Genomic DNA, 243793 nt, shown 5'->3' on the forward strand with positions numbered 1-243793 from the left:
CTCTAAACATTTCCTTTATTTGTTCTGTCTGGCAAGCCTCTTTATCATCTCTCTTGTTGCTTCCAATTCTTCCCATCCAATGGAACCCACTGGTCCTGGGCCAGGATTAATTTCCACCCCTCCTATTATCAATAACACCATCACCACCGCCGCCACCAGTAGAGTAGCCACCACCCTTCTATTTTCACCTTTTCGCTCCATTCTAGTCTCCATTTTGCTTCCCTTTATGGCGTTCCATCTCCCAATCGCTATCCTGTATTGAGTCAATGTGATACCCATTGTTCCGCTGCTCCGCGCACTACTCAGCACATCCGCACTCTTTACTGTCTGCAAGACGACCAGTTGTGCCTCACAAGAAAATTCCTTTCTAAATCCATATTGGCTTCTCATGAACCAATTTTTATCATCACATATCCGTCTGATGTACTTTGATATTAAACTCTCCAGTATTTTAGAAACTATACTGGTCAGGCTGATTGGTCTGAAGTTCTCTGGTTTCCTTTTAATCACCCTTTCCTTTATAAATTGGTATTATTATAGATTTATTCCATTCCTTTGGTATTACACTATTATTTATGACATAGTCAAAGAGAAATTTTAAATAGGGCACTATGTACCACCCCATTGTCTTTATCACCTCTCCAGTAATTTGATCACTTCCTGCTGCTTTTCCTTGCTGAAAATATCTTCATTTGTGAATGAGAAGCTTCTTGTTTACCTCTGTGTCTCTCCCTCTGTATCTTCTGTTTCGGTTTCCAACTCCTGACAATCATCTACTGAATCTCTGAATACCCTACTAAAGAGGTTTGCTTTCTCAGTATCTGTTAAATAGTGTTCACCCCCTTCTCCCACCATTGTAGGAATTTGGATTCCTTTTCCTTTTTGATTCCTGATATATGAATACAGCTTTTTCCATTTCCCTTTGCGGTCATTACGCTCTTGAAGAATGCCATTCATATAATTCTCTTTTGCTTCCTTTTTCACTCTATTCAGTTCCCTCATTAGCTGTTTTCTACTTTATCTACTCTCCCTACCTTCTTTAATTTTCCTGTTTACTATTATACATTTTCTTTTTAATTTTCTTATTTCCCTTGTATAATAAACAGGGTCTGAGGTCATTTTACCCTTCTTAACAGGTACAAATCTCTTCTCTCCTTTCCAAACGTTTCCTTTGAATTTAGCCCAAAGTGTATCCACATTACTCCCTTCACTTATCCAACAACTGAATTGTGATTTAAGGTAAGTCCCAAATTCATCAACTTTAGTTTTTCTGTACAATTTCTTGTCTTGTGTGACCCTCTTATTAAGCCTTTTTGGTACCAGTCCTACAACCATTATTACAGCCTTATGGTCACATATTCCTTCAATTACCACAGTTTTATCAACAATTTCCCATGGTTTAACCAAGAATACATCTAGTAAGTTATTGAGACGAGTCGGTTCTTGTACTACTTGTGTAAATCCTCCCTCCCAAATTAACTTATTTGCCAGTTTCTGTTCATGGGCTTCACTTGCAGCTCCGTTCCATTCAACCTCAGGGAAGTTTAGATCTCCCCCAATTATTACCACATCATTATTATTGTTTTTATGAGTATAATCTATTATTTTCTCAAATATTTCCATGTCTCTTTCCTCCCTTCCAGGCCTGTATGTTCCTATAATTCCCACCTCCTTCATATTATCACAAATTAATTTTATCCCTAATATTTCATCCCTTTCATCGGTAAACCATTCATATGAACAACAAGTTTCCTTCACCAGAATAAACCCCCCCTCCCTTTATAACTCCTCGGTCTCTACGATAGACTGTGTACCCTTCTGGAAATACTTCTCTATTACCCACCCCTTCTCTCAACTACGATTCCACTCCTATCACCACATCAGTCTCATAAGATTCCATCAATGTACCGAATTTTAATTGTTTATTTACTACACTCTGACGGTTTACCAAGAGCATTCTCAGACCCCCTTCCTCCCTAAAACTTGACAGTTGCAATTGGGTAACTTGAAATTCCTTACTTTCCTGAGTTTCATTTTCTAGTTGGCTGAGCCAGCTTGAAATACAGCTGGCTCTTTCTACTAGTTTTCCTGGTCAGTATTATAACTCAAGGGAGTTGCCTTTTTTTACAGTACATATCTTATGAATAATAAAATCTAGAACAATATTTGCTATCTTTCGTTTACCTGAATTGTTTAGATGAAGGCCATGCTTTGTGTAACAGTGTCTCTCGAAACTGCTGCTATCAATTACCTGTGTATTACGAAAATGTTTGCAAATTTTAAGCATATCTGTATAAATTTTGTGCACTTCAATGTTCACACACGAGTCTCTAATCCCACACACGAGTCTCTAATCTCATACACGAGTCTCTAATGTTTCATATATGGCGTGTTTGATAACCATACATAAACATTATCGTACTACATATTTCTTACAACTATTCTTAGGTTATTCGTCGCCACGTGAGCTTTGGCCCGGTACGGCAGCCATGTTGTTTCTGTATTGTGGTCTGAGTAATGAAGTTGGTCTTGTTACAGTGGTTCTATAGTGACGTGAGATGGTGTCGGCCTCAAGTTTCTGGCTTCACTAGCACCAATGCTACGAGATGAACTGGACGTAGGTTGTGTTCACCGACATATAGTAAATAGCCTGACAGCGCTGTATCTCGTAGCAATGTTACGAGATAGACTGGACGTAGGTTGTGTTCACCGACATACAGTAAATAGCCTGACAGCGCTGTATCTCGTAGCATTGGTGCTAGTGAAGCCGGGAACTTGCAGCCGTCGCCACCTTACGTCACTACAGATCCACTGTAAACATACACGTTACTGTGCTTCGTGCATTTTTGTTTTATGTTGTTTTTATGTACCGAAACCCAAACTCCATGGCACTACAGCCCTTGAAGGGCCTTGGCCTACCAAGCGACCGTTGCTCAGGCCGAAGGCCTGCAGATTACGATGTGTCGTGTGGTCAGTACGCCGAACCCTCTCGGTCGTTATTCTTGGCTTTCGAGACCGGGGCCGCTATCTCACCGTCAGATAGCTCCTCAATTCTTGTCACGTAGGCTGAGTGGACCTCGAACCAGCCCTCAGGTCCAGGTAAAAATCCCTGACCTGGCCGGGAATCGAATCCGGGTAAGAGGCAGGCACGTTACCCCTACACCACGGGGCCGGCGTTTTTATGTAGATTTCACATTAATTTTTCGTCAAATTACTGTGTGGAAGAATGGTGAATACCTGCGTAGTGTTTGGGTGTACTTTTTCCTATTCACGGCGAAAGAAGAAGGAAGGAATAGGAGTTTCAATACTTTGGTAAGTGGCATACAAGTGCTCATGTACACTTCTTGTCTACTTATTAATGCAATTAAATTCACTATTAAAGATGCCGAATTATGTGGAGACAGAGATCACTTCCGTTTGATATATATTTGTTGACGTTATCCCCCGTGTGATGGAGTGTGGCATAGGGAATAATAATAATAATAATAATAATAATAATAATAATAATAATAATAATAATAATAATGTCCGTCTCCGTGGTGTAGTGGTTATTGTGATTAGATGCCACCCCCGGAGGCTCGAGTTTGATTCACGGCTCTGCAACGATATTTGAAAATTGGTACGAGGGTTAGAATGGGGTCCATTCAGCCTCGGGCGGCCAATTGAGTAGAGGGAGTTTCGATTCCCACCTCAGCCATTCTCGAAGTGGTTTTCCGTGGTTTCGCACTTATCCTCCAGGCAACTGCCGAGATGGTACCTAACTTAAGGCCACGGCCGCTTCCTTGTCTATCCCTTCCAATCTTCCCATCCCCAACACGGGCCCCTGTTTAGCATAGTGGGTGACGCCGCCTCGGCGAGGTACTGGTCCTCCTTCCCAATTATACCCCGATGCAAAGTCTCACGCTCCAGGACAATGCCCTTGAGGCGGTAGAGGTGGTATACCTCGCTGAGTCCGAGGGAAAAGCGAACCGTGGAAAGTAAAGATGGCGGAACGCTGTTAGTGCTGTGTGTGTGTGCTCCCAGTTTTCGATCATTAGCAGGTGTAGTAAAGGCGTAATTCGTTACGAAAATAGTGAATTTCAACTTTAAAAAGTGTGTGTTGCTCACTTCACATCATCACTCTGTGCTGTACAGTTGATTTTTGCAAATATAAACAAAATTTAAGTATGGGAAGAGACAAGAGGAATGCGGCCAGCCGGGGAACCAGGACCGAGACGGGACCTGTAGCCGGCAGCGGAAGTGAGGCGACCCTAGCGGACAGCATTGTTCAGCAGGTAAGAGAAGCCCTACAGTCGAAAGACATTCTCTCGGCTATCGTTGAGGCAATAACTGAAAGTGTCACAAAGGCCGTGGCTGAACAACTTAAGGCCACCCTGGACTTCAACACTGAGATTATCAATGAACTTAAAATTGATATTAAAAATAGGGAAATTGAACTGAAAGCAGTGCAGGATGAACTCAAAAGGAGTACTGATGCTTTGGAGCAATACCAACGTAGAGGAAGTGTGCGTGTGTTCGGAATTCCCGAATCACCTAATGAGAATACGGACGAACTTTCAGTCAGGTTGTTTAAAGATAAACTTGGCCTTGACATTGCCGTGCAGGATATTGATAGGTCTCACCGAGTTGGCAGGCCGGGGCTTGGAGTGAAACGCCCTATAATAGTGAAATTCGTAAGCTATAGGAAAAGGGAGGAAGTCTTCCGTAACAAGCGCAGGTTAGCAGGCACTGGAATCACTATCAGGGAGGACCTGACTGCGGTTCGCACTCTCATATTAAAGGCGGCTGTAGATAAATTTGGAGTGAGAAATGTCTGGACCATACAGGGACGCATTGTTGTAAAAAGAGGGGAAACCAGACACAACATAACAACAATGGATGAACTGAACGCTCTCAAATAAATGAGCAATACCATAGTGTAGTATCTCATCATGTGTATGTAGATTCTACTGTGAAATAGCTTTCTAGTTCCTCAACTACTTCTTCATTTGTAACAAATTCGTAAAATAGTCGTATAGCATTCACCAGTTCTACCCACACGTACACTCTTTCTCTTCTACTTATTTCTGAAATTCTCGCCGGCAGGTGCACTTAAAGCCTGGAGCACAGCACCTTAGCTAAATGCTACTCTAGACTAACTCTTCAACTGTACATTAGTGTAATTTTATTAGTATCCTTATTTAATTATTATTATTACTTATTTTTCTATTGAAATGTTCAAACATATGCTATGTGAATTTAATTATCTGCGTGTGTCTGTCAGTGTGTGTGTGCTATCAGTGTTTGTTCCAGGAATGAGTAACCTACTCTTTAAACATGTCAGCAGCTGGTGTACTTAAAACTACTGTTACGGTAGATGAGGCATTCCTGAGTGTCATTGATCCGAGTGTATTCCAAGACGAAAATAACCCTCGTGTACCTTCACCAACTGTCCCCAACCCTCAGCCTACTGAACTGTTATTGAAACAATCTCTGTCTCAGTTCTCGCGAAGTCTACAATGTTGCCATATCAATTCTCTCTCACTCCTCAGTCACATAGATGAAGTTCGTTCGATAATATCAACCTGTAACATGCATATTATGTGTATTACTGAAACCTGGTTATCCGATAAAATTAGCTCTAACCTTGTAAATCTAGAAGGATATACTCTCTATCGGCATGATCGCACTGCCAGACGTGGTGGAGGTGTAGCAGTTTATTGTAGAGATGATATTAAATGTAGAATAATTATCAGATCATCATCTGGCATCACTCCACATACAGAATATATGTTTGCTGAGACCATAATTAACTGTCAAAAAGTATTGGTAGGAGTTGTCTATAAACCACCGAATGTTACTAATATCTCTGACCTTGAATCTGACCTTCTCAAACTAGTACCAACCTACGAGCATATACTACTTCTTGGTGACTTTAACTCAAATATCTTAGCCCCGACTGGCAAATCAGAACGAATCAGCAACCTACTTACCTCCGTCGACATGACGATCTTACCGCTTGATGCAACGAATCATGTTCATACACTTAAATACACAAGCCATACTGGAATTGACCTCCTAGTTACAAATAACCCGCATAAAGTTCTGAAGTACGGTCAATTTCCTGTACCTGGCATATCAACTCATGACTTAATTTACCTGTGCTACTCTCTACGTGTACCAAAATACAGAGCTAAATACATTAGTTATAGGGATCTGAAAAATATCGATCTTCAACAACTCCAAAATGATGCGTACAGTTTACCTTGGGAAGATATAAAGCAGGTGCAGGACACAGACATGAAAGTGAGAAGATTTAACTCTCTACTCATAGGACTATATGGCAAACATGCTCCAGTTAGGCAAGCTAGAGTCACTCGCTCGCCTGCACCTTGGTTAACAAACGATATAAAAGCAACAATGGCTCGCCGTGACGCAATGTTCCGCCGATACAAGGAAACAAATAATGAATTAGATTTCGAACAATATCGTCTTTTACGTAACAGAACAAAGCAATTAATTCGCAATAGCAAATTTAATCACATTAAAAATGTAACACGGAATTTAAATGCACGTGAAACCTGGAATGAACTTCGAGCTATGGGTGTTGGAAAATGCAAAGAGCCACATATACCAACTATATCTCTCGATACACTTAACTCTCACTTCGTAACTAACCCAATAAAGGAATCTCAACCTCAAAATCATATCTATCTAAATAAAATAATCAGTGACCTTACAGAAAACGAAAATAATTTCTCTTTTCACTCTGTCAGTGTAAATGATGTAAAGCGTATTTTAAATTCAGTTAAGTCACAAGCTAAAGGAGCAGATAACATCCCAATAGGCTTTATAAAAAACATTATTGGCGCGGTCCTACCAATTATTACCCACATTGTAAACCATTGTCTCACCACCGGGACGTTTCCAACTGCATGGAAGGATGCTCTAGTAACCCCAATATTAAAGCATACCGGTACCACAGCAAATGCGCCATCTGATTACCGGCCTATTTCGATTCTTCCCCCTCTCTCGAAAGTTCTTGAACGAGTTGTACACGAGCAGCTAGTAGAATTCTTAACCAGGCATTCTCTTTTTGACCCATTGCAATCTGGCTTCAGAAAGGGACACAGTACTACGACTGCACTTCTTCGGGTAACAGATGACATAAGACTAGCAATGGACAAACGGCAGGTGACGATACTGACACTCCTTGACTTTAGTAGTGCGTTCGACACGGTAAATATAGACATACTATTATCCAAGCTACGCTCTCTGCATATCGGCCCGATAGCCCTTAATTTTTTTAAGTCGTACCTTACAAATCGTCGCCAGTGCGTAGTGGTAAACAATCAAAGATTCCAATGGGCTGTAAAATCATCTGGTGTCCCTCAAGGGTCTGTTCTAGGGCCATTACTGTTCGTCTTGCATATTAATGACATATCTTCCACACTTCAGTATTGCAACTACCACTTATATGCTGATGATATGCAGATATACAAACACACCACTACAAACAATTTACATGAAACAGTTCAGCACATTAATTCGGATATTGAAAGGCTTACCGCCTATGCTAAAAACAACCACTTACTCCTAAATCCTCGTAAAACACAAAGTATTATCATAGGAAACTCTAAATTATTACATGTAATAAGCAATATCAATCCTCCTCCAATCATAATCAATGACATTGCTGTACCGTACCTTAAAAATGTAACTAATCTTGGAATCTCCATCAATGAGAATCTGACCTGGAATGAACACGTAACAAATGTATGTAGAAAGGTTCATGCAGCTCTATATCCCCTGAAACGTCACAAGAATTCTTTTCCTCAAAAACTTAAATTAAAATTAATCCAAGCACTACTATTCCCAATTTTAGACTACTGTGATACAGTACTAGTCAATCTAAATGCTGAACAAGCTTTGAGACTTCAGCGAGCACAAAACTCATGCATACGATATGCCTTCCAACTGCGACATGACACTCATGTTACACCATATTTCAAAACATTGGAATGGCTACGCATAAATGAACGAAGGAATTATCACCTAATGACACTTGTTTACCAAGTGCTCTCGACGAACACTCCTACTTACCTCTCTTCTAATTTTCGTTTCCTTTCCTCATTCCATGAAATTAGTACCCGTTCTGGTTCCTTACTTGAAATTCCACTAAGTCGAACCAATTCCTACAATCAATCCTTTTTAGTTACCGCATCGAGACTCTGGAATACACTCCCAATGGACATTCGGCACCTTACTTCCTCTCATAAATTCAAATCTGCCTGCAGAAAGTTTTTCCTGGTAACATAAAACTGAGTTGTGTGAGTCATTGTGTGTATGTTGTGTGAATGGGTTTTCTTCATTTACTATTATTATTATTATTAATATTAATATTGTTATTATTATTAATATTGTTATGATTATTATTATTAGTAATTATCACACTAATTGCTGTACTGATATGTAGGCCTAACTTACCGGTAGTCTTAGAATTATCCGTGTGTAGTATTATTTCTTTTTAGAATTTCTATGTCTTACTTTTATGTTTACATTTTTAAATTCTATTTATAGTGGTTAAGTGTAAGAGAGGGCCGTGAGCCCTAACTTCGCCACAAATGTAAGTCAGGAATAAATAAATAAATAAATAAATAAACGGATTAAAAAGCAGACTGTGAATGAATACCAGAACAGGATAAATAAGATTCAAAGTCACAGTTGGACTGAGATGGCAACATCAATACAACAAGCAGCGGAACAAACAATCCTACGAAGTAAAAAGAAGAAACATCCGTGGTGGAATGAAGTTTGCGAAGAAGCACTACAAAGAAGGGCTCAGACATGGAAGAAATGGAACTCAACTAAGAAACCAGAAGACTGGGAGTCATTCAAAGCACAAAGGAAAACAACAGCTAAAACCATAAGAGGTGAACGAAAACATTATGACACACAGCAACTAAAGAAACTAGAAGAAGATTTCGTGAAAAACAATACACGTAATTTCTACCAGACATTCAGGAGGAACTTAACAAGATACAAACCGCCAACCCTATGCTTCAAAGATGACGAAGGAAATCTAATCACTGGAAATGAACAGAATTGCCAACACCTTGCAAATTATTTCCAGAAACTACTGAACTGTAAAAAACCTGAGGAAACTCTAATGTTTGAGAAACCCAAGAACCAGACACCGGACTCAGAACCACCTAATAAAGAAGAAATCAGGGGAATAATAACAGGACTGAAGAACAATAAGACGTCAGGTGAAGATTCAATAGTTGCAGAGTTATTGAAATATGCTGGAGAACACTTAGTGACTCAGCTAGAAGCACTGTTTGAGGAGATTTGGCAAACGGAGAGCATCCCAAAGGAATGGAAGACATCATTAATACACCCGCTGCACAAAAAAGGAGACAGAACAAACGTTAACAATTACAGAGGAATATCATTGCCACCAGTTGCCTCTAAAATTCTATCCAAGGCACTACAAAACAGGACTGAAGGGATAATAGAAAAAGAACTTGGTGAATACCAGGCAGGATTCCGGAAAGGGAGATCATGCAGCGAGCAAATTTTCAACCTAATCTCCATAATACAACTACGTGCACTCACAGCCAAAAATCTAGTGATTATATTTGTGGATTTTAAGAAAGCTTATGATTCAGTCGACAGAGCAACCTTGATAAGCACGTTAGAAGAGTTTGGGATAGATAAAAAAACTAGAAATTTAATCAAAGAAACCATCACTGACACTACATCACAGGTTAAGTTTATGGGTATGTTGTCAAAACCATTCAAGATCGAAACAGGTGTCCGACAAGGGGACGGGATGTCACCACTTCTGTTTAATGTTATACTTGAAAAAGTGGTCAGAGAGTGGAGGAAGAGACTGATGGAATTAGGGGTGAAAAATGGAATATCACTGGGAAGATCTGGAGTCAAAATTGACTGTCTAGCATTCGCAGATGATATGGCAATACTGGCAGAAGACACTGAAACAGCCAAGGTACAAATTGAAACACTTCAAGAGACTGCTGTAAAGACGGGACTTCAGATATCCTTCGAAAAGACGGAACTAATGATTCAGGACAAAAAGGATCCGACACAAAATATTGTCACCAAATATGGAACAATTAAAAGAGTACAGAAGTTTAAATATCTAGGGGAATGGATAACCCCAACAGGACTACCAGGAATAGCATTACAGGAAAGGGCAAGAAAGATGGAAGCAGCATACCAGTTATGTCGAAATGTCTACAATAAAAAATCAGTTTCATTCACTGCAAAAATCAGACATTACAACACTGTCATCAAACCAGAGAGTCTATATGCGATCGAATGTATTCCACTGAACAGGAAGGGCTTACTAGAAAACATTGAAAAGACAGAAAGGAAGATCTTGAGGAAGATACTAGGGCCCAGGAAAGTGGGTCAAGAATTTAGACTGCGACCAAATGAGGAACTATACAAAAGGACCGAAAAAATCACAACATCCTTCAAGAAGAGAAGTCTCTGCTTCTACGGACACATTAAAAGAATGCCACCAGAGAGAACAGCCAAGCGAATTCTGGAATACATGGAGAACAGGAAGACACAAACTAGCTGGCTTAAAGGGGTCAAGGAGGATATGGAGGAAAATAATATATCACAGCAGGCAGTGTACAACAGACAGGAATACAGAAAAATCATCAACAAAATTAAGGGATTCAAAGATCAAAGTAGAAAAAAACGGACCGGCAACAACTGGTCACGAGAACGTAAAGAAGCCCACTCCGGAAGGATGAAGAAGTACTGGGCCGATCGAAAGAGGAAGAACCGTAAATGAATGATACTTAACGTGGTCCATAGTAGACCTATTCGAAAACAAGAATAATAATAATAATAATAATAATAATAATAATAATAATAATAATAATAATAATAATAATAATAATAATAATAATAATATTGGTGTCCGTCTCTTTTTTTAAGATATATTGTAAGGATGTCAGTGAGCCTCTGTGGCTTAGGTGGAAGCGCACCGGCCTCTCACCACTGGGTTCTGTGGTTCATATTCCGTTCACTCCATGTGAGATTTGTGGTGGACAAAGCGGAGGCGGTACAGTTTTTTCTCCGGGTACTCTGGTTTTTCCTGTCATCTTATATTCCAGCAATACTCTCCAATATCGTTTCATTTCATCTGTCAATCATTAATCATTGCCCCAGAAGAGTGCGACAGGTTTCGGCAGACGGCACAGTGCTTATCCTCGTCGCTATATGGGGCTTCATTCATTCCCTTCCTGGCCCGGTCGGATTACTGGACACAGGCTGTGGATTTTCATTTTCATTGTAAGGATGTCAAACTTTATGTTAAAATTAGAGTTGAAGGATTAACACAGAATATTTTGTAATTATATCTCAGGATTTGTGGTATAATAATTTCGTGTGGCTATTTCTAGCCGGGTGCTGTCCTTGTAAGGCAGACCCTCCAATGAGGGTGGGTGGCATCTGCCATGTGTAGGTAACTGCGTGTTATTGTGGTGGAGGGTATCGTGTTATTGTGGTGGACGATAGCGTGTTATTGTGGTGGAGGATAGTGTTATGTGCGTTTCAGGGATGTCGGGAACTGCACAAATACACAGCCCCTGAGCCATTGGACCTAACCAATGAAGATTAGAATCCCCAACCAAGCCGGTAATCGAACCCGGGACCCTCTGAACCGAAGGCCAGTACGCTGACCATTAAGCCAACGAGTCGTACAGGATTTGTGGTGAAGATGTTAGTCAATTCTCTACAATGTTGCACTTGTATAAAAGTTGTTGTAAATAAAAGAATAGCGGTAATCTATACAGTATGTTCCCACGAAAGATTTTGTTCGTGTGTGCAAACTTACTGAGATGTTTTTTATAGGGAATAAATGTAATGGTTTAAGCTGTGTCGTGAAAGGGAACATACCTAATGAAGTCAAAGCTCAGTTGTACGAAACCTTTTAAAGTCTCATTACTTAGATCTAAACCCAAAGGATATGCACGTTTATCGCCTTATTAGTGTAATTTTATCACTGTGCTTCTAAATACATGTGAATCATGCTATAAGGGACTTGAATGGAAACAGATTTGACCATAGATTGGTCTAAAAGTAGTGGCTATTTTTATGCATTTATACCAGAGTTTCTTTTTCTTAACAGTAAAATATAGAACCTAATAGGTCTTATTAATCTGAATTATTGCTATTATTTCTAAGTGCTTTTAATTATTTGAATTATCTCCTTCGAGTATTACACGCGAACTTTGTCTTGAGCCCGATTTTTACGGGGTGTGGAGTAAGGAGAGAGCGCTGCCGGTTCCGGTTATACTGCCAACTGAATGGAAATTAAATCTGAATTGAATCGATAATATGATGGATCGATTTGAATTTTCTAAACATTTAATATCTTACGCCAACAACTGTGTCACACATACATTATTTAACATTGTATAATATTTCTCGATGCGAATCATGTTAATAGCAAGAATCATATACTTTGGTTTTGCTGTGTAAACAACAACAGTACTAGTTCGAAAAGTGTACGCCAGATGTTGCACTGCGATGCATAAGCGATTCATAGTTTGGGTTTCAAAGGTTGCCAATATGGATGTCGAAGATAACCGAGGTCTACTGATTCAGCACTAGGGAACTCAGGGCTCAAGAAAAGGTTCGCGTATAGTACTCGTGTTTCTGCGACTATTTTCATTAATGCTTCAGGGTTGTGTGGTGACGTAAGATGGCGGCGTCCGTACGCTTCCGGCTTCAGAATTCTGAGCCTCAGTCTAAATTTATATGTCTGGGGTTGTGTTACACAAAATATGTAAGTTAGCGATTCGAAGTTTCCCTACTCCGGAGAAAATGTCTTAGTTTGTATATATCCACAACGTAAGAACTGCCATGTTTTGGTAGCTATGGGGGGGGGGCGTGACCGTTGGCTTCAAGCACTGCCTGCTCGATCTGCATCCGATGGCTGCTTAAACTGCCTGCTCATTCCATACTCAAACGTGTAACACGGCTTACAAACAATCTGCCGCTAGATGGCAGCACCAAACGTACCCATTTACCGCGTGAATACAACTAGATAAGCATACCAGCAAAATTTAAAATCTGAAAGTACGAGAAATATTACAGAATTTTACGTATAAAGTGGTGCTCTAGAGAGTTATAGCTTCAGCACTTTTCGAGAAAGAGGTTTTGACGAACAAGAAAACCTGGAAACTTTGTCTGTATGGTACTTCTCTACATTACTAAGTAGAGGTTTCACGACTTTGGCCACCACAGTTTCTGACACAAGTTCCTGGTGCTTATTGTTACTAAAACACTTTAAAAACTTACATTGGCACAAAGAAGGTAGAACATAGTTTTTTATAGTCTGGAGCAGACTTGCAGATTTCTTGCAGTACGGTAGAGCCGCCTCAACAAATTTCTGAAGCCTCATAATTAGGCCAATAAATCGTTGCTAGGGCTAACGCAGCTATCAATGGGGATGAATTAAATGAGGTAGAAACGTTATTCAAGCACGTGCTGCATTCTGTTTTTTCTTCGATTACACGCACTAAATACCCACACACTAATCCCTGGTAAGCAGTTTCCGAAGTGACACACGCTGACTCAGGGGGCTCACGAAAATCTTCCAGTAAATCAAGTACATACTCAGGGAATAATAATAATAGACGGCCTATTAGGCGACTTGCATATCTGTGAAGATGAAAGCCCTACCTAGGATGATTTCTAATGCTGAAGATGCCACACACACCCCAGCCCCCGAGCCACTGGAATTAACCAATTAACTAAATAGGCCCTACTTGCGTAAATAATAATAGTAATAAAAAGAGCAGTATATTGACACGATTTTATACTGCTAGCAAAAGACTCGTAATGCAATCTTAATCTGCTTACCCTCCAGGGTTGGCTTTTCCCTCGGACTCAGCGAAGGATCACACCTCTACCGCCTCAATGGCAGTGTCCTGGAGCTTCAGACTCTGGGTCGGGGGGATGAAACTGGGGAGGATGACCAGTACCTCGCCCAGGCGGCCTCACCTGCTATGCTGAACAGGGGCCTTGGAAGGGATAGACAAGGAAGGGTGAAGGAAGCTCCCGGCATTTGCCTGGAGGAGAAGTGGGAAACCACGGAAAACCACTTCCAGGATGGCTGAGGTGGGAATCCTTCTCTACTCAGTTGACCTCCCGAGGCTGAGTGGACCCCGTTCCAGCCCTCGTACCGCTTTTCAAATTTCGTAGCAGAGTCGGGAATCGAACCCGGGCCTCCGGCGTTAGCAGCTAATCACACTAACCACTACACCACAAAGGCGGACAATGGAATCTATGACAGCATATTATTCTGTTTTGTACCTTCACATTAACAGTACAGTGTCCCCAGATATTATATTACTTAGTATGTAATACTTCAAACCTTACGCTTACCATTTTCTGCAATGGTGTTTGAAGAGCTCTTGTTAGACGTCTCTGTGCTTGAATCCCTTCTCTTAATCATCGCTGAAATTAGCGGTTGTTTATAAGCTGGATAATCAGGGAAAGGGCTGGGTACAGATCCTGTTTTTAATTTTCGCGTTTTGCTGGTCACTTTGAAATCGTCATTTACGAAATGTAGACTGGAAACCACGGAATAATCAGAAGGAATCCATTTACTTCCCTTGCTGTTTCCTTCCCTGGATATAATACTTAACCACTTTCGACGCAATTGTGTACCGTACTTGAAGGTATATCATGGAATGAAATATCACGGCATTCTGGTTTCCCTTTTGATTTGCAGAAAGGCACGCAGCAGTACACCATTTTCACTGAAAACAAGTACAGTCTATCCTATTTCCCGCTATTTCATTCCGACAGGTCTGGAGCCGGTTGGTGCTGCCACCTGCTGTGGGTATTTGTAAACGGAGTGTTTCATTTAGTGCCATGTTAAAATGTTGTAATGAGCAGGCAGTATAAGCAGCCATCGGATGCAGATCGAGCAGGCAGTGCTTCAAGCGATAGTCACACGGAGTAGTGTAGCGGGCTGCTTCCTGTATTCTCTACTCCCTGTACGTAAGGTAGAAAAAAATTCCCCCGAAAATCTGACCGTATCAACTATGTAGTTTGGCAACACTTCTGTGATGTAATCCCTGGCAAGTGTCAGATCATGTGTGCTGGGCTGTCAAATTCTCTTTAGTTTGAAAAAAAAATGAGGTTATGAATGTTTTGGGTTGGAATTTTTGTATGATTAGTCCATGGTGATCTGAGGTTTACTGTCCTGCTGAGCCTAGCTGATTATGGTAGATAATTTTGGCATTTCTTAATTTCAGAGTAAGTGTTGTCAAGCCTAAGTTTCATGTTTTAGGTTAAGTTGACTTCGGTGCGTAACACTCAAATATCAAAACACTATTCAACGTTAACAGTGATGTGCCATACCACTTTCTACGTTTGAGAATTTTACTGTTTCAGATTGTGATTATTTTGAGTGACATAAAGGTTTAATTGAATTAATGTGTCTGTGCTCATGCCTAGTATAATGTTGCTATATCAACTCTAATGTTGATTACTATTCTGAATAAGGAATTATGTTTTAAAATATTTCACTTTGCATCATCAACGTTGGTCACTTCAACAGTAAACTAAAATTGTCCTCTGATGGACAGGGTTATGAAATCTGGGACAGTTTGATTTTCTTTAATGTTTCTGCTCCAATAGATCAAGTATTTTAAACAAAAGTGTAACAGTGTCACGCCTTCACTCGTTTGTTAATAAATGCATTTAAATATCTGCAATTAAAAGCACAATAACTGGATAATGAAATGAAACCAAACAGAAGGTAAGGTGATATATATTGACTCTTCCTATTACATTTTATTCAAAGAATGTTAGAGAGTGAGGCATTGAAAAGAACCTGTTGGGATGTGATAATTGAGAGCTAGTTCTCAGTAATTTTCTACAAGAAGATAGCTTATAAGAACAATTTCTTCTGGATTATTATTATTATTATTATTATTATTATTATTATTATTATTATTATTATTATTATTATTATTATGAAATATACAGAACCATATCCAACCTCCTTTTGAAACATTTTCTTTTCTTCAGGAGTTGTCACAAGAATTATAAGAAAGAGCATTTCTGTAAACCTATTCCAAACTTGTTTATTTTGAGAACAGAACAGGCCTACTGTAGTTTCTGTGACTGCAGAGAAAGAAACATGACAAAAGTATATGGTGTATGTAGAATGGTTGTGTGGGGGGGAGCTTTAAAAAAAATCTAGGCCATTGCTTAACAAACTGGTATTTTAGTAACTTATATTTTATTATTCATTTTTGTATAAATCTTAGAACATTTCTGCATTGTGAAGGACCTTGTGGAAAGGAGAACAATTTTGCAAGGAAATGAGAGTTTTTCTGATCAGCATGTTGGTGATAATTGTTTTAAGGGGCAAAACACTATGATTATTCGTACAGGGTCAACAGCAAAGATGTTATAATACCAATATAAATGGTGCATTATTGGACATTATAAATTTTCCAGCTAACTCATTCCTGGTTGCCAGCGTTTTGTCCCCGTGTGCTAAGTTGGGCTCATCAGTTGGTATTTAGCACACCCACCAAGACGCATGGCTAGTGCATACCATGGAGGCCACTGCATAGGCTACTTGGAGCCACCGGCAGTGCCAATGCACTATGAGAGACTTCATCTCATTACCAAAAATGGATGCTTGACCATCAGATGATGTAGATGTTGATTCACATAGGGAACCTGAAATATTTGTCCCGAATGAGTACATTTATAATACCAATATAAATGGTCCATTATTGGACATTATAAATTTTCCAGTTAACTCATTCCTGGTTGCCAGCGTTGTTGGGCTCATCAGTTGGTACTTAGCACACCCACCAAGATGCATGGCTAGTGCATACTGTGGAGGCCACTGCGTAGGCTACTTGGAGCCACCGGCAGTGCCAATGCTCTATGAGAGACTTTCTCTCATTACAAAAAATTGATGCTTGCTTGGCCATCAGATGATATAGATGTTGATTCCCATAGGGAACCTGAAATATATTAAAATTCAAATGCCAGAAATCCTATACCTTTAGACTGGCATTTGTTTTAAAATGTGTTGGGGGAATGCGGGGTCCTTAACAAAGTTCCTTGCATAAGGATCCAGGTTAATCAATGCATTGTCATTTCAAATAAAATAAAGGGTGATAATTTAGAACTATACTGTAAATGCAAGTGGAATCATACCAGTAGAAAATCAAAGTACTAGGGACCTTCGAGTACATTCTGATGAAAAATCAGTGATTTTCTTTTTTTCATACCAGTTTTGTGTCAAAGAGGAAAACCCACTTTAAACTAAAAAATAATGTGTAGTCCTTTTATGTGTGCTTAGTGGATACATCACAGCACAACAGAAGTTTGTGCATCATGGACAGCATCTGAATGGTAAAGGGAGTTCTTGCTGCTGATTTAATAAAACTAATTGAACAAAAACATGAATAAGAAATTCCTATATCCATCAGTGAGATGAATTGTGATTTAAAAAAAAAAAAAAAAAAAAAAAAAAACTCAGGTAAGTGGTTGTGATGGGGACTTATCCAACCAGGAAAACTTGTAAAGGACACAGTCAGTCAACGGACTGAACGTTGTGATTTTAATCAAAATATTAAGGTACAACTACTTACTAGGCATTTAGGTCATAGTGTTGATGAGCAACTTGATATTAAGGTGTGGAATTGCCAGTTTCTTAAAAATAAATATAACCCACTGGATATATTGTCCCTGTATTCTGTAAACATATTCTGTTTGTAAACATTGGCTTCATGAAGATAAACATGAATTTATCCGACTGAAAGGTTATATATTGCAATCAATATATTGTAGGAAAAATAAGAAAAATGGTGGTATAGCCATTTTAACTATAAATGATTTTGAATGTAGGCCTAAGGTAATTGGTGTTTTAGAATTATGTGAGGAAACTAATTTTGAATTTTTTGCAGTGTACGGTATGTTAACAATTTGGATTTGATTGTAATCTCATTTTATCTTTCACGTAGAGAAGATTTTGACATTTTTCTAGAGAAAATGGACTTTTTAATGACAGAATAAATAAAGATTCTGGTATGTAAAAAGAAGACAAACATTTGCATCTGTGGTGACATTAATCTGGACATTGCACATGACAAAAAGAATGTGAATAGTTTTTTAAACTTAATGTGTTCTTCTGATTTCTGCTGTACAAATGAGCTTTTGATAATATAATAAGTAATGTTAATTAAAAATGATTATGATATTGATACACTAGATATGTCATTACATGGTCTTGGTTCAGACCACTTAGCCTTATGGTTGAAATTTAATTATGTGTTGACTAGTAGGTCTGATTCTATATTGGTAGGCGTATGCAACAGATACATCTCCGATGAAAAAATAACAGCATTTGAGTTGAGGTTGAAGGCCATTGAATTGGGATGTTCTATTGGATCACACCCTAATTCAGATTGGAAAAAAATAATTTTTTTTCAACACCTTCATATTACTTTTAAAATGAATTCTTTCCTGTTACTGAGAAAACTTACAGTTGAACATCAAAATAGAATCAAACTCACCTTGAATGGTTTACTCAGGAATTGAAGGATATTAGGAGCCAAGTTATGCTCACTTATAAAAACATTAGGAAATATTATAGACGAATGATTAAAGAGGCAAAAATGAAGGCTAATGAACAGTTTATAGAAACTGCAAAGTATAAAAGCTGTGCAGACTGGAGATTAATCAGTTTTGCAACCAAGAGTGACTACAAAGCCAAAAACAGAAATCTCACCAGATGAATTCAACCAATATTTTGTTCAATCAGTAGATGAGATACATAAAAATATACCATTTATAAATGCAAAGGAATTACTAGATTGTAGTAAAAAAAATGCTCAAAATCAATGCTATAAATGGAATGCAGTATCAGACAAGGAAGTATGGGAAAAAGACAACAATCTAAAAAACTCAGAATTTCAGGATATTTATGGATTATCTAAACATTTTTTCAAAAGAATAATATAATTTATATTGAACCCCCTAATTATATGTATAAATACTGCTGGGCTGAGTGGCTCAGATGGTTGAGGTGCTGGCCTCAACGCCATTATTAATCTAATAACAAGATACTTCTAAATGGGAATTAAACCCAGTCACTGGCTTTGTTTGAATAACAATATTTATATAGAAAATAATGAACCAGTTAAGCCATTAGAAATATATATAGATGCAAAACTTAACATGGGAACCACATATCACTTTTATTTTAAATAGACTGTCCAAAATATTATATCTGCTTAGAGCAGTTCATGATCAAGTAGGCCTACTTAGCAATTATATCTTGTGCATTTATTATGTATTTTTCCTCGGTATTTTCCAGCATGGCATTCTGCTTTTGGGCAACAGTAACAGAATAGAGGAATTACTAGTTCTGCAGAAAAATGCACTGCATTTGAAAACTAGAGGATCTGGGACTGGCCACTGTAAGCCTCTGTTTAATAAGACATCAGTATTGAGTTATTAATTTATACATATATAACACACTACTAAATGTAAGATATAACCATAGAGCAATAACAGAAGAAAAATTCACATCTTCTTTTCTTCATGGGGCCTCTAAATATTAGTTCCTAATTAGCATCGACCTCTATGATCTTTTGCTACCATGTTTTTCCTTCATTCCCACTTAATACCTGCTCCCTTCACGAAGCTGCAGGTTGTTCTTATTGGGTCTTCTTGGATTTTTTTCTCTCTTCACCTGGTAGTCCTAGAGTGGAGAGTCTGATTCTACCCAGTGCCTCACATTTGAAAAGTATATGTTCACCTGATTCTTCTGCTTCAGTGCATTTCCTACATACATTGTCTCCTATTACTCCAATTCTGTGTAGGTGTTTTTTCAGATTGCAGTGTCCTGTCAACAGTCCTACTACCCATCTTATTTTCTCTGCTGAGTTTCAACAGTTCTTTAGTATGCTTCTTGTTTGGTCCTTTCATCAGTTCCTTTGCAAGCCTGCATCCTGGAGTATTTTTTCCAGTTCTCCATTTGTTTCTTTTGTACCCATTTTCCTATGTAGCATCAGGCTTGTCCATAGGAAATCCCGCATACATGTTCTGGGCCTACAAAATGTGTTTCTGCCTTTCCTGGCCAGTTTATCTGCCTTTTCTTTTCCTTTTATACCTGCATGCCCTGGTACCCATATTATTTTAACAGTGTTGTACTTTGAGAGCTTCAGGAGAAGTGAATGGCAATACCAGGCAATTCTGGGTATGCTTCTAGTGCCTTAATGGCTGCTTGGCTGTCTGTAAAAATGAAAACATTCTTATTCCTATAGTTCATTTTCAGATTTTCTTCAAGACATGTTGTGATAGCTATTACTTCTGCTTTAAAGACTGTAGTGTGTCTGCCCAGGCTCATCTGGATTGATCTCTCAGGTCTTCCCCCTTTGATCCTCCCTCCTGTGCCATCCCTAGTCTTTGAGCCATCAGTCCACCACACTATATCTTCTTTTTCAGTATTCCATTTGTTGATATCCCAGTCTTCTTTTTTTATTATCTGGATCTCAAAGGATTTTTCAAAGTTGTACTTTGGTATCATATGATCAGAAGGCATGTGTAGAACTTCCTCTGTTATTACTCTGTTAATTTTACAGTGTCCTAGATTGGGTCTTTGTGCATTCCAGCAGTCTGATTGTGCCAATCTATATGAACTCATTCTAGCCTGTCGTTTTATGAAATTGCAGTGTGATAGGAGGTCTAGTAGAGTATTCAAGGCTTCTGTCGGCATAGTTCTCATAGCCCCAGTTATGCATGCCATTCTCTGTAGGCTATCCGATCTACTATGACTTTTCCTTGGCTGACTTTCTAGGTGCGGTGCCTGTTCTTCCATATATATATATATCTTGCCCCAAAGAGCTTCAGTGATCTCTTTCCCTCTAATTTTCTCCTTCTTGTAAAAGGGGCCAGAGTTATCTTGTTCGGGTTTACTGATAGTTGTTCTTCCCGACACTAGTTCTCCACAAGGTTAAGTGACCTTTGCATGAGGTCCTGGATAACACTCGTCACCTTACCTCGTACCACAATCACTAGGTCATCTGCGTATCCTTGTGTATAAAAGCCTTGTTTGTTGAGCATAGCTATGATTTTTTTCACCACGAGGTTCCACAGCAGAGGAGAAAGAACTCTTCCCTGAGCACAGCCTCTGGTGACCCTAACCATCAGCGTTTCTTCAAACAGGGTTGCTTTGATCTTCCTTCCATGGATTTAATCCATTTGACGACGGTTTTACTCACCTTGCTCTTTTCCAATGCTTCGATCATAGTCATAGGTTGTATTGCTGAAGGCTCCTTCTATATCTAGAAATGTCGCCAGTGCAACTTCTTTATATTCTAGGCTTTCCTCTAGTTTACAAACCAACTGGTGGAGCGCTGCTTCAGTGGATCTGCCAGGTCTATATGCAAACTGATTTTCATATAGCGTTGTGTTCAGTTGCACCGTTCTTCTGATATATTTATACAGAATTTTCTCCATTGCTTTCAGCATGAAGGACGTTAAACATAATGGTCTGTATGCTTTGGCTTGGGCATAGTTTGCCCTTCCAGGCTTAGGTATGAATACTGCTTTAGCTTCAGACCATGATTTCGGCATGTACCGTAAAGCTGGGCTAGCTCTAAAAAGGTCCGTACCGAGCTCGATAGCTGCAGTCGCTTAAGTGTGGCCAGTATCCAGTATTCGGGAGATAGTAGGTTCGAATCCCACTGTCGGCAGCCCTGAAAATGGTTTTCCGTGGTTTCCCATTTTCACACCAGGCAAATGCTGGGGCTGTACCTTAATTAAGGCCACGGCCGCTTCCTTCCCACTCCTAGCCCTTCCCTGTCCCATCGTCGCCATAAGACCTATCTGTGTCGGTGCGACGTAAAGCAACTAGCGGAAAAAAAAAAAAAAAAAAGGTCCGTCAGGGCATTGACGAGTATCTCCCGTCCTTCCTTTAGGAGTATTGGAAGTATCTCATCTGGCCCCGGTGCCTTTATAGGATGAAACGTGTTGATTGCCCATTTTACATGGTTAATTTTTATTATTCTGTTGGCACAGTTCCAGTCTAATCTTCAAGCTCTGGTCTCTGTTCCTACTGTTTCCTCTTCTGTCATCTCCTCAGCCTCAGGAAACACACCAGTAGTATCTCCAGCCTGTCCCTCCCCGCCTGAGTAAATGACCCATGTGGTTTCTCCAGTGTCCCCACTTGATTTATATGGGTTGCTTTCAGAACCTTCTGGAGCCTTGCTGTTTCAGTGTGTGATTCCACTTTCTCACAGAACAGTCTCCAAGATTTTCTTTTTGCTTTCCATATCTCTAGGTTATACTCATTGAGTTTCCTACGATATACGTCCCACATTCCATTTTTAGATCATATTCTATACAACATCTTAACTTTTTTTTTTTTTTTCATTTTGGCTAGTTTGTTGTTCCACCACCTTACTCTTTTGGTGTTTTTCTTTTCTTTGAGAGGTCAGTTTTCATGGAATGAGTCTACAATGGCCTCTTCTAATAGTTCCACTGGCTCATCCAAATCTTTCTATCCTCTCACGTTAGCTGGAATTTTTTGTACAGCCTTCCCTAGAACTTCTGTATCTGTCCCAGTTAGTTCTTTTTGGGTCTCTGTACATCTGGTAGTCCACCAATGATGGTTCCTCCAGCACCTTCCAGTCTTTAATAAAGTTTGCAATATGTCTAGTGCAATATCCATTACCTCCCTACGATTTTTATTTAGAAATGTAGGCTTGTTTCCTAGGTTTAGTATCGTCAACTCAGTTCCAATAATAAACTCTAGTAAAGACTCACCTCTTGCATTGCAGTTCGTGCTGCCCCATGCCGTATGATGTGAATTTGCATCTGCTCCAAGGACTAGGTGTTCGCCTTTCTTCTTTGCGTTGCAAATAAGGTTCTCAACTTCTTCTGATGAGGGCAGGTTAGTTGAGTCATATGGAGGTATGCAGAGCTTATGGTTATTTCCCTGGGTCCCTCACAATATTCAAGTTTAATCTTTGCCACTGTTAAGTCCCATGAACAGTGTTCCTGCAACATAAGACATTTTAACTTCCCGTTCACAAGAAGACATGTTCTGGGTATTTCCGATGTATCGTTCATCAGCTTCCCTCCAGATTCCATCTGTCCTGCTACTCTGCCTTTGACTACCCATGGCTCTTGAATAAGGGCCACGTAAATAGCCTAGGACTTGAACTTCCTGGCAAAATTGGCCACAGCTGCTTTTTTATGCTGAAGATTGGCCTGAAGGACCTTGAGCCCCATCTTTATCAACATTGGGTTTCATTTTTCTCCTGATGACTTGAAACTTGATCTGCCCAAGTCTGAGCTTAGCCTTAAGGTTTCTCTTCTTTTGCTCTTCAAAGTCTCTTTCACCAAGGGCTAAAACGACTGTCCTTCCTGTCTTGTCGATTGAAGTGGCATTCAGCACTCTCCACTCATGTGTTAGAAGTTTGGTATCATGGTGATTGATTCTGACACCAGTCTGCTCTTCTGGAGCTTCTGTTGCCATTTCTTGTTTTGAGTCAGTGACAGCTTGTCCAATTGGGACTTGTGTCTTCATTTTTCCATCTTGGGCTTGCTGCCGGATCTGCTCTACTGGAGCTTCCTTGGCTTCCCTTGATGTTGAAGTTCTTGAAATTGTTTCTTTATAAGCATCCATATTTCAATCAGTCATAGGATTTTTGCCCCTTCTAGGGTCCTGAGCGTCGTTCTCACCATCCGTGGTGAGGCATACAGCCAGACATTGTCCTCCTGCAACTCAGGCTCTCCGTAGCAGAGACCATGCCCTTCAGTCGTTCATCCAGCAGTCCGCCCCTGACCCGAACCTAGCCAGGTTTGTTCCCCGTTCAGTAGGCCTACTCACGTGGTCTCCACTTGGCATTATCATGACTGAGTTTACAGCCATGACTTCCCCCCTAGGTTGGGATCGCCCCTTTCCCAACCTGCGACATGTTCAGGCTACGTAGAGCAAAGTGATGTGTTGGTTCCAGCACCCTGCAGTGAGCCTTCACCTCAATCACCAGCCCCACTTCACCTGAACCACCGTATCACCCATGTGGAGGAACCATGGATGCCTCTCTAGCATGTGTGGGCGAGGCCTCCACTTCCAGGCCTTGACTTGGGCTGGTAACAATCACAATGCCTGAAGACGTTTTCTGGCAATACCTGTTTTTGGTCCGCAAAAGGGTATTTTATTTCCCTCAGACCTTCCAGACAAGTCTGGAGGGCCCCCCTATCTGCCACCTGGGACGCGCCTGATAGGGGAACAGGTAAGAAAACCCCCACGGGAACATACACATTCATAATATTTGAACACTGAATCAATTGGAGATACAATGCTGTAGATTAGAAAAGACAAAGTCTAATTTCTTAATATGTGCATTGAAACTGTTCAACAAATTACTGTTAGACTGGCGGACAATTCCATACTCAGTTTTCAAAACAAAACTAAAGAAATTACTTATTAAGCATCCTTTGTATTCTGTAAGAGTTTCTGGCTCTTGAAGATACAGTATTTCTGGAAGGTCTACAAAAATGTAACAACTTTTATCCTGCATGTACAGTTTTATTGAAACTGATATTTATTTTTATGCTTATAATTTGTTTCATGTATATATGTAACTAATTGTAATTTGTTGGAATTTCTCTTGTATTCAGCTTAAAATACCACATGTGTGTCTGTCTTATTCTAAATAAATACTATCTATAAGTGTGAACTAAAAATTTATTTATATTCATTTATTGTGAATCCTCCATGGCTCATGCGGCTGCGCACCGGCCTCTCACCACTGGATACCATGGTTCAAATCCTGGTTACTCCATGTGAGATTTGTGTTGGACAATGTGGAGGCAGGACAGGTTTTTTTTTTTTTTTTGCGGGTACTCCAGTTTTTCCTGTCATTTTTCATTCCAGCAACACTCTCCATTAACATTTCATTTCATCTTGTCAGTCATTTATCATTGCCCCAGAGGAGTGCGACAGGCTTCGGCAGCCAGCACGTTTCTTATCCTCGCCGCTAGATGGGTGCTTCATTCATTCCATTTCTGACCAAGTCGAATGACTGGAAACAGGCTGTGGATTTTCATTTCATTTATTTGTCAGTAACCTATGCCCTAATGAATGTTGGATTGTGAAAGGAGAGTTTGGCCTTCATATTCCATCAAGTTATAACCTAAAACAATCTCAAGCTCTTATAGAAACATATTGCTAATGGACATGATCTAACTTTCAAGAATTCCATTGTCTGTACATCTGTTACATTTGGGTAGTTTCTGCCTGATACTGTTATTGAGGTGGATGAATGCTAATACATTTTTCAGAAAAGTAAAGCTAGGGACAGTTGTAATATTTCTCATCTTGTAGCAGTTAGGTATTTAATATAGATTTGTAACATTAAAAACCAAGAATGGTGCTACAAAAGATATAGTTATTTTACATTAAAAGATTTTAGCTTACTGGGAAGAAATTAAACTACCTAAAATGAAGGTAAATGAATTAGTGTGAAGATGCTGGAGTGTTAATGATGAACTTTGCCAAAATGGAATAGACGTGTTTGTGCCAATGGCACCAAATATGTTGAATGAATAATTTGTAAGTCTTTTCAAAAATATGGTCAACAATGCTGACAGAGGAAACAATCAAACTTATATCAAAGATTATGGAATAAATTAAGGGTAACTTAATATACGTTACTTTAAAAATTAGCTGGTAAAAGCTGAAGAAATATACATTTTCCCAGAGTATTTCAAACAGTGAAGACTGTGGTTCAACAAATTTAAATTTTAAATGCATTGTTGATATGTGATATATTGATATAACTTGCTTCAACTGGATACATTCAGTAAACACCTTTTTTGGACTGAAAATTACTGTGACCCATTTCATTGGTACCCAAAGGATCATATATATCATCAGTTTCCCTCTGTCAGCTCCCACTGGTTTGGGAAGTTATGGCAGGATGCAGAAGAAAGTGTGCCAACTATAAGGGTATCACACTTCTCTCCCATGATCTCAAAATAATGGAAAAGGTTATTGAAACCAGACTGCGAGCTGTGATAGAACCTGTCCTGGAAGAAGAACAGCATGGATTTAGAACAAATAGAAGAACAACAGACCTGATCTTCACCCTAGGGATATTAATGAAACAGCACTGGGAGGGAGGGAAAGACCTAATTGTAGTATTCTTAGACTTAGAAAATGCATATGATAGGGTGCCTAGACCAGTCTTATGGAAGTGCCTCAGAGAACTGGGAGTGCCTGAATATCTCATAGGCAAGGTCCAGATGCTGTACTGCAACTGTAGCAGCTGTTAGCGTGTTGGGGATGGCCATTCAGAATGGTTTAATACCACAAAGGGTATTCAACAAAGGACTGCACTCTCACCATTGCTATTCATTACTGCCATGGACAGTATTTTAAAATATTAAAAAGAGAACAAGATGAAGAACTACACACATTAATTTTTGCTGACAATGTACCCATCTGGGGAGAAACAGAGGTAGAGGTACAAACTAGGCTAGATGAATGGGTAGAAAAGTTCAAACAGTATCAGATGAAAGCAAAACAAAAACTGTTTCACTTAAAATGAAAGATACTGGCTGCCACATAAAGCTTGAAGGTGAGAACATTCAATGTGTACAGTTATTCAAATACCTCAGGAGTATGGTTTCAAGCAGAGGTACTGCAGATAAAGAAATGGTAAACAGAGTATCTAGCAGTTACCTCATAAGATGTCTGCTTTGGGATAAGAAAGTGCCCGTGAGAACAAACATGACTCTGTGTAAGTCATACTTTGTGCCGATTCTCACATAGTCCAGAAAAATATACCCTGTAAGAGACAGAAGTTAGTAAATTGCAAGCACATGAAATGAAGTTCCTATGAACTACCCTCCAAAAAACACGTAAGGGCTATATAAGGAATGATGATATGAGAATGGAACTATAATTGGACTCTATAGAAGAGAAGTTAACAACTTTCAGACTAACATGGTATGGACATGTAAAGTGAATGCCTGGCACAAGAACACCACATGCATGCCTAGAAAGAATGTTTAAAGGAAAAAGGTCAGTGGGAAGACCTAGGAAGAGATGGCCTCACAAACTGAAACGATGTAGAGAGAAGAGGAGGGAACTATGAGTCAGTTGTGAGAGAGAAGGCATTTCTGGACAGATAACGTTGGCAAGGGCTCGTTCAACACCATCCTACCCGGCACACTGTAGGGGTTCTATGATGATGATGAAGGCATCTTTCAATCTTCGTCTATCCAGCCACCTTGTTCCTCCTTAACTGTGTTGCAAACTAGGTTTCTTGTAATTATACACTGATCCTTTTCATCCACCTTAGTCTGGGTCTCTCTCTTGCTCTTGTTCTCTCTGTCTGGATCTCCATCTTCTGCTTCGATATCCTTCCTTCTTCTATTCTCTCAACTTGTTCAAACCATCTAAGTTTATTTTTCTCCATTCTGTCATAGAGATTTTCCACTCTGATTTCCTTCCTGACATCCTCGTTTCTTACCCTGTCTTTTCTGTTCTTTCCAACCATAGGCTCTACTTCTTAAAAATTTCATTTTTCTGGCCTGGATCTTATTCTCCTGTCTTTTTGTCAGTGTCCAGGTCTCTGCTGCCTGTCTGTATTGGGATTCGAATCCACCATCTTCTGAATGCAAGATCACAACTACACAACCCTAAACACATGGCCAAATCACTCAGTATGAGGTGTGAAAAGGTGATGTACATCTGTTCACTCCCAACACGGCAGTATCATCTGCATATTACTTCCTTCAGCTCCCTGTCCCCATATTTTTCCTTTGTCTCCTTCACAATTTCGTCCATGACCATTATGAATAACAAAAGTGACAGCATACTTCCTTGTAGCCCAGTTGCATTCCAAAACCATTCTGTCCTTCCTTTTGCCTTACTTTCCATACCTTTGCTCTTAGGTACACTATTGTAAGCCTTTTTCAAATCAAGGAATGTCATCACCATATCTGTTCCATATTCCTGCGTTTTTTCATGAACTGCTTCATACTGAATGTGGGGTCTAGTGTCGATCTTCCATTTTGAAAGCCATATTGCTCTTCCTATTGTCCTGCCACCTTTCTTATAATTTTCTTTTCTAGTACCCATTCAAATATTCTTGCTGAGATAAAAGTATGATACCGGGCAAGTTGGCCATGCGGTTAGGGGCGCGCGGCTGTGAGCTTGCATCCGGGAGATAGTGGGTTTGAATCCCACTGTCGGCAGTGCTGAAGATGGTTTTCCATTTTCACACCAGCCAAATGCTGGGGCTGTACCTTCATTAAGGCCACGGCCGCTTCCTTCCAACTCCTAGGTCTTTCCTATCCCATCGTCGCCATAAGACCTATCTGTGTCGGTGTGACGTAAAGCCACTAGCAAAAAAAAATTAAAAGTATGATTACTCGATAATTGTTTTTAAATATAGATATTACTCTTTTTCTCCATTCATTTGGTACTGATTTTTCTTTCCAAATACATTATTATTAGCTTATGGTTCAGTACACAAAACATGCATAAACAGTAAGCACTAATATATATATATAAGAACACAATATACACATTATAACAGCTGAAACAATCATGCAGGCAAAAGGGTGTTCAAGGATTTAGATCAAGTATTTCAGATTCTAGTATTTCAGGGATTTACATCTAAATTTTCTAGCCATCATATGGCCTCAGTAGAAGCAATCACGAAGTTCTGTGTTGATCCGATGAATAATGCCCTGCCAACACATTCGGTGAAAATATGGTTGATAGTCTGTCCAAATACATCTAAATAGCCTAAACAGCCATTGTAGACCAGTGGGTCCTGCTGCTTTTATCATATCCTTACCAACTTAATAATGTTGTTGTTTTTACGTCCCACTAACTACTTTTATTATTTACGGAGATGCTGAGCTGGAATTAAGTTCTGCAGGAGTTCTTTTATGTGCCAGCAAATCTACTGATACGAGGCTGATGTATTTAAGCACCTTCACATACCACCGGACTGAGCCAGGATTGAACCTGCCAAGCTGGGGTCAAGCCAGCAGCGCCTTAACCGTCTGGGCCACTCAGCCCAGCAATATGTTATGTTTATGCAGGTGCATAATTATATGGTTTGGCATAACAGCAGGCTTTATAGACTGACCTTGCAATGTGTAGAAAAGCATGGTCTTCAGGTTCACTCAACCTACACCAAAAATTAGTACCAGGTTAATTCCTGGGGCCAAAGGCGGCCGGGCGTAGAGCTGACCACTTTACCCCACCCAGTGCCGAGGGGCGTTCATGGCCTGTACGGAGATGACTTTTGACATGTTTCTTTTTCATTTTAATGTCCAGTTTTTTCAACCACTGTTCCATTAGAAGCATTGTTATCCAAGAATTTCTGTTGGATTCATATTCCATAGGTTTTGTTTTTCACACCCTTAAAACACCTTGGATTCTTTGATCACAAGTGGAGGACGTTTGTCAGATCCATCTGCATTGGTGGCAAGAAGTACTGTTAAACGAATTTTACTCTTCTTCCCTCCATGGCATGAGTCACCTTTTTCAGGTAATGTTTTATTAGGAAGGAGATTGTAGAATAGGCCAGTCTCATCACAGTCGTAGATGTTTGGAGGCTGATATTCGCTTATGATACCCGGTAGAGCCTCTTCTTTCCAGTGTTGCACCGTGACGTCATCCGCAACTTTTGAGTTACCGCAAATTGTTTTCCCTGTGATTCCATGATGATCTTTAAATCAGTCAAAGATCAATCAATACTGATCTGCATTTAGGGCAGTCACCCAGGTGGCAGATTCCTTATCTGTTGTTTTCCTACCCCAGTTCAGTTTAAGCCACGGGCGAGTGCGGACGTATTGAGTGGAGGGTCCCGGGAGTGGGAGTAGGGAGTGGAAGTGCTGAGTGCTGGAAGGTAGCGAGGAGCTTACAGGCCATGATTGGTGTAGAGCAGTACAGAGCGACCATAGGAAGATGGCAGGGAAGAAAGAAGAAAGATGAAGTGAAGCTAGGAGGGCGCATAATAGAAATAGAAAAGAAAGGTGAATTAATTCTATCAGCGGCGGTGATTATAATATTATTATGGATTGCGGGGGTCGAACTGAACCCGGGTCCAACCCACAGTGGAAATGAGAGCAGGGAAGACTTCGAAGAATTCAGAAGAGTGGTAAAAGAGGTGATTGTAGAAGTCTGCCCCTTTGAGCAAATCAAAAATATGATACAAGAGCAAACAAGGGAGTTTGAGAAAATGAAGATATTGTTCCGAGAAAGGGCAGAGGATACAACATCGCAAGTGAGGAAAAATGCCATGATATACCCTATCAAATGCCTTAGATACGTCAATCGCAATACAGTCCATTTGACTGGAATCCAAGATTTCTGCTATATCTTGCTGGAATCCTACAAGTTGAGCTTCAGTGGAATTACCTTTCCTAAAACCGAACTGCCTTCTGTTGAACCAGTTATTAATTTCACAAACATGTCTAATATTGTCAGAAAGAATGCCTTCCCAAAGCTTGCATGCAACGCTTTTCAAACTTACTGGCCTGTAATTTTCAGCTTGATATCTATCGCCCTTGTCTTTATACACAGGGGCTACTATAGCAACTCGCCATTCCTTTGGTATAGCTCCTTCAAGCAAACAATAACCAAATAAGTACTTAAGATATGATACTACTGTATATCTCAACCCATTGTCTGTAGTATATCCCCAGAAATCTTATCAATTCCAGCTGCTTTTCTAGTTTTCAACTTTTGTATCTTATTGTAAATGGCATTGTTATCATATGTAAATTTTAATACTTCTTTAGCATTAGTCTCCTCCTCTATCTGGACATTATCCTTGTAACCAACAATCTTTACATACTGCTGACTGAATACTTCTGCCTTTTGAAGATCCTCACATACACACTCCCCTTGTTCATTAATTATTCCTGGAATGTCCTTCTTGGAACCTGTTTCTGCCTTAAAATACCTATACATACCCTTCCATTTATCACTAAAATTTGTTCGACTGCCAATTATGCTTGCCATCATGTTATCCTTAGCTGCCTTCTTTGCTAGATTCAATTTTCTAGTAAATTCCTTCAATTTCTCCTTACTTCCACAGCCATTTCTAACTCTATTTCTTTCCAATCTGCACCTCCTTCTTAGTCTCTTTATTTCTCTATTATTATAAGGTGGGTCTTTACCATTTCTTACCACCTTTAATGGTACAAACCTGTTTTCACATTCCTCAACAATTGCTTTAAACCCGTCCCAGAGTCAGTTTACATTTTTATTTACCGTTTTCCACTGATCATAATTACTTTTTAAAAAGTACCTCGTGCCTGCTTTATCAGCCACATGGTTCTGCCTAATAGTCCTACTATTAAGACCTTCCTTTCTAACACATTTATTTTTAACTATGACAAAAACAGCTTCATGATCACTGATGCCATATATTACTTTGGTTTCTCTGTAGAGCTCATCTGGTTTTACCAGCATCACATCCAGGATATTTTTCCCTCTAGTTTGTTCCATCACTTTCTGAATCAGCTATCCTTCCCATATTAGCTTATTTGCCATTTGTTGGTCATGCTTCCTGTCGTTCGCATTTCCTTCCCAATTGACATTTGACATCCAATTGACATCCGTGCAACCATCCTGATGAAGTCTTGAAATCAGCAGTGATGTTAATCATTTTAGATAAATCTATCGCCTTTGCCTTCAGCATATCGCCACTAATTGGTAGAGCTGCAGCCCGCTTTTGCTGGAACCATGTGATAAGTGCTTTCTCCAAATCTACGTAGGCCTACCTTCCTTCTTGCTGATGGCTGCAGTTTGCTGATTTCGAGCCCAGTTTAAGAAATCATCCAAAATAGCATTTCTTTTACTGATGACTGTACATAGCATGCTATAAGCAATCCCTAAGTCTGAAGAAATTTCAGTTTTTATTTTGTGTGGATTAGCGTCCACTTCTCATATAGATTTTACTTTTCCTTTTTCTGTTCTCCATGGCTAATCAAAAGCAACTGAATGACAGAACTACTGTTCAATAGTAAACACCAGATACCGGCACCGTGGACATTCTACTTCTGTTGTTCCTACGAAAGAAATTCTCATATTAAAAAAAATGTACTGTATTTTCTGGACCAAGTTCAAAACCGCCCACTTTGCTTGTAATGTATCTTAATCTTTGGTGGCATTCTGAAGGAAAAAAAACTACTAAGGTAGAGGAGGAGCGAGATACAGCGCAACGGTGACTTGCTCAGTTGGCCTTTGTTAAGCTGCCAGTAAGTAAGGGTCAACAATGTCACTCGGTGAAACTCTTTGTGTTCTGTTCCAGCACTGAAACCTGACCGCTCTACTTCAGCCTATGCCGACAAAGAGGAAATTTTGTAAATACAGTAGTTTCTTCTAAGAAAGCACGTGCTCATTACAATTACGCAAAACTCTGTTATATTTCACTGACACTTTATACGTATAACAGCGAATTACTATAAACGGATTACGTATAAATAGGGTTTAATTAACACGCTTTTAAATTATATTTGCCGGGACCTAAAGGAAATTATGTACAAATACAAATTACGCAGAACAGAGTTACGTATAAAGCAGGTTCAACTGTATCTCTCGAGTCGTATGTTAGATGCAGCTGGGTTAGAATTTCTTCTTTGGTAAAGAAGGATTGCACAAGGATTCGGAAGGATTGCACTGAGGTCTCTACAAATGACATACATACATACATTTTCATTATAGACTGTTATGCCTTTCAGCGTTCAGTGTGCAAGCCTCTGTGAATTTACTAAACGTTGCCACAATCCTTGATTTGCAACTAGTGTTGTGGCCTCATTTAGTTCTATACCTCTTATCTTTAAATAGTTATAAACCGAGTCTAACCATCGTCGTGTTGGTCTACCTCTACTTCTCTTACCCTCCATAACAGAGTCCATTATTCTCCTAGGTAACCTATCCTCCTCCATTCGCCTCACATGACCCCACTAGCGAAGCTGGTTTATGCATACAGCTTCATCCATAGAGTTCATTCCTAAATTAGCCTTTATCTCATCATTCCGAGTACCCTCCTGCCATTGTTCCCACCTGTTTGTACCAGCATTCATTCTTGCTACTTTCATGTCTGTTACTTCTAACTTATGAATAAGATATCCTGAGTCCACCCAGCTTTCGCTTCCATAAAGCAAAGTTGGTCTGAAAACAGACCGATGTAAAGATAGTTTCGTCTGGGAGCTGACTTCCTTCTTACAGAATACTGTTGATCGCAACTGCGAGTTCACTGCATTAGCTTTACGACATATTAATTCAATCTCACTTACTATATTACCATCCTGGGAGAACACACAATCTAAATACTTGAAATTATCGATCTGTTCTAGCTTTGTACCACCAATCTGACATTCAATTCTGTTGAATTTCTTACCTACTGACATCAGTTTAGTCTTTGAGAGGCTAATTTTCATACCATACTCATTGCATCTATTTTCAAGTTCCATGATATTAGACTGCAGGCTTTTGGCACAATCTGCCATTAAGACCAAGTCGTCAGCATAGGCCAGACCGTTTATTACATTTCCACCTAACTGAATCCCTCCCTGCCATTTTATACCTTTCAGCAGATGATCCATGTAAACTACGAACAGCAAAGGTGAAAGATTACAGCCTTGTCTAACCCCTGTAAGTACCCTGAACCAAGAACTCATTCTACCATCAATTCTCACTGAAGCCCAATTGTCAACACAAATACCTTTGATTGATTTTAATAATCCGTACCTTTGATTCCATAGTCCTCCAGTATGGCGAACATCTTTTCCCTCGGTACCCTGTCATGTTTTCTCTTTATCTACGAAACATAAACACAACTGCCTATTCCTCTCGTAGCATTTTTCAATTACCTGGCGCATACTGAAAATCTGATCCTGACAGCCTTTCTGTGGTCTGAAACCACACTGGGTTTCATCCAACTTCCTCTCAACGACTGATGGCACCCTCCTTTCCAAGATGCCAGTGAATACTTTGCCTGGTATAGTAATCAATGAGATACCTCGATAGTTGTTGCAATCCTTCCTGTTCCCTTGCTTATAGATAGGTGCAATTACTGCTTTTGTCCAATCTGAAGGTACCTTACCAACACTCCATGCTAATTTTACTACTCTTTGAAGCCATTTCATCCCTGCCTTCCCACTATACTTCACCATTTCAGGTCTAATTTCATCTATTCCTGCTGCTTTATGACAACGGAGTTTATTTACCATCCTTTCCACTTCCTCAAGCATAATTTCACCAACATCATTTTCCTCCTCCCCATGAGCTTGGCTGTTTGCAACACCACCAGGATGATTTCCTTTTACATTGAGAAGATGTTCAAAATATTCCCTCCACCTCTCCAGTGATTCCCTGGGATCTATTATGAGTTCACCTGAATTACTGAAAACACTGTTCATTTCCCTTTTCCCTCCCTTCTTAAGATTCTTTATTACTTTAGAAACATATTTTTGTGTTTTTTGAAAATCCACTTAATGGACTGGGGGGGAGTGAAGAGGAGTAACAAAGGGGGGTGAATTTTTAAAATGAGTACATCTACAGTACTGTATATCTCAAGAACGTAACATGTTACAGATGTGAAAATTGGTATTTGGAATCTCCTTTAAAAATAATCCTGTGATTTTTTGTTTTGTTTTCGGAAAATCCACGTAAGGGGGTTGTAAAAAGGACTGAGGAAGGGTTGAATTCTCTGTATAAGGATACATAAATCTAGAGCTGTCGAGCAATTAAAAATTTTGATCGGTTAACCGAATAACTTCAATTGATTAATCAGCTGATTAATCTCATTTTAATCGGTTTCACGCACTATAATTTTGAGAAAAAACATCTGGCAATAAACATTTTCATAATTTGATATGCTATAAAGAAGACATTTAAAAAAATTTTAAATGTTAATTTTATTGGTTTCATGCAAGTAATAAAAAGATTAAATAGTTGAGTTAATATTTTAAACTTATTTCAATATTGGTAATTTAATTGTACAAATTTTGAAATTGTGAAGTTGACAATTACTTAGTCACACCTCTCTGCTCCAGGACTTCGGACATGTCAGTACGTTGGCATGTTCAGAACTAAGAGCCACCCTTCTCTTAGTAACAATATTTCCAGAATCACTGAAAACTCCCTCACAAGGATATGAAGTAGCTGGAATGCAAAGCAATTTTTTCTCTATGGATTTGAGATGTGGAAATTAGACTGAATTTATTTTCCACCGTTGCAGAGGGTCTGTGAAGTCATCTTCCAGTTCCACCAATGACTTGTAGACTGCAGTCTCCATCTCAAGTGGCGTCAAACTCGAAACCAACATGGCATGACTGGAATGCTGCTCCTCTTCGTCGGTTTCAAAATTCAGTTTCCTCTTCTTGCTGTATGGTTTTACTGGAACTTGTACTCCATCCACGTTCCTCTCTTAAATTCCTTTCCACATGGATTCCCGTTCATTTTTTCAATACATCTAAGGTATTTAAATTTGCGATCAAGAGCAGTAACTTACTGGTATGTCTTCAAATGACACCAACCATTTATGGTAGCCATTAAATCTTCTACAAGAGTCCTTTCAAATCTAGCTCTGTAGCCAGGATCGACATCGGAGCAACTTAAAGATAATTTCCAGTGTGTTACCGCAGGCAGTACAACACTACCTGTCACATACTTGCTACCAGGAAGGAGGTCTGGTATTTCTAAGCATGGCCTAAGACACACAAACTTTTTTTCTGTCATTTCCCATTCAATTGCTGTAAGAGGTTTGATATTAGAAGAGTGGGTCAATAGGGCATTTATAATACCCCTTTTAGCTTTCATAAGGCTCTTGAACATGAAATATGTGCTATTCCATCAAGTAACTATGTCCTGTTTTACATTACAAGCATCAAGGCCTTGTTCTTTAAGTTTTTTATCAAGCTGATTTTCTAGATAAGGGCTGTGTTTAAAATGTCCCACTATTTTCTTGCACTTTGAAAGTAATGTTCCGATAGCAGCATCGTTGATAGCTATATTTAAACCTAATTGTATTGTGTGGGCTGCGCACTAAAAATTGTCGAATTTTGCTCTTTCTACTCCTAGAACCATATTTCTTGCATTGTCAGTGCAGATGATGACTACTTTATCTTCCAAACTCCATTCATGAACTAAAACTTCAAACTCTTCATTGCAATTAGTGGCATTTTGGTTTTTTGTAACATGTTTAACTTGTAATGTTGAATTACGATATTCACCCCCAATTTGAATCTACCCAGTGAGCTGTAACCCCCAAGTAGCTACATTAGGTATGGAAGACCAAAAATCCCCCGTGAGACTAGCAATTCTGCACGTTTCAGTTCATGTAATAATTTTGACCTTTCTACGTCATACAACTTGTCAATGTTTTTTTGTTACATGTCTCTAGAGGGAAGCTGATAAGTGTGAGAATTGAGAGCTTCCTGTAAAACCTCTTCTACACCATGATCAGAGACAGTGTTGACAGGCTTACTGTCCTGCACAATTCACTTCACTAGTTTATTCGTAATTTCATTTTCCTTATTCGAGGACACAGGCTTTACTATAAGATGCTCCAACGTTGACTGAGAAGATGAACTAGTAGTGACACTGATAGATGCAGGTACACTTCGGAAAGAATGAATATGTTTGAGATGATATTGAAGACTACTTGTACTTCGATTCTAACTGACCAATTTTCCACATTTCTTACAAAACACTGTCTTTCTGTCTGTCACCTTACCACAATCGTTTAGTTTAAATCTGAAACTTTCACCAAGTTTTCCTCAACGGTTCATAAGCCATATTTGAACTGCCTTCTGAATATCAACCACACACGAACTGAGCTTTAAGTTGTCACTTTTTCAACTGTTTCTTTCTGGCAATTGGTATCTGTCCATTTGCACAATTCCTGGAAATTCCTTTATGACTGTCCCTTCAAGTATCCCGTTCCCGTACACATTATGCTGCCTGACTGTGTTTTGTAAAGGTCTACAAATATACTATACTAGCATGTCCAGTATTTCTTTTCCAATTGTTTGTAAAAGCAATGATCATAATCCTCATTTTAGAAGAAAGCAATTACAGTAATGAAGTATTATTGCTTTTACCTATCTGAAAGAAAGACATGAGCATCAGCTTAATTTAATGACTTGTCAATCCTTTAATAGCTGAGGCATGCGCACCAAATGACAGTAATACTCTACATTGGTTTTGTTAAACACAAAACTGTTATTTTTCCTGCACCACACTGTAATTTTAATTGGTTTGATTAACGGGTAAAGCACATTGATCAGTTAATCAGATTTTTAGGTTAATCAGTTACTCGGTTTGATTAATCAATTAAATCAACAGCTTTACTTATATTTCAAAAACTGAATGTTAGACATGCAAATTTGTATGTTGAATCTTTTTTAAGGGGAAGCAAATATATATATATATATATATATGAAATTATGTTAGGGAAATCCACTTAAGGGGTGGGGGTGAAGTGAAGTGAAAAAGAGTTGAATTATTTTAATGAGGATCTGAAAAAAAATTGTTTTCGGAGAATCCACTTCAAGGCAGGGGGTGGGGGGTGGGTAGGGGCTGAAAAAGGGGTTGAATTATTTTTATGAGGATACTTCTATCTTTCAAAAACTGCAGATATTACAGACTTGGAAATTGGTATTTGGAATCTCTTTTAAAAAAGAAACATATTTCTTTTGTTTTAGCCTTGAGAGAGGGCTCTTTCTCAAATTGACTGTTCTATGTGTCATGATCCAGAGTTAGCTCTGTCTGTAGCCTGGTCATCTTAGCCCCAAAAGGCAATACCACAAAGGTGCTTTGCAAAGAGGTGCTGGGTAAATGAAACTAAATTTTTCAGTGAGCTTTATACCTTAGGAATTTTCAGAATATATCTTAATGCAGTAGTGAGGAAAGATTACTTTTGTTAAATTACAAAATCTACATGAGCAAAGCCATGGGTAACTGCTATTGTGTATAATTTTTCCCCTTTATATAACAAATCTCATGCAGACAGATTTGGGAATGTGGGTTCATTAATCCTGTTCTAGTGATCCTATAATCAAAAACCACCCTCATTGATTCTAAAGAATTCTGAGCTGTGTGTGCCTCTTGAAAATATGCACAATGTTCTTCATTATTAGGATAACTGCTCAAAAGGCTGTGTGAGTATTTCTGTACAGTACCTCTCTAAATTCACGGTATAATCAAGAAATATAAGCTCTTATTATTCTTCCTACAGTTAGGGCCAGTTTTTACTATCATGCAATGCAACTTTGCAGGGATTTTTTGTGCTCCATCCACGAACCTACTACGCTGGCATAGCAGGAGGAGAGGTGATACTCCCACGTGGTGCGTCGCAGGTGGCGGATAGGGGGGTCCTAACCAGCTTGCCGGCGGACTTGAGGGAAATAAAATACCTCTCGCGGACCAAACACACTGCCCTCTGCGGGTGTGGGACGCACATGTAGAATACACCCGTGGTATCCCCCGCCTGTCGTAAGAGGCGACTAAAAGGGGCCCAAGGGGCTCTCAACTTGGGAGTGTAGATTGGCGACCACGAGGCCCTTAGCTGAGCCTTGGCATTGCTTCCACTTACTTGTGCCAGGCTCCTCACTTTCGTCTATCCTCTCCGACCTCCCTTGGTCAAGTCTTGTTCTTTTCTGACCCTGACGGTATTAGAGCATTCGAGGCCTATAGAGTCTTTCATTTTCATGCCCTTCGTGGCCCTTGACTTTCTTCGTCCGTTACTTCATTTTTCGAAGTGACGGATCCCTTCTTTCTTCCTTTTTCTCTCTCTTTACCCCCTTTGGGTGGGGGATGCAGATGAATAATACACCCACGGTATCCCCTGCCTGTCGTGAGAGGCGACTAAAAGGGGCGACCAAGGGATGATTGAATTAGAACCATGAAACTACTTTTGATTCGTACCATCACGCGGGGAAAACCATGGGTTGCGTCTACTTGCGAGTAGTACCACTATATTAGGTACGAAATAGGATTGTGATTAGTAGCAGCAAAGAGTGGATTCTCCTGTGGGTTTCCAGTACGCAGTAAATTTAAGACACCCCTTGCAAAAAAAAAAAAAAATACAAATTTCTGGGAAGAACATTCTGATATTTCTCCATTTTGACATATCTTTCGTCTGTTAAAACATTGCTTTCACTTCATTGTTTCGATTTCTATTTTTTTGTGAATCTAAGAACAAGTCTTCATACTATATCCCTATGTGGATGCCACAAGCCAGGGAATTCCTCTACACATGGCATTGTATGAACATGTGGAGATTGTCCTTGTACTTTTGTGTTTTCAGGTTTGTCCGTGTCTCCTTTTTCTGTTGATAGACTATATAAGAACAAAGGTACTAGAATGTGTACTTTTCAAATCTCTCCAAAAATTTGATTGGAAATCTTCCCATGCACTTATTTTTGGGTATGTGGCATCACATCACTGACACATAATTGCTCAAATTAGAAAAAAATCAAGACAAGGTAAACCATTGCTCCATTTCAGTTATATAATCATTGCCTTGTAAATCAATGTAATAATAATTTATTTAGCATAACGTGTGTGTTGTCATTCTCCTACATTCTGTGAACAAATTGGTAACAATAACAGGGTACCTGTTTTCTGGAAAAAACAGGGAAAACACAGGGACATAAAAACAAAGAAAATATACAGGGGTAAACACAGGGATATGACCTGTCATGCCAAAATTAATTTTTGATCTAAGACTGGCCTCAAACGGAGGGCGATAGAGACCGATAGACTGAGTGCACGCGGTACTGAAGGAGAGTGAACGGAAGAGATAGACATACTTAAGCTGACTGGTCAAAGATAACAGTGCTGTTGGGAGACCATAAGAATGCATATATGCCCAGTGAGGCATGGGGAGGGAGGGGTTTTTGCCATCCAAGTCTGTGACAATCACATAATCCTTATAGACATGATACTGTATAGGCTTTTGGGTTTATGCCGTGTGAAGAAAATAAGGTGAAATTTCTTTACGTTTCGCAGAGAACTGTACTCTGTATCATCAGAAGAAAAGCTCGACTGTCCACGAGAAAGGCTTCTTAAACAATGACTTTTTTGAAATTTAGAACGTTTTAATAGAAGTAGAAATGGTACGTTCATTCGTTACCAGATGGCCCTGGACGTGGCACAGCACTGGCGTTCGAAGCGGAAGCTGACGGAACCATCAGAATCAGTCTAAGAAGGTCACATAACATTTGTACGTAACGTACATACATACATAACGTGTGTTACGTACACTAGTGGTGTGCCACGTCCAGGGAGCCATTTGGTGATGAATGAACATACCATTTCCACTTCTATTATAACGTTCTAAATTTCAAAAAAGTCATTGTTTAAGAAGCCTTTCTCGTGGACGGTCAAGATTTTCTTCTGATGACGCAGAGCACAGTTCTCTGTGAAACGTAAAGAAATTTCACTTTATTTTCTTGACATGGCATAAGCCCAAAAGCCTATACAGTATCATGTCTATAAGTATGGGCCGTGAAAGCATCAGTAGCAGCACATAATCCTTGCCATAGCAATCCTGTCACTACTCAGGCGACTTATTTTTATCCTCAAGTAGCAGCCTATGGCACTATCGCTTGCAATCCACCTGTCTTTGCATTCATTGCCATTGCATTATTCTCCATTCGTTCATATATCTTTCTCAGTTCTTCGCCATGTATCCATTGTTACAGCTGTTTTGTTTCTGAGTGAGTTATTGTTTTGTAAAGAATCTATAATGCCTGTCGTTAGCAAGAAGGGAAAAGCAACTGATAGTGAAGCTAGAGAAGTGGTAAGGAATATTATAAACCAGTGAGATGAGGGAGTTGAGTGGGAGAAATTCATGTACATGGTAAAAGAGAGTAACTTGTGGGCTGCGAATTACAGCAATGTTATCAGTTCGAACGATCTCAACCATTACATGTTATAAACCTCATTTTAGGTCCGTATTGAAAATTTAACAGTTCAACAATGATAAAGGTGTTTTAATTTATTCCACCTATTCAATACTTATATTATCACGTATAGTTGTTACTAAGAATTTAATTATGTAACAACTATACGTGATAATATAAGTATTGAATAGGTGGAATAAATTAAAACACCTTTATCATTGTTGAACGATCTCAACCAACCATAAGGAAGGACTTCCTGCTGGTGAGTCTCCACTGAGTAGCCTACTCCAGGTAGAAAGAGTCCTAGATCTGAGAAATAAAAGTTTCATTGTGATGGCTTTGATAGAAGAATCATATGGGATGTCGTAAACAACCCCTATCTAATGCAGAAAATTCTTCCTACAGCAACTAAGCTACTGGCAGCAGTTAAAGAGTAAGTAAACCTTCCATGGAAGGTGCACACTTTCAGAAATTTGTTACATAATACAAAGTTCAAGTTGAAGAGATTTGCCAGTAACAGGAACATACCGATTGCCACCAAATATTGTTTATTGGTGAGGTAACTGTTTAAGAGGCATGAAAATATGCTGTGGTCAGAACAGGAACATTTATATTGATGAATCTCTGGTAGAAAATAAATTTTATATTTTAATAAATGTTGGACCGAGCGAGTTGACTACACAATTTGGGTCACGTACTGTTCACTTGCATTCAGGGAATAGTAGGATTGAATCCCACTGTCTGCAGACCTGAAGACTGTTTTCTATGGCTTCCCATTTTCACACCAGGCAAATGCTGAGGCTGTACCTTAATGAAGGCCACAGTCAGTTCCTTCTCACTCCTAGCCCTAAGACCTATCTGTATTGGTGCAATGTAAAGCAAATTGTAAAATGATATGCCAGTAAGGAACAGAAGAAACTTTCAATTACATCATCGTCATTTATTACGTAGAACTGTTCAATATCAGACTCATTCTGACTTCATCACACTGCATCAAGTGACTGTTTCATCTGATGATGTTCCAACATGCACTTGTTTTAATTTACAAGTATATCATATGAATGTAAATTTTATTCATGTTTTATAACTTTTAATATATTCATTTTAAGTTGTTTTTAGACAGATGAAGATGGCTTAATGTGACTGAAACATGTCCTGTTGTTCTAGTATGATGTTTTTACAACTTTGAATTGTAGATAAACTTATAGGTATTGACTAGGTGGAACCAGTATACTAGCTTTTCAACTTATATAACATAATTGTCAATACGGATCCAAAATGAAATTTATTTCAAGTGTGAGGTACATACTGATTGCTACCAAATATTGTTTATTGATGAGTTTCCTCCGAGAGAGATCCCTTCCTAATCTCCCCTCTAAAAGTGTTACAATAATTGACAATGTGCCTTTCCACAGTACTGAAGAAAAAGGAGTACCTCCTCTCAGTATGCCATGAAAGATGTGGTGAAATGGCTAAAAGAAAACAGTATTTTATTAAGGAATAAAGAAACTTCAGCTTTTTAAATTGATCAAGGATTTCGAAGATCCGGAATAGAATACCGGTTAGATGAATTGCTAAGATTACATGGATATGCGGTTGTACGCTTGCCGACTTACACATATGGACTCAGGATCATCGAGCTGCCGTGGGCCGGAATTGAAAGAATTTTACGAGAGCGAACTATTATGGATAACATCTCACTAATGAAGCATTAGGAAGTGATGGCGAATGCTATTGCATCTGTGACACTCGTACACTGGGAAGAAGTACAATTTACGAACTTCATCGTATAGATCCATATTGATACAGTTGAAACAATGTTAGGTTTTGGTCCACAAATTTAACCAGTCAGGGTCATCTAGGGAAGTTAGAGATTGAACAATTCATGAAAATTCTAGAGTTCGTCACAAAAAACAACTATTTTACGTTCAACAACACCATTTATAATCAAGAGGGATTACCAATGAGAGCTCCCTCCTCGGGTATATTAGCCTTTATTTAGACTATCTAGAACACCGCAAAATAAAAGGACATATCCCAGGTTTGGTTTTTGAACACAATTCATGGATGATACCTTTGTAATAATAGATAAGCATTGTAACAATAGTAACAATATCTTACAGTTTTTAAATTCATTAGATGAAAGAATAAAATTCACACTTGTAAATGAGGGCAATGCTTTAAATTTCTTGGATGTAACCGTTAAGAGGGAACCACTAGGCAAGTTCTCGTATAAAGTATACAGAAAGGATACATTTACTCCAGTGACCATTAAAAATGATTCTTTACATCCTGGGAGTCATAAGAGGGTTGCATATTTCAGTATGGTTTATCGAGCCTTCAATTTACCTTTATCTCCTACAGAAATACTTACAGAAGACTGCCATTATGAATGGGTTGAGTGTTAATACCATCAATAAAATTATAAGTAAAAAGAAAGAACAAGATAAGATTAACACCAGAGAATCCCACAAGTTCAAAATACACAAATTTTACGTTTACAAACCCAGGGATTTTTCAAATCACAAAATTATTTAAGAAACATGACTGTCAAGTCTCATTTTCAACTAAGAACAATAATGGTCATATATTTTATAACCATAATAGTGTAAATTACAATAAAGAGGATTTCTTAGATTCAGGAATCTATAAACTTTAGTGCGATCAATGCTTTGTCACGTACGTGGTGCAAATAGGAAGGAGTTTTCAAACTAGATATCTTGATCACGTCAGTGCCAACAGGCACAAGAAGTATTCTGCAGTGAGTGTCCATATGGGAGATACTGATCACCAATATAGTGACATAAATAAAGACTTGACCATTTTAAAAAATTGAGCAAAGGAAACCTGATGAGCAATTGCAAAAATATTTATGTAGGTTTGGACCACAGTATTAATGCAAACAAAAATTTAAATGATGTACAAGAGAACAACACTCCTTTATATGAACAGATACCATTGCTTCTATCATCACGAAAAATTAATTTGAAGTCACCTCCTCTAATTCAAACTTCCCGCTCTCCCACTCCCACTATAGGCTGAGCTATTTCCCTTTCCCTCACTAATAGCACTGTTCACCCCCTACCGCCACTAGCCAAGTTCTGGTTTTTCTTGCCAGTCGGGCAAAGGGAGAGTATGAGAAGGCAAGGGTGCCAATTGATTTGTTTAAAACATGTTGCTTCTTTCTCACCTCATTGGCTACATTTACGGTATCAGTGGTTAATTTTGACTCGTTTCCGAAAGCTAGCAGAGAAAACCGATCATGTGTGACGTCATGAAAAAAGTCTGTCAATGCTCCAGGGTGTGTTCCAATGTTTACAACATAAAATGCACGGCGCCAGCTGTGTGTAAGGGTAATTAAGCATTCTCTCTCACTCTAACACACATCGCATCACTAACATGTGCACATGTCAGTGGCTGCATGTCTAACTGGACTGACAAATGTGTGAGGACTGGCCAAAATATTGAATGACGAACTTAATTTGAACATAAATACGAAAATGTACTAAAGCAATATTTTACACAAAATTTATTGCTTTAAGATTGGGACTTTTATAATTCGACGCGATTAATGGGAAAACGTGTTGCTGAGAAATGTACTAAGGGGATTCCATTGTATTCAAAATTTCAACAATACTGTTGAAATTATATGTGTATTGCCTCATGACAAACTTTACAATTGTTCTTGACTACATTATTACAAGACCGTTTACATTTATCCACCTACAAACTGGAAGCCTTGAAAGAAGGAAAATGTACCCTTTGAGCTGCTTGATCTTTTCAAATCACGATCATGGACAATTGTACATGCGGTCTTTGGATCCTTAAACTCTTGCAACGTTTCTCGGAGGACATACTGTCCATTCTTCTAGGACCTGTTTTTCTCACCTATGAATATCGGATGGATGTTTTAGCCGTCATGCATAACAGATTTCTCTGTCTACGACGATCATTTCACCAGTAATTGATGCATTTTTTTTGGTAGGAAATGTTGATAAAATTCAATTTCTTTTCCGGCATGCTGTCTTTAACGTCTTCACTGTCACTTCCCTTAGCGTTAAGGAAATCCCTTTCATATTCAATGGTGTTATCATCAATAGTTTGAGATCAAGAAATTGTAGTGAATCTTCTGTTATTACGTCAACGGACACGTATAAGTCCTGAGAAATACCCAGTAAATAAATGAATGAATTAACTAACATGTGGTATTTCCCTGTGTTTTTTGTTAAATGAATATGTGCAGAAAATTCACTGTATATCTCAAAAGCCAGATAAGCCTCTGCTTTGTTTATTGCAGTTTCCTGCCTGTCTTCTTCAGCAAATAATGCCATTAGACTTTGAACAACGTTCCAACTATTAAGACAGCAGAATGCGATCATTCGTTGTTATCTGTTCGTAGTTAAAAACAGCCATAAGTACTCATGAGTAGACAGTAACGGCATGTAATAGCTCACACATACATCGTATATTACAACATTTATATAACAACCTACCACTCATTGCAGTTACACATCCAGTTCCACATGGTCATAAAGATGGGGTATTTCCATGAATACAGTTAAATATGGTATTGAGGGCCGCATGGTCCCATTCACCTCGTTTAGTGGCAGCGATTGCCAAGGGTAGGGAAGTAATATGTGTGCGAGAGAGAGAGAGAGAGAGAGCGTGTCAGATGAACTGGCCGACCGCTCTGCCTCTGCCTGCTTCCTGCTACTCACTCCTGTCTATGTGGTGCACAAATGAGAAAAATTTGATACCCCAAAACAGGTGCTTAATATACGACTGGGCATCTAATTTTGATATGGCTGAATAGCACAAATCATAATTTAGTCCGTGCTAATGCATGGTTTATTAGCTGGGCTGAGTAGCTCAGACAGTTGAGGCACTGGCCTTCTGGCCCCAACTTGGCAGGTTCGATCCTGGCTCAGTCCGATGGTATTTGAAGGTGCTCAAATACACCAGCCTCGTGTTGATAGATTTACTGGCACGTAAAAGAACTCCTGCAGGACTAAATTCTGGCAGCTCTGAGTCTCCAAACACCATTAAAGTAGGTAGTGGGACATTAAGCCAATATTATTATTATTATTATTATTATTATTATTATTATTATTATTAATACTTCGTTCAAACACCACAAACGATGGCTGTATACGTGGACGAGACCTGGAGACACTGGAAGGTATCAAATAGACTCCATTATGATCAGGCAAAGATTCAGAAACCAGGTGTTGAATTGCAAAACTTTCCCAGGACCAGATGTGGACTCTGATCACAACTTGTTGATCATGAAGTGCCGCCTGAAGTTGAAGAAATTGAAGAAACAAAGGAATGCAAGGAGATGGGATCTAGACATGTTGAAAGAAAAGAGTGTGAGGGATTGTTTCAAGGAACATGCTGCTCAAGGACTAAATGAAAAGGTTGAAGGAAACACAATAGAGGAGGAATGGACAGTCATGAAGAATGAGGTCTCTAGGGCTGCTGAAGAAATCTTAGGAAGAAGGGAAATATCAACTAAGAATCAGTGGTTAACTCAGGAGATACTAGATCTGATTAATGAAGGACGAAAATACAAGAATGAAAAAAATAAATAAATAGAAGGGCAGAAAAGAATACAGGCGATAAAAGGATGAAGTGGATAGAAAGTGCAGGACGTCTAAGGAAGTATGGCTGAAGGAGAAGTGCAAGGATGTTGAAGGTTGTAGATGCTGTGTACAGGAAAATCGAGGAAACCTCTGGAGAAAGGAAAACTGGGCATATGAATATTAAGTCAGATGGAAAAGCACTTCTAGGGAAAGAAGACGAGGTAGACATGGAAGAAACATGTCCAACAGCTGTATCAAAGGAAAGAAGAGGGTGTTGATGCCGATGAAATGGGAGACCCAATTTTGAAGTTAGAGTTTGACCGAGCTGTGAGAGACCTGAATAGGAACAAGGCACCTGGAATTGATGACATTCCCTCTGAATTACTGTCTTAGGAGAAACCAGCATGGGGAGGTTATTCCATTTAGTGTGCAAGGTGAATTAAATAGGAGAAGTGCCATCTGATTTTCGGCAGAATGTTGTTATGCCTATTCCTAAGAAAGCCGGTGCTGACAAGTGTGGAAACTATTGCACAATTAGTTTAGTATCTCATGCCTGCAAAATTTAATCATGTATTTGTACAGAAGAATGGAAAGACAAGTTGAAACTGGGAGATCAGTTTGGCTTCAGAAGAAATGTAGGAACACATTAAGCAATCCTGACTTTGTCTGATCTTAGAGAATCGAATTAAGGACAAATCCATGTATATGGCGTTAGTAGATCTAGAAAAGGCATTCGATAATGTTGATTGGACCAAACTATTTGAAATTCTGAAGGTGATTGAGATCAGATACCGAGAACTAACAATTATCTACAATCTTGTTTTAAAGTCAGTCTGTAGTGATAAGGATTGAAGGCTTTGAAAAAGATGCAGCAATCCAGAAAGGAGTGAGGCAGGGCTGCAGTTTGTCCCCTTTCCTCTTTAGTGCTTATATAGAACAAGCAGTAAAAGAAATCAAAGAGGGAAAGGGAATCACAATCCAAGCAGAGGAAATTGAAACCCTTAGGTTTGCTGGTGATATTGTTATTCTATCTGAGACTGCAGAAGATCTGGAGAAATTGCTGACTGATATGGACGGAGTCTTGGTTAAGGAGTGCAAGATGAAAATAAACAAGTCCAAAACAAAAGTAATGGAGTGCAGTAGAATGAAATCAGCTGATGCAGGTAGTATTAGATTAAGAAATGAAGTCTTAAAGGAAGTAGATGAATGTTATTTAGGTAGTAAAATAACTAACAGTGGCAGAAACAAGGACATAAAATGCAGACTAGCACAGACTAGAAATTAATGTTTTTGAAGACTGGAGCATGGCATTGTATGGTAGTGAAACATGGACAATAACCACTTCAAAGAAAAAAAAAGATTGGAAGCTTTTGAAGTGTTTTGTAACAGAAAAATGCTCTAATTGAGATGGATAGATCGAAACGCGAATGAAGAGATACTGAATCGAATTGGTGAGAGGAGATCGATTTGGCTAAATTTGATGAGGAGAAGAGATAGAATGATAGTATACATCTTAAGACACCCAGGACTTGTAACCAGAACCTAATCGGTTGTTAACAGTAACCATTGGGGGTCATTAGGATGGTTGCCTAGTTGTACTTCCTCTTAAAACAATAATCACCACCACCACCACTCATTAGTGGGAAATATACCCCTCTTGGAGGTTTTATGAATAACAGCAATTTTTTTTCTACACCACGATTAGTGCACAGTGCATTCATTAGATTGGAAGCCATGTAAAGGCGGCAGCCATCAGTGCGCCAAGTGGAGAAGAGCAGAGTGAGAGGATAGTATGTCAGTGTACAGAACTACCAAAAATTCATAGTAATAATAATAATGCTACTTGCTTAACGTACCACTAACTACTTTTGCGGTTTTCGGAGACTCCGAGGTGCCGGAATTTTGTCCCGCAGGAGTTCTTTTACGTGCCAGTAAATCTACCGACACGAGGCTGACTTGTTTGAGCACCTTCAAATATCACCGGACTGAGCCAGGATCGAACCTGCCAAGTTGGGATCAGAAGGCCAGCGCCTCAACCGTCTGAGCCACTCAGCCTGGCACCAAAAATTCAAATGCATGATTATCCTGTATTTGAACCTCTACCATCTGGGGAGGAAAGCCAGCAGCTAAATCACTGTGCTAATCATGTTACCTTTTAAAGCAAAATACATACTGTGCATATCATAGGAAGGCTTACAGTTGTATTTTTATGTACTTAAATATCAAAATACAGGTACAAATATGTAACATCATATAGAAATTCATGTCCTAATAATAATTTTTAAAAATATTGACATTGTCATGCCTAATACTATCTCAAGGGCGACAGTCCTTAACCTCACAGAAGGCAGTTTTTCCATATACTAAGTGTTTTAATGACATGATTGGGATTACTTCTGTTACTACTGTTAGTTCAATTCACCTTACCATACATCTTCTATGTCTAATATAAATTTCCCATAAAGGAACTTTTATTTTTTTCAGGGAAATGATTCATTATGGCATCCGTGTATGCTGTTCCAATAATACAGCAAGACTTAAGACAGGAAGAAACAATACTTCAAATTGCAGATGCTTTAGACTATCTCAGTTGTGCTGTGAATGATATTTTCTCTCGTATAGAAAATAGAATTTTTGAAAATAGAAAAAAGTTGGAGAAGCTTAATCAGAGGGCTGCTGTAGCAAAGGCTAAAGTTAACAAACTCACTGGCAGCAATAAAGCAACAAAGGTAAGATAAATTACACTAAACCGTTTCTGTTGTACATTCTTCTTGTTCATTTGTAATTTACAGCCACTTTCTTGTAGGTATTCTCCAGTGCTAAGTATCCAGTCGGAGGAAAACATGAGAATTATAAAAGTCTGTTTGATCAAAGTCAACCAGTGCCAATGACTCGTAATTTATCAAGAGTAATGAGTAAACATCAACCCCTGGAGAGTAAAGTATTACAGGTAATATTTTATTGTAGTTCATTCCTATCCTCTTCTCTCTTACCTTGCCCCAGGGACATTTTGGTGAGCATGAACATAACCATTCCCCCTTCTTCTTTAAAGATAATAGATTGTAGAAGTCTAGTTGAGTGTTTTAGAGGAGTTTAGAAATATGTTGCTTACAACTAACTGACTTGAAACTATATACTGGTTGATTGTCTCCACTGTACTATGTGTAGTTTTAAAGCTCAAGTTGGTCCGTTATGTCCTAGTTACCAGAATTATTTCTTAAGATTGAATTCATGATAACTAGAAAACAGCCTTTATTGTAGGCTACAATTTCAGAAATCCCTTATGTTGGAGGGTTACCATATTTTGTTTTCTACTAACTGGAACACTTTGAATTCTCAAACGTAAAGAAAAATTTTATTGATCACCATCATTACATTGTGGCAAAAGCTGATTTTTCAACCCCATTAATGATCACTTCACTGTCTTAACCTCGTACGATAGTTTCTATGATTACCATCAGTATCAAGTTTTTAACTAGTAGGGTTAGCCTCACTCTTCTTCCAGGACCAAGTAGGTATAATTTTTCACTGGAATGAACCTTCCTAAGCACACTTGTGGTTGTTTTAATTTTCTTGTAAATATTTTCGTATAAATTTTGTATATTCGTATAAAATTCCCTGCAGGTCAAATTGAAGTTTAATTTACAGTAGAGCAAGACTCGAACTGTGTTTTCATCCAGTCTACTTCTGTCAGGTGACCACATGTTTTCCAATGTGGAGAACACATGTTCCTACAATGGAGCTGATGTCCCCTGTAGAGAGAAACAAACTCGGCTACTATGTGAAAATTATGAATCGGAATATTCTGTTCATCGAAGTGTTTGAATATTTTGACCCATTTTGTCTTCAAGTAGCCCAAAACTTGGCTTTGCGTTAACATTTTTCTGTTTATTAAATCTCTTATTCCAAAATACCTCATCAAACAAACCGTCAATGGTTATTCTACACTCTGACTGTCCCACTTTAGTGTTAATTAGTTCTACTGTTTTCTCAACTTCAGACCTTTTTATTTTCTGTTTGGTTTATCCAGCTGAAGGATTCCACTTCATGAAAGTTTCCTTTCCAAAATTCAATATACTCAATGAATCTTGAATTAAATGCAACCATTTCTTTCTTGAAGGCAACAGCATTTATACTTCCATTTCTTTCACGTTCTCTAAAAAAGAGCTTTAGCTCCTTCTGGTATGTAGTAGTTCTCTCTTCCATCTGCTAGGCTTTGCTTCAGGTGTTTGAGTTTGCAAGCCACTTCTGTTGCAGTGATGTTAGTCTTCTCCATTCTGAGAATTGCCTGATTGAATAAACACAGCTGTCCACAAACAAACTGCAAGTACACTTCTGCACATTCTTTCTCAAAGAACTTAATTACTGTTGGGCATTGTTCTTGTGAGCAGAAGTAGGATTGAAGTCCTTGGAACATCTGGATGATACTTTCTAAGGTAGGAAGAACAGAAAGAAACCTGTGTTCCCATGTTGCGAGAGCTTCTTGTATTCTACATGCATAAAATCATAAAAAGATTTCAACTCTGTGACATGCACTATGTATATGTGAAAGTACTTGAATATTATCACCGCAATAACTTCAACATCTATAGGAAGAATATCTACTGCTGTTTGAAGAAAATTATGCACTGCATGGGCAGCAAAGTGTGATAGTACATATATCACCCTCACACTGTATTCAGAAGTGAGAGATATTATTGCCATTATTATTATTATTATTATTATTATTATTATTATTATTATTATTTCAGTTGTATATTGTGTTATTAATATTTTAGACTGGAAGGTCTCCATGTGTGATATGAGTAATTTGTTTTATACAAACGGATGGGAAAACGGTGTTATTTTCAATTTGGAAAGTTTGTACGAGTCATGTGGAACACCCCATAGTCCGTTGATGTTATTGTCGTGTGGGCATCCCAGAGTCCAATGAGGTGGTCTGGTCATTGTCTTGTGACACATAAGACGTTCAGGACGCGGTCTTGACAAGAGGATCAACTAATGATTGGATGGCTAGGATCAGTCTCGACGTATCATGTGAGAGAAAGGGGAAGCTGAGGTCTATATTGGCATGTGATCAAACGGCAAGAAGAGATACTGGACTTGACTTCAAACAGCAGAGGAGAGGAGATGTAACTTTCATGGAATGTGGTCTTATTATGTTTGTGAAGTGTGGTAATAACCTACAACTGTGGAGTGTTTAAGGCACTTGGTATTGTATCGCTTGTGGCAGCTTGGTATTATATGTTGGTGAGAGCTATGGAGAGCTGTATTTCAGACTTTCCGTAGTTTATGTTCTGGAACAGCGAGCATGTGTTGCTCAAGTGAATTTATCTTTAAACCAAGTGTTAGTCTGTGAACACAGTATTATAAGGGTGCAGTATCTGTGTGATATAAGTGCCAATTATGAGAATATGCAAGTTGTATTGATACACAGGGACAATGAAGGATATTCATCCACATATATGTATGCTTTGTAATGAACTTTCAAAGGACGAACTACAAATGGTAGCTTGGTCCTCGCTTTTGGTTTCCCACTATTTATTAATTTACTCGAGTCAGAAGCATACAGTAAAACTTTTTTGTCTTGGTTTTTTAGAAAGGAGCCTCCACGAAGACTGCTATTATACAATTACAATACGATGAGTAGCAATCGGGCATACCCTGGGCAATGTCAGACTAGATTACAAAATGTGTTGACGGCAGATCCTTTCAAATCCAGAAGCAATTGTAGGTTTCCATCTGTTTTGTTGTTGTTGATGTTGTTGTTGTTGTAAATATGGAGTCTTCCAGCAGTATTTTGTGAATGTATTTTATGTATATTTTGGTGTGTTGATGAGGTGCTCGTGCACAGATATTGCTCAGAATATAGTTAATTATTTTAGAAACAGTGGAGTTATTGATGAACCTAGGTGCAGTTCCTACCTATCCAGTCGTTTTCAAAAGGTTAAGTAAGGTCTAAAGCAGATGTACAAGTACGCAGTTATATGTATAGCGTATAGCGCAAAATCCATTACGAGAAGCGGCAAAGTTAGGCCTAAAATCCCACACGGTGCACCGGCGAATGTGTCGAACATTCTTATATTTGGTGATAGCCAGGCGAGGCGAATTGTGGAGAAAATGAACAATGAAGATATTGCAGCATCGGCCGTCATCTATCCTGGGGCCCCAATCAAGAAGGTATTGGAAAACACTGAACAGGCAGCAAGAAATCTCGGAAGTCGTGATGCAGTAGTGATCATCGGCGGGATGAACGACGTAGCTCACAATGACGCTAAGAATGTCATTTCTCAACGTAATTGTACACTAGGTAAGCTGACTCACACTAACATCTTTGTAGTGAACGTGCCCCACAGGCATGATTTGATTAGAGACTCGTGTGTGAACATTGAAGTGGACAAAGTTAATACAGATATGGTTAAAATTTGTAAACATTTTCGTAATACACGGTAATTAATAGCAGCAGTTTCAAGAGACACTATTACACAAAGCATGGCCTTCATCTAAACAATTCAAGTAAACGAAAGCAAATATTGTTCTAGATTTTATTAATCTTAAGATATGTACCAGTACTGTAAAAAAGGCAACTCCCTTGAGTTATAATACTGACCAGGAAAACTAGTAGAAAACTGTACTTCAAGCTGGTTCATCCAACTAGAAAATGAAACTCAGGTAAGAAAGGAATTTCAAGTTACCCAATTGCAACAGTCAAGTTTTAGGGAGGAAGGGGGTCTGAGATTGCTCTTGGCAAACTGTCAAGAGTGTAGTAAATAAACAATTAAAATTCGGTACATTGATGGAATCATATGAGACTGATGTGGTGATAGGAGTGGAATCATGGTTGAGAGAAGGGGTGGGTAATAGATAAGTATTTCCAGAAGGGTACACAGTCTATCGTAGAGACCGAGGAGATAAAAAGGGAGGGGGGTGTGTTTATTCTAGTGAAAGAAACTTATTGTTCGCATGAATGGTTTACCGATGAAAGGGATGAAATATTAGGAATAAAATTAGTTTGTGATAATATGAAGGAGGTGGGAATTATAGGAACATACAGGCCTGGAAGAGAGGAAAGAGACATGGAAATATTTGAGAAAATAATAGATTATACTCATAAAAACAATAATAATGATATGGTAATAATTGGGAGAGATCTAAACTTGCTTGAAGTTGAATGGAATGGAGCTGCAAGTGAAGCCCATGAACAGAAACTGGCAAATAAGTTAATTTGGGAGGGAGGATTTACACAAATAGTACAAGAACTGACTCGTCTCAATAACTTACTAGATGTATTCATGGTTAAAACATGGGAAATTGTTGATAAAACTGTGGTAATTGAAGAAATAGGTGACCATAAGGTTGTAATAATGGATGTAAGACTGGTACCAAAAAGGCTTAATAAGAGGGTCACACAAGACAAGAAGTTGTACAGAAAAACTAAAGTTGATGAATTTGGGACTTACCTTAAATCACAATTCAGTTGTTGGATAAGTGGAGGGAGTATTGTGGATACACTTTGGGCTTAATTTAAAGGAATCATTTGGGAAGGAGAGAAGAGATTTGTACCTGTTAAGAAGGGTAAAATGACCTCAGACCCTGTTTATTATACAAGGAAAATAAGAAAATTAAAAAGAAAATGTAGAATAGTAAACAGGAAAATCAAAGAGGGTAAGGTGAGTAGAGAAACTAGAAAACAGCTGATGAGGGAACTGAATAGAGTGAAAAAGGAAGCAAAAGAGAATTATATGAATGGCATACTTCAAGAGGGTAATGACCACAAAGGGAAATGGAAAAAGCTGTATTCATATATCAGGAATCAAAAAGGAAAAGGAATCCAAATTCCTACAATGGTGGGAGAAGGGGGTGAACACTATTTAACAGATACTCAGAAAGAAAACCTCTTTAGTAGGGAATTCAGAGATTCAGTAGGTGATTGTCAGGAGTTGGAAACCGAAACAGAAGATAGAGAGGGAGAGACACAGAGGGAAACAAGAAGCTTCTCATTCGCAAATGAAGATATTTTCAGAGAAATCCAACTGCTTCAGCAAGGAAAAGCAGCAGGAAGTGATCAAATTACTGGGGAGGTATTAAAGACAATGGAGTGGTACATAGTGCCTTATTTAAAATTTCTCTTTGACTATGTCATAAATAATAGTGTAATACCAAAGGAATGGAAGGAATCTATAATAATACCAATTTATAAAAGAAAGGCTGATAAATGGAAACCAGAGAACTACAGACCATTCAGCCTGACCAGTATAGTTTGTGGAATACTGGAGAGTTTAATATCAAAGTACATCAGAGGGATATGTGATGATAAAAATTGGTTCATGGGGAGCCAGTATTGATTTAGAAAGAAATTTTCTTGTAAGGCACAACTGGTGGGATTTCAGCAGGACATATCAGATCAGTTGGATTCAGGAGGCCAGTTAGATTGCATAGCCGTAGATCTTTCCAAAGCCTTTGATAGAGTGGAACATGGAACATTATTAAAAAAATTGGAGGGAATAGGATTGGACTTAAGGGTTACACGTTGGATAAAAACATTTCTAAATTCAAGGGTTCAGAAAGTCAAAGTAGGAAATAATGTATCGCAGGAAGAGAATGTTTGGAAGGGAATTGCACAAGGTAATATAATCGGTCCTTTACTTTTTTTAATATACGTAAATGATTTGGGGAATAATATAACATCAAAAATAAGATTGTATGCAGATGACATAATTGTTTATAGGGAAATATATATCATTGAGGATTGTTCAGAATTACAAAGGGTCCTTGAGAGTATCCAACAATGGGTTGAAGAGAATAATATGAAGGTTAATGGAGGCAAATCAACTGTTACAACATTTACAAACAGGAGTTTTAAAACTGAATTTGAATATACTTTGGATGAGGTAGTTATCCCAAAAGATGACAAGTGCAAATACAGTACTTAGTTGTGAGATTTGAAAGTAATTTGCACTGGAAGGGTCATGTGGATGACATTGTTGGGAAAGCATACAGATCGTTACATGTCATAATGAGGCTACTTAAAGGACGCAACAAATAATTAAAAGAGAAAAGTTACTTAAGTATGGTTCGTCCATTATTGGAATATGCAAACAGTGTTTGGGATCCTCACCAAGAATACCTAATAAAAGAAATAGTGTGCAGAGGAAAGCAGCAGGATTTGAAACAGGGGATTTCAGGAGAAAGTGTAGTGTATCAGAAATGTTAAAGGAACTTGGGTGGGAAACTTTAAGTAAGGGAAGGGAGAAAACTAGACTTGCAGGATTATATAGAGCCTATACAGGAGAAGCAGCATGGGGAGATACCTGTGAGAGGCTTCAGTTGGAAAATAATTATGTCAGCAGGACTGACCACAAATATAAAATTAGAAGGAATTTTAGCAGAAGCAATTGGGGTAAATTTCCATTCATTGGGAAGGGTGTGAAGGAGTGGAACAGTTTACCAGGGGTAGTATTGGATCCTTTTCCAAAATCTGTACAGATATTCAAGAAGAGAATAAACAGCAATAGAGAAAATAAATGAAGTCTTAGAGGGCATTCGACCAGTGCAAGTTATTGTAAATAAAAAATGTGTGTGAATAAATTAATTCCATCCCCTGGTCTAAGGAGTTTGGACAGCCAAAGTAGGGGACTGCCTGTAGGGGTGAAGTACAGTGAGGACTTCGAGGGCCCTGGGACCGCTACGGTAGCTGTGAAGGTCCTTCAGGACCTCTGAAAAGTGGTGGCAAAAGGGGCTCTGGTTAAGACGCAGCAGGTAGTTATGCTACTTAGGTTCCAGAATGGGTAAAAAAAATTAAATAAATGCAATGTAAATTTTAATCTTACACCAGTTGTATAGTGTCATTTGAAGTAATTCCACATACTGTATATCAGTTGACTATATTTGTAAGTACTACAGGAGATATTATAAGTAGAATTTTGTAAACAATATAAATTTATTAAGGATGAACTGTGTGTTTAATAGAAAATATTGTAAGCGTAAATTGTATAATATTGTATTATAGGGAGATTTTCTTCTCTTGTTAATTCAATATTTAGTGCTTGACAATAATGTATTTTTTAGTGTACCATTTGCCACCGAGGTAGACACCTCATTTGCAAGTAAAGAGATTTCATTTGATTTTTGATTTAATGTATACGCCCTGGGAGAGAGAGAGAGAATTATCATGTTCTATCAAAATTCGAAGGATCCATTCTGGTGAACTCTGGCGCTCATATACTATGGACATTTCGATTAATTATTTTAATTATTTTATTTTAATTATGTTAGTAATTTATTCAGTTTTTTATTCATATATTTTGAATTTGATTACAATTTACGCCCAAGCTGAGGCAATTATTTTTATTTTATTCATGTTTGATTATTTTAATTATATTGCAATGATTGTGAATCATTATTATTGATTGTTAATTATATTACAACAGCGAAAACCTAAAAGTTCTATGTCAAATCAATTGTTCAGTTGACAGTACACATTTCTCACCTCTACCTTTCACTCCCCCAAAGTTTGGGTTCCAGTTATCTGCACAGAAACCTGTAAATACCTGGTAAAGTTCATACTTCTCGATGACAGATACTAAAAATTTGCTTAATTTGTCTGACGTTTCCCTTGGAATTGACAAAATGTCTAAAGGTTCTTCTTTCACTCCCTCTGAAGGTAAGAAATACCTCACTAACACTTGTAACGTTTTTATCTCCCGCATATTAGAGGTATCAATGGACACGGTTACAAAAGAGGCTTCTTTTAAATCTTCCTTCACTTTGTCATCTGATGCAGCTAAACTGCGCATATCACTGATTCACATTTTAAATGTGCAAGACTAAATTTCGCGTCAAACAAATGCAAAATTAGTTTCGAACTACAGTTGGCTGATTTGAAGCTGAAATCATGAGAGGTTGTGTGGTAAGCAAAAGTTGCTTCTTTAGCAGCCATTGCAAGTTTCTTTTTCTGAGGATCCGTGCTTTTGAAATAAGAGGTTCTATTCTAATTAGATGCTTCTGATACAGCGTGCTTCACACTCCGCACATGGTCTACAATATCAGATCGACTTCCATGTGCCACAGGAAAATACACTGCCACAATGTGAACACACAATTCTGCTTTCTTGATTACACAGGGTTTTCAAAAACTGATATGCTTTCCGAAGCTTATCCATGAATGTACAACTCCGTTTCAGCATTTTGGAAAAAAAAGTAGAAACACTAGCACAAGAGAAAGACACCATTCACCAAAAACAGAGAAAACAGTAACCACGTGGCGGGTTATGTCATTACATTTTTTGTTTTCCCGTAGCTAAACAATGTAAATTGCATAAGGAATCACTGCCATGTTGATTAATAGTAGTGCACATGAAACAACACATAATCATACAGATTTTAGCTAGTCAGTGTTAACGGTGAATGTGTTATGAAAATACGTCAACACCACAGGATCACTTACAAAGCAGGAAACGGTGTGAATTATTTTTGAGCAGCGGTTTCCATAAAAATTGGGAAAAAAACTATGAACTGGGTGGGACACTGGGACAGAGCTTCCAATCCGGTACAGTCCTGGCTAAACCGGGATGTATGTTAACTCTACTTATGTGCAACATGTCAGAACCTAAGTAAAATGCCTGTGTGTTGTGAAGGTTTCACATGAGTGAGATGATTACTGTGTTCTTAGTTGGTACCCTCCTTAGAAGGATTATAATATGAAGGTGCCTTCCAAAGGAGTTTAGTTACCAAGGAAGCTAACCATCAGTGTGTTCTGGTTAAATGAAGTGGATTGTTTAACCACATTGTGAACCTTAACTTTGACACCTAATGGTTGCTGTAATACCCAGGATTAATATGCAATAATGATATATTGCAACCAGAGGCCATTATTAATGGTACAGTGATATAGTGGTATAGTATGCAGTTATTCCTCTATACACAATGCAATACCTCTGAAAAATCCTACATCGGGCAAACCGGAAGAAACTTCAACATAAGATACCACGAGCACACTAACGCAATAAAATACAATAAGTTTTCAGCTAGCGGCCAACATATGCAAGATTATAACCATAATTTTACCCATATCGAACAGGACATGGACATCCTTGAATTAGCAAATAAGGGTCCTTTACTCAACATAATGGAAAATTACTACATACACCTAGTTCAACAATAATAAAGGTTTTTTAATTTGTTCCACCTATTCAATACGTATATTTTCACTTATAGTGGTTACATAAATAGTTTCTTAGTTACATGGGACATGTTTCGCCCTCAATTAAGGGCATCTTCAGCTTAAACACAATCATCAACAATAAAACTAAATTAAAAGTAGAAGTTAAAAGTTTAGTCAGTTATTAAAATTCAGAACATAAAAATGTGAAAAGTGATACAATATATAAAGATGCTAATGGAAAACTGTCTTATGATTAAACTGTAATCTTGTCGGAGACTAAAACTTCTTCTATTAAAATTCTAATTAAAAACAGTTCATATAAAATATTAGTGGAAAAACCAAAGTGGTAATAATATAAAGCCAACGACATGAGGGCGTGAACACAAGCATAAACTTGATTGTCATGAATACAATCTTTCCAAGGCCGCTGATGAAATTCGTCAGCAAGTGAGACAGAAGCATCTGTTGAAAAATTGTAAGTGGCCCTTAGCACCGGTAGGTAATAAAAATGGCTGAAACCTTGCCAGAAAAGTCAGTAGATGCAGAAATAATGTTTTCTGTAAGAGAAGGAAAAGAAGAAATAAGAAATTGAACGTAAGGAGAGAATTAGGTTTACATAAAATTGAAACAGATGAGGACTTGCATGTAAGTGGAAGTTATTTGTTATCTACTGTTGTGTTGATTGCTGCCCGTCTGTTGGCTCTGAGTCTGGTGTTGTAAGTGTGCTGCAGAGGCAGCAGTGAACTCGGAGGGGAAGGAATAGGGGAGCGCGGATGGGTGGAGTCAATTGTGACGAGGCTGACAAAGGGGCGGAGTCAACCGTATTGCTGGAAGTAGGCCTAATATCTGTGGGTATGGGAGGAGTATTAGAGTTTAAAGAATTAAATATATTAGGTATCCTAAATTTATTCGAACTAACTGACTTTAATAATTTCGGCATTAATTCATGTAACATACTTTTATTGTCCGTGGTTTCATTAAGATTCTGTTGCTTATTGTATGTCTGATCTAAATAGATGTATACACTTTCTAATTCGTTCAGCATTCTCCCTTTTTGTATGTTTCTAATTATCGCTAAGTCTTTCTCTATGGATTCAAATCTGTGACCAGTCTCCCTCATATGCAAACTCATCGCTGAGTATTTCCTATGTTTTTCCGCGTTAACATGTTCCATATATCTTGTCATAAAACTTCTCCCAGTCTGTCCAACATATGAAAAATTACACTGAGTGCATTTGAGTCTGTATACTCCCGATCCCAAATAATGATTTTTATCATTAACTTTTTTATGATTAAAGAATATGGACTGGTTAGTATTAGTAGTTCTAAAAGCTATATTAAAATTATGTTTCTTGAATACGTTAGTAATCTGGTGTATAGCTGGATTATTAAAAGTGAATGTAGCATACTCAGTTTTTTTGGTATTTTCTGGTATCAGATTCGTAGATAACTTGTTCTTAATTTTATTGATTAACTAGCTGATGTACCCGTGCTTTGCTACGGGATTCTCAGAAAGACTGACTTCGTGGTTTTTCTAACTGAATTCAACATAGGTCATTACAAAAACGTCAGTAGGAATGTAGCGATTGAAAGCAATGTTATCATATAAAATACTCGATCAAATGAAAAAAAATCCGCACACTTTCTCACTTTCAACGAACAGTACTACGGTGCCGATCTAAGAGTCCAAAGTTCCAGAGCTGGAATAACCAGGTCGCAGACTGCCGTGAACCCTTCTTTGTCATTAATCCGTTAAATATGCACACTACTCATTCCAATCAGTGGCTCAGAGTAGGGATTGTATAGCTCAAATATTTTGATGAACCAGTGTGTTACGTACCAGATATATCAGAAAATGTATGAACCAGAGGAATGACATGCTAAAGAAGAAAGTTATCTTACACCCCAGCTACTTCCCACCAATATTCAGGCAGGCTGTTACAGTCAGTACGGCCAGGCGAGTTGGCCGTGTGGTTAGGGGCGTGCAGCTGTGAGCTTGCATCCGGGAGATATTGGATTCGAACCCCACTGCCGGCAACCCTGAAGACGGTATTCGGGAGATAGTGGGTTCGAGCCACACTGTCGGCAGCCCTGACGATGGTTTTCCGTGGTTTCCCATATTCACACCAGGCAAATGCCGGGACTGTACCTTAATTAAAGCCACGGCCACTTCCTTCCACTTCCTAGACCTTTCCTATCCCATCGTCGCCATAAGACATATCTGTGTCGGTGCGCGTTAAGAAAAAAAAAGAGATGGTATTCCGTGGTTTCCTATTTTCACACCAGTCACACCAGGCTGTACCTTAAAGCCAAGGCCGCTTCCTTCACACCACTATTCATTTCCTATCCCATTGTCGCCATAAGACCTACCTGTGTCGGTGCGACGTCAAGCAAATTTTAAAAAAACCTCGGTACATTGGAGTAATCCTATCTATCGGGGATGAGAGGAAACAGAAGACAAAAAGCACATCACAACAAACAATGGTCAATGTAATGTTATTGCTGATAAAGTTTATGAGCTTTCTATATTGCAGGCCTTCACATTAGTTTTCTTTCGACTCTGTGATATTAGGGTGTCTTACAAAATTATTTATATCGTAGACTGTAGTTCCTTATTCTCAGACTTTACATACCGATTTTCACTAAATTCTGTTTACCCATTTTCTCGTGACTCTGCGCTGATTTGGACTTAGTAACAAAAAACCAAATTCATGAATATCTCCGATTATATGCGGTACGGTAACAATGTATAAGACATAAGTGATCGGAAATTTAATAACTTCTTACATAACTACTACTAACTTACGACATAACTAAAGTTATGTTAGTTATGTAGTATCGATAGGGCCACTAATAACATAAATAACTTATTTGAGAATTCCATTTCAGACCTTCCCCTAAACTACCATTTCACTCAGCGTGAATAAAATAATTTCTAACCTAGATTGCAGTGGTTCATCACCCGACATTACATACCGATTTTCATTAAATTCTCTTCAGCCGTTTTATCGTGATGCGTGTACATACATACATACATACATACAGACAGACAGAAATTAATAGAAAAATGAAAAATGCATTTCGTTGTTACTGTGGACATGACGGATACAGAAATACCATTCTTTTCCAATTCTGAGTAATGTACAGAAAACTCTTATTTTATGTATATAGATTTATCGATACGACCACTAATAACATAAGTAACTTATTTGCTAATTACATTTCAGGCCTTCCCCTAAACTACCATTTCACTCACCGTGAATAAAATAATTTATAGCCGAGCTTGTAGTGGTTCATCACCCGACATTACATACCGATTTTCATTAAATTTTCTTCAGCCGTTTTCTCTTCATGCGTGTACAATCGTACATACATACATACATACATACATACATACATACATACAGACAGAAATTACGGAAAAGTAAAAAATGCATTTCATTGTTACTGTGGACATGACCGATACAGAAATACCATTCATTTCAAATTCTGGGCAATGTACAGGCAAAACACTTATTTTATATATAGATTACATTTCAGGCCTTCCCCTAAACTACCATTTCATTCAGTGTGAATAACATTATTGATAGCCTAGATTATAGCGACCTATTCTCCGACTTTGCATACCAATTTTTGTGAAGATACGACCACTAATAAAATAAATATTTGACAATTAAATTTTAGGCCTTCCCCTAAACTACCATTTTTCTCAGCGTGTATAGCCTATATTGTAGCGACTTATTTCCCATCTTTGTCTAGCGATTTTCATTAAGACACGACCACTAATAACATAAATATTTGAGAATTAAATTTCAGGCCTTCCCCTAAACTAAAATTTTACTCAGCGTGATTAAAATAATTTATAGCCTAGATTGTAGCGGTTCATCACCCGACTTTACATTCCGATTTTCATAAAATTATTTTCAGCCGTTTTCTCGTGATGCGTGTACAGACAGACACAGATAGACACACAGACAGACAGACAGACAGACAGACAGACAGACAGACAGACAGACAGAAATTACAGAAAAGTAAAAAATGCATTTTCTTGTTACTGTGGACATGACCGATAAAGAAATACCATTCTTTTCAAATGCTGAGCAATGTACAGACAAAACTCTTATTTTATATATATAGATTTGTTAATCATTTCTACTTTGAAACCATTTTGTTTAGCGAGATATCTAATATAATTTAATTCTTTCTTCAAATTCTCGGGAGATAGAGGGATTCTAAGTGCTCTATAAATCAGATCGTGAAAAGATGCTTGTTTATGTGAACTCGGGTGTAAAGAAGAATTGTTTATAGTTGTAGATGATTGTATCGGTTTTCTAAATATTTGGAAATCAAAAGTGTTAAACTTACGCGTAACTGTTATATCTAGAAAATTCAATGAGTTATCGACTTCGTCCTCTTTCGTGAATTTCAAATTAGGTTCGATTTCATTTAATTTATTTAAGATTTCTTGACTATTAGTGACATCTTTGTTTATGATCACAAATGTATCATCTACATATCTCAACCATAAATCAATTCCCTCCTAAAATCCCCTCCAACCCCCTCCCCTCCCAAGCCACCTCCACTCTACCCAACCCGCATGCGCCTGCCCTCCTCCCCGCCCACATTTCCCCTTCCACCATCAGTTGCACACTATCAGCTAAACTACACACACCACAGCGCGAGGTAACCAGTATTCAGGAGATAGTAGGTTCGAACCCCACTGTCGGCAGCCCTGAAGATGGTTTTCCGTGGTTTCCCATTTTCACACCAGGCAAATGCTGGGGCTGTACCTTAATTAAGACCACGGCCACTTCCTTCCCAGTCCTAGCCCTTTCCTGTCCCATTGTCGCCATAAGACATATCTGTGTCGGTGCGACATAAAGCCAATAGCAAAAAAAAAAAAAGTGTCCATTCACTTTGTGTTAACCTTTTCCGCGCACTTTGCTTTTTACTGGCTTTTCTCAATTTTTATAGGTCCAATTTGTTTTCCGCTATGAACTGAGAATTCCACCAATTAATATCACCACGCGCAGTGTCTACTTTCTTCTCAACAATAATTCAAAAACTTCACATTCTGTACAACAATAAACCATGCAGCCCTCAACACGGCTTGGTTACTCAATACACCAACTGGCAAATTATCCGCTTAAGCTGATAGTGTTTAGTCGACTCTTCTTCCAGATTGTATCAACTACACATTTTGTTTCTCAGACATTGTGCATAGCTGTATATTTTTATGTGTGTCAGTTTACTTTGTGTTCATTCTTATTGCCATAGCACTTGGTCCTCAACTGTTATGTATCACCAGGAATAAATTTTAACAACACAGAGCACCTTATTTGTACTTTTGTTCCCAAATTTTTAGCATGTATAATGTACTTGTATTAATTATTACTTACCTTCTTCGCACGTAATATTTCATTTTCATTTGCAACATTTCAACCACACTTCATATTGTAAAATTATATCTTCATAAGACTCTCACTGCTAGAAAACATGTTTTAGGATTTTGCCATATATTTTGTGTTTGTTTTAATATGGCTGATGATGACCCCGAGTAGGGTTGAAACTATTCCCATGTAATGTAAATACTATAAATACAACTTAGAATTGAATAAGTGGAAAACTCTACTGTGCATTATTTATACATGCTTTTTTACCGAAAATATGGTTACAAATGTATCTTTATTTTTTCTGTTTTACAAAACTGTTTGGTCATTATTCATCCTAGTCATCACCTAACACATTATGTTCGGTAACTGGCCAATTAACAATCTCATTGTAGAAATCAATAATGCTCTTCTGGAATATACTGCATTGTTTTTCTTATATCCTGTATTTTCTTCTCGTTAATAGGCAGTCTCTCCTGGATATTGTAACAGGATCCTCCTAATCTACAAGTATCTACAATTTTGTTTTCTACCTGTTCATCTGCTCCACTGCCATCGTCTCCGGTTTCTGCTACTACGTATATTTACTACATACCCTGTGCTATCTTCTGGCCTGCCTGTCCCGTGGTCCGCCTCCAGCTTGGTCCCACTGCATACTGTGCACACTCTCTGTCCAGCTGTTTCTACGTTACGTCATCTGCCACGTCATCAAACTCTCTCGATGTTTCCTTCTAGTGCATCGATTGACCTTGTGCCCGTCTATAAATGGGCCAACGATTGCCCAGTGAAATTAGTCTGGTATCGACTGTGATTTGGAGTGGAGGGAGCCCCAACAAAGTGTGTGTTATTCGCACGGACTTTATTACATTTCCGCCTATCAGGAAATATCTATCACCATGAGGACTGGGTGAGCAAAAAGAACTTACATTCATGCAGGATTGTTATCACTCCTGTTTGCCCTTCAGGCACTGTTGACACTTATATTTTCACTACCTTTTGGTGCTTAGTGATTCATCCTTTGTATTACGAGGAATTAAACTCTCGTTCTCTTCAAAATTAACTTGGACTTGTCCCTCAGAACATCAAGATGTGGATAAGAACTTTAATACTACTCAAATTCTTCTAAGCAAACTTAGTGCACCGTGTTTGAGTGCATTCTTTATATTTCATGGCTATAATTTTATTCAAGCAGCATTCGTTTGCCTTACTCCCCCCCCCCCTCCTCCTTTCCCCACGTAATTCTTACTGATCATCCTCTCTTTTTAATATTCTTGTTCAATGTTCGTAAAGTACCTTTTGAAAACACCCTGGAGGTGTAGTTTTATTGTGGCCTTTGGATGATTAATGTTTAATTCCTTTAATGTTTGGTATATCTATTAAACTATAATACGTGTGTTTCTTGATGGTAAATTTCTTAGAATCTGATTCTTTACAAATCTAGTCATTGTGTTTTGAAAGCCTCTTTGAGATGTGTTTTCCTTTGCGTATCTAATTGGCACACTTCATGCCTTGCAAACTATTTGTCAGGTTTCATGAAAACCGATTGTATAAATTGTTCCATCTAGTTCTCATCCATAATGGAAACAAAATACATTTGTTAGAAATTTGGTTGTTGAAAAATAGCCTGCTTTTTTACTAGATTTTGGTCTTCCCCCTTTTGTTTCTCCCTTTTGTACCTACCACGGATCCCTCTACTTTTCCAGCACTGGTTCCCTTGCTCTGCTCTTATTATAAAAATTTGTCGTTTGATTCCTAATAACGAGTTTTCTGACTTCATTGATATTAAGCCTGGGCCCTGAATGTTTACGTCAGAACAACTTGATAGCCATTTATACTTAAATCTTGGACATTAGCCATCTGTAATTTGTTTCACGGCACCTTCCTTATCATGCCTGTGCCATTCAGCGTATATGCCGCTGCTATCCCATAGCATTTATATATTCATTGTTTTCAAGTTCTCTACCAATAATTTAGAAACTTCAGCTATAACTTACGCTACAATATGCTAACGTTATTGGGAACGTTATGAGGTTATGACATTTATTGAATTCTTGATACCTAGATTAAATGTACATACCAACAGACCGTCTATGAACTCTGGAGCTTGAACAGTATTCGGCATTTCACTTGAGTATGTGAAGTGACTGAAGAACGATATCTGGAACAATATTTTTTGGTCTCGTGGAAGTCTGCGATTCATTGATTCCACAGATAGGCAGTTTTTTTTAAAGAAAGAAGGTCAACAAGATTTGAAATCAATATCTTTGGATTCAACCATTTTAACTGTAAACCTTCTTTCACATGTGGACAGTACAATCATGTGTGTATAATCTTTAGGAACATAAATTCGGTCATTTTTCCTTACTGTTCTCTTTACTGCAGCAAAATGCCTGTCATTAGGTAGATAAGAGTGTTCTCTTTTAGGAAAATATTGATTGTCTGAAATCTGCCCATAGTCACCGAACGTAAGAAAAATTGTATGACCGTGTGGTTACGATGTGTCTGAAAACACATGGAGGTGTTGTACTGAATCAGACATTTCATTGTTAATTAAAAGAAAGATAACCTCATTCGGACCTTTATGTCCTCGCCCCTCATGATATATAAAGAACATTGTCTTATTAGGACCCAATGATGTCATGCTAAATACATTCACTCTTAACTGATGGAAATAAAAAAAAATATCTTGTGCAGGGATGCCTGGCAGCTGCAAATTTTGCATATAATCAAATGTAACAGCAGCAATTGAATGGTCTTCCAAGCATTTCTCTTTGACAAATTTCATTTTGGAGTAAAATTTGTTTGCCCTCCGTTTGTGTGTACGTAATTCCGCTATTGCAACTTTCTTATTTTATTTATTATTGCTAGGGGCTTTACGTCGCACCGACACAGATAGGTCTTATGGCGACGATGGGATAGGAAAGGCTTAGGAGTTGGAAGGAAGCGGCCGTGGCCTTAATTAAGGTACAGCCCCGTAATTTGCCTGGTGTGAAAATGGGAAACCACGGAAAACCATTTTCAGGGCTGCCGATAGTGGGATTCGAACCTACTATCTCCCGGATGCAAGCTCACAGCCGCGCGCCTCTACGCGCACGGCCAACTCGCCCGGTGCAACTTTCTTTGCTTTATCATTTAAAGATGGGTTGTTCATTTTTACTGAGAGTTGCTCACAATGGGAACATGTATCCACTTGCGGATGACCAAAGGACAGGGCGAATCTTTCCTTAAAAACATTTCTTTATAAACTATAAGATACTTTGGTGCCAGGATGTTTTTCTTCCAAACGTTTGTGCGTCAATACTAAATTTAGTTTAGGATTAAGATATTTCATTTCTTTGCTTGTATAATGCACTAGTTTTGTAGGAAAACTCTTGATAAGGCCAATTATTGCTCGTGTAACATCACCTAGTTTTGCATTGGCCATTGGATCAATGGCTGGAGTTGAGATCTTAAGTGCCTTTTTACATACCTCAATTCTACCATATACTACCAATTCTACTATATACAAACGTGTGTCCTTTCGGTTTCTCTCTGTCCCCATGTCTTGGACGTTTACTTTTAACATCCATTCTTACAACAAACCCCTGCAGAAATGTCTTGTTCACTTCCCATGGCACTTGTTTGAGAACAGTAATATATAATGTATTAGATGGCTGTAAAGTAATATAACACATTATTTATGTTGTGCTGTAATACAAAGTACATAACCTATACCTGCAGTCTCGTCCTGGTTTTCTTTCAGGTACAATGTTGCCTTTTTAATTACTACTTCTTTTTCATATTCATTTCAACGGTTGTCCGGCTCCATGGCTGAGTGGTTAGTGTGCTGGCCTTTGGTCACAGGGGTCCCGGGTTCGATTCCCGGCAGGGTCGGGAATTTTAACCATCATTGGTTAATTTCTCTGGCACGGGGGCTGGGTGTATGTGTCGTCTTCATCATCATTTCATCCTCATCATGACGCGCAGGTCTCCTACGGGTGTCAAATCGAAAGACCTGCACCTGGCGAGCCGAACATGTCATCGGACACTCCCGGCACTAAAAGAAATACCCATATCATTTCAATGGTTTCCACATCTGAACTGCACTCCATGTCTGTTTAATCCTCTTGCAGCCAGGAGCCAATCTAGTTGGCTGCTCACCATCAGCTGGAAGAGGCCAGAGCTCTGCCTCCACTCTACTACTGTAAAGTGCTGGGCCGTTTTTAGTGGAAATACATGTATTTTAACATTCATGTATATCTACCAGTGTATGGCAAATACTGACATGAAATTTTCTACATATTGACAACATAGAATAAACAACTGATTTAGAGTGATATCAAGAATCAGAAACATTTTGTTGATTTTTAATTGTCGATAACATTTATTTTTAGAAACAGAAAATTTTTTTGCACTTTCTCTCTCAATATCTATTTTTTAAAAATCATTTACGATACAAAAGAATATTCGTAATTATGTATAATGTATTTCTAAATACAATTCTATAGAATAACTAATTTGATCAAGAAAAATAAAATCATAAAAAAAAATTCAAACATACGTCACTAGTAAAAACAAGACCATTTTACTCACCGATAAAATTTGCATGTATGTATTGATGTATGGCAAATACTGACAAGAAATTTTCTATGTGCGGACAACATAATATAAAAATAATTCTGAATGATTAAAAAAATAAAAAATAATAGTTGATAATATAGTTTTTGTTTTCAGCAAAAACATTTTTCGTTTTCAGTTCTAGTATCTATTTGAAAAAAGAATTTTACAATACAACAGAATATATGTAATTAAGAAATCTATGGCGCTAAAGCCCTGATTTGCTTTGGCCTACCAAGCGACTGCTGCTCAGTTCGAAGACCTGCAGTTTACGAAGTTAGGCATGGTCAGTGAGACGAATCCTCTTGGTCATTATTCTTGATTTTCTAGACCGGGGTCACCCTCTCACCCTCGGATATCTCCTCAGATTCAATCACTTAGGGTCACTTAGATTGGGTGAACCTCGAACCAACCCTCAGGACCAGGTGAAAATTCTCCGGGTGAGAGGCAGGCATGCTACACTTGGCCCGTGGGGAACAGCATTTATGTAATGATAGAGGACTATATGTGACTAAGGTTTAGCAGAGAGAAAGTGAAAAGTAAATTGAAGTATGATATGGGCGGAGAATCTGACGGAGGGGCATGTTGAGGTCCAAGAAGTTCCGTGAAGGAGACAGAAGGTTGAAGAATGTTGTCGGGTTAATTGGGGAAAATTTCCACAAAATGTTCTCCAGAGATATCATCATCATCATCGTCATCATCATCTTCGTTATCACTAGTTTCATCTACCACCATATTCACAGTAGCTTTAGTCCCGTTAGAAACAAATAAACATCTCTTCTTTAGCTGCGGTGATTCCGGGGGCGTGTCTGGTGTAATTTCGTCGCTACTCTCTGAACTAAATTCACTATCGGTATCCAATAAATCATCCACGTTAATTTCGCATTGTTCCAAATACTGCATTAATTCATCATCAATACCTGCTGAAAAAATATCACGTGAACAACTTGCCATTTTGCTGTCACAAATCCACTCACTGCAAGGAGCAATCTTTTACTGACCGGTTAGCAGTATTTGTAAACACAGGAAACTACTCTTGTGGAAGCTATAACACCCTCTTAGAACTGCCAAAGCAAGGTCAGGCACACAATAACGTGTAGCCCCTTTACTATAGGCTGTCACAAAAGTATGCACGACACTATAGGTTGCCTCAAAATGATGTATATCACACAATTTTAAGCCGGCCGATGTTATTGGCTCTGGCAACTTCTGGCTGGATTTTTAAAGGTCGACCTGGTCAATTTAAAGGGCAGGTGCTCACACTACCACCTGGTTCCAAGAGAGTTAATGTGAGTTCCTGCTCATTTCAGTAATAGGTGCAATGTCTGCCAGCTGGATATGTGGAACTGTCGATTTCATACAGCACTCCAGTTCATTTTAAGGATAAAGTGCAAATGTCAGTGATAGGTGCTGTTTCTCCAGCAAAGTATTATTACCAGGCAGAGCCACCGGATAAAGCACTGCAGTGATGTGTGTAGTTTCTGCAGAAAACAGGAAACAATATATCTATACTTAAAGAATGCATTACTTGTCTCAACTCAATTCTGGCAAACTCTTGATATGTTTCAGGAGGATAAAAAAAAAAAAAAAAAAAAAAAAAAAAAAGAAATTTGTGTTGAAATAAACATAAATTTTCAGCCCCGAGTTAGATGGATTAACCAGATGCACTGGCCGGATATTAAATCCAGAGCCCTCTGAACTGAAAGCTGCTGTGCTGGCCATTCAGCCAAAGAGCTGGATATTGTTGTTGTTGTTATTATTATTATTATTATTATTATTATTATTATTATTATTATTATTATTATTATTATTATTATTATTACGGGGCTACCCGTAGACCAGCAGAGGTGAAAGAAGGTGCCGGGGTGAATGGGTCTAACTACTATATCAAGAAAGAAATTAAACTGAAGTGGAAGGTTATATTTTCAAAAAGCAACAAGTTAACAAATTCTCACTTAGTGAGATAACAATGACATATCAGGTACCATGACAAAGTTTAGGCAAAGCAAGAAAATCCAAAATTTAGTGACTGTTTAGTAATCAGGGCTTCCAGCCCCTCGCTTCACAATTCTTGAGCACTCGGCTCAAATTTACAAAAGAGCACTATTTTACAAGGGCAGAAATCCCCTAATACAATGGAGCACTAGCTCCGTAATTTACAGTATCAAGCCTCCTAGAGGCACTTTTACAACACTTGAAAAAGAGCTAATGTGCTCTCCGTTTTCCAAGCCTATTCAAGGCGATATCAGAAAATTATAATCACTCGCCATAAAGGCACAACTTACAAATTTGAAACAGGGGTGTCTAGTACCCAACCTATTGGGCCGTAGCGGAAAAGAACAGGTTAAGTAAATGGCCCGAAACACAAATTGAATGGAGGCGTGTACTTGCACTCCTAAATATGCATTCTAAAAACCTAAGTGTCACTAGGCCGATGAAACAGGGGCTATTCCCAAACTATGGAGGTGACTCGTATACGAAAGAAATTTAAGACATTACGGAAAGGAAGAAAACCAGTTACAAAACGTAGTCACCTCAAACCAATATGGAGGGGAGCTCGAGAGGGTACATCACTCTCTATCCCTGATTTACAGTTAGTTTTATGAAGTTATTACAAAAGCTGGCAGAACTTACATTTACAGAAAGTAGGTTACATAGTTAAGGTTTCGGACCTCCCTCTCAGGTTAAACTGCAGAGCTAGCAAGAAATAAAGATGTTAATTGGCCATTACCTTGCTGAAAAACTGCTGCCTGATGAAAGAGGCGCCTCCCGATTCTCTCACACACACACACACACACACACACACACACACAAAGTTAGATGACGATCAAATGGCCAAGAGATGTGAAAATCCACAGTTTATAAACCCTCGGGGAAAGTTCGAGACCTTTCATGAATAAACCAGCCACACCCTCTCACTTTATTGGTTAACATCAAAAGGGACACTCAGAATCGAGGAAGAAGCCTGTGACAGGCGGAAAATTAATTTCAGAAATTCATGATTGGCTAAATTCAAAACAGGCGGAAAGAAAAGATCAATATTGCCAACCCAAAAATGAACATAGTTTAGTAAAAAAGAACGTAGGAATTCAAACCTTCTTCAAATCAAAGTTCTTCCACTTCGCACCAGGGTGCATGATCATAGTTTTTTAGCAGTGACCTCTGTTGAAGAAAGTCCCAACTTCTTGATAAATGGTAAACAAAATACGTAGAATTTCGTACAGTACATGAAACTTCAAAATAACAAAATTTCATTCGATTTCTGTAGTTACATCTTCTGAGTAACGGTTTAAGTAGGTGTAGTTTCCAGTTCAAGATTTCTCCAGAAGAGGAGTTCTTTTAGGTGCAAGATTTAAATGTGCGGCGTAGAGGTGTACCTCCCGGTACAATTATTATTATTATTATTATTATTATTATTATTATTATTATTATTATTATAATTCTTTGTCAGTCTCTTCATATTTACAGTACGTAATCACTACACTTGTCCAGGACAATTGAACATATACTTTCACCTTAATAAATAATTTATGATTTTCATAACAGTCACTGGCCTTTATACAATACAGTATTTTCTTATTTGATATCCTTGGGTTGCATTTGCACATTGCTTTAACTTTGTTGTTGTGATGTCATAAATGACAAGTAAGATTTATGTCCAGTTGTTTATAATATCAATTTGATTGCCAACAGACATTGAAGTTAAAATAGAAAGATATGGAAGAGCACAGTTCTGAAAAACCTACCTTTGTAGGTTGTGCTTGTGGAATAATTGGAGGCTTTAAGACCTTGCTGCTATGGAATAGTCTTGATCTGCAATGAAAGCTGGCTTAAGTCGATCAATGGAAACTGTTGATTATGTTCCATGGCTGTTGTCATAGGTCTTTGGGTACAATTCAGCACTTTTAAAGGTCATCATATATTGGACAGACCTGTCTGAATTAGTTTTGCAAATCTATGACAATGCCTGATGCATCAAAGGATTCATTGCTGGAGTTTGTAATGAATTCACCTGGCAGTTATACCATTCGTCTGTACACCAACTCAGTGGCAGTTGCACTGATATCTTCCTTGTATGGTGTTCAAATGCCCAGAAGAACATTAGGTAGATCAGATCATCAATCCATGATCAGGGATGTAATATCTGATGGCAGTTGGAAGCTGACTGTGGAAGTGCCTTATCATTCCGTTGGCAGCTGGATGAGAAGCTTTAGTTCCTATACAAAAAATTTCAGTCAGTACGTTTAAGAGTAAAAAAAAAAGTGCAACTGAAGCTGGCACATGCACACACGCATGTGTAAATCAACACAGGGAACTGTCTCTGTGTAGATCTCAGCAGTTGGGTATGCTTCGAACCAGTGTGAGAACCAATCGATTGCTGTTAAGTAGTATATGAATCCATTTGATGGAAGAAGAGATCCTACAATTTGAACATGTTCAAGCTGGTGGTTAGGTAGAGCGAATGAACAAGCAAGGGCTACGGTGTGCTATGTAACGTTGCACTGGTAGGCAATGCAGTTATGAATAAACATTTTACATTCTTACAAAAGATTTCTTCACCAGGATGCGACAAACTATGCAGAGGTGCAATGGCCTGTTTACAGAAATTCTTTGTGATAAATGGGCGAGCATAAGACGTTGACACATCACAACAGAGCTGAATATTGGATCTTGGCATAGAAATCTTTTCAGCACAAGCCTTGTGTTGTATTGAATGATTGTCTGGAGGTCTTCATAATTTGCCTATGCTTGAGCAAGGACTGTAAGGTCCACTTCCATTGCAATAGATGAGATGTGGGAGAGTGCATCAGCTGCAATATTGTTGGCACCTTCAGTATGATGCATATCTGTTGTAAATTGAGCAGTGTAATCCAGGTGGCATAACAGATTGTGCGATGCCTTTTCTGGCCTTTCTTTCAAGGTAAAGGTGAGTAGATTATGATTGGTGAACATATTAAAGTATCTTTCTTCAAGCTTGTCCTAAACTTCTTGTCTGAAGCATATATAACATAGAATTCACAATCTTATGTGGACCATTGTTGTTTTGAAGATCGACTGTTGTTAGCTGAAAATTGCTAATGGCTGTCGATGACCCAGTACAAGTTGCTGAACTGATGCTCTAATTACTGTCTATGATGTATCTACCATTAGAGATAGCAGTGCATAAAGTGAAGGATGTGCAAGAATCACGGCATCCTTTAGATCATGAAATACTTTTTCAGATTCAAAAAATACAGTGAAGCTCGTGTGTAGGTTTTGGGTTACCTAGAAGAACCTGTTCAATAATGAAGGCAATGGTTGCAACATGATTGAAGAAGTGTTTGTAGAAATTGATTAGCCCCAAAAATCTTTTTTAATCCCAGATGTTAGATGGTGTCAGAAAGTTTACGATTGCTTAAAATCTCATTTGGATGTGGTCGTATTACATTTGAGTTCATGAAATAACCGAGGAACTGCACATCCAAATGAGCCAAACACACATTTTGCTGAGTTAATTACTACTCTGAAGTTACAGAATCTAGTGAATAGCTGGCGTAAGTGCTCGGGATACACAGCATCCATGAAGGTTGATGGTGAAGGCTTCAAAGTGTGGGACCGGGTATCACTCAGGAAGTGTGCAAGCATTTAGTTTGACAGTAGTCGACATGGGATTGCCACTGATGCTCTTCTTTGGGACCATATGCAGTGACAGTGACCAGCAACTTGTGGATGATTGGCAAATTCCTTGCGCAAGCATAAATTCAAACTCTTGTTTGGTAGTGGTGTACTTTTCAGGTGACAGTCGACGTGGTCTCAGTTGAACTGGTGGACCTGAAGTGGTATTAGTAATGTATCATGGAGTAGTACTGAACTGGGGAGCTGAAGATGGACATGTAATTTGCACAAATCACCTGGTGGTAAGGTGAATCACTGACCATAGTTTGGAACTGAAAGGCAAGTGATACGGGGGATGTGCCCCTTACTTGTCAAGTTGGTGGCTGAGTTGATGAGATGTTCGTAACAGAGATCTGGAAGAATTCCATAGAATGCAAGGAAATCAGCTCTGATAATGGGTTGTGGCGTATGAATTCACGTTGTAGGGAAAAATCTAATTTGAGAGTTACATGACTGTAAGTCTTTATAGCTGTTCTGTTTGCAGTGAAAAGTAGGTACTATCCTATGCTTTGGTGAGGTAGGCAAGATTCAGGAAAGGCAGAAACACTAGCTTCCAGTGTTGGTAAGGAAGGAAACTTTTGATGTTTGGATGGTCATGAAAAGACGGTGGTTCAGAGGTACAGGGTCAGTCCTCGTCACTACTGACTCCTGGAACTGTTTCCCTGATTGCACAGAGGATGAGCGTTAGAAACAAATTTGCGATGATGTCAGCAAACATGTCTCTTGATGGAACTTGAATGGCTGGGCTGAGTAGCTCAGACTGTCAAGCCACTGGCTTTCTGAGCCTGAGTTGGCAAATTCGAGCCTCGCTCAGTCCGGTGGTATTTGAAGTTGTTCAAATAAATCAGCCCTGTGTCGGTATATACGCTGGCATGTAAAAGAACTTCTGCAGGATAATATTTCAGTATCTCTGCATCTATGAAAACTGTAAAAGTAGTTAGTGGGATGTAAAACCAACAATATTATTATTTTTATTATTAGAATTTGGTTGTGGGAAACAGTGATGTGAAGAACAATGTCGCAAACACAAACTGCTGGAGTGAGCGTTTTTCATCAACATTTTGATAATCAATTTCATTAATTTGTTAATTTCAAGTTATTAGGATGTAATGGTTCTGTGCTGTGAGGTTGATGTATTCAGTGAGGTATTCAATTTTGCCGGGTACTATTCAGTTAAGTCAGCGATCTTCGCGAGTGCGTCAAATCTACCTTTGGGATTGGTGAGAATTTTCTGAGCATTGGAAGTGGGCGACACATCCAGATACTTTTAAGCATATCGTCCATCGTTATGATACCTGGTAAGTTTTTCGTGTGATGAGGGAGTTAAGATGGAGTGCAGTCTCAGAGTTCCTCAGTTTGTAAATGTTTTCTGTTTGCTTCCCTCAGACTGCGACATAGGTCAATTAATTTAAACATAGGAATTTCATTTTGTCCGTGTTGAACTGAGAAAGGATGTTAGGAAAAACTTAAAACGGTCCACCTTTTCAATACAAAAATAGGTCAATTAATGCTTGTTGTATCACCCTACTTATCAGTAGTTGCAATGTCGAAAGGATATCTTGAATTATGGTAGCTAATTTTTCTTTTAAACTGGCTATTACGTGGCTGTATTTTGTTTCATGGGCAGTTACTTTAGCGCATTAGAACCAAACTTGTGATGATGTCAGTAAACATCTCCGCTGACTGAAGTTAATCTTCGGGAATGATGACATTCTGAAGAACAGTTTTCAAGCCGAGAAACCAAAGCATTGGATTTTCTGCCCAAAATGGGGTGATGGTTTGGCAGAAATGTAGTGTAAGGCTGGTTGCTCTTCAGATGACATGAGATTGTGGGTAATAACTTGCAAAATGTAATGAAAATTAAGACTGTGAATGATATAACTAAATGTGAGAAAGTAATATGCTTGTAATACATGTGTTCAGTCCGGTGTTCATATCACATTGGGGTCATGACATACAGCCTGAATTGCATAAATAACAAATAAGGTTAATATTCAGTTGTTTATAATATCTATTTAATTGCCTGCAGACACCAAAGATAAAATATAGATACCCACAGAAGAGCATAGCTCTAGAATGTGTGTCTTTCGAGAGGCACCACTGGACGGCGCTAGATATATTTTGAGGCATGCATCTTGCTTTCATTTGTCATTTCTGAAAAATGATTTCTAATACAACTTTCCTTCTTATCTGATTTTTAATTTATTCTAAATATAGATTAAGGCAGTAATAATACTTCGCCTTGGCTCACACATTTTCAAATAGCCACTGACTCTCATTCCTTTGTAAAACTTGTTGCAGTATACTCTGTAAAGAATTCATTAACTTATCAGTTTATGAATTATATTTGTTGTTTGTTTATTTAGGAGAAGCTCCAGTTCTACCATGTGAAAGTGAGTAATCGGGGTGCGAGGAAGAACTTGGAAATAACTCCAGAAGAAGGCTTAGGAAGTTTACCCCCAGATATAGATTCCATAACTTCCTTGCTTTTGTTCAACACCACCGAAAATCCGTGAGTATACACTATACTGAAGATACAGTATATAGAACCTGTTATCATGTACTGTGGAATTTGAGCATCAGAGGAGGAACGGTAATGAATTTTCATTCTAGATATTTGGTTGAAAACGTTTATTTATTCTTTCTGTTCAGTATTACTGAATTGATTGATGTTCGATTACTAGCTTTTGTATATTACAAAATGACTTCCTGTTGACACCGAAGTGGAGCCTTCATAGTGCAAGGGCTATAATTTTTTTACTTTTACAAGGTCTGATAGGTCACGAAATTAAACCACATTCAGAATCCGATGAAGTGCTGCACAGATACGTTGCGCAGTGTCCCTTGTATGCCCGTCGACCACGTCACATCACACTTGTCAGTTCTGAGCGTGCAGTGAGCATGTAAACATGCCTGTAACAATAGTCTGCCGTAAAGTGTGAAGTATGTACTGTCATTCACTTTTCTTCATGTTGAGGGGTGCAATGCAGCCGAAATTCATCAATGAATGAGGGGTAATGGGTGAAAATTTTATGAGTGACGGTGAAGTGTGGCAACGGTGCAGGAACTTTGAAGCAGGACGTACAGAACATTTATGATGATGTTGATGTTGTCATCAGGCATTTTCCTTCTTCATGACAATGCTCGTCTGCACACTGCAGTTGCAACAAAGACGCTCTTGCAGCATTTTCGATGGGAAGTGTTTGATCCCCCACCATACAGCCCAGACTTGGCTCCTTCTGATTTTCATTTATTTGCTCACATGAAATGCTGGTTAGGAAGATAGAAGTTTGGCACAGACAGTGAGCTGCAGATCAGCATAGAGAAGTGCCTGAAAGCACAGGTGGCTGCCTTCGATGACGAGGGTATTGGAAAGTTGGTACCACGCTACAACAAATGTTTGTCAGAATGGTGACTATGTAGAGAAATAGCTGGATGGTGTAGCTAAATGTTGCAAATAAAACATTTTTAAGTTTTGCTGTGGTCTTAATTTTGCAATTGATCAGACCTTGGGAAAAAAAAACCACCTCCTACATACCTAACTGGCAATGTTGACTTATAGTTGAGATAGCTGGCTAAAGTAATGATTTAGAATTTCGACGTAATGCAAGCTTAGCAATAGGTGAGTCTTGAAGCAGCCTTACTTTGAATCCTTGTAAGTATCTTTGAGATTTTCAACATGGAAAATCACATTCTTTTGGTTCAGGCTATGTACTACAAAGTAGCTTTAAAAAAATAAGGTAACAAGACCTCACACGGAGAAACTTTATTTTACAGGCAGATACAGGTATAAGGATATACTGTAGTACATCACTAGTATGCTTTACTATTCAGCATAGTTACCATTCTTGTCCAAGCACTTGTTCCAACGATACACCAAGGCATGGAAAATTATGAGTCCACTCCCTGAAGCTACATGTTGATGGCATGCCGATTGACTGTATCATCGTTGAATTACTTACCACCCAGGTGCTTCTTCAATGGTGTGAAGATCTGGAAACCACTGGATGCGAGGTCGGAGCTGTAGGGAGGGTGGTCCAGTAACTCCCACTGGAAGTATTGTAACAGTTCATGTGTGTTGTTGGCTGCGTGTTGTATTCTGTTAAATGTTATATGTAAAAGGAGTCCTCATTTTAACCACATATGTCTATCAGTAATCAATTAACTCCAAGGGCAACATGTGTTTTTAAATCTAACATGTCATCTCCAGCATCAAGACCAATTATTACTTGGGACTGTCAGTCACTTTGTTCAATCAGGTCCCCAACAAAATTGGACATTTATTAATCAATAATGTTCCAGAGATATACTGTACAGTAGAACCTCGATTATATGTTCCCAGAAACTACATTTTCCCGTATTATTCATTCAAATTATGTGGTACCACAAGTATCCTAATTAAATCACGTTGTAAAAATCTTGCATTATTCATTCCTCGAAGAAACGATTTCCCGGATCAACCGTCCAGAAATTTCAGTCCCATCAACGCTAAATCCTCGATCACACGTTTTTCAAGAAACTGCATCTCACTAAAGGACGGCTACGGCATACTTACGGATCTTGGTGTTAACGTTCCGTCATTGCGGTAATTTGAGGAAGTACTGTACCGTACTGGAAAAGCGATTGGCGTGAACTTGCATAAGGGACCATCTTAGCATCGCATTTGGGTGGCATTGTTTAGAGAATCCTTGGAAATCATAAAGCAGAGTGTGTCAACAACAATTGGAAGGAGACAGAGCGCATTCCGGCAGCTCTACTTGAAGACAGAACAAGTTTTGTCAAATGTTTGTGCTTGCAAAACGTCTACATTATGTCCAGGCTTACATGTTTATTTTCTTACTTGTTTTCGAGTGTATCGCTGAACAGGTTTTCGGCACTTCCTTCAGGTCACTGTATAGTCACTGGGCTTTCAGGCAGGAATCGAAACTGCTCCTTCTTAAGTACTGGTAACACAAATTTAGTATTTTAGTATTATCGTATACGATTGTTATCAAGACCAGAACCTTACATACCGGTTTGGGATTGCCTATTGGGCCTATTGTTTTGCTCCTAATATAAGACTGGGAATTTCACGTTTTTGTGTTAAAATGTTATAAAAACTGCAGTCAGTTTTTTGCACTCGTTACATTTAAAAACTTTGTATCATTTCGCAGTTGATATTTTTGCAGAATTGAATACCGTATAATGTATTCGAGAACTTGAGGATCGATACTTAACATTCAAAATCATATTCTCGAGTTCAACATGACCTTTCAAAATCGATGTAGGCCTAATTTACACGGTAGATTATTTCCAAAAACTGACTACGAACAGTACACCGGTGCCCAAATTACAATGGAAGATTTAAAAAAGGGATTTCGCCATCATGTTGGGCGCTTTTGTATCTAATGTGCTTTTTTTCATTAGATTAGAGAATTAAAAACTACTTGTCGATTGTCATTTGGCTTGGTGTTACCGTTGTTAGATTTTTCGAAGAGTTTGGCTGGTAAAAGTTGCTGAACTGAAAGAAGTTTTCAGAGGAAACTGACGAAGTTTTCGCAGTAAAACTGAATGTAAAGTTTCGAGATTTTTATGTCGCGTACCGGTAATTAATGTTTGAAGCCTGCCCAGAGGTCTAACTTGCCTACCTCTCACCCGGAGGGCCTGGGTTCGTTTCCTGGCTAGGTCAGGCATTTTTACCTGGATATGAGGGCTGGTTCCAGGTTCACTCATTCCATGATTACCTTTAATTGTGGAGCTATTTAATGGTGAGATGGTGACCCTGGTCTAGAGAGCCAGGAATAATGGCAGAGAGGATTCGTCACATTGACCATGCATCATCTCGTAATCTGCAGGCCTTCGGACCGAGCAGCGGTAACTTTGTAAGCGGAAAGCCCATTGGGGCTGTAGTTTGGTTTAGTTTAGGGGTGTTTGTAAGATTATAAGTACCGGTATACATATTTCATTTTCGTGATGTTTAGCCAAATTGTTGATGGTTCATTCATTCCCGGATATTCCGTTTTCCCATGTTGTACATTTTCTCCCCCCATATTCCCTCCAGAAACGGAGAATCGAGGTTCCACTGCATACCCATATGTTTTTAACTTGTCACCAATACTAATTTCAAGCTACCTAAACACTTTAAGACCCTGTGGATGCGCGCAAGCTCTAAGCACTGGCATATTCTTGACTGCATTATAACCCAGCAGTGTGATAAGAAAGGTGTTCCGATCACAAAGACCACAAGAAATATTGATGACTGGTGGACAGATCACAAACTTCTGATCTATATTAAATCAATAAAAGTAAACTTCCATCTGTTTGATGCTATATATATACTTTAAGCAAATTAATTATTTGTAGAACGTTCCATTCCTTAGGAACATCTTATGCTACTTATCAAACATTTGGATGTCTACTTTTATTGATTTAATGTAAATAAAATTTGATATGGGAAATGAAGCTGATTTCTTGCAAACTTCTGATCTGCTGACTCAGAATCTCTTTCCACCATAAATTGCCTCTGCATTGCTCAAGTCTGTCCAGAAGGAGGATTGGTACAGTTCCGGAATGCGATCTCCATGAGACTGGCATCCAATCCAGCTATCACAAATGATGTAGAGTAAGAATGGATTGTTCCCTTTAGCTAAATCGATCTTCCTGCTTCAAGAAAGCCCATTTTCAAGATCTTAAACAGAAATACCAAACTTGAATTAGGGAAATGAAGAATTGGTGGCAGGAGAAAGCTCAAGAACTTCAAAGGTTATCTGATGCAAGAAACCTGCAAACCTTCTATGCAGGGAGTAAAGAACTACACTGACTTAGCAAATGCCATGGGATAGTCACCTATAATAGCGTGTGGGGCCTCCTCTGGCCCTGCGAACTGCAGTGAGACGCCATGGAAGTGAGTCGACAAGTCCCTGGTAGTACTCTGGACGCAGCTGACACCAAATCGTTTGCAGAGTGGCCGCTAATGCTGGTCTGTTCCTGGGTGCAGGATCCATGGCACGGAGCCTGCATTCCAGGACATCCCAGATATGCTCGATAGGGTTCATATCGGGGCTCCTGGGTAGCCATGGCAGTTGTTGGACCTCCGCTGCATGTTCCTGGAACTATTCCCGGGCAACGTGGGAGCGATGTGGCTGTGCATTATGTTGAAACACCGCGGAACCGTCTGGGTGCTGGAAGGCCAAAAATGGGTGGAGATTTTCTCTGAGCAGCTCAACATACCGCGTACCATTCAAAGTCTCTTCCAGAACAACTAGGGGGCCCATTCCATACCAGGAAAATGCACCCTAGACCATAAGAGACACCAGCACCCTGGACCACACCTAAGAGGCAGGCGAGATCCATCGCTTCATGTGGTCTGCGCCATACACGGTGCCTCCCATCGGCATGGTGCAGTTGAAATCGTGATTCGTCCAAGCATATCATGTTACGCCATTGTTCCAGTGTCCATCCCTGGTGACTGGCGACAAATGCGCGTCGTTGTGCCCGATGACGTTGGATTAACAGTGGCACCCGTGTGCAGCGCCGGCTCCCATACCCCGTAGAACCCATGTTCCTACGGATTGTCCACAGGGAATGAAAATCATTTTATTTTCCGTATTGAAAGAATCTCAATAATAATATAAGAGAATTTATTGGACTCCAACCTATTCAATACATTACAGGATGTTAACATTTTTAGTTAAACATCGTTAAAATGGAGACATGTTTCGCCCTCCATGTGGGGCATCATCAGTCATATCAAAGCACCTCAAAATTAAACCAGACATCTGGTTGAAAATTATGAATATAATATGTAAGAAAGAATACATTAAAAAAAAGAAAAGCACAAGGTCCTATCCTAAACGAAATAACAATAGACTAGTTACACATAGTAAAATACGCTAGTGGTTTCTTAATATTAAAATCAGGCCATCATATGTACAGTATAACAATGAAAGTAATCCAAGTCTATATGATATTGAGTTCGATGGTAGTTCTATGTAGTATATACAAATGTTGGCAAAATAAAATACAATTTATAATTACTGTACACTTATTTATAATTGTTAAAATTGATGAGGTAAAACATTCCAATTTGTCTATTTGTAAATTTGGCTCCAACCAAAATAATTCGCCCTAGGATTCATGAGGTAGTCAACTCCGTTGGTCACTCTCTATATGAATGGAGTGCACAGTGCAAGTGAACAGCTTTTGTTGATTATAAAATGAGGCTGTGCTAAGACAGAGTTAAAACAACACCGGCTTCAAATGAAGATAGTTAAAAACATCATTAGATTCTTCCTAGTTGACTAGAGGTTTGCGTATATTTTGTTGTTGAAGTGTGGGAAAGTCAGTTGTTGGTTGAATGGGCAACGGTCGAAAATGTTGTGCAGTGCAATTGGTGTTCGAGCTGTCCTACATGTGAGGGAATCTGAAAATGGAGGATTTGTCTTAATGAGTTAAGTGAAATGATGGGGAAAAAAAAAAAGGGGGGGGGAAATCATTGAGAAATGAAAGATGTGAAAGTTAAAAACTTACCTTGAAAGCTGTTGAGCTGTTACCTAATTCCTAATTGCTAGGAGGTTTGTGGAGCACTGGCTGTCGCTAATGTCCTGCTCGGATGATAGGAAAACTTAAAACGGTCCACCTTTTCAATACAAAAATGTTATAGTTTATTTATAACATGTATTTGTACTTCGAACTAGTTTCAACGCTGATTTGCGTCATCATCAGCCAAAATGTGGGAATAGGCAAACATGTAGGCATTTATATTACACAAGGCGTTACATTAAACAATACACATCTTACAAGGAGATAAAAACAGGGACGAGTATAGAAACAAATGAATCGTTGAGAAAACAAAAGTTATACATATTAAAAATAACCTTAACCACACATCTTGCAGTGCGAAAGTGTTCTTCTTGAATGATTCCTGAATATAAAACACACGTGCACACATTTCTGAAGAGCCAGCAGGCAGGACAAAGTAAAGTGAAACCTTAAGAGTTCTCATTTTCTATGTTCTGACTAACTAATGAAGCTTCCCTTGAGTTCCTGATAAACATACAAAACAGGAAATTCTCCTTCACTCTCAACAATAGCTATAAAGACCAACTGTAAAATTTCATTTTAAATATTGTGCAGAGACGTGAAAGCATGATTATGAACATGATATAACTCCTTCATATAACCCAGTTTTTTACACAAGGTGTTACATTAAATAATACACATCTTACGAGGAGATAAAAACAGGGACGAATGTAGAAACACATGCATCGTTGAGAAAGCAAAGTTATACATATTAAAAATAAGCTTAACCACACAACTTGCAGTGCAAGGCAACTGTAGATATTGCCTGTAAGAGGCAAAGACAATCCTGTACGACTCGGATGAGGAAACTTGTGCATATGCGTGCAGCATTATCTTTCTGTTCTTCATACACCCCACTTCCCTTCTCTTCCCTTAAGCACAGCAGTGGCTTGTGCTCTGGCATAGCACGTACGACCAGTTTGTCAATTTGAATCGCGCACCCATACGTAACAAAGTAACCTCATTTTCTCGAAAAGGAAAATTTTCTTCACAAATCTGATTGTACCCTTGTTCTTCATATAACACAAAGAGGATCCCTGATTTTTTTTTTCTCGGTATAGTTCTGATACTCTGTATGTGGCAACTATTACAGTCCCGGTATATCCGTACTGTCCATAGCTGGCAAACTTCGTGCAGGTATTCTGTTTAACCATCTCCAGGTTGTCTCTGAGAAGGTTCTCTGTGAATCTTAGTGTGGTTTCTGTGCCTCAGGAGGCACATTTGAAATGATATTCTGTCCAGGGCAACTCAAAAAAAAAAAAAAAAAAAATGCAGAGACCACCACCACCACCACCTCTACTTACTGTTTTGTGATCTGGAAAAGGCCTATGTCTCTGTCTCCAATGCCTGCTATGTGGGCAGTATTGAGATGCTTTGTTGGCCTGGTTCTAGTACTCTACGATGATTTTTCTGAGCAGGTTCTCTATCAGAAAAACATCTCTGATGCTTTTCCTATCACACATGAACTGAAGCAAGGGTGTGTACTTGCCCCAAATCACTTTGCCTTGTATGTGGCTGCTATGTTTCGTGATTCATAATGTGCCAACACCTCTAGCATTGATTTAAGGTATCGTCTTGATGGAAGTCTCTTTAATTTGACAAGACTTTGTTCACATCACTTAACTTGAGTGGCCAGAATACTGAACTGCAGCATGCTGATGATACTGCATCACCTAATCTTACTCTTGAGGACTTGCAGCAATCAGTCAATAGTTTCTAGGGCACATATGCTAGTTTTGGCCTCACCATCAATGCACAAAAAACAAAGCTCCTTGCCCAACTTGCTCCTGGGTCTAGCATTGCAGAGTACAATGTTTCTGCGTGACATCATTCTGGAACAGGTAGATCATTTCTCATATCTTGAGAGCATCTTGTGTGTACAATGAGACTCAGAAGGCCGGGCTGAGTGGCGCAAACGGTTGAGGTGCTGGCCTTCTGACCCCAACTTGGCAGGTTCGATCCTGGCTCAGTCCGATGGTATTTGAAGGTGCTCAGATACGTCAGTCTCGTGTCAGTAAATTTACTGGCACGTAAAAGAACTCCTGCGGAACTACTACTAAATTCCGGCACCTCGGCGACTCCGAAAACCGTCAAAGTAGTTAGTGGGACGTAAAGCCAATAACATTATTATTATGAGACTGAGGAGAGGATGTGGAAAACGGACTCCATGCAGTTCGTTTGGCATTTGGTTGGTTATCCAAACTGGTCTTTAAGAATAAAGACGTAACAGTTCATACCAAACTCATGGTGTATAAAACAAATCTCTCCAATCTTGCAGTACTTGAGAAAGCATGCACAAACAGTGCAGAAGCCTCTTATCATTGGCCATCGGCTTCGGTAGACTGGGCATGTGTGCTGGTGAGCGACACCAGGCTTTCTTGCCAATTCCATTATAGTGAACTTTCCTCAGGCACAAGACCCTGTGGTGCCCCTTTGAAGCATTATAAAGATTGACTTAAACCATGAAGGTCACCAACATCAACCCCCAAATGTAGGACACACTTGCCAAGGATTGCACGCTTTGGTGCCAAACGACCTGTACTGCTGTTGAACTGTTTGAGCAAGAGCATCGCAGGCATGAGGAGGTTAAATGACAGTTACGCTTAATCTGTCAGATGCAGCCTTGTCCTTCCCCTTCCTCATTCGAGTGCAATCTGTGTGGACACATGTTTCATGCTAAAATTGGCTTGTTCAGTCATCAAAATTACAAGTACAAACAGCACGGAGTGCTAGTGGGATTGTAAGCAGGAGAATTTGTATACTCGGAAATGAGTAGCAGCCAATGATGTGTATCTATATAATGTTTTGGAATCTTACACTTCATTTTCTAATAGCTGAAGGTGTCCCAAACACCGGGATGAAATGTACTAATTAGAATATAATTGTATTTCATAAATGAAAATGTGCTGATTGATATTGAAAAGGTTTTTATTTATTTCAAGAATTTTTTGTCAATAGAGGCTTTAAATATGAAATTTACTTCATGTATTGTTCAAGTCAACCAAACTTATAAGAAAGCTAACACCTACTTGAACTTGAAGATTAAAATTTGAAAAATTAATAAAGATATACTTTTCTTGAAACAATGCCTAACAAACAATTTAATTCCTAATTTTTTAAATCTGTTCAGAAGAAATATTTAGTTCCTAATTGGCATCGCAGAAAACAGCTTAAAACCAACACTATTTGGATTAAGAATGAAATTACATTTCTTATGGAAAGAAATCTCTCTTAAACACACAACTCTATAATGCTCACTTAATTGTCCCTTAAATCCTTGCCTCATTAGATTGGGACTTATTTCAGAAACGTTTCAACCAGAAATTTCTTACCATTATAGTCACGAATCAAAATTGATGGTTATGAATTTCATGTTTTTGGTCCGTATTGAACAATATATAAGTAATAATAATAATAACTTAAATGTTTCCACCTTTTCAATACAATATATTCACAAATTTACAAAATTATACGGTACTAGTTTCGACCCATCTAGGGGTCATCATCAGCCGTATTGAAGCAAAGATCATTTGTGGCGAAATCCTAAAACAATATTATTTTAAAGAATAACAAGTGAAATGAGATGTTATGGTAATAGTTAATAATACAAGGAATATACATAATAAGAGGTTTTTAACAAAGAATAAAGTATAAATGGGGTGTTGTAAAAATTATAATCATGGAAATCAGTAAGTTCTTGTATTGAAATGAAATATGGCTTAGGAAGAGGGCTTAAGGTGGGGCTGAAGGGTGCGGGAGAAAGTGTAATTGTCTTGGAAAAGTACCTTTGATTAAATTTAGGATTGAGTTTAGGTTGGCTGCATTATTGTTTCTGAGGAAAGTGATAAATAGATCGAAGAGTATGTTGGGTTTCTCTGAGATTTCATTGAGATTGTGACTGGCATTAAAGTATTGGTCTAGGTGTATGTAGTAATTTTCCATTATGTTCAGTAAAGGGCCCTTGTTTGCTAATACGAGGATGTCCATGTCTTGTTCAATATTGGTGAAATTATGGTTATAATCTTGCATGTGTTGGCCAATGGCTGAAAACTTGTTGTATTTTATTGCGTTAGTGTGCTCGTGGTATCTGATAATGAAGTTTCTCCCGGTTTGCCCGATGTAGGTTTTTTTACAGGTGGTACATTTGATCCTATAAACTCCTGATTTTAAAAAACTGCTGGTCTTGTTGATGTGTGAAGTATTGTATAAAACATTCATGTTCTTATTGTTGGTTTTGAAGGCTATTTTAACGCCTTGTTTCTTAAAGATGTTGGTTAACTTGTAGATATCATTGTTGAACGTGAAGGTGGAAAATGTTAGAGGTTTGGTTCTTTCTTTTTTGAGGGTAGTTTTTGGGCGATGTTTGTGTTTATTGATTATCCTTTCTATAAAATGATTGCTGAAGCCGTTGAATTTTGCGATTCCGCGGATTGTGTTGAGTTCGTTTTTTAGATCTTTATTGGACATAGGTATGCTGAAGGCTCGGTGAACTAGGCTGTTGTATGTGGCTCGTTTGTGGGACTGGGGGTGCACTGAATCTTGGCGAATGGTGGAGGCTGTTTGAGTGGGTTTTCTGAAAATTTTATAACTGAAAGAATCTGAGTTTCTAGTGATGGTTAAATCTAGAAAGTTGATTTTTTGATTTGATTCGGATTCTAGTGTGAATTTGATATGAGGATCAATATTGTTGAGTCTTAAGAGGGTGGTGGGTGCGTTAATTGATTTCTCATTCATGATTACAAAGACATCGTCGACATATCTGGCCCAAAAGAGAATGTTTTCGAATTCGTTGTCAATTTTGGTGTATTCGAGGAAGTCCAGGTATATTTCTGCTAAGATACCTGAGGCCGGTGACCCCATTGCCAAACCATTTTGTTGATATATGACATTGTCAAAAGTGAAGAAGTTATTGTCGATGATAAGTTTTAATATTGTGATAAAGTCTTGTATCTCTAGTTTGCTTAAGTGGCTGTTTTTGTTTAAATTGTTTATAATTATCGGAATTAATTTTGATACTTGTATGCTTGGGTACATGTTTACAATATCGAAAGAGTGGATGGAGTGATCCGGTTGCAAATTGAACTTGTTTAGTTTTTCTACTAGAAACTCCAATAGTAACACGTTCGTTCGTACGCAGTTTCATCCAGCTGTTGTAAATCTATCTAACACGCCCTTAAGTGAAAGTGAACACTTAACTTTATCCAAAGGACCGAAACACAACTGGCCAAACTTGAACAGCCTCAACATAGCCGCTACTATGATCACAGAATCAGAGCTAGCCATCAGCAAAATACCGGAAGACACGCAAAATGAGGTTAGAACCGATGTTAAAAGGAAACTGACTGATATCCTCCACAATTTAACCAACCCCGCAAATAACCTCAATAATAAAGAAAAAATTGCTGAACAAAAGCGCATATACGCCCTCAAGAAGAAAATTAAAGACAACGAACTCATCATAACCAAAGCTGACAAAGGCAATGCAACAGTTATCATGGATAAAAAAGTATATATTGAAAAAACAAAAAACTTTTTCACAGACAGCTCATTTTCCATAATCAAAAAAGACCCCACCCAAAAAATTCAAAAACTACTTAAACAAACTCTTAAAAACACTTCATTTTTATTTACCGAACAGGAAAAATCCAAACTCATACATATGAACCCAGGACTCCCCACTGCTAAAGCTCTTCCCAAAATTCACAAAACCGGAATTCCCATCCGGCCAATTATCAACTATAGACCAAGCCCCTTATACAGAATATCACAATTCATCCAATGTTTCTTAAGAAAAAATTATCAATTCTTATCCAAAAAGTCTATTAAAAACACATCTGAGCTAGTAGAAAAACTAAACAAGTTCAATTTGCAACCGGATCACTCCATCCACTCTTTCGATATTGTAAACATGTACCCAAGCATACAAGTATCAAAATTAATTCCGATAATTATAAACAATTTAAACAAAAACAGCCACTTAAGCAAACTAGAGATACAAGACTTTATCACAATATTAAAACTTATCATCGACAATAACTTCTTCACTTTTGACAATGTCATATATCAACAAAATGGTTTGGCAATGGGGTCACCGGCCTCAGGTATCTTAGCAGAAATATACCTGGACTTCCTCGAATACACCAAAATTGACAACGAATTCGAAAACATTCTCTTTTGGGCCAGATATGTCGACGATGTCTTTGTAATCATGAATGAGAAATCAATTAACGCACCCACCACCCTCTTAAGACTCAACAATATTGATCCTCATATCAAATTCACACTAGAATCCGAATCAAATCAAAAAATCAACTTTCTAGATTTAACCATCACTAGAAACTCAGATTCTTTCAGTTATAAAATTTTCAGAAAACCCACTCAAACAGCCTCCACCATTCGCCAAGATTCAGTGCACCCCCAGTCCCACAAACGAGCCACATACAACAGCCTAGTTCACCGAGCCTTCAGCATACCTATGTCCAATAAAGATCTAAAAAACGAACTCAACACAATCCGCGGAATCGCAAAATTCAACGGCTTCAGCAATCATTTTATAGAAAGGATAATCAATAAACACAAACATCGCCCAAAAACTACCCTCAAAAAAGAAAGAACCAAACCTCTAACATTTTCCACCTTCACGTTCAACAATGATATCTACAAGTTAACCAACATCTTTAAGAAACAAGGCGTTAAAATAGCCTTCAAAACCAACAATAAGAACATGAATGTTTTATACAATACTTCACACATCAACAAGACCAGCAGTTTTTTAAAATCAGGAGTTTATAGGATCAAATGTACCACCTGTAAAAAAACCTACATCGGGCAAACCGGGAGAAACTTCATTATCAGATACCACGAGCACACTAACGCAATAAAATACAACAAGTTTTCAGCCATCGGCCAACACATGCAAGATTATAACCATAATTTCACCAATATTGAACAAGACATGGACATCCTCGTATTAGCAAACAAGGGCCCTTTACTGAACATAATGGAAAATTACTACATACACCTAGACCAATACTTTAATGCCAGTCACAATCTCAATGAAATCTCAGAGAAACCCAACATACTCTTCGATCTATTTATCACTTTCCTCAGAAACAATAATGCAGCCAACCTAAACTCAATCCTAAATTTAATCAAAGGTACTTTTCCAAGACAATTACACTTTCTCCCGCACCCTTCAGCCCCACCTTAAGCCCTCTTCCTAAGCCATATTTCATTTCAATACAAGAACTTACTGATTTCCATGATTATAATTTTTACAACACCCCATTTATACTTTATTCTTTGTTAAAAACCTCTTATTATGTATATTCCTTGTATTATTAACTATTACCATAACATCTCATTTCACTTGTTATTCTTTAAAATAATATTGTTTTAGGATTTCGCCACAAATGATCTTTGCTTCAATACGGCTGATGATGACCCCTAGATGGGTCGAAACTAGTACCGTATAATTTTGTAAATTTGTGAATATATTGTATTGAAAAGGTGGAAACATTTAAGTTATTATTATTATTACGAATCAAAATGCCTAGGATAATAAACTGAGAAATCTTAAACTTGCCAATTCCATAAATAATCCTACAAAAGAATTTAATTTAAGTAACACTAATTCTGAACATGCTTTTCATCCTGCATTGAAGAACCTTACTTATATGACAGAAAGACATATTAACTAAAGGACCTATACACAGCTGGCCTAGATTCCGTTAGAAAAAAAAAAAAAGTTCAGGTGCTACTTAATGAACAGAATACAAAAATAACTTCATTATTCAGTATAGTTTCCATCAACCTAAAACATAAAATTAAGGATAATAATTTGATTGTTACAAAGGCAGACAAGGGGAATGTAACAGTCATAAGGCACAAAAAAGACTATATCGATAAAATAGAATTCTTTTCAGACAGTTCCTTTAAAAGAGCCAACGAAGATCCTACTAGTAAAATTTAAAAACAACCATAGACTTAAAAAAAATCCTTCATTTTAAACGATCAAGATGTATCTAAACTAATTAACATGAACACCAGACTACCAACAGCAAGAACACTACTAAAGATTCACAAAGACAGAACATCCATTAGACCTATGGCTAACTTCAGGAATAGCCCAACATACACAACTTGGTTAGGGGCGCGCGGCAGTGAGCTTGCATCCGGGAGATAGTGGGTTCGAATCCCACTGTCGGCAGCCCTGAAAATGGTTTTCCATGGTACCTTAATTAAGGCCGTGGCCGCTTCCTTCCAACTCCTAGGCCTTTCCTATCGCATAGTCGCTATAAGACCTATCTGTGTCGGTGCGACGCAAAAAGAAAACAAACAAAAAAAACAAAACGTACACAACTTCTCAGTTTATCCACAATTTCTTAAAAAAACATACTTTTCACAATAAAAGTTCTATTATAATTTCTGTTCAATTTTGCAATATTTCCAAAAATTTTAGACTAACTTACAACCTTCTTACACCATTCACTCTTTTGATATAACTAATATGTATTCTAATATTCCAGTAAATAATACCATTATTATAATTACAGACAACGTCCTTCAACACCTAGTGGATATGAGATGGATGAATTCATGACTATCCTAGAATTTGATCTATCCAATTATATTTCATTTAACAACAATATATGGTTGTAAAAGGGTCTTCCAATTGGGGCTTCTGCTTCATAAATCTTGGCAGAAATTTATGTAGGTAATTTAGAGAACCTCAAGATTTTAAATATCATCAAAGGTATTGTTTTCTGCATCAGATATATTTATGATATTTTTGCAGTTATCAACCAACAAATTACCAGTAATTTTACAGTTTTAGAACAGCTTGACACAATAGATCCTTTTGCCAGTTTACATTAGAATCCAAAATTAATAGCTCATTGAATTTTTCTTGATATTATAGTATCCAGAAGTAATAAAAATCTTCCTTCGGTGTACACAGGACACTGACTGAGACGATCAACACCATAAAAAAGGATGCCTTTCACCCTGAAGCTCACAAGAGAGCAGCTTTCTTTAGTTTAACAGAATTTACAGTATTCCCCTGTCATAAAAAAGACTTTAAAAAATACATTCATACTATTTATACAATAGCAGCTGGCAGTGGTTACAATAAAAACTATGTCAATGAAATTCTCAATAAGATTAAAAAGGCACCAATCTCCAAACTCATTAGGGACTCCATGAAAAAGAATTTTGTTACTTTTACATATAATAACAATAATACTTTCCAAATCACTAATCTTCAAAAAACAGAACTTAAGCATAGCTTTTAAAATTAATAATACCAATAGCCATTTATTTTATAATCCACATAGCATTGTTCATAGTAGTAAAACATTTTCAAAATCAGGTATATACAAATTGAAATGCGCTCCGTGCAAAGCTTCATAGATAGGTTAGGCGGGAAGGAGCATTGCAGTCTGCTATCAGGAACATACTAATGCAGATAAACATGATAAATACAAAGCTATGAGTATTCACATGTCAGATTTCAATTATTCTTTTTCAAGTATAGACCAAGATTGTTATTGTATGTACAGTTAATAAAGGTATCCCAATGAACATTAACGAAAAGATATACAGTATATGCACATTGACCAAAAGAATAACCCCAGTTATCTTAACGAAATGTACAAAAATATTGTTTTATTTGAAGAAATCTTTAAAATATTTTCTTCGACAGAAACAAGAAGACTATTCCAGATGTCACGCACATTCCCGTTTCTCCTCCCTATCTTAACCACACTCCCCACCTCCTTCCTAAAAACAGCTGTTTACGGTAGCAAGCCAGTTATCGACAGTCCTTAAGTAACTTGGCTAGCACATACAGCATTCAACGAGCATCAGCAGTGGAGTGAGTACTTATTTCTCTACCGCAGCTAAGTTCCAATTTTTCCTTTAAATATCCAGTTTGATTTCCATGTATTGTTTTTTTTTTGTCTCTTTAGACTACTCCTTTTAAAGGTCACCCTTGCAACTTTACACATTCTTCAGTTTCACTGCCATATTACTTTCATTGTATCTCAGACCTATTACAACTTCATTTTGAGAAGTGTTCCCCTATATGTATTAAAATATGAAGCACAAGACTTGCATGTAAAAGGAGTGTCCTGTTTTTAACACTGTGTGTCTATCAATAATCAGTTAACTCCAAGAACGTTGGGTTTTTAATGAAAACTATTTTAAATGTGATTTTGTCATATCTAGGGCCCAGATGTTTATGACCTAAAAATGTTAGAAATATGTAAGCTTTTACGACCTTAAAATGTATTAAAATATGACCATAATTATGACATAAAAGGTTTTTCTGGTCACATTTTTGAGAACTTCCAAATCTTGCCGCTGTATAAATGAACATTATATTGAAAATATACTTTTAAAATACAGAACATTCAATAATAATAAATAATAATATTAATTCTATTATTACATTTTGAATTTATGTAATCACTCAATCCAGAGGTAACTCTCGACTCTGCACAGAATGAAATGTTGTATTTTGATACGTGATCAGAAAGAATTACAATAGCAAATTACGTATATTTAAAAGTTTACAAATAGGAACGATCTTCTATTTTCACACAACATTGACTTGTAACGGGGAAAAAGACTGCTCAACGTTGCAGGATGTTATTGGGGCATATTTGAAATATGTCAAATCATTAGAGTTCAATTGAAGCTCACTATTCAGTCGCTTTATATGCATCTGTCACTTTCTATACAGCTTACCCTTCTAATTCACATAATTCAGTATATATTTCTAAGAAAGGTTGTTGTAAGAAATGACAGGCAACAACTAGGAGATGTGAAAAATCAATCTTTGAGACGACTGCAAGCAGGTATACTTAAAAGGTATGGTCAAATGTTCCACCTTTACAATACTAAAAATTTTTGTTTTAATTATTTAAATAACATTTAAAAAAATAACGGAGCATGTTTCGTCTGTCTTGTAGACATCATCAGCCGAAAAGTTTTAAGATTAAGCACAAAGGACAAGGACAAAAACACATTAAAATAATTCGGACTGCTGAATGCGTCAGTTAAAATGGTGAAGAATGTGCTGGAATGTTCTGAGCATAACACTTGAATACTGTTAAAAGTGAAATTAAAATATTGTACACATGAGATGGTTCAATAAAATTGGTATTAGAGTCCTTCTTAACTATCCTTCCTTCCTTCTTAACCATCTACTTAATAGCGAGAAAAAACTGTTTTGGCAGGCATTTCATAGATAGGATAGTCAGCAAAATTGTTAACAAATCCAGTTCAACTCTTCTCAGAGAAACAAAAAAGAAAACGGATAACTACGCCACATTCACTTACACCAATAAAAATATTTACAAAATTACCAATATTCTTAACATAATGTCAGTACTGCCTTTAAAACAGTCAGCAACAATACTAATTTCTGTACAGAGTAATAAATAGGTTACAAGATTGTGAGCAACTGTAAAATGACCTCGATAATGTTGTGAGATGGACAGTAGGCAATGGTATGATGATAAACGGGGATAAAAGTCAGGTTGTGAGTTTCACAAATAGGAAAAGTCCTCTCAGTTTTAATTACTGCGTTGATGGGGTGAAAGTTCCCTTTGGGGATCATTGTAAATACCTAGGTATAAATATAAGGAAAGATCTTCATTGGGGTAATCACATAAATATGATTGTAAATAAAGGGTACAGATCTCTGCACATGGTTATGAGAGTATTTAGGGGTTGTAGTAAGGATGTAAAGGAGAGAGCATATTTGTCTCTGGTGAGACCTCAACTTGGGTATGGTTCCGGTGTATGGGACCCTTACCAGGATTACTTGATTCAGGAAATGGAAAAAATCCAAAGAAAAGCAGCTCGATTTGTTCTGGCCGATTTCCGACAAAAGAGTAGCGTTACAAAAATGTTGCAAAATTTGGGCTGGGAAGACTTGGGAGAAAAGAGACGAGCTGCTCGACTAAGTGGTATGTTAGGCATAGATATAAAGGATAATTTAATAAAAAACCACCTATTCAATACTTTCCACGTTTAATGTGGTTATCTACATGATTTTATGTAGACTTATTTAGGTCAGATACATGTTTCACCCATTATTTTGGGCATCTTCAGCCTGTATACAACCTTTAGGTCAAGGTTTGGGACCTTTTTAACCAATATAACCATACCAATATATACACTATATACAATACATACACTATATACAATATATACAAACATTAATGAACTTTTAAAATGGGTAACATAAGTTAATACAGTTAAGTTGTTTGGTCCTAATCTATCTAATATGAAAAATGTCCAAAACTAAAATGGATCTTCTTTTTGGTAAAGAGGATTACATATCGGGGTTTATGTGACCTCTATATCATATCATGTTCTTGACGTACCGTGTCTGTTGACAGGATGTGTCGTCAACAATAAGTGGAGATTTGAACTGATTGTTGATTGTAGGTTGGTCAAGATTGAAAATATAAATTTAAATTAAATGTGTTTTAACTTGGCAGTTCTGTTCTGGTTAACTTAAAATGTTCAAAAATAAAATGAAATGGATCTTCTTTTTTATCATAAGTCTTGAGAAAGGGTGATATTAAAACTGGGGCTTATTTGACCTACGATTTTCATTTTCGTGTTCTTGACGTAACTAATATTTAAATGTGTTGTCATGCACAAGTGGAGATTTAAAAAACCGATTGTTGTAGGTAGACTGGTCAAGAACGTTGTGAATGAAACTGTTAGCGTCTTGACTTTGGGTCTCATGTAACGTCAAGGAATTGACAAGAGTACAATATTAAGCTGTTTCGTAGTTTTAGGCTGTTGCTTAATTGAGAAGGAACATCCTAGACACTTGATACAGTCTTGTATGAATATTGTTCCCGTTGATGTGTTGCTTGGTCTTTGGGAGGGATCTTAAAAATATCTGTATTGTAGAAAAGTAATATTAAATTAAAAATTTAGAGCACGCGTTGTGATAAAATGTATTGAATTAACACCTCGTAACTGTAAAATGACTTACTTGTTCAATTAATACTAGATGGACCTGTCTCTTCCGGCAGCGCCTGTCTTATCAACAATTCTACTCCTGGTGGTGTACTGGTGCGGTAATGGAGGGGCGGGGCATGGAGGGAGAGTGGGGGTAGGCTGGTCTATGGGCGTGTGTGCTATTGCTGGAGGAGAGTTTCTAGAAGCGATATGGGCGGGTTTAACTTTTGGCATGGTGGATGAAGCATTTGAGTGAGGAGATTTAAATAATCGAGGGATTTTGTTTTGATTTGAATTCACGATATTAATTAATCTAGGTGTTAATTCGTACAAAGGATTTTTAATTTCATTGACGTCATTGAGATTTTTATTTTTATTGTAGGTTTGGTCTAAAAAGATGTGTAGATTTTCCAGTTCATTCATTAATTTCCCTTTACCTATGCTTCTAATGATGGTAAGATCTTTCTCTATGGATGTAAAGTGATGGCCCGTTTCTCTCATATGTTGGCTCATCGCTGAGTACTTATTGTGTTTTTGAGCGTTATAATGTTCCAGATATCTCATGTTAAAGCTCCGGCCAGTTTGTCCGATATAAGAAAAATCACATTGTGTACATCTTAGTTTATCTCAATAGTTTATTTGTTACAAGATGCTCTAAAATCCATTAAAGGCTGATACTTAGCAAGGAGCATAACCTCAGGGGATCCTGATGTTAGCCCTGAGGATGGAGGCAGTGGAGGGAACTGTGGCACCGTCACCGTGGATACTAGCCGTAAAGAGTGAGGACGCATCGGAGGCCCACTTAGTAACAGGAAAGCAGCGCATGCCACTGTTGGGACGCCGATGCCTCCATGAGAACCTTCTGGAACTACAGTGAACGTTGCCACCTACCGTTGAACTCAGTGTGAGGGGCGGCCCCTGATCAGAGAAACAAATAAGGGCTCGCAAAGAGAGGAGCTTGTCAGCACTATCACTACCATCCCCTTACTTCATGTTAAATGTGGTCATCGAGCACAGCAACGATAGCTTGTTTGCAATTAGTGTCTTAGAGACAGGCTGTGCCGGGTGACAATTGACACGGGGGCAGCATTAACTATTGCCAGGCCAGACATCACTGAGGAATAGCCAGAGAAGGAGCCCAGTTGCCCCTACATGCTGCGAACAGCTTCAGGAGACACAATTGCTGTTGTGAAGGAGGTGCTACTCAGCCTGACACTGGGATGACTCTGCTTACGAATCTGGGCTGGGCCTTCGTCACTACTATCATGGACGAGGGCATCCTGGGCCTAGACACCCTACGAGCATACGAGGCAACTTTCAATGTGGGGCGATGTGTGTTGTGGCTTGGCTTGCAAGAGATAATGCTCTGACGCCCAGGAACTCAATCCCCAGGATCAAGATTAACGTTTCCCAACAAAAAAAAATATCCACCAACAGCAAGGTGATGGTGACGGCACGACTAGAGGGATGCATACAAGGTAGCGGTGTGCTCGTGGAAAGCAGATCGTCGACCACTGAACAAGGACTCCACCTGGCCAGGATTCTCGTCCTGGCATGAAGCTTTGTGCCGGTACGAATACTGAATTTGACATCGTGGGATTAGAGGATACCCAGTGGGACAGAGCTGGGACATGTGAGTAAGTCACGTGCGTCATGCCAGTGGATGACAAAGAAGCACAGACCCTGGAAGCAGATGAAGGAACAGACTAGCTCCAGAGGATAATTTCTTGACACCTTGAAGCATCAGGAAGCAGGACAGCTCAGGCAGCTTAAGCAAGTAATCCATGAGTTCCTGCGACGTTGCCCCAATATGGCAAACAACCCTGCAGGGTACCCTGGTGAAGAGGACTGAAATCAACTGGATGCTGTACGACATGAAGTAGCAGGGAGTCATTGAGGAGTCGAACAGCCTGTGGTGATGGTGGTGGTGTAGTAGTAGTAGTAGTAGTAGTAGTACGTTGACCTCCACTTCTGCATCGTTTACCACACATTGAAAGATATCACACAAAAAAAAGACTACTTGCTGTTGCCTTGGGTCAATGATGACCTGGACGCGTCTGCCACACAGTGGTTTTTGACTTTGGACATGAGGTCTGGATACTGGCAAGTAACCCTGCCTGGCAAGTAACCCTGCCTCTGGAGGACAAGGAGAAGATGACATTCTCTACCAGCCAAGGACTGTACCAGTTCACTGTGATGCCCTTTGGCCTCCGCAGCATGCCAGCCACCTTCAAGCGACTGATGAAATCTCTACTTAGAGGCCTAACTCATGACGCCTACCTTGTGTATCTTATAAGCTATAAATTTCAATTTTTCTTTTTTGTTCCGTATTGAAGTGCAATTATAAGAAATAAATAGACAAAAGGGTCCACCTTTCCATTACAGTATATCAAGTAAATAATATTACATAAGTCTTTGGACTAGTTTCAGCCACTTAGTGGCCATCTTCAGTCAAAATAAAATAAACAGATTATGTGATAACTAAAACAATGTATATAAGATAAAGAAAATTTTTCAGGAATAGTTATAACATTAAAATACATATAACAACAAAAATTATGGTTGAGGTCTTCTTGTCATATGTCTTTAAATTGGGTTAGGACCTCAGGTGATGAAGTAAATCTGGGAATGATAGCCAAAATTAGGAATTAATAAACAAACAGAAAAAATTTAAAAGGAGGAAAATTATTAATGAGGCTTACCTCTAGAGTGAAATATACAGGACATGTAATGTCTGATGTAGAACAAAACACTGACATGCATGAGGAAGCAGGCAATGGAAAAGAAAGGAGTTGATGGGAGAGGAGGGAAGGTGCTGAGAGGGGAATTTAAAGAGATTATAGAACTGCAGGATACGAAAGGGTGATTGGTAAATGTGGGGAAGATATGGAAGCTAACAGGAAAGGGAAGCGTTTGCTGGACTTCTGTGCTAGTATGGGTTTAGCAGTTACGAATACATTCTTCAAGCATAAGGCTATTCACCGCTACACATGGAAGGCTAGGAGTACCAAATCCATACTAGACTACTGTATATCTTAACCGACTTTGAATTCAGGAAATCTGTTAGGGATGTAAGAGTGTTCAGGGGATTTTTTGATGATACAGACCACTATCTGATCTGTAGTGAAATAAGTATCTCTAGGCCTAGGGTAGAGAAAGTGAAATCTGTCTGCAAATGAATAAGGGTAGAAAATCTCCAGGATGAGGAAATTAGACAGAAGTACATGGATGTGATTAAGTGAGAAGTTTCGAACAGTAGGCAGTAAGCAGGTTCAGGATATAGAAACTGAATGGGTGGCATACAGGGATGCTGTAGAAGGGAATACCTAGGAACAACTGTGTGCAAAGATGGGAAAAGGCGAACATCTTCTTGGAATGATGAAGTGAGAGCAGCTTATAAACGCAAAAAGGCTTATCAGAAATGGCTCTAAACAAAGGCCGAGGAAGACAGAGATTTGTACGTAGATGAAAGAAACAGAGTGAAATAAAATAGTTGTTGAATCCAAAAAGAAGTCTTGGGAAGATTTTGGTAATAACCTGGAAAGGCTAGGTCAAGCAGCAGGGAAACCTTTTTGGACAGTAATAAAGAATCTTAGGAAGGGAGGGAAAAAGGAAATGAACAGTGTTTTGAGTACTTCAGGTTAACTCATAATAGATCCCGGGGAATCACTGAAGAGGTGGAAGGAATATTTAGAAGATCTTCTCAATGTAGAAGGAAATCTTCCTGGTGGTGTTGCAAACAGCCAAGCTCATGGGGAGGAGGAAAATGATGGTGAAATTATGCTTGAGGAAGTGGAAAGGATGGTAAATAAACTCCATTGTCATAAAGCAGCAGGAATAGATGAAATTAGACCTGAAATGGTGAAGTATAGTGGGAAGGCAGGGATGAAATGGCTTCATAGAGTAGTAAGATTAGCATGGAGTGTTGGTAAGGTATCTTCAGATTGGACAAAAGCAGTAATTGCTCCTATCTATAAGCAAGGGAACAGGAAGGATTGCAACAACTATCGAGGTATCTCATTGATTAGTATACCAGGCAAAATATTCTCTGGGTAATCTTTCACCTTTGCCGTTCGTAGTTTATATGGATCTTCTGCTGAAAGGTATAAAATGGCAGGGCAGTCTAATATCTTGGAACTTGAAAATATGTGCAGTGAGTATGGTATGAAAATTAACCTTTCGAAGACTAAATTGATGTCAGTAGGTAAGAAATTCAACAGAATTGAATGTCAGATTTCTGATACAAATCTAGAACAGGTCGATAATTTCAAGTATTAAGATTGTGTGTTCTTCCAGGATGGTAATATAATAAGTGAGCTTGAATTAAGGTGTAGTAAAGCTAATGCAGTGAGCTCGCAATTGCGATCAACAGTATTCTGTAAGAAGGAAGTCAGCTCCCACACAAAACTATCTTTACATCGGTCTGTTTTTAGAACAACTTTGCTTTACGGGAGCAAAAGCTGGGTGGACTCAGGATATCTTATTCATAAGTTAGAAGTAACAGACATGAAAGTAGCGAGAATGATTGCTGGTACAAACAGGTGGGAACAATGGCAGGAGGGTACTCGGAATGAGGAGATAAAAGCTAATTTAGGAATGAACTCGATGGATGAAGCTGTACGCATAAACCGGCTTCGGTGGTGGGGTCATGTGAGGCGAATGGAGGAGGATAGGCTGCCTAGGAGAATAATGGACTCTGTTATGGAGGGTAAGAGAAGTAGAGGGAGACCAAGACGACGATGGTTAGACTCAGTTAATAACGATTTAAAGAATAGAGGTATAGAACTAAATGAGGCGCTAGTTGCATATAGACGATTGTGGCGACGTTTAGTAAATTCACAGAGGCTTGCAGACTGAACACTGAAAGGCATAACAGTCTTTAATGATAATGTATGTATGTATGTATGTATGTATGATTACTAAAGATAAGAATTAAAAGATCAAAATGTTTGATTTCTCTGAAATTTCATTTAGATTGAAGTTAGGGTTGAAAAACTGTTCCAGATGGATAAAACAATTTTCCATAATATTGAACAGGGGGTGTTTTTCTGTAACTTTGAGAATTTTCATGTCTTGGTCCAAATGGTATCACCCATGTGCTGTCCCATGGCCGAATATCTGTTACATTTTAGGGTGTTAACATGCTTTTAGTATCTTCTGTAGATGCTTCTACCTGTTTGATCAACATAAGATGCATCACAATTATTGCAGTTGAGTTTATAGACACCTGGCTTGATGAACTTGTTGCTATGATTAATAGAATTGGTATTGTGTAAAATATCTCTGTTTCTCTTATAAGCTTTGAAGGCTATTTTGATGTCACGCTTTGTAAATACGAGTATGTTCATGATTTGGTAGACTTATTACTAAACGTGAAATTAAATAAAACATCGTGAGTTTTTTCTTTTGTTAGTGTGGTTGAAGGTTGATGTTGATTAATTATTTTCTGCATAAAGGAGCTGTTGTAGCCATTAAATTTAGCTATACTGCGAATGGTGTTTAATTAATTTTTAAGCTCTTCTTTAGATAGCGGGATTCTAAAAGGACAGTGTACCATACTATGGTATGCTGCACATTTATGGGCATGTGGGTGTATGGAATCTTGATGGATTGTGCTCACTCTAGAGGTGAGTCTCATACATAACTTTTCTCCATTTTAATGTCCTTTCAGTTTGTTTATTCATTCCTAATTTTGGCTATCAGATTTACTTCATTGCCTGAGGTCCTAACCCAACTTAAAAACAACATATTGAAGACCACAACCATAATTTTTGTTTCATGTATTTTAATGTTATAATTATTTCTGCGACATTGTCTTTATCTTATATACATTGTTTTAGACATGATATAGGCTTTTAGGCTTATGGCGTGTCAAGAAAATAAGGTAAAATTCTTTACGCTTTGCAGAGAACTGTGCTCTGCATCGTCAGAAGAAAATCTTGATTGTCCACGAGAATGGCTTCTTAAACAATGAGCTTTGAAATTAGACGTTTAATAGATGTGGAAATAGTACATTCATTCTTCACCAGATGGTTTCCCGGACACGGTACAGCGCTAGCGTTCGAAGCAGAAGCTGACGGAACCATCAGAATCAGTCTAAGAGGGTCACATAACATGTGTACATAACATTCACAGGTGTATGGCATTGACACTAGCCTGGAATGAAACATCTGGCGGTGAGGAACGTACAAATTTGGAAAATACAGAGACGAAATAACAATAGTGAAGGGACAGGGGAAGGGAACTACCTATATAAATCCTTAATGGCTGGCAACCAGGTATTACGTAATTGATAGCCAGTGTCCCTTTTGAAATTGTTAAGATTTCTACGTATTTCCAAGCTTCCCGTATAATCCTGGACCTGTAGTGTCTAGTGTGGGTCAGAGCTGCTTGAGACGAATATTACATTCATGTTCTTTGATATGGGTATCAATGGACCGGCATGTTTGGCCAGTGTATACCTTATCGCAAGTGCAGGGAATTTTGTATACCCCAGGGTGTAAAAGTGGGGACAATATGTCCTTGGTTTTACCCAGACTGTAAGCAATTTTAGTGGCTGTGGCAAGCATGGTTTTTGTATTGTTTGCGGAGGACCTCGGCAATTCGATCTGCGGTGTTGTGAATGTAAGGCAAGTAGGCAGTTCCCTTCACTTCTTCTTTCTGTGAGCTTTGCTTGGTCATTTCTCTGGGATGCAGAGCTCTATGAATCTTCAAATCACTGTAACCAATACCCTTGAATGTGACTTTGAGAATGTCCATCTCCACCTAGATATTTGATGGCTCACAAATTCGTCTTGCCCTCTTGGCGAGTGTCGTTAGAATGCCTTGATTTTGTGCTGGATGGTGGTGAGAATCTGCATGAAGATAGCGATTTGTGTCGGTAGGATTACGATAGACAGTATGTCCTAAGGAGCCGTCCAGTTTCTTTCTTACTAGAACTAGAAAGGAAAGCATCTGTCCGACTCCATTCCCATAGTGAATTTAATTGAAGGATGTTGCTGATTTAGGTGGTTTAGAAATGAAGTTTCTCAAGACCTGGCAGTTGGAGGAGTTAGGACTAGAATTGTCACCATGTGAGGGTGCAGATGAGCATGAAGTTGACAAGTCTTATGAAGCACTGAGTGACATCTGTAGATGTATTGTAAAGAAATATAATTAGGTAATTTAATAGATAAATAGTTACCAGACATTGTAATCATGGCTGAGAAGTAATATAATGGATGCAGAAATTTTTGTACCAAACTGGATTGTGTATCGTAGAGTTAGGATAGGAACGGTAGGAAGGGAAGTGTTCATTCTGGTGAAAAAAAGAATTTGTAAGCTACTAAAAAGTTATAGATGACAACATGTAATTGTAGGTGTAAGGCTCATCTCAAGTTAATAGGCAACTTGTGTCTTTGGAGTGTACAGACTGGGAAATGGTAGTACTGACACTAGTTTGGAATTATTTGTTAAGATAATCAGTTATGTGGGAAACAATATGGAAAGGGATGTGAGTGTAGCAGTTTATCTCAATTTACCAAATGTCATTTAGGAAGGTTATGTGAACGACAGGAAGCATTACCAAAAAATGGCAAATAAGTTAATATGGGAAGGACAGCTGATTCAGAAAGTGATGGAACCAACTAGAGGGAAGAATATTCTGGATGTGGTGCTCGTAAAACCAGATGAGCTCTATAGGGAAACCAAAGTAATAGGTGGTATTAGTGATCACGAAGCTTTTTTTGTCTTAGTAAAAATAAGTGTGATAGAAAGGAAGGTCTTAAAAGTAGGACTGTTAGGCAGTACTATATGGCTGATAAAATAGGCGTGAGGGAGATTTTACAAAGTAACTATGATCGGTGGAAAATGGTAAATAAAAATGTGAACAGACTCTGGGATGAGTTTAAAGCAATTGTTCAGGAATGCAAATTCAGGTTTGTACCTTTAAGGTGGTAAGGAATGGTAAAGATCCACTATATTATAACAGAGAAGTAAAGAGACTAAGGAGGAGGTGCAAGTTGGAAAGAAATAAGAGTTAGAAATGGCTGTGGAATTAAGGAGAAATTGAAGGAACGTACTAGGAAATTGAATCTAGCAAAGAAGTCAGCTAAGGATAACGTGATGGCAAGCATAATTGGCAGTCATACAAATTTTAGTGAAAAATGGAAGGCTAAGTATAGGTACTTTAAGGCAGAAACAGGTTCCAAGAAGAACATTCCAGGAATCATTAATGAACAAGGGGAGTATGTATGTAAGGATCTTCAAAGGGCAGAAGTATTCAGTCAGCAGTATGTAAAGATTGTTGGTTACAAGGATAATGTCCAGATAGGGGAGGTGACTAATACTAAAGATGTATTAAAATTTACCTATGGTTACTGTAGTCACGTCCTAGTTCGTGAACCATGGGCAATGGCTGAGTGGCATAGTAAGTGGTCCTGAGAGTCGGGATACCAGTTGTTAAGGAATGGGAGTGGGCATCTCGGACATATTCTGAGTCGTGGCCCTCCTTGTGCTCAGGCGGCTAGGACTATACAATTCACCGGTGGTCCATAACCCGTTAGAGGAGAGATCCTCACTTGGACTATGTGCAAGTAGGGCAGCATCCTGCTTCATGAATTTACCGAGCTCAGAACACTTTAAGCAAGCCTCGGACCTATGGGAGTAATGGAGTCTCACTCCCATTTGACAGGCGAGGGACTCCTTGGAAACAACTTGGCGAACGAAATGGAATTCGATGGGGAGCTATCGATATTAATGGGGCTTATGGAAGAAAGAAGGTAGAACTGGCTGAGTCAGCAAAGAGGATGCATTTGGATGTGCTAGGAGTAAGTGATATTCGGGTAAGGGGAGATAAGGAGGAAGAGATAGGAGATTATAAAGTGTACTTGACGGGTGTTAGAAAGGGAAGGGCAGAGTCTGGGGTAGGGCTCTTTATCAGGAATACCATTGCACGCAACATAGTTTCTGTTAGGCACGTAAATGAGCGAATGATGTGGGTAGATTTGTCAGTGGGAGGAATTAGGACAAGAATTGTGTCTGTGTATTCACCATGTGAGGGTGCAGATGAGGATGAAGTTGACAAGTTTTATGAAGCATTGAGTGACATTGTGGTCAGGGTCAACAGCAAGGATAGAATAGTGCTAATGGGCGATTTCAATGCAAGAGTTGGGAATAGAACTGAAGGATACGAAAGGGTGATTGGTAAATATGGGGAAGATATGGAAGCTAATGGGAATGGGAAGCGTTTGCTGGACTTCTGTGCTAGGATGGGTTTAGCTGTTACGAATACATTCTTCAAGCATAAGGCTATTCACCGCTACACATGGGAGGCTAGGGGTACCAGATCCATAATAGACTATATCTTAACAGACTTTGAATTCAGGAAATCTTTTAGGAATGTACGAGTTTTTCGGGGATTTTTCGATGATACAGACCACTATCTGACCTGTAGTGAACTAAGTATCTCTAGGCCTAGGGTAGAGAAAGTGAAATCTGTCTGCAAACGAATAAGGGTAGAAAATCTCCAGGACGAGGAAATTAGACAGAAGTACATGGATATGATTAGTGAGAAGTTTCGAACAGTAGACAGTAAGCAGGTTCAGGATATAGAAAGTGAATGGGTGGCATACAGGGATGCTCTAGTAGAAACAGCAAGGGAATGCCTAGGAACAACTGTGTGTAAAGATGGGAAAAGGCAAACATCTTGGTGGAATGATGAAGTGAGAGCAGCCTGTAAACGTAAAAAGGCTTATCAGAAATGGCTCCAAACAAGGGCCGAGGCAGACAGGGATTTGTACATAGATGAAAGAAACAGAGCGAAACAAATAGTTGTTGAATCCAAAAAGAAGTCATGGGAAGATTTTGGTAATAACCTGGAAAGGCTAGGTCAAGCAGCAGGGAAACCTTTCTGGACAGTAATAAAGAATCTTCGGAAGGGAGGGAAAAAGGAAATGAACAGTGTTTTGAGTAATTCAGGTGAACTCATAATAGATCCCAGGGAATCACTGGAGAGGTGGAGGGAATATTTTGAACATTTTCTCAATGTAAAAGGAAATCATCATGGTGGTGTTGCAAACAGCCAAGCTCATGGGGAGGAGGAAAATGATGTTGGTGAAATTATGCTTGAGGAAGTGGAAAGGATGGTAAATAAACTCCATTGTCATAAGGCAGCAGGAATAGATGAAATTAGACCTGAAATGGTGAAGTATAGTGGGAAGGTAGGGATGAAATGGCTTCATAGAGTAGTAAAATTAGCGTGGAGTGTTGGTAAGGTACCTTCAGATTGGACAAAAGCAGTAATTGCACCTATCTATAAGCAAGGGAACAGGAAGGATTGCAATAACTATCGAGGTATCTCATTGATTAGTATACCAGGCAAAGTATTCACTGGCATCTTGGAAGGGAGGGTGCGATCAGTCGTTGAGAGGAAGTTGGATGAAAACCAGTGTGGTTTCAGACCACAGAGAGGCTGTCAGGATCAGATTTTCAGTATGCGCCAGGTAATTGAAAAATGCTACGAGAGGAATAGGCAGTTGTGTTTATGTTTCGTAGATCTAGAGAAAGCATATGACAGGGTACCGAGGGAAAATATGTTCGCTATACTGGGGGACTATGGAATTAAAGGTAGATTATTAAATTCAATCAAAGGCATTTATGTTGACAATTGAGCTTCAGTGAGAATTGATGGTAGAATGAGTTCTTGGTTCAGGGTACTTACAGGAGTTAGACAAGGCTGTAATCTTTCACCTTTGCTGTTTGTAGTTTACATGGATCATATGCTGAAAGGTATAAAATGGCAGGGAGGGATTCAGTTAGGTGGAAATGTAGTAAATAGTTTGGCCTATGCTGACGACTTGGTCTTAATGGCAGACTGTACCGAAAGCCTGCAGTCTAACATCTTGGAACTTGAAAATAGGTGCAATGAGTATGGTATGAAAATTAGCCTCTCGAAGACTAAATTGATGTCAGTAGGTAAGAAATTCAACAGAATTGAATGTCAGATTACTGATACAAATCTAGAACAGGTCGATAATTTCAAGTATTTAGGTTGTGTTTTTTCCCAGGATGGTAATATAGTAAGTGAGATTGAATCAAGGTGTAGTAAAGCTAATGCAGTGAGCTCGCAGTTGTGATCAGCAGTATTCTGTAAGAAGGAAGTCAGCTCCCAGACGAAACTATCTTTACATCGGTCTGTTTTCAGACCAACTTTGCTTTACGGGAGCGAAAGCTGGGTGGACTCAGGATATCTTATTCATAAGTTAGAAGTAACAGACATAAAAGTAGCAAGAATGATTGCTGGTACAAACAGGTGGGAACAATGGCAGGAGGGAACTTGGAATGAGGAGATAAAGGCTAATTTAGGAATGAACTTGATGGATGAAGCTGTACGCATAAACCGGCTTCGGTGGTGGGGTCATGTGAGGCGAATGGAGGAGGATAGGTTACCTAGGAGAATAATGGACTCTGTTATGGAGGGTAAGAGAAGTAGAGGGAGACCAAGACGACGATGGTTAGACTCTGTTTCTAACGATTTAAAGATAAGAGGTATAGAACTAAATGAGGCCACAACACTAGTTGCAAATCGAGGATTGTGGCGACGTTTAGTAAATTCTCAGAGGCTTGCAGGCTGAACGCTGAAAGGCATAACAGTCTATAATGATAATGAATGAATGAATGAATGAATGAATGAATGAATAATGACATTCACAATGAGATGCAAAAGTTGGAAACTAGAAAAGCAGCTGGGGTTGATAAGATTTCTGGGGAAGTACTAAAGACAATAGATTGGGATATAGTACTATACTTGAAGTACTTATTTGATTATAGTTTTCATGAAGAAGCTGTGCCAAATGAATGGAGAGTTGATATAATAGCCCCTGTGTATAAAGGAAAGGGTGATAAACACAATGCTGAAAATTGCAGGCCAGTCAGTTTGACATGCATTGTATTGTAAGCTTTGGGAAAGATTCTGTCTGATTATCTTAGACATGTTTGCAAAATTAATAACTGTTTCGATAGAAGGCAGTTTGTGTTAAGGAGAGGTTATTCCACTGATGCTCAACCTGTAGGATTTCATCAAGGTAATACAGATATCTTGGATTCAGGAGGTCAAATGGACTGTACTGTGATTGACCTCTCTAAGACATTTGATAGGTAGATCATGGGAGAATACTGGCAAAAATGAGTGCAATTGGACTAGACAAAAGAGTGACTGAATGGGTGGCTATGTTTCTAGAAAACAGAACTCAGAGAATTAGAGTAGGCGAAGCTTTATCTGACCCTGTAATAATTAAGAGGGGAATTCCTCAAGGCAGTATTATTGGACCTTGATGTTTTCTTTTATATGTAAATGATATGAGTATAGAAGTGGAATCAGAGGTCTTTTTGCAGATGATGTTATTTTTTATAGAGTAATAAATAAGTTACAAGATTGTGGGAAACTGTAAAAATGATCTTGATAAGGATGCGAGATGGACAGTAGGCAATAGTATGATTATAAATGGGGTTAAATGTCAGGTTGTGGGTTTCACTAACAGGAAAAGTCCTCTTTAGTTTTAGTTACTGTGTTGATGTGGTAAAAGTACCATATGGGGATGACTGTAAGTACTTAGATGTTAATATAATGAAAGATATTCATTGGCGTAATCACATAAATGGAATTGTAAATAAAGATACAGATCTCTGCACATGGTTATGAGGGTATGTAGTGGTTGTAATAAGGATGTAAAGGAGAGAGCTTATAAGTCTATGGTAAGACCCCAACTAGAGTATTGTTCCATTGTATGGGATGCTCATCAGAATTACTTGATTCAAGAACTGGAAAAAAATCCAGAGAAATGCAGCTTGATTTGTGTTAGATGATTTCCGACGAAAGAGTAGCGTTGCAAAAATGTGCTGGGAAGATTGAGGAGAACGGAGACGATCTGCTCAACTACGTGGTATGTTCTGAGCTGTCAGTTGAGAGATGGCATTAGCAGACAAATTAGTTTGAGTTGTGTTTTTGTAAGTAGGAAAGATCACAATATGAAGATTAAGGGCTAATTGTAGAGGACAAATTGGGGCAAATATTTGTTTTTAGGAAAGGGAGTTAGGGATTGAAATAACTTACCAAGGGAGATGTTCAATAAATTTTGAAATTCGTTGCAATTTTTTAAGAACATTGTAGGAAACAACAGATTGGAATCTGCCACCTGGGAAACTGCCCTAAATGCAGATCAGTATTGATTGATTGATTGATTGATCGATCGATCATGTAAATAATGAATTCTAACAAAAAAATACGATTTCTAATGACTTGACCAGAGTGGGGGAATGTGACGTAATGGAGAGATAGCAGACTAGCAGCCTGTTGAAGCAGCCAATAAAAGAGGAACAGGTTTTCAAACATCTTGCATTGTATGCTGAAGTGGAGACAAAAGCAGATAAGTTTCAAATTTCAAATTCCTAGGTGCCTGGACAGAAATAAATATAAATATTTCCAAATATTGAGTATGACTTTATAGAATCTGATGACATTCTTTTAAGAATGATATGTCATTCTTTGTTTAGTAGTGTGTATTTTTATTGAGTATTTAATAGTGTGGGTTTTTTACAGGTATGTTATAGTGTAATTTTTATATTTAACTTCTATATTCGACGGACTGAAGAGCCTTTAATTTACATTTGACACTCACTTTTGCAAGAAAGGTCTGATAACATCCAGTAAAATATACCAGACACAGTGTTATGTTCTTTACGAAGCTCTTAAATCAAACTTTGTTCATGGTGGCAGAATTGGAGTTTCCAGCATAGAAGGCCAAGACCACTGAAGAACAGTTACATTTAAATATTCCCAACTTCATTTCCATTGTATTGGCCTTCTGATTATCCAGATCTCAATTCCTTGGAATTCAATTTTTAGTCAGTGCATGAGAAAATTAGCTGTTGAAGAGACATCCTGATATTGACAGCCTAAAAAGGACCTTTAAGATTGCTGGGCATGATTCAGTCAATGCGTAGCCAGAAAAATTGAAGGCCTGTGGTTGAGGAAATGGTGGAAATTTTTAATAGTATGTCAAAAAGTCTGTATCCTATATACTGTTATTATGAAATGTAAAAGTACTCAAGGCCAGAAAAGGTATATTCCTGTAATTTCCTTCTTTAATTTTGTTTACTTTTTCATTTTTTCTGTTTCGAGAAACATCATTGAGAGTTGATTAAGTATTTTTTGGGTAATAATTATTGTTCTATTCTAGTTACAAACGCTATGTGATGTTGGATCCTCTGGGAGCAGTAACGAAAACTAGACAAGCCTTGGATGATGAGGAAGAAGGGCATCTTATGGAAGCAGCTCCATTTTCCATTTCTCAACGTGAGCAGCTAGAACGAATTGCTGGTGATAATTATTTCTATTCCCCAGGACTAGGGGAAGTGCCTCAAATAGATGTGCCCCTTGATCTTCCTGATCTTCCAGGTATTTGACCGTGCATATTTGAGTTTGTCATAATATCTTAATATTCCTCTACTTCAGAGTAGTAGAGTTGGGTATGAAATTGTCATGGTGAGTTGGAAGTTTGCTGTATATTTAGAATTTAGCATATCAGATGGCTAACCAACTTTAAAAATCCTAGTTAGGTCTTTTTTTTTTTTTTTTTTTTTTTTTTTTTTTTTTTTTTTTTTTTTTGAAGAATAATTTAATATTTTGCAATCTAATGAACTGATGTTTCAGTTGCCTTTCATCTAACCTAATAATCTGAATAGACTGAAAAATCACAAATTAGTGTTGCATGGGAAATATTTGGAAAACATGCATTTGTTTCCACAGTGGTGGATGAGAACTGATTGAATCTGCACATCAGGTGTGAAGATCATAGTAGAATTTGGGTGCATTAGGACATGGCTGATATTATCATAATAAAGAAATCCTGAAAGCAGTATGCTTTTGGTCTCTCATACATACAAAAAAGGTAAGGAACAAACCAGAGCAAATGAAGTTTGTTGGAAAAATGAGAGAGTTCATTCTGGCACTTGTTCTGTGCCACTTTGCATATAGTTAAAAGCAGGAACAGCAAAACTAAGAGCTGCAAGTGTATAGTTAGACAGTGTGAATGTTGCAGGAGGGAGAAGACATATTGCTAGCTGTCTAAGACTTTTCAGAGGGGATTAGATTCTACCAGTTGTGGAATACACCATCCTACTTTAAAACAAAATTGTGTAGAAACTTGTTATGAATGAGAATTAACTTGCTATTTGTGTAGCTTGCTGGAAAGTGCACTGTGGAAATCACTTGCTAGGTGCCACACAAGCCATGTTTAGAAGAGACCCGTGGAAAAAGGAACCGCTGCTTTTCCATTGGGAGAATTTCAATAACTCTGCAAGAGCATGCAAGGGAGTGAGAGGTTATGATGAAGGAATAACTGGGTAGCTGATCAGACTCTGCCATTGTATGGACCTGTGTAGTTATGTTAGTAGGAACTGCAGTCTTTGCTGAGCTGAGCTAGTGAGCAGATGTGTGTGGTAACGATTTGGAAGTGCAGGGAAAGCAGTATGGGTGTAATAGTGCAGCAGTATAGGAGTGCAATAGTTTTATGGTACAACTGGGTCAAGTTGATCCAGACGGAGTGCAAAATAGGAGATAATAAAATAATAGGCCTGCAGCAGCTGTAGTGGCTACTCTGTTAGTCATTGGAGGCATCGAGATAAACCCAGGCCCATTGTCATGGGAGGACATGGAGAAAATCAAGGAAGCTGTGCCCGAAGCTTCTCAGGCTGACGAGACCAAGGAAATGCTCAAGGTACAGTCTCAACAAATTAAGGATATGAAGGACACCTCAACCGAGGAACTAATGGCAATAAGAGATGTTGAGAGAAAATAAAGAAGAAAAACTGATACTAAATCAGAGGAGTAAGATGGTAGAAGAGCAAGTTCAGGTACTTCGGTAGTGGATAGCAGAAGAATGGAGGAGGAGAAGAGAAGAAACATTATTATTTATGGCTTGGAGGAAACTGAAGGATAGTCCATGATTGAATTGATGAACTCGGTCTTAAAGCTAATGAGAGGGAATTTAGGCATTGACTCTACTGAAAGGGATATAGATTATTGTGCAGGATGGGAAGGAATAGGGGAAGAAAACCTGCCAAAAATTAAGTTTGTTTCGTTACTAATGGCAAGCCGAATTTTGAATAGTGGGTGGAACCTGAAGGGGAGCAAGGTTTGGATAAAAAGGGATATGGACAGAAAAAGTCTCCACGAGCAGAGTTATACAGTTTCATTTAAGGCGAGCAAGGAAGTCGAATCTACGGACATTTATAAAAGGAAACCACTTGCATGTGATAGGAGATAGCTGGGCGAGAACGTGGACGGTCATTGATCTAGGCGATACGTTCAAGTAACAAAGTAATCAGTTTGGGTCATCAGCAGAAGTGCATGGTGTAGGAGTGATGACATGAGGGATTCCTGAGTAGGAACTGGAAAATTTAGCATTGGCATTAACAACAAATTTTTGTCTTACTAGTTAATAATCAGTTTTTTATAGTTGTAAGGTGTGGTGAAACACTGTGTTACCAACATTTAAAATACAGTAAAATGCAAATTTTGGCTCAAAATGCTAATGTAGCAAATACATGTGATTTTGTAGCTAATTCATTATAAATCCGCTCATTTCTTTGGCAGAAAACTGTTCAAAACTCTGTTCTCAACTTTTACTATTGATTGGTGTTAACTGAATCGATTAATAATCGACTTATGCAATGATCATACAACTATTTGATCAATTATTACCAAGAAATGATATCCAGAAGACTCAAGATATGTATTATTTTCATAAGACTTTTGTATAAAGATAATTCTTAAAATGAATTGCAAAACTAATTTTTTCTGTCTATTCAGAACAAAGTTGTTACCAGGCTTTCTAGACTGGGACCATTTCAAATGATTTGTAAGGTTATAAAAAGTAAGCATCTCAGGTTTGTAGGCTTCTCTTGAATCTGGGTCAATCTTATCATAGTCATAAATCATAGAAAGGAGAAGTATATTTCTGTTCCTTTTACGAATATACAAGAGAAGTGTTTGCACCCCTCAGTATTCAAACAGGCTAGTTTCTTCTTTACAAGGCTTAGTTTGGACAAAGACTAACGCAGGTGTAATAGACTGATATAACATGAAAACAATATTCTTTAACCCATGGGTAAATAATGCAAATATCGAGCTATTATTATTATTATTATTATTATTGTTGTTATTATTATTATTGTTATTGTTATTGTTGTTATTGTTATTATTATTATTATTGTTACCGAGTTTTTGCGGTAGTTAGAGGTGAAAGAAGGTGCGGGTGTGAACGGGTCTCAAGCTACGAAATTAGAGTTCATGTAAAATTAACAAGGTTATATTTTCTTTTCAAAATAAGGAAATAACAAGCATGGCAGGTACAGAGTAGCAAGTCAACAAAATGTAGTTACACAATTTACTGGATTTGGGCTTCGCGCCCCGACTTCACAATGTTTGGGCAATCAGCCCAACCTTACTTCAAAATAAGTTTTAACAGAGGGGCAGAAAACCCCATTCATGCTCAGGAGCACTTGCTCCAAATTACACAGAAAAGCCTCCTCGAGGCATACAACACTCAATTTTCAAGAAAGAGCTACTCGCTCTCAAACTTTAAGCCTCTGAAAGGCCACACCAAACTCCACCTTCAAGTTGTCCTCTCAGGACATAGACACAGGGGTAAAATACCCAACCTACTGAGGTCTATTAAGTGAGAAAAGATTAATTACATGACCTCTAAAATAACAATTTGAGAGGAGGCGAACTTGCGCTCCTAATACTCTTTGTTTAAAACCTACTTGGCACTAGGCCGTTAATACAAGGGCTAATCCCATACTAAAGAGGTGACTTAAGAAAGAAACAATTTACATTACGTTACAGAAGAATAGGTTGAGAAAAATAAGTTCACCTCAAAACAATATGAGTGGGAGCTCGAGAGGGTTAGGCACTCTCTATCCTGATATGTAGTTTAAAGATAGAATAGATACCAAAGGTCTTTACATTTTAAGGAAGGTTACATTATGGAAAAACTTCGGACCCGCCCCGAGAGTTAAACTGCTGAGCTAGCAAAGAAAGAAGTTATTAATCGGCCATTACCTTGTTGTTGACCGCTGCCGAAGAAAGAGGCGCTACCCGCCCCCTGCTATGTACTTCACACACTGAGAGATGGTACAGAAGTGGCGCAGAGACCCAAAAATCAGCAGTTTATATACTCTCGCGGAAAGTTCGAGGCGTTTTAGGGAAGAAAACACCCGCCCACAATCACTTTATTGGGTAGGGTACAGCAACATATTCAAGTTGGGGGAAGATACATCAGATTGGTCAGAAATTAATTAAAGAAATTCGGGATTGGCTAAATACAAAACAAGGGGAAAGAGAGGGGTATACAGCCAACTTAAACAATAACAGAAAGAAATTTAACAAGAAACAAACTTTTGAAATAAAAATTTCTCCAAAAAATAGTTCTTTCACATCGCACTAGGGTGCACCATTGTAGTTTTTCAGTAGTGTCCTCTAGAAGAGAAAGTTCACACTTCTTACTACCGGTAAAACAAAAATACATCAAAAGTGGCACAGTTCAAAAACTCCAAAATTTCCACGTAGTGACATCTTCTGAGAAACTTAAAAATTAATACCGTCAATAAAGTTCAGACTTCCTCCAGCAGAGGAATTTCAACTGGCGCAAATTTTAAATTAGCGGCGTGGAGGTGTACTGCCCGGTACAATTATTATTATTGTTATTATTATTATTATTGTTATTATTATTGTTATTATTATTATTGTTATTATTATTGTTATTATTATTATTATTATTATTATTATTATTATTATTATTATTATTATGTGTGATTTACATCCACTTATTAGTATTACCACTATTATTTACGATCACATTATTTGTGAGGTTATGTCATGAAACGTGCTGTGTACATATATTTGTATGAATTTAGTTAATGTAAGAACCTGTAATTAATAGTATATACAGTGAAACTCGGTTAAGAAGTTCCCGCATAAGAAGTTTTCCCGCCTAAGAAGTGTGATATTCTTGGTCCCTTGATCAGTTGCATTAAGATATATGTATATTTTTCCCATTTAAAGTGTTGTGTTGTAAATATATTTCCTGGTTAAACAGTTCAGATTTTAGAGCCCCTTGAAATGGAAAACGTCTGCTCAAAGCAGCCCATGGTTAGAACCCTCCAGTCTCCGCGCAAGTTGCACCCTGTGTTAGACTGTTTGCACGCTCGCGGTGTGTGTCTGGTGTCACGGAACATATGCGGGCTTGCCAAGGCCATATGACGTCGCGCTATGACAACACAGACAGCAGATGCTCACTCTCACCTTGTGGAATCGAATCGAACCCATCAGTCGAAATTTCCACTCCACCGTTCCATCTAGTGGAATACAATCGAACGGGATTCTACGTGGAAACATAAAGCACGCAATGGATGGTTTGATAAAACTTGAATGCAGTAATTTGCGGGCCGCGACAGGGTGAAGTCGTTAATCGAGGTCGCCTAAACATTAATTAAAAACCGTAAAGTGTATTTGTCCACAACATTACTGTTAATCTACCACAAAATTGAATATTGTAACCTGTTTGATTTTTCACTCCCTTGCTTATTTCCTTTCAGGCATTCTCTCTTACGTTGTTGTTGCAATAATACTTATGGGTCTTGCCGTAGAGGAAATTAAGTTTTTGAACTAAACTGATAAGATTTTCAGTGTCCATTATTAGTGAGGTGAATAAAAACAACTTCCCGACTCTATGCAGAAAACAGCCGACTTGCCAGCAGCCAGCTGATGCACATGCCGCCACATCCAGCCGAAAGATCCCGATCGTTTACGAAGTTGAACAAATGTTGATAGCCAACTGGGTGTTGGTGGGAGGCACAAGAGGCATTGCAAATTGCAATACCACATGTTGGCACAAAATTGAAAGTTATTTTTAACTTTACCTTTATACGAGCTAAACATTGTATTATCGTGTCACTCGTAATTATTACATCACATTATTAGAATGTAGCACAAGGATGAGGAGACATGAAATAAAATTCTTGCAGGGAAAGAAACTGTTTATGCTTAGATGTGCTAGCGTTGCTACTGCGCCTTCATCACTCCCACGTAATACCCCAGATACTTTTCCATGCACTCATTTTTGCAACTTCGAACCTGTGTTTCTTTCCTTTATTACCTATAGCATGAAGAGGATTGAAGCGGGAAAATAAACTCAATACTGGCTTGGCCATGCGGTACTTGTGAAACAGCCAGAATCTGCGCCCGTTGCCGTGACAACCAGTAGGAATGCAGAGGTGATTTAGGCCTAGGTTCTAAGAATCTCTAAGAATAAGTTGCTAGATTTCCCATTTGCTGCCGTTACCCTTGAAGCAGGTGTCAGGGGTGTGAGGAAGATAGAAAGCACATGCTAACAAACTGTAGTACACGTCTTGTAAGCCTAAGCTATGGATTGCCAAGCATAGTGTAGCGTCGTAATTAGTATGAATAGGAATCGGTGAAGTTAGTTGTACTTGTAATATCAACTTACAAACCTTTTAAGTGAAAATGAGTGAAACTCAGAGGAAAGAGATCAAGCGACAGGCACTAACAATAAAAGACAAAGAGGAGATTATAAGGATAGTGGAGTCATCTACACTTTCCCGTGTTGCTTTGGCAATGGAGCTGGGGATGACGCCGTCTACTTTGAACTGTATTATAGCGAAGAAAGAAGAGATCTCTGCTTCTGCAGGGAATACTTCAGCAAATTGTAAGGAAGTTAAATCTGAAAAGTACGATGAAATAGAACAAGCCCTGCTAATATGGTTTAAACAGCAGCAAAGTTTTAACATACCTTTCAGTAGGACTATTGTGCAGGAGAAAGCCGCATGCAAATTAAGGGTACCTTTTACCACGTCAAACGGGTGGCTGGACCGCTTTAAAAATTGAGCCGGCATCGTTTACAAAACAATTTGTTGCGAAGCAGGGAGTGTAAGTGCGGAGGAAAGGGAAGCGTGGAAGGAAATGGTTCTGCCTGCTAAAATAAGCAAACCTTGCAACGTTTTTATATAACTTAATATGTTCCCTTCTCTTATCAAATATATTTATAATACGGTATGCTCAATTATTTTACTTTATCTCTAAAAATATTGTTATGATAATCGAACTTTTATATTGTGGCTTTCTGTTAGCAGCTCTTATATATCGGCCTATTTCGGTATTGTTCACAAACAAGGAAATCTGTTGGCTGTGTGTTTCACATGTATTTCAAAGTACAGAATAAGTTTTTGGGCATTACCCCTTTTAAGAAGTTTCCTGCTTAAGAAGTTTTTTTTTTTTTTTTTTTTTTTTTTTCAGTCCCTTGAAAAACTTCTTAACAGAGTTTCACTGTAATTTATTATTACCTGTATATATATATATATATATATATATATATATATGATGTGTAATCCACTGCAGTATTATGCAACACATTGTAATATCCAGAATATCACTAGGTAAGTTGAGAACTATGTAGAATATTCTTTACATTAACTCCAGGCTTTAGGCACTCTAGAAATTACTAAAAGATATGTTGTGACATATCCTTCTAGAAACCTGGCCAGCCAACCTGTATAAAGAGATGGTCTCGATGGTGAACAGGAGTTATTGTTTAACAGGAGTTGTCTTGTGTTTAAGGCCAACATGCTAATGTAAGCTGTCAGCAGTCAACTGTTTCAAGGTTGCAGTCTCCATTTGCTTAGCGATAGGCAGTTGTTAAAAGTGGCGGTTTGTTGAGGTTTTCGTAATGAAGTGTTTTGTTGTGACGGCAGGGATTAAGGTTATGCGTAATAATGTGTAAATAATTAGTTCTAAATAAACAAGTGTACCAATTGATAGCATTTTGTGTGCGTCTTTGTGGTTATATCAAGACTGAGGGAATCTGTGGTTTATTTTTCTTCATCATTCTGACCATTGTAAGTTTGTGGTTATTGAGTAGTGATTCTGCTAGTGGTTCTGAGGTATACAAATTGTCCATAGTAATATTGTGCCAAGAACTGGAAACTGGCTGAACTAGCCGCTCAACTACGCTTTTGCCACTAATTTTTTTTTCCTAGTGGCTTTACATCGCACCGACACAGGTAGGTCTTATGGCGACGCTGAGATAGGAAAGGCCTAGGAGTTGGAAGGAAGCGGCTGTGGCCTTAACTAACATACAGCCCCAGCATTTGTCTGGTGTGAAAATGGGAAACCACAGAAAACCATCTTCAGGGCTGCCAACAGTGGGATTCAAACCCACAATCTCCCGGATGCAAGCTCACAGGTGATAAATATCATTGTTAATCCATATTGAAGATACTAAATGTAGGATGCTAAAGGGTTTATTCTGTCACCTATTCAATACATTATAAATTTTTAAACACTTAGTAATTTATTGTTGGCTTTTGTTGGCGTAGTTCTCGTAGCCCCAGTTATGGCTATGCATGCCATTATCTGTAGGCTATCCAATCTACTGCCGACTTTTCGTTAACTTACTTTCTGCCACCAGATGATTGCAGCATAGGCCATCATCAGTCTAATGATCATTGTGTATATCCACATTACCATTGATGGTCTTAGGCCCCATGTCTTCCCAACGGCTCTTTTACATGCATACAGCAAGTTCTTGGCCCAGGCTATGTTCATTTCTATATGTGGATTCCAGGTTAGATTTTTATCTAACACTACACCTAGATGCAGTACCTGTTCTTCCATATGTATATCTTGCCCAAATATCTTCAGTGATCTCTTTCCCTCTAATTTTCTCCTTCTTGTAAAATGGACCAGAGTTATCTTGTTTGGGTTGACTGATAGTTGTTCTTCCTGACACCAGTTCTCTGTAAGGTTGAATGATCTTTGCATGAGGTCCTGGATAACACTGATCACCTTACCTCGTACCACAATCACTAGGTCATGTGCATATTGTTGTGTATAGAAATCCTATTCGTTGAGCATACCTATGATTTTGTTCACCACGAGGTTCCACAGCAGAGGCGAAAGATCTCCTCCCTGAGCACAGCCTCGGTTGGCCCTAACCGTCAGTGTGTTGGCCTTCAGGACATGGAGCTGAATTAATCCTATGCACTTATAGATCACACACATCTAAAACTAAATTTTATACAAGAATATATACATATTGTGACTCCTAGGCACCTAAGAACATCTACACCTTCACTGACTTTTCTTTATTTCTGCCTGAACTAGGAACTATCAATACTAAGCGACAAAGTATCGTATTATGTGACCTAACACACTTTACGAATATCGAATACGGCACGCTCGGAAATTGTTATTGTCTAAACCGTCTAGTGTTCGCTGCGCTGACTCGGTTTCCTTTTCAGATGACGAAGTCTCACAGTCTGAAATATTATAAATGCAGGCTAGGCACCTTTGCCTTCTTTATAAGTGCTTCCGGCGTCTGCTGGTAATTGATACCATTCAATAACTTTCTACGTTACGAGAATCATTATGACAATCAAACTGAACTTTTTACTGTTGCTTCAACCAATACGAACAGAAAGTACTCAGGTTATACACTGCATCTAGCTTAAGTGCGGCGCAGATAATTTTGCACTGAGCGGCATAGCTTCCACCTTCTGCTCGGTTCACATGTTGTCTTGATTGACTGATCGTGATGAGATGGCCCATCCCACACAGATACAGTATATTTATTGGTATATAATAGTGAATGCATCTAACAAGTGGAATGCAAACCAAATATTACAGTTTTTTTGACATTTATGAAAAATATGAAATTTAATGGATCGTTAGGCACCAAGGTTATGTGAACAGAAACAAAAGGGAATTATTTGAGAAACTGGTGACTGAGCTTAGAGGGGAATGTTTCAAAAATGTTGTTGACATTGTTTGGAAGAGGCTTAAAATGATTAAGACTGTGTACCGGCAAGAACTAACAAAAATTGCTAAATTGCTCTGTCTAATAAGAGCTATCTTGGAAGTGGTGTCCTCAGTAATGGGAATGTTGCCGGGCTGAGTGGCTCAGATGGTTGAGGCACCGGCCTTCCGATTCCAACTTGGCAGGTTTGATCGTGGTTCAGTCTGGTGTATAAAGGAGCAACTCAGTTTAGCCTAACTATTTTAAGTATTTTCCTTTTTAATAAAGCCTAGGATGCTAGTAAACAATTTTGATCTTAGATATTAGGAAAGCGGCTTAAGATGCCTAAAATATGGGGGAAAATGTACCACTTAAGACATATCAATGATGTAACATTATTTATGTAAATCAATAAAAGCATATCGTCACTGCCGGGACAAAACCTCCTATGTGAAATATTTTAGCTTAGAACTTTGGCCAGTAAGGTTCTGTCATCTAAGGTGCAATATTGTGTGCATATTGTCAAGGCATTCTCGCTCTTCATAATGTATGTGCTACGGGTCAGTATATCTCCAAAAATATTATCATATAGGAGGTTTTGTCCCGGCAACGACGATATTATATGTTGAAAAGGTGGACCCTCAAGAAACATTCTTTCAGAAAGGCATATGTTGTTCAGTATGGACCCAACGACGAGAGATAATTTGCACGTATTGGGCTGAGTGGCTCAGGTGATTGCAGCGCTCGCCTTCTGACTCCAACTTACATAGCACGTTCGATCATGGCTCAGTCGGGTGGTATTTGAAGGTTCTAAAAAGTCATCCCCATGTCGGTAAATTTACTGGCACATGAAAGTACTGCGACAGAAAATTCTGGCACCCCGGCGTCTCCAAAAAGCGCCAAAAGGTAGTTAGTGGGACGTAAAAACCAAGTTATTATTCTTTCTCCGTTAGGGTTTTCTAGGTAGCACGAGACAATTTCAATGCTTCATCCTTTGTTGTTCCTTCTTCTTCCTCCAATACTCCTTCATCTGCTTACTATGCCTCCTTTTTCTCTCCTCAGACAATTTTGAGCCTGTTTTGTTTCCCTCGCGACCTCTGAGTCCTTCCACTTCTAACACTTTCTTTCTAGAAATCTCTCTCTCTCTCTTGCTTCTTCTTCCTTATGTTGTTTCTTTCCAAATCTTTCTTGACTTCATGAATCCAGTTTGTTGTTGACTTCTTGTTCCAAAGATATTTGAAGATCTGTTTGGTTAACCCGTTGTCATCCATTTTGTATAAATGTCCAAAATATATCAATCACCTCTTCCGCATTGTATCTGTTATGTTTTCTTTGTTCTGGTATATTTCAGCATTACTTCTTGATTTCCAGAGTTATGCAGTTCTTCTTATTAATAATAATAATTTGCACACTACTGTATAAGTTGCCTGTGAGCAAGTCAAAGGCAGTGGCAATGAAAATGAGTGGAACATCCACTCTGTAACCTCACACTTGTGGGAGAGAGAATTGAACGTGTGAAAAACTTAGGCTATCTTGGAAGTGGTGTCTCCAATAATGTGAATGTCTGGGCTGAGTGGCTTAGATGGTTGAGGCGCTGGTCTTCTACCCCAACTTGGCAGGTTCGATCCTGATTCAGTCCGGTGGTATTTGAAGGTGCTCAAATACATCAGCCTCGTGTTGGTAGATTTACTGGCATGTAATAGAACTCCTGCGGGACTAAATTCCGGTACCTCTTTGTCTCCAAAAATCATCATTGTAGTTAGTGGGACGTAATGCTAATAACATTCTTATTAATGGGGATGTTAAACTAGAAGTACTAAATAGTGTTCAAAGTATCCAACTTTTTATGCCAACTGCGGAATCTATTCTGGGTCAAGGAAGTACCTTTAAGAACAAAACAGACAATATTCATATCATACTTTCTGCCAGTCATGACGTACAGCTTGGAGGATTGTGCATTAAATACACGAGCCATTAATGAATGACCAGTATGTGAGATAAAGTTTCTATGGTCAGCTATGCAGAAGACAAGGAGGGACAAAATCAAGAATGATTACATCAGAAGAGACATGCAAGTGAACTTGACAATGGAGGAGAGACTTAGAGCTGCATGGCCAAAAGAGTGTGAGTATGTAAGGTGAAAACAGGGGATGCAGATTCCCTAGAAGTATTTAGGATTATGCATGGGGAACAAGACAAAAACCAACAACATTTGGACATCCTGGAAAGAGGTGGTTGGATTAAGTTAAAGAAGACCCAACAACAACAGCAACAACAACGAAGACAGAGTGAGAAATGTTGAAAGATGTAATGAAAGTAGTAGTTTACATAGAGAGAACAGATGGAGGTATATCATTCATTCAGATGCTACTCAGCCTGCGGGAAAGGTCCGCAGATGATGACATGCCAGTAAATCTACTGATAGGAAGCTGGCGTATTTGAGCTCTTTCAAATACCACCGGTCTGAGCTGGGATCAAATCTGCTGACTTGAAGTCAGAAGAAGGCCAGCGCTCTAACATCTGAGCTACTCAGCCTGGTAGCCTGCAGATTACATGGTGACGTGCGGTCAATGCGACGATTCCTCTTGGCTTTTATTCTAGGCTATCTTGACCAGGCCATTATGTCACCATTAGATAAGATACTTCCTCAATTGTTCTCGTGTAGACTGAGTGGACCTTGAACCAGCCTTCAGATCATGATAGAAATCCCTGACATGGCCGTGATTCAAACGTGGGGTCTCTGGGTAAGAGACCGTGGGGCTGGCGTTTTCACACACTGCCGTCTTCAAATAGATTGGCTCTCTCCTTATCAATCTCGTTTCTTCTCAGCTTGTTTCCGCTTCCCAACTTCATTAGGAGGGTGGGCATCATTGCGGGGCTTCCCTGGCCAGATCTTCTGTTGTGATGTGGGAAGTGTAGGATAAGAGGAATGCCAGATAAAGACTGGAAGGAGACCAAAATGTGAAGATGAATACTGGTGGTAAAAGTTTGAACACAGGGCATTCCGAAATCATTGGACACTCAAATTACAAATATCTGTTCTACTCATAGAAATGCACAATCCAAGTAGTAATGAAAGGTGAAATATATTTTTAACAATTTGCTTTACGTCGCACCGGCACCGATAGATGTTGTGGTGACAATGGGATAGAAAAGGCCTAGGAGTGGGAATGAAGATACCATTGCCTTAATTAAAGTACAGCCCCAATGGGAAACTACAGAAAATCATCTTCGCCAGCTGCCGACAGTGGGGTTTGAACCCACTATCCTCCAAATGCAAGCCGATACCTACATGACCCAAGCCATGCAGCCACTTGCTTGGTCAAAAGCTGAAATAAGGAAGATAATGTGGAAAGAGTAACTTACATGACAAAGATGGAGGCAAATATTCATGGCTTCCCATTTTCACACCAGGCAAATGTTGCGGCTGTACCTGAATTATGGCAATGACCACTTCCTTCTCCTTCCTTGCATGCCGAAACCCTTCTATGAGTTAGTACAACAAACCACTCGAAAAAATGGAAGCAAATGATCTACACATATTATAAGAATGGAACAGAAAAGAAAGAAGAAATATTTCAACATCAGTGTTGGGAAGTAATTGAATTACTTGTAACTAAGAAATTTTGAGTAACGTTTATGTGTAATCATAATTTTTCACAAAATAGAATTTTTCTCATAAATAATAATAATAATAATAATAATAATAATAATAATAATAATAATAATTTATTGACTATGTAAACAACTTCCCACATGAATGGGTTGCCAAACTGACAAAGTAATACATTTAGTATATAGATATATCTTTTAGGGGAAGAAATGGTATAATTGTCATGAAATCAAGCAGGTCCGTTATAAATGAGATCTGAGTATGTTCACAGATCCTCAAATTATAGCAATGACAATTTTATCAAGACTTTTCACAGGCAGCTGAAACTCTTCCCAGAATTTTGTAAAGAAGTCTAGAATGGTACCACATGCTCCAACCCATCAATCTGATGACTTCAGTATTGTCAAGCTGTTACTTCTGCTTGTAGAAGGGGATCATTGGCTCGTAGATGTTCTTTTTCTCGATGTATTTCCTCTGGCTGCTCTGTATGGTGCTCGAATTGCACAATGAGATCGATAATGAATTCTTCCTCGTTGTTCTGTAGGCCGTCATGTCAATTCGCCGTATGCTGCCAGTTGAAGATATACTGTGAACTTCATGTACATTAAAGTGTTTCTTTGGGAGTTCTTCTGCAATCAAAGATTGTATTTTATGGTGATGTGAGTTCCTCAGTACTTCACCATAGGGGCATGAACCCAGAACATGTGCCAGTGTTCCTTTCTCTCTGACCCATCTGCCACAAAAGTTATTACCTTCCTGGGTTCTGCTGGGATAATCCGTACAGCAGAAATATTTGACATAATTTAGATTGAATCTTGCCATTTGCTGCATGAAAGTCTTTGATGATTGTGAATCCAGTTGTCAGCAGAGGGATATTCCTTATAGGGCTCTACACCTATCCCTTTCTGGGGTAAAGAGCACCACATTGTCAGTTCCTGATTCCTCAGTTCTTTGAGGATTTTCATTGGATTAGGGAGATCATTTTTCTTTACTGCAGAGACTATTTGCATTGGTAATGTTAAGAGCCTGTAAACAGTGTGTAGTTTCACTTGCCATATCAGATAAATTTGAAATATAAGTGTTTTCAGCTCTGCAGAGAACGTTGTATGTATGTTGGGTATTCAGCCCGAAGGCTGGTCTGATCCTCTGCAGCTCTGCCAACAGCTATCATAAATAGCCTAGGCGTCACTGAAGAGGCGTACTAGGGAAATGAGGAGTGAGGTAGGTAGTTTCCTGTTGCTTTCCTCACCGAGCCACCCGTTGCTATGACATATCAGTCTGCCAAGCCCACTGAAATGCATGCAACAACCGACCCTATGAGCGATATTTTCACACCATTCATAACAGGGACTGGCTGCATAAAGAATGGTATTACTAGCATCACTCATACCTCAGTCACTTTCACATTGTCGAAGCCAAGGATGAGACTGAGACATGTCAATGAAAGTAACAAATTTGATATAGCCCATACCAAAAGACATAGTGCACTGTAAACACTACATCTTGCCAGCAAAGGCAGAGAACGTTATATCTGCTAATTTCCTAAAGATGAACTTTCCACGTCGCCCTGAAAAGACCAAGCCCTTCATATTTTAGGTCAGAATGGAGTACGCTATTGGATGTGTCTGTGGGTAGCTGTAGAATTTCTTTCAGGAAGGTTTGGTTGATTTTATTGGCCGTCTGTGAAAATTAAGTGAAACTTGCCGTATTTCTGTGATCTGAAAGGTGTAAACAAGGGTGGGACAAATTGCCTTATTTTAAAATATAAAAAAAGAGTATATTTCTTAATTTGAGTAATGGTGAGACTGTTAGCTTAGCTAGTTTGTTAGGCAGCTCTTTCGAAGATGATGAAGAATCAAAAGTGAGTGTTCTATTAAAGGAGACACTGCGATACTTAATTTTATCTCTTTCCTTTTACCTTCTACTCCATGAAGTAATACTGTAATCATTACATCTTAGTAATCAAAATACATGGCATCGAGTATCTGACAAATTTGGATCGCCAGCACTCGCACGATTTCATACCAGGGGTATAAAGCCTCATCGTGCACTTGCTCATTTACTCGCAGCTTGTGTTACTGGTTGAGATTTAGATAAGTGTGAACTACAACATCCTGAGTTTGCACATGGTCGATGATGAAACTGGAAGAAACCTGTGACTGCAAAAGGGTTGAGAAAATTCCACTTCCCTATATGAATAAATGTATTGAATTAGTTGGCCCTCAAAATAATGGGAACTTGAGTGTGACAAGTAAATGTTGTTTGGGAGCAATGCTTTTAATGTTTCAAGGTATCATGTTTAGTCTTACTTGGCAGTGATAGTCACTTTGTCTCTATGCCAAAATCAAAACCACACAAAATGAAATGATATCTTTTCCTTAAAAACTTTGATATCATTCTGGACCCATGTGGATAGAAAAGGCAGTGATTTCCTAATGACTGGCATTCTGTAAAGTAATTGTAATTTTACTGATTACTTGTTGAAAAAGTAACTTTTAACTGAGTAAAATATTTCTCAGGTAACTGTAATTCAGACTAGTTACTTTTATTTTATACTTTTCCCATCACTGAAAATTGTTTTCAGATGTTTCTGGATAGGGTTAACTTCCAATAAATAAACAGGGGAACCTGACCCCTGCAGAGCATGTCCCAAGGTGGATGAAAGGGGGTTCCCATTAGGGATGATCTTAGGATCTGCAGACCAGCAAGTAGCCCAATTCCTTGGGGCTTTGAAATACTGGGACATCCTCTTTCCAGGGGACATAAATATGGAAGGCCCTAGCACAGGGTGATGTGTGAAGTCTTCAGCAGCATCTGCGGTGGAGGAGATGTCATTGCTTCTGTACTCCAGAGGAACGGCTACGAAATGTCTCAGACTCCTTGTTAGAAATGGCTATGTAAACCTGGCAGAATGTAATAAAATGCCCTTGGGTATGGCAAACCCATCATACAAATAGCCTATAAAATAAGTTTGAGTGAATTGAGGCCTCTGAAAATGCTAGGGCATCCCTTGGAATTGATGTGCAGTTCTTAATGCTCTGAGGGAACGGTGAGAAGCAGGCTACCAGATATCACTAAAACTGCTATCATAAATGTGATGACTTTGAATGGCAAGGCAGAGAAGAATCTATGGAGTATATGGAGAAGAAAGACATAGCGATGGTGGGAGTGAGACAAAATAGAAGGAGAAAGATCAAAAAGAGCTGAAGAAATAGTATAGAACATATTGAAGTGGAGGAAAAATGGCAAAAATTGATGTTGGTGTTACATTGAGAGAAAACTTATTTCAATATGTGGAAAATAATTGACCAGATTAGTGATAGAATGATCAAAGTTAAGACTTGGACTTTAGAGTGGAATAAAGGATTTCATACAGATTTATGCCCCCCAGTTAGGAATGACAGATGAATGTCTAGAAGAGTTTCAAGAACTGGAAAGTTGTATACAGGGCAAAGAGGTTGTAGTAATGGGAGACATGAATGCACATGTGGGAACAAACAGACAAGGCAAAGAAAATAATTTGCCCCATTATTTATGGTAATCAGGATGAAGGAGGAGATCTGTGAATAGTGTCACGTGTTGGCTGGGTAAATAAATAAAGACAGAACATGGTAGCATTTTACTACTAAGATTTATTAACTAATTACTAAAGCTACACATCACACACAGGATAACCGAGCTCATGACTTACACAAGTACACACAATTGCACGGTACGCGTGATCTCTCGTAGTCCTTGCCATACATCTACACTGATGCACACATGTTCTCTGATCATTTACACTACAGACTCACTCAGCTGCTCAGTCAGACTTGTTGGCGTTGTCACAGTCCACAGTTTGCAGCCCGCGCAAGAGTCTCATAGCTCAGGGTGAGTCTCGCTGTCCGCACTCCGATGGAACTCCCTTCACAGTCTACACACATCGGGACACAGTGTCCCCTTTCATCTGCACCAGAACACCCAATGTCCTTCTATAAGCAGCCGGCCCCAAGAGACACACACTCACACTCGCTCACTCTCTTTTTCTCTACGTCAGGCGACAGCTCCAACAGATGGACACTCCGCAGGCTGACTGCTCTCTTCACCCTCTTCGCTCACTCACTGATTGTCCCAACTCCAACTGAAAATTCTCTCTCAACTCTCGGCTGAGCTCCAATTGAGCTCCTCGCTGACTCACTTGGTGGCAAGTCGCTCCTGTCTTATATACCTGTGGCCGGCCCTCCAAGATATGTCGGTCTTGTCAAGCTTGTGAAAGCGTCCAGACATAGAAGGCTCTCGTCCAGTGGCCAGGCCCATAGCAATAGATTTTTCTAGAAGTAGTGGATTAATTGTTGGAAATATCTGTTTGAGAAAAAAGAACACCCAAATAAAAATAACCAGATATGTATGGTTTGGGAGATAGAAGGACCAAGACAATCATTGATCTTTTTCTGGTGGAGAAGGAGAAATTTACAACTGGTGGATGTGATGGTAATAGCAAGAGAAGATTTTGAAGGGAATCATAAAGCTAAATTAGGAATTAGAAAAATAACAAATGTAGTAGAAAACAGACAGAAAAATAAAGGTATGAAAGTTAGAAGAGAAGGAAATAAGGGGAAAGTTTCAATAGGATCTGGAAAAAAAAAAAAAAAAAAATTCAGAAAGATGGAGAGGAAAGGACATGTTTTAACAATGGCTTGGTAAAGTGTGCATTAAACACAGGTGAAAGATTATCAGGGAGAAAACAGGAAAAGGGGACTCCTTGGTGGAACAGTAGCATAAAGGAAGCAGTTAAAGAGAAGCAGATGACTTAGAGGAATAGGATAGGCAGTAAAAATAGAGAATTGGCAAAAATGTAAAGAAGTTAAAAAGGCATGCAAAAAATAGTACAAGAGAGAAGGGAGAGCTGGGAAAGTTTCACAGGAACATTACAGGAGGATGTTAGGGGAAGTAAAAAGGTTTTGTATGGGTTGGTAATGAACAGAGTAAAAAGTAGGGAAGATACAAAATTTGTAAAAACAAAACAGAACAGGACAGATATATATGCAGAGGTGATATTCTAAATAGGTGGGAATAATACTTATCAAAACCTTAATATTAAATACATTGAATTGGTTGATGAGACGGAGCAAGAAGACACAATAGAAAAAGAGGAACAAGGGAAGGAGATATCCTTGGCAGAAATAAAGGAAGCCATACAGATAAGAGCGGTAAAGCAACAGGAGTGAATGAGGTGACTATGGAAATAATAAAAGCAGCAGCTGGCTATATAGATTATTTAGAATAATTTGGAAGGAAAAAAGATATCCCAGAAGAGTGGCAAAAGGGCCAAATTATGCCAATATTTAAGAAAGGGGATAAGAAGGAATGTAATAACTACAGAGGAATCGCCTATATTGCCCATGTAGCTAAGATCTTTGAGAGGGTATTGGAAATAAGACTAAGGAGGAAATTAGGAGAAATGGGAGAACAACAGTGTGGTTTTTGAAAAGATAGATGAACATTTGACCTGATCTCTACATTAAAACAGATGGTGAAAAGATGGGAATTGGAAAAGATATGGTGCTGGTATCTACTGATGTTGAGAAAACGTGTGATAGTGTGTCTAGACAGTGGGTCTGTTACGCATTAAGGAAAGAAACAAGTTAACAGAGGGGAAGTGCAAATGATAAAAGCTATGTACAAGAGTTGTGTTAGTAGCATAAAGACGAGAATAGGAGAAACAAAAGGGTTTAATGTTGAAATGGGTCCCTCACAGTATTCTTAATAGTGATATGAAGGTAATCCCAAAAAACAGGTCTCCAATTTTTTTATAAATACAGAACTCTGTTTGTGTGGCTGTTGGTCATAATATTGTGAAGACTGTTTCCCCGTGCTCGCATATAAACATGCGCGCGCCGCGCTGAGGCACTCAGTCTTGGCTTGGTAGCCATTGAGAATGGATCTCCTGTTGGATGTTACCGCCAAGTGCAAAGTGTGTGCAGTTATTCAGTTTTTGAATGCAAAAGGTACTGAACCAATTGAAATCCATCGCCAATTGACGGAAGTGTATGGTGAGTCGTGCATGGATGTCAAAAATGTTCGTAAATGGTGTAGAGAGTTTGCAGCCGGTCGGACTGAAATTCTCAACGAACAAAGGAGCGGGAGACCACCAGTTTCCGTCAAGACAGTCGTGAAGGTTGAGAAAATCAGGCGGGAAAATCAGCGGATCATCCTGGATGATCTCTGTACTTTGGTTCTTGAGGTTTTCCGAAGCGTCACTCACAGAATTTTAATGGAAAAGTTAAAATACGAGAAGGTGTGCTCAAGATTGGTGCCACACATGCTGACTGAAGACCACATGCGGTGACGAGTTCCTCTTCAACACTTTGCAGCCGAACAGGACAACTTTTTGGACTCAATTGTCATGGGTGATGAAATCTGGGCGTTCCACTTTACACCTGAGACCAAGCAACAATCACCAGTGGCAGCATCCCTCTTTGCCAAAGTCGCAGAAATTCAAGCAAACACAGTCAGCTGGTAAAGTCATAACTGTGTTTTGGGATCAAAAAGGGATATTGTGGGTCGACTTTATGCCCACTGGGACCACAATTAACGCTGACAGGTACTATGAGACCCTGAAAAAATTCAGACGGGCAATTCAGAACTAGAGAAGAGGAATGTTGATAGAGCATAAACATTCTCCATGACAACGTACGCCCGCTTGTCGCCTGGCAAACCGTTGCTCTCCTGCAACAGTTTCAGTGGAACATCACTACCCACCCACCCTATAGTCCCGACTTGGCGCCCAGTGACTATCGCTTGTTCCCTAAGGTGAAAGAACATTTGGCTGGAAAGTGATTCAGCACCGACGACGAGGTGAAAGATGAGGTTCACAACTTCCTAACAGCATGGCGGTGAGCTGGTATGACATGGGCATACAAAAACTGTCACAGCGTCTACAAAAATGCATTGACCAAAATGGTGATTATGTAGAAAACTAGCGAGCTGGTATGACACGGGCATACAAAAACTGTCACAGCGTGTAGAAAAATGTGTTGACCAAAATGGTGATTATGTAGAAAACTAGCTAATTGTTCAAGCTGTAAAATGATGTAAACCATTGTAGAAATAAACAGGTCTGTGTATTTATAAAAAAAAAAAATAGTAGACCTTTTTTTTGGGATTACCTTTGTAGATGAAATTCATAGACCATTAAACAGAGATTGGAAAGAGAGGGAACAAAAGCCTTGTTGTTTGCAGGTGATATAGTGATTTGGGGTGAGGATGAATTGGAAGTGCAAAAACAAATAGATGGAAGGAAGGAAGGAGTGACTGAATATGGGCACATGAGGATGGGAGAGAGAGTGTGTCAACAGAGTTATTTCTAGACAAGTTAATAGGAAAGAGGTCAAGAGGATGACCCCGAAGGAGATGAGCAGATACAGTGAGGGAGTGCGTAGAGAAGAGAGGAGGAAATCTATATGTGCTCAAGAAAGGAAAGGAGTGGTGGAGACATGCAACAGTATAGGTGCTTGATTCACAACCCAACCCAGGAAGCTGGAGATGTAGTAGTAATGTCAGTGGGGAAGAGAAAGCTTGTGTAAAGTGATGCTGTATACTGATAAATGCTTTTGAGGGCATGGATATAGTGCTGAAGATGAGGAGGAGAATTTGTTGCTGGGCTGAGTGGCTCAGACAGTTGAAGCGCTGGCCTTCTGACTCCAACTTCGCAGGAACACCATGGGTCTTCGTTGCTGACGAGTGGTGCCATTATGTGTGACATACCTTGGGTCTGCATTACCTGCGATTAGTACCACCATGCGAGGAACACCATGAGTCTACGTTACCTGTAATTAGTACCACTATAGGAGAAACACCATGGTTCTGATTCATCAGTAATTAGTACTGTTATGAGGGGCTGGTGACCTGAATTTTGGACCCCTTTTTATAACGAGCATCATCTCAGAAAAGAAGGCATAGTGAATTGGATCCACTGATTGTTTTGTATTCATGGTCACTTTTCATCTTTCGTTTTATATTTGTCAGTGGATACATTTTGAAATTTTAATTATCGTTTCATTTCATTGCACGTAGTAACATTAGAGGCCGATGACTTAGCTGTTATGCCCCTTTAAACAACGAACATCATCATTACCATCAACTTGGCAGGTACGATCTTGGCTCAGTCCGGTGGTATTTGAAGGTGCTCAAATAATTCAGCATCATTTCAGTAGATTTACTGGCGTGTACAAACTCCTGCAGGACTAAATTCTGGCACCTCAGCATCTCCAAAAACTGTAAAAGTAATGTGTAGGACATAAAATCTAATATCATCATCATCATCATCATCATTGAGAATTTGTTGATGATTCTTTACTACATCCCTTTTTAAAACAAAACTGATATTTGTCTGTTAATAAATTCCTGTGGTTTCACTACTTCTTGATAAAGCAATGCTTTTCCTTTTCTGCGCAGGTATCGCTGATGATCTACGATATAGCATGGATTCGGGGCCGATGATTGCTCCTTCAGTTTCCACTACACCAGCCATACCAGAATTGCCAAGTTTGGTGTCAGACAGTCCTTCTTCTGACTTGTTATCTATTAGCAGTGCTCCTCCACAATTATCCGGATCATCTGAGTTGCATCTCCCACCTCCTCCTCCACCACCCTCTCCCCCTCCCCCACCACCTAGTGTTGAATCTTCTACCCAACAAATATTAGCACCACCGCCCCCACCACCTCCACCACCTCCACCACCTAGTGATGTATCTGCTGAGGTATCGCAAGTATCATCCAGTACATCTATTAAGGTAAGAAATTAAGATTGATTACTGTAAATTTGTTTAACCCTAAGGGATTCTTAGTGTTGCATGGTCAGTACACTGGTGTTGTAAATTTATTTGAACCTGAGAGATTCTTGCAATGCTGCAAGGTTTTTTTTTTTAATTTTTTTTTACTGGTATAAATTTTCATGACTGTCATCTGACGGCAAATGGCTAACTTCTGGGCTGTCAAAATATGGTCACTCTTTTTAAAATGTTGGTTTCTGCCTTTTGCATGGTCTACTGTTTAGACCCTCAATGGCTTGGACTACAGCGCACCGGCCTCTCATAGCTGGGTTCCGTAGTTAAAATCCTAGTTACTCATTGCGAGATTTGTGCTGGACAAAGTGGAAGCAGTACAGCATTTTTCTCTGGGTACAACGGTCTTCTTTGTCATCGTTTATTCCAGCAACACACTCCAATATCATTTCATTTCATTTGTCAGTCATTAATCATTGCTCCAGAGGAGTGCAGCAGGCACCGACAGCCAGCACAATTCCTATCCTGGCCAGTAGATAGGGGCTTCTTTCATTCCATTCCTGACCCGGTCAAATGATTGGAAACGCACTGTGGATTTTCATTTTCATACATGGTCTACTTTCTTAAAACATTCTGGCAATGTTTCAGGCATGAATTCACTTTTATAGGCAGAGACTTGCTAATCAATCTATTTTGTGCAAGTATTGGAACTGCAGCCTGCTGCTTCCTAGAATTTATGAAATGAGGCACCCACATGCTGTTCAAGTTCAGGCTGTCTTCCTTTCAGTTGATGTTATTGCCATAGAAGAACAGAAAAATGTAGTTTTTAATAAATATTGACAGTGTCATATTTCAAGGAAGCTAAATCAATAAGACCTTGCTACCTTCCAAATTGATTTATATTTTACTGATCTTACATGTTTCACCCTGATCGAGGGCTTCTTCAGAGGTAGATTCTTTTTATCAGCATGTTCATGGTAACATTTCATACAAATTTTGAAATCTGTTTTATTTGTATACACTGGTGGAAAATTAAATCCCCACACCAAGAAGACATTAGAGGAGTGCAATTTAGGCTAAGCAGTTGTCTAGGTAACATATTTATTTGATTAAACTTTCCAGGTCACAGATTCAGGTATGCTTGAGAAGAAGTGACATTGTGGTACATTAATATACCGGGCAAGTTGGCTGTGCAGTTAGAGGCGTGCAGCTGTGTGCTTGCATCCAGGAGATAGTGGGTTTGAACCCCACTGTCGGCAGCCTTGAAGATGGTTTTCGGTGGTTTCCCATTTTCACACCAGGCAAACGCTGGCACTGTACCTTAATTAAGGCCACAGCCACTTCCTTCCCACTCCTAGCCCTTTATCCCATTGTCGGTGCATGCGACGTAAAGCAAAAAAAAATAAAAATATATATATAACCACTGTAGTCACCGCAATCCTGAATGCAAGCATGCATGCATTGTGTCATAGAGGTGTCGTACGTTATTTTTTGGGATGGAATTCCATGTCTGTTGCACTTAGTCAAATCAGCAACGGGTAATGCTGGTATTGAATGTTTGCTGGATTTATCATCCCACAATGTCTCATACATGCTCAATGAGTGAAAATTCTCGTGATCTCGCAGTCCAAGGCAACTGATAAACACACTCTAGAGCATATTGGGTGACAGCAGCATTATGAGAAAGAGCGTTTCGTATCCTATTGTACCCCTTGAACACTGCGAATTAATGGCAGTACAGACGGATCAGTCACCAGACTGATGTACAAATCCACTGTCAAGGTTATTGGGATAATGACGAGTGCTCTTGCTGTCAAAGGAAATCACACCTCAGATCATAACTCCCAGTGAAGGTCCAATGTTTTAATCCGTATTGAAATCTGTTATTTACAATAACAATATTTTATTATGATCCACCTGTTCAATACATTATAATGTTGTCACGTTTAAAATATTTTCATTAATTAATAAGTTGTATGTGGGACATGTCACTTGCAATAGGTCCAATGTGCCGACGCAACAGACAGGTTGGTCCCAAGCGCTCGCCTGTCTGCCTCCTCCTCCTTACCAACATATGGCCATCACTGGCACCAAAACAGAAACGGCTCTCATCTGAGATCATAACATATCTCCACTCTGCCCTCCATGCCACCCTATCCTGTGCTAACCTTTTCATTTCTACGTAACTGCTGCATCCTACATCTGCTCCAATCTGCTTCTCATATTCATACCTTGGTCTACCCCTACCGTTCTTACCACCTGCACTTTCCTCAAAAACCAACTGAGCAAGTCCTGGGTGTCTTAAGATGTGTCCTATCATTCTATCTCTTCTTCTCATCAAATTTAGCCAAATCGATCTCCTCTCACCAACTCGATTCAGATTCTCTTCGTTCGTGCTTCGATCTATCCATCTCACCTTCAGCATATTCTTCTGTAACACCACATTTCAAAAGCTTCTATTCTCTTTCTTTCTGAGCTAGTTATCGTCCATGTTTCACTTCCATACAATGCCACGCTCCACACGAAAGTCTTCAAAAACATCTTTCTAATTCCGATATCAATGTTTGAAGTGAGCAAATTTCTTTTCTTAAGAAAGCTCTTCCTTGTTTGTGCTAATCTGGATTTTATGTCCTCCTTACTTCTGCCATCGTTAGTTATTTTACTACCCAAGTAACAATATTCATCTACTTCCTTGAAGACTTCATTTCCTAATCTAATATTTCCTGCATCACCTGCCCTTGTTCAACTGCACTCCATTACTTTTGTTTTGGACTTATTTATTTTCATCTTGTACTCCTTACCCAAGATTTCGTCCATACCATTCAGCAGCTTCTCAAGATCTTCTGCAGTCTCAGATAAAATAACAATATCATTGGCAAATCTCAAGGTCTTGATTTCCTCTCCTTGGATTGTGAATCCCTTTCCAAATTCCTCTTTGATTTCCTTTACTGCCTGTTCTATGTAAGCATTGAAAAGGAGGGGGGCAAACTGTAGCCTTGCCCCACTCCTTTCTGGATTGGTGCTTCTTTTTCAAAGCCCTCGATTCTTATGACTGTAGATTGATTTTTATACAGATTGTAGATAATTCTTCGTTCTCGGTATCTGATCCCAATCAACTTCAGAATCTTAAATAGCTTGGTCCAATCAGCATTATTGAATGCCTTTTGTAGATCTACGAACGCCATGTAAGTGGGCTTATCCTTCTTAATTCGATCCTCTAAGATCAGACGTAAAGTCAGGATTGCTTCACATGTTCCTACATTTCTTCTGAAGGCAAATTGATCTCCTCCCAACTCGGCTTCAACTTGTCTTTCCATTCTTCTGTAAATAATACATGTTAAAATTTTGCAGGCATGAGATACTAAACTAATGGTGCGGTAGTTTTCACACTTGTCAGCACTGGCTTTCTTGGGAATAGGTATAGCAACTTTCTGCCGAAAATCGGATGGCATTTCTCCTGTCTCATACATCTTACACACTAAATGGAATAACCTTGCCATGCTGGTTTCTCCTATGACAGTCAGTAATTCAGAGGGAATGTCATCAATTCCAGGTGCTTTGTTCCTATTTAGGTCTCTCACAGCTCAGTCAAACTCTGACCTCAAAATTGGGTCTCCCATTTCATCAGTGTCAACAGAATCTTCTTGTTCCAGAGCCATATCATGTACGTCATTACCTTGATACAACTGTTGGATATGTTCCTGCCATCTTTCTGCTTTGTCTTCTTTCCCTAGATGTGGCTTTCCATCTGATCTCTTAATATTCATGCACCTAGATTTCCTTTCTCCAAAGGTTTCCTTGATTTTTCCTGTATGCAGCATCTACTTTTCCTAGGACCATACAACCTTAGACATCCTTGCACTTCTCCTTCAGCCATTCTTCCTTAGCTATCTTGCACTCTCTATCCACTTTATTCTTTAATCGCCTGTATTCTTTTCTGCCCTCTTCATTTCCCTTCCTAACATTTCTTCAGCATTCCTACTGACTTCATTTTTCATGACTATCCACTCTTCCTCTATTGTGTTTCCTTCAGCCTTTCCATTTAGTACTTTTGTAGCATGTTGCATTCCTTCCTTTCTTCAATTTCTTCAACTTCAGATGGCATTTCATGACCTACAAGTTGTGGTCAGAGTCCATGTCTGCTCCCGGGAAAGTTTTGCAATCCAGCACTTTGTTTCTGAATCTCTGCCTAATCATAATGAAGTCTATATGATACCTTCCAGTGTCTCCAGGTCTCGTCCACGTATACAGCCGCCATTTGTGGTGTTTGAACCAAGTATTGGCAAGGACTAAATTATGATCAGTGCAGTAGTCCGGCTCCATGGCTAAACGGTTAGTGTGCTGGCCTTTGGTCACAGGGGTCCTGGGTTCGATTCCCGGCTGGGTCGGGAATTTTAACCTTAATTGGTTAATTTCGCTGGTACGGGGGCTGGGTGTATGTGTCGTCTTCATCATCATTTCATTCTCATGTGACGCACAGGTCGCCTACGGATGTCAAATCAAAAGACCTGCATCTGGCGAGCCGAACTTGTCCTCAGACACTCCCAGCACTAAAAGCCATACGCCATTTCATTTCATTTCAGTGAAGAATTCAACCAGCCGACTTCCTCTTTCATTCCTTTGTCCCAATCCGAATTCTCCTACTGTATTACCTTTTCTTCCTTGGCCTACCACTGCATTCCAGTCTCCCACCACAATTAGATTCTCGTCACCTTTTACATACTGAATTAAATCTTCTATTTCTTCATATATTCTTTTGATTTTCTCATCATCCGCTGAACTAGTAGGCATATACACGTGCACTATAAAGTGTACTTAATGGGTGTTAGAAAAGGAAGGGCAGATTGTGGGGGCAGGACTGTTAATCAGGAATACTATTGCACAAAACATAGTTTTCGTTAGGCACTTAAATGAGCGATTGATGTGGGTATATTTAGCAGTTGAAGGAATTAGGTTGAGAATTATCCGTGTACTCACCGTGTGAGGGTGCATATGAGGATGAAGTTGACAAGTTTTATGAAGCATTGAGTGACGTTGTAGTCAGGGTCAACAGCAAGGAGAGGATAGTGCTGATGGGCGTTTCTAGTGCAAGAGTTAGAAATTGAACTGAAGGATACGAAAGGGCGATGGGGTAAATGTGGGAAAGATATGGAAGCTAATAGGACTGGGAAGTGTTTGCTGGACTTTTGTGCTGGTATGTGATTAGCAGTTATAAATGCATTCTTCAAGCATGGGGCTATTCACTGCTACACATGAGAGATCCATAATAAACCATATTATAACTGACTTTGAATTCAGGGAAACTGTTCAGAATGTGCAGGTATTCTTGGGATTTTCTGATGATACAGACCACTGTAGTGAACTATCTCCAGGCATAGGATAGGGAAAGTGAAATCTGTCTGCAGGCAAACAAGAACAGAAATAGAAAATCCAATTCCAGGTGCCTTGTTCCTATTTAGGTCTCTCACAGCACTGTCAAACTCTGACCTCAAAATTGGGTCTCGCATTTCATCAGCATCAACAGCTGCTTCTTGTTCCGAGAACCAACTTATCTACATCTTCACCTTGATACAACTGTTGGTTATGTTCCTGCCATCCTTCTACTTTGTCTTTGTTAAAAAATGTATAGACCTTCAGACCATAAGGCACAGGGAAGTTTCAGGCTAGACTTCTTGGGTAAAATGGTGCGTCTTACGGCCCGAAAAATACAGTAATAATGATAATAGGAATAGAGAAAAAATAAATCCATGGTTTATACCATGGTTGAAACCAGCCAATCTTCTCTGAGATATAGATAAATAGATAAATTATTTCTGATAGAGGTATTTAGTGCACACTCGTTTGAAACTGTTTACTACCGTACCTCTGATATCCCTCTGACCTCCCGAGAAAGAATTATGGAGAATTATGGAATTGTTCATACAAGTAGGATGGGGGTGTGTGGTTTAAGTGTGCAGTGCTGTAGACGAAGACTTTGAAGATTTTATTTTTTACTACGGGCTTTACGTCACACCAACACAGATACGTCTTATTGCGACGATGGGATAGGAAAGGCCTAGGAGTTTGAAGGAAGCAGCCATGACCTTAATTAAGGTACAGCCCCAGCATTTGCCTGGTGTGAAAATGGGAAACCACGGAAAACCATCTTCAGGGCTGCCGACAGTGGGATTCGAACCCACGATCTCCCGGATGCAAGCTCTCACAGACTTTGAAGTTTACATCTGTCCTCGAGGTGCAGCCAGTTGTGTTTGTTGTACAATTTGGACATATGATCCATGTATTTTAAGTTACAGATAAACCTGAAACAGGCATTTTGTGCACATTGTAGCTTTAAAATAATTTCCATACTGATACCTTAGTAAATGTCACAATAATCAAATGTTGATCAAATAAGTGCCTCAAGTAGTATTTTCTTTAATTTGAATGGGAATGTAAATTTGAAATTGAGTATATTTAGTGAAGCAAAGACTCACTTGCAGACTGATATTACTTGGTTTGACCAAGACAGATTCTTATCAAAGTTTAGTCCTAACATTTTAAGAGTTTGGCATAAAGGTAGTCCTATTTAGCAGAAGAATATTAGGAAACCAATGGTATCGTTGTTTGATATGAGTCTAGGATGGGCTTTTAAAATTGCCTATTGTCTGAGGATCTGTATTTAACTGTTCTTTTGCAATCTAAGTGTTTTCTGGCCTTGTGTGGATATATAGTTGTATGTCATTGGTGTATATGTGATACTTGCAGCTGATTGGTTGTTTTGAAATGTCTTTGATAAGTCAAGAATAGCAAAGGCAAGAGTATGGTACCTTGAGGGATGTCTGCAATAACGTGTCGCCATGGAAAGGACACCAACACATTTATAACTCTTAGTTGTCGTTCATTTTAAGTACGTATTTAGCCAGTTTAAGGCACTGAGAAACCTATGTTGTCGAGTTTTGACTGAAGTACTGTAATTCGTGGTCTGCTGAGTATTATGCCTTACTGAGGGCTAGTAGAACAAGTATTGTTGCATTTAGCTCATCCATAGCTTGTTGTATGTTGCCTTTCATATTAAATAGTGTTGTACTTCTGCTGTGATGGTGTCTGTAACCTGACTGAAGTGGGTCAAGGATATTGTTGTTGTTGAGATAGCTTGAGATCTGATTGTGTACTCTGTGCTCGAGGCCTTTAGGTATTATTGACAATATAGTGATCAGTCAATAATCATCTTTGCATTTAGGGAACATAATTTCAGTAGAGGGTATACTGTGGCTATTTTCCAGATAGCTGGGAATGTGCAGTTTTGTATTGAATAATTATAAATGAAGGTTAATGGAGGGACAGTTGCTTCAGTTATTTCCATTAACATCATAATGCTAATACCTTAACTCCTGACAAGTGCATAAAAGTTCATCCTAAATGTGGAATAGGGTTGAGTCCTTTGGTTGTTAAATTCAAAGCAAGTAAAGCATTAGAAATCCATTTTTCTTCACTTTTATCTTTATTTTCTCTTTTTCACTGTTTGTTAATGTTTCCTACATTAAAAACAAAATGTTTCTGGAAATCATACAATCATTTTTAACAAGTTAAAGCTTCTATGATATGTTGAACTAGTATTAATTTCTTTGTCTTAGTTAGACTAGATCATTGTTCTATGTATATTGTGTACAGGTTGGCGATGTTTCAAATATACATTGCAGTGGTTGATTTTAGTGCCTGTAGAGACTTAATACTTCAGATCAAGAAGGGGTGTATCATTTGCCTTTGTTAAGACTACTATGATGTGTTTGAAGCGTCTTCAATCTGTACATAATGTGCATAGAACAACATGGTCAAATATGGATGAAGTAGTAGTTTTAATCATACTTTAATTTAATTTAATTCAATTTAATTTAATTTTTATGAAATAAGCACTGGAATTTCTTGATGCAAGTGTTGGCTGCCAAGATGAAAAATCAGGACTGAAAAATAAGCATTGACCATTTTATTTCCATTTTGTAACCCTTCATATTATGGGTTAATAACAAGATCCTGTTCTCAAAATATACTTACAGGACACCAATATAATGCATATTTTCACTGTTGTAGTATAGCATAGGTTATTGAGTTTCATTAAGTTCTGCTAACTTCAAATTTGGATATACAGTGGTTATAAACATAACTGTTGCATTAAGCAATGTACTTTTCCCTATATTTTCTAGTCGTCTACAACTATTGTTCCCAAGGAAGGTGTTGGAGATGCTCATGCAAATCTTATGGAAGCCATCCGACAAGCTGGTGGATCTGGGAAAGCAAAGCTACGGTCAGCAAAGGAAATCAAAATAGAAGCTAAGAAGAAGAAACAGGTATGTTTTAAATAGGGTAACACAATATAGTATCTTTTTCTGATGTGATGATCAGTGAAAGATTACGTTTGTATTCTATGTTGAGATGAATATAATATGGTTAGTACCATGCTTGAATTGGCTTTGAACCCCTTCCAATGAAAAATGATTGTAGTTCTCAAGAGTAGGGTGGTGAATGTAGGATGTAAATATTTGTTAATAGAGGTTTGTATCAGGTATCTTAAAGTAATCCCAGCAGAAATATTAAATGGTTTTGACTTTTAGGAAACTCATGGTTGACATGAAAATTGCCCTCACAGGCTTGCAGAGGATGTACTTGTTCTTTGTGTTATGAAAAGCTAGCATGGGACCCACTTGAAGAATACAGAGTCCAATTTGAAATTCACAAAAGGAAAGTTCAAAGGAGGAAGGATTGGAAGGACCATTTCATAGCAAAGGCAGAGTACTAGAATTTAACTACCCGGTATTCCCAGAACTGTCCTGTTACTAGAATGAATGTGAATAGCCAGTTTTATAAATGTTTGCTATGGTTCTATGGCTTTAGTGTTTACAATGATAACTCTTAATACTTTTATTGTTTCATGGAGACTCGGGTGGAAAAATTGTGAATTCATTGTCATAATTTTTGTCTTAATGTCCCTTTGAACACTGCACAGAAATTTCCTCGTGTTAAAAATGTTATAGCCTACTGTTACGAGATGCAGTTGGTGGACAGAATAGAAACACCATGTTACTGACATTTTGTTCTTTCTTTTCCAAAGTTCATTCAATTGTAATTGCATGTTTGTATTCAGTTCATGGTCACTCATTTTGTCAGTGTGACAGGAACTTTGGAAGTGTATGCTTGAAAGTTTCAAACAAGGAAACTATTGGGATGGCAAAAGTGTGGTTGGAAGCTCTTGTTACATCCAGACAGAATCCATCTAGTTTTAAGTTACTAATGGACAGATATATTATTAATGACTGGGAAACAGCCGTCACCCCTCCCCGTCCCCACTTTTTTTCCTCTCTAAAAACTTTGTTTTCCAAAGGACAAGTTCAGTTTGATGCAACGCATGATGTTTAACCTGGATGGTTGCATTTACAAACAGAGACAGTTCCTTTTTCAGTCATCAATGAAGCAAAATTAAACCGTGTCAGAAGTTTGCATAAGTCTTGATCAAGAAAGTGGTAATATAATCAAATGAATGATTAATGAAAAGGACCATTTTTTATGGACTTGGCCTATATTCAGATATTTTCATGTAACATTTCCATTCAGGTTTAGGTTTAAACATTAAACATTTTTTTCTTTTATATTATACTGTTGTGGTTTTTGAACTGCAATAGAAATCCGTTATAGCAAAAATTCATAACGGCGAAAAATTTACTCCCTATAGCAGATTGTTGTTATATCCGATCTTTTGTAAAAAATAAAAAAAAAAATTAAAAAAAAAATAAAAAAAGTCAATGTTTACGTTGAGTGTCATTATACGAAACTGGAATGGCATTTTGTGCTGCTAAGTATTTCAGCATCTCGACACTTACATAGTTTTGTTTGGCATTTTAGTTTGCAATTACACCTTTTATGTCCCTGTCCCTTTGCAACTGATTAAGTAGTCACATTACCCAAGCATACATTAGTTCACGCTTTACCCAGGTAGAGCCTGGAATGAAATTTAAGTGAAATAAATTACATGGTTTATCCAAAGTTGTCAGGTAATGCCAATTTTTCCTGGGCAAAGCATAGTTTATTCAGTCTCCTTGTGTTACATGTAACATATGTATGCAACATGTACAACATGAACTGTGTATGTGAGCATTGTAGATTTGGTCATACTGATCAGTAATGTGGAAAAAGAAAATTATTCAGTATCTCACGCCGTTGACATTTTTATCAGCTACTGAAGTTAGTTGATCAGATTGCTTCCTGGGCAAATTCAAATGGGCTCTGCGACTCAGTGTGGCTAAATCTGCACGTCGCCCAAGACCAGCTTGAGAGCGCCAATCAAAGAAGTAAACTTTGATAGAGGAGCGATTTGAACACGGGCCTCCGAGCTCACAGTATCACGCTGTGGTGACACCAGCTGCAACCCACATTGTGTTTGTGTTTGATGCCGATTTCTCAGCATCAGTAGGTGCTAGGCGGCCGGACATATTCGGAAATATTTGTTAAGCAGATCTGTGGCATGTGTACAGTGGCCTTGTACTCACATTGCAATGCATTTCTTCTTCGACTGGAGCTTTCAAGCCAGTCTTAAGGCACTGCAGATTTAGCAACACCACCTCACAAAGCCAGTTTGAATTCACCCATGAAGCAACAGCTGATAAAATGACAGTGGTGTGAGATATCAATTTTTTCAAATTATTTATCAGTATGACCAACCCTGTAACGCTCGTATACTCTGTTCACGTTGTTTCCAATCACCCTGTCTATATTAACACTTCTGTTATTTAAAATGCTCTTTGGTGTGACATGATATGTGTTTTTAGAATCCTATTATTCATCTTTTAATGATTTACTTTCTGTAAAAATAACTTGTGCATGGTGGAAAAGTTCTATTAATAAGAATTATAGTTTCACCAAACTAAAGAAATGTTCTAAAGAAATGTTATTACTAAAATTATTATTGCAACTTACAAACACATATTTATTTTTAATGTCTGAGTTAGTCGGACTGTATTATATCAGTTAGTGGGAGAAAGATTGATAGTCTGATTATTGCTGTCAAAGGTAAATTTCAGTCGAAAAGAAAGTGTATCTGGAGAATAATCAGAACAGATAGGTTAAAATGTCTGTATTCCTGTGAAGAGGAACTAGGGATAAAAACACGTTAGTTTTGGATCCAATTTTTTTATTGGGTATGTATTGTAGTTAGTTGGGTACTCTCTTTTTATGCTAGAAGTTACAGGTATGTTCTTGGCACAGTGGCTGTCATTTAAGTGTGTCATAAATTCCCCCAACTATGATCCAGGCATTCATCTATGGACTGGCTATTCTTCCATATTAACTATTTCTTTTAGACAGGTCGTTGTTCCTGTACAATTGTCCATCTTCTCTCCAAAGCTAATAAGAAAATGTGTTGCTGTTTACACTTTTTTAAAGGAGGAGAAATGGCTGATCTATAGTTAATTACTTGGACATGAACCATAATTCAGAGAGTTTTACTACCTTTGACACTGTTTCAGAGAAGTGGAAATGGCTAGTCTATAGCTGTATGCTTGGACTTTATTTTAGAGATATTACGGTACATAATTGTGAGGCTCCACTATCATTAGACTTCCTGGAATGATGAGGAACCATTTTCAGGTCAAAATTCTGGCCCTTCTGCACCTCGTTAAACTAATAGCAGTTGTTATGTATTTTTCTTATTATTATTATTATTATTTAATTTTGTTTTGTTTCTCATTTTCAGGAAGAAAAGGCTTCTGGAGGTGGAAACTTAATGGCTGACCTTCATAATAAACTTGCCATGAGAAGAAAGGTGAGTGACTTTTTTTTTAAGAAATCAGATTTAGTTTGATGCAGGATAGTTCAAGAAAGGATGGGAAATAGCAACTGTCTTGCATTTCAACTAATTTGTTTATTTATATAGTACGCATGTTAGTGCACAGGAAAACAGCTGGCCCCGTGGTCTAGGGGGTGGCATGCCTCCCTCTTACCCGGAGGGCCTAGATTTGGTTTCTGGCCAGGTCAGGTTTAAAAAAAATCTGTATCTTAGGGCTGGTTTGAGGTCCACTCAGCATACGTGACTACAATTGAAGAGCTATTTAATGGTGAGGTAGTGGCCCTGGCCGAGAAGACTAGTCGTACTGACTACGTGACACCTCATTATTTGCAGGCTTTCGAGCAGAGCAGCGGTTGCGTAGTAGGCCAAGGCCCATGAAGGCTGTCTGTCGCTCTGTGGGGTTTGTTTGGAGAGGAAAACATACCAAAACTCGCTAGATGTGATGTTACAGCGCAGAGAAGAATCAAGAGTTTAGGATAGAATGATCACTTTTTATACTGCATTGCCATTTCTTAATTTGATCCTTGAACTACTTTGTGAACTCGGCAGCAGTGTTGCTGGTACAAAGGAAATGGATGGAAAATTTTGTGGGAATGGTTACTGGCGAGGAATTACGACTGTTTATCCAAATGACATTCATGTGTTAAAAATGTTCATAAATATGTCAGCTTTTTGAGCTACAACCCTAATTTCCTTTCCAAACTGCTTAGAAAACTGTGTTTTATCCAGTTTCGCAAAAGGAGCAAAAATAGTTGATGGTACGACTCGGTGTGTTAATGTGCAACTAAGCATGTACAAATAAGCAAATATTGTCCTTTTTTGAAGTGTTATAAAGTGTGTATCATTTTCGTCACTTCATTGGTGACCTCAACATTGGCCAAAGGAGGAAACAGTAAGCCATGCTAGAAATGAGAAGTGAAGAAAACCTGGTGCTCTCTGAACCAAAGGCCGCTCTGCATACCATTTAGCCAAGGAGCCGGCCGGCCTACAGCACAGTGAAGCAATGGCTATGATACGAAAATTCTCATTGTGTTAGCCAGCTATGCAGTCAAGGTGATAACTCCTGTACCCAAAGTTACAATATGAATCTCATAACAAAAACAACTTCAGTTGTGGTTTCCTGAGCTCTAGTTTTATCTGTGTAAGTTTGATTAAAACTTTATAAAAGTTTCTTGCATGTAATGTTATTTTTATTGTGTTTACTCCAAAAAAATGTATTTGGGACATTTTTGAATTTAATAGTCTCTGTTATTTATGAATTATGATGGAAACTGCATTTCACTGTGGTGATCAGTAGAGCTGGGATTTTTATGTAGTATCAAGTGGCATAATATGTACATAAATATGTAACAAAAAGCACCAAAATATGTAGCAAAATATGTAGAATGGGCAAAATATGTAATATCATATAATTAATATAAACTTACCATTTTGTCAGTTACAACACACTAAACACGCTTTATATTACATTTTGTAGCACAGTGAACAATTAAGTATTTTTCAATATCTTTGGAGTCATATTATATGAATATATCACACACATATTCAATAGAAACTTATTTTCAACACTCAAAGCATGTTTATTCCTTAAATTTTGTAGCACAGTGAACTATTATGTATTTTTCGATGTTCTCTGGGGTCATGGAAAGGTGTTTGTCACTTAGGATGTTCTTATATGCAGAGAAAGATCTTTCAACATCACATGATGTAACTGGGGCAAATTTTAGGAGAGGAATTTTCGCTGGAGAAATGTCCTCGGAAGGATCAGCGTCATCTCCATTTAGAATTCGGCACACACTGTGAAATGTTGAATAACCAGGATTTCTCTTCAACACTTTTTACAATTTACTCAATACACTTGCACCAGTTTCCCCATGCACAGCACTTAGTTTTTCAATAGCATCCTCTATGATGGTAATAGAATCTTGCAGTGGCAGTCCTGAAGTTTCTAGACGTTTGATGGTTTCTGGAAGCCAGCAGAAGTTGCCCCTAATGTAGGTGATTGAGGAGACCACTTTGGAGTCCCTAAAGGCAGTTTGTGATTCACTAATAGATACAGCATTTTCAGGATCAAAAGAATCTACCACAGTCTTTATAGCATCTATATGCTCACTATAGAATTTAACTGCTTCTATCCATGTCCCCCACCTCGTTAACACTGGTTCCGGCGGCAGTGGTATCTCTGGCAATTGCTGTTTGTAAGATAGCACTCATTGTGAAGATTTTAGAAAAAACTATTTTGTTGCTGAATTTAATCTATTCACTTGTGGAAACTTAGCTCTAATATCTTCGGCAACACGTTGCAGTCCATGAGCCAAGCATGTAAAATAGAGCATATTGGGATAAAACACCTTCAAAGCAGTTGCAGCTTTAAGCATATATGCTGCAGCATCAGAATACATCACTAATTCTTTTTCCTCTTTCATCTCAGTCAGCCACAGAGCTCTTAATCCATCATTCACAAATCTTGCAATAGTCGAGTGATTTGTATAGTCTACCTCTTTACAGTAGATCAAACATGGTTTCGAGGCGCTGTCAGACTGTAGCTTCCCCACCACAAGATTTGCAATAAATCTACCCTTACCATCTGTTGTTTCATCAACAGCAACCCATATGAATGAATTTCCTATATGCTGTCTTATGTTGTGCATTACCTCGTCGTAGCAGACTTGACGATAATTCTTGCGTAGTGTTGATTGGTTAGGAACATGTTGCTTGCAGTATTTTTTCCAGAACAGATGTGATTTCAGGCACTTCAAGTTTATACCATGGAATGTTGGCTGCAATCATTGCACTGCGTAAGTCTTTATGAAAAGGGTTACTTGAAGGTGAAGGCTGCATCTGTGTTAAAAGGGTTTGTTTCTTTTGTAGACCTAACTGGTTTTTTTCTATGCAGAGCACTTTGTGCATGTTGCTCAAGCTGGAATTTCATGGAACATGCGATACCGTATGTTTGTTGCATGCTTGGCAAATCACTACTTTGCCATCAGTTGCAAAGGACTCGTGAACTGCAATCCATGATTTTAACTTTGAAGCCAGCGAGGACGCTACTGGTGCCATATTGATGTTCATGAACTATGTTCTTCATCTGTTCAAAAGAAACTAAAACCTAATTGAGACATTTCAAAGGAAGACAGCTCTAACAACAGATTCGGAAAGTCCTAAGTACATAACAAAGAGGTCACAGAATTGCGCTTAAAAATATTCCTGGAAACTCTAACATGAAAGTGGCTAGTTGTAAAGCAATTAACTCTAAAAGGGATGAAAGATTTAAGACTGGCACATGTAAAGTAACAGTTTTCCTGCAGCTAATTGGAACCTTTAAAATAACCTATTTTGCAAGGGTCTCTACCTGCACTATCATCCTCTCAAATAACTGTCACTCAATTACCTTAATCCCCCTGTTGAGAGAACAGACAACAGCCCCACATTAAGTGTGAAACTTCAATTCAGCAATTTATTATATATGAAAACAGGAAAACGCTGAAATATGTAATTTTATTTAATATCACTAAGAATATGTAGAATACCCACAAATATAAAAAAATATGTAAAATCAAATTCGGTAATAATAACCCTAATATAGTGTTCTATGAACATATGACTTTTCCCAGCACCTAAATAGCAAGGAACAAAATATGTAATTACATAGAAATCCCAGCTCTAGTGATCAGGTACAAGCTTTTCAGCACAGTAAAACGAATGACTATATTTTCTTCATTATTTAATTGCAAATTATCATTGAAGTGACTGCTTAGGTTAGTATTTTAATTATTTCCTCACTTGGCTGTTGATTGATTTTACAAAATCTGTTTATATTTATCAGCTTATATTTATTTATGTATTACTAGCAATTATCCGTGGCTTCGCTCGCGTGGATTTCGTAATTTGATCAGAGTAATTGTTCCTCGGCATTGTACTAAGACTATCTGAAAATTCCTAAGATATAAAAACTCGCCCAAAAATTGAGTTTCATTTACCCCAGAAATTCTTTATAAACCATGTTTGTGGTATTACCTTTTGAGGCTAAGACGACCATGCGACATAGAACTGTGCATGTGAGAAACAGTCTTCTCTCAAGTCAAAAAATACATGTTTCTATATTTTTAAAGGAGATTCCAAACATCAATTTTCACGTCTGTAACATTTTCAGTTTTTAAGATATGTGTATCCTCGTAAAAAATAATTAAACTATTTTTCACTACTTTTCACCCCCTGTTAAGTGCCCTCTCCGAAGACAAAGAGGTACAGGTTCCTGTATTTTTAAAGGACTTTCCAAATACCAAGTTTCTTGTCTCTAGCGTGTTAAGTTTTTGACATATAATGTAAAATGAAATAGCATATGGCTTTTAGTGCCGGGAGATCCCAGAACGGGTTCGGCTCGCCAGGTGCAGGTCTTTTGATTTGGCCCCCGTAGGCAACCTGCGCGTCGTGATGAGGACGAGATGATGATGATGATGATGAAGGCAACACATACACCAAGCCCTCGTACCAGAGAAATTAACCAATGATGATTAAAATTCCCGGCCCTGCCGGGAATCGAACCTCTGTGACCAAAGGCCAGCATGCTAACCATTTAGCCATGGAGACGGACGACGTATAATGTAGATATATAGGTGCCCATTTTAAAAATTCACCTGCTTTTCCAATTCTATTCAGCCCCTGAATTGGATTTTCCGAAAACAAAAAAATTATACGTGTTTCGTTATTTTTAAAGGATATTCAAATACCAGTTTTCATGCCTGTACATCTGTAACACCTTCAGTTTTTGTGATAAATGTATACTCCTAAGAATTATTCAACTTCTTCCTCACTTCTTTCCACCCCTCTCCCGCCTTTCCGAAACCAAAAAATATGTTTCTTTATTTTGAAAGGAAATTCAAAATACCAACTTCGACGTCTGTAACAGATTCATTTTTTAACATAAAGTATCCCCATAAACGTGTATCAACTCTTTATTTACTTATTTTCAACCCTACACCCCTTACGTCAATTTTCTGAAAGGGAAAAAAAAAAAATAAAAAATAAAAAATGCGTGTTTATTTTTAAACGAGATTCCAAGGTACTAATTTACACGTCTGTAACATCTTCAGTTTTTGAGCTATAATTACACTCATGAAAGTAATTCAACCCTTTCACCCCACTTCCTACCCGTTAAGTTGATTCCCCCTCCTGAAAAGTGCGTGTTTCTTTAATTTTAAATGAGATTCCAAATACCTATATTCACGTCTTTAACATTTTTAGATGAAATGAAATGGCTTTTAGTGCCGGGGGATCCCAGGACGGGTTCCGGCTTGCCAGGTGCAGGTCTTTTGATTTGACGCCTGTAGGCGATCTGCGCGTTGTGATGAGGATGAAATGATGATGAAGACAACACTTACACCCAGCCCCTGTGTCAGGGAAATTAACCAATGATGGTTAAAATTCCCGACCCTGCTGGGAATCGAACCCGGGACCCCTGTGACCAAAGGGCAGCACTTGAACCATTTAGCCATGGAGCTGGACAACATTTTTAATTTTTTGAGATTTAAGTATCCTCGCACAAATAATTCAACTAATTTTTCAATTCATTCACTCCCTTGTGGATTTTCCATAGACAAAAGAACATGTCTTTCTTTGAAAGAAGATTCTAAATATTAATGTTCATGCCTTTAACATCTTTAGTTTTTGAGATATAAGTATCCTCATAAAAATAATTCAACTCCTTTTTCACCCCAGCCCGTTAAGTTGATTCCCCCACCAAAAATGCTTGTTACTTTGTTTTTTAATGTGATTCCAAGTAGAAATTTTCACGTGTGAAACCTTAAGTTTTTGAGATATAAATTTCTCAATAAAAATAATTAAATTTTCTGAAAACAAAAAAACTTGTTTCTTTGTTTATAAAGGAGCTTCCAAATGCCAATTATCATGACTGTAACATCTTCCGTTTTGATTTATTTATACCCTCATAAAAAGGAATTAAACTCCTTTTTCACCACCCGCGCCCCCAAGTTGATCCCCCCCCCCAAAAAAAATTGCGTGTTCCTTTATTTTTAAAGGAGATTCCAAATACTAATTTTCACGTCTGCAACATATTAAGTTTTTGAGATACAAGTATCCTCATACAAATTATTCAACTAATTTTCCACTTAATTCACCCCCCTTAAATGGATTTCCCAAAGACAAAAGATTATGTGTTTCTTTGGTTTGAAAGAAAATTCCAAATGCAAATTTTCTTCTCTGTAACATCTTCAGGTTTTGAGATATAAGTACCCTCACAAAAATAATTCAATACCTTTATAACTCCACCCCCACCCGTTAAGTTGGTTTCGCCCCACCCAAGAAATGCCTGTTTCTTTATTTTTAAAGGAGATTCCAAATACCTATTTCCACGTCTGTAACCTTCAGTTTTGAGATATAAGTTTCTCCAGAAAAAGTATTCAATTTTTGTTTTTACTTTATCACACTCCCCACTCAAGTGAATTTTCCGAAAACAAACAGTACTCGTTACTTTAAAAGAGCTTCCAAATACCAATTATCACTTCTGTAACATCTTCAGTTTTTGAGATATATGTATCCTCGTAAAAGGAATTCATCTCCGTTTTCATCCCCCCCCCCCTTATTTTTAAAGCAGATTCCAAATACCAGTTTTCATGTTTTTTAAATCTTTAGATTTCTTGGTATGTGTATATACATTCTCATACAAATAATTCAACTAATGTTTCAATCCTTTCACTCCCCTCCCCCCCCCGTTAAGGGTCTTTTCCGGAAACCAAAGAATACATGTTTTGTTATTTTTAAGGGAGATTCCAAATATCAATTTTTACGTCTGCAACATGTTATGTTCTTGAGATATACTGTAGATACCCTAATTTTAAAAATTCACCCCATTCTTCAGTTCCCCTTACGTGGATTTTCCGAAAAATGTTTTTATGTTTCTTTACTTTTACAGGAAATTCCAAATACCAGTTTTCAAATCTGTAATATGTTATGTGTCTGAGGTAATTTGCAGATATAGTCTTTGTTAAAATTCACCCCGTTTGTCACTCCTGTTCACCCCTTATTCATCGGACTATCCAAAAACACAAAAATACGTGTTTCTTTATTTTCAAAGGATATTCCAAATTTCAGTTTTCATGTCTGTAGCATGTTCAGTTTTTGAGATATGAGTCTCTTCATAAAAAGGTGTTCAACCCCTTTTCCCCCATTTTTCATCCCCCCTTAATGGGATTTTCTGAAAACAAAAAATAACACGTTTCTTTATTTTTAAAGGAGATTCCAAATACCAATTTTTAGATCTGTAAACTTTTAAGTTTTTGAGATATAGATATCCTCATTTTAAATATTCACCAACACCCCCTCCCCTTTTCACCCCCTTAATGACGGAATATCCAAAAATCCTCCCTTAGCAAGCACCTAGATTTTAATATGAATGTATCCCAAAAATGTCGTTTCTTTCTTTCCAGTAGTTTTGGCTCAGCGATGATGAGTCAGTCAGTCAGGACAAGTAATTTTATATATATATATATATATATATATATATAGATAGATAGATAAGCTTGATAACCTAGGTAGCAGGCAGGGACCCTTTTTGGAGGCAGTCCTACCCAGGGAGTGGCGCCCCTGCCTATGTGAGTCCCAGAGCACAGTGACCCAGTGTGTAACATCTGGTAAGGGTCCCAGCTCAGGGTTATGAGTGAAGACCTCAACGACTTCTACAGCAGAGAAGGTGGACTTCGGTACGATGGAGATGGCCGAAGAGGCAGCCCTGTATTCTGGGATTAATACGGGTACAACCTGCTGCCTTGTAGGTTGAGGTGACTGGACACCAAAGGCTAAGGGAGAAAACCCTGAAAGAACATCTCTGTCTGTGTTAGGCTCAGCAGGTCAACAGAGGGATTACTGAAGAAGGTGCTTTCAAGAATAATACGAGCCCCGGATGTAGGAATTCACGACGACGACATCCGTTTGATGCAAATGGCGGTTTACAGCCTGATGTTACATCAGCTACCCAAACCAAATGAAGACAAAGTATCAAAGTGGGAACATTAAATATCCTGACATTGACAAACAAAACTGAAGAGCTGGTCGACCTCATGGAAAGGAGGAAACTTCTGATCATGGGCCTGAGTGAAACAAAGTGGAAGAAAACTGGGAAAATGAATATCAGATTGGACTATAGTATCTACTGGTCTGGAAATGAAGTAGAGTCTAAGAACGGAGTAGGATTTTTAATACAGAAAGACATAGATACTTGTAGTGAAGTTGAATTTGTTAGTGAAGGGATAATTATCAGTGAACTAAGGAGGGGAAAAAGTACAATGTGATCCAAGTCTGTGCTCCACAGGTAGGGTGCTCAAAAGAGGAAAAGGCCAACTTCCTTAATAACTTGAAAGAACACAGAGTATGACAATCTAATTAAAATGGGTGATTTTAATTCACAAGTTGGCTCACAACAAACAGGATATGAATCCATACTGGGCCCTCATGGAATGGGAAACAGAAATGAAGAGGGAGAATATATGCTACATTTATGCATGAGAAACAAACTGATAGTGAGTAACACTTGGTTCAAGAAAAGGGACTCCCATAAAATCGCAAGATATAGCTGGGATGATAAAATAGGTATAGTAATAGATTATATTCTGATAGATAAAAATGTATGGAAAAATGTCAATGATGTTAAGGTCATTCCAAGTGAAGACCTTGGTGGAGACCATAGACTGTTGGTTGCAGTTATTGCAGAGGAAAGACTTCCCAAAGTCTGTAAAAAAGAGTCCCAAAAATAAAAACTTGGCGACTAACCGAGCCAAGTGTAAAGGAAGAATTCACCGGGCGAGTTGGCCGTGCGCGTAGAGGCGCGCGGTTGTGAGCTTGCATCCGGGAGATAGTAGGTTCGAATCCCACTATCGGCAGCCCTGAAAATGGTTTTCCGTGGTTTCCCATTTTCACACCAGGCAAATGCTGGGGCTGTACCTTAATTAAGGCCACGGCCGCTTCCTTCCAACTCCTAAGCCTTTCCTATCCCATCGTCGCCATAAGACCTATCTGTGTCGGTGCGACGTAAAGCCCCTAGCAAAAAAAAAAAAAAAAAAAAAAAAAAGGAAGAATTCAGGGAAGGTGTCCGCAGGTTATTGCCGAGAGAAGAACTGAAATTGGTAGATGAAGAATGGAATACTCTAAAGAAGGTTGTGGTTGATACAGCAGAAATAGTATGTGGACGACAGAGTCAGATAAGAAAACCTAAAGAAACTGCCTGGTGGAATGATATTAAAAAGGCTATCAATGACAGAAACCGTACAAGAAGATCCTTACATCAAGCAAGAACGCCGGGAGATCAACATGAAATAGAGGAGAAGCTGTCACTACAGAAAGAAGAAATTACACGTTAAACAGTTGGTTGTAGCTGAAAAGCAGAAATGCAAGGAAGATCTGGCTACCAAAATAATGCAGGATGGAAATAAAAAAAAACTGTTTTACAGTATTGTTAAGAATAGAACTCAAAATGAATCTATCCAATCTGTAGAACTTCCTAATGATGAGGTGACTAGGGATAAGACCAAAATATTACAGGAGTTCCAAAGGCACTTTGAAACTTTGCTGAACTGTTAGGAAAATGTCACTCCATTAGACGACGAACCTTATGATTTTGGCAGCACAAATACCACTAGTCTGACATGGTTGGAAGTAGAGACAGCAATATCTAAGCTGAAAAACAACACATCAACTGGATCAGATGAATTAAGTGTTGAGATGATCAAAGAACTAGGAGAGGTAGGACAACAGTGGATGTACAGGGTACTAAATAGAATCTGGAAAGAGAATGTAATACCCAATGACTGGAAGCAAGGAGTCGTCCCATTGTTGAAAAAAGGTGATAGAAATGTACCAACTACAGAGGTATAACTCTGCTGTCACATGGCCTCAAAATCTACGAATCCATCCTTGAGAGCAGGATTAGAAAATATGTTGAACCTACACTTGAGGAGGAACAACATGGATTTAGACCTCATAGATCAACTACAGACCTAATTTTTGCCACCAGAATGCTCTATGAGAAGTATTGGGAGAAAGGTAAAACACTAACTGTGTTTCTGGACATCGAGAAAGCATGTGACCATGTACCACGCAGGCATATATGGGAATGTTTGAGACATAAGAAAGTGCCTGATGACATCATAGCAAGAGTACAATGATTATATGATGAAACCAAGTGTCGTGTCCAGGTCCAGGATGGGAAGGTCAGGTTGGTTTGAAACGAAGCGTGGAGTCCAGCAAGTAAGTTGTCTTGCACCACTTCTCTTCATAATCATAATCATAATGGATGAAGTTTTAAAAACCGTTGAGAGAAAGGATCCACCAACTAATGCCCTGGTTTTTGCTGATGATGTAATGGTATGGGGTGAGACAGGAGCAGAAGTACAAACTAGACTAGATCTCTGGCATGAAGCTTTTACAACCTTAGGTCTCAAAATCAGCTAAACGAAGACAGTTGGCTTGGTGATGAGTAGAAACTCTTGAACTGTTCATCTGAGAATTGGAGATGAGGAGATGGATATTTCCAGTATTTAGGTAGTGTTCTGTACAGACAATACCATACATCAAGAGATTAGTAACAGAATACAGAAACCTTCCAAATTCTATCACGCTGTACGTTAAATACTTTGGGATGAAACATTTCTGTTAGTTTCCAAGATCAGCTTGTACAAAATATATCTAGTACCTATATTGATGTATGGCCTGGAAGCAGCAACACTTACTGGACCAACAAAGAGTCGTCTTCAGGCAACAGAAATGAAGTTCCTGCGTTCTTGTCTACAAAAAACAAAAATGGATAAAATAAGGAATGTGGATATCCAACAACAGCTTGGATTGGAAAGAAGCTTGCTGGAGACTCTAGAAGTGAAGAGATAGCAATGGTATGGTCACATGAAAAGAATGAACTCTCACAGGACTCCGCGAACATACTTTGACCACAATGTTCCTGGGAAGAGACCAAGAGGAAGACCTCGTGATGTTTGGGAAAAACAGATAATGAAGGACCTTGAAATTAGAGATGTGAACTGGTGTCGCATATATGAGCAGCATCTGTGGATGGATAGAACAGACTGGAGGAGGCTCGTACACAACCGCACCCGGCTTGCTGGAGCGAAGAAATGATGGTGGTGGTGGTGGTGGTGGTGGTGATGATGATGATGATGATGATGATGATGATGAAGAAGAAGCTTTATAACATTTAAAATACTCCATGCTAGTTGAGCATAGTAAGTACCGGTATTTTGAATATTCATAAGTTCTGAACACCTTTCCAAATGGCTTGGAAGTTAGTTTTCAGGTTTACAATATTTATCAAAATAAAATATAACATTTTTTTATTCAGTCTTCTTCTTCTACTTCATTTCCGGTGCCCAGTTTTCTGGGTCAGGTTGTAAATCAAAGACCTCTACAGTTTTGTATCTCTCCACTACCCCTTTCCTTCCTCCTCCTCTACTAGAAAAAAAAGCTGGAATTGATGAGGTTTTCGGGCACAAGTTTTTTTGGACCAGAAATACAATACAATACAATACAAATCAAAACTTGAATGATCCAATAGATAATAAAAGCCATCTTTATGAATAGATACTAACCCTATTCCATAAGTGAAATCTTCAAGATAATAAATTCTTTAAAGTTTTTAAGACAAAAGCAATAAGCACTCCCACTAGGCTGACAAACTCCCCACCAGATGCAAGCAACTCTTACCCATGCGCAACCTGCACTCCCCTCCACTAAGACTACACACTTACAATACGAGAAGCAGAACATCGGCGACTGCCAGTACTTTAGAAACTCTTCACAAGGTAACATTCCAGCAGAGTTAAAAGTAAGTGTCAACACCGCAGTACTTATATTTTACTCGTTCATCATCCTCTCGTTTCCTTTCATTTCTTTAATTTCGTTAACTTTAAACTTCTCCATTTTACAGAGTTTACATACATCTGACAGCGTGATATTTACAACTTGCACCACAGTCTGATTTCCCCTTTTCGACCAACAAGCTAACGTCAGATTGTCATAACAACTGCAAGACACACCAACAACATAAGAAGATGGCCCAATGACACCATAAGAAATTCATCAAGTTGTCACTAATTTTAAACTAATAGTTTTTTACCAGAACTGCAACAAAAAAGTAAATTCTATCTCTACAAGCTAAAAATTCTGGAACTTATTTTAATTCCTTTGAAATAAGAATTAACACAAGAACGTAGTATATGATAAAATATTACGCCAAAAACTTCATTGCGTTGGAATGTATTTCCTCATTAAGTCTTATAAAATATTTTAACTTGGAGCATTACTCATCATTGTCGTTTTGTACCATTTAGTTCAATTAGGTCATATCTTACATATGACTATGGCCTCTGCCATCAATATGTTAATTCTTCTTGTATCTAATCTAGTTCCTTACATAATGCCTACATATTAATGTTAAATTTTTAAATGTTCCTAACAATTCTTTTAATAGTCATAGGTTCAATTTTAAACAGGAACCTGGTTCGATTTTGAGGTGATGATATGGCTGATGATGCCCTTTAAAAGGGGCGATAGATGTACAATTTCATATTTTAATGAGGATTAAACCTTGATTTTATGATTGATTGTATTGAATAGGTGGAAGAAAAAGAAAATTTTAGACTGTTTTATATAAATTACTTTCAATTCGGATTTCACAATGTTTCTTATGAGTTGTAAGTTGTATGTTCCGAGCTGTCAGTGGAGAGATAGCATGGAATGATATCAGTAGGTGAACAAGTTTGAGTGGTGTCTTTAAAAGTAGGAAATATCACAATATGAAGAAAGTTGGAATTCAAGAGGACAAATTGGGGCAATTATTCGTTTATGGGAAGGGAAGTTAGGGATTGGAATAACTTACCAAGGGAGATGTTCAATAAATTTCCAATTTCTTTGCAGTCATTTAAGAAAAGGCTAGGAAAACAACAGATAGGGAATCTGCCACATGGGCGACTGCCCTAAATGCAGATCAGTAGTGATTGAATGCTTGATAGTCATGATTTTTCTCTCTTAACCTGTGTGTCAGCAAACTTAAGATTCTTTTATACTTGAACAACGATGTAACGTTTCAAGTGGATTTCACGTCACCACTTGGCACACTAAGACCATGTAAATTTGAGTTGCTGTAGACATGTATATAACACCTTTTTTTGTTATGCTAATTTTACTATTTAACTTTCATTCTTCACCCGGCTGAAGATATCCCCAAGAAGGACGAGACATGTACCTATAACTTCGTTTTAAAAATATTTTTTTTGTAAGTATTGTAAAGGTGGAACTTTTAATGTTAATATCTTCAAACAGAACAGTTCAGTTTGTTGGTGATATTGTCTGTATGTGCCAGAAAGTGCCATTGCAGCACAACTGGCCCTGTGAGTAACATCATTCATAACACTCAAAACTCACTAGCTGTGCTCTGAATAACCTTACTCAGCACCACCTGTATCTTAGCAGCTTCCATGTTGCCACAGTCATAGATGAAACTGGGACTGCGATGGAAGCTACATTTTACTCTGTGCAAGAGACAAATTTGAAAGTAAAACCAAAGTGAGTGGTATTTCAATATTTTGGCCATAAAATTGTGAAGATCAGTGAAATGGTAGACTCTGATTCAGATAGTGATGAGGAGCTAGTGCAGGTAACTACACCCATCAAGAAAGGGCAACATACTGGAAGGGTGGAAGTATGACGTGAAAAATGTGCTGCGATTGTAGCTCTGCAGAGAGGTTGGAATTGAATCCAGATTTTTGGTATGCAATGTAGTGATTAGAAATTGTATACCACTACCTCTCCTACCCAATCGTCTCTTCATGAAAATTTTTTCGACCAGCAGAACTTGAACTGGCTAACCATGGTGTCAGACCATATAGACTTGATGCCTTAACAATCGTGGCCACCATGTGCATGAAGGTTTAGCGATTGATCACATTGCTAAAGAACACAACGTATCTGCTGGAAGACTAAAAGACACTATTGCCTGCAACACTAATCTTGCAATTTTACACAAGAGGGTGATATTTTTATTAGAATTACTAGTAAAAGGGAACTGATTTAAAAGTTCTACACAAATATGTGCAGAATTGTTGGAAATGGAGCTAAAAGACAATAGTCTGTTGTAATAGTAAATATAATATTTTCAGTAGCTGGTCTAAAGGGGCTGCCCATGCCACCCAAACTGATGCTAACTTCATTATTACCGGGCGAGTTGGCCGTGCGGTTAGGGGCACGCGGCTGTGAGCTTGTATCCAGGAGATAGTGGGTTTGAATCCCACTGTTGGCAACCCTGAAGATGGTTTTCCGTGGTTTCCCATTTTCACACCAGGCAAATGTTGGGGCTGTACCCTAAGGAAGGCCACAGCCGCTTCCTTCCAACTCCTAGGCATTTCCTATCCCATCGTCGTCATAAGACCTATGTGTGTCAGTGCGACGTAAAGCCACTAGCAAAAAAAAAAAAAAAAAAAAAAAAACTTCTTTATTTCTAGATATTTACGGTTTCGTTTACTGTTTAGATATTGTCTGCTTGTCACATTAACTTCCTTAGTATCTCTCAATGTGTCCAATCAATCTCTTTTTTCCTGGTCAAATTTTGTTGAATTGTTCTCTCATTAATTTGATTCACTATCCATTTATTTGTGATCCTATCTAACCATCTAACCTTCAGCAATCTTCTCTAACACCACAGTCGAAAAGCTTCCATTCATTTTCTTTCTACATGAGTTACGGTCTTTTTTTCACTTCCAAATGGAGCCATGCTTCAAATAAGTCTTCTGAAATATATTTCTAATATGCATACCGTATCCATGTTTGAAGTGAACGTGTAGTAGTAATGAAGACCACTTAATCTTGCAGGATATATTTCACTAAGGCGACACCCCTGTGATAAACAGATATTTTTACCTAATGCATGGATTTTCATGAAACTTTGTGGGAATGTCACCTACATAAAAGTAGAGATATCACGAACATTTCTTTCATATAAAATTAGGTTAATAGTTTTTCCAAAATATTGTTTTTGAACTTTTTTGAAATTTTTAATTCCATTTTTCATGAAATTTAATTAACATGTTAATGGAAATTTGTAATTAGGTAGATAATGTAATACTTCTTGAAAAAGCACTACATATTGATTTTTCTTTACATAATTTATGTAAGGAGATATATTGTACTAAAGTTTGTGTACTTTTTATGTTCTAAAATTTTGGACTTAAAAATCCCTACTACTTGAAAAAATTCTGCAATCAAAAATTCCATATGCAGGTCTCCTAAAATTGGCAGAATATTGTTGGAGAAAAATGGGATTTAAATATAAAACTTTTAATTGGCAGAAAAATTAAAGTTCAAGTGACGTTTTCTTCCCGATTCATTACCTGAAAGTCACCAGAACCGTATGTTTTTCCTTCCTTTTCTTTCTTAGCAGCTTCTATACAAATACTGGTAACCCTGGAAGCTTCTCTCTTCTTCTTCTTCTTCTTCTTCTTCTTCTTCTTCTTCTTCTTCTTCTTCTTCTTCTTCTTCTTCTTCTTCTTCTTCTTCTTCTTCTTCTCCTTCAAAGAACAGGAAATGATTCAGCTGCATTTTGTTTTTCACAATGAAACTTTTCCTGAGTCGAAGTTGTAGGGATTGTAGTTTTTGTCATGTCACGATTGTTGGCTATAGGTGGAGGACTTATATGGCTTGAAGTTGATGTGACACTTTCCTGATGAGAACAATCTGATTCCGATAACATTTGAAGACCTTTTGTCCCTGGTTTCTTCATTGGAGACTCCTGTTCGGTAATAGCTGGTCCCCATCTCTTTCCGGTCAAAAGTTCAGCAATTCGTCGCTTAGCTACGGCTGATTTATGTTTACACATATTGTTTATCCCCTTGGATACAAGCTATCAATTATTACAATACACTATCTTTCAAAAATAATAGTGTCTTGATACGCAACTACAAGAGATTACTCACGCGTGTACTTCACAAAAGTAAACAGACTGGCTTCCACCACAGAACTCACAGCAAACATTAAACATACAAGAATAACAAAACTTACAGTTGTCAGCACTATTGTAGTACTAGGCTTTATAAATTCATTCAGAAATATGGTAGATTTCACAGCTAGATTCTGTATAAATATATTGGGAGAGGTGGGGGGCTGTTGGCCCATACCACAGATGCATAATTTCATAGAACAGGCATATTTGATTGAATGGAAACATGACAATGACATCATTACCCAACAAAGCAGTTCAGCAGATGCCACGCCAATTTCTGCTGTGTGCAGGCTGGTAAACAATGCATTATTAAAGTGATAAATTGTTTGAATTCAACGGAATAATTTTGTGACAAGAAAGAAGTAACTCAATCCTTTTAATTTCAGTCTTTTTTTTTTTTTTGTCATAACGACGAAAATATCAATTTTTATCTCTGGAGTGTCACCTTAACAATTACTCAAAACAGCATTTTACACTTTTATCTGGTTTAAGATGCATTATTATATATATATATATATATATATATATATATATAAATAATAATAATATATATATATATATATTGTGAATGAGCCCATTAGGACTACGCAAAGTACTTAGAGACAGGCATTTGCCTTTCTTTGTGCCCACACTTCCTTCATTCGTTTGCTGTGTGCTTCTTTTCTCTCTTGAGACCATGTTGTTCCGGTCTTCTTCTTTGGTTTTTCCTCTTGGTCAACTTGCCACTTATGAACTTTGGTTCTGAAGATAACCCGGCTTTGGATGTCTTCAGGTGTAATTCCTGCCAGTTTGAGATCTGTTTTAATTTCGCCAATCCATTTTATTGTGTCCGTTTTAGCTTTACTTCGGTTTTCATAAAATTCAACTATTTGCTTGGTAAGTCTATCTGGGTTCATCCTTTTTATATGTCCAAAGAATCTTAATCTGCGTTTTCTGATGTCGCTGTGAATGTTATTATTGTTGTTGTTGTTGCAAACAGTGTGCAAAAGGGATCAGAATCCTACCAACAAGTAAGAACACTTTTATGGGATGACATGATTCCAAAACCGGCCAAACTGATGATGTTTAACAGCTATTTCATACCAATAGTGACCTATGGGACTGAAGTGTGCACCCTCACAAAAAAGAGATTCACTAAGACTGCAAGCATCAGAGATGAAATTCTTAGGTCCCCATCCAAAAGATCAAGATGGACAAGTTAAGAAATGAGGAGGTGAGGAAAGAAGCCGGAATAAAGACATCCCTATTAGACCGAATTGGCACATCCAGACTGCGGTGGTATGGGCATGTGATGTGGATGGAGCTTACAAGAACAGCCAGAATAAATTTGGAAAGACAGGTGGAGGGGAAAAGACCTGCAGGAAGATCTAAAACCTGATGGATGGACATGATCAAGGTTGATCCAGTTACCAGAGGATGGACAGTGGATGATGTACATGACAAGTTGTGCATGGACAGGAAGAAGTGGAAGAGGCTCATTAACAGTACCCAGGAAACTGGAGCTGTACAATGATGATGATGATGATAATGATTAAAAGACATGCCTGGTGGACCTCTGATTATGATAGAATACATGAAGAAAGATATCAAGCTTGGTTGAAATTTCAAGTGCACAAAACGGAAGAAAACGCCATGAACCTCAAGAATGTCAGAAAAGAATTCACCCAAATGTTTAGAAGAATTACGATAAAATATCAAAAAGATTCAATAAACTCTATTGAGGAAAATTGTTACAAAACCAATTCTAGACGTTATTACAAAGCCTTTGGTAAACAGTTGCAAAATTACAACCTTCCCCCCCCTCCCCCCCCACCCATATTATACTTGAAAAATAAAGATGGAAAATAAGCACATAACAATAAGAACACAGAAATCATGGCGGAAGCATTTAACAAACTTTGGAACAGTAATGAACCTGAAAAGCTGTTATTGATACACATACCCTGATAAAAACTAAACCAAGAAATATAAACCCACCTACAGCAAAAGAAGTTGAAACAGTACTTAAGGAAATGAAGGACTACAAAGCGTGTAGAGAAGACCAGGTTTTGCAGAGATGTGGAAATATGCTGGCAGTGCAACTCGGACATCCCTTCATATGATATTACAGATGATTTGGATATCAGAAAAATTCCCAGAACAATGGACAACAGTTATGATTAATCCAATTCATAAGAAATGTAAAAGAAATAATCCAGATAACTGTAGAGGTATTTCCATCCTTGACTGCACATATAAGATTTTCTCTAAGATACTGTGTAATGGGATTAAAGAACAACTTGATCAAGAGTTAGTTGAATACCAGGGAGGCTTCAGACCTTGGAGAAGCTGCTCTGAACAAATAATAACTTTGAAGCTAGTCGTGGCATATTACAGAAAACGAAACAAGCCCCTTTCAATAACGTTTATAGATTTCAAGAAAGCCTACGACTTCATCCACAGACCATCATTATTAACAATTTTAAAACATTTTGGACTTCACCCAAAGATAATCAAATTGAGTGAACTTACTCTAACTAATATAATTTCTAAAGTTAAGTTCAGGGGAGAACTTTCTGAACCACTCTTGGTAACAACTGATTTAAGACAGGGTTACCGATTTTCATCTCTTCTTTTTAACTGTACACTAGAGTACGTTATGAGGGAATGGTACAAGAACTTGAAAAATATAAAAATTGGAATCCAGAAGGATAACATACATTTGAACTGTCTAGGATTTGCTGATGATCTAGCTCTTTTGGCCAATGATATTCAGGAAACAAAACAACAAATAAAATCTTTACAGGAAATAGCTCAAAATATTGGTTTGAAAATTTAATGTGCAAAACTGAAATTATGCTAACTCGACTCCCACTTGCAAACAAAATTAAGCTGGGAGACCAAGAAATACAAATTGTAGAAAAATTTAAATATTTAGGTGAAATAATCACATACAACCTGAACAAGAAACCAGCATGGCAAAATAGAATAGATAAACTGGTTACAGCACAGCATGTTACCAAGAATACATATAATAAAAAGTCTCTCTCAGTAGCAACCAAATTGAAACACTACAAAACAGTCACCCAGCCATAAATTACATATGCATGTGAAACATTATTCAAAACAACAAACACAGTTGCAATAGATAGAGTTCTCAAGTTAGAAAGGAGAATAGTGATAACCAGTTTAAATAAAAATTATCAAGTAAATGTAGTCTGGAGACTAGCTTCCAATGATACAGTTTATAAAGAAATAGAACCTGTGACTAACACAATTAAAAAGAAACAAATATCAACCTTAAGACATCTAATACGGTCACCAGAAAATAGAATCAGTAGAAAAATAATAGAAAAATTATGGAAGAATTAAAGTAAGAATAATATTAGATGGATCACAGAACTTAACTCTTTCCGGTCTAACAATGAGCATAGCTCGCAGCAGCTGAAATTACGCTCAGGCCACGCTGCGGGCATAGCCCATAGTAAGGTTTGACAGTTCGCTAAAAATCAAGAACGAGCTATGCACGCATTCGGGTGGTTACATCGTGTTTCTTCATGTATTGTTTACTAGAGTATTTAAGCAAATGGAAGTATTATATGTCTAAGTCAGAGAATTTACAATATTTTCGATCAACATGCATCAGTAGATGTTGTCACTCAGTGAGCTCTAAGACATGGCTTCTTGCAGCAAACATGTGCTTGACGAAAGTGATATTTTCGATATTTTATGATATATTATAAGTTTATGCGCAAATGAACATGTTATTGACATATGAATTCAAAACAACTTCTTACATTTCATTATGATTGGAGTTCGTTTTATGGCCTAGCGCATGTTCCCGCGTATTTCAAATTTGCGTGAATACATAAGATTGTCTACATATTAGTAAAGTTGTCTGTTTAGAAGACTATTTTCTCTTTCTCAGAAGTCTTCTGTGGTAAATAGAACAATATTTTTACATTTGAGTAACTTTTGACAGAATTTATCAATTAAAAAAAAATTTCATAAGAGCTCCCATTTTCACTATTGTAATTATTACTATTATTATTGAAAAATTACTATTTTATATTGTACTCATTTTTGTTCTTGTTTTGTAATTGCAATGCACATTTTATATTAGCAAAATAGGGTAAATATAACAGCATTTCAGAAAGCTGTACTTGCTTAGTTATCCGTCAGACCTTCTTTCCATTCGCAAAACATGGTATAATATATAAACAATTTTAAAATCTCAAGTGATAGTTGACATCATACAAACAGCGTTTTTCAAAACTAGATGCTCAAACAAGCACAAAGAAAAAAGAATCATACAAATATCTCCTACAGGTACAGAGATATAATGTTTCAAATATCCTTAAAAATGCCCAGTCCAGAACGTTTGTTAGGGATGTTAAGGCCCAGACTGGAATGGGTTAAAGAAGATATGAGAGAGTTGCATATTACAGTAGAAGATTTAAAATACAAAACAAATACACTCAACATATTGAAAGATAAACACACTAGACTACAGACAAAAATCAACAAGCAGAGAATAGGAAGAGTGATTCCAGAATCAGAAAGAAGATTATGTTCAGAAAGGATGAAACAGTATTGGGCTGACAAAAAGAAGAAAAACCTCCATAAACCTGAGTAGTCCTATGTTGGTTAAAAAATTAAACTAAACAACAACAACAACAACAACAACAACAACAACAACAACAACAACAACAACAACAACAACAACAACAACAACAACAACAACAACAACAACAACAACAACAACAACAACAACAACAACAACAACAACAACAACAACAACAACAACAACAACAACAACAACAACAACAACAACAACAACAACAACAACAACAACAACAACAACAACAACAACAACAACAACAACAACAACAACAACAACAACAACAACAACAACAACAAAAGTTTTTGTTGAAGGAAAAGAAAAGAATAAGAAGAAGTCGTAGTAGTCCTTTTTTTATTTTGTTGTTGATTGATTGCACAGTGTTGTTGCCGACTCCTACAAACACATCTAGGAAGGCCTACTTTGCTTCGGCCAGTCTGCATTTCGTGCCCTCTTTACCGTACTGGTTTCTACCTGGGTAACAATATTTTGATGTGAAAACTTGTGTTCCTTGATTTTCGTAATATGAAGCATTTGGTGGAAGTTTGTAACATGCATAATCAAACTTGTCTTACATGTAATCTGATGGTCCCTCAATTTTTATTTTTAAAGTATTAGGAAGGAATAACTAAGTGTCAAAGTTATATATAGAAAGATACAAACTTACATAAGAACACACATTAGTGATGGATCATTGTGGAAAGTGGGAACAACATAAAGAGAAGACAAGAGCAGACATGAAAATATAAATGGACAAAGACACTTTCCACATCTTTATCACTGTCATCTTTGCTTAAATGGGTGCAGTCCTCATCAGTCCCACTTCCTTTCCATCCATTTTGTCTCAGGCACTGACGAGCTTGTTTCTGTTTCCCTGCTTCATCAGGAGGGTGGGCATCAACACTCAGTGTGGGACCATATCACAGATCTTCAGTCTTGATGTGGGAAGTGTAAGATATAAAGGAGCCAGATAAACACAGGTAAAGGGAACGGAGGGAAAGGTAAAGTGAATACGGCTGGTAAAAAACAATTGCTGACTATTTCTAAAATTAAAAAAAATTATGAGCATTTATGTTGGTTCATGGAAAGAAATAAAGGAAGCCTGTAATGGTTTATGTGATCACAGCACAGAGGGCCTCTGGTTTTGCATGGAATTCAAACCACAGGGATGCAACTTTTCAATAAAAAATTCCAAATACAATGGCTGGGTTTGGGCCACCTAAGCGAGAGGTCATTAATGTCGCTCAGTCTATCGTGCCCTGTGAATGTGATGAGCTATTTGGTATATCGTTAATTATGGTACATAAACTAGAAGCGGTCATTTCAAGACCTGCTGTCAGAGAGTTGAAATAGATAAAATAATTAGGTAAATATGCTGCTGTTTCTGTTGGTTAAAGCTAGTTTATATAATTTCCTTTTCATAGAGAAGCTGGAATACAGTCAGTGCTAACTGATTTTCTTTGTTTTAAGAATTTGGCTTATTTTGAAATGGAATTTTGTACTTGAACTTTTAGCAAATTTCTCTGACTGATTGGAAAGATCTTTATTTACAGGGGATATCTGGAATGAACAAACCAGAAGCATCTGTCAGTGGAGCAATGGATCGAGTTTCAGCAATGATCCCACCACCACCTGCGCATGAAGCAACATCCTCTTTAGAAGAAGATGAGGATGATTGGGAATGAATGTGATAATATTTTTGTCATGTGGTATAGAATGCAGGCCATTATTGTGTATCATTGTATTGTTTAGTTCTTTTCAGCTTAAGTCTTTATCATGAATTTGGTTGAATGCCTTCATTTGATCATGCTTGCTAATTTACATCTATAATCTAATCTCATTTTGTACATTAACTGAAACGTTCGCCTGTACAGTGCAAAATAATTATGTCCCTGAATAAATGTGTGCTGTCTCTTTTTTTATGTGCATGTTATGTATCATTCTTTGGGAAGAAGACTGTAGAATAAATCAAATTTTGAAGGTATGTAAAGGTTTTGAAATCATTGAGTGATATTGACATATTTTATAAGTTATTAAAAAGTTGAATGATGTAATTTAGTTTAAAATATTGTTTAAAACAAATGTTTTGCATACTTCATTGTTTTGGAAGGCAGATAACACATTCTAATCATTTGGTATATTATCAACACACAAAGTAACTTCTTGGTGCAAACTACATATTTAAATCATCATCTTCATCATCATCATCATCATCATCACCATCATCACAATCTCCCTAGCATTGTCCTCTTTGGTGGAGGATCCGCTCTTTGGATCTTTGCTCTGTTTTGAGCTTCTGTGGAATGCGTGTCGCACATTCTCATATCTGCCATTGTTGTTTAGGCCTGCCTCAGGGTTGTTGGCCTTTAACCTTAAGGTTGTAAGATACGTTGGGGACAATTCCAGGTGTTCTTTTTAAGACATGGCAATGTCTATGTAGCTACAGCCAGTTGTCCTGTCAGAATCCTAGTTGGATTATTTTCCTGCAAACGTACGGTAACTTGGAACACAAAGTGCTCAAAACACACAGAGATGTGGGACGACAGTGGATGTACAGAATACTGAACAAAATTTGGAAAGAGAATGTAATACTCAATGATTGGAAGCTGGAAGTCATCATACCATTGTTGAAAAATGTGAAAGGAAGAAATATACCAACTACATAGGTGTAACTCTGTCACATGGCCTCAAAATCTACGAATCCATCCTTGAGAGCAGGATTAGAAAATATGTTGAACCTATACTTGAGGAACAACATGGATTTAGACCTAATAGATCAATTATAGGCCTTATTTTTGCCACCAGAATGCTCTAAGAGAAGCTTTTCTGGACATCAAGAAAGCATATGATCAAGTACCATGCAGGCATATATGGGAATGTGTAAGACATAAAAAAGTGCTGGATGAAATCATAGCATGAGGGTACAATGATTATGTGATGAAAGCAAGAGTTGTGTCTAGTTCCAGGATGAAAGGTCAGGTTGGTTTAAAATGAAGAGTGAAGTCCAGCAAGGAAGATGTCTTTCACCACTCCTTTTCTTAATCATAATGGATGAAGGTTTTAAAAGCAGTTAAAAGGAAGGATCAAACAACTAATGCCCTGGTTTTTGCTGATGGTGTAATGATATGGGGTGAGACAGAAGCAGAAGTACTAGCTAGATCATAGGTCTTAAAATTGGCAAAACCAAAACAATCGGCTTGGTGATGAGTAGAAAAACACTGACTGTTCATCTAAGAATTGGAGATGAGGAGATGAATATTGTAGACAAACTTCCACTACTTAGGTAGTGTTCTGTCCTCAAACAATGCCATACATCAACACATTAGCAATAAAATACAGAAAGCTTCCACTTTATATCATGCTGTACATTAAATACTTTGGGATGAAACGTTTGTTAATTTCCATGATCAGTTTGTACAAAATGTATCTGGTACCTATATTGACATGTGGTCTGTAAGTAGCAACATTTTACTGGATCAACAAAGAGTAGTCTTCAGGCAGCAGAAATTAAGTTCCTCTGTTTTTATCTACAAAGAACAAAAATTGAGAAAATAAGGAATGTGGATATCCAACAACAGCTTGGATTGGAAAGAAGCTTGCTGGAGAGCCTCAAAGTAAAGAGATTGCTATGGTGTGTTCATGACAAGAATGGATCCCTGTAGAACTCTTCAAGCATACTTGAACCGCAGTGTTCCTGGAAAGAGACCAAGAGGAAGACCTTGTGATATTTGGGAGCAGCAGATTTTCAATGACCTTGAAATCAGAGATGTAAACTGGCATCGCATATATGAACATCTGTGGATGGACAGGACAAACTGGAGGAGGCTCGTACACAACCGCATCTGGCTTGCTGGAGCAAAGAAATGATGATGATGATGATGATGATGATGATGATGATGATAGCTGGGAGGATATCCACAAAATGTGACTGTTGGTAGGCTGCCTGTTGTTCATAGCCTGTATTATCATACACTGTGAGATCAAACCAATTTGTTAGGTTTACCTGATAATCTGTTAATTATGGTTTCTGATGTATTCAGAAAATGATTCACACTGGTGTAGGGGTAGTGTGTCTGCCTCTTACCTGGAGGCCCTGGTTTGATTCCTGGCCAGGTCAGGGTTTTTTACCTGGACCTGAGGGCTGGTTTGAGGTCCACTCAGCCTACGTGCTTAGAATTGAGGAACTATCTGATGGTAAAATAGCGGCCCTGGTTTAAAAAGCCAAGAAAAACGACCGAGAGGATTTGTCGCGTTGACCACACGACGCCTCGCAATCTGCAGGCCTTCGGGCTGAGCAGCGGTCGCTTGGTAGGCCAAGGCCCTTCAAGGGCTGTAGTGCCATGGGATGTGATGGAAGACAAGGCCTCAATGAATATGCAGGAGATTCTTCCATCTTTTCTGAACATACAGTCTTCTTGAGCCTTGATTATGCCTGGGTCTTCTTTCCAGAAACCATGGACTCTAGAATCCTTGGCGGTAGTAATGGTGTCAGTATAGGTGTGAAAACTCTAGTGACCAGGCAGGTGTCTGAAAGAATATCTCTGCTAGGGATAAGTCCTTTTGAGTTGTGGTTGTCCTGCTCCACTAGTCGTCCAGGTACAAATTATCATCTTTTGGTCACTTGCATTGGGGTCCATCATGTCGCTAAGGAAGATCGTCATTCTCTTCTTTATCAGTAGGGCCTGGATTCATATGCACTTTTCTTGATCAGAGAAGGCTTCTCGTTGTGCCAAGAGATGTACAACATATATAGAGATCATTATATTTTTCATTTCATTCAGAAATCATAGATAATCGATCGCACATAAGAGAAAAGTATATCTTATATATGTACTAACATTCAAAATATATGTGAGCATTCAAAATATTCATTTGCATATGCATTTTTAAAAATCTGGCCCCTAATTATCAGGCACAATTTGCCACACAACTGATTTCACAGCATTCTTTTGCACTACTACCAGCAATCACAGAGCCATCTGGTTTTTTTTTTTTTGCTATTGGCTTTACATCACACCAACACAGATATGTCTTATGGCGACGATGGGACAGGAAAGGGCTAGGATTGGGAAGGAAGCGGCTGTGGCCTTAATTAAGGTACAGCCCCAGCATTTGCCTGGTGTGAAAATGGGAAACCACGGAAAACCATCTTCAGGGCTGTCGACAGTGGGGTTCGAACCTACTATCTCCCGATCTGTTGTTTTGAATACACACTATGCCTGCTTAGCTTCCATGTGACAAATAGCAGTTTGTGATCCGATCACATACCTGCAAGAAAAAAATAGTTATAATGACTTTTGCCCCAACCCTCATATTATATATCATTATAGAGGGAGTATAATTTAAGACTTTGCACTTCTAGTCACAGGCTGGAGTAATCCCCAAGTGAGCACAGTATGGCTTGGTAAGAAGTGTTAACAGCTGATGCAGCAGATGCTTAGCTCTGTTGCTCAGTTAGCTAGTAACTTATGGATTTGTAAGGTGTGTTGCAAGGTCTGTTTGTGATTAAGTACACTACAGTGCAGAGAATATTTTTGTTCAAATGTTGTTTGCACAAGAAGAAGAAACCTGTTAAATGGTGCCTGCAACAACTCTTTCACAAGTTGCATAGTATTGGTTCTGTAACTGATAGGAAAAAACGGCAAAGGAGAATATCTCTCACAGGAGATGTTGGAAGATATACAGATAAGTCTGCAAGTCGGTCCACATAAGCCACTTCGGAGAATAGCTCAGGAAACTGGTACTGCCCATTCTTCAACAACCGGGCGAGTTGGCCGTGCGGTTAGGAGTGCGCAGCTGTGATCTTGTATCCGGGAGATAGTGGGTTCGAACCCCACTGTCGGCAGCCCTGAAGATGGTTTTCTGTGGTTTCCCATTTTCACTCCAGGAAAATGCTGGGGCTGTACCGTAATTAAGGCCACGGCCGCTTCCTTCCCATTCTTAGGCCTTTCCTATCCCATCGTCGCCATAAGGCCTATCTGTGTTGGTGCGACATAAAACAAATAGCATTCTTCAACACGTAATGCAACAAAATGATTACATTGTACTTGTTAAGAAATGTCTTCACTCTTCAGTAAGGCATGTATAACTAGAGCATGACAAGTTAAACTGAAGTCATCTTGCTGAGGAGTGATATATTGTGATTCTGTTCATAAAAGCTTGTTATATGGTCATAAGAAATGATGTGTTCTTATACTTATTTACAGGTCCTATTATTATATGAAGTATATTTTCTTCAAGGTCTATTTGATTTTATACAACTATATTTTCTTTTATTCTCTTTTCTTGCCGGCAGTTGGGAAGTCAATTGTTATTGCTTTTAGTTGTCATATCAGCATTTGTGTCTGTTGTGCTTCTGTACAATATGCCCCTTTTTTAGCTGTATCGTTATGTATTTTGTATTTTTTCTTTTATAATCCTATTTTCACAACATAATAATAATAATAATAATAATAATAATAATATTGACTTTACATCCCACTAACTACTTTTATGGTTTTCGGAGTTTCACAACATACTAAAAGAAGAAAAAGCAAACACCTTTTCATATAGGTTATGAAAGCCCCTGGAGGAGTGAAAGGTAAAGGCTTCTACTATCCATAACTCCGAAAACCGTAAAAGTAGTCAGTGGGACGTAAAAAAAAATATCTGCTATCCATAAGCTGAGCTTTCTATGGGATAGAGTTGTTAACTTAATGTCTGGCCACATTTGTCCCCAGGAATTAACATAGCACTCATTTTTGATCTAGGGTGGGTGAACTTCGGGGTCATGTGCCTCTCCAGAAGTCAAAATCTTGCTTCCAAATTTTTTAACTTCCTGATGGGGAATTGAATCCGCATCCTTCCGGGTGAACTGAGCACGCCTTTACTGTTTCACCGAGGCAGCCTGTTTTCATGATGCACTGGCATGTTTTAACATGTGGCATGTGGTACAATTGGCTAGTGGCTTGCAGGGATGAATTGCAGCACAGTCATTTATCATTCAAGGATGCACATTGTTGAGTGATGTACCTGTGCCAGTAAAATTTTTAGCTCATAAAAGAAAGACTTCTGGGTAAAATATTCTCCCCTATTGTCTTAATGTTACTTAGGACCAGTAGCAGTTATAGGTGATTAAGCATGTACTGTAGCTATCATATGTTAGCAGCTATTGAAATTTTTTAATGTAAAGTGTCTAAATATGATGCTGTTGGTAAATAACTTCAATTTTTTTCCTCTCTTTTATATACAGAAAATGCAAACACACACTGGAGTAATGTTCCTCTATTTTGGCGTGTGGAGGTATTTTCCTTGTGATAAGTATATTATAAGAATTTCTGTTTGAGAAGAATTTTGTTTATGACTTCAGAAGGGTCCCTTGTTTATGGAAGCATATTAATGTAAAGAATTAAGCTTAGACTTACATAAAGGAATACATAAGGATTGTATTGGACCTAAGCAGTTTTCATGAAAATTGTAGCTAACATAGCATGTTTAGTGTGTGCAATTCTTAGATTTCTTATTTTTTTAACTAAATTTATTAGTGAACAGGTTATGATACAGAACAATGTTCCTGAAATATACCTTTTTTAAATGTACAGTATGGTATTTTGTATGCTAAAGATTATACATAAATATATGTAAATATATTAAAAATTGTATTTAACAAATTGTTGTATTTGACTCCAATTTCAATTTTCTGCGATACCTGAAATTCTTAATATTAGAAACATTTTCAGAAGGCATACTTTACTTCTGACAAAAGCTTTTCTTTCTGCAGTTGATCAACAAATTGACATGTGAGAGTCACCAGGAAATGAAGGGTACATGGAGAAAAGGTGGAATGTCAGTGTAAAACAAAAAGTGAATTAACACTACCAATATATACTTTATGGTCAGGAGAATAGTTTAAGACAATGTACAACCAAGTAAAGAGAATTGTCACAGAAATATAACAAGTTTAAGGATACATGTACAATTGATGAAAGGGGAATGTCACCATAGAACAAGAAACAAAGGGGGAATATCAGTTTGGTATGTGGCAATAGTGATGGATTTCCAAAAGAATTTATGCATACCTAATTTATCCACTAACGACGTGATTACCATAGACAGCTGTCGATGTTCTCCTTCAATATACATGTTTTGTGTAGTGGACACTTGGTATTCTATACATACCCAGAGACAGTTGCACATAAAGCAGCAGATGAAGTGTGTTCTGTGTTACATCATTTTATATTTTGTGAACTTGGGGACGAGATAAAACACTTGACAATCTTCTGTGATTCTGCATGTGGACAAAACAAGAACTGGACTGTTTTCAGATTTCTCTACTTTATAGTACATCATGCCAAACGCCTCTAGTCTATGAAAATAGTATTTCCAATTCACGAGCACTCGTACTTAGAGTGCGATAGAAACCTGGCACTAATTAATCGGAAATTTGCAGCTGAAATGCCAGAAGACTGGGCGGATCATTTTAGAAGTGCCAAAAATAAGCCCTTCCCTTTCCATGTAATCGAAGTTGATCAACCAATGATTCGTCCGTGGACCAAGTTTTTGACTCCGTTGTACAGAAAAGTTTGCCCTTTTAAAACAAGTCCTGTAAGGGAACTTGTCATCTCCATTGAGCATCCACGATTCATGGAATACAGAGACAGTTACAATGGCCATTGGGAACAACCTGTTGTAAATGCTCCAAAATCAACTCCACACTTCCCAGAAACACCAGGTAGTGAGTTTGTTCTTCCGTAGGCATCTTATGAATGTAAGTGCAAGAGTTAGTGTACATAAAGTTGCTCTACATTCGCAAACATGCTGGCAAGATTGAGATTTTAAATATGTCATTTATTTCTATTTCAGGTTTACATCCAATCTCTACAGCAAAATTTTCTGATCTGCATGTCCTTAGATCATTTTGTGGACCAGGGGAAAGATCATTCATTGATACACTTCTTCACTATTAATTGACATGTTATTTGTTAGGTTTTGTTAAAAGTGACATTCCCCTTTATTTCCGTGATAGTTTATAAGACTGACATTCCCCTTTATTTTTGTGACAAATGTGTATTTACTTCATTTTCCGGTTTTTTTTTTTTTTTTTTTTTTCAATTATAAAACTTAATTCCATATTTTCATTATTATCTATTTACAATACCAATATATTAGGCTAATGTTACGTAATATAATACTTGATGTACATGTATTATTGTAGACAGTATTAAAGGTTGAAACTTTCAAATTTAATTATCTCCGTTTGTAGAAGATATGACATTCCCCCTTTTTCCCGTGTACCGTTCAAATGATACCTTAAGTCAGAAGATCTCATTTTGATGTTTTGATTTTTATTTGCTTCTTCCCTGTGGGTGGGGGCATAGAATACACCACAGTATCCCCTGCTCATCATAAGAGGCAACTTAATGGGGCAGCCTTGGCAGGGAACTGGACTTTGGCATTGGAATCTTGAATTGACTTCCTGTGGTTGGAAGGGTGTGAATTCATCCATATGGAATCCCTGCCTGTAAAAGATGATTAAAAGGGTCATGTGGCCATCGGTTTACTGTTGAAGGTTTGACCGATTCAAAATTTAATGTGTGTGCTGCTTGGGGAAGGGCTTCTTATGCGTGCAACTGCGCCCCAAACCACATTCTGCTGGTCGGAAGTGCCATGTAACTTTGCAGTAGTATCCACCTGAAAACACAGGTCCCCACTCAGTCATATGCCCAAGCTGAAACCCCTCTGTATATGCTACGGTATACATGCCCATACAGCATCATTAAGCAATGGACCCTGGGTAATACCTTCCAGCACAGAGGGATATTGCCTTGGCTGGATGGCGGCTGTAGAAGCAGCTTGTAGTTGGAGTCAGTGGCAATTGGAGAGAATATGTTCAGTCATGGCTTTGAAATGTCCAAAGCCTGTCCAGGGTGGTCCACCAACTATCTTTAACTTTTGATTCCCTATAAGGTGCAACCCCATAGGAACTAGCGCAGCTTGAAAGAATAGGATCCAACGTCCCTAGGTTCCTAGTTGATGCCAGAACAGATTGCATGATTTCAAACTGGTAAAATCAATCCTGTTTAGTACCACAAACAGGAGAACTTGAAAAAGATGTGCAATAGAAGCTTATTACTGAAGACTGACATCACAGCTCAGGATGATTGGATGCTGAAATGCAACCATTTTCATGAAATAGCCGTCAAAGTGGAAGAGCATAAATCTCCGAATGTGGTTTGTGCATTGATCTTCCACCGTGACCTGATCTTGAACACTGGCAATAAGCTAATGGAAGTCCTGAATAGTGATGGGACATTCAATTCATTTTACTGAATCGATTCATTTGATTCCGTTCAAGTTACTATATCGATACAGTGATCCGATTCATGGCACATTAGTCACCACTCCTACTGCATCTGTGTAGTATGTGCTGGTAAGACAGCAGCATCAGCATTCAGTGCTTGCAGCTGCCATCTGGTATTCATACTATGAACTCCTTTCTTAGAAAAAAATGCTAGTCACTCTAATACATCAAAGGTTTCCGGCGACGCAGGGTGGGAAAGGTTAGGATTAGGAAGGCAGCAGCCATGGCCTGAATTAAGGTACAGTCCCAGCATTTCCTGGTGTGAAAATGGGGAAACTACGGAAAACCATCTTAACAGCTGCCGACGGTGGGATTCGAACCCACCACCCCGAATACAAACGCATAGCTGCGCGATACTAACCGCACGACAACTCGCTCAGTCATTTTTGAAAATATATATTTTTCTATCAGCTGAGGATTTTTTAAATCGTCATATTTTGTATAGGCTACCCGAGATGTACAGTAGCCCGCTGGTTTTCTGATTCAACATACTGTTGGTTAAGTTATTGCGTCTGTCCACATATGATTGAAGTCTTGTGCAACGATATGACGTATGAACTGAGAGAATACTGAGCCATTCTTCCCAATATAAAACAGGTACCTTTGAGTGGTCATGAGCATGACTCATAGTCATAGGGCAGGCTAGAGTAGAGTTTAATCATCAAATGTCAACTAAGTTATAATACTAAGATTCATTAAACTAATAAATAGTATAACATAATAGCCTACCTACTTACTAGCTACTTCAGAATTACGTTTTGACTACCTTTTTAACACTGCAAATAAATCCAGCTATTATTTAAACCTCCCTGTAAGAAGAGGACAGTGAATGCAAATGGGTATTATTTTCAAATGAGCTGAGCTCGAGAGTCCATTATAGCATACGGTTCTTTCGGTGTACCATGGCTCACTAATAAATAGTATAACATAATAGCCTACCTACTTACTAGCTACTTCATAATTATGTTTTGAGTACCTTTCTAACACTGCAAATAAATCCATCTATTATTTAAACCTCCCTGTAAGCGGAAGCTTGGCTCTCCGCCAGTGTCCAGTGAGCCGATAAGTAGCCGTGTGTATCTTGTGCATCACTGAGCCGTGTTCGTTCACGATTCTTTTGGTGTGCCATGGCTCACTGTATGTCTCGCTGCAGCGGAAGCTCAGCTCTCCGCCAGTGTCCGGTGAGCCGATAAGGAGCGGTGTGTATCTTGTGTCTCACTGAGCCGCGCTCATTCATGATTCTTTCGATGTGCCATGATTCACTGTCTCGCTGCAGCGGAAGCTCGGCTCCTCGTCAACGTCCAGTGAGTGCGCCACTCGGCACACTCTGCTGGGAGTAAGCTGAATCGTGTGCCGTGAGCTCGCCGTTCCTGTGAATCGATTTACTTGGACACTTGAATGAATCAATACACTGCTTCGAATCATGCATTCAGTAGCCAACACTAGTCCTGAAGAACCATTGCGTGACACACGTCAGGCGCAAAGTCAACGGCAAAGATGTTACAACCGGTGCTTCCATCAACTCGTTAAGCTGTCGTTGTCGGAGAAAGTCAAATTAACAAACTGTTGTTGTGATGTGAGACCGTATATCCTGTTTGCGATGCAATGCTATAACAGCCAAAGGTTCGAATGTGTGGTATCTTGTTGTTCAAACAGTTCTGTTTCTGGGACTTGAGGAAAAGAAACTCATGGCGTGGAGCAGTCCACACCTCCAAACAGGTGCACAAACAGCCCCGGGCTCCATTCTTGAGATAGGAACTATCCAGTTTATTTCAGTGATATCCAGGAGATTTAGATGCTGAATGGTATTTCATACCAGGAAGCATGCCGTAAGTTTAATTCCACATACGCTCCATCAAAACAGACTTTAGTATTATAGGTCTGTGGTTATGGAATATCTTGCTTCTACTAGCGCTTTAACGTGCTAGTAGCTAGTAGACACTTTCGCGCTTGTTCTCGATAGTTGACTGGATGCCAGTCTGAGCAAGTTCTTTACAAGTGATGGAGTTCTGTATGTGAAGAGTTATTTTTACATGAAAATAGTTTTCTTATATCTACATATTTACATAGACGAAGGTATTCATTGCACCCATTTTACGAAAATCAACATGAACTCTGTGAATTCCATCATTTACATGGAATGCTTTAAGATGGAAAAAAAAAAAAAAACATCTTGAATATTATTGAATCAGGCCAGATACATTTTACAATATCTTGGATAATAGAAAGGATCGTACTGCAAGTAATAGAATAGCATTCCATTTCAGCAGAAGAGAAACGTGCAGCAACACTGAGGTAAGGGAATTGATGAAATTAAAATATTGTGGAATATCAAATCATATATAATATTTTCTTTCATATTATACACAATTATTTTAAAATGTAAAAATCGGAGTAGAAAGAATGAAATCAAAATTCTCTTAATTCATTAATTTTTTGCAATCTATGATTTTACAACGGAAAAATTTAATGTATCCTCCTATTCAATACATAATTCCGTCATTAGATGGAGTAATAAAATTCAAACATGTTTCGACTCGCTTGAGCCATCTTCAATGAAATAAGGGGGGTTAAAGTTATTTACATAGTAAAAGTTAAAAATGTGCTAGAAACATAATGAAGGAACAAATGAAAAGCAAAAGACACATGACGGAAATAAAAAACAATACAATATACAATATTTCCATCATTAGATGGAGCAATAAATAACTCATTGAGAAAAATTCAGTGAAGAAAAGTTTAATATTATACATAATGGAAATGAAAATGAAAACCTGCAACCTGTTTTCCAGTCATTGACCGGGTCAGGGATGAAATGAATGAAGCAGATATAGGCTGTTAGTACGATGGGATCGCCACTCCCAAAGTGATTTATTAATGAATGATAGATGCTATGAAATGAGAATGGAGTGTGTTGCTGGAATGAAAGATGACAGGGAAAACCACAGAACCCGGAGAAAAACCTGCCCCACCTCGGCTTTGTCCAGCACAAATCTCACATGGAGTGACCGGGATTTGAACCACGCTATCCAGCAGTGAGAGGCCGATGCGCTGCCGTCTGAGCCACAGAGGCTCTATTATACATAATATTGAATCTAAAAAGTGTGTTAGACCTAAGAAGAAAAGAAATAAAAATGATACAGACGGAAACGAACAATAAGTGCTTATAGTGAGGTTGCGGACCTCTTAGTCTAAAAATTTTGCAGTTTGATACAGTTAAAAAAGAAAAGAACCACAGGACGAAATCACTGTGTTGGAAAATTCAGAACTGACAGTCTGTAGAGTCACCATCACCACGAATGGCTAAGAGGGGAGTGAAAAAGCTTGAGAATCCAAGTTTGAGAGGAGACAATGTGCCAGGTGAAATGTGTGTGACTATGTGATGGAAAAATGCCATTGAATTTCAAATTTTAGAATAGCAGCATTCCCAATTTCTTCTCACTTTAGTGGTCCCATTCTTGATGATTGTTTCCAATGCTGGCTAGGTGTGTTTGCCTTATTTTAAATGGTCAGGAGGGCAGCGACAAAAATTGAGAAGCTGTGATAGAGAAGATAACAGGTGCATGGTAAACTGTCTGTGACCATAGTGCAAACCGTCAATGAAGTTCCAATGGTACTTAATAAGTGGTTGTCCTCTCAAAACGGCCTGGCCTTCTCAAAGCTAACAGTCCCATTCTTACGATCGTGTCTATTGATGTCTATTCTCTAACACAGCTTCTCAATTTTGTCACCGCCGGCTGAGTGGCTCAGACGGTTGAGGCGATGGCCTTCTAACCCCAACTTGGCAGGTTCGATCCTGGCTCAGTCCGGTGGTATTTGAAGGTGCTCAAATACGACAGCCTCGTGTCGGTAGATTTACTGGCACGTAAAAGATCTCCTGCGGGACTAAATTCTGGCACTTCGGCGTCTCCAAAGACCGTAAAAGTAGTTAGTGAGACATAAAGCCAATAACATTATTATTATTATTATTATTATTATTATTATTATTATTATTAATGTTGTCACTGCCCTCCCAACCATTTAAAATAAGGCAAACACACCTAGCCAACATTGGAAATAATCATCAAGAACAGGACCATTAAATTGAGAAGAAATTGAGAATGCTGCTATTCTAAAATTTGAAATTCATCGGCGTCCTTCCATCACGTCACATACATTTCACCTGGCACATTGTTTCCTCTCAAACTTGGATTCTGAAGCTTTTTAGCTCCCCTCTTAGCCATTCATGGTGATGGTGACTCTACAAAGACAGGCTGTCGGTTCCGAATTTTCAGCACAGTGATTTCATCCCGTTTTTTGAATTGTATCAAACTGCAAAATTTTTAGACTAAGAGGTCCGCAACCTCACTATAAGCACTTATTGTTCGTTGCTGTCTGTATAATTTTTCATTTCTTTTCTTCTTAGGTTTAACACACTTTTTAGTTTCAATTATGTATAATATTAACTTTTTTTTCACTGAATTTGTCTCAACAAGTTATTTATTGCTCCATCTAATGATGAAAATGTTGTATATTGTATTGTTTTTTATTTGCATCATGTCTATTTTGTTTTTTGTTTACTCCTTCATTATATTTTTAGCACATTTTTAGCTTGTATTATGTAAATAACTTTAACCCCCCTTATTTAATTGAAGATGGCTCAAACGAGTTGAAACATGTTTGAATTTTATTACTCCATGTAATGATGGAATTATGTTATGTATTGAGTAGGACGATACATTAAATTTTTTCTTTGTAAAGTGAAAACGGTCAGTACGGAATGATTCTAATATCTTGCAATCAATGATTACCACTCTGCTAACAAACATCAACTGGCACGATGAAACCGACAGTGGGCTGTTTCACTCACTTTACTAGTGTTACATAGCGCTAGCTCGCTCATGATAAAATGAGAATTTCAAACGATTCAACACTGATCAATGTTTATAAAATTTAGCACTAGCTCGCGCGAGTAATTGCTAGTTGTTCTGTAACCGCAGCCTAACTCTGAGCCTGCAACTTCATTTCTGAAAGATACATTGTCGGTCATTGTTCCACCCAAAACGGCAGCTGCTTCTGTGATCGACACCACAAAGAGTTAATGCCCGAAGGTGAAGTCTGCCACTCCTATGGCCACAAAGAGCCTGCACGGACAAAGGAAACTAAGCTGACGCAGCTGGGTTGAATGCCAAATCTCCCTCCCCAACGAGGTCAGTGAAAGCTGCTCCTAAGCTAGCGGAGGCAGCTTCGTTGACCAGGGCTGGGAATATCCGTCCCATCGTTTCTAAACTAGAACAGAAGGTGGGGAAGAAGGGAGCCCTTCCTAAACAATTCCTCATCTCTCCTACGGAGTAAAAACCATGCCCTTCATCTGGAGAGTATGTGTCAAGCACCTGCTTGTGCATTGCATAATCTGGAATAACTGCTGAATTGTACGTTCATCGTGAGGCAAGAAATATATTGAATCGCTAATACTTGTAGAATACTCCGATTGTTCTCCAGGTGATTTATTGCTTCCATGTGATGCTGCTCTAAGTGATCACCCAGGGTGATTTTCAAAACTGTGCACGTTCAGTTGTGCATTGTAGTCCTCTTCTATCTTAGGTCCGAAGAACATTTTCCTACGAGTTAGAATGGTTCTTTACAAAGGTAGGAGGCACAGGATAAAATGGTAATGAGCATCAACCTTTGATGTAGTCTGCCTCCTTTGTTCATATTGTAAGACCTTTCTCTCTTCCAGCTATATAATTTTTTGCAGCAGTGCACTTTTAAAACTGTTTTGTACATTGCGGCGGTGGTGACTGGTGCTGGTGATTATTCTATCGGTGATGCCAGCAAATTCAAAATTTTCTAACAAATCTTTGAATGTTGCAAATACAGACATTGCATATTTACCTATCCTATATATTACACTAAATCGTAGTATTTAGCTGTGCTGTTGTACAAGACCAATATTTATTTATTTATTTATTTATTTATTTATTTATTTATTTATTTATTTATTTATTTATTTATTTATTTATTTATTTTGACTGATAATGGTCTCTCATAAAACCAAAACTAGTTTCAATAAAAATATGTAACTTTTTTAAGGTTACAACAAACGGTATTGAATAGGTGGAAACCTTTATCTTTTGTTTTACACTCTATTGCTCTTCAATATGGATTAATATGAAATTTATTACCTTTGACCATATATGATTGATTCATTATGCATTAAAATAATTTAATGATGGTTCATGGTGTGGGTTGCTGTATTCAAGTCCTAGTTTGTGAAACACGGGCAACGGCTGAGTGGCCTAATAACTGGTCCTCAGAGTAGGGATACCAGTTGTTATGGAATGGGACGGGGTATCTCGGACATACTCTGAGCCATGGCCCTCCTTGTGCTCTGGCGGCTAGGACTGTACAATCCACCAGTGGTCCCTATCCCTTTAGAGAAGAGATCCTCACTTGGACTATGTGTATATCTACTTTTTTTTGAAGATGAACGTTACAGGCTTTTCACCCAAATACATGTTCCCATTACAAAACAACAATAAAAATAAAAATTGTACTATGTCTACTATGTGGTCAGTCACATGGGCGGAAAACCAGGCCTCATGTAAGCGCTAGCCCTAAAACTAACTTACTCAAAAATCCTAACTTAATTTTATGACCCCTCACACAGGCGGAAACCAAGACCACGTGTGAGACGCCACCCCTAAAACTACTGGCCGGCTGTGCCGTCCTCCCCCCCCCCCCCCCCCCCCCCCGGTGAGGAAAATATGAACCCCCCTTGAACGACACGTCCGGCCCCTCCTTACAGTTGACAAAGCTAGATTCTCACCATTCCGTTTGGCGACAGGCTACATATGTGCTGAAGTCCAGCTCCACATGCACCCTGCCTCCCTCTCTCCTTCCTCAACCTCTAACTATTAACACTTGCCACCAACATTTGGGACAGGACTGCCCTATCCCTCTTATGTCATTCCCTCCCCCTCCCCCTCCCCTTTCACCCTATAACCTCTTACCCATTTATCTCTCTCTTTTACGTCTACCTTAACTCTTACACACACTTATTTACTCAAGACCTGCCCTTCTATACTCAAGCCTCTTTGAATCGACATTTCGTCATCAGCAGAATAATGCCTTCCAGACGCGCTGACTTAACATTTCGTCATCCGCAGTGCATATGCATATGCCTTCATTCTTCTTGCCTATCGTCTCAATCACCTACTGACTTTGCAGTTCATAATATTATGTATACACTGGCCTACTTCATTTAAATTCCAGTTCATTTGTGAGTCAAAAGTTGAGTCATATCTCTCATTTTCTCACACTCCAACTTTAAGTACTTGTTCTACTTTCCTGTTACCACACATTAATCATTAAAAGATTTTTTTTGCTAGTGGCTTTATGTCGCACCGACACAGATAGGTTTTATGGCGATGGTGGGATAGGATAGGCCTAGGAGTTGGAAGGAAGCGGCCGTGGTGTGAAAATGGGAAACCACAGAAAACCATCTTCAGGGCTGCCAACAGTGGGATTCGAACCCACTATCTCCCGGTTGCAAGCTCACAGCCGCGTGCCCCTAACCGCACTGCCAACTCGCCCGGTGAGAAACATCATTATCTAACTTACCACTACTATTTCAACTATACATCCATGTCTTGCCATATCAGTATTAACATGTCCTTCCAAATTTACAATACCTTATCACTTTCCAAACCTTAATTACACTTCACAAATCTTCCACATTTACAATGTATCCACACTTTTTACAATCAGATATAATCAAAACTTCTGAACTTGCTGCCCTTATCTTAACAATCCTTCACTCACACTTCACACACATTTATAACCATAAACTATCTTAGTTAACTGCCCTTAGCAAGCCTACTTCTTACAAAACCTTACATCTAATTTTATTTATCACTCTTACACACTCCTCTAATTCATTCTCATTTCACACCCTTAATACTTCTTACTTTATTTCACATCCACTTTCAAGTCTTATACATTCAATACTACCCAATAAAACCTCATGATCGTCATTTAACTTATATCACACCCATACAAACCGAGCTCGATAGCTGCAGTCACTTAAGTGCGGCCAGTATCCAGTATTCGGGAGATAGTAGGTTCGAACCCCCCTGTCGGCAGCCCTGAAGATGGTTTTCCGTGGTTTCCCATTTTTACACCAGGCAAATGCTGGGGCTGTACCTTAATTAAGGCCACGGCTGCTTCCTTCCCAGTCCTAGCCCTTTCCTGTGCCATCATTGCTATAAGACATACCGGTATCTGTGTCGGTGCGACGTAAAGCCAATAGCGAAAAAAATACACCCATACAACATTATGAAACTTCCTCTTTTAACTTTATTTCACAAACTGTCCTTACCGCACATAAATACCTGTTTAATTCCCCCCCCCCCCAATTCTCTCATTCTTTGATAACCCACCCTACGATTTTTTGTCTCATCCCCTTTCTTTAATATTTCCCGTTCATTGGCACTCAAAAGTTTATTTCTTAATTGTTCCGTACCTTTACAATTACCTATTAAGTGTAGATCGTTGCCTGATGACCCACATAATATGCATAGTGACTTTTCTTTACCCTTTGTCCACTCCTTATTCTTGTATAACCCCATCAACCTCCATAGTAATCCTCCTCTGTTCAATCTATCTACATTCCTAATATTTAACACTGTCACATCCATTACTTTATTAAAAACACTAAGTGATCCTCTGTTCCTGCACCCTTCTATCCGTTCCTTTCTTCGAATATCTGTAATCCTTCTTAAAAGCACCCTGTCCCCTAACTTTCTTCTTCTTTCAGACCTCTTCTCACATATACCCTATTTCCACCCTCTCTATGTATAGTTTAATTTTTTCTAGCCAGCACCGCTTATGCATACTTTTCATTTGTTTGTATGCAGCCTTAGCACCCTCCTTCCCTCCCACTCCTCTTTTCAAACCCATCCAATATTTGACTACTCTTTTCACACACTCAACCTCTTTTTCTTCCCCGCACATTAATTCCACCCCAGCATTCGCTGTGCACTCAGGGAGCCCCATCACCGCCTTAACAAATTTACTCATAGTTTGTCTTAGGTTAACCTTCTTTTCCTTCATCCCCCATACTTCTGCCCCATACATTACCCTGCATAATACTACTGATCTTACAACTAACCTCAAGGTTTTACAGCTTATTCCCAGAAATTTAGTCACTAAAATTTTGACTACAGCTAAGGCTGCTGTCCCCTTTCCTCTTGCTCTCTTAATTTGGTTCTCCCATGTCCCTCTTCTGTTTAAAATCACTCCTACTAAATATTCTAACATATTTACTTGTTCTATTCTCTCTCCCTGGACCATCCAATTCATTTCTTTTCTTCTCCCTTTATGTTTCTGCATTACTAACACTTTAGATTTATTCTCGTTAATTTTCAGGGCCCACTCCTTTGCATATTCTGACACTGCATTTAAACTTTGCTGCATCCCATCTGCAGTTAAAGTCTGCAAAACCACGTCATTCTCAAAAATCAGTCCCGGAATCTCCATCCCATTAAGAACGGGTGCCGCCCAGTTATTCCCGCCGAGTCCATCAAAAATGTCGTTAATGAATAAAATAAACAATATCGGGGATAATTTACAACCTTGTTTTAAACCCACCTTACATTCTAATGGCCTACATAACCTGTTTTCTTCCAGCTTAAAACAGCACCTGACCTTATATATTGCCTTCACTGCACGTATCATCTTCCCAGAAACCCCCAACCTACCCAATTTTTCTACTAACGCGTTTCTGTTTACCGTATCAAAAGCTTTTTTTAAAATCAATTGCTGCCACACACACTTTACCTCTTACCATACTCATGTATTTATCTAAAATCATCTTCACTATCATTATATTGTCTGCTGTTCTTTTTCCCTTTCTAAAGCCCCCATTGGAAGACTGACAAAACCAAATTCTCTTCAGCCCAGTCTCTTAATCTGTTTGCTAAAACTCCTGTTTAAATTGTACTTAGAGAATCTAACAGAGTTATACCCCTATAATTACTTGTGATGTTTTTATTACCGGTACCTTTCTTTTGTATATCGGACATATAATTCTTGTTTCCTATTTTTTGGGTACATATCCCCATCAAAAAATCTTGTTAAATAACTTCACTATCCCATCTATCATCAGCCCAATTTTGCTTAATTCTTTCCAAAACCTATTGTTGATACCATTGCATCCTCCCGCAGACCTACCCCTAATGTTACCTATCACTTCCATGACTTCTTTTGAAATTTCTTTGTCCAGTTCAAATATCGATACCCCTCTATCTCTCCGAATAAATTCTTCCCCCTTCTCTCTATACCATCTCTTCTCCCCCCAAGTAGTTCACTAAAATAGTTCACCTACTGTTCATCCTTGACACTTAGTTTCTCAAATCTCCTTCCACCCTTGTTAATTCTGTTTATTCTCTCCCAATTCTTTTCCATTTTATTCATCCTACACTCTTTATTTATCGCTTCCGTTTATTCTTTCATACATAACTTCTTTCTCTCACTGATTTCCCTTTCCTAACCTTTCCTTAAATCACAGAAAACTTCTCTTTCTGCACTCCCACCTTTTCTGTACATCCTCTTAACGCACCCATAACCCTATTTTGCAATTCCTCACACTTCTTACTGTACCACCCGTCCCCCTCTCTCCTCTTTCTCCTCCTGCCTCTGTCAATCTGTGCTACCCTTTTGATCGGGTATAAAATCAGTTCCAAAGCTTTATCTATGTTGTTTTCCCCCAACACGACTTCCCACCCGTACCTTACTAATTGTAACTCCTCTTTTATTATCATATCCAATTCCCGTTTTGCTTTCTCTGACCATTTATATTTAATATACCCACTCCCCAATTCTTTACTCTTCTTTGACTCTCTCTTCTTATCCCTCCCTACCCTCCTTTTATCAACAACCCCACTGGAAAGTGATGTGATTTAACCGAGTCTCCTACCTCCATCCTTATGTTTTCCTCTAACCATATTCATCTTGCTCTCCCTCTACATCTGTTATCCTCCATAAGAAGGTCCATTATTCTCCAAGGTAACCTACCCTACTCCATTCGCCTCACATGACCCCAACATCGAAGCCGGTTTATGTGTACAGCTTCAGCCATCGAGTTCATTCCTAACTTAGCCTCAGTTTCTAATGATTTAAAGATAAGAGGTATAGAACTAAATGAAGCCACAGAACTAGTTACGATTGGAGGATTTTGATGGTGTTTAATAAATTCACAGAGGCTTGCAGACTGAACACTGAAAGGCAAAACAGTCTATAATGTAGACGTATGTATACTTTAATGATGCTATAGGGATGTATCACGCAAAACGTGTCCGCTTGGCAGTGTAATGGTAGTATCCGGTATGCGCTTTCCGCTGCTCGACTGTTTTACATGAGACTTATATGGAGTATTCCTACATTTGCGATCATCGAAACGAAACTTTTGCTTTAAATGCATTACAATGGAGTTACCATATTCTGCTAATGTTTTCAACAAGACGGGAAATGGTATATGTGCAATGACGATTGCGGATTTGGAAGCAGAATTAAAGAAAAGGGGCGAAAAAATATCCGGAAAAATGCAAGAGTTGATTGAAAGGTACCAGTAAGGAATAAATGCAGCAACTCCTTCTTTCAGCGTTTTTGTTAAGATTGAATTCTTAAAGTACAAATAGCATTTTGAAAACATTCCTAATATGGTAATTTTTCTTTTCTTTGCCGGTTATAGGCGTACATAAGGCACGACATTGCTATGACAGCAGTGCCTGGGGCTACATCCAGTACAACTGAACTTCATTTCCGTGTAGCGCACGAGTTTCAGGATTATTGTTTCGGACCATAAGACAAATACCGGTATATAAATTTCAAATTTGGAAGTAACGTTCAGGAAGTCTGAAAATGATGGTACTCCAGTGTCAAATTATCGGTCACTGTGTGATTTAGGTTCCGTACCGCACACGGTGTTATGGCTTTTTTCTACTTCTATATCTTCTTGCTCTGCGAGTTATTTCCAAGGTACCGGTGCCATACCATGACAATATCGAAGGTACAACGTTCTCCTTAAGTCTGCGTCGTTCGCCTAAAATTATTGAAATAGGTCATATCAACTTTTCAGAATGTACTATATTATTATAAAATTATTCCTTAATTAGTACTAATTAGCTTACTTGCCAGTTTCAGTAATGACATAATCTTCAACTATAAAATGTTTCGTGCAGACTTTGATATTAGGAGTCACTCCTAGGTCCTGCCTACGAATCGCATGCAACCACTTTTTACGGATAGCATCTTGCTTAGGAAACTGATGGTATGAATACGGTCGACCTTGATTTTGGGACATTGGGACACAGCAATAGTCAGACATCACAATTTTCTTGTCATCTTTGTTGTCGTAACGATATATTAAATCTTTAATTTCAGCATTTAACTAGGTAACTTCCATTAAAAACACATACAAACAAATGACGATCGACAAGCGCATACCGGGTACTACACGTGAGACATCTATCGGTAGTGTTTCAGTACATCCCTATTCTTAAACACCAGAGATGTTAGCAATTTTGATATTGAGTGCTTGCATTCTGATAGGAAAATGTAACTGTGTTACCAACGTACGGTAATGAAACAGAACAAAATTCATTGCAAAAATCCCAGATGTTTTATTACAAATAGATAAAGATTTATTTCTGTTGGTGATACGAGTTTTAAAGAAAGTAGCTCGATGTCTATTTTAACAGAGAAAACTAATAATATTTTGCTGTTAAGGAAGTAATAGTCATCAGATACAGTCACAAAATTGCTATATTTTAATGCTGGGTGTGGTGTACATTGTACCTGCCATAGGCTGAAATTAAAACGAAGGACCACCTACCTTTTAGCATGATGTCAAATTACATATACATTGGTACCAGTTTCGACCCCATTTTGGATCAACTTCAGCCATTGATAAAAATTTACAATGCATAGTGCAAATGTACAACTAAATCAAACAAACACTTTAAGAAATGTTATGTACATACTACAGTTATTTTGCTCAGGACGAATTTCCTCGTAGGTGAACTGAGTAGTCCAGATCCTCTCATCATCCATGCCTTCTCCAATTTAATTCAGTTTCACTCCTCCCGAGTGCATGTTGACTTCTAGTTTGATTTCATAGTGGTGCATGTAGATAACTGCCTTCTGGTCCCTCCAGAAGTCTGTGCCTAAGATAATGTTTATTCCATCTTCTCGAGGATGATAAAGTGCTTTGAAATTACGGCTTCACCAATCTGTAAATCTAAATACGCCTGAGCTTTACACACTGCGGTGCAATCTGAGATGATTCCTTGCACCTTCATGTTGGAAACCGGTGATAATGGGATTTTCTCTCTACTCGGATGAGAGTTCTAGAGACGAAACTTATGCTGGCTCCAGTATCTACAAGCGAGTGCACGCGTAATCCTTGAGTTCTAACATATACTACCGGTAATTCCCGGATGATCTTCTTACTATGTTGGTGTGCATCTTCAATCAAATCCTCGGGTTGAATAACCCACGCAGCCATGATAACTGATGTCCACTGCGACATTGCCACCTGAAATGCAGGCTATATCCCCACTGGCCAAGCGATTTCTTTTCGCTCTGGATTTACTGGCATAATCTGGAGGCTGGGGGTTCAACTATCTTCCACGCCCTTCCTTCCTGTTGGCTTGTAGTTGTAAGTATTCAACCCATTTGCAGAGTCCCATGGCGGCCATATTGTGTAGTGGTCTCCGCCACTTGTCAATCCCGGGCGGCGTGTTTCGTAGTTGTTCAACATACTGTCGAGATTCATTCCTGCGATCTCATATGTATTCTTCTCTCCTTCCCGGGCGCTGGCCCGTTGATCGTTGTCCGCTTGCTCCCTGATTCCGGTATGGTTTCATCCGTTGCGATATTGGAATTTTGGCCCCTGATATGTTCGTTCCTGGAACCCTGGCATTCCCGTCTCAGTCCAGTCCTTGCGTGAGGTCCCCACTCATTTCTGGGCCTCGATGGATACACATCCCTAACCTCACTGGTACTGGTCCCCTAACCCTTCCTCTTCGGCAGACTGTCATCATGGGTTAAGTCGACGACTGGACTGCCTCGCTATGGTACTGTCAATACTGTCCTTCACTTGTCTGATCGAACTGCCTAAATATTTGCTCAGCATCGACCACATTTCGGACATTCGCCTCTATAAGTGCCGTCTGCACTTCCGGGTGTAGCTGTTTGCCAATGGCCGAAATCAATTCCAACTCTGATGGAGGACAATCCAACTCGAACTTTAATAAGTGGCCAACGAAATACTCGCAGAAACAGGCCTGCTCTGCGACAGAGTACCTTCGTGAATACAGTTCTAGTCTTAAGTTCTGCTGGGTCTCGATCCCCCAATATTTTTCGAGGAAGCGTCATCGGAACTCCTCATACTCATCGAAACAACGTTTAAACACCTGGTACCACACCAAAGGCTGGTCCATTAGGTAGCATTCGACTACTCCGAGTTTCCTATCCGCAGGCACTCAGTGATCTATAAAATACTGGTCTACCTCAGCCAGGGAACCTTTCAGGGTGAAGTGGATGTTTGACTCGAACTTCTTCGCCTCATCGTCCGTCATCCGCAAGAGCTCCATTCTTGCGGGTCGGCATTTTTCGAGGTGCGTTGGGTAGTGGGCTCTTTTCATTCCACTGTAAGAGGTCAGCGTTCATCTCGTGACCAATACTGCCGGGTGGACTCCTTGGTCAACACTCTCCTGCTTCTTGAGGATCGATCGCATCACGATCTCCCCTCTCGCTTCTTGGAATTTCAAAAGCTTGACCTCTTCTCGGATCTCCTTGATAAGCTCGGTATGGAAATCTACTTGGATGGCGGCCTTGTGAGTCTTGTGGCTCCGCTCTTCCACTTGCCGTATCAAGCCTTGGATCCTTCGTTGGAATTTTTCTTGTCCCGCTTCCATTTCTTCGGTCACCTCATTCCAGAGCTTCATGAAATCTCCATGGGCATGAGTCTGGACCTCCTTGAATTTGGCGATCGCCGTAACCTGTACTTTCGCTAAGCGGTCACTGAACTCCTTCGTCGCTTTGTTGAAGGCCTCTCTGGTCTGCGTCTTTAGTTCTCGGACTTCCGCCTTGGCATCCTGCACGTCTTTCGCAATGTCCTCTATGCGGGTGCTCAACGTCTCCATATCTTCCGTGCACACGCTCACTCTGGCGTCCGTCAGGTCAATCCTATTTGTCACCCTAATCTCCATTTGCCGTATTTACTGAATGACGTCATTTAACTTCCCCTCTAGCGCTTCGGTCATCCTTGGTTCCAGTCTCTGGGCATCCTCATCGCTACGTTCTCGACCTAATTTCAGGTCCTCTACGAGCTCAGCTAACGAAGTCTTATTCTTAGCTGCCTGAGCCTGGCAAGCCTCTGTCAGTCCATCTTGCTGTGCTTTAACGTCTTTAAAACATGCCGCCTGCTGATCGAATGTTTCTTTTAGAAGTTCCCCATGTTCGGCCAGCAACTGGGCTATAATTTCCCTCATGGCCTGCACACCCACACTAGATGCTACCTTGGAGGAAGCGGGTTGCCCGTGGGAAGAAGTTGACCACCGGTGATCGACAGAAAGCGTAGATGCATTTAGGTTTTGATCAAAATTCCGGCGTGACCTACATTAACTTGAAATTCCATCAAATCAAACAAAAATCTGAGCCTCCACATGGGTTGTCATGCCTCCTATCAAATTGCTGTCACAATTCAGAGTATGGGAAAATACATCACATGAACCCGTTAGTATTAATAAAGACTCTAAGTTAGCTCGTAACCTGTGATAGATCCGACAGTCTCGTGCGCGACCTACAGTGGGCTCACGACTTACAATGCCGGAAACATGGCATACTCAAGTCATGAATGGATGTCACCACCTTGAGATTGGCAAAATGGCGTTAGCAGACAATTACCCGTTTCAAACTGACAACGCGCAAAATAAGAGCATAGGGGGAGGTACCTTCTCTCCTCCACGGTATATAAGTCCACTTGAAGGAAATATTTACTCCTGCTAAACCTCAGCGCACAATCTTTTCCCGCTACCCGTAAGTGGCAAAATTTGAAGAATTTTTCCAGCAGTTTTAACCTCACATTGAGAGAATCATAACATTGTCTCCCAATGATTTGACTACTCCATAGTCTGTCCCAGGTATCAATTTAATTTATGAGTGACCCTCATGTGAATTTCCGCTTAAACATGACACATGACTTTATTATTCTTGTCAATGTCCTATCAAATTAATTATTCACGTTGCTCCTCCTTGTGGCTCATCTCGTGTGAAAAATCATCTCAAGATGTGACTTTCGCACACACGTCCGATAACTTTGACAATCATTCTGAGTATCATACGATCCGAGCGACTATTGCAGTATCCAATCTATCCTTGTAAGTTTTAGAACTTCGGAAATATGCTTTTAACGTATCCATCCGTTCGGTTACGTCGCGGGTACTCCCATTCAAGTAATGCCAACCCGTTCGATACTAACTGTAATCAGATAGTGGCACGAACATGGAGTCTTGACTCTGTAATAACAAACTGCCCTTCACAACGGACTCCAAGACGTAACGTCCAACGTTGCATATAGCGGCCTATCTACCACTGAAAATGTCCCAACGCCAGGCGTATATACCCTTACTGGGCTTGACTAGGAGACCCGAACGTGATAATACGCCTATGTAACCTGATAAACAGCCACAGATAAGACTATATCGATGAGCGATCCGAGCCGCTAACACGGGCTTCGAACCGCCTTCCTCCTACTTTCTGGGTCAGCTCAGATGATGATACTCGAGCGCCATGGAGCGTTAGGGATGGCAAAGTGTTAACACTCGTTCACGCGATAAACGAAGAAGCACTCCAGACGAAAGTATAGTAAACCTCATCAAAAATCAAAGGAAATTTTACATTCATTTCGTAACACTATCTCTCTAAATATCACAGGTTGGTATCTGTATCTCTCAGTCAGAACTCTTCATTCTTGAATATTTCATGCCATAACCACTACGTTTCAGCTAATCATGCAATGTCTGATTGACACGCGTAGAGCATCCCGCTATGCTATTTCCCCACAACAACCACATTAAATAATAATAACAAACTCTCGGATATGATAATTCTCATCCACCACTCACTACTGTTTTCATTCCCGCCTAGGGACGCTCCAATGCTATTCTAATCATGTCTCCCTCATCTCTATATATAAAACAAGCAATTACCCGCGGCTTCGCTCGCGTGCATTTCGTAATTTGAACAAAGTAATCGTTCCTCGGAATTGTACTAAGACATTACCTGAAAATCCCTAAAGTTTAAAAACTCGCACAAAAATTGAGTTTCATTTACCCCAGAAATTCTTTGTAAACCATGTTTGTGGTATTACCTTTTGGGGCTAAGACGACCGTGTGATATAGAACTGTACATGTGAGAAAAGGTCTTTCCTAAAGTCGAAAAATAAATACATGTTAGTTTATTTTTAAAGGAGATTCCAAATACCTATTCCCACATCTGTAACATGTTCAGTTTTTGAGATATACATAAGTATCCCCATAAAAAGAATTCAACCCCTTGATCAATCCTTCCCCACCCCCACCCCTACCCCCATCTAAGTGTTTATTTCGAAAACAAAAATACATGCTTTTATATTTTTAAAGGAGATTCCAAATACAAAGTTTCTTGTCTCTAACATGTTAAGTTTTTGACATATATTGTAGATATACCGGTACTCATTTTAAAAATTAAACCGATTTTCCAATTCTTTTCAGCCCCTTAACTGGATTTTCCGAAAACAAAAAATACGTGTTTCGTTATTTCTAAAGGAGATCAAATATCAGTTTTCATATCTGTACGTCTGTAACACCTTCAGTTTTAGAGATGAATGTATACTCATAAGAATAATTCTTCTTCTTATTCTTGACTTCTTTCCTCCTATCTCCCGCCTTGAGTGGACTTCCCGAACACAAAAATACGTGTTTCTTTATTTTGAAAGTAAATTCAAAACACCAACTTTTACGTCTGTAACAGCTTCAGTTTTTAAGTATCATCATAAACATATTTCAACTCCTTATTTACTTATTTTCAACCCCACACCCTTGCGTCGATTTTCCAAAAAAATAAATGCGACTTTCTTTATTTTTAAGAGGTTCAAAATACTAATTTTCACGTCTGAAACAATTTCAGTTTTTGAGGTATACTGTAGGTATCCTCATAAAAGTAATGCAAATCTTTTTTCACCCTCCCCCCCCCCGTTCCTACCCGTTAAGATGATTCCCCCAACCCCAAAAGTGCGTGTTCATTTATTTTTAAAGGAGATTTCAAATGCCAGGTTTCATGTCCTTCAACATCTTTAGCTTTTGAGATATGTGTCCTCATACAAAGAATTCAACTGATTTTTTCAGTTCATTCACCCCCCTTAAGTGGACTTTCCGAAGACTACATTGAAAGAAGACTCCAAATACAAATGTTCTTGCCTCCAACATCTTCAGTTTTTGAGATATAATAATCCTCATAAAAAGAAGTCCACTCCTTTTTCACCCCGGCCCGGTAAGTTGATTCCCAACCCCCTCAAAAATGCGTGTTTCTTTATTTTTAAAGGAGATCCCCAATACAAATTTTCACGTGTGTAACCTTAAGTTTTGAGATCTAAGTTTCTCACGGAACTGGAGGGTGTATCGTAGAGATAGGATAGGAATAGCAGGAGGGGGAGTATTCATTCTGGTGAAAGACGTATTTGTAAGCTACGAAAAAGTTAAAGATGAGAAACACGAAATTCTAGGGGTAAGGCTCATGTCTAAAGATAATAGGCAACTTGATGTCTTTGGAGTGTACAGACCAGGAAATGGTAGCGCAGATGCTTCTTCAGAATTATTTGATAAGATAATCAGCTATGTGGGAAACGATAAGGAAAGCAACGTGATTGTAGCGGGTGATCTCAATTTACCAAATGTCAATTGGGAAGGTAATGCGAACGAACGGACGCATGACCAACAAATGGCAAATAAGTTAATACGGGAAGGGCATCTGATTCAGAAAGTGGTGAAACCAACTAGAGGGAAGAATATTTTGGATGTGGTGCTGGTAAAACTAGATGAGCTCTATAGAGAAACCGAAGTAATAGATGGTATTAGTGATCACGAAGCTGTTTTTGTGGTAATTAAAAATAAATGTGAAAGAAAGGAAGATATTAAAATTAGGACAATTAGGCAGTACCATATGGCTGATAAAATATGCATGAGGGAGATTTTAATAAGTACTATGATCGGTTGAAAACGGTAAATAAAAATGTAAACCGACTCTGGGATGGATTTAAAGCAATTGTTGATAAATGTGAAAATAAGTTTGTTCCTTTAAAGGTGGTAAGGAATGCTAAAGATCTACTATATTATAACAGAGAAGTAAAGAGACTAAGAAGGAGGTGCAGGTTGGAAAGAAATAGAGTTAGAAATGGCTGTGGAAGTAAGGAGAAATTAAAGGAACTTAGTAGGAAATTGAATCTAGCAAAGAAGTCAGCTAGGGATAACATGATGGCAAGCATAATTGGCGGCCATACAAGTTTCTGTGAAAATGGAAGAGTATGTAAAGGTACTTTAAGGCAGAAACAGGTTCCAAGAAGGACATTCCAGGAATCATTAATGAGCAAGGGGCGTGTGTATGCGAGGATATTCAAAAGGCAGAAATATTCAGTCAACAGTATGTAAAGATTGTTGGTTACAAGGATAATGTCCAGATAGTGGAGGTGACTAATACTAAAGAAGTATTAAAATTTACCTATGACAGCAATGACATTTACAGTAAGATACAAAAGTTGAAAACTAGAAAAGCAGCTGGAATTGATACGGTTTCGGGGATATACTAAAGAAAATGGGTTGGGATATAGTACCATATCTGAAGTACTTGTTTGATTATTGTTTGCATGAAGGAACTTTACCAAATAAATGGAGGGTTGCTATAGTAGCCCCTGTATATAAACGAAAGGGTGATAGACATAAAGCTGAAAATTGCAGGCCAGTCAATTTGACATGCATTGCATGTAAGCTTTAGGAAAGCATTCTTTTTGATTATATAAGACATGTTTGCGAAATTAATAACTGGTTTGATGGAAGGCTGTTTGGGTTTAGGAAAGGTTATTCCACTGAAGCTCAACTTGTAGGATTCCAGCAAGATATAGCAGATATCCTGGATTCAGGAGGTCAATTGGACTGTATCGCGATTGACCTGTTAAGGCATATGATAGGGTAGATCATGGGAGACTACTGGCAAAAATGAGTGCAATTGGACTTGATAAAAGAGTGACTGAATGGGTGGCTCTGTTTCTAGCAAATAGTACTCAGAGAATTAGAGTAGGTGACGCTTTATCTTCCCTGTAATAATTCAGAGGGGAATTCCTCAAGGCAGTATTATTGGATTTTTATGTTTTCTTATATATATCAATGATATATGTAAAGAAGTGGAATTAGAGATAGGACCACCGAGCTCGATAGCTGCAGTCGCTTAAGTGCGGCCAGTATCCAGTATTCGGGAGATAGTAGGTTCGAACCCCACTGTCGGCAGCCCTGAAGATGGTTTTCCGTGGTTTCCCATTTTCACACCAGGGAAATGCTGGGGCTGTACCTTAATTAAGGCCACGGCCGCTTCCTTCCCACTCCTAGCCCTTCCCCGTCCCATTGTCGCCATAAGACTTGTCTGTGTCGGTGCGACGTAAAGCAAGTAGCAAAAAAAAAAGAGATAGGACTTTTTGCAGATGATGTTATTCTGTACAGAGAAATGAATAAGTTACAAGATTGTGAGCAACTGCAAAATGACCTCGATAATGTTGTGAGATGGACGGTGGACAATGGTATGATGATAAACGGGGATAAAAGTCTGGTTATGAGTTTCACAAATAGAAAAGTACTCTCAGTTTTAATTACTGCGTCGATGGGGTGAAAGTTCCCTTTGGGGATCATTGTAAATACCCCGGTATTAATATAAGGAAAGATTTTCATTGGGGTAATCACATAAATGGGATTGCAATTAAAGGGTACAGATCTCTGCACATGGTTATGAGAGTATTTAGGGGTTGTAGTAAGGATGTAAAGGAGAGAGCATATTTGTCTCTGGTGAGACCCCAACTAGAGTATGGTTCCAGTGTATGGACCCTCACTAGGATTACTTTATTCAGGAACTGGAAAAAATCCAAAGAAGAGCAACTTGATTTGTTCTGGGCGATTTCGACAAAAGAGTAGCGTTACAAAAATGTTGCAAAGTTTGGGCTGCGATGACTTGGGAGAAAGGAGAAGAGCTGCTCGACTAGGTGGTATGTTAAAGGTGGTACTTTCCGAGCTGTCAGTGGAGAGATGGCATGGGAGGACATGAGTAGACGAATAAGTTTGAAGGTGTCTTTAAAGGTAGGAAAGATCACAATATGAAGATTAAGTTGGAATTCAAGAGGACAAATTGGGGAAAATATTCGTTTATAGGAAGGGGAGGTAGGGATTGGAATAACTTACCAAGGGAGATGTTCAATAAATTTCCAATTTATTTGCAGTTATTTAAGAAAAGGCTGGGAAAGCAAAATATAGGGAATCTGCCACCTGGGCGACTGCTCTAAATGCAGATCAGTATTGATTGATTGATTGATTGATTGATTGATTGAAGAATTAAATTTGTTCACTTCCTTTCACCCTCCTCCCTTACTGAATTTTCTGAAAACCAAAGTACTTGTTTCTTTATTTATAAAGGAACTTCTAAGTGTCAATTATCACCACTGTAATATCTTCAGTTTTGAGATATATCTATCCTAAAAAAAAAGGAATTAAACTCCTTTTTCACCGCCGCCGCCCCTAGTTGATTTCCCTCCAAAATGCGTGTTTCTTTATTTTTAAAGGAGATTCCAAATACTAATTTTCACGTCTGTAACATCTTTAGTTTTTGGGATATAAGTATCCTCATACAAAGAATTCAACTAATTTTTCAATTAATGCACCCCTCGTAAGTGGATTTTCCAATCACAAAATATTACGTGTTTCTTTACTTTGAGGGAAATTCCAAATACGAATTTTCATGTCTGTAAAATCTTCAGTTTTTGAGATATAAGTATCCACATAAAAATAATTCAATTCATATTCACACTACATCCGCCCGTTAAGTTGGTTACCCCCACCCAGAAAATGCGTGTTTCTATGTTTCTAAAGGAGATTTCAAGTACCAATTTCCACGTCTGTAACCTTCAGTTTTTAGATAAAAGTTTCTCCAGAAAAAGAATTCAATTTATTTACTTCCTTTCGCACTCCCCACTCAAGTGAATTTTCTAAAAAGAAACAGTACCCGTTTCTTTAAAAGAGCTTCCAAATACCAGTTATCACGACTGTAACATCTTCAGTTTTTAGATATATGTATCCTCGTAAAAGGAATTCATCTCCGTTTTCACCCCCCTACCAAATTGATTCCACCCCCCAAAAAAATGCGTGTTCCTTCACTTTTAAAGGGGATTCCAATTGCCAGTTTTCACGTTTGTAACATCTTTAGATTTTTTGTATACATATATATATATATATATATATATATATATATATATATATATATATATATATATATATATATATATATATATTGTACCAGGAAGGCATAGGCCCTGGCACATACGAGTTATACATTTTTATTCATGAGCGAATGGCTAAAGTTACAATGCACAAACAGCTGTGTGAGAGAATTTTCTCGTTCTCACTGCACTGCGTAAGGGAGGCCGCATGAGTGGAGCAAGGTCAAGTGAAGTCAGCACTGCCTGTAGCTTACTTCCCCTTAGAATTCTCTCGAAACCATTTTAAGCTTCTCAACGACTGGATCAATAAATTTGGGACCAACACTAAATTGTAGCCCATATTTTAAAAGTACAACCCTACAAATCTGAGATTAATCCGTCCAGTGGTTTCCAAGATATAACAAGTTGAAGTTTGGAAAGTGTTATCACCCCTTCATCACCTGACCGAGAGTGCTGCTCGCAGCCGGATATAAATAGGTCAACTTACCGAGCGTATAGCCAGTGTGTGTACCTTAAGCTCTACGATTATGACAGAACGACAGTATGCTCCGTCGTGGTCCGCGAAGACGTAGAAGTCACACTCGAGCACTTTGAAATTGTGCGAAGACATCGCAAGTAAAGTTTCTTCCGCGTCGCGACGAATGAAATGTTATAAAATTTTCTCAGACTAAATCGTCATTGTATGATATTTAGGAGTATGTTAACCGAGTGAAGTTACAATAGAAATTGTGAATTGAAATGTAATTGGAGATTCGAGTATTTCATTTACCAGTTGACGGTATTGTGGACTTTGTCGTTTTATCGTAATTCTGAACTTCGTCATTGACTGTGACAGTATTCTAAGACATTGCGTGTGATAAACTAAACTTCTAATTTGTGACCATTTTAATGATTCTGAGACACATTTCTCCTATACTAGTACAATTGTGAACTGTGTGAGATACTATTCCACTAAACATTCAACCAATATCAGGGCTAAATGTGACTATTTTCTTCGTGCATTTTCTCGAACTTTCGATCACTACTACGAGAATCTAACTGAATATTAATAACCTTTTATGGCAATATTAAGTCGTACGGACTCGTGTTATGCAAATTCAGTCATAAAATCTTCTTAATCTATGAACAGTATTATTCCAGAGACTGTTGCACAGAATGTTGTTAATGACATTTTTTCAAGTGTTTTACGGACTGTGATGATTATTCTACGGTCGAACCTAAGACATAATCAGTGACTATTATGAACAGTGACAGTGTTCAATCCTTATTCTATGCACTGTGTGTGTGAAAAAACTGTGTTTTCCGTTTTGAAAACGACCGTAGGTCATTACTTTATTAACTTCACTTACGAATCATACTTTAGCATGGACTGTGATATTCTAAGTCAAGGTATTCAACATCAATGAGAACATGAATTGTGCATTGAGACTTGTGTCAGTGTATCATACTAAACTTAATGATAATTGAGAGCCCGATAGTCCATTATTTGGTGCCAATTGAACTTTCCGTGTTCCGACATTATCTTCAAAAAACATCGGAAATCTTGGCAAAGTGTTGTGTGATTCTGCTGCGTCGAACGTCGTTGCCAGCGTGGGATTCACGTGGTTTCTTCAATCATGGTACCCATCGAGGGACGTCGACGAGGGGTAATTACGTTGTATATTCATTGAATGGACTTGTCACGCTGCTGGTGCTGAGTTCGAGCTTTGGCTGCACGCTGCAGAATGTTCCAGTCACCAAGCCGCAGGACAGTCCTTCACCAGCCATTATAAGCAGATTCCAGGTGATTTTTCTTCTGAGTGAGTATTTCCACTAACGCCTTTTAACAAAGCACTCAGTTAATCATAGTGCTCGATTCAACAACAGAAAAGTGATTCGTGTGAATTTCAGCTTGCTATTCCTAATAATTTAAGAAGACTTCATGTCTTGTTTTTGAACTGTAAATTCATCTTTGAAATATTTTATAACTTGAAGTAATTTCACGTAGATGAACTCTAGGGTTTGCAATTGCACTGTTTTATTTTCAACTTAGATGAACTGAAGGAGTTTACAGCAAGTGATCAAATATTTTTTATTTGAACTATCAACTTATTCATGGAAATGTGTGTGTTAATATTATGTTCAAAAATATTAGAAAAAACTGTAGGTTTGCATCACAAGTGATGGAATTGACGAAATTCTATGTGCAAAGTGTTATTTTGGTATTTAAATCCATCTTAGATGAACTGTAGGGTGTTTACTATCTCTAAAAAGGTGATATTTATTTTGGACATGTGTATTCAAGTGGATGTCTCAGAATACAACTGGACCGATATTTTAATCTTGCATTTTTGAAAATATTGACTGCAAATTTAATTTTGAAGATTCAACTGCATGAATATTTGTAATAAATACTATCAAAAAGATTTTACCATCTATTATTCGCCCTGCGAAACTATCCATCTCTGTACCTGCTGCAATAAGTAACCGAACACTACCTGAGATCCTTCCCATGCTCTGGCCCCATAAACATTTTCTGGTACAATATTCATACGAATAATTCAACTAATTTTTAAATTTTTAACACCCTCCCCCGTTAAGGGTTTTCCGAAAACAAAAGAATACTTGTCTCCTTATTTTTAAAGGAGATTCCAAATACCAATTTTCACGTCTGTAACATGTTACGTTTTTGAGATATACTGTGGGTATATTAATTTTAACATATCACCCACCTTTTAGTTCGCCTTTAGTGGAGTTTCCGAAAAAATCACCAGGTTGCTTTACTTTTAGAGGAGATTCCAAATACCAGTTTTCAAACCTGTAATATTTTACGTGTCTGAGATAATTCGCAAATATAGTCTTTTTAACAATTTACCCCGTTTGTCACTCCTGTTCACCTCTATTCATCGGATTATCCATAAACACAAAAATACGTGTTTATTTATTTTCAAAGGAGATTCCAAATACCAATTTTCATGTCTGTAATATATCCAGTTTTTAGATATAGTCTCCTCATAATAGGTGTTCAACCACTTTTCCCCCTCTTTTCATCCCCCAATGGGATTTTCCGAAAACAAAAAATTCGTGTTTCTTTATTTTTACGCCGATTCCAAATACCAATTTTCATGTCTGTAACATCTTCAGTTTTTGAGATATGGGTATCCTCATAAATGGTATTCAACCAATTTTCCCCCTTTTTCCACCCCCTTAATGGGATTTTGCGAAAACAAAAAACACGTGTTTCTATATTTTTAAAGGAGATTCCTAATACCAATTTGTACGTCTGTAAACTTTCAAGTTTTTGAGATATGGATATCCTCATGTAAAAATTTCACCCCCCTTTTCATCCCCTTAGCGACGGAATACCCGAAAATCCTTCCTTAGTGAGCACCTACACCCTAATATAAATGTATCCTAAAAATTTCATTTCTTTATGCCGAGTAGTTTTGGCTCGGCGATGATAAATCAGTCAGTCAGTCAGTCAGTCAGTCAGTCAGTCAGTCAGTCAGTCAGTCAGTCAGTCAGTCAGGACATGTTATATTATATGTATACTAGCAAGATACCCGTGCTTCGCTACGATATTATACTGAAATTTATAATTGAATGCTTATTGTTTTATATATAATACGCCAAAATTCGCGATCTGATTGGGTTTTTGACAGAATCCACCAACATTCGCGATCTGACTCGTTTTCTAACAGATTACGGCAAGTTTCCTCCCATTTTTTAATCTTTCTTTCCAGCAATCGATTTCGTACTTCCCGGGCTAGGTCCAGGTATGCCACCCGGTCAGTTGGGTCCCTAAATCTTTGCCATTTTTCCTATAAGCATTTTTAATATGGATCAAATCCTTCAGGATATTTATTTATTTATTTATTTATTTATTTATTTATTTACGAAGCAAAAGATACAGCTACACTGAGCAAATTTCACTTACACTGTCAACAGACTATTTAACAAACGTAAACTTTCATAATAAAATATAACAAACGTAACAAAATACAACAAGATCAGGTACACAGCCTGCTAATAACACCTGTCTAAATCAAAAACCATGAGAATGTCCATGTTCATAGCCAAGTCGTCGTGGGTCAAGATGGCGGTATAATCCCTTCACATCAACTTATCTTTAAGAAACAATTTACACACCTCTCGAATACACTTTTATTTGATGCTATATCAAGCTCTTGTCTCCTATTAATATTGTTAAAGAGTGTTGAGAGGCGGATTAGGAAAGATCGTTGAAGTATTGAGTGCTGAGTGTGGGGAATGTGGAGAAGGTCTTTGGTTCTGGTGGAGCGGGAAGGAACACGGAGAGAGAAGAGTGAGAAAAGATGTTCCGAGCGGTAATGCCCATTTAAGATCCCGTGAAGGAAACTCAGGTCAGCTACCTGTCGCCTGATGTTCAGCGGTGACATATTAATTGCCATTAATACCTGCTGCGTAGACAGATTTATGAGCTTGGGGTTTCTGTTCCTTACAATTGCAGCAAAGTAGGGCACTGCTCTGTCTAACTGCTTAGTATTGGAGGGGAGGCTGTTGTCCAAATAGGAGAGCAGTAGTGTAAGAGAGGTTGAATGATCGTGAGGAAGAAGTGACGAAGAGCAATGGGGTCGGAAATTTCTGTGAAGCGATAGAGAATGCCTAGTAATTTCATACCCTTAGTTGTATATGTTTCTATGTGGGTCTTAAACTGTAATTTTGTATACAATATTACACCTAGGTCATGCTGTTCCGTAACTACGGTGATGGGCTTGTCGAGTAGGTAATATGATGTCGGTAGAGGAGATTTACGTAGTGTTATGGTCATGTGGCTTCATTTTTGTGGATTGGGGATAAGATTCCAAGTACGGCACCAGTTCGAGAGGACATTACGTGAGGACTGTAGCAGAGCTGCATCTGCTGGATTCCTGATCTCCCTGAATATCTTGCAGTCGTCAGCAAAGAGTAGGGTATTCGCTGTTTCGTTGAGTTCGGACGGCAGATCGTCCATAAACTGAGAAAACAGCAAGGGGCCAAGAGTACTGCCTTGTGGGACACCGGAGGTGACTGGTAACCATGAGGATGAAGTGCCTGATATTACCACTCTCTGCCAACGGTTATGTAGGAAGCCAGCAAGAAGGGTCAGAAGACTGCCATGCATATTAAATGGTTCGGAGAGTTTATGGAGCAACAGAGTATGGTCTAGAGAATCGAAAGCTTTTGAAATGTCTACGTAGCAGATATCCAGCTGTAATTTAGCTGCAATGGCGTGTGATGCAAAGCTATGCAGAGTGGCCAGGTTTGTTAGACAAGAGCCACCTGGTAGAAAACCGGTAGATGATCCGGCGTGGTGTCGTCTTGGTTGCCTTGGCGGTACTGAACCCGCGGCCGGACTGCATTCCTAGTCATTACCCGTCCAGGACCCGTTTCCAGCGCGGTCCGCACATTTGACGACAGTCCAGAACATTATTATTATTATTATTATTATTATTATTATTATTATTATTATTATTATTATTATTATTATTATTATTATTATTATTATTATTATAGATGTTCTGGATCCCATAGCAAGATGCAAGACCGCTACTTGGCGGTAAATTACATCTGCTGTCAATGTCATTGTTGACAATGTGACCAGCACCATTGTCGCGCGTAGGCAAGTGTGCGGGATTTCTGGCGATACTAATAACATACTTCCGTGCATTATTTACCTTATTATAGAGGTGAACAATTGGACGGCCAATCTCATTCCTATTGTTTATTTCAAAGGAGTTTAAATTTTTATTTATATGCCAGGAGAATCTACTGTAATCTAAGAACGTTCTCCGAAGAAAAAGATGGCTCTTGAAAACGAACCCAGGAAAGATTAAAAATGATCGGTTTATGATCAGAATAAGTACATCGAAAATCTACAGCCTGTTTCCAGTCATTCGACAGGGTCAGGAATGGAATGAATAAAGCCCCCATCTAGCGGCGACAATAGGAATTGTGTCGACTCTCGAAGCCTGACGCACTCCTCTGGGGCAATGGATAATGAATGACAAATGAAATGAAATGATATTGGACAGTGTTGCTGGAATGAATGATGAGAGGGAAAACCGGAGTATCCGGAGAAAAACCTGTCCCGCCTCCGTTTTGTCCAGCACGAATGTCACATGGAGTGACCGGGATTTGAACCACGGAACCCAGCTGTGTGAGGCCGGCGCGCTGCCGCCTGAGCAGTGGAGGATCCTTATAAGTACATTATGAACAGTAATATCAATTGGTCTCACCTCCTTTTACACCCCACCGCCGTTAAGTTTTGTAAACCCCCTCCCCCCAAAAAAAAAATTAAAAGAAGGCGTGTTTCTTTATGTTTAAAGGAGATTCCAAACACCAATGTTCACGTCTATTACCTTCAGTTTTGAGATATAAGTATCCCCATAAAAATAATTCACGTTTTTTCACTTCCTTTCACCCCCCCCCCCCCAAGTGAATTTTCCGGCAAAAATACTTGTTTCTTTAATAGTAAAGGATCTTCTAAATACCAATTATCACGACTCTAACTTCTTCAGTTTTTGACTTATGTGTCCCCATGCAAGGAATTCAACTCTTTTTCACTCCCGCCCCCAAGATGATTTCCCCCAAAACGCGTTTTTCTTTGTTTTTAAAGGAGATCCAAGTACTGTGACCGTTCGTGGACGCGTAGGATTAGAAATAATGATCTTCTTCAATAGGCCTCGACTAGAATTCAGTGGTTTGCGCAAGACTCCACTCAAGGGCATGGCCCTTCGACGAGAAACCGGTCACAATCTCAATAATTAATCAGAAACTGATGATTCTACCTCCCATCTCATTACTCTAGGTTCTTATATATATGAGACAAGAAATGATAACTACAATAAAAATTTGGAAGGGCATTAAATTTTAATAAACAATCTAAATTAAATATAATTATAATGATCTGAACAAGCAACACGTTTGGAAGATATTCTTATGCAAACCCTATCTCACTCTGTTCAATCAAAGTCCTTCTTGAAAGAATTGTCCAACATTAAATTCAAATATCACAATAACTCATTACACCTTTCGATACTTCATTTAAATAAATTATTAAATACTTTGGAAATTAGTTAAACGAGTCTTTCACCTCTTTTTAACTTGTTTGTTCATTCAACATAAATCACTCATATCCGCATCTTGTCTTCCCTGTTCTATCTGTTTCATTCTCAAAATATCTAACTAGCTATTGACAACTTGAATTTCCTAATGGTCTTTCAATGAAATATAGAATTATCTCTAATGAACCATCATAATATAATTATTCAGTAACTAAATGATCATATGCCGTCATACACCTGGATGCTCCGCATAGCTGCACCTGAAAATCAACTACTAACTACTGACATGATAAAACAATCCAATGGCGGAAGGTCATCGCTGCGTCAACTCCTCTCCATAATGCTGAAAATAATGCTAATGCATAAATAGCTACCTCAAGCAGTACTACAGATACTAATTCACAATCACAGGTGACATTGATAACAAATAATTCCATCTACAGTTCAGGTGTAATACTTATCGAAGATCCTATCTACAAATCCGCTCGTCTGTTCCACTATTTATGTTATGCCCAAACTCGAACCGTGACAATTCATACGCCCTCATCAGAAATCTCTTCGAAAACGCTTACAATTCCAGCATTAAATATATCGCTCGTTTATCCATTACTCAACATACGCGGCAAGACACATCATTCAATAACACCATCCTATCACATTGATCGTCTCGAAGAATCAATCTACTACTGTAATAAACAATTCAATAAATCTCATTTACTAATCATCTCACACCAAATCATAACTTCAGACGATCCTACACTTGTCTTATACCATCATAATGTGCACCGCATCAAACAAACATTAATTAAATAAACAAGCAAAGCAACCGAAGAGCCTTAATTTCATGCATACGGACATCACATAATTCCTACCGAATAAATACATAACAACACTTTACGGAACTATTCACTATAAAGGATCACAGCACTAATTATATTACACACACATGTCACCGGAAACTTACCTGTAGCACTCGAGACTATCTTACAATTCACTTCAACGATTATTTCCATCAGTGCAGGAGCAACGAACGAACGAACGAGATCGCACTTAACTAAAATAGTTACTGACGGCAAGCGAAATTCTATCATATGAGCGGCCGGACAACACTTCACTAAATTAACACAACTGACTCGTCAGGTTATTCAAGTTATCTCTTTTAAAATCACCTGCGTGATATTAACATCTACTTCTACAATAAGCAACTACAAATAGAGCAAGGTAAGACAATGTACGGTTACTCAACGTTTGACGATCCAGTCGTTCATCCCATCATGCAAGTAGTGGTATCCTGGTCATCTGCTCATGTTATCTGGGACATTTCAGCAGAGTTCGGATCCATCAGGGACCCTGCCAGTTTACGCACGCATTTCCATTTTATTATTGCCTTGGCTCATGATCGTAGACAATATTACTGGCTCCAAACCTGAAACTCGTACAAAAGACGTTAAACAGAGTTCATACGTATTTTACAATCCCACTTTCATTAGTTAACACCTGCCTGCATATATCAATGTTGTGTAAACATTTATTGGTCTTATTACTGCTGTATACCCCTTCAAACTCAAGAGACTTTCTCAATTTTAAGAGCGTATCTCCAAGCTATGTTCACTATCTGCTTACTGAATGCCTTCTTCATACATGTATTGTAGGAAAAAACAAAATTCTATTTTCATTATCTTACAATAATAAATGATTCGCTTTTCATAATCCACAGAGCTACCATATTACAACTTCATTACACCTGACTTTGACATTTGAGGAACTTGTCACCGCATCGCTCTTTCATATTCAGAGAACCTCACAAAGAAAACATCCTGCAATTATTTACTCTATTAACACATGTGACATGTAACACATCACACCGTACGCCTTCTAGATGATTGACCGTGCATGATTCCAAGTTGATCCATGGCCTCCTCTGACGCTTTCCAGACTAAACACCATGTCTGACCTTTCCTCTTCTCAGTTGTTGATTTAATTACTCCTTATCGACATCTGCTTGTATCAGAATTATCCTTCACTCAATTTTCCGTACACCACGGGGTTCTGAGCTTGATTTTCCTATTTCCAACCGTAAGATCCACCATAAATTTGCGAGTTGTATTGGCTTCCGTATACGATGAACATCTAAAACTAGCCATATACCGGCGATTCACATTACTTCTGTGCTATTTGCTTAAATCTGTTTAACTTATGACTTTCAATGATTCCTTAACATACTATCACCACATCATTGAAAGGTCATAATACCAATTTTCACGTCTGTAACAACTTTAGTTTTTATTAGATGTAAGTATTCTCATACAATTAAGTCAATTAATTTTTCAATTCTTTCACCTCCCACCCCTTTATTGGATTTTCCGAGAATAGGTGTTTCTTTACTTTTAAAGCAGATTCCAAATATCAAATTTTACGTCTGTAACATCTTCATTTTTGAGATATCAGTAGCCTAATTAAAAGGATCCAACACCATTTTCAGTCACTTTACTCCCCCTCAACCCAAGTGGTATTTCCGAAAACTAAAAATACACGTTTCTTGATTTTTAATGGAGATAAAAAATACCATTTTTCACTTCTGTAACATGTTAAGTTTTTGAGATATACTGTAGGATTCTCATTTTATAATTTCACCCCCTTTTTAGTTCCCCTTAAGTGGAGTTTCCAAAAACAATTTACCTATGTTTCTCTACATTTACAGGAGATTCCAAATACCACCTTTTACGTCTGTAACATTTTACGTTTCTCAGGTATTCTGTAGATATAATCTTTCAAAAAAGTCACCCCAATTTGTCACTCCTGTTTAACCGCCATAAATTGGATTTTCCAAAAAAGAAGTGTTTATTTTTAAAGGAGATCCCATATACAAATTTTCAGTTCTGTAATATCTTCAGTTTCTGAGATATATGTATCCTCATTAAAGGCATTCAACCCATTATTCACCCTTTTTACATGTGCAAACTTTTAAAGTTTTGAGATATAGATACACTCATTTTGAAAATCCACCCCCCTTCACCCCCACTATTTGGATTTTCCAAAAGCAAAAAAAAATGTTTCTTTATTTTTGAAAGATATCCCTAATACCAATTTTCAGGTCTGTAATATGTTCAGTTTCTGAGATACAACTACCGGTATCCTGCTTAAAGACATTCAACCCCTTTTTCACCCCTCCTATTGGGATTTTCCGAAAGCAAAAAAATACGTATTTCCTTATTTTTAAAGAAGATTCTAAATACAAATTTTTACATCTGTAAACTTTTAAAGTTTTGAGATATAGATACACTCATTTTAAAATTTCACCCCCCCCCCACCTTTTCACCCCCTTAGCGACGGAATATCCAAAAATCCTCTGTTAATGAGCACCTACATCTTAATATGAATGTATCCCCAAAATTTCATTTCTTTATGTCCAGTAGTTTTGGCTCAGCGATGATGAATCAGTCAGTCAGGACAAGTTATTTTATATATATAGATTTGGTTTTTCATTTATTTATTTAACGATGTAATTTTGCAGTAGTTATAGGACACAGGAGAAGCTGAATGGACTCTCTGTTCTTTATATTTAAGTGATAGATCATGTGTGATTATTATAATAATATACATATTTTACAATGTGATTGTGCAGTAATTCCTTATGGGGATCACTGTAAATATCTAGGTGTTAATATAAGGAAAGGTCGTCATTGGGGTAATCACATAAATGGGATTGTAGACTATATAAAGGGTACAGACCTCTGCACATGGTTATGACGGTGTTTAGGGGTTGTAGTAAAGATCTAAAAGAGAGGGCACATAAGTCTCTGGTAAGACCCCAACTAGAGTATGGTTCCAGTGTATGTGGCCCTCACCAGGATTTCTTGATTCAAGAACTGGAAAATATCCAAAGAAAAACAGCTCGATTTGTTCTGGGTGATTTCCGACAAAAGAGTAGCGTTACAACAATGTTGCAAAGTTTGGGCTGAGAAGACTTGCGAGAAAGAAGACGAGCTGCTCGTCTAAGTGGTATGTACCGATCTGTCAGTGGAGAGATGGCGTGGAATGACAATGGTAGACGAATAATTTTGAGTGGTGTTTTTAAAAGTAGGAAATATCACAATATGAAGATAAATTTGGAATTCAAGGGGACAAATTAGCGTAAATATTCGTTTATAGGAAGGGGAATTAGGGATTGGAATATTGTTTTTTGCTAGGGGCTTTACGTCGCACCGACACAGATAGATCTTTTGGCGACGATGGGATAGGAAAGGCTTAGGAGTTGGAAGGAAGCGGCCGTGGCCTTAATTAAGGTACAGCCCCAGCATTTGCCTGGTGTGAAAATGGGAAACCACGGGAAACCATCTTCAGTTCTGCCGATAGTGGGATTCGAACCTACTATCTCCCAGATGCAAGCTCACAGCCGCGCGCCTCTACGCGCACGGCCAACTCGCCCGGTGGGATTGGAATAACTTACCAAGGGAGATTATCAATAAATTTCCAATTTCTTTGAAATCATTTAAGAAAAGGCTAGGAAACAACAGATAGGGAATCTGCCACCTAGGCGACTGTCCTAAATGCAGATCAGTTTTGATTGATTGATTGATTGATTGATTGATTGATTGATTGATTGATTGATTGATTGATTGATTGATGGCAGGCGAAACTAACGGACTCCCTGTTGTTCAAATGGAAGCAACAGAACAAGGATGAACATTAATATTTTAATTTTTAATTTAAAAAATGTATTTCAGAGGAACTAAGAATGTTCTTTGTATGTAAACACTAAGAAATGCTGAGGCCTTTAAGTTAAATAAGTATAACTAATGGACCCAAAAATATGCCCCTACATTAAGAAAAGGAAATGTCAAGTTTTTCGTTTAGTATCGAAAAACTGTATAATAAAAACTGTGCAAAATATAATTGAAATCTTACATTAAAAAGTCCACAGGTCATCGATAAGGGCTGCTGCATGACATTGACGAACTAGTTGTAGACCGGCCATACCCCCATACATATTCAATACGAAAGAAGCTGTATCTGGTGTTCGCAAGTAGTACTAATGCATCATTTTGTCTCGGTAGAATGGCACAAGTCCATTTGTGTTACTTGCCATGGTCAGCATGCACATTAATTTGTTTTTGTGTTAATGAATAACTTTACATATGTATTTTTGGCCCGCCTACATCTTAATACTTAAAAGACTTTGTTATTAGTAAATGTTGTGTAGGTATTTTCAAACAATATTTTGTTTAATATCTTTAAGTCTTTAGGCTTTTTCAATCGTGAAATTACCAGCGTTTCGCCCCAGTGTACCAGTGAGCTCATCAGCTTTTAACACTTGCAGTCGATGAAATTAAATTATGGTTTCCGTCTAGGAACCTTATTTTTTATATTATGTTTATCGTTTTAACATTTTGTTGGGGAAATAATCCGCACAAGTTCACTAAAGCTATTGTTCCTGCCAGTTTCTGTTAAAATTAGAAATGTTCTAAAACAACCTTAATATGGTTTATTAGTATTTTAAAAAATACTGTTGATTTCATATAGCTGCATATATATTTTAATATATATTTTAAAGAATTCTCTATTTTCATCATCATCATCATCATCATCTGTTTACCCTCCAGGTTCGATTTTTCCCTCGGACTCAGCGAGGGATACCACCTCTACCGCCTCAAGGGCAGTGTCCTGGAGCTTCAGACTCTTGGTCGGGGGATACAACTGGGGAGAATGACCAGTACCTCGCCCAGGCGGTCTCACCTGCTATGCTGAACAGGGGCCTTGCGGGGGATGGGAAAGATTGGAAGGGTTAGACAAGGAGGAGGGAAGGAAGCGGCCGTGGCCTTAAGTTAGGTACCATCCCGGCATTTACCTGGAGGAGAAGTGGGAAACCACGGAAAACCACTTCCAGGATGGCTGAGGTGGGAATCGAACCCACCTCTACTCAGTTGACCTCCCGAGGCTGAGTGGACCCCGTTCCAGCCCTCGTACCACTTTTCAAATTTCGTGGCAGAGCCGGGAATCGAACCCGGACCTCCGGGGGTGGCAGCTAATCACGCTAACCACTACACCACAGAGGCGGACCTCTATTTTCATGAGTTGTATTAAGAAGCATTTCTTGTATGTTCAGGGTACACAACCAGGCACAAGTCATTGCTGTATTTAAAATATGATAATAACTGCGTAGTAATTATTTTGTAATATGCAAAATGTCCGCCTCTGTTGTGTAGTGGTTAGTGTAATTAGCTGCCACCCCCGGAGGCCCGGGCTCGATTCCCGGCTCTGCCACGAAATTTGAAAAGTGGTACGAGGATTGGAACGGGATCCACTCAACCTCGGGAGGTCAACTGAGTAGAGGTGGGTTCGATTCTCACCTCAGCCATCCTGGAAGTGGTTTTCCGTGGTTTCCCACTTCTCCTCCAGGCAAATGCCGGGATGGTACCTAACTTAAGGCCACGGCCGCTTCCTTCCCTCTTCCTTGTCTATCCCTTCAAATCTTCCCATCTCCCGCAAGGCTCCTGTTAAGCATAGCAGGTGAGGCCGCCTGGGCGAGGTACTGGTCATCCTCCCCAGTTGTATCCCCGACCCAGAGTCTGAAGCTCCAGGACACTGCCCTTGAGGCGGTAGAGGTGGGATCCCTCGCTGAGTCCGAGGGAAAAGCCGACCCTGGAGGGTAAGCAGACTAAGAAGAAGAAGAAGAAGAAGAAGAAGAAGAAGAAGAAGATGATGCAAAATACTGAGATTGTAAACGTGCGAATAATATTGATCATAATAAATTGGAACAGCTGTAACAAGTCAACTTACGGTTAAAACCAGTAACAACTACGTATGTACACTTAATTATTTTTAATTCTTCTTTTAAATTTTCCCTAGTGGTTTCAACGTAGAACTAACACACCACAGGTTTACGGCGACGCAGGAATGTGACGGTAGCGGCTGTGGCCTTAACGAAATACAACCAGCATTTGCCTGTTGAGAAAATGGGGAACAACGGAAAACAATTTTCGGGGCTGTTGACGGTGGGTTTTGAACTGGCTATCTCAGTGCCGGACAGCAAATGGGACTTGTTTCAATTCTGATGGCAGCTTCATGATGGAAGTGCAGCTGGTCATTGGAGGGGTGAAGATGAACCCTGGACCAGGTCCTCCTGGTGCAGTGGGATGGGAAGAGGTGGAGAAGAGAAATTGTCAAGGGCCAGGCAGAACAAACAAGAGTGCTCCTACGGGAACAGCCAGTGACTGACAGTAATAAAGTACTGTATGAAAGAACAGCTAAAATAGGTAACAGAACTGGTTGTCCAGAACAATAAGGAAATAGCAAGTTTGAAAGATAAGATGAAGAGAATGGAAGAAGAGATAAAAGAATTGAGATGGCAAAATAAAAGCTCCAGCAGGAAACCTGTAAGAAAATATCTTTGTATTCGGGTTACCGGAGGATCCCAAAGAAGATATAGTAGCTAATGCACTAAATATAATAAATGAAAGTCTGAGGATAAGCAGCAGGGAAGCTGATATAGACGATGTTCAGCGACAGGGAAAGAGAATTGGTAAGCATCCAGTGAGAGTGAGGCTTGTTTCAACCATTATGGCGAAGAAGATCTTGGACAGTACGCGACACTTGAAAGGTGGAAGAATATGGATAAAAACAGGAAATGGAGAGATAATCATTTAGGAATCAAAAACTGTTCCGGTTCCACATGGGTGAAGCTAGGCGTTCTGGTTTCATTGCCTACACAAGAGGAAATCAATTAGCGGTGGGTGATGGAAAGTGGAGTCGTACATGGTCAGTGGATCAGCTAAAGGGGATGGGCGGCAATACCGAGAGGACGATGGCCGAGGAAGAATGCGAACGTAGCGGACGGCTGAGCTCAGTGAGTATAGCAGAGGGACGTACGTCGAACGAGGAAGTGAATCAAACTACTGACTCGGAGGACGCCAGAAGGGAGAACAGCCGTGTGACCTGGAGGAGAGGACAGAGACTGGAAGTAAGCACGCATCGTCCAAACGTAGACGGGTGATCCTGAAGAACTGTTGGCTAAAGAAAGGTAATTCAAATGAGGAAATTTGTGACAGGGAAAGGGTGAGTGCACTAGAGGAGAGTTCTAGTGAATTAGGAGTAACCAGGGTTACGAGGAGTAAGACTGGCACTCGGAGTGAAATGCTCGGGAGTAAACAATAACTAGAACTGAAAATAGGGTGTGTGAATATCGAAAGTTTTATGGCTAAATTAGGGAATTAATATTTTAGAAAATTGATGGCAGGCTTATAGGTAATTGCTTGTGTAAAAAACTGAATGGCTCCGGGAAGTAAAATAGAAGTAGAAGAATTTACAGTCTATTCCAAAGGAAAAAAGAGGGTTCGCGGGGTAGATATCCTGGTGTTATATGGCTTTGGTGAGGGAAGAGGTAAACGAAGAAATAGAACACAATGAATCGGAATTCGACGAAATGATTTGGTTAAGAACAAAATTTTCTTAAGAGAGTGACCAAGATTTGTGCATTGGTTTTGTTTACAACACGCCTGAAGCCTCTCCATTTGCAAAAAAGACTTTTTTGATGAGTTAGTACTGGAAATTAATAGGGCGCAAAATCGTTCTGAGGATGTAGGCATTGTGTTGATGGGAGAATTCAATGTCGGGGTTGCGGATCAGAGGCCGTTGTATGAAAAAGATACAGAGGAAACATGTATTCATAAGAGAGTAATTCAAGGTAAAGAATTTAATTAAAATTTTGTGGTATTGAAAAACGATATATTTTAAATGGGTGGTGGTGTGGTGATGAAATGGGGAACCTGATATACATAACAGAGGCAGGGGGCAGTGTGATTGATATGGTAGTATATTCACGTAATGCGTTACTTATGATTAGTATAAAGGTCGAGGACTGGGAATAGTCATAGTATTTACAATTATTATCACAATAGAATATATAGAGAGTAATACTTTAACGAACTGCACGAGAAATTCTAAAGAAAGACCAATTGCAACATACAGGTGGAAGGAGGAGCTAGGGAAAGAGTTTATAAGTTATTATGAGGAAGAAATATGTAAAATAGTGAAAATAGGAATAGGCATAATGATTGAGAATAATCAGACGGGTAGGACAGTAAAATTACTCGAACACACCATTAAGGTGGCGGGAGAGAAGATGCGGGTAAAGGTGGTGAACAGGAAAATGGAGAAGGAGTGGTACAATCATGACTGTAGACAAAAAAAGTTCCAAGTAATGAAAGCACTAAAGGTTACAAGAAACACGGGGAAACAAGTAGAGAATGGAATTCTGCACTAAGAGGAAAGAATATAGAGCATTGTTGTATATAGCAAAATTTGAATGGCAGAGGCAAAGGTTTGCTGAGCCGAATAGAAATTCTGAACATAATGAAAGTAGAAGAGTTTGGAGTACAATTAGGTGGGTATGTGGCAAGCAGGAAGCTGCTCGACAAACTGAAATAAGTCATGCTGACTGGGTGGAGTACTACAAGAAATTATTGGGAGGTGAAGACAGACTGAGACCGAAAATAGAAGGGAGTGGACTATCAGGAGGATTGGGATGTACTCTGCCTTCGTTAGATAAGGAAATATCGGTAGAAGAAGTAAGAGAGGTCTTGGACAAAGCTAAGAAAGGGAGAGCATGAGCTATTTCGGGGGTATCAAACGAATTTTGGAAACAAGTGGCGAAGAACAGACATATGGTAAAAAGCATTGTTAAATTATTTTTAAAAAAATATTTGAAGGGGGAGAATTTTCGAAATCTTGGCAATTTATAAGAAAAAAGGAGAGAAATCAAACCCAAATACACCGGCGGAAAAAATATCCGAACACCAAGAAGAGGTTGTGCTAGATTAACGATCGTTGGTAGTCGTGTGTATACATCTAAAAGATGACATTGATTCAAATTTCCCGCAAATCGCATTAGCGTGGCGCTAGTAGGGCCCCATGGCGTTGCACATCATGTTTGCTTTAAATACGGGCTATACTGTGCGAAAGCGTTAGTTACCTGTGAGATTGGACGTAGTGACTGCGAGTGGGTCAAGAACGCCTTTACGACGACGAAGAAGCCAGTATCAACAGCTCACTACAGTTGAATGAGGCCGTATAATAGGGCTACATGAAGGTGGATTTTCCTTCCGCACCATTGCAGAACGACTTTTCAGGAATGTCTCCACTGTGCATGCGTGCTGGTCGCAGTGGTCACGATTAGAGCTGGGGACGGAGCGGAGCAGTTGTTGTGACGTCATCACCCGGTAGTACTGAGTGAACTACCGAGTGAATGTCCTGACGCGGGACGTTTAAACACGTTATAGGTATGGCACTGCGACGGTATTGCATCCCCCCTATTAATACCCTTCTCTCACAACATAACAACTGTAAATAACTGCATATATATTCACTAGAATTGTTACATACGTAACCGCTAGGGAGTAGGAGGGAGTATGTGGAATATATGTTAGTAACTCATATAGTTAACTCATTCGAATAGTAAAACAACGTATGGCGCATACCTTCAGAAAGGATTTGTATACAAGGAGATTGGAAGTTAACAGAAAAGTAATGTATTAACAATTATTTCGTAAGTTCATGTGATACGGTACACTATTAATGAGAAGAATAACCTGAATATAACGAATCTTATCAGAATATAATGAAAAAACTGACATAATTTCATCTACAGGATGACAAAAGTAAGTACGTAAATAAACGTTGACTGGAATGTCCCTCTTTGCAAATGTGATTACAAAACATATTTGACAACATAGTCCTAACGTCCCAATGCCAAACAGCTATTAGTAGAATGCTTCTATAAATACAAAAAACGAAAACAGATTAACGAAAGGATGGTGCACTTTATTAATGATGCTCTGTATATAATGCATTTCTTTGTAAAAATAACAAGTTGTCGACCATTTGCGGAGACAGAGACGACCTTCTTTCGGATATTACTTGACCTGCGGCGGAGAATACTTCCTCTGCTGGAACTGAAGTGGCCGGCACGCAGAGATAGTAACCTAGAGCTAGGTCGCTCAACGGATTTGCGGCACGTTCTGACCAATATTTGACTGGATCCGTTGATTGCATAACTGGCGGTATCTCCATATACTGCCTCAGAAATATAACAGCCTCGGAGACTGGAGTAGACGCCTGTTTGTATTGTGCTACCTTCTCGGACATGAAGCACAATATATCTGCTGCAGCAGCTTCATCGTTGCATCGTGAAGGTGCAGCGGTACGTTCGTTCGAAGATCTGACCTCCCGGCGTTCCAATGCGACCTTCAATTCGCCTTCAACCTGCGTGTACACCATTCCTTATGTCACCACAATTTGTATGAAAGTATCTGGTTAACATAAATAACGTACAATGAACTCGTAAATGCCTTACCTGTTGGCGTGCTTCTTCGGCGTTTGCGGCTACCCGAAATGCGAGTTTCTTGTACCTCGGGTCCAAAAATGTAGCAGCCCTGGTTACCGATCTACCTTCATATTTCATCAGCCTTTTATTGACCGAGTCCTTCAGTTGATTGTGAAACACCACGGCGATTTCACTTTGGGGCTTTTCTCCTGAGATCTGTAGAACTAGTCCATGAACCAAGGGGACCACCATAGATGATGTGACGTACGCACTTCCAGAAAGCATCACCGTAATCTTCTCAAATGGGTTCAAAAGTCCTGCTACCTCTGTAAGAATGTGCCACTCTTCCGCTGTAATTGATCACGTTAATGAATCAGTGAACTAGACCAGTACAACATGCTATGGATTTAATTAAAAGAGCTCTTACCTGACATTGTCCTTGGGGAGTTAACAAGCTCCGATTGAGCTATAATTAACTGGTCTTTAACATCCAGGAGCCGACGGATCATGTGCAGCGTGCTATTCCACCGCGTGGGACAACGTTGTAGAAGGCGTAAAACTGATGTGCCCGCAAGTGTTTGCAACCTCTGCAGTTTTTCCTGTGCAATGCCGCTTTGCCTGGAATATAAATATATTAAACAACTAATGTTAAGCCATCGCCAACGTTACAGTATAACACCGTATTCACTGACAGTACCAGATGCACTTACTTACCGAAAGAATGTGACGGTGGTAGAACACAGGACAAGAAGGTCTTCCAAGTGGAGCGTGTTGTGGATTGCATCATTTACCACAAGATGTAAGGTGTGGGCCACGCATGGCACATGCCGGAGGTTTAGTTTTCTTATAGCAGCCACCATATTTGCAGCGTTGTCCGTGGTAACTCCAGGAATCTTTCCCCTTAATCCCCATTTGTCGATGATACCGGTTAATCGTTCAGCAATCGTGTCTGCGGTGTGGTTCCCTCCAAGCCTGGCGGTCTCTAAACATGCAAATTTTAGTGCCCCATTTAACACAAAATGCGCCGTGACTGTGAGGTAGCTATCCTGCACCCTGGACGTCCAGCAGTCCGTTGTGAGTGCAACGTGGTTAGCATGCGATATTTCGATCTTCACTTTGTCGTACACTTCCGCGTATAATGATGGTATAAGTATCTGGAAAGCAACAAACATTTAGTGCGTTATGCATACATTTCATCAAAACCAAATGCATTTTTATGTTTGTTTATATCACATTACTTACGTCCGATAATGTGCGACGTGATGGAAGTTCGTAACGAGGCTCCAGATCGTGGACGAACCTTTTAAAGCCTCTGTCCTCCACAATTCGTAGAGGCTGCATATCTTGCGCCACAAATGTGGCCAAACTTCTGTCCAATTTTCCTTTTTCGGCACTCGTTTTGCTGAATACAACAATGTTGCTTTCCGCTGGAGACGCTGCCCTGCCCATATCATCTTTGTGATGTCTCCTCACATGATCCCACAAATTTGATGTGCCACCACCCGTCGCGTATGTGCGGCCACACAATTTGCATTTTGCTTGTTTCCTATTGTCCGTGACGTCAAAAAACCGCCAGGCATCCGACGGTTTTCGTGGCATTTGTGGAACAACGTTCTGTAAAAAGGTTCTTTAAATTCCTTTAAATGTTCTCAAAATATAACTACTATCTACGAATATGTTTAAATATTACACTAACACCACAAAGATAATCTAACAGACTTTACATTATCTACAAAACATAACAAGCGTAAGGAATATATACGTACATTCGAAACACACAGATTGCATACAGGTACTTTCGTACGTGTGTTGTGCGCTACACTGTGCTCAGGTCCTCCGCGAGTACTCGCAGTTGTAAGCGGAGGGGATCGGTGGCGCGCTCTACCGCTACAACCGGATTACTCATCGGTATTACTCGCTCCGTCCCCACCTCTAGTCACGATAAAGTACGCTTGCAAGAAGACCAGGCTCCGGACGTCCCCGTGGCACCACCGAGGGGAGGACCGCCGTATTCGGCGTATGACTGTGGCACAGTGGACTGCGTCTGCAGCAGCAATTCGAGCGGCAGTCGGCACCACTACCCTTCCTCACAGCACATGCAAAGTCTCCACTACTTGCCGTAGTGCTATACAATTTGGTTAGCCGCGACGAACAGCATTTTGTGCGTATTTCCGTTAATAATTATGTTAATAATTAAAGAAAATAAACGAAGGAATTAGCATATATGATGTACCAAGAGGAACTCTCCTTCGTCATGTACTTTTAAATTTACAATTCATACAGGTCGATCTGCATATATTATATCTTTGTAACATGTGTGTTTTTTCTTCCTATCTTAATAAAGTACAAATGTTGTCCCGTTCCCTTATGGCCCCAGGGAAATGCGAAATTATTTCCGCCCTGGTGGCACCCTCTAAATTGTGTTGGCAAGCCTTCCTCCGACCTGCGCACTTGTCGTGTTCTCTCTCCACCTTGCCCCTCCTCGCCTCTGCCGAGGGATGGCACGGTGCTCGCAGAAAACTTCGTTCAGTTCGCTTGGAGCGAGCAAGCAGCTTGGTCATCTAGCCGCGAGCGTGGAGGTAGGAAAGCTTACCAACCAACGTTAGGCTTAGGGAGGGAGTTGCCTTATATTGAGAATGTAACGTGTTTGTTCTCTTGTTAATAGAGGCTAAGGGCCTCAGTAAATAAAATAGTAAGAGGGTTCGCTTCTGTAAAAGTTAATGTGGTTTCTTTTAATTTAACATGTTGTCACTAAAAGGAGCTTGTTAAGAATTGAGAATTGAGAGTTGTAATATTTGAATTGTTGGAGGGCAGGTCCCCCCCAATGAATACGGACTTTATTTGTGCGCACTCATTATTGTAATAAATGTTCAGCATTACAACGACTCGGTTTTCGCTGACTGCGTTATGGCTCTCCTTGCTCGTCACTGGTATTCAGCCTTCGGTCTTGAAGCCCGCACCTTCCTTATTTCCACACCGCTGCCAATTTTACTTGGTGCAGCAGTCTGGTAGCAGAGCGTTTATTTGTGCTCCTACCAGTTCTTTCGGGCAATTTTGAGTGTGCGTGCTCTCTCTCTCTTTCGGTTACGGTATTTCCCGTTCAGCTTGGTGGCCGGCGATATCTTTACCATGGCTACTCGAGACGTGGCATATCCTGGGTCTCTTAGAAAAGAAGAGTTGTTATACGAACTGTCAATTCGTAATGTAGAGTCTAAAGGGACAGTTAAAGCGGATGAGTTATTATTACGAACTAATTTAGATAAAATTGTTGTGGTACCCAAGGTCTCTGACGGTGAGGCTGCGAGTGTGGCGTCCCTTATTCAGGCCAATTTGACTGAAATATCCTCAGTTATGGATTTTTTAGAGAACGATGTAGCGTCTCTTCATCAGTTAAAACGAGTACAAGGGCGTCTAACCCATTATGTTTATCGGACGGAAGATTTACTCTCCTTAGAATTAAAGGAGGAGCTAGTAAGTCAAATTGGAGCTTTGAAGGACAAGGCGGTCCAACTTTTAGGAAAGGTTGAGGCTTGGTTGGCCGCACTTTCTATTAAATCTAAACCTGTCACTCCTTCTGTTAATCGGGTTGACGAGGAACCCAATAAGTTTATTGGTAATCCTGAGTTGGATGGTGTGCAAGGCTTGCTGGAATCGCAGCAAGTTTCCTTACCTAGGATTCTCCCCCAGGCTAATCTTCCAGTTCAGCAATCGATCTTGCCTTCTGTGAATTTGCCCTTTTCTAGTATCCCTCACCCGTTAAGTAGTATGTTGAAAAACGTTCCTCATTATTCGGTAAATTCTGCCGATGATGTAGTTACCTTTTTGCGATTTTTTGTGGAATTTCAGGATCATGCTCTTGTGTTCGGGCTAACTCACGTTCAAATATTGCAAATTCTTTATCCGTATACTACAGGGGTGCTTTCCAATAAAATAGTTAGTGCTATTTCTGATCAGTTGTCACTTCAGCAGTTTCATGCTTATTTGCTTACTCATTTTATTCCGGCTAGGGCTCTCAGCTCTCTAGTGCTGAAATTTTATTTCAGGGTTCAACGATTGGACGAGCCTTTAACAGAATATGTTGCTGATGTTAAATTTTACGCTAGTGTGTTTGCGTTACATTATACAGAAGAGGAGATCGTTCTCACGATCGTAGAGGGCATTTCCCCGTTATACCGCCCCTGTCTTTGTTTTGCTGCTCAACCTCACAGTTTTGCGGAGCTCGAAGCGATACTGGTATTGGCTGAAGGTGTTCGCCATGCGGACTCACTTCGTATTACTAGCTTGCCCCCGGTTGGTTCTAATGACAGGGAGTCTGTGGTGGTTCGTAAGCCTAACTTATTAAGAAAGTGTTATAATTGCGGTGCTTCTAATCATTTGCGTAATAAATGCCCCTCTCGGTCTCGTAACAACAGTCAGGGTGCTAGTGCTGGTTCTAGGGTAGAGGTTCCGCCCAGAACCAGTAATATTGTATGCTTTCGGTGCGGGGTCGCAGGTCATCTTGCGCGACATTGTACCACCCATTCAAATAGCTCTTGACTACAGCGGGAGGTGGTGCAGGACAATGGTACCGCCTTGCCTTCCCCTGTTATTAATCAAACATCTTGTTCGTTTGGTGAACCGTCTCCTATTTGCCCTGTGGGCTGTTTAGAGATATGTACGGAAATTAAAGGTTTGAGTCCGTTGGTTGAGGTCGAAATAAACAATGAGCCCGTTTCGGCTCTTCTTGATTCTGGTAGTGTGGTGTCATTTATTAGTGAAAGATGGTTTGCTTTACATAAAGCTGTCTGTAAATTTCCTCATTTATCTCCGGTTTTGCATTCGTTTGTATCAGCCAATTCTTCCAGAATTGAAGTCCTGGGACTGGTAAAATGTAAAATTCGTCTTTCCAATTTTACTTGGAAATTTTCCTTGTATGTTGCGAGTAATTTACCGTATCCTGTCATTCTTGGTTCAAATTTTTTTGATCATTCTGGTTTAGTCTTAGATATTCAGGAGCGTTCATGTTGGTTTAAGTTTTCACAAATGAATAAAATACCTTTGCACATTAGTAATTCTGCTTCAGCGTCGTCGGTATCGCCGCCTCAGGACGAAGTGGTGTCAGATCTTAGCCATTTGACTGAGGATGAGGCGCAGCGTATTAGGGAGTTGTGCGAGGCCTACCCGGATGTGTTTACTGAGAAATTGGGGATGACGAATATCTTAGAGTATAAAATAGAGGTCACGGATTCGGTCCCTGTCAGATTTCCGCCCTATCGTTTACCTCCTCCTAAGATGCAGGCATTAAAGGAGATCATTAACAACATGCTTGAGGAAGGGATCATCCGGCCCTCTACTTCGGCTTACTCTTCCCCCATTTTCCTGGTGCCCAAGCCCCAGGGTGGTTATAGGCCTGTTTTGGATTACAGGGCTCTTAATCGTAAAGTGGTCTTGCAGTCTGTCCCGCTCCCGGATTTACATACGTGTTTTTCATGGTTCAAGAGGGCGAGGTACTTCACTGTCCTGGACCTCAATCAAGCTTATTACCAGATTCCGCTCGCGGAGGAGTCTCGTCATCTGACGGCCTTCGCGACGGACTGGAACCTTTATGAATTTTGCCGGCTGCCTTTTGGGATCTCGACAGGCGCCGCCGTTCTCACGAGACTCCTTGATCAGTTGTTTTCCGACATTAAATTTGACTTCCTTTATCACTATCTTGATGACGTAGTTTTGTATTCGGAGACGTTCGAGGATCATCTCCAGCACCTCGATGAAGTATTGTCACGCCTGAGGAAGGCTGGCTTGACAGTCAAATTGTCCAAGGTCTCGTTCGCCAAACCTCAGATGTCCTTTTTGGGGCATATTGTATCCTCTAACGGTGTCTCGGTCGATCACTCCCGCACTCAGGCCATTCAGGATTTTCCTCCTCCGCAGGATGTGAAAGGTGTGTCCCGCTTTGTCGGAATGGTTAACTTCTTCCGAAAATTCGTCCCGAATTTTGCCAGTCGTGCGGCCCCTCTTAATGCACTCCGGCGTAAGGGAGTAAGGTTTCAGTGGGGAGCTTCTCAGCAGGCTGCTTTTGACGATCTCAAGCTGGCCATTTCTAACGCTCCGGTGTTAGCTATGCCGGATTTCACTAAGGTCTTCATAGTGCAAACCGACGCTTCTTCGTCAGCTGTCGCAGCCGTTTTGCTCCAGGAATCTGAGTTAGGGAGACGCCCCATTGCTTATGCTTCACGGGCTCTTACCCCTTTAGAAGCTAAGTACTCCGTGTACGAGCTTGAAGGCTTGGCTGTTCTTTTTGCTCTAGAACGCTTTCGTGTGTACCTAGAGCATGTTAAGTTTGAGCTTGAAACTGACAACCAGGCGTTAAGTTGGGTGCTTGGGAAACCACGGAAAACTGGTCGCTTGGCTCGTTGGGCCATTAGAATTTCCGCCTTTCAATTCAACGTCCGTCATATTCGGGGCTCTGAGAACGTTGTAGCGGATACTCTCAGCAGGATGTTTTCTGAACAACCTATTCTTGATGACGAACCAGCTCCTGAGTCCTCTCTAGCAATATCCTTGGTTGGAGCGATTTTATCTGATACCCCTCTCTTGTATCACGATATAGGTAAATTTCAATTGGAAGATCCGCTCTTGGCTCCTATCGTCCAAGACTTGAAGGATGGGAAAATTGTCGATCCGTACGTATTGAGGAACGGAGTTCTTTGTTGCCCCTCCCGTCATGATCGTAAGATGAAGGTTGTAATTCCATCTGTGTTGGTCCCTATGATCTTTAAGTATTTTCATGAAACTCCCCTCGCAGGTCATCAGGGAGTATTTAAAACAAGGGAGAAGATCAGGGAAAATTTCATCTGGAAGGGAATGGACGGAGACGTTCGCGAACTTGTCAAGGCTTGTAAGATTTGTAGGATTAGTAAGCCATGTGTTAATTCTCGGGTTGGGTTGTTATCCTCTACCCAAGCTACCCGTCCTATGCAACGTCTATATATCGATTTCGTAGGACCTCTCCCGAGATCGAAATCTGAATCAAATAGGTGTATTTTGGTCTGCGTGGATGGCTTCACTCGTTTTACATGGTTATTTCCGACGAGGATGGCCAACGCTGAAACAACCATTAGATGTTTAAAAACCATATTTTCATCATTTGGTCCTAGTCAGTATTTGGTTTCAGACAATGCGAAAGCCTTTACATCTAATCTATTTAAGAACTTCTGTTTTAGCCTGTCGATTACTCACGTCACGACTTCCCCTTACTACCCCCAGCCTTCGTACGCGGAGAGAGTTAATAGGAATTTACGCTCGGCCCTCATTGCTTTCCATTACCACGATGTTCAGAGGTGGGACACCACCTTGCCGTGGCTGGCTTATGCTTTTAATACTGCGGTGCATGAGGCGCACCAGTTTTCCCCTTTTTCTCTCATGTTTTCGTTTCTTCCGAACTCGCCGCTTTCCAATTTGTGGCATATTGATGATTTGTTGCCTGAGAGGGTGGATCCTCTTAATATTCGCGCGAACTGGAAGAAAGCTAAAGAGAATCTTCAGGTCTCCTACCAGAGGAAGAAGGAGCGCTACGATAAGGGGCGTCAGCCTACCAGCCTGGCTGTCGGGGATGAGGTATTCATTAAGAATTTTGTTCCCTCTGGGAAGTTGGCACCCAGGTTCCGTGGTCCTTTCCGGATTATTGATTTTCTTACCCCGGTCACCCTGTTGGTGAGAGACCCCGTGACCGAGGGAGTTTTTCGTGTTCATCTTTCTCAGCTTCAATCTGCTCAATGAAGTTTTTGCTTTAATTGGTTGGCGAGAACCGATACGTCTGTGGTGTTCATGTTTGCGGGGTTTGTTCCCCTGTTGTTTTGCTAACTTCTGTATTTTATGGGGAGTTGTATTTTACTTAGTCTGTAAGAGTTTTTAAATTTGGTATGTGAGCCCTCCTGCAGGCCTACCTAGCCTCCTACCTCCTCGCCCGGCGCGCTGACCCGGGATTGTCTTCCTCCACCTTCACTCTTACATCTTATCGGCTCTTGTGAAAACAAAACTGCTGGCCTTAAACTTGTATGTTTCAGCATTATGGAGGTTCCATCTTCGCCGTCGCTCCGTGAGAAGGGCCCCTCATGTGGGCGTGTTTTGGCATGCGCTGACTCCATCGGCCGTCCTTCCGGGCCGTTTTTCTGCATGTTGTATGTTTTGCGCTGGCTAGCATTCGCTGCCAGTTGTAGCACGCATCGTCCATCTGGCTTATTGCATCTTGGTGTGCCTGGTTGCCGTGTGTTTGGCATTCGTCATTCATTTTGAGCCATGCCAGTTTCGTCGTCACTTGGACTTGCAAGCCGGTAGCTCGCCCGGCGATTCTCCTTCAACTTATTCTAATCTTGTTATTGAGATGTGCATCTTGAAATATGGATTCTCACGGACTGGCTTTTATTGCCTTTCGCCAAGCTAAAAGGTGTTTACCTAATGAAATGTTAGGCCAGTTGTTGGTGTATCCTAAGCAAAAGACTCTTTCTCCAAGTGTTTTTAATTGCTTAAGCAAACTGTTATTTATTTGTTTAAAAAAAGAACCTTTCATCGAGAGCTCTTGTGGTGTCTAAAGTAAAAGAAGAAAGACTTTTTCCAACCTGGTTGGAAACTTAGGGAGGGAGGTCTGTACCAAGAGGAACTCTCCTTCGTCATGTACTTTTAAATTTACAATTCATACAGGTCGATCTGCATATATTATATCTTTGTAACATGTGTGTTTTTTCTTCCTATCTTAATAAAGTACAAATGTTGTCCCGTTCCCTTATGGCCCCAGGGAAATGCGAAATTATTTCCGCCCTGGTGGCACCCTCTAAATTGTGTTGGCAAGCCTTCCTCCGACCTGCGCACTTGTCGTGTTCTCTCTCCACCTTGCCCCTCCTCGCCTCTGCCGAGGGATGGCACGGTGCTCGCAGAAAACTTCGTTCAGTTCGCTTGGAGCGAGCAAGCAGCTTGGTCATCTAGCCGCGAGCGTGGAGGTAGGAAAGCTTACCAACCAACGTTAGGCTTAGGGAGGGAGTTGCCTTATATTGAGAATGTAACGTGTTTGTTCTCTTGTTAATAGAGGCTAAGGGCCTCAGTAAATAAAATAGTAAGAGGGTTCGCTTCTGTAAAAGTTAATGTGGTTTCTTTTAATTTAACATGTTGTCACTAAAAGGAGCTTGTTAAGAATTGAGAATTGAGAGTTGTAATATTTGAATTGTTGGAGGGCAGGTCCCCCCCAATGAATACGGACTTTATTTGTGCGCACTCATTATTGTAATAAATGTTCAGCATTACAACGACTCGGTTTTCGCTGACTGCGTTATGGCTCTCCTTGCTCGTCACTGGTATTCAGCCTTCGGTCTTGAAGCCCGCACCTTCCTTATTTCCACACCGCTGCCAATTTTACTTGGTGCAGCATATGATAACAAGGTTTGTACAAACAGCTTTTTAAAAATAATTCCTAGTTCCAGCTGGCTAAAGTGGAATTAAAAAGTAATGTTTACTCCACAATATTGAGGGGGAGGGGCGACTGTCCCTCCTCACCTCCCCCCCCCCCCTAATCGCCGCTACTGTTTGTAAACGCGCCAAAGATGCAGAAAAGGAAATCTAATAACTTATTAATTTATACACGTGTAGACATTCCACTCGATGAGTTTCTTGTATGAAACAAAAACGAGTAATGTTCGGTGAAATACGTGTGTAGAAGGCATACGGCTGTTTGGAGCTTCTGTTGCATTCCGACCAGATTGTCCAGATTAAAATAATGTCTGTGTATTCGTCGCTGCTGATCACACTAGCCATTGCCGATATGCTGACAGCAAATATAGTGCGGCTGTACCATACACCAGCCTAGAACTATGCGGTCGAAAACGATGTTTACTAATGCAAGGGGTGCATTAGACCGGTGGCGCTGAGTAACATGCTGCGACCGACACTCCGTTTCTTATCTCTTCATATTCTGACGTAACCTGTCCGCTGGCAGTAGTTTCCCTGTGAAAATCAGTTGGTAGACATCCCATTATCCATTTGTGCATGCGGGACATTTATAAATAGAAAGTACGGCGATCGAGACCCACCTGGTATATATGATGAGGAACGCATGTGTCAATTCGGAAACTTCCGGAGAACTTCGAATTTTCGAGCTATCTCTCCCTCGTTAGCCTAGCACACCATTACCCCCATGCCCCGCACCTATCGGGCACTTTTTTTAAAAATTGGTTTTCGGTCCGATCGACCATTTACCCACCTACAATTTTGTTTCTTATTAATTATGCATTGACTTGATGAAATGAACTTCTACATTTAAGACGAACACAAACACCCATCTCCCGAGCTGGAGAAATTAAACAGACGAAGTTAAAATCGCCCACCCGGCCGGGAATCGAACCCGGAGCCGCTTGGCCAAAGGTCAGCACGCTATTGGGCAATCAGCTGCCAGCCATGCGAGGTGAGGTGAGGGGAGAGGGGCCGCAGTGCCTGGGCTGCAATATCGTTTTCCGATGCGACCGACGTTTTATCTCATTGCGTTCAAGTTGTATAAATGGAACAATGCGCCAGATGCTTACAATATAATGTGCTTTACATTTCCATCGTTCTCATTTGAGGTTAGGGCTTCATCGATAGCCTTGGTAGCCCTCACCACTGACGAAAATGTTGGGAAGTTTTCCGAAATCAAGGCAGGTTGAAGAGTTCATTTATATTTTTGACACTTCAATAATGTTCTGCAATGTTTGAACGTCTGCTATCTATAAACCACAGGAAACACTGAATCACACTTTAAACACACAAGTTATTCATTGTTATTGTCATACCTATTTAAACATGGAAATTTATTCTGTAGACTAGGGTGCGACATGGCGGGGGGGGGGTGTCGTGAGTAAGGGAGGGTTTCCTCTCACCGACGGTTTTTTCTCAAAGGTTTCTCCTCACTAAAACTGCCCGAGGTGGGGATTCTTTCATTATAAAATATTGAGGAAAACACTTATTTTACAGAAATTAATGTTTTATTCTGCATATTTTCATCAGCAATAAGACACATAATGTAGAAATAATAGAATGACTGCCAGACTTTGAACAATAAAGCAACTCCGCATGTGCAGTCTATTTTTCATGTTTCACTCCGGCAAGTCCATCTGAAAGGCAGTGTTTATAATTCTTGTTATAACAACAGAATTCAAACAAAGAGATTTAAATTTTACATTTACTTACAGGGGAATTATATACCCCCTACCCACGCCGGGTACTTCCTGGAATAAACACTAGTAGTTAAGCCCTATGATCCTTCTCCCCCCTCCCCCATTTCTTTCTGATTTCGCACCCTGTTGTAGACTATCAATGAACTTGGACTTTCATTTAGAAGCAATTACAATAGTCAAAACACATTAAAAATCAACCTTATTTATCTTGCCACACCACAAAACCAACCGTCAGCAACCGCCAAACAACTGTTAACTGTTCGACCTTCTACACATGGAGCTACTCGTCACAAACATAACTGGTCTGTGATTAGGCGCGTAAATTTATTAGTAACTAAACAGTGACTCGGCTCCACATACGAAGCTACTGTGCAGTGACGGGTTGTTCCTAATTAGTCACAAAGTTTGGTGAGGACTCACTAGATCACTTCTGTACTTTGCTGGAATGTCAAATACTAACTTAAGTGAAGAAGAAGACATGTTATGCTTCATTATTTCAGGATAAAAGATAGAAGAAGGTAATGCATTCATCCATATCTTGAAAGGAACATCCACTGCACATTATTCGTAGCAGCAAAGGAGCCCAAACAAACGGATGCTATATTCATTTCTTTTTAATCGTATGGCCAAACACAGTTATATGGACTTGGTGCAGCTTACTGCGTCTGCCATTCGACAACGAAATATAAATATGAGGGAATGTGTGAGTGCCGACGAAAGAGTAACACTAATAATTCTCAGGTGAGAAAAGTCAACTTTATTTAACAATAGCTTTAAAGGTTTATAACAGAAGCCACAAGAAAAGAGAAAGAAAAACAATGTTCATGTAGTGAATGACGCATAATATTTCTCATAGCATTTCACTGTTGCTCAATATGAAAGTTCATGGCATCGGTAAGTGCATTGCGACTTGCTTCATAATATCCTTTTGCTTCCTGTGTTGGTTCGGTCGCACTTGTTTACCTTGAGAGATTGGTGTATGTATGAATGATCACTAGAAGAAGGTGAGAGAGATGGAAGTGAAGTTGTGGTTGGTGGGTTAGAAGTGATGGTAGGGAGGTGGCAACAGTGTCTCGTGAATAGCTTCAAGGCACCTTCTTTTTTAATTGTCGCACTTGAATCTCAGTCATTGACTCGGGATATATCAGCATACTAAACCCTCTCATGCGTTACGTCCACTGCAGTGGACAGCTATTATTTGTTGATATTAACCCTCAGTTGTTTTTTAATGCTCAGTAGTACATTTTCTATATCACTCATTCAACTTCATTGTGAATTGCTTCCTAATATCCTCTTGTTTCCTTCTTCGGTTCGGTCGTACTTTGTTCGCACTGAGATGCTGATGTATGGACGAAAGGTCCTAGAACAATGTGAGGGAGATGGAAGTGAAGTTGTGGTTGCTGGGTTAGCAGTGGGGGTAGGGAAGAGAGAACAGTGTTTCGTGAATAGCTTCAAGGCACCTTCTTTTTTTTTAATTTCCGTACGTGAATTTCAGTCACTGACTCTCAGTATACTTAATGAAAACCTTTGTTACGTATCACACCTGGGATTGTATAGACGTAGCAAGTTTTACGTTATTGCTTTGGAAATAGAAATTAATTTTCTACGGTATCGCTTCTTTATGTAGGGGCTGCCTGGCCGGGGCGGTAAAGGCGTGCTCGGCTCGCCCGGAACGACGTGGATTCGATTCCCCGTCAGGAAGTCGTAAAATTTAAGAAACGAGACTTCCACTTCCGGAGGTGCACATGGACCCGAGGTTCACTCAGCCTACACCAAAAATGAGTACGAGGTTAATTCTTGGGGACAAAGGCGGCCGGGCGTAGAGCTAACCACTGTACCCTGTGCCGAGGTTATGGATAGTGGAAGCCTTTACCTTCCACTCCCTTTGCTTTGCTTTTATCACTTCTTTATGTACTTGTTGTTGAGGTTTCACAGGTGGACGAATTGGAGGAAGCTGCGGCGGCGGTGGTTGTGAAAGTTCAAATAACCCTGGAGATTACGATTTTTGTTCAGTGACACTGTCTTTATTGTCGCTATCACAAATTTCAACAGCGCTTTCCTGTTGGGGTGCATTAGACAAGTTCCCTAAAGCCTTGCATAACGCCTAGAAAAATGGGAGAGTGAACTGGATTCCTTCTGTTAAATAGTATGACTTTATTTTTGGATCTAGAACCAATCGCAACAGGTTTCATGTGACGTACAGGGACAGTCCGCAAATTCTTCCATCTCTCATTGCATTCAGCCATTCCCCCAAAATTAAAATAGGACATCCTAGTTGTACCTGATTTAAGAAATACATACAATTAATATTATATAATTGATATTATAATTTATAATTTAAGTAGTAGTACTAGGATTGCATAGCATTCTTTTATTTATTTTCAGATATTTAGCAACTGGATGAACGTTTGTAACTCTTTCACTTTACTTCTGCAGAGGAGAGATACTACAACAACATCCTGTAAACCCAGCAAAATTTATGTATAAACGATAGTTCAACAGCTAACGCACTAAGAAAATATTTAGGTGACTATTTTTAAGTAAATATGCATGTTTACCTTGGAAATGGAAAAAGTGCGTTTTTGAACTTTTGCTTTGGCATTCTTCCTACAGTATTTATAATAATAATTATTTATTAATCAAGAGTTGAATTTATTCAATATTTTTATTATATGGACTAATTTGTAATCAGTGTAGTCTCCTTTCAGAATAGTGTAATTTATGTGAGAACGAATGTACATATCTCTAAAAATGTAAGTCACTTTATTAACATTACCCTATAGCTTAATAAAACCTACTTACCTCTAAATTGTTTTGCAAATTCTTTCCATGCTATTTCCGTAATGTATTCATTCCGCAGTTAATTATACAGTGCAGCTCTGAAGATGGTTTTCCGTGGTTTCCCATTTTCACACCAGGCAAATGCTGGGGCTGTACCTTAATTAAGGCCACAGCCGCTTCCTTCCCACTCCTAGCCCTTCCCTGTCCCATCGTCGCCATAAGACCTATCTGTGTCGGTGCGACGTAAAGCAAATAACAAAACAAAAAATTATACAGTGCGGGGCGTTTTTCAATTTCCCTCACAAACTTTATACTGAAAAATCGTTCGTTCGCCATCACAAAAGTTCACTTGATCACTGGGAACTGAGAAACTAAACTCATTGGTGACCGACTCGGCGAGTCATCTAAAACTGATCATAAACGAATTGGGTGCTAAAAGATTACAAACTGGTAGCGCCTTGTGTGGCATTCCATTGAATTACACAGGAGGTGACTCCCAAGTGATCGGCGAAAAACTAATAATAATATTATTTGCTTTACTTCCCACTAACTACTTTTTAAGGTCTTCGGAGACGCCGAGATGCCGGAATTTAGTCCCGCAGGAGTTCTTTTACGTGCCAGTAAATCTACCGACACGGGGCTGTCGTATTTGAGCACCTTCAAATACCACCGGACTGAGCCAGGATCGAACCTGCCAAGTTGGGGTTAGAAGGCCAGCGCCTTAACCGTCTGAGCCACTCAGCCCGGCCGGCGAAAAACTAGAGTTACCTATCAGTTCCTAAGGAGTAGCTCCGTGTGTAGAATGCCTTACCGTTTGTTGTAGAGTTCGATCGAATTGCAATTGAAACAACACCTGATTCGCAAGCAATAAGCCCATTAGTTTTAAGATAATAGCTCGACAATGGATTCCTTTTTTATGAAATGCGTCCGTATCCTTCATTGTTTCAATGTACAGTAATACATATAACATACCTGTACACGCATGTACAGAAATAGTGTCCCGCCATAAACAATCAACACTGCCCCACTCCAGTACTGAAAAGGAGGGGAGAGAGTGAAGGGATAGTGTTGAAGGCCACTCCAGTACCAAAAAGGAGGGGAAAGAAATGAAAAGATAATGATAAAAACATAGCGAGTGTATTGCTCTACATCCGCCACTGTGCTCAATTCAATTACAACAAAGTCTTGTAGCGGGCTGTATACCTGCAGCGAGGAGGTGGGGGACGCCATGCTTTGTTTATATCGGGTTATCGGAACGAAATTTCTGTGCTTGCGTGTACATAAATGCATGCCGAGTTTTAACGTCCCGCTGAACGAAGCAAAAATTGATATTTATTTTCAATTTTGAACATATCCCGGACATGTATATGTCCAGAAAACACCGGGACTGTAATCCGGGACGGGTATCAACCCTATCCACTTGCCCAGTTCCTAATCCTAGCTCCAAGTTCATTGCAGTTTCATAACCAGTACAGGCATCACACTACCAGCAAATACTCACACACTCAAGAACAAAGATGGTTTTCCTATAGTGAGTATTGCACGTTTGCCGGCTTCATCAATAGGAAACATGAATATTTGTAGTCATTTCTCATTTGTTTGTTGCTCATTTTCCGTAACATTCACTTTTATACATGATTTTCGTTGGTCACATGGAATTTTGCATGGTGGTATATTTTATTTTTGTGATCAACATGCTCTAACTTTTTTGACATAAGTCATTTATCTTTAACAAAACAATTTGTAGTGCAAAAGTGAGGGAAACTAATTTGAAAGGTTGTGATTAAGAAAAATAGACTTTTTTGAAGGAGTGTCTTAGAGATTCTAGAATAAATGAATCATGTAAATATTCATTGAACTGTAGTTCTTATAGCGGAAACCCCTTTTACCAACAACAAGGGAAAATGCAAATTTGATAATAAGTACGGGTATGTGCAAGTAATTTTATATATCCCGAACTTTATTTCATGAATGATAATAAATGTATGTTAATGTCGATTCTTGACTAAATTGTCGGTTGTGAGGGCAGTGGCTATTCTCGGCCAGGTCGGTTTTTTAAAAACTGCACACAGTTAATTCCTATACCTCAAGAATGCATGTGCTCGTCTATAGGCCTACATCCACACCAGCACAACACAACACATTACACTACCAACCACCACAAAAACACGCAATAGTTAATACCTACCTGCGCTTAGGGTTGACGTCAGCAAGACCATCCAGCCGTAAAAAAGGGCCAAATACATATGAAATGCCGACCCCAATCGTCTGAGATAAGACACGAAGAAGAAGAAGAAGAATGTATTTTAATCTTAAAAATTATATTTAAGATGCATTTGTAATTGCTAAGCTGTCGGGTGAACAGAATAAAGCGGAACCACTCCATCTTGTGCGCGGGAATTCTGGAGTGAGTGACGAAATACAGTGCCGGATGTACTCAAGGCCGCGTTACCGCGTCAGGTTTCAGTCTTTGTTGAACGTTTGCAAATGTGCCACGTGTTTCGTTGGTGATATTAGTACAGTGTGTGAATTCAGCGAAATGGCTCAGGTGGCTCAAGTCCGGTATCGGCAACGACATGAAAGATATAGATTGCTGAACATACTCGTTACAGCACCCCTGGTTGAAGCACAGCGAACTAACGTTTGCCTGTAACTGTCATGGCGGCTGCTACTTCTTGGCCTTGATAGTTAGCCCTGTTATCAGTTCAATGAGTTGATGGGATTATATGTTATTGCAAATTAAAGTTTTATTTAAAAATAAACACGACATTTTTAAACATGCTTAATATTGCATTAATGTTATAATGAAGAAAGCGCAGTGAATATGGTAGGCATTTGCTTGGTTAAAAAAAGAATTACGTATGTATACCACCATGCATTCACTACAGAAAGACATGTTATACGTACAGAAGTTCAATGCGGATTTCACAAGCGTAGAGAAAGATAACCACTGCCTTTTAATGACATACCTTCAGTGTCATTCTGGTATATTTTTAAAATTTCGTTCTTGGTCTACTTTGTTAGGTTTTATGCTTTTTGCTACTTATGGCTGCCTCCTGAGAACTGTTGTGCAACAAGCAGCACATACGTCCGTTGGTTGCGGCGTAGAATATCTATACGCTATCCTCCGCATGTCGTAAGTGGCCACTAAACGGGGTAACACCAGATTCTAAACTTGAGACCACCGTACTCCTGGCTGAGTGTAGCATTCCTTCCACATACGGTATTCTACCAGCTTCACCGCTTTAATATTTCTATCGGACCTCTCTTGGTCAACCATCGCCTGACTTCATTCTACTGAATTCATAGCCTAAATTTATTTATTTATCTATTTATTTATTTACTTAGTGAGTTAGTTAGTTAGTTAGTTATTTTAACCTTGCACGCCTTCTCAAAGACCGTAATCCATCACACAACAACTTCTCCAGATCCTTTCCATGGCAGATTCAGAGGAAATAAACATATTATGTTTTGCCTTCAAGTGTCTTGGCTGCCAGTGGTTCAAGTAGATTCAAAGATGGCCATCAGATTATCAGTCTATATTTTGAATGTCGTTGGGTATCGGTATTCTGTTCCCCAAAGAGTCAACACAGAAAATACGTTGGCCGTAAGGAGATTAGTTCAAGAGAAGTTTTCTGATGTTCAAATTCCAGGTCGGACTTCGATTCATTGATTAGTGGTTCCATCTAAGTGCGTATATTAATACACAAAATAATCATTATTGGAGTACTGAAAAGCCTAATCAGCTTCACCAAGTACCCCTGTGCGATGCAAAAATAGGACTGGGGTGGGCTATTAGTGGCGAGAGAATAATAGGCCCAATTTTTTTTTTCTTTCGAAACAGTCAATAGTGATAGGTATGTGCAAGCCATTTTGCGGCCCTTCTTTTTTAAGAATTAACTGAGAGGGAAAGAAGTGTCGCACTTTTTCAGCAAGACTGTGCGAAGGCACATACATCCCGCTTCTTCTTACAAGAAATCCATGCAGTGTTTGAAGATAGAGTTATCACTAACAACATATGGCCTCCTCGTCCCCCGATTTAACCCCCCGCGATTTTTATCTCTTGGGGGCATTGAAAGGGAAAGTGTACAAAACAAATCGACAAATCGGCACAATTTAGATGAACTTCGAAATAACATTGGTCAAGAAATTGCTGCCATTTCTCAGAGGGTAATGAACAATTTCCTAAGCAGGAGCCAGAAATATTTGAACAACGAAGGGAGGCAGTTTCAACATCTCCTGGCGTGATATCGTCGCTGTTCGGGCAAACGGTCATATCTCACAATGCTCTTCCTATCCTTCTTAAGACTGGTCACGCCTCTCGGCCACGCATGGATATGCAGTCCATCAGAACAATTTTCGCTGTGTTCAATTTCGTATGCTTACGTTATAGGAAAATGAACCTTAAGTACATTATACTGTAGGAGTGCGTAAATAAGTCATGAAAACATACACTAACTGAGCAAATGTCGTGGGATAGCGGAGCACTGATGCGCAGGTGTGTTGTCTGCGCACCACACGCCCCCTGTGCCAGTGGCAGTTGTATAGGAGACCTTGTGAGCAGTGGCTGTGCATGTGACAGGTGTAACGTGGAACGTCGTCGTGAGCTGACACCGTTCGAACGGGGTATGGTGGTCGGTGCCCGACGGATGGGAAGTGCGATTTCGGAAGTGGTGCGGGAATTTGGCTTCACACGATCAACCGTGTCCAGGGTGTATCGTGGATGGTTGAATGCGGGTGTCACCGTCCACAACAGACGAACGACCGGCCGTCCAGCCACCCTCGATGAGCGTGACCGGCGACATCTGAGACGGATTGTCAATAGTGACAGACGGGCAACCATGCAACAAATCACGACTCAATTCAACACAGGCCGTGCTAGACACGTCTCCCTGTGGACAATCGCTAGGAACACGGGTTCTATGGGGTATGGGAGCCGGCGCCGCACACGGGTGCCACTGTTAACCCAACGTCATCGGACACAACGACGCGTATTTGTCGCCAGTCACCAGGGATGGGCACTGGAACAATGGCGTAACGTGATATGGTCGGACGAATCACGATTTCAACTGCACCATGCCGATGGGAGGCACCGTGTATGACGCAGACCACATGAAGCGATGGATCCCACCTGCCTCGAAGGTGGGGTCCAGGGCGCTGGTGTCTCTGTTATGGTCTGGGGTGCATTTTCCTGGTATGGAATGGGACCCCTAGTTGTTTTGGAAGATACTTTGAATGGTACGCGGTATGTTGAGCTGCTCGGAGACCATCTCCACCCATTTTTGGCTTTCCAGTGCCCAGACGGTTCTGCGGTGTTTCTTGATGATAACGCGCCGCCACATCGCTCCCACGTCGCCCGGGAATGGTTCCAGGAACATGCAGCAGAGGTCCAACGACTGCCATGCCTCCCAGGAGCCCCGATATGAACCCTATCGAGCATATCTGGGATATCCTGGAACGCAGGCTCCGTGCCATGGATTCTGCACCCACGAACAGACCAGCATTGGCGGCCGCTCTGCAAACGATTTGGTGTCAGCTGCGTCCAGAGGACTACCAGGGACTTGTCGACTCACTTCCACGGCGTCTCACTGCAGTTTGCAGGGCCAGAGGAGGCCCCACACGCTATTAGGTGACTATCCCATGACATTTGCTAAGTCAGTGTACATTCCTAGAGTGCGGTACGGTAAGATTCATTTTCCTTTACACGTAAGTATAGGTAAATGAACACAACGAATATTGTTCTGACGGACTAAATGTCGATATGTGGCTGGGAGGCATGGCCAGTCTTAAAATACATAATGGATAAGAACAGCATTGTGAGATATAACCTTTTGCCCGACAAGCGACGATATATGTGAGTACTTTTATTTCTTGTGTTGTTTGTTTATTTGTTTGTTTGTTTGTTAGAAATAGCTTACGTGACACTTTATTTACTGCGGACTTCCTGCTACGTACGCACCTCCTGCGTGCAGACTGTTCTGCTGGGCTACGGGACTGGTTCCGCTTTATGTTGCTCACTCTGTATAACAATGCGAATCTAATTAAATAACTTATTTCTGTTTCAGGCTAACTAAACCTCAAAAACATGTACCTTTCCAGATGAGGCACTTGTGTTTCTACCGTGATGAAGAACAAAATGTGTGTCCTTCCAGACGAACGAACAAACTCGGTTGGGTAGCTATCATTAGCGGAGTAGTATTGAAATAAATGTTTAATTGAATTCTGAGATCACATTGTTTCACTTCAACATTCCTCCTGTGGGTGGGAGGCATAAGAAGAACACACCTACGGTATCCCCTGCCTGTCGTAAGAGGCGACTGAAAGGGGCGACCAAGGGATGATCGAATTATAACCATGATACTACTTGTAATTTTCACCATCAGACGGGGAACACCATGGGTCGCCTTTATTTGCGAGTAGTACCACTATGTTATGTACACAACAGCTTTGTGATTAGTAGCAACAGGGTGTGAATCAGGGTGGGATTTACAGTACCCGTAATTAGTACCACTACATGCGGAACACCACGGGCATACGTTGCCTCTAATTCGTACCATTATGTGAGAAACAGCACGGGTCTGGGCGTTGCCTGTGATTAGTACCACAATATGAGCGACACCATGGGTCTGCTTTGCCTATTATTAGTATCCACTATGTGAGGAACACCAAGGGATAGTACGTGTCCCTGATATTAGTACACCTATGCGAGGAACACCATTGCGGTTCGGATCTCGTTTTGAATTCTGGTCAGTGGATGATTTTGGAATTTTAAGTTGTCATTACATTTCATCTCATTTCGTACCATTAGGGGCCGATGACCTAGATGTTAGGCCCTTTTAAACAACAAGCATCATCTTCATCATCATCATCATCATCATCATCATCATCATCATCATCATTTCCACACTCGTCACTTCTAAGTAACCTATGGGTTTCTGAAGGACACATTGGCGAGAAGTTGCTTATTATTTCAGAATATCGTCTTCAATGGGAGTTTTGCTTGTTGATGCTGACTTAAAAATTCTGAACTTTCTAGTTACTATTTACAGCCCTCCAGGAACCAGAGGTAAACTGCAGGCCTCCGGAGGGACACTGGGAGCAATGTTGAGGTTGTGGCGAGAACTTCTCCCGTCCCCCCAGGGCTGGGCTGTGGCTCCAGCGGTTTAATTGTGCACTTCTCTATTTCGACCATGTCTGTACAGAACTAATTACATGAACATGTACTAAGATGTAAGTTACAAAATTTTTACAATCCATATGCGATTCTTACCCTTGAATTTTCATTTTCGGGGCATTAAACACACACAGTGCATAGAATAAGGATTGAACACTGTCACTGTTCATAATAGTCACTGATTATGTCTTAGGTTCGACCGTAGAATAATCATCACAGTCCATAAAACACTTGAAAAAATGTCATTAATAACACCTCTACAACAGTCTCTGGAATAATACTGTTCATAGATTAAGAATATTTTATGACTGAATTTGCATAACACGAGTCCGTACGACCTAATATTGCCATAAAAAGTTCTTAACATTCAGTTAGTTTCTCGTAGTAGTGATCGAAAGTTCGAGAAAATACACGAAAAAATAGTCACATTTAGCCCTGTTATTGGTTGAATGTTTAGTGGAATAGTATCTCACACAGTTCCCAATTGTACTAGTATAGGAGAAATGTGTCTCAGAATCATTAAAATGGTCACAAATTAGAAGTTTTGTTTATCACACGGAATGTCTTAGAATACTGTCACAGTCAATGATAAAGTTCAGAATTACGTGAAAATGACAAAGTCCACAATATCGTTAACTTATGAATAATAACACAGTAAAGGTTTCCACCTATTCAATACTAATATGTATTTACAATATTTTAAATTACATGGAACTAGTTTCGACCCACCTAGGGGTCATCATCAGCCATATTAACGCATAAACAACTCTTGTCGAATCCTAAAACATGTTATTTTGACGGTAAGAATCTTATGGATTTATAATTTGTAAAGTGAAGTGTGGTATTGAAATGAAAAATGTTAGTATGGTACAGGTGAGTAATAATTAATAATAATACGAGGAATATACATACTAAGAAGTTTGGAACAAAGTATAAATGGGGTGCTTAGTGTTGTAAAAATTATACACTCATGGATATCAGTAGTCCTCGTACTAAAGAACACAATGTAAAATGACAATGTGTCATGAATAAAGATTTCTAACTCGTATGTGCCAGGGCCTATGCCTTCCTGGTACAATACATACATACATACATACGTACATACATACATACATACATACATACATACATACATACATACATACATACATACATACATACATACATACATACATACATACATACATATTACAGACTGTTACGCTTATCAAGTTGCATCCGGGAGATAGTGAGTTCGAACCCCACTGTTAGCAGCCCTGAAAATGGATTTTCGTGGTTTCCCGTTTTCACACCAGGTAAATGCTGGGGCTGTATCGTTATTAAGGCCACGGCCGTTTCCTCTCCACTCCTAGCCATTTCCTATCCCATCGTCGCCATAAGACTTATTTGTGTCGGTGCGACGTAAAGCAAATCGTAAATCCTTATCAAGTTTTCGTCTGCAATCCTCTGTGTATGTACTAAAAACTTATTTGCAGACAGAAATATATTTTCTCATGCTCCTGTGCTTCTCACACTAACATCACAGATCAGTGAGACCAGCTATTAAATTGTAGGTCTCCCTTTGCTTCTTTGTACCTCCATGGCTGAGTCCATTGACGAGTATATTACTCATTCATTTAACTCATTTACTCTTTACTTGGAACACGATCTCGTACCTGTCATCGACAGGTCAGCCATGTAGGTGAAATGAAATGGTGTATGGCTTTTAGTGCCGAGAGTGTCCGAGGACATGTTCGGCTGGCCAGGAGCAGGTCTCTTGATTTGACTCCCGTAGGCGGCCTGCGCGTCGTGATGAGGATGAAACGATGATGAAGACGACACATACATCCAGCCCCAGTGCCAGCGAAATTAACCAATGATGGTTAAATTTCCCGACCCTGCCGGGAATCGAACCCGGGACTCCTCTGACCAAACGCTAGCACGCTGACCATTTAGCCACGGAGCCAGACAGCCATGTAGATGAAGGAAATCAACCTGATTCGTGGCTGTAAACTACCAGCGCCTCCGTAGCTCGGATCGTATAACTTAGAGGTGCTCAGCTGTGTGCCCAGTGCGGCTGGGCTGACCTGACGTAATTGCGGGCAGCTTACGTAACAAGCATACGTCACAGTGAAGCGAGAGAGCGAACACACTTCGCAGGGAAGCGAGGGAGCATTGACGTTCAGTTGTGATTGCGAAGCTCTCCTCCAACAATCAGCAAAATGCTGATTGGGGTACAGTGTTTAAAATAAAGCGCTATAATCGAAAAAACCTCATGACCTTTTCAAGATGCCTCAAGTTGCGATGTACGTAGTAGTTGGCGATGTCGTATTTACACGTCTGCTATCGTATGTGGCAACAGTAAAATCTCGTTAAGAAAAACTCGAAAAGATGGAAAATCGTGAGTACATGGTAAGGCAGTTCGTGTAAAATAAGGTTAATACTTTTTTATTCTGGATTATATTCGGATCACTAGTGCTATGTACAAAATACTGTATAAGCAACCAAAAATTTACAGAAACAGCGATGTTTTACTGTTTCATTTAAAATTGACATTAACAACAGTTAGTATGCAATACTAGTCTTTCCTGAAGATGAACATTTGGTAGGTACTATAAAATGCGTGGATTAAAAACTGAATTTGCGATTGTCGACCTAAATGCACTAGCTAATTATTTATAACATCACTGCTTAGAGACATTATTATTGCATTTGAGGCCCGTTGAATTCTCCCGCGCTCTAGAGTAGTTTCTTCGCTGGCAGTGGAGACATGACGACTGATGTGGGCGTTTCATTGCTGCCTTCTTTTCCTTGGCATGTTTGCCTTCCCAGCGATGTTATGAATTTAGTACATAAGACGATTACGAACAGAGTTCGCCTTAACTAATATCAAATAGCGCAAAAAATAAATAAATAATGAACCTGTTCATAACTTGGGCTAACCGAAATTCATGTTAACCCATAAAACTTCCCGTAAGAAATAATGTATCCCTGCCGAGGCCAAATATCTTTTCGTGTTAACTGAGTGCTTGTCTTAAGCGAGTTCGTCCTAATGAGATTTTACATTTGTTGTTTCCAAAGGTCACTGCGATCAGTACTTTCCCTACTCCTCGAGGACATTAAAGCTCGTGACTATCTGACTTATAGGGCCTAATTAATTGTGCTTACGTGGTGACATATCACTGAACTTTCCTTGCCTTTTGCTATCTTTCTTCATTTTTGCGTGCATTTTGTAAAGGACATTTCCACCACCAATTAGTATTCATTGCATCATTCATAAGTACGAGTTTACTATTACTTCGTTGATTTTTTATCTATTCTCAGAAGACCAAGATGCTTCACGGAGTTTAAATTTACAATGCAGCTAAGAACAGTTATAAAGAAAAATAGTTTTAAAACTACTGAAGATTTTTATAGTGAAGTGCAGTAAGGTAAAATAAACGTATTCTCTGTTTCTTAAAAACATATTAATTTATAAACAAACCATATCGCTGGATCAGATCACTCCCTACAAACTGAGGATATAGCAAAAATTAGAGATCACTACCGTGGGTGGTTTCAGAGATAATGAACCGAATGTAATTTTGTTAACTCTGGAAGAAAAAAAATTGTGAAGCCCCGAAAAGGACATTTTATGATTTCTCTGGTATGTCAGTCTTTGTATAAAGAACCTAGAATCGGCAAAAGAAACAAATATAGTGTAAAATTCAGAACGTAAATTTGTAGTTTGATATACCGTAAAGTCCATTTTGGTTAGAGTTCACAGTTTTCCTTATCACTGGGTACGCTACTCTTGTTTTCACGCAAATAACTATAAATTTCAGAAAGACAACGGAAGGAGAAGGGATAGCCGTGGGAAAGTTTTGCAGCAAGTTTAAGCTGCTAATTGCTTCATGAATGCGCTATACGTAGCAGAAATATCATGAAAGTCGATAGTATGGTTGCAGAGATACGATTTATTTTGTCCAACAATGGCAATATTCTGCTGTGTGATTAGCGCCCCTTACAGATGTCCATTCTTATCGGACGGGCGATGGAGGACTTCTGGTGGAGAATCTAATGGGTTCCTTAATTGCAATATGGATCTGATATATTTCAACAAAAGTACTTGTTCATTCTTTGTTGTTAGTAATAACAGGAACAGTCTGACCACCATTAAGAACACTGATTAACCACCAGGTAACTCTATTGTCTGCTCTGATTGACGTATCTACAGTAAACGAGGAATAGCTTCGAACAAGCTGACATTATGAACCCCAGCAAGTTAGCAATCGAGTCACGTCAATTCAACTGCACACACTTCCTTTTGTTATTTCTCTTTCTTTCATTCCTTCATTTTATTAGCGCCAACGAGTGTACGAGCGGTCTTGGAAAGGAGAGCTCATTTTAAGTCGGAATATTTTTAAAGGATGCCGGGGATGGGACAACGTGCATTCAGAAAAGTCCTACTTCCGTGCGAGGTTTTGATGAATGAATACGACTGCTATATTTCACATGAACACTGACAGTTGCTTAACTTCGCCAGTAACCAGGCTTTTAGCTTTACGTTAAGGGTGTTGAGAATAGGAAAAGATAGATTGATAGCACTCTAAGATGCGAAAACTTGACACATAACCTTGTAGAAAATTCATGTATATAAAAATCTGAAAGCTTTTTAGGAGTTTTCAGTGTCATTTTTTTTCTCATTCCACTGCCAACTTAGATTTCTTTTGCTGGGTCGCGGAAATTACTATGGGCAGGTGAAGTGAAAAGATTAAGGTATTCAAGAATATAGGCTTTGTGTGTCTTTGGACACGAAAAGTGTTCTTCTAAAGGGCAGGTCATTTTAAATTGGTGTTGTTTGACGGTGTAAAATAGAGGATCAATGATAAGATATTAGTGAGAGAATTTTAAAGTTACGGCACTGAAAGCATATTGAACGAAGAAGACATACCAATTTTACAAGATTATAAAGGTTAATACTAGGGTATTATTTCCTAATGAGAACTATGGTATCTTGTTACCTCGATACTGAAATTATTTTGAGCAAAACTAAAATTTGCGTTTTGCTGAATCCAAAACTCACTCTTTGTCGTATTACTAAGACATTTCTGCTAAAGCCATCGATTTCTTAAATTAATGTTTAATTTCGTTTTATTAATTTATTTGTCTAGTTTGGACCAGATCACTGTTATATATAAGTTATATAATGTACAGGTTGCAAAAGTTGAAGTGGTCGATTTTATTTGCCTCTAGAGAATGATTCCCTCAAGAAAGTGTATATCATCTGCCTTGATAAGGAATACTACAATGAGTTTGAAGTGTCGGCAACCTGTACATAATGTATAGTAGCTCATTTAATAATTTATTAGATTTAATTTTAATTATTATCTGAATATAATTCATCTCCCATATGGATACAAACCCTGTGGATACCCACAACTAACATAATAGCTATAGGCACAATTGTTTCTGAGAAAAAGTGCCAGTTACGAACTCATACAATACATATTTTCGAGCGGCTATACGTAATAATAAAATGTATGAAACACTTTTTACACTATTTTAAATAACATTTTAGTAATGAATTCAGAAAATTGATATGTAATAATAATAATAATAATAATAATAATAATAATAATAATAATAATAATAATAATAATAATAATAATAATTTTGGAGTTTCAACCATTAAGTTCCAATTTAAAATTTAGGCAGAAATCTGTTTGTTTCAAAAGTGAAATTTCACATAATTTTGTTAGTTCTTCTGGTGTGCCACAAGGGTCCAATTTGGGGCCCTTCCTATTTCTCATTATGGTTAATGATTTGCCTGGAATGATTCGTTCCTCTGATTGTTTGCTGCCGAAGTAAAGTTATATAAGACCATATATAAGTGCAGTGACGTGAATGATTTGCAACAGCATATTAATAATATTGTACCGGGCGAGTTGGCCGTGCGGTTAGGAGCGCGCAGCTGTGAGCTTGCATCCGGGAGATAGTGGGTTCGAATCCCACTATCGGCAGCCCTGAAGATGGTCTTCCGTGGTTTCCCATTTTCTCACCAGGCAAATGCTGGGGCTGTACCTTAATGAAGGCCACGGCCGCTTCCTTCCCACTCCTAGCCCTTTCTTATCCCATCGTCGCCTAAGACCTATCTGTGTCGGTGCGACGTAAAGCCATTAGCAAAAAAATTGTATTACAGCAATAAATTATTCCTAAATGTTAAAAAATGTAAAGTTCTGGTATTTACCAGGAAAGAGAAATATATAAATCCGACATTTTGTATTGGTGGAACAACACTTGAAATTGTAATGTCTGATAGGAAAACTTAAAACGGTCCACCTTTTCAATACATCAGCCAAAATGTGGGAAATAGGCCTACGCCTATTTCCCACATTTTGGCTGATGATGACGCAAAACAGCGTTGAAACTAGTTCCAAGTGCAAATACATGTTATAAATAAACTATAACATTTTTGTATTGAAAAGGTGGACCGTTTTAAGTTTTCCTATCATCCATTCTCAGTTCAATACGGACAAAAATGAAATTCTTAGGTTTAAATTGTAATGTCTATTAATGATTTAGGAATTATTTTCGACAGCAAATTAAATTTTAATAGCCATATTGCAAAAGTAATATGTCTATCTAGCAAGATGCCTGACTTTGTTATTAAAAATTCCAAATTATTTACTCAACCGGAAATAATTGTTAAGTTATATATAAGTTTAGTAGGAAGTAAGCTAGAATATTCTTCGGTAATCTGGGACCCCCTTTATAAAGACCAAACACGCCACATCGAGACTCTACGAAATACACTTCTAAGATATTTGTATCATAATACTTTCAATTAATTTGTCTATTTGATATT

The 243793-nt window shown here is 39.0% G+C and overlaps 1 protein-coding gene across 4 annotated transcripts; it reads left to right on the forward strand.

Moving 5' to 3' along the window:
• Nucleotides 1-14999: 14999 nt before the first annotated feature.
• LOC136864209 (WASH complex subunit 1) lies at nt 15000-229542 on the forward strand. 4 transcript variants are annotated; one of them, XM_068226211.1, is made up of 9 exons: nt 15000-15032; nt 49044-49288; nt 49366-49509; nt 76730-76875; nt 110126-110343; nt 131811-132148; nt 140320-140463; nt 143859-143927; nt 166114-172209. In XM_068226211.1, the coding sequence occupies exons 2-9, from the start codon at nt 49058-49060 to the stop codon at nt 166243-166245; spliced, it is 1422 nt and encodes a 473-aa protein (XP_068082312.1). In that variant the 5' UTR covers nt 15000-15032; nt 49044-49057; the 3' UTR covers nt 166246-172209. The 4 variants fall into 4 exon arrangements, with proteins under 4 accessions (XP_068082312.1, XP_066997010.2, XP_066997008.2 ...); XM_067140909.2 differs by lacking the exons at nt 15000-15032; nt 166114-172209 and adding exons at nt 15129-15294; nt 229398-229542; XM_067140907.2 differs by lacking the exon at nt 15000-15032 and adding an exon at nt 15129-15294.
• The last annotated feature ends 14251 nt before the right edge of the window (nt 229543-243793 follow it).

This window comes from Anabrus simplex, chromosome 2 (genome assembly GCF_040414725.1).
Source record: "Anabrus simplex isolate iqAnaSimp1 chromosome 2, ASM4041472v1, whole genome shotgun sequence".
Lineage (NCBI taxonomy): Eukaryota > Metazoa > Arthropoda > Insecta > Orthoptera > Tettigoniidae > Anabrus > Anabrus simplex.

What these genes read in the sequence shown, in the direction of transcription:
- LOC136864209 (XM_068226211.1), top strand. Translation starts at nt 49,058, where the DNA reads ATGGCATCCGTGTATGCTGTTCCAATAATACAGCAAGACTTAAGACAG. An exon ending in TTCAACACCACCGAAAATCC is followed by an intron (nt 76,876 to 110,125) that starts GTGAGTATACAC and finishes GTTCTATTCTAG; the next exon opens with TTACAAACGCTATGTGATGT. An exon ending in AACTTGCCATGAGAAGAAAG is followed by an intron (nt 143,928 to 166,113) that starts GTGAGTGACTTT and finishes CTTTATTTACAG; the next exon opens with GGGATATCTGGAATGAACAA.